The sequence below is a fragment of the Ursus arctos genome, unplaced genomic scaffold, assembly GCF_023065955.2.
Source record: "Ursus arctos isolate Adak ecotype North America unplaced genomic scaffold, UrsArc2.0 scaffold_8, whole genome shotgun sequence".
Lineage (NCBI taxonomy): Eukaryota > Metazoa > Chordata > Mammalia > Carnivora > Ursidae > Ursus > Ursus arctos.
In genome coordinates this window covers 14,403,400-14,681,439 of record NW_026623100.1, presented here as the reverse complement: position 1 = coordinate 14,681,439, position 278,040 = coordinate 14,403,400, and the positions used below count along the sequence as shown (strand labels likewise).

The window sequence follows — 278,040 nt, the reverse complement described above, 5'->3', positions numbered from 1 at the left end:
CCCTAGCCCCAGCCCTGTTGAGGAATCTAGAAAGGCAAGGATTTCACAAATTTAGGGATCCACAAGTGTTTCATACCTTCTTGTACTCTTTCTCTGGGTGAGATTACCATGCAAACAGAGAAGTACACAGGAATGAAAAACATTGGCCCAAATCCCTCCTCTTCAATGTGTTACACAAGAAATAAGTTTAGAATTAAGGGCATGCTGAACTTGAACTTTCTGCATGACACCATATTCCACCCCTCCCCAGACAAGACTTCCCAGATACATATAAATAAATAGGGTCTATTGCCATCTCAGTGGTTAGGCATTCTTAAAATCAATAACCTATAAACTTCCAATACCACTTCCTTGTGACCCGGGTATGTCTGCCTCTTAGCAGGCTACTTGCTATACCACGTGAATAATCAGGCTGCGAGTCTCAGATGCAGCCAACACCAGTGTGACCTCACCTTCTTTTTTTGTGGGTTTTAACCATTATTTAAGTTTTTATTTAAATTCCAGTTAGTTAACACACAGTGTAATCTTAGTTTCAGGTGTACAATATAGTGATTCAACACTTCCGTACATCACCCATCACCCTGTGCTCATCACAACAAGTGCCCGCCTTTTAATTACAAGTCTAAAAAGGGGTGAGGGGTGGAGTGATGAAAAGATCTTGCCAAACAAACTGCCTGTGTTGTACTGAATGAATATTTAAATAAAAAGGGAGAATGCTGACACTTTACACTGCAATTCCTGCTCTTATTTACATCCTTATTTCTGAATAAATCTCTCACCGTCTCACTCTCTAGCTTGGCCGAACAAAAATCTGTATTCTCCAGGATCACCATGGAGATGCCGGATGTAAGCCTGTTTAGGGAAAACCCTTATATTTACCTGAAGGGCACAATTGGGGAGGGGAGTGTCTAAAATATCCCTTTGCTCCAGATTCACATGAAAAGAAAAAGGGGAGGATTGGGGAGGGGGGGGTGTCTAAAATAACCCTTTGCTCCAGATTCACGTGAAAAGAAAAACAAGCCCTTACAGTTGGGAAAGTTTAGAAAGTAAAATTCCAATCACTAATTTTTGCCTACTTTATCCTTCTCTTGGCCCCTGTATGCAGTACTGAAAGATAGGACAGAGATTGGCATTGACATTGAGTAAGATGCCCTTTGGATTCCAACTATGGCCTAGTTATTTTGTGATCTTTGGGAGAGGGAAAGGAGGAATGATGATTTCAGAATTTAACAAAGATGACCAAGAGGGCACTTTAAAAATTAAGCTCATGGGGAAAAAGGACTGATTGAGCCAGAGTACCCAGGGCCACATGATTAAGTGCTGCAGCAGATGTAGGGGTGCCCCAGCCTCTCTGCGAGTGAGAGCATGAAGGCAGGCTCACCCCTTGCCTGGGTTTGCCTGGGAAGGCATCACCCAGCAGGTCTAGACTTTCCAACAGGCAAAGAGGAGAGGTAAGGGCACTGGAGGCAATGGGAACAGAGTATGCAGAGAGCACAAGTAGGTAAGAGCATGGCTGTGTGAGATGAGTCAGCTATCAGGTGGACCTGGCATGTTGGCAGGCAGGAAGGGGAGGTGAAGTAGGCTGGATGGGATCATTAAGACTCTGTGGAGCCTGTAAATGAGTTTGAATTTTTTCCTCGAGAGACACTGATCATTCTAAGGTGGGGAACAGCATAACTAGAGTTAATACCTTAAAAAAGCAATTTTGCAGGGATGGATAGGTTTCTCTTATGCAATTTCTCTCAAATAAATAAATAAATAAATATTTATTTGGGGTGAGAAGACTCACCCCAAAACAGGATGTTAGAGAGATAGAAGATCCACCTCTGAAGATGATTTACTCTAATCAAAAAGATACAGCCTGTGGATATTGTTGTGATGGGTTAAAGGAAGCAGGGGGGGCGTGCCAGAGCCTTAGACTAGCATATCAATATTCATGTCCTTGTTGCTGTGCTAGTGGTTGCCATTTATAGAATGTTAATGGCTTCTGCAAAGGTCGGCCTGGTCAGGAACTGTCATCCATTCCACACATGCTCCGTAGACCAGAATTCAACCACCTGGGCCATATGATGGAATAGACAGCAGCATATTCTGACACAGAAAACCTTCTGGAGTTCTGTTGGCCCTGCCTGGCCTAGCCCCACCTGCATTCCTGCCCCACTCCTAACCCCATGCTATCTCCTCCCTCTCCTTGCTGGCCTAGGTCTGGCCTGCCATGTCTTCTTATTTTGGCACTGACTCTGCTTTGAACTTTGTTGCAGTCACCCAGAGACCAAGCCTCACTCACACCCTGCAAAGAGATGGAGGGATCAGAGGTAACCCCATAAAGCTTATTAAAGGCAGATGCAGGCAGGAGATGGCCTGCTGCCTCACCTTCCTCAGTTCCTTTGACCCTGCATCCTACTCTGTCAAGCACCGTATGGAAAGTAACATCACATACCACATCTTTAGCTGTGATGTTGAGCTGCATCTCAGGACTTGTTTTCCTTAAAGATCTTATTTATTTATTTATTTATTTATTTGAGAGAAAGCGTGTGCAAGCGAGCACAAGCAGGGGAAAGGGCAGAGTGAGTGGGACAAGCAGACTCCCCGCTGAGCAGGGAGCCCGGTGCGGGGCTCAGTCTGAGGACCCAGAGATCATAACTTGACCAGAAGTCAAACACTTAAGCAACTGAGCCACCCAGGCACCCTGCATCTTGGAACTTTTAAGTGTATAAATTAATCCATGGGTCTTGCTAAGCACCTGCTATGTTCATAATCCTGGGCCAGGTGCTCTAGGGAGGACAAATAGGTATATGGCTGATTCCTACTCTGGTGAGGGAGACAGGAAGTCACTTATTTAGCAGTTGGTATTGAGTGCCATGTCATATGGAGCACTGGGGAAGCAAAGATGATGATACACAGTGACCCTTTATTAGTTGGAATGGGCAAGGTCATGCTGCTGTAATAAACAGTCCCCAAATCCCACGGTCTTAAGGTAACAGGTTTCTCCTCATGCTGCTCTAAGTCCATGGCGGGTTGGCAGGAAGCTCTGCTCTGCCTCAGTATCATTCTCGCTCCTGCATCCAAGCCAACAGAAAAGTCACTATCTGGAACTTAGCTGGTCATGGGCAGCAAGCAAAAGAACCTCTAGAGGGTCTTCCTCAGCAACTCACTAGTCCACTGGATGTGCTAAACGACACTCACTTCTGCTCACTAGTTGTTAGCTAGAACCAGTCACGTGGCCTCTCTCCCCAACCACCAGGGGCCTGGGAAGTTCCCCATGTGCAGGGGTGAGGAGTCTGGACTGTTTGGTGAAGAACAGTGAAGACCCTGCCCTCAAATACCAGCTGCAGAAAGATGACTCAAGGCAGCACATGGTAAATGACACATAAATGGCACAGTCGGAAAGGGCTACAGGAATGTAGAGGTAATGACAACCACAATCAGACGAAAACTGTTTGATCCCCCACGACCCTTGGCCACTGCGTGCAGAAGACTTCAGATGACACAGAGTCCAACCTGTATCAGAACTAGCAGCCACCTAAGCCCCTGTCCCCTTCCCTCAGTATGTTTACCTCACAGGACCTACAGGTCCTTCAAGCGACTTCAGAACCAAGTCAGCACTAAGTGGGCATTTGGGTATTATTCTTTCTTTCTTTCTTTCTTTCTTTCTTTCTTTCTTTCTTTCTTTCTTTCTTTCTTTCCTTCTTTTTAAGATTTTATCTATTTACTTGAGAAAGAGAGACAGCACAAGCAGGGTGAGGGGCAGAGAGAGAGGCAGATTTCCCGCTGAGCAGGGCACCCGATGAGGGGCTCAGTCCTGGGACTCCTGGATCATGACCTGAGCTGAAGGCAGAAGCTTAACCAACTGAGCCACCCAGGTGCCCTCAAGAGAATTTTTAGCAATAACCAAAGAAAGCACTAATTAGACATCTAAAATCAACTCTTAATGCTTTCTAGTTGGAGTTCACTGGTTCTCCTACATTGTCACACTAGAACCAATGCAATGCTATTTAATGATAAGAACTTCAATTGCACTTTAATACGTTGGAAACAAAATTTCTGTAAATCAAAAGTCCAGGTTTGTTTTTATGTATTGCTTCCAAACTTAACTGGCCTTAGTGCAATAGGATATTATAGACTGCAATAATTCTCGGGAGACTATGATATTCACAGAGTTCTTCCTTAGGTTTTGGGGATACATGTAAACAAAGTCCTTAAACAAAAGGACTTCACTGTTCCTTAACTTCTCTATTTTTGCTCCTTATCTCCTAACACCAATTAGATGTATCTTTGGTTATGGTTTTATGATACCTGTACCAAGTGTAACAGCTGTGTCTGTGGGCTCCTGTGGCTAATTTATCAATTAGCAGGACTGATACTACTGTTCAGTGAAAACTTTTTTTAAAATTTTAAGTAGGTTTAATGCTTAACATGGGGCTCAAACTCACGACCCTGAGATCAAGAATCACATGCTCGACCAACCAAACCAGCCAGGCGCCCCTCCCCCCCATTTTTCTTTTCATTTTGGGGGTTTTTTGACCTCACTGTTCAGATTAGGTTATATATCTCTAACCCATTCTGGTTATTTGGTCAATCCATTTCTACTTCTAATTTACCTTTCCAAACTAAAGAGCTAGTTCCCCAGGGCAGGGAATATTGCCTTTTCATCACCAAGAACAATCATGTAGGTTGAACAGATGTACAACCCGAACTAGTTAAATTCACAGGTTCCGATGAGACCAAGCTAGGATGCAGGGTGGCAAATTCTTCTCCCTTTTAAGGCCCAACTCCTCCTCGTCCCAGACCTTATCTCCTAGCTGAAACTACAGACCCTCCTCCCTGAACCATCCCACCACCTCCCCTCACTTCTCATAGCCCTGATCTCTGCCCGAACTACAGTGTTTTATTTGGGACCTGTCTTAATTCTGCCACTTCCCTGAAAGGTCTTTAAGTCTGGAGATGCAGTATGACTCATCTCAACACTTCTCTCCAGGATCTTGGAGGTAGTAGGTACAACCCTGTGCTCTATAAATACTTGTCACAAGGATGACACTTTGAAATAAGAAGAGTGTCACAAACCTTGTTAGCCTCTCTCTTGCTTGCCCAGATGAGCGCCTTGGCGATGGTTGGCTCGCTCCACTCGCCACAACAGGGGATGAAGTGATAAAGTGATTGAGTCACTGGCCAAATGGGCAAGCATCGCGGCCGCACCACCAGGCCCAGGGCCACCGCGGCCGGCTCTGCGAGCAGACGGCGCCCTCTGGTGGACGCGAGCGCGCCCAGCCAGGCTCCAAAAGCTGGGAGCACTAGGATTACTTGACAAAGCTGTGGAGATAGGTCCCGGCGCGGACCACGTGGCATGGGACCACTGGCTTTATCCACATGCCCATCATGAGCAGGGGACAAACGGAGTCAGCGAGCACGTGCCTTATGAAAAAAACTATGCTGAATCTTAAAAAAAAATTTTTTTTAACAATTAAGCTTCCCAAAATGAAGAATTCTGTTCCTGTCACTGCATCAGAACAATAGCCCGTCCATTTGCCAGTTAAATCTAAGCTGGTCCAGGAAGAACAATGAAGAAGAAGGAATCCAGGATTTAGAGAAGCTAGAACTTGAAGGTAAAGGAATGTTATCTCCAGACAGGCCCCAAGGACCCACCCCAACTTTGTCCTGATGTCAGACGACAGGTCAGCTCCTGAAGCTGAGGTGAGGGCTGTGAGAGATTGTCGAGGAACCCTACCATCACCCCCAGAATGGGGAACATTGGGAGTGGTAGAGAATTGGGCTCCCCCTAGAGGTTGCTCCTCTCATTCCAGCAGATCACTCGGTTTCCTTTTCTGACAAAACACCGAAGCCATCAGCCCGGGGCTCACTTAACTTTCTGCCACCTAACTCCACAACCACTTAGGAAGGAAGAAAGGATGAGTGTCCTTCCTTGATCCCACTAGTTGTCCTGGAAGCGGGTACACCCAGCCCAGGCCCCCACCTAGCCCAGGCCCCCACCTGTGCCCTGGATCGGTTACCCAGCCCTACTTGTCAGGGACTCTGCTGTTGGCCGCCTCTCATCCTCTTCCTCAACCTCCCCCTCTCTGTCATTCCTTCCCATCAGTCAGACTCACCCATCCTAAAAAACATCTCACACCCTGCCTCACCTCGTATTTCTCTCTGGCCATGTCTCAAACCTCTTCTCCCCCGTAAACTCCTTAAGAGTTATGCACGCTCCCTATCTCCCTTTTTTACTCTCCATCCCGTCTAAGCCTGAGTCCAGGTGCTGGGGCTCACCGAGACACCTCTCATTGAGGGGACCCATCATCTCCACCCTGCTAAGCCCGTGTGTGGAGTCCCCAGTGTACTTAACCACACTTTTGGCACCAGCTGATGCTGTTTTCCTCTCCCTCCTTGAAATGCTCTCTCCCCTTGGTTTCCATGACTATGAGCTCTCCAAAATTTTCTTCCTGCCTCCTTTGACTTCTCCTTTCCAGTTTCTCTCCTTTTCTTGGTCTTTTGCCCATCTCTTAAATGCTTCATTATTTTACAGTTACACTGCAGAATGCTAAGACATTTAATGCAAAAGTTGTCTCTATGAAACTGTGACCCGAGGTGCAGTAAACGTTGAGGGAAGGAAAGATCACTGTGGCGTGGAGTGGTAAGAGAAGCCCCCAAGAAGGGAGCGAGATGGAAATTGGAAATGGAATGGCTGTAGAATAACAGAGGCAGAGAAAAAGGGAAAGGGCATTCCTAGGGGAAGGACTGCCCACTAAATGCACAGAGGAAAGATTTACTAATGACTATTAAGCATCTCTTTGCTAGACATGACATAAAATAGAGAAGACATGAGTCTCTAGTCTAAATTTTAGTTAACATTTCATTAAATAGCAATACAAGGGGGCAACTGATAGAGGAATAGGGGGTAGAGAGAAGGAAGAGATCAGCATGGGCTTCCTGGAGGTGGAAGGACTTGCAGGCTATTCTACTCCGTATGAATTATGGTAGGCTAACTGTTCCAACAGGTATAACCCAGTGCATAAAAGCTCAAACACAATGGATGGTTATTTCTTGCTCACCTAATGGTATTGAGTGAGTGAACAGGTCAAAAGCGTGGCCCTGTCTCTCTAGGCTTCCACAGTCACTCTGGGGGTTGAAGCCAATGGAACCATACAGAAAGAGAAAAGATCATGGAGGAGCATGGAGCCTGGAAGATTGTTATGGGAGAGGTCACCTACATCCCATTGGCTATGACTTAGTCACACAGCCACATATAATTGCAAGGGAGGCTGGGAAACATAGTCTGTTGGAGAGCCAAGGAAGAAGAGGAGAGCATGGTTTTTTGGTGAGCAGAGGGAGAGAGCAGCAGCTCCTACTTGGTCCCTTCTCCCTTTGCTGGAGATTAGGATGCTCCACTTGGGCTAACCATCAGGGCAATTTGATCCCCTCTCCGTTTTCCTCATTCTTTTCCCATCTGATGTGTGAAAAAGAGCTACAAGGACCCTGCAGCTGTGAAAAAAAGACGCAGGCGCAGGTTTGGGCCAAGAGAAGGGTGATGAAGCAGGAGAAAGAGAGCAGTGTGCTGAGCTACAGGTGTCCAGAGAGGACATGCTCTTCCAGCCCCTCCCCCCTGCTCATTACAATGCCAGGTTGCTCTCATCTTTAGTGCAGGTGTGACATAGGAGGAGACATCACCTGTTGTTTCCTGGGAGAAAGATTCATTCTCAACCCACAAGTGAACTTGGTCAGGGTCCTCCTTTCAGGTGACCTTGGAGGTGCTGCAGTGCCGTGTGGGGTGAAAGTGTGGGGTGGCGAGTGAGCAACCAGGCAGAGACTTCAAATGTAATAATATTCTGTACTCTGAACTTCTTAGGGAGCTTATGGATCTATCCTCCCTTTATTGCTCCCTTCTCAACCACAAGTTCAGGGCAAGTATCATTATTCCCATTTTACAGACGGGGTAACTGAGAAGAAAAAGTAACTCAGAGAAGGTGAAGTGCACACAGGAGCAGAGCCCAGAGCAAAACCTGGTTGCCTAGAAGGGGCTTCCCTAGGATGACCAACATTACCAACCTTTTCTGTGTGGTGGTCAAGGCATAGCAGGGGGCTGTTCTGGAATTTCCTGGGTAAACTGAACCTCCAAGGCCTCATCGCCCTGCAGGACACAGGCTGCTGATCCAGCTGGCGCGCTGCACAGAGACATGGGCTCCAATGTGCAGGTCATTCCATCCACGCTCTGCCCAGGATTGTGAGGGTTGAAGGAGTCCTGGCGGCGGGTACATTCACACTGTGGTGGAGCAGGCAAGGCACTGGCTGCAGGAGAGGAAATAAGCGTATTCAGAACACCATCCTTTGAATCTTAGAGCTACTAGGGCACCCTGCTGATTGATTGTGGAGGGGGTACTAACTTCACCTCCCTCTGGATTAGGATAGATGTCTCTCAAGTTCTTATCTCACTGAAGGATTTTACTTTAAAAGTCAGTCTCTCTCCACTTCTCCTTCCTCCCTTCTTATATCTTTTCCTGCTTGGAACCTGTTGGCCTTCAGGTTAACCTCTGACAAAGGAAGCTTTGCTGGATCGTTTTATCTCTACAAATGCCAATGCAGGCTTGTGTTCTTAGAGTGCAGACACCAAGCCTTGGCGTCCTCTCCTGGGACCTGAGATCTTCCAAGCAGCTGGCAGGAAAGGCAGAAACCCTGCCTGGGGCAAATCCTGTTAACTCCTAGGATGTGGCAACTCAGAGGCCTGCACTTTGGTGCCGTGGGGTCTAGTGAAGGAAGGAAAAAAGGTGCTTTTCTCCTCACTCCCTGAAAACTGTGGCAGCTTCTTCCTCTCACCTGGATCGTGTGCCCTGTTATTCCCTCTGCCAGGTCTCCCTGCCCCATCCTGGGGACGGGGGTCTCAGCCTAGATGGCATTTCTCCCAAGAGATTCCTCTGCTCCCCCTTCAGCCCTGAATGCATGTTATTGCCAGTGCAGGTCTGCTTGTTGGTTTCCCCCAAAGGCAAAATTGCAGAGAAGCTAATACAGCTGAAATTTTGGGGCCCTCCCTTGCTCCTTCCAGGACCCTTTTGCTAATTTTATATTCTTTTTCCTAAAGAGGGCTTTTCAAATTGCTTAAGTTCGGGCTACATGAAACCGGGTCTACCTGTGGTCTTTCCCATCGCTCTTCGAACTCCCAGGTTCAGGGTTGCGTGTCAGATTCCCTGGGGTATTCCTAGGTCTAGAGCACAGGCGAGGCTCTCAATAGACAGGTGTTAAATGAAAGAATGAAAGGAAGAAAGGGTGTTTAGCTAGTGCTTAGCAGACCTAGTGGTTTTCATTAAGAGCCTTCAGCACTGTCACCTGGGCAATCCGAACGGGCTGGTATTAAGTGCCGGTCACTACAGCATAGTGCCACATGGGGTGGAATCCAGCCTGGAAGCTCAGGGACTTCGTTTATAGGATCGTGGGCATAACTGCCTCTCAATGGGATCTGGTTTATTCAAATGTAACAAGGAGTTTCTACTTTCTAGAATAACGATGGATATTGTATTACAGATAGGTACAGTACCTGGCACTGAGGACTTCTCAGGAAGTTTCTTTATATACTCACTTCCTAAGGAACATTTCATTTTTAATCCTTTTTATCTCCAGTGCTGACAGTTCCCCCAAGGCTATTTAGAGTCTTTTAACCAGGTAGCTCCGAACAACAAGGTCTGGGTGCAGGGTCCAAGCTCACAAAGGAATTTATGCTGGGCCCAGCACCCTAATGAGAATGACCCTGAGGGGTCCCTGGGTGGCTCAGTCAGTCAAGCGTCTGACTCTTGATTTTGGCTCAAGTCATGATCTCAGGGTTGTGAGACTGAGCCCCACACTGGGCTCTGTGCTGGGCGTGGGGCCTGCTGAAGACTCTCTCCCTCTCCCTCTGCTCTCCCACCCCCCTCTCTCCCTCTCCCGAAAGAAAAGAAAGAAAGAAAGAAAGAGAGAGAGAGAGAGAGAGAAAGAAAGAAAGAAAGAAAGAAAGAAAGAAAGAAAGAAAGAAAGAAAAGAAAGAGGAAGGAAGGAAAGGAAAGGAAAGGAAAGGGAAAAAAAGAATGGCCCTGGGACCAGGTCTGGGGTATCCCCCTATACACTGCTCCTTCCTACAATAAGATAGGGGACTGCAGGACAAATTCAAGGAACTTGAATAAAAATATAAATAATAAGGAAAGAAATCATGTGGCTAACCAGCTTCCTTTTGCAGCCATGGTTGAGTTTTCCAGCCCTTTAACCCAACTGGAACTCTTATTTACATGTATCCCTCAGTAGCTATAAAGTAGTCATTACTTCTCTCTGTCTCACAGAGAAGAAACTGAAACTGAGATGGCATTGAGCCACATGCCACGGTTGGCAAAGTGGCAAACCCAGAAATGCAGGCTGGGTCCATGCTCCTGCCACCTTACACATGGCCTCCTGCACGCTGTCCTTCAGTGCCAGATTGACACACACACTGCTCCGTTAGTTCAAGTTCCCACTCTGACTCCCTCATCTCGTGGAAACCAGAGTATGTGCCAATGCAAGAAATGACCTTGCCAACACAACATGTAGAGTGTCATTGTGGTTTTTCTCTAACAAAAATTGAGAAGTGGTAAATGTTTCTCATGTTTTTTCCTCTGGTGGCGTCCACACATTCTGTGTTTGCATGTGCCAAAGCTTCAAAATTCAACAGCAAAGTGGGTGGGGCAGGCAGAAGGCAGAATGGAGTGGGAGGGGCGTTTTACAATTTATTACAATGCAAGTTCCGTTATTCGTTTCTTAAAATAGTAATAGTAGTAATGGTAATAATAACAACAATATAATCATAATGATAGCTAACAACTATTCATTGAGAACTATATGCCAGGCATTAATTTTAACTTTTTTTTAAATCACCAAAACAACCCAGTGGAATAAGCATTGTCATTATCTCTAATTCTAAGACATGCTGTTTTTTTAAAATCACATTTTAACATCTTATATCCAAGATAAGGACTGTATCATACTATAATTGCTGGTGAGATTTTTAAAATCTCTTACCAGTACATAAAATATTGGGGTGCAGTTTACAGATGAAGCAATGGAGATGGAGAAAAACTAAGTAATGTACCCAGGGTCCCACTGCTAGTAGGTAGCACAGCCTGCCTTCAGACACAAGCGGTCTAGATCCAGTGCCCACCAATTTATTTGTTTTTTTGTTTTGCAGTCTCTGGCATCCTGCAAACATCTCCCGTAATAGCCATAGGGCTGTCCATCAGGAGCGAGGATCGTGCTTAAGGCACACTCTATAAAATAGGGTATATATGTTTTTCATTCATACCGATTTTAACTGGTACACATAACCATGATTCCATTCTGTCTGTTACAGAAAACTCTGAATTTAGAAACTTCCTTAATTAAAAGAGGCCAAATTAAACCTGGCTGGGTAAGCTAGGGGTGAAAGACAGGCAACAGAGATAGTTCCCAAGAGAAAATACACTTTTATGGTTGCTTCATACTTTTTTGGGCCTTACGTTACTTTCACTTTCTGGCCTCAGTTTCTCCAACTGTAAAATGAGGGGCCTGCTTCCACTCCAAACCACTTCCAAACTTTTTGATGGCATCTTTAACATTGTAAACATTTGGGCACACATCTGCACTATATGTATCATTTTTATTTACAAAGAGTAAAATGTATGTGTGTGTGCATATACACTTCTCTGAGTTTTAACACAGGTATAGATTTGTATAACCATCACCCCAGTAAGAATATGGAACAGTGACATTACCTGCTCTGAATGCCCTTGTTTTACCGCTGGTAGTGAAATTGCCTCCCGTGCCTAAGCTCTGGCAGCTAGTGATCAGGTCTTCATCTCTACAGTGTTGCCTTTTCTAGAATATCGTGTAAACAGAACCATACAATATGTAACCTTCTGAGACTCGTTGCTTTCACGTAGCAGAATGTCTTTGAGCTTCATCCATGTTGTTGAGTGTATCAATAATTTGCTCCTTTTTCTCCCAGAGTAGTGATCCATTGAAAAGGTATACTATGTTTTACTTAGCCATTCATTCACTGAAAGGCATTTAGGGTGTTCCCAGTTTTTTTGGTGATTATGAATAAAGCTGCTAAAAACGTTCGTGTATATTTTTGATTCCTAAGAGTAATTAATATAGAGTAAGTAATATAATATAGAGTAATTAAGAGTGGGATTGCTGGATTATATAGTAAATATATACTTAACTTTATAAGAAACTGCCATAGCTACCACCTCTCACCTACAACAACAACAACAACAACAACTTAAAAAGAAAAGAAAAAATTAACAAAACAAAACACTGCCAAACTGTTTTCCGAGTGTCCACTGGCAGATCTGAGGGTTCCAGCTGTTCTGCATCCCCACTAGAGTTTTGGCTGCATTTTAGTCATTCTAATAGGTGTACAGGGGTATTTCGTTGTGGTTTTAATTTGCACTTTCATAATGACTAATGATGTCGAGCATCTTTTCATGTACTTATCAGCCATGCTATGTCTTCTTTGCTAAAGTGTTTTCAGACCTTTTGCCTATTTTTTAAACTGGGTTGCTTTCTTACTGTTGAGTTTTGAAGTTTATTTATGTATTTTGGATACAAGTCCTTTGTTGGATATGTGATTTGTTAATATTTGCTCCACATTTATAATTTTCTTAACAATGTTTTTTGCAGAAAAAAAAGTTTCAATTTCGATGAAGTCCAATTCATAATTTTTTTTCTTTTATGGGCCGGTTTTTTATTTTTAAGAACTCTTTGCCTAACTCAAAAGTCACAGTCTTTTTCTCCTATGATTTTTAAATATAAAATTTACACTTTGGGTTTTACATGTAGATCTATGATACATTTGAGGTTAATTTTTCTATAAAATACTCTGATGCATAGGTTGAAGTTCATTTTTTTTTTTTGCATATAGACATCTAGTTGTTTCATTTGCTGAAAAGACTATCCCTTATCCACGGAACTGTCTTCCTACCTTTGTCAAAAATCAATTGATCATTAATTGTACACTTTAAAATGATTAAAACAGTATATTTTATAGATGTGAATTTTATCTTAATAAAACTATCTTAAAAAATCAATTGATCATATTTGTGATGATCTATTTCTGGACTCTTATTTTACTCCATAGGTCTATTTTATTTAGGTCTACACATTCACCAATACTGCATTATCTTAATCACTTCTCTTTAGATTAAGTTTAAAACTGAATAGTGTGAGTCCTCAAACTCTTTTCCAACATTATTTTGGTTGTTCTAGGTCTTTTGTCTTTTCACATACATTTTAGAATCAGTCTCCCTATATCTACAAAAAGTCCTGTTATGCCTTAAGTCTCTAAAATCAGTTGGGCCCTACAGGGTTGCCAGATAATAGACAGGACATCCAGTTAAGTTTAAATTTAAGATAAAAAACAAATGAATATTTAGCATTATAACATCCCAAATACTGCATGGAATATAATTATACTAAAAATTATCCATTGTTTATCTAAAATTCAAATTCAATTTGAATTTGTTCTTTCCATTTGTTTCAAGGGTATTCATAGTTACTTATTGGAACATGAATAAAATGGTTCCTTAAAGTCTTTGATAATTCCAACATCTGCCATCATCTAGAGATTGGTGTGTATCAGTTGTCTTTTCCTTTGTTAGTTATGGAGCTATTCCTGATTTTTCATAAGTTGAGTAATTTTGAATTGGATCCAAAACATTTGAATTGACATTTTGAATATCATGTTATAAGATTCTGTGTCTCAGTTAAATCCCATGGAGAATATAAATTTTTTGTTTACTTGTCTGTTTTAATAGGCAATAAGCCTGTTAAGTTCAGGGTGCAAGTTCCAATTTGTCTTCTATGGGCTATGTTTCGATGTCTATTCAACTTTCAAAGACTTTGCTGTGCTATTCAGATCTGTCCCCTTTTGTGCTCCTCAAACCAAAAAGAGGTTTTCCTTGGGACATGGCTGGTACAGTTTGGGGATTTGGTTTTTGTTTGAATCCAGACTGGGAGATACAGAAAGAAAAAAGAGAACTCATGGCCAGGTCGTTAGTACTTTTGGTTCTGCTTTCCTTCCCACATATGTCTGCTATTATTTACTTTTCAGAGTCTTCAGATGGCTTCTCCAAGCATTCTGTCTAGTTTTTCAATTACTTACTCCACCTTTCCGGAACTGGAAGTACCGGCCTTTATTATTATTATTATTTTTTTTTTTTTGAGAGAGAGAGACAGTGTGAATGGGGGTGGGGAAAGGGGCAGAGGGAGAGGAAGAGAGAGAGAGAATCCCAAGCAGGCTCTATGCCCAGCGTGGAGCCTGATGCAGGGCTCAATCCCATGACCCTGAGATCGTGACCTGAACCGAAATCAAGAGTCTGAGAGTCTGATGCTTAACCAACTGAAATACCCAAACACCCCTGTAGATTTACTTTTTAATGAATTTTAAACGTGCATTATTTTATTATGTGAAATGTAAATAAATAATGAAATTTAAGAAGAGAAAAACTTTCACTTCCAACTAAGAATAACAAGGACAGGATTTATCTATCCCTCAAAACAATCGTAAAAAGGACAATATATATGAAGCAATGATTTTTTTTTTTTAAGATGCCTGATGTCAGGTAGTAATGAAGAGTAAGCCCTTTGAGATGGGAAACAAACAAAGCAAGTCCTATGACTGACAGCTTAATGCCATGAGAGAGTTTCCAGGCCACAGTTCAATGAGGAAGAATCAAGATAGAGCCTGATGCTCTGCTGCACTGAGGAGATACAGCTGACAGTCTGGGAGACCATGTGGCTAAAAGTTGTATGACATAGTCCTGGAGAGGTGAGATGTACTGGAGAGAGGATATGTAAAAAGACTCCTAAAGTTTTCATCCATGTACCGATTAGTATTACATATGTGGGGAAACAATCTGCCTGTGAAAGAACTATCTGAGACGAGTAGAAGGAACAGTGCTCAGTGCTAGAAATAGTGCCTCTTCCCATCATACAGAATGGGAAATCTCATTATTCACAGAGCATTGAGTACTAAGAAAGATCTTGCCTTATTGGTGGGGAAGATTAGCCCTAGACTGAGCACTGCTCCAGTTCTGCCTAATAATTTTAAAAGAATACCCAAAAGGATCAAACTATTTACAACTAACCTTACTGAACCCCAGAACAAGGCTTAAAAATATTTAAGGGTAAATAAAAATATCTATTGTGCAATGAGTTAAAAATCATAATGTCTAACATCCAATCAAAACCCACCAGGTATACAGGGTGCCTGGCTGGCTTAGTCGGTTGAGAGCACAATTCCTGATCTTGGGGTCATGGGTTTAAGCCTCACATTGGTTGTGGAGCCTACTTAAGAAAAATTACCAGGTATGCAAAGAAGCAGGAAAATATGTCCCATAATGAGGAGAAAAGTAAATTGAAATAATTGAAACTGATGAAGAACGGGCCACAGATGTTAGAATTAGCAGACAAAAACATTAAGTTAGTATAACTGAATTCCCTATGTCCAAAAGGTTAAATAGAGATAGATAATATTAAAAAGACCCAAATCAAAGATCTACTGATATAAACTACAATATCTGAGAAGAAAAACCACATTTACATTAATGGCAAATTAGACATCACAGAAGAAAAAAACTGAGTGAATCTGAAGAACAGCAATAAAAATTATCCAAATGAAACACACGGTGAAGAACAATCTTTTTAATGAAAAGGTCATCACTGAGCTGTGGAACAACTTTAAACAGATATATATATATATATAATATATAATATATATTATATATATTGTATATACAAAATATATAATATATATTATATATATTGTATATACAAAATATATATTTTTGTATATACAATATATATATATATACACACACACACACACAATTACAGTCCTAGAAGAGGAAAGAGTGGGAGTGGGAGAGACAGAATATTTGAATCCAACACTTTCATTTTTATAATTTTAAATGTAGGCAATTCATTTAAAAAGTAAAAAATCTGCAAGCCAGACATTGCCAGTAGGCTGCCAGTTTGAGGTCTCTGGCATAATAGTATGAGTAAGGTAAGATACATCCCATGACAGTACAACTTCATAATGAGGCAATAGTTTTTCTCCAGTGCTCCACTGCCTGAACTTAAACTCTTATCAGTGCTGCTCAGTGGGTAGGATGCCCAGAGGCTACTTTGTACTTTGATGGAATTTGAGGTAGATTTGAAAGGTAAGAGTAATAACAAGACAAGAACAATCCAGACAGGACCTCACAAGGTGTAATTTGTATCAAAAGCAAATAAAAACAAATATAGAGCTAGCGAAAGGGAGGTTCCTGGCTAACTCAAGAGCAGGAGCTGCTCCATGAAAATTGCCGTTTTGACATTTCCTCTGGAAGGAAAAGGTTTACCCTTTACCAGCAGGTCACAGGTTCAAAATCAGGCTAAGTAAGATACGGCTAATCCCCCTGTAGTCTTCAGGCTGATTTATTATTATTTTTTTATAAGCTGATTTAAATGCAGATATCTTGGTCTTTCTTCCTCTAACTTCTTGCCAACCTGTTTTCAGACATATTTGAATAGTGAATCATTTTTCCAAAGAGACATCCTGATTTCTGAAAAGAGCTTTCTTTCCTGGTGCTTTGAAACCTCAGTAACTTAAAAATACCTAGTGGACATGCTGGGTTATTTGCCTTATGACAAGGTAGGTGTCTTTTGAAAGAACACTTTTAAAAGATCCAGTTGATTGTCATTAAAAGGCCTTCTCCCACAGCCTCTGGCATTTCAGAAGTATCAGGATAGCACATGCAGAAATGCCAAATGTTTTTTTGTATCTTCCTTCCAGCCAAGTGCCCCCAACTAGGTATGTTCCATGTGGGGGAGCACTGTGAATGGTAGGGGTCAGCCCTACAGCTATGGGAAAGGGGGTAGCACATGGGAGTGGTGGCTGCCTTCCAACAACCACTCAGCAACCCCTACTTCCTTGTTGAGATTGTTTTGTTTTGCTTTTGATGGGAAGTTATGGGTTTCTCAGAGGCTGGGGCCTCCCCCACTTCCCCAGCCCCAGGAGTGAATTCCTGATCAGTCTAAGGGTCTAAGCCAACCTCGGGAAATATAAAGCATCCCCCTTACCTGTGATTAGTTTAGGACTGAACATATAATACAAAGCTATACAGCGAGAAGTAGAAGCAGAGGAGCTTTCTGGGAAGAAAATGATGAAAAGAAAGAAACAGTTCCTTGGTAGTGACTAAAATGCCACTATTAGTGATTATTTTTCCTTTTAAATTAAGAATTGCCTTTTTCTTTTAGGTTAAAATATTTACAATGCAAATATGCCTGGAAGGAGTTATACCTGGGCTCATGTTGTCCTGAATCAGTTGGTCAGCAATCTACAAGGATTTGGGTGGCTTAAGGAGGTTTCATGGTGGCCCCCCAAAAGATAGGATTACCTCCTAATTTCTGGAATCTAATCCTTGGATCTGTGACTGTTACCTTATTTAGAAAAAGGGTCATTGCAGATGTAATTAAGTTAAAGATCCTGAGATGAGGAGATCATTCTGGATTATCCAGGTGAGCTCTAAATTCAATGACAAATATCCTTATAAGAGTAAAGCAGAGGGAGACTGACATAGAGAAGAAGGTGATGTAAAGACAAAGGCAGAGATTGGAATGATGAGGCCATAAAAGCCAAGGAAGCCAAAAAATGAGGACAACCCCCGAAAGGTGGAAGAGGAAAGGAAGGATTCTCCCCTAGAGCCTCCAGAGGCAGTAAGGCCCTACTGACACCTTGATTTCAGACTTCTGGCCTCCAGAACTATGGAAGAATAAAATTTCTGGTGTTTTAAAACTCCTAGTTTATGGTATAGCCACAGGAAACTAAGATAAGTGGCATGGGCTTGCTGAATGATGAATGATTAAATGAAGTAAACACCAAGAAAGGGAAGTCTTCAGGTCATAAAGAAGAGTTCACTGACTCTACAAAGGTCAGCTTCTCTTCAGAGTCCCAACTTTGACCCTAAGTAGGCCAGTTAGCCTGTGCCTTGCTCCATACTCCAAGATGCACTCATAACTTTTAGTCACACATTTTATCTCAACCCTGACTCCTCACTTTGACCTTGTCTTTCAGATGCATGCCCTTCAACCCAGGAAGCCAGATGAAACAGTATGGTAGACTGTTCAGTACAAGGTTTTCTCATCCTGGGGTACAACTCAGGGCCCAGTCTCTCCAAGAGCCTTCTAGTTTCTATAAGAAGAAGGACACGTTTGGTAGATTCACTCTCCCAGGTGACTCTGACCAGGTAACTGACATAGTTGAAGATTCTGGCAAAGAGCTAGGAATAAAAGTTTTGGGAAAAGGAACCAATGTTTGTTGTGCAAGTACTGTTGAGCCTGGCCCTGTGTTATTTACACACACGCTCTTATTCAATTTTCACAAGAACTGTATGTGGTAAGTAGTAGCAGTATTCATGTTTTATATATGGGTAAATTGAGTCTCAGAGGGAACATAACGTGCCCATGATCACATAGCTTGTAAGTGATAGAAACAAGACTCACTGTGGCCTATTTGGCTCCCAAACCCATGTTTTCTACACAAGAAACTGCTGTTTCCCTGCGGAAGTGAGAAAAGGCTCAAGATTGACAGCAAAAGATGAATGAGAGAAGCATTAGATTCATGCTTCTCTATCATTCTATCACCACAGGCCGCAGGACATCTTCAGTGTCCCTGGAAAGGAGCAATCAACTCTCTGACGAAATGTGTCTAGGCTAATTAAGGAAAAAATGCCACTTTGTGTATGAAATGACACAGACCTTTTATGTGGTTCACTGGAGACCTGAGGTTCTCAGTTACCCTGGAACCATGGATTACTCTGAAATGAAAAGATAAGAGTAGTGGTCTACCTCAGGCTTTGGGGCTTGTTTCAACCCAGGTCTGGTGACTAGTACTGGTGTGAGCCAAAAGTCTATCTGAAAAAGGAGGCAGTACTATTGATTTTTCCTATTCTCCTTCCCCTGTGCTCCCAATCCACCCTCCCTGTCTGTAGAACACACTCCCCTGGAAGAGGTATACTCACTGTTTGAACTGTGCCATTAGCTTTCAGGTTGGTGCAACTAGGAACAGAGCCAGAGGCCCCCTTTCCCTCCGATCCTTATGAATTTCCCAGGGAGCGCCAGCTAAGCTTTTAAGAGAAAAAGGTTAAGCTTACCACGGGAATACAGCTTTAAACCCCCAATTTAAACCCCTGGTTATTATCACTGATTTCTCTCTTGCACCCCACAGTTGGGGGAAATCATACTTCCTTTTCACTGCTTCCTATCTTCCTTAGAAGATAATTGTCCTGTTCCACGAAAGGAAACTGTCTGACTGTCCTATTTTCAAATCAAGCAACCCCACACTTGTTCCTTCCATGAATAAGCTTAATTCAGAAGAGGCAAGTGGAAGACTATCTATGGAAAACTGTTCTGGGTGTATGCATTAAGACTAATCTTTCTTTCACTGCCTTGTTTGCTTTAATTAGCTTTGAAGTTTACCAAAAACTCTGCAGGTCACCACCCAGCAGGAGCTATTTACCTGTAGTTCAGCTTTGCTTGTGACATTTCTCTTAGGATATGGACTGGATCCAGGTTCTAAGTCCCTGCCTGACCAGTTAACCAAACTCCAAAGCTGTGCAATTTGGAGTGAATTACTAAATGACTCTGAACCTCAGTGTCCTCATCCACATAAAAGAGGAGAGTCATCGCTGCCACCTGCTCACAGTGTTGATATCAAACAAGAGAGAGAAGATATGTGAAACCGCAGTGAAAACACTAGAAGTCGGTAGTGCAGATGTAAATAATACCATTGTGAAAATCTTTGCCCCACCAGGATGTTAGCTGTCACCACTGCTCAGCATTCAGCACTGGTCAGAGATCCTGAACTCCAACAGCTTGTAGTCTGATACAAAGAGAACAACTCTTAATATCCATTGACACTAACAGCTCAGCTGTGGTCCGCTCTAAGCTGCAATTGAGAATCCTAAAATAGGATACTATACCATGAGGGTGGGTGGTAGGAGAAGAATAACTTTGGCTGTCCCTAAGAAGATATCCTTTGTTCCCACGTAGGAACATACACATTTCTGACAGTGCCATCGAGACTCAGCTGGGACCCTTCTGGTAACTTCCTTTAAAGGGCCCCTTTCTCATGTGGGTCAGTTATGACTGTTACCAAATGCTTCATAAGTGAGAATCCAAACCTATCTTTTCTTTTTTTTTCTTTTTTTCCTCCTGGAGTTACATAGAGAAGTTCTGCCTACTCCATAGGCTGGAAGATACTTGTGTGCTTTATATCTTCTTCAGATATTTTGTGGTTAGCATATAGAAATGCAACTGATATTTGTATGTTGGTTTTATATCCTGCAACCTTATTGAATTTGTTGATTAGTTCTAACAGTTTTTTTGGTAAAGTCCTTAGGAGTTAATACATATAAGATCATAATATCTGAGAACACAGACAATTTTACTTCTTCCTTTCCAATTTGAATGTTTTTTCTCTTTTTCTTTGCTTGCTGTTCGGGCTAGAATTTCCAGTATGATGCTGAACAGGAGTGGTGGGAGCAGACACCCTTGTCTTGTTCCTCACCTTAGAGGAAAGGCTTTCAACCTTTCACCATTGAGTATGTTAGGTGTGGGGATCATATATGGCCTTTATTATACTGGGGTACATTCCTTCTTTACCCAATTTGAGAGTTTTTATCATAAAAGGAGTTTGAATCTTGTCAAATGTTTATTCTGCATCTATTGAGATGATCATATGATTTTTATCTTTAATTCTATTACTGCAGTGTATCACAATTATTGATTTGCATATTTTGAACCATTCTTGCATCCCAGGGATAAATCCCATTTGATTATGATTTATGATCCTTTTAATGAGCTACTGAACTTGTTTTGCTAATTTTTTTGTGTGAATTCTTGCATCTATATTCATCAGGGATATTGGCCTGTAGTTTTCTTTTCTTGTAGTGTTCTTAGCTGGCTTTGGTATCAGGGTAATTCTGGCCACGTAAATGAGTTTGGAAGTATTCCCTCCTCTTTCATTGTCTGGAAGAATTTGCAAAAGATTGGTATTAATTCTTTAAATGTTTGGTAGAATTCACTAGGGGAACCATCTGGTTCTGGGCTTTTCTTTGTTGGGAGGTTTTTGATTACTCATTCAGTTTCCTTACTCATTATTGGTCTATTCTGATTTTGTTTTCTCTTGATTCAGTCTTGGTAGGTTGTATGCTTCTATGAATTCCTTCTTTTCTTCTAGGTTGTCTAACTTGTTAGTTTATAATTATTCATAATAGTTTCTCTGATCCTTTCTATTTCTATGGTATCAGTTATAACGTCTTTTCTTTCATTTCTGATTTTATTTGAATCTTCTTTTTCTTAGTCTAGCTAAAGGTTTGTCAATTTTGTTTATCTTTTTTAAAAAATCAGCTTAGTTTCATTGAATTTCCTTAAAACAGCTATTCTGAATTCTGTATTCATCGGGTAAATTACAGATCTTCATGTTGTTGAGGTCGGTTACTATATTGTGGCCCTTTGGTGGTGTCACGTTTCCTTGATTTTTCATGTTTCTTGAAGTTTTCCACTTTTGTCTTTGCATTTGAAGTAGCAATTACCTTCTCCAGTCTTTACTAACCAATGCATGCAAACTCATATATATATATATTTTTTCTTTTTTTTTTTTTTCTTCAAAGGTATGCTGGAACCCCTCTGCTGGACAGCTGGACTTCCACAAACACTATCTCATCCATGAGTGATTGTCTGAGACAATGCTTTCCAGGGCTCCGAGACTATGGTCAAGAAGGGCTGGAGCTGGTTCACAGGCCACTGCATCCACAGCTGGGACTGAAGTTTGTATGTCCATTACCTGACACACATGTGGCCAATACTCTTCCCAGACTCCTTTGCGTATGGTGTTGGATTGCACAGTTCCTAAAAAGGCACTTTTGTCCAAGGATGGATGCCAACTTGTTGTTGTTGAGGGATGGGACATGACGAGGGATGTTTTATTTAGCCATGATGCTGATGTCATCCAACTGGAAGATATTTGCACTCAGAAGCCAGGTCCTCATCGGACTTTCCTATTTCAGATGAAAAGCACCTCAGTGCAATCTACACGTGATAGGACTTCACACCTTAGTGCCCTCCTGATTGTCTTTCTTGGCTCACACTTAGGTTTGTTCAGTGTCCCTTAAAGTGTATGTCTTAGTCATCTATTGCCATGAAGCAAATTACCTTAAAACTTAGTTGCTTAAAGCTACAAGTGTATATCATTTTACACCATTTCTGAGTGTACAATTCAGTGATTTTTCACATATTCACAAAATTGTGCAATTATCGTTACTATCATTATTGTATAATTCCAGAAAATTTTCATCATTACAAAAAGAAAGAGACAGAAATCCAGGAATGGCTTAGGTGGGTGGTTCTGGCTCTGGGTCTCTCATAAAGTCCTAAATAGAATCAATCATTTGAAGGCTTGACTGGACCAAGAGGATCTGCTTCTAAGAAGGCTCATTCAAGTTCTTTCTGGTTTCTGGGAGGAGGCTTCAGTTCTTGAAGGCCGGAGTACCTCACCACGTGGCCCTCTCCACAGGGCTGCTTAGGTGTTGTCAAAACATAGCAGCTTGCTTCCCTCAGATACACTGATCCAAGAAAGAGTACAAGAGGGAAGCTATAATATGCTTTATGTCCTAATATAAAAATGACATACTATTACTTCCTTCTTATTCTATAGAAACTGGTTACTAAGCACAAACCACACTCAAGGAGGGAAATTTGGCTTCACCTTTGAAGGCACCATTAAAAAGTTTGTGGACGTAATTTAAAACCATCAGTGTGTTTTTCAAAGCTGGTCACTCACGATGGCCAAGATTAAGTACGATCAGTGCAGTTTGCTGTCAGGCTATCATATCCCTTGATCTGGACCTTTCATCTTTTTTTTTTCTTTAAAGATTTTATTTTTAAGTAATCTCTACACCCAACGTGGGGCTTGAACTTCCAACCCTGACATCAAGAGTCATATGCTCCTCCAACTGAGCCAGCAAGGTGCCCCTGGACTTTTCATCTTTTCTTAATGCAAGTAGAGGGTGTAGTGGTCAGGTACACAGGCCCTGAGTCAGCTAAACTGGGTTCCAAGTCTGACTCTCCCTTTCCTAGCAGAGTGCCCTTGGGCAAATTACTTAACTTCAGGTTCCTTTTCTATAAAATGAAGATAACAGCCACTTACAAAGTTTTTCTGATGATCCTGGGAATGCTTGATTCAATTCTCAATGTCCCCAATAAGTGTTGATGAAACCCAAATGGCATACTTTCTTGAGCAGCCATTTCAGTCTGTTGATTTATTATGAGTTCATAGCCAATTCAAAATCTGTTTTCCTTTCACCATATAAAACTATGAAGTCTGGTCTCTGGCACTGAATTTCTGTAAATGCTTTTTAAATTAATTTTTTTAAAGATTGTATTTATCTGAGAGAGAGAGTACGTGTGGGAGAGGGGGCAGGGGGAGACGGAGAAGCAGATTCCCTGTTGAGCAAGGAGCCTGATGCAGGGCTTGATCCCAGCACCCCAAGATCAGGACCCAAGCCCAAGTCAGACGCTTAATCAACTGAGCCACCCAGGTGCCCCTAAAATTAATTTTTTAGAATAAGATATAATTCACATGCTGTAAAATTCATCATTTAAAGTGTGTAATTCAGTGATATTTATTCACAAGATTGTATAACTGTCACCACTACCTAATTCCAGAACATTTTCATCATTGCCCAAAGAAATTCTATACCCATTAGCAGTCATTCCCCATTGCCCCATTCCAATACCCTGCCAACCAACAACCTACTTTCTGTCTGTATTAACTTGCCTATTGTAGACATTTCATGTAAGGGGAACCATACAATATGTGGCCTTTTGTGTCTGTCTTCTTTCATCTAAGATTATGTTTTCAAGGTTCAGCCATATTATAGTATATATCAGTACTTCATTCCTTTTAAAAGTTGAAAAATATTCCATTGTGTGAATATGCTACATTTTATCTATCCTTTCATCAACTGATGGTCAATTGGGTCATTTCCACTTTCTGGCTATTACAAATAGTGCTGCTATGAACATTCATGTGTAAGTTTTGATATGAACACATCTTCCATTTCTTATGGATATATATCTAGGGTGGAATTACTAGGTCCTGTGGCAACTCTATGTTTAATTTTTTGAGGAACCTCCAAACTGTTAGAAATAGAGGAGTTCAAGGACAATTTTATTAAATTTCCTTTTACTGATCTCAGAGATTTTTTTTCAAGTAGTATGAGATGATTTTGTATCCTGTTTCTCCCAATCTTATGATTTATCAATCAACACAGGGTAGAAATGCCAGTCTGACTGGAACTATGGGGAAATCTAATACGCATTTCTTCATCACTTCCACAAAGATTTCATGACAGACATCAGACATTTTGCTTACATCAACAAACTCCAAATCTTCCAAATTCTCCAGATTATAGTTAAAATATATAGTTTATTTAATACAGTTACAACCAGGTTATAAAGTATAATTCACTAGAAGAAACTTAGCAGTTAATAAATGTAATCTCCTTATTTTAGAGAAAGAAAAATAAGATGAACTGACATGCCCAAGGTCACTAGGTAGTATCAGAGAGAGGATCTGAATCTGAATTCAATTTCAATTCCAATTTTTACCCAATTATGCTTGTTGTTCCTTTTTCTTTTCTTTTCTTTCTTCTTTCTTTCTTTCTTTCTTTCTTCTTTCTTTCTTTCTTTCTTTCTTTCTTTCTTTCTTTCTTTCTTTCTTTCTTTCTTTCTCTTAAGGAGGGGAATCTCTTTTGAGTGTAGTTGACACACAATGCATACTTGTTGTTCTTTATAGGTCACTCAGAGCACAGGTGAAGGGAATAGTCACTTGACTGTTGACAGGATGCAGTCATTTAGTTTGCTGGCAAAACAAGTGTCTCTTTAGTTCTTTCCCCCACACCATAGCCACAACCTGGCTGTGGCATAAGATTTCTAGCAAACCTATTCTGGGACCTTTTAATCACCTCTTTTTTCTTTAAAATTTAAAAATAGTATGACATTTTTATTTTTAAATGCTAATAAACCATCTTTTTAATAATGTATTTTAAAACGTTTTGTGAATGAAAAACTTTGCCAGTCTGTATTTCCTATAATCTACATTTTCCACTTGTGCAAAAACTTTTAGTCATCTCTTCTTTCCTTCATATTTTATAGTGATTCTCAAAAATGATTTTGTCACATCCATGTGTTTTAGTGCTATGGTTTGTATTTGTGCACACTCGGAGACTTTAACTCCTATAAACTGACTACATATCATCTTAGCATTTTTTTTCTTTTATGGCAAACTTGAGTCTTTCTTCATGATACTTGTTCTACACTTTCCAATTTGAAGATCTTTATCCTTGAAGAAACAAAATTAGGGTTATTGGTTTTTTCTCCGGTCCTCTGCTATTTATTCATGATCTTTTCTAAAGAGTGTCCTATTCCTTCCTTTTTTACTTTCTGACTTCAGACGTACTGGTTAAACCCCACTTTTCATAGTGCTCCCACATAAAAAAGGAGAAAGAAATGCCTTAGATACAAAATAAGCTCCAAGAGGTATTGTTAAGTGAAGCAAGCACGGTACAAAATCAAAAACATAGGCTACTATCTTTTGTGTTAAATTAAAAAAAAAAAAGGAAGAAAATAGACCATATTTTATTGGTTATAAAATGCACAGATTTTCACATTTTAGATGTCTCTGAAGTTAGAATTCATTGTACAATTGACAACAAGACATGGTTTAACCGGCAGAGCTTTAAAAAAATTCTTTTGTAGTATTTTAATAATGTACTATATTTGTAGTATATATAATAAAAAGCATATATAGTGCATATAAACAGAATAATTCCATCTTGTATGCAATCAATGGTATCCTAGATTTGATAAAGTATACATTTGATTGCATATGCAAAGAATTTTCTCTAGGAGGATTTGCAAGAAACTGGTAACATAGGTGGCTCATAGGGATGGGTACTAAGTGGCTGGGGAACAGAGATAATAATTTCTATCACATTCCTTTTTGTATATTTTGCATTTTGAATCATATGTTAACAAATAAAATGTTTGAATAATAAATTCAGATTTTAAAAATTGCAACTGGACATGAGTCTTCTTGACACCACTACTTTGTTCAGACTTGTATATAGCTTTGTGTTTGTTCCTAGTAACGGCCAATGAGCACTGTGAAGGAAGAGCAATGCCACTGCACACATCACTCCTCATCCAGAGTCCAGCATGGTGCCCAGCCAGCCATTAACTCCAGCTTTAGCCCAGGATTTTTGTCACTTGTAAATCATCAACCAGATATTTGTTGGTTAAAATTAAGTTCAATATAGCTGTTCCCCTCATCACTTCCTTGATATTTCCACTGATAAATCTGTTCCATGAGGCAAGGTGTAAATACATAACATGCTCTGTTTTTGTTAGATTCTGACTTCCAGCAGAACATCTAGCAGCATCTATATGAATGAGGAGAGAAACATCTTGAAAAGAGAAGAAAAATAGTTTAATTGGCACCAGTGCACTTGGCAACAACTGGGTTACCATGATAGCTCATACATGGTGTTTGCTAAATAAACCAGGAAGCAACTGCAATGAATGACTCTAAGATGTTGGCAGTTATGCATGCCATTAAAACAGCATGGCTGATTCATTCCTGTTGCTGACGATATTTAGAAATGCAAAGATCCACTTCCCAGACCACTCTGAATGTTTTATACACACAAAACATAGTATTAAATCTCAAGTAGGCAAAATCTATCCCAGCAATCCTGGGTGGCAAACAATAACTGATAACCAGTGCAGAGGTGAGATATCAGGCCTATTTCGAAAAGAACTCAGAAAGTTTAACATAGAAGTACAATTTTTAGGGTCGGAGCTTTCAAGCTTGATGGAGATGGAATCAAAGCCAGTGCTGGTTGGATGTGGATAAGAGCAGGATTCAGGGTGATTACCATCAATTCCTGTTGGCATTTGTGGTTCCTTGTTATAGGCGGGCTGGTGCAGGGTGAAGCAAGCTTAAAGGCCCAGCAGTGAAATGAACAATTTTCAGTGGTTTGTGTTTTAGGATACAGATACAACACCTCCTAGAATTAGGATAGACCTAGTTTTATATAAATTTACCTTTTAATAAGATTGTTTAATGTGCAACCAACATAAAACATTTTCATGCAATGAAAACTTTAAAGATCTTACTCCCTTAGTAACTTTCAAATATACGATATAATATTGTTAATTAAACTCAGTATGTTGTGCATTACATCCCTAGAACTTATTTATCTTGTAACTGGAAATTTTTACTATATAATGAAATAGTCTGCAGACATCTCTTTTTTTTTTTTTCCCCAGACATTATTTTCAATATATCTTTGAACATGTACTCTTACTTATTCAGACTCTGTCTCTCTGGACTCCAGTTCATCCAGTATATTTACCAGATTATTTAAAATATTTACAGCACTAAAATAATATTTTGGGCTAATTTGTTATGCAACAATGGATAACTAATACATATGGGTTTAGTTGAAGTAGGTATATAACTTTTATATAACTATGTATTTTTTAGTTCTTGAGGTTTGTGATACATATATTTAATTGTGTTCTGTAATTTTGGGTGAATTAAACTTTCTAAGCTTCAGTTTCATCTTAAAATGGGGATAACTGTAACACCTGTTTGCCTCAAAGGGTTACTTTTTAAAACAAACAAAAAAATTATATAAAGTATTTAGCAGAGTATCTTACAAATATCAAGTAATCTGTAAGTGTAAGCTATTTTCAATTAATAATCCATACCACAGTAGTCAGTGTGGCTAGTAGGAACTGTGAATATCTAGTTTACCTTTTGGAAGGGCAAGTTTAGGGTTAAGTATCACAAAACACTACACTTAGAAACCTGCTACAGCTCAGTCCTCTAACTTTCGTAAACCAAGTGCCCAGTAAGAATCAGGCCAATCTTTCTGTAATGCATTGAACAACCCATCAGAATCACCTGGTGTTGTCATACACATGTAGATACCACCTTAAACTCATTAAATTGGGATTTTGGAGGCTAGGGACCAGAACTCAGCATTTAAAAGGAGCTCTACTGTTGATTCTTATGTGCATTAAAACTTGGGAAACACTAGCTAGTAGTTTCTAGAAACAGGCCTGAAGTTATAGGAATTATAGACCTGGTTCTCCTAACGGACAAAAGCTCATGGCAGAAAGTTATCAAAGGCCCTTATATATGCAATACCTACTTATGCTAAGAAGTTTCTTGGTAAACTGTTTAGATTTTCTTATATTCAGATCATGGTTCAGTCTAAACAAAATACCCAGTTATGCTGTACGAACATTATGGCTTAACTAACTTCCCACATTGTTTGCAAAATCTTGTGGGTATCACCTTCTCAATTTTAAACCATTCTTTTAGGGTGATCATCTTTCACCATGAAATTAGGTCATTTTTCTACAAAGAATGTTTTCTGTCTGCGGTGATGTTGGTTTCAGAAAAATTCATGTATGTAAAAATGTTGGTGGTTTTGATACCATCTGCTAGCTAGCCTCTTGAAGAACACTTGGCTGTGGCAGAGTTTTCTTTGTGGTCAGAGAAGAAATCATTTTTCTGTGTGCTATTATGCTGGCAACCGCCTGTGATAACTTAAAACTGTTAAAGCCAAGTGTCATACTTGATAAAGGACTAGTATGCATGGTATACAAAGAACTCTCATGATTCACAAATCAAAAAATCCAATTAAAAATTGTCAAAATATTTTAACAGACACTTCACCAAAAAAGATATATGGGTGGCAAATAAACATATTACTAATAAACATCATTAGTCATTAAGAAAATGCAAATTAAAACTCTAATGAGATACTCCTACACACCTATTACAGGCTAGAAAGAAACAAACAAACTTGACTATATCAAGTCCTAGCAAGGGTGTGGAGCAATTGTAACTCTCATGCATTACTGGTGGGAATGCAAAATGGTACAGCTACTTTGGAAGACAATTTAGTATTCTTATAAAACTAAACACTCACTTACCATATGACCCAACAACCCTGTTCCTAGGTTATTTATCTACCCAAGATAAATGAAAATATACGCTCACACAAAAATTTGTACATGAACGTTCGTAGCAGCATTATTAATGATAGCCAAAAAGTGGAAATAAGTGTATGTCCATCAACTATTGAATGGATAAACAAACTGCAGTACATTCACAATAGACTGCTAAGGCAATAAAAAAAAAAAAAAAAACCCAGTGATACATGCAATAACATGGATTAATCTCAAATGCATTATCCTAGGTGAAAGAAACCAGACTCAAACGGCAACTTACTGTATGATTCAATTTATATGACAATCTGGAAAAGGTAAAATTATTGAGACAGAAAACAGATGAGTGGTTGCAGGGCATGGAGGGGGGAGACTGACTACAAAGGGGCATTTTTTTTTTTTTTTTAGGTGATGGAAATGTTTTATATCTTGATTGTGGTGGTGGTTATATGACTGTACGTGTTTGTCAGAATAAAATAGTTGAGTTTTACTCTATGTAAATTATACTCAAAAACCTGATTTAAAAAAAAAAGGGCAAACTTGGACATAAAATGATCTGACACACATGCTTTTCTGAATTTGAGTTCCAGTTAGCGTGTGAAACTTCCAGTATTAGAACTCTGTAGGCGTTCTGGATGAGTGTTTCTAGCAAGCACTTTGCAGGATAGTTGCAGCATATTAAGCTGTAAGATAAACCAAAGGTGTTAGAAACAAAACCTAGTTCTGATGTACAGTCTCCAGGCATGCCTCCCTATGATGAGGAACAAAATAAATTTGGCCCCACTATGCTGCCTTTCATCCCTTCCCTGCAACCCAACCAGCCATGCCATCATTAGGATCCTAATGAACCCTGTGGGGCTTCTATGCTTAGATCTCAGGTTGTTTAATGGATATTTTCGGCCTTTGAGGGGGTCCCTGGACACTTCTTGAGAATGAGAAACTCATCATGAGAAAATCGTGCAATATATTTGCTCATGAATCAACGGATTGAACTGTTTAGCCACTGAATTTGCCAGGCAGGTGATGAGTGGAACAGAGGACCATGCAATAAAGTATTTCATCTATTATTCAGTTATTTTTTATCTTAATCTTGTCTTTTTTTTTTTTTTAAGATTTTATTTGTGTGCACCTGTGCGTGTGCGTGTGTGTGAGAGAGTGCGAGCGAGCACACGCACAAGCAAGGGGAGCAGCAGGCAGAGAGAGAAGCAAGCTCCTTGTCCAGCAAGGAGCGCGATGTGGAACTTGATCCCAAGACCGTGGGATCATGACCTGAGCTGAAAGCAGACGCTTAACCAACTGAGCCACCCAGGCATCCCTTAATCTTGCTTTTAATTGCATTCATTACAAAATATCTTGAGGATTTGTTAAAAAAAAAAAAAAAAGTTAAGTGGGACAAAACACCAGAAATTTCAGTTTTCAGCCAAAGCAAACTTATATTCTAGTTCAACATGTTGGTCCCATAATTTCACTTCATGTAGGATAAGTCAAATGTATCTAATCCCTTTGAATGATGCCTGGATATCTATTTCCTGGAAAAATCTACAATTAATTTTCTCAGGCTTAACTGATGGCTCCTCAAGATCCATTCAATATTTTATCAAAACTCAGGATTTTAATCCCTTGAATCTTTTTTTTTCTTTTACACAAAAGATTGACATACTTACTCTGGGCTAGAACAATGTCCTCAGCACTAGACTAGCACTTTAGAATTATGCTGCTGCTCCCAGTCAGACTGAAAAAGTAATAGGAGAGGCCAAGTTTGAGAACCCAACTACCAGCCTAGTCTAGCTCACCTAACACTGTTTCTCATTTGGAAAACAGAGGCAGTCCCCTCTCTGTTTACCAATCTCTTATGTTTTGCATGAAATCTCTAAGTTTCTCGGTGAATTATTGAGAGAAGCTCTTTGAAGACAATGAGTTTCAGTGTTAGGAATGAGAGCTTCTAAGAATGGGAAAGTGGATGGGCAAGGCTAATATACAAATTCATGAACTAGGGCTTAGTTTCAGTTTATACATTCTCTAGTCTGAAACAGACTCATTTACCTTTGCTAAGTGATTGACTCTCAGGGACAAAAATTTGAGCTTCCAAAAGTACACTTGAGTTTTTAAAAGGTAACCCAGCATGACAGCTTTAGATTACTTTCATAGTATGAGGAAGGATTTTTTTATTTATTTTTTACTCCAGGCACATTCTTCCAGCCACAAGTTAGTCTACAATTTCATTAAGTACCTATTATTTGTCAAGATTATTAGGCACTGTGTGGGTGGAGGGAGAAGTTGGAGAAGGGGAGACCAAAATGACTAAGACTTAGTTCTAAGACTTATATCCAAGTACCTTACAATTTAGTGGGTGCAAAATATAGTGCATCTATATTTAGAATTTTTGTTCCCAAGGAACTTTGATTAGTTTGAAGTCAAGGGGGAGAAGAGCTTTGTTATGTCCTAGGTAGGTAGATAGTACTTTATTTAGAGATTTAACAGTTCCTGAGCATCTCAAAGATTCTGTCTTGCACTGGCCAACACAGTGGAGAAAGGAAAGATCTTTGCTTTGAGTTGGTGGTATATTGGATGTCTTTAAGAGTACTGGGTTTAGGGGCATCTGGGTGGCTCAGTCCGTTAAGCATCTGCCTTCAGCTCAGGTCATGATCCCAAAGTCCCGGCCCTGCCTCCTTGGGCTCCCTGCTCAGCTGGGAGCCTGCTTCTCCCTCACCCTCTCCCTGCCACTCCTCCTGTTTGTGTTCTCTCTCTGTCAAATAAATAAAATCTTTAAAAAAAAAAAAAAAGAGTACTGGGTTTAGGGGCACCTGGGTGGCTCAGTCAGGTGAACAATGGACTCTTGGTTTTGGCTCAGGTCATGACCATGCAGTCCTGGGATTGAGCCCCACATCGGGTTCCGAGTTCAGCAGGGAGTTGGCTAGAGGATTCTTTCTTCCCCTTTCTCTCTGTCCCTCCCCTGTCTTTCCTTCTCTCTCTCTCAAATAAATAAATAAATCTTAAAAAAAAAAAAAAAGAGTACTAGGTTTAAATCCAGATCTGCAATTTAATAGCTGATGTGACTTTGGATGGTCCTCTCATTTATAAAAAGAAGATAACAGCAACATCTCATTGAGCTAATATGTGACTTAAATACACATACATGTAAAAGCATTAACTTAGTGCTTGACACAAAGTAGATGATCCACGAATAGAAGCCATTACCATTATTACAGTGTCCCTGGGGAGACAGAACCCAGACGGAAAGGGCTTGAAAACACAAGACAATAACATGCAAGTGATACCATACCAATGAATACCATATGGATAGCTGCATGGTTTGCAGCAGTAAAATAACCTGCAAGCAAATCAAAACATGTTTCATGACTCCCAAACCCTATTGCATAAGTCTCAGGTGAGAGTCCAGATTATTTCAGGCTAAAGCCATGAATTTTTTGAAATTCAGCACTTAAGATCCAAAAGTAAACAAAAGATTGGGCAAGGTCCTAGAGAGAAAGGGCAGTTTTTGTGGTGGGGCCTGGTTTATACTTAGTGATTATAAATTTCCTTTGACAGCTTTTAGTGGGAGTGACTGTCTTGCAAAATTCCAACACAGCAATGTTTTCTGGACAGTCTTACTTGTCTTTGGATAGGTCGCCACCTGCATTAATTTTAGAGGACTCCACCCCAGCTTTTATTTTTCCCAGCTGTCTGATGTCTAAAAGCTTACAAGTTATTTACTTTTGCTTAGTACTCCTTTTTCTTCCCCAGTTGAAAGGCAAATATCCCTGATAGAGGAGTCAAGATCCAACATTATGCTGCTTAATCCTTATTTTCTCCCTCACTTTTTACTGTGGCTACTTTGATATACAACCTAACTCTGATTCTAGACTGTCTTATGGATCTCTGCCTCTTGTGACTAAATGTAGTCTCCAGTCTTGTTTGTAAATTCCTCCAGGGAAGAAATTATGTCAAAGATTTTGTAAAATATTGTTTTACCTTAACCTTTATTATCCCTTACCTTAAATCTGTATAGCACAATTCAACATCAAAAGTAGATGAGTAGTAAAGAGTAAATTATTATTGTTGATTATTATGACCTGGTTTCCCTTTCCATAATCCTGAATTGTAATGTGTTCTCTAGTATTTTCAGAACTAGAAATTATGGAGCAGACTGTGATTATAGCAGACAGTTCCAAACCTTCTGGAACCATTTCAAAAGGCAACATAAGACTACAAATTAAGAAGGGGGGGGAACCTCTGAACAATCTCAGAAACTGATCCTTACTCACCAAGAACCTTAGATAAAGCTGAATAGACTTGTTCGGAAAGAGTCTTCTTCTTTTCCTGTCTCAAATATTATCCAGTAAAATTTATGTTCACTTTGGGTGAATCTGTAGCAAGGCCCACTCATAAGACATTTCAATACCTTGCTTGGTCTTCAGTACTCAAAAGATATGGAAATAAGTCATTAGCATGGAAAGCTGCCCTACTGAATCTTCTAAAAAAATTCCGTTTGTTTTTTCCTTATATGTTAAAAAAAATTTTTTTAAGTAAACTTTACGACTAATATGGGGCTCACATTTACAACCCCAAGATCAAGAGTCACATGCTCTACTGACTGAGCCAGCCAGGCGTCCCAAATCCATAGGGTTTTGATCTGCTAAATTTGAATCTAGACTACCAACAGCCTTATTTCCCTAACTTTTCAGTCTAATTTTTTTGTCTGTTTTTGTGAGTTTAGGGTTTGGTGTGTTTGGCAAAAAACACATCACCAAAAAACAAGTCATTTTTCATTTGTACTGAATACTGATTTTTGAGAAAATATATTCAAGGAAAAGGGAAAGAAGAATTGCTGGGGAGGCCTTTCTAGCTTTTAACTTGGGTTAGTGAAAATAAAAAAGTGGAGCTTAGGGAGTGCAAGTGGGGTTAAGATACTTCCGAGTCACCAAACTAAAAAGTGGGAGCTACTTTTGTGTTTTGTGGGAAGGGGAATGGAAATGCTGGATTAGGAGCAAGGCTCACCTAGGACACCGGGTTATTAGGACTCAAGTCACAGCACTTTCCAAAAATCTTAAAATGAAATGGGGCAGGGCTTTCTCATTCTTGCTCCAGGTGAGGTATCTGGGAGCTCCGTTTACCTTAGTAAATTAATTCTGTGAGTATTTACTCCTAATATGTAATGGGTACCTTATTAGGTATGGGGTAAGATGGAAGGGAGGGGGTGAAAACAATTTCAAAGACATAAAGGGATTTGCCCAAGTGTACTAGTAAGTTTCTAAGAGAACCAGGTTTCCAAGTCGATGTACTTGGCAGTACATGCTGCCTGAGAGACCATAGTAAGAAAACGATGACTCTAGGATTAGACTCTTCCATTGAAGTAGCATGCACCTCAGGGACTGTGTGAGGGCTTCTCAGAAGAGGCAAGATTGGGTATTTTCACAGACTAGAGCAAAAACCCTTATCTCGGGGCTTCGGAAATAAAGAAACATGCTAAAAATACGCTTAAAACACTCTGAGGTAAGTTCATTAACGATGACTAAAATTGACTTTAGAAAGAATAAAACGTGCTTGTTTCTCATTTTTCTACTGGAAATTACAAATAATGTAGCGAAAAGAAACATTCTTGACTGAATTTAAAGACGCTGGATGCGAAGAGAGTAAAGTGTTTGTGAAGAGAAAGAACAAGGAGGCGGGTCCCAGTTCGTAGCAACGCCGGCCCCACCTCCACCCGGATCCGGGGAGAGAGAGCTCGCCCCCGGTCCCCGGAGCAGGGCCCCACCTCAGCGCTCCCACGGAATCCTCGCTCCGGCCCCGCCTCCGTCCGGCTCGGCTCCAGCACGCTCCCGTAGCGCCGCGCCTCTGAGGCGAGTGAGGGAGAAGCGAGGCGGGACTTCCGGCGTTTGAAAAACTTCCGGCGGGAACCGGAAGATGCGGTCATACACACAGAATCCCGGGCCTTCTGACTCGCCGGGCGGGAAGGTGAGCTGAGCGTCCGCCTTGGCGGTGTTCTTGAGGGCTCGAGTGAGCCCGGCACCTGGGCTCCGGTATTTTTGGGGCCAGTTTAAAAAGTTCGGAGCGCTCGTTTGGGAAATAACATCCCTTTTTAAAGTGAGAAGTTTCATTACATTTTACGGTCTGCGGTCTGTATCTTCCAACCTTACACCCGGAAAACCCCTCCTAGCTGCCGCGTGTCACCTGGCGCGTCTTCTCAGTCAAATTTTAGCTCTTAGCTCGTAGGGGCAGACATGGGAAAACCCAGGCAAACCTAGATTGTCTCTATACCTCAAGTTATCGAAAATGGGGGAGGAAGCACCCTTTTCACTAGCACATCATGGCCTGGTCTGCATCAACCGCATCCTTAGCAGTGTGTCTGGCATATAGGAGGCGCTGAATAACACTTGAGGAAAAGAATGAATGAATGGGAACTCTCTAGGCAACTTTCCTCGAACCTCCCACGCGCCAGAATGTTATTAATATAATGTTTGTGGAATGGGAAACGAGCCTAGTCTCGCTGTTTGGGGCTCTGGGTTCTAGCTACATAAGTAGAACATAGGTTTTCCCTTTGAGTAAACCATTTCACCTCACTGGATCTCAGGCTTCTGGTTCATTAGGGGGGAAAAAGTATCTGATTGAGGCTCTTTACAGGTGTATTACTGTATTTTTATTATGGAGGGATCTTTGCTGACATTTCAAGCACTTCTTTTTGTACTCAGGGAAACTTCTTTAGGTACCTCTTAAAAAGTTGTTCCCCTCTGCTCTTCTTAAGATTTCTAATTGTGGTTTTCCCAGTTTTAATGTAATATTTATGTGTGTGCAGGTTTCTTCACCCCCCCTTCCCTTGATTTTTACTTGCCCTAGTTTAGTGCCTCCTGCCTTAATATCACAGCAATTGATTTTGAATATGCTCATGTGTCCGCAGAGAAAAGACAGCTTTGCAAATGAAAAATTTCAAGCCACTAAGAATAGGAATGTTCTTCCTCTTCACTCTTTCAAAAACAAAAAACTAATGAGTGCCATGTGTGCTATTGCTTAATAGTGATGGGGAAAAAGGTATACTCCTCTATAGAGACCATGTTGTATATATTCTTAGGTTCATTTAATAAATAGTTATAGAGCAACTATTAAGTGCTAAGCTCTGTATTATGCAGAAGTGAGTAAGGCAAATGTGGTTTCTTTCTTCATGGTGTTTACTGCCATGAAGTAAACATGGGGGATGCTGACAATAAACAAGGATAATTATAGATTGTGCTTTAAATAGTACTGCATGAAGGAAGTAAATTGGGTCCTATAATAATATTATACCTGGGAAACCCATTTTAGGTCTGAAATGCTGAGCTCTAAGAGATGAGAAGGAGCCAGCCTATTGAACAGGAAGTATAGTGTTCCAGGCAGAGTGAACCTGAGATGGCAAAGAACCATGCTTGTTACAGTGACTGAAACAGTGTCTTGACTGTGGCTGAAGAGCTGCAGCATATGGTAAATGTGGTTAGAAAGGTAGGCAGGGGTCAGTCCTGTAGGGCATTTTAGAAGGTCATGGTAAAAAATATGATTTGGTTCTAAATGGAGAATGGAGTGGGAAGTCATTGAATGGTTTTTAAGCATTTTCTAAATGATCTTTTGGGTTGATATGTGGAGAATGGGTAATAGAGGCAAAAGGGGAAGCAGGGAAGCCAGTAGAGGCTATTATAGTAGTCTAAATAAGAAAGATTGGAGACTAAAGTTTCACTGGAAATCATAGAAATTTAACCTATATTTTGATAGAAGAATTTATGTTACTAGTAGACTGTGGGAGGTGAAAGAAAAAAAGATTTGCAAGGCTTTGGCTTAGCAAATGAAACTTTAGAGGATGATAGATGTATTCAATATCTTGGTTGTGGAGATGTATATACCTATGCCAGAATTTATGAAGTTTGTACACTTTAAGCATGTACAATTTATTGTATGTCAATTATAGCTCAATGGAACTGTTAAAATTTTTCCAAGGTTCTGGCTTACCCATCCATTTAGGTGGATGATGGTGCCATTTACTAAGATGGGAAAGACAGGGGCAGGAATGGGTTTTAAAATAAGAAATGGTTATCAAGATTTCATTGTGGATATGTTAAATTTTAGGTAACTTTGAGACATCTGCATAGTTTCATAGACAGTATGGATAGTTTATTATGTAAATCTGTATCTTAGGCAAGATTTGGGATGAAGGTATTAGGGTTGTTAATAAGTAGGTGATATAGAAATTTAAAACCATGGACATGGATGGAATTTTGTTAATCTAACAAATCCTATGATAAAAAGAAAGGGAACACGGGAGGAGAAACCGCTCCCAAGAACATTGGTTTTTGAACTGGAATATGTGTATCCTTGGGATACACCTGGCATAGGCCATTTTTAAGAAATAATTTCTAGGTCCTTAGTTTCTGTATATACTCTTTCTAAAACCAATCAGTCTGAAATTGACCTATGTGCTCATGCATAATTCTTTTCCCTTTTCTTTCTTTCTTTTTTTTTTAGAGAAAGCACGCATGTTCACATGTATGAGGGGAGGGGAAAGGGAGAGAGAGAGTCTTAAGCAGGCTCCGCGCAGAGCCTGTTACAGGGCTAGATCTCACAACCCTGAGATCATGACCTGAGCCGAAATCAGAGTCTGAAGCTGAACTGACTGAGCCACCCAGGTGCCCCCCTCCTTATCAAACTCATATTTTTCTACTTGTCAAAAGACAAGTTTACATCTTACTCATCTTTCAATGGTAGCGTTGCTTCCAGGGTGCCTAATTAAGGGGCATTTGGAAATACTTATTTCAGGGAAGTCTTTAATAGTTAATCAAAATTTTATGAGACTGCCAAGGGTTTGTCCACCCCTATTTTATTTTATTTTATTTATTTTTATTTTTATTTTTTTTTAGACTTATTTATTTATTTATTTATTTATTTATTTATTTCGACAGAGAGAGAGCCAGTGAGAGAGAGAACACAAGCAGGGGGAGTGGGAGAGGAAGAAGCAGGCTCCTATCAGAGAAGCCTGATGTGGGGCTTGATCCCAGAACGCCAGGATCACGCCCTGAGCCGAAGGCAGACGCTTAACGACTGTGCCACCCAGGTGCCCCTGTCCACCCCTATTTTAAATGCATTTCTATTAAGGTTGAAGTATGGAGTAAGAATTGGTGCATGGTGGTCTGTAAGGGAATGTTCTGAATTCAGGTATATTGTAGAATGGGGTGGTGGGAGTAGATGATTTAGTTGGGTTGTTTGTTGGGAAACTAAGTATGTTCAGGTTTTTATTTTGGGGTTCGTCAGATTGTCTAGAGAAGAGCCTTTCCATTATCCTCCCTGGACGGTAAGGATCTGACTAGGAGCTTAGTGGGAGAAGAGGACTGGAGGAGGGGTCCCCTACATTTTAGCTTTCAGTCTGTATGGTTCCTATGCCCACAACTATACTTGCTGTCCTCTAGTCTAGAAACTGTTTTGTCCTCTCCAGTGAATAAACTCCAGATGTTCTCCTGGGGCAGTTGCTTAATAGCATGAAGTAGATGAGGGCCTCTAGAGATATTTCTTTGCCTCAGACAGCTTATACCAGCCCTTAGTCCTTTCATCCGTAGTTCCAAGGTATTAGGTACTGCTTCTTGTGAATTTTTTTTTTGAGGATAGTGGAAAGCAAATCGGTTTGCTTCTGAAAAGCTCCCGCTGCTGACTTGGAATTTTAATTTTTATTGTCTGTCTTTTTGGCTTTAAAAATTTTGAGTTATGCCTTGGAAAACTTTTATTCCCCCACCTCTACTCCAAATTATGAATATGATCATCTTTATTTTCTGTAGTACTTTTATGGTTTTATTTTGTACATTTTAAGTTATTAGTCAGTGTGGAATATATTTTTGTCCAGGGTGTGGCAGTAGGTCTTAAATACTTGTTTTCCTCCGGAGGGATAACTTGTTGTCTTAATACCACTTATTGAATAATTTGTTTCTGCTCTGGTTTGAAATGCTACCCCATCATACACTGAGTTTCTCTGTTTGCATTTTTGTTTTATTGTGGAAGAGTACATGTGACACAAATCAAAAGTTACCCATTCCTTTATGATCAATATCTAGAAGCACTTCTTTGAGAAAGGATGACCTGCATAAACATAAAATGTCACAAAGGGGGGTGAAGGAAAAAATGGAAGATTATCCTACCTACTTCCTGGAGACCCTGTTCCTTTTGTTCTCCTGCTTTACTCTGAGTGTCTGTTAGTTCTACACTTACTGGACTGACTTGAGCTATAGAACCAGGGCACATGTTCTGAAAACCTCTCTGGTATTTCTGTGAGGCATTCGTTTCTTCTCTAAATGGAAGTTAGAACCAGAGGCATTATAACATATGACTGGTTTAGAAACTTTTTTAAAGGGTTCCAAGCATGTCAGAGTCTCGTGTAGTTTTTGTGGTTTGACATATACTCTTTAGGTAATAAAATTTATTAGCTAAAGTAAATTTGCTTATTTCCTATATTATAGGATGTCTCTGGTTATTTGTCTCAATTTTTTAAAGAGCTAGGCCTTGGAATTTGGTAAATATTTTCTAGTGACATTAGTGATTAGTTTATTTTTTATTTTCAAATAAGTGTTCAAAATGAATGGATTATCTTGTTTTAGGAATAATCTGGCTGCTATTCAGTCCATCAATATCATTTATTTGACTGCCAACTTTGTAGATAGGCCTTTCCTTTATATTGTGAGAAGATATAGAAGTGGGGAAATACTTCTTACAGTTTAATAAAGGATTTTATAATTTGCTGATTGATGAGCCATCTAATAGCACTTGTGGTATATACAAACATATAACTCTGAAGAAACTAAAAATCGTCACCCTGTTGGAGCTTACATTTTTCCAAAGATGGCACATACTCATCAGGCTTTTAAACCATTTGAAGGCTGTTAGGTGCTCTTATAGTTGGCAGCCGCGTAGGAAGGGAAACCAGTGTTCAGGCTTTTGAATGCTTCTCATTTTTTTTTCCCTGTGGCATTTTTTAACAGCAGAGCTATTGGAGCATTAGTTTCGAATGGCATATCACTTAGTAGACAACATAAGTGATCAGTCATTCAAGTGATTTAGATTATGCTGATTTTAATGTTCTGTTTCTTCCAGATGTCATCATTGCCAAGAAGAGCAAAAGTAAAGGTGCAGACTGTGGTGTCCAAAGATGAATTCTCTTCCTTGTCTGAATTGTAAGCATATTGGTTTCATATGGGGTTGGGAGAATGACATATATTTTAAGGAAGAATGCATTTTGTCACATTAATGTAAGTCATTTGGTTGAAGAAGGCTGTATATTTTTCATTCATTCGTGAGACAAATGTTTATTGAACTCATGCTTGTGTCTCAAGCTCTGTTTCAGTGTTCGTGTTAAACTATTGAACAAGGAGAGAGAAAATAACCAACTAAATATATAATATGATATTTACACTAGAATGTAAGCTCCCTGAGAGCAGGGAGTTTTTATATTGCTTCAGAGCAGGGTTTCCCAAACTCAGCACTACTGATCAGATAATTCGTTGCTGTGGAGACTGTCCTTTACATTGTAGGATGTTCAGCAGCATCCTTGGTCTCTACGAGCTAGATGCCAATCACATCTAGTTGTGACAACCAAAAATGTCTTCAGACTGTCCAGATATTCCCCATGGGGGCAAAATTGTTTCCCGTTGAGAACCTCTGCTTTACAGCACTGTAGTGTTTGTGCCCTGAAGATATTTGTTAAATAAGTAACTGATTAATGTTAGGCAGTAATAAGTACTCTAAAGGAACATAAAATAGGGCAAGGGATAGCGTGGTCAGTGGTTCTGGGCAGGGGACATCTTGGATAGAGTATTCAGGAAAGTTCTTTTGGAGCATGTGGCAAGAGATCGAAATGAAATTTACAAATACAACTTGCAAAGATATGGGGTTGGGTGTTCCAAGTAGAGGGAACAGCAAGTGCAAAGACCCTATGGCAGGAGCAAGCTTGGTGTGTTCAGGGAACGGTAAGACCCCTGTGGCCAGATAAGAGTCACGAAGGCAGAGAGTGATTGGAAATGAGATTGGAGTGGGCAGGGCCTAACAGGCCATGACAGAGCGTTAGGGTCTTATTTGAAGTGGTGGAACTGAACTACTATGACTTTGCTCTTTGGTGAGTCAGGTACACCAGGTGGAGTTGTTGTGCAAAGTAAACTTTATTTGCAGCAAATAAAGAAATCACAGGGAATAGCTTTCAAAGCTTCCAAAGAAAGTGAGTGGGTACCTTTTGTTTAAGGTTAGAATGAATATTTAGATAGGAAAGCCTTGTTGTCTGTGTAGAGGCAGGCATCAGGTCATGCGTGCACCTTAAGGAATCATGCCTGTACGTACATTGTAGGTCATGTAAATGAGGCTGAACCTACTCTTTGGGCGAAGATTTTAGTATTATGATGAGGTAAAGGTAATTCCCAGTCATTCCAGGGGTTACTCCAAGGTCCATCTGCGCAGGCGCGAATCAGGGGTTTAGCTCGAAGGGTCTGAGTGGTCTGGGCCCGTGAGAGGTCTTGTCAGGGCAGTTGCCATCACCTGAAAGGTGGTTTCGGGTTTCATTTGCCTGAGTTAAGAGGTAAGCTGGAAAGAAGAGCTTAAGGAAGAATGTAAACAAAGCAGATGGGCAATAAAGTTCAGGTTTTGGGGTCTAGCTGGTGACAGTAGCTTGAGACAGGGATGTGACGTGCTCTGGTTAACGTTTGTAAAAGATCATTCTGATTTCTTGGTGGAAAACAGACCATAGGGGAGTCAGAATGGAAGCAGGGGGTCAGTTAAGGAGATTACTATAGAAGTCTAGGGTCCTGGAAATGAAAGTGGTGAGAAGTAGTCTAATTTGGTATACATTTTGAAGATAAAGTAGACCAGATATGCTGATGGATTAGATTTAGGGTGTGAAGGAAAGACAGGAATTTGGGGAAGACTGGAAGAGGATCAGGTATGAGGGTGGTAAAATCAGGGGTTCTGTATTGGACTTGGTAAGTTTGAGATGATTGTGAGGCATCCAGTGAAGGTGGATATACAAGTCTTGAGCTCAGATCAAGTGGGAGATAGAAAATTGAGATTCCTCTCTATTCCGCTATCAAATAAGATAAGGTCATCTAGTAAGAGAGCTTAGAAGAGTGCTGAGGACAGAGTCTTAGAGGATCCCAACATTGAAAGGTTGGGGAGAGGAAGAGCGGTAAGCAAAGGGACAAGGAGAAGCTGGAGAAGCTGCCAGGGAAGTAGGAGGAAAACCAGGGGAGTGAAGACCTTGGGAAGACCTGAAAGGTGTGAAGGATGTGTGGTAAGGAGTGAGGGCCGGATGCCTGTGATAGGTCAGTTATGGTTAGTGGGAGATGACCAGCTGTCTTAAAATGGCCTCACATATAATAAAATAATACCTGTTCTTATGTTTTTCTTTCTGACATCTGAAAACCCTTTTGTGTCTGTCATGTGACTTTTGCAATGTTCCCCTGTGAACTGGGGTCTGTGCTCCTGCTGGACAAAACTGAGGTGGAAGGAAGTCGTTCTGCTCAGTTTGGAGATAGTATGAACAGAACCCTGGTTTTCTGTTTCCTTAGTTTTCTAGTTCTCCCTCCTTTCAGTGCCACTGCTATGTGTTAGGTGAGTTTAAATGATTTTGTTTGTTTTTGCTTACACTTGGGCTTTAGTTTCCATCTGCTTTTGAAGAGAACTCACTGTAGGGGGACTATCAGTGGCTTGACCTAGGAGAGCATAATGTAGAAGAAAGAAGTCATTTAATCAGGTTTTTGCCTCCAGGCAGAACTTAAACCTTTCGAAAAGCCACAGATCCCTATTCGCTAGCCTTAGTGAAGGAAGTGGTTGTCCTTCCCACTAATACTGACCTTTTACATTAGGGGTGGACATAGATTTAAGTGGGTTGGCAGGAGCATGATGTTCCTTTACCAGCGTTCATATGGCTATTTTTCCTCTGCTGTCGCTGAGTTTGATTCATGGGTTTTTAGAAAATACTGTAGCTACACCTGATGCAGTCTAACAGGAAACAAATGCATTCTGTGAAAGGGAAAAACAAAACAAAACGGTTAATTGAAGCATTTGGAAGGGTCTTGGTGCTGGCTTTTTATGTTATTTAGGGTGTTTCCTAGAGCCATTTCCCATTCCTTACATTGGTTTGAATAACTTTAAGTAAATTTGATTACCACTAAGGAAATTGTTTAAGCACTTTTCACTGTTATAAGGGCAAACCTTACAGTGACTATGGTGTGACACCACCCAGTAAATTGCTTAAGGTAATAAATGGTTTCCTCTGTTTTGAATATGTGTGTGTGTGTCTGTATGTGCGTATGTGTGCATGTGTGTGTGTGCTGGGTGAGTGAGAGGGGAATGGAGAGACCTGTGATTCATAGCATATCAGGGGCTGTTTTTACATTGGTCCTCGATCAACTCTTGTTTTAGTACTTAGCTATATCTGTTCATAGCCTGTGCTCACATCACTCCATTTTATATTAAACACCTCCTACCTTATTTTTCTTTCAAGAAGCATGTCTCTTTCGCCTTTAACATTTGGCTTCATTTTTCCTAGAGATTTTTCTGTCAATTTACTTCTAGATCATCTGCTTCTGAAGAAGATGACAAGGAGGATAGTGCCTGGGAGCCCCAAAAGAAAGTCTCCAGAGGTCGTAAGCAACCTGTTCCCAAAGAATTCAAACCAAAGAGGGTGCCACGAATGAAGAAGACCACCCTACAGATCAGTGATGGCTCAGAAGGCGTGGCTGTTAAGGACGAGCTGGTAGGTGCTTTAGTTGGGTGGAGGGAACACTGTAGTGCTTCCCTAATTGGTGATGCTACTTTCTCCTTACAGAGATCAGAGCAGAATAAGTAGTTGACAAAAGTACAGGGCAGTGGCATTCCCTACCATGGGCTGTAGTAGTATTTATCATTAGACCCACTGTGTTGGAAAGTGAAAGAATATTTATCAACTGACATATTGATGTATTTTGCTATAAGCAAACACTGTATCTATACTAATCTGGATTAAAACACAACAACAATAAAGTATAGACTTCGTTGCGTTACAAAAAGAGTTGTGCATTTCCAAAATCATTCTGTGGTATTCCTTTGAGAAACTGCTTCCATAGTACATTTGAAATAATACTCTTTTAATATGGAGTAGAAGCCTGACTTTCCAGGGACACATTTATTGTGTATGGTGGAGGGCATTATATTGTACCTTGCTGTGCTCTTAGATAGGGCTTTTACTTAAATCAGTCTTTCTCCTGTTATCCAGTACCTCTGTTTCTTCATCTTTACATGCAAGCTTTTCACTGCATGTACTTAAATGGGTGAGCAGGCTTTACCTATAGCTGAGAAAGTATTGACTTCTATCATCTTTTTGGTAAAATACGGAGATTCTTCATTAAGTATGGCATGGCTGCACCTAAAAGTAGCTTGATTTGCCTAACCTACGAACTCTTAGTTAGTGGTTCTTGGTATTAGGGTCATAAACCCTTTGAGAATCTGAGAAAAAGTTATGAACCCTCTCTTTGGTAAAATGTGCACATGCCTAGCCTCTAAATATTAAAACATAACTCAGAAAGATACAACTTAAGAACCCTTGTCTTGGTGTTTTCTTGATCCTTCCAGTGATGCTCGGTTATATGTACATAAAAAAGAACTCGAATAGAAAATCTTTCACTTAAGAAACATTCTCGGGGGGAGGGGGCTTAGAATTTCTTTCAGAATTGCCAAAATTCATACATTTTATACCTCAGTGAAAGCACATTGAGCATATTAGAAGACTTCGTTTCGTTAGGTTTGGTGTTCTGCTCTGCTGTAGCCACCACCGAACAAAATAATTGAAAACCTTATTTTGGGTAGAACTAGAATTGGTAGCCTCCTTATAACTTTATTTTTAGCAAACATCATAGGTAAAATTAATCATTATTTAGTCTCTTCCTCTCTTTTTTGCTGGCATTTACAAACCCACTGGCCACGCCATTCATTGAAGACTTTAGCTCGGCTCCACTGCACATCTCCTCTCTGCCACCTTCTGCTATTGTCCTTAGTGCCCTCCACTGGGGTGAACTCCCTGATGCTCTGTGTTCTTGGTTCTTTGGCCTCCTCATCTCCAGGGACTGTGTCTTCTTCTTGCCTTCACCACCCGTCTCATGAACTCAGCCTGAATCTTGCCATCATCAGAAACTGTGCTACTGACATTCCTTTCCAACCAAAAATACCTGCCTTCGGAGTACCAAGTCATCATTTCCTGTTCTCCCAGCTCCCTGTTCAGGTGCCCTGATGGCCACACTTTTACAGCCTTGTCACATCTTCTCCTTGGTAGCTCCCAACCCGGGGAGCTTGAAAAAAATGCCAGTGTCGAGGCGCCTGTCCAGACCAGTTAAATCTGGAAAGAATTCTGGGACGCAGGGGTATTACTTTCCTGAGGCTCCTCAGGTGACTTCCGTGGACAGCCGGGGCTGAGGGTTACGACCTAATCCTTGGACTCTAGCACTTCACCAGATCTGCTTCACGGATCACTATCAGTCAGCCCTTTTCTTGTCCTACCTTACCTAGTCTAGACCACATAACCTCTCATTTCAATCATTTTTTATTAGTCTCACCAGTTTTGCCCGTCTTTCCTTCAGTCACACATGACCGATCAGACCCAACCCTGGGTGAGCCATCGCCTCTGCTCTGCCAGTACCGAGCTGCAGACTCTTGCTGAAAACAACCTTGACCTGATTTTTCCTTTAGATTCATAATCTCAGACCTCAAAATTACACTAAAAATACCTGGTGGACTCATTCTTTTTCTCCGGCAGATTTGTTTTTCCAATTTTTTATCTTTTCTTAAACATCCTCAATTTCTTTCTCTCCCTCTCAGCTGATGACATTGCCTTTTACGTATTTGAGAATACGTGAAGCTCCACATTATCTCACAACTAGGCTAGATATATTTGCATTCCTCTTCTGTCCTGTTATGGTGGAGGAAATGTCATCCCTCCTGTCCAGGATTAGTCCCACTGCTGGGGCTGTCATTGGTGTCCCCTCTTGCTCAAAGTCTTACATGTCTTTAGTCGTCCCCTTTCTTTTCTCTTTTCTCTCGTCAACTTTTCTTCCAGTGGCTCAATTGCTACAGGGTATAAAAATACTCTTTTAAATATAATTTTTAAGAAGCCCCCCTTCAACTCCTTATCCCTTTCCAGTTATCTGTCAAGCTCACACTGTACAGCAGGAGCCAAGGCCAAGGCCTGCTGACTGATTTGACTGGAAAAGACACAATGAGCTACTTTTTTGCTTTAGACAGTTGACTGCTTTCAGAGACAGCAAAAAGAAAAATAGTCAAATTCTTCTTGAAGTCTTGGGTTTAGTCATAGGCTACATAATAACCATGTGGAGTGTTAAGGCTGATTACAAAAGCAATGAAGGCAGAAGAAAATGAACTTCGATTATTCAGTCGGCCAAAGATTCAGGTTGAACATAAGGAAGAAAAATATTCTCATGGAGGCTTACTAAACTTGAGTATATCACTGAGACAGGCTGTAGAATCTTAGAAGCTTCATAAAACAGAGAGATATTTTCTCTTTGTTTTCAATAGTTTAGTTCTACCTTTTTCAAACTTTTGGTCTTTGAACCCCTTTACACTTTTAAAACTTATTGAGGAACCCAAGGAACTTTTGGTTGTGTGGGTTATTGATATTGATATTTACCATATAAAAATTAAAAATGAGAAATTAAAATATTGACTAATTTTTTAAAAAACCTATTACATGTTAATGGAGCTAATTTTTATTTTAATGAAAAATAAGTGTATATTTTTCCAATCAACAACAAAAAAAATTAGTGAGAAGAATGATACTGTTTACATTTTTTCAGATGTCTTTAATGTCTGACTTACTAGAATATGACTGAAATGTATAAAGAAAACCCACCTCCACAAAGATCTGTATTTGGAAAAGGGAGATGTGTTTTAAAAGCTTTTTCAGATGGATATTCTTATTTGATGTGGTACCAAAACTCAATAAGTGGTAGTTTCTTAAAAGTTTGTTTCATTGTGGAATCTGATACCATATTAATGAACTTCTTAAATTCTACTGCATTAAAATCCACTGGTTTGTATTATTTTAGTGGGTCTTTTACCCATGCATGGTTTTGTGACATATGTTGGTCATTTGGAAAATATCGGTTCACTGATATATGCAAATCTTCCAAATGTTAGCATCTTTCATTATCTGATATCAAAAAAACACATTTGTTAATATAACCTCCAGACTCATCACAGTGTTGGGAAGCTGTCAAGTTCACAGTAGATACAAATTTTCCAAAATTCTAATTTTCACTTTTAATGCCTAAAATTTACTGTTGGTTGCAAATGTCAGGTGTTTCCTTAAAGTGACAGTCTCAGTTCATTTCTGAAAAAATGTCCACCATATACCCAAGTCTGAATAACCATAGTTTGTCAGTCATTATTTCAAGTAAAAATTGTGCTTTATTCAGTTATTCAGGTCACAACTGAAACGGGTGCACAAGAGTTTTTGTTTGAGACGACCACTGCACATGTGTATGCACTGACATGCAGCAGAAGTGTTTTACGTATACTGACCATTTCAGCATAGAGTATTAAAAAGGTGTGTTTTCAAGGATTGAAACCTTAAAAATTAATACTTTTTAAAATTAATTTATGTAGGCTCTACCCTCAATATGGGGCTTGGACACAACCCCGAGATCAAGAGTCACGTGCTCTACCAACTGAGCCAGCTAGGCGCCCCTAAAAATGAATAATTTTTTTAAAAAAATTTTTTGAGAGAGAGAGAGAAAGAGAACAAGCGAGGAGGAGGGTCAGAGAGAGAGGGAAGAGCAGGGAGCCCAATGCAGGGCTCAATCCCAGGACCCTGAGATCACGACCCGAGCTGAAGGGAGACACTTAACCCACTGAGCCACCCAGATGCCTCTAAAAATGAATAATTTTTAACTGCATAGTTAAATGAAACTCATCGTTTTACTGCCAAGTGTGTGGCAGTGAAGGGAACAGTGATTGCTACTACTGCTTGGTGCCATTGCTTTGGGGTTTGCTATCATTGCTCTTGTACTATCAGTGAAATGTCAACAAAAAAAGGCAAATTGTGTCTTAGCATTATTATGAATGGAGTGTGACCTCGCAGACCCCCTGAAAGGGTCTGTGGACAACACTGACAACACTCAGTAAATCTTGCCTGAAGGCTCCACAGAGGATACCTTTAAGTGTCTTTATGATTGTTGACTTTTCTTTTTTTCTCTCATTTTACTTTTTCTTCGTTTTTTTGCTTCCTTTTCCCTCTCCTAGGAGGGGTAGATATGGTAGCGGTGGTAATGATGGTGGGATCTGCAGATGTGTTAGTGCTTACCATCAGCCAGGCAACGTGCTTAACACTTCGGTTTTGTGAGCTTACTTAATCCTTACAACAACCCCTCGAGGCAGGTGCTAATACTATCCTGATTTTGTAGATAAAAAAGCCAAGGCAAGAAATGTGAAGTGATTTGCTCATGGATAATAGATGGTACATGATGGAACTGGGTTTCTAAGTTAGCAACATGATTTTGTCATCATTTCAGGAACCGATATATCTCTCATGGCTGGTTTTACCTTAGCCATGCTCATAAGAGGGATGTGTAAAACCAGAGTGCTGATTTAATAATTAATGATTTGATATAATAATCACAAGGACATGAAATTTTTCTCACTGGTATTGTCTATCCTCAGAGGCTGGAGTATGAAGTAAGTAGGCACTTAAATAAGAATCAGAAATTTACTCAATGAGCATGGATCTAGATTGGGAGAATTAGATAAATCCATTCTTTTGGATTTATTGAATGCCTACTGTGGTCTAGGTATCACGTTTGTCACGATGACGTCAAATGTTTTAAATGCACAAATCTAAGGTAGTCTGATGTATCCATCTCACAGGAGGGCTGTCTTACTATTGGGACCAAAATATTCAGAGTCTGTTTGCTAAGCTTTCCTTTTTCTTATACATTGCTTAGAAGAATGCTGATCATACTTGCTTTTTACAGTTCCTGTTTTTCTGCTCCTCTGTGGCTGATAGCCCTCTGTATGGTTGACACCTTCTTTCTTTTACTATATCAAGTCATTTGATCAGGTTATTATCAACTAACTACGGACCTAGAAGTCATTCTATTTTTATATCTCTGTTCTTATCCATTATGTTTCAGCTACAAATATAATATTCGGGGCTATCTAATGTACATCATTTCCAGGTTAGGTGGTAGTGGGTGGGTAGTAGGATGGGGATGCTCTTTATTGTAGTTCCCAGTATTTCCAGTAGTCAATAATTCTGGAAAAATACTTGATAGGAGAGAAAATTGAATTTTGACTGAAAAATAGTTTGGGAGTTCTTCTTTTATTTGAGTTTGTGCCATCTGCATCTACTTAGGTAACCAGAAACAGGCCAGCTTATGAAATTGTAAACTCCATACAGGTTGGGTCTGTATGTTATTTACCACTCCAGTGCCAAAATGAGTGCCAGGTGTCATTCCTTCACAGCCGAGCTGTTGTGAGGGGTGAGGTGGTGGAGAGAGTGGCCCTTGGACACTAGTGTGAACTACTACGTAGATTCCTCCTAAAGGAAAATGCCTGACACCACTGTGCTGTCATGCTGTGTTTTCTGTTCCTCGCCTTCTGCATAAATTGGTGGCAGGTACAGTCTGTTGAGTTTTATGAGTGTGTGGGTATTACTTTTCTCCTCCAAAAGGTTGGCTTTTGATTGCAAGTTTTAAATCTTGGTTTTTCCAGCATGCATAGACTTATCCTTTACTCATTTTAAAAAAATGAAACTTTATTTCTAGATATAGATTCACATGCAGTTGTAAAAAATAATACAGAGATTGTGTACCCTTTAAGTTCTTCTAACGGTAACATTTTACAAAACTATAGTAAAATATCACAACCAAGATATTTATATTGATAATATCCAGGGATCTTATGAGATTTCTCCAGTTTTTCTGTATTAATTTACTTATGTATTTCTGTATGTTTAGTTCTGTAGAATTTTTATCACCTGTATGCATATGTGTATCCACCATCCAGAATGGTTCCATCACCACAAGGATCCCCAGTACTGCCTAGTATTTGCCTTTTTGTAGCCATACCCACCTCCCTTCGGACCCTTACCCCCATCTCTGACCCCCCAGTAACCACCAATTTTTTCGGGAATGTTATATAAAGCATAAATCATTAATGTTATGTAAATTTTAAAGTATCTAATTTTTTGCAATTGCCTTTTTCCCCATTCAGCATAGTTTCCTAGAGATTCTTCCAAGTTATTGTGTGTATCAATAATTTGTTTGTTTTTATTGCTGAATAATATTCCAGAGCATTTGGTTTTTATCTTTTAATTCTCATGTATTCTATTCGTGGTTTGATAGAATAACTCTGTGGCTATTGCTGATGTTGATTTGGAAGACAGCAAAAATAAATTGGATAGCGTGAAGACTCTGAAAACAGCAAAGACAAAACGGAAGAATTCATCTCAATCACCTTTGGGTCAGAGGACCAAAAAGCTGAAAGCTGATGAAGAAACCAACATGGCCAACACCGCAGAGACACCATCCACGAGCACCATGTGGGAAGCTGCATGCAAGAAGGAAGAGAATGAAGATGACTTTACATTTGGTCAGTCCCCTTTAAAGAAAATGAAGACTGAAACATGTCCTCAGGGGCAGCCCGTGAGATTTCCAGCAAATGCCAACAGCATTAAAGAGGAGGTGGAAATGAACTGGGACATAGTACAGGTATGTGCAGTCATTTTAGTTTGTCGGGTTCCTTTGTTTTTGACTAGGATAGGAGTGATTTCCGGAGGCTTCGGCCACTGGTTCCTGTCCTAGGTATGCTGTTTTATGTTGTAGCTCATCATCTTCAGCTCTTGAGCTAAGAGCTGTGACCTCAGGCAAGGTGGTTCTCTTGCCATGGTATTTTGGTGAGCATGCTCTATGTAGAGAGATTACACCAACAGACTGGGCCCTCATAAGTTCATTGTGAAGGTTTTGTTTTGAACTTGGACTGTATTTCCCTGTAAAAGTAGTGTGACTGATTAGGACAATGGCCATTAGTACAGCTCTAATTCTTAATGTAATGTTGTAATATACAGTAAACAAGGTCTAGAAATTTCTTAGGAAAAATCTTTCTGAATTCCAACTTGAGCTGCCTTGGATTTCTTCCAATTTCTTGTCTTTAGGAATGACAGAGAAGACCTGAAGAGTGACTTTTAAATGGTGATTCTCAACCTTTTTTCTGTGCCAGCGCACTCTAGGGACATTTCAAAATTAATTATGGTAGTGCCCCTCAGGGTAGATGGGTGGGATCTTCCTGCCTGTCCTTTGTCTCATGGTGATTCTGATGGGTACTCCTTCCTCTTCTGTGAATTACTGCTCTAGAGCCCAGGGCCTCTGCTCGCTCCAAGTACTACTTCTCAGTCTGGGACTAGCTGTGTGTTACCTTTTTCTTCAGAGGAATTTTTTTCCCCATGTTGTCTCTTCTGTTACCTATTAGTAGAATATCACCAGTAATTTTTAATTGATTTTTCTTTTCTCTGGCCCACTAAGGAGTAGAATGTTGCCTCAGAGCTTTCTTCTCATCCTTGTTCCTGAACTAAATAGTCCAAAGTTTCTTGGAGAAACGGTGTATTGTTAGGCTCTGTTATACCATCTTTTTCTTTATTCACTTAGGCCTACAAGGACATGTTTTAAAAGGATGGTTCATGGACCACCTGCATCAGATCACCTGTAGGCTTTCTTAAAAGGCAGACCCCTTGCTTAGTTCCAGTTCAGACTCACAGGGGCTGGTAGGCGTGTCCCACTTCCTTTTCCTTTCACTAGCACATAGAAGCTTATGTCTCTGCTGTTGACGTAGATCTGCCTCTAGTAGTGGGTAGTCAGCAGGAGAGAGGGAAGAAGGTTTCAGAGACCATGACGTCTCTTGAAATGTAGAGATAAGCTCTTCAGGGTTAAGGGCTGCTTACTCTATGACACTTTGCTTCACACCTATCCCCTGATCTGTGTAACAGAGAAAGAGATGAACATATTCCTGCCTTAGCCCATTATCTCTTGGTTACAAGTAATAGAAATCTACTTCCAATGACCTGAAACAGAAAAAAGTTTATTACCAAGGATACAGGTCTTTGAAAGAATGGAAGGGACAAAGTGTGATCAAGTCTCCCAGAGACCTTGAACCAGAAATTGGAAAACTGTGAAGAAGGCACTTTCTCAGTTTTCTCTTTCTTTTCAGTTCCAAGCATTGTTTTCTCCTCCTCCTCCTTATTGGAAGTGATTTTTTGACAGTTCACACAAGCCTGCTCTTGGGATCTGGCACTCCTTGCTTGTGAGTTGGGAGAAATGGCTGCTATAGCTGCCACCTTCACCGGGCACCCTGACAACTAGTAAGCTCAGCGTTTTCTACATGGCTTTAGGGGTTGCCCGGGGAACTTTAGGTGTGATTTGCATTTGGGTTTTTTTGTTTAACCATATGCAGTCCTCCTTGTCCAACCTTGAGTTACTTTTTCAGACAATTCTTGTGGTATATATGGATTTCTTTTCCTTTCCTTTCTTATTCACCCAGAAACAGCAGAGAATAATTTTGTCTTGGCACTGCATTCCTGCTTCCAAACATGGATGACAGCAGTGGCAGGTGTTAGGGGAGAGGAGACTGAGAAGAGTGAGAGTCACCAGAGCTGAGTCCAACAGTCAGGAAGGCCTTGACTCTGGATGAGGACCAGACTCATTGAAATGCCTGTGATATGTATATTATCTGCCACAAGACAAAGTATGTGGCCAAGTTCTTTGGGGAAATCCTGAAAGATACCTAGTTAGTAAGGAGTTGTCAATGGAAATTAATTGTATAGAGATTATTAATCACTACTAATTGATCCTGTGGGAAATGTCATTTCTGTTTCCTTCATTTTGTGTGCTGTTCCCCATAGCCCCTGTCCACCATGTCATCATGATCCTTTTTCTTCCCATACATGGTATGTTTCTCAACTCTGAAAAGTCAACTGCTTTTTCAGGAACATCACCATCTTGTTTAGGGAGGGAAAACTGCATTGCCAATACTTAAGTACTTAAGTTACTTATAGACTGTATGTATAAACATACTTTTTGTCCATTTCTTACTCAGGCTTTGGGGATTTCCGGATTCCTTGAGCAGAGGCAACCTATTCTTCAGCGTTTTCCCCCAAACTGCCAATGTGTGGTTGCTATCAGAAACTAGTTTTCATTAAAGAACATTATATAATTATGCAAATATGATATAAATACCATGACCTTTTTTAGAATTTGAAGAGGTGACTAGCTACAACCAGTTTTTGAGAAAATTAAATGTTTCAAAATGGTGATTGCTGTTAGAGTCTCTTCATTTTAAGGGGGCTGGGAGTATGGGAGTGTAGTAGCCACATATAATATGTTAGTGAAGTTTGCCAAATTAGAGAGGAAAAGCAAGCAAAACCCTCTTTATTAGCCATTTTTCTTACAAGAGATGATGAGGAATGATGTGGGTGAAGAAGACCATGGGATGACAAAATTGGGGAAAGAAGTGGGGACTGGAAGGAGGTGAGTGTGCCCGAGTTGGCTTTCTCACTGCACTTCTGCATATAAGCACACACCACCCATTAGGTTACCTGTTTGTTTCAGGAGGGAATAAGTAAAACAATTGTATTAGCCCTTTTTGTTTTTATGATTTAGCTGGTGTTTTCTATGGGCTTTATAAAACATCTTTTTTTTTTTTTTTTAAGATTTTATTTATTTGTCAGAGAGAGAGAGCACAAGCATGAGGAGCGGCAGGCAGAGGGAGAAGTAGGCACCCCACTGAGCAAGGAGCCCAGTGCAGGACTGAGCCCAGGATTCCGGGACCATCACCTGAGCCGAAGGCAGACACTTAAGCAACTGAGCCACTCAGGCGTTCCCCCCAAAAATCTATTTCTGAAGGCTGTATACTTCAGCTTTGAAGTATATATAATACTTTGAAGTATATATAGCTCATGAATGTTCGAAAGTAACAAGATTCCATATCAAGAAACAGAACCTTACCAGCACCCTATAATCCCCTTTATATGGTTTCTAGTCTCCTGTCCCCTTTCCTTCAACCACTCTTCTGACTTCTAACAGCATAGTTTTTCCTTTTGCGGTCTTTAAGGAAGTGTCTATGTGTGATAAAATAAGTAATATAATAAAATAAATAGACAGGGATAAAGAGAACAACAGGAATCAAGAGCTTTTGAGAAAGGAGGTGTCAGATTGCTGATTGGGGAAAGATTTTGAGTAGAAAATTCTCTCTCTCAATTCTACTCATTAGAGTAGAATTTAATTTAATTTTAGTTCTTTTAAAATATAGCTGCTGCCAGGATGATTAAGGCTATAGTTTGTTGATACTCAGATTCTTTCCTTTTTAACTGAGGGAACGGGAATATAGATTGGAGGAATAAATCTCAGGACGCTTTGGAAGAAGGCCATTTTGTTGGAAATTTTAGACACCGGAGGGCAGTGTGAAGGCACCATGTTTCATCTGCAATGGGATTCAGGAAGAAAAGTGAGGCTGTTTGTTTAATTTGTATTTTTGCCTGAAACAAAATCATCTTGCTTTGCACACAAATCAAATATTTGAAAAGATAATGTAGCTTGTGGGACTTTGGGCAATTTACTTAACTTTTTTGGACCTCAGTTTTTCTTTCTATAAAACAGGAGTAATAATACCTATCTCATATAGTTTGAGTTAATACTGAATATGTGAAAGTGTTTGGAACATAATAAGCTCTATACAAGTGTTAGCTTCCAACAACAGTCACAAAAAGTGCCTCTCATATTTGAGTGTTAGGGTTGAAAAAAAATCTTGAGACTGCCTTCTTTTTTACTTTACTCTCATTCCTAACCAGTTAACTATAAATATTATTAAAGTAATAAACGTGAATAGTTTAAAAGTAAAAACTATAATAGTTCTCTCCCGTATCCCTACCCATCCCTAAGGTTTGATTTCTACTTTTATCTCTTTTAGTTATATCTTTGTTGTTTGCCTCATTTTTCTAAAACACAGATTTCTGGGCCCTACCCCAGAGGTTCTTCTTCAGTGGATCTGGGTGGGGCTCAAGAATTTGCATTTCTGACAAGTTCCCGGGTAATGCTTATGCTACAGGTTTGGGGACCACACAATGTGAGCCACTTTCTCTAGTTCACAGATCTCATTGACTCATAAATGTCACAGGGATTTGTACAGGCAGGTTGACTCAACAGCCAAAATTAAGTAATGAGCAGATTGTTAATGAGTGGCTTAATATTGAGTATAGAATAAAGTTCAAACTGTACATGAAATTCATCATCTCCTCCATCCACTTTTCCATTTCTCACCCCATCTCAACACCTCTTGTACATTTTAGCATTGCTGAACTTACAGCAATTTAAAAAATGTGCAGTGGTTTCTCCTCAGTGGTTTTTGATATGGTGTTCTTTCTTCATGGAATTCCTGCCCATTTGGCTGCCTGGAGATACTTTCATTCTCTTTCTTGCTTTTCCATTGCTGCAGAATTAGATGTTTCTACTTCCCATGTCTCTTGAAACGATCTATATGTGCTTTTGTCAGAGTGCAGATCACAATAGATTTTAACTACTTGTCCATCTTTCTTCTTTCTAGCTTGTAAGCTCCTTGGGAAGAGGGACTTGGTATTTTACATTTCATTTTCACTGGCTTGATATGGTTATTGGCATATAATATGAGCTAAAATAAACATTTGACTAAATTAAGAGAGAAGGAATTAAATGATTTGGAGGCCCAAAAGTGGAGATGGCTTATATGGAGCTTTGTTGTCTTTAATTTCAAGGAGCAAATCTACATAAGCTGCAGGATATACTCCCTTACCACACATGATGCTTCTGGACCATGTACGACCCAGATGTGGATCTCAGGCTATGTTCGAGCCCCTTTCAGTTAACAATAGCTGAGGTTTAGGATAGTGGGAAACCATGGGTTTCTCTAACAATCACACGGTTCTAAAATGATGAGCATTTTGGTGATTTTCATTTTTCATATCTATCTTTTAGAATCTGGCCTGTCTTTCAAGGGCCAGCTGAGATGCTACTCCTGTAAGAAGCCTTCCTTGATTACCCCTGGGAGACCTTTTTCTTCTCTGAAAACAGTATATCACTGGCACATCCTGTTTTATTTGTACTTATTTGCATTAACATTTGCCTTCCCTTCTAGATTGTTTACTCCTTTAAGACAGTGCAATTTGGAACCACACTTTGGAAGGGATTTTAAAACTATGCCACGGTGGTTGCACTTTTACCAGTACGTAGATAAAAGTCATTGGAGCTTGTGTTCAGAAGAAGAAAAAGAAAAAATACCCAATTTATTATGTCTGTGTTTTAGAAATATAATCAACAGTAATGCAGAGAGGCTGGGTGGAAAGCATAGAAAACAAAACTACCCTGTGGTTCAGATAAAAGATGATATTAGCAGAAAGGGAACTTGAGGGGAAAGAATAGACATTTTCGAAGTTCAGTTTGCTTCCATGGTGACAGATTAGATTGTCGTGATAGGGAACACACAGCGATACTGAGGACATTGACTAGAATGCTTTTGGTTGCAGTAAGAGAAAACCCATCTTGAACTATCTTAAGCAATGAAGGAGATTTCTTGACATCTGTAACAGGAAAAGTTTGATCAGTGCACTGAAACAGTCTTTCCACAATTCTCTTAGCACTGCCATCCTCAGCTTCAAGAGTCTGTGTGTACAAACCATGTTTCTTTAGAAGAAACTGTACCTGGGTCCAGAGTTTCAACCCAAATCTTGAGCTTCATGCTGACTGGACCAATCTTTTTGGCCACACTCCAGCTGTTAATTATAAAACAGTTGGATACTGAACAAAATGCTTTGGAGGTGTTGAGGTCAAGTACTCTCAAGGCACATAGCTGCTACATAGTAGGAAGGTGGTGTTGGAGGAGATAGCCATGATATCCCTGAGGAATTCTGTGGGAGAAGATGATGTTAATTGGACTAAGATAAGGAAGAGGTACAGGTTCGAGAAAATACTAATGAGTCTGATTTTGTAGGGCTCAGGGAAGATAACAAGCAAGAGCAGCATTTCTGAAGGGAGAGCAACCTCAGGAAGGCCTCTAAAGAGGGAAACAACTGGTTCTAGGAACTAAGAGAAAGTCATTGGGGCTGGCTTTTTTTTTTTTTTTTTTTTAATTTTATTTATTTTACTGACAGAGAGCAGAAGCAGGGGGAACAGCAGAGGGAGAGGGAGAAGCAGGTTCTCCGCTGAGCAGGGAGCCCGATGCAGGGCTCAATCACAGGACCCCAGGATCATTACCTGAGCTGAAGGCAGACGCTGGCTTCTAATAAGGGGAAGACTGGATAAGATTAAGTTGGCAGGAGGCTGATGTTTTTTGGGTCATGGTAAGGAGTTTAGATTCTAAATGCAATGGGAAATCATTGAAAGGTTTAAACTAGTCAGGTGACATGATTCAATATACATTTTATCTTTTTTTTAAGATTTATTTATTTATTTGAGAGAGAGCATGTGAGCATGCAAACGGGGGTGGGGAGGGGCAGAGAGGGAGGGGGAGAGAGAGAGAGAACCTCAAGCAGACTCACTGCTGAGCATGGAGCCCGATGTGGGACTCAGTCACTATCCTAAGATCATGACCTGAGCTGAAATCAAGAGTTGGACACTTAACCTACTGTGCCACCCAAGCACCCCCCCCAATATACATTTTAAAAAGATAATCCTTGTTGGTTCATGGAGACTGGAATAGATGGGATTGGAGTGGGTGCAGGAGAATAGTTACAGGCTATTGAGTAATCCTGGCTTGAACTAGACAGGTGTGGGGAGGAAGAAATGAAGAACAGTAATAGACTACAGAAATATTTTGCAGTTCGAGTTAATTAGTTCTTATGATAGAGTGGATTTAAGAGTTGAAGGAAATGAAAGGGTTGGACTCTTAGTTTTCTGGCTTCAACTGCTGTTTGGACATAATAAGGGGGAAAACTGGAGAAGGAATAAGTCTGAGAGGAAGAACACTTTGCAAAGCCAGTTTGAGATGCCCATTATGTTTTCAAGAGAATATGTCTAAATGAGTCTGGAGCTCATGTGGAAGAGAGCCAGGGCTGAAGATGTGAAATAGGCTTTCTCACTCACCAGAGAGATGGTATTAATGCATCAAAACGTGATGAAATGTAGGCCTCAGGATTTAAGATGGCCAGAAGAGAGTATCCTCCCTCGATGATCTCTGGATTTCAGCCTCTTACTTCACCTGTAGTTTTGAAATTCACTGTATTTTATATATTGACTTGATTTTGTTAATTAGTTGATTTTGATAATTCTTTAGTAATTTTTCTGGTTTTTTTTTTCCCTTTCCAGTTTTGGCTGATCTTGGGCAGTAAGATTGAAATAATAATAAAATTTATACCTTTCGTACTGTACTTCGAAAAATCTGCTTTTGAGAACAGTTACCGAAATTGCCTTTCCTTCTTTCTCTTCTTCAGGCTGACTTCTCTAAACTTTTCTGCTTACATGTACATGCTCCTGAAACCTATAGATTTGTTTTTTTAAAAAGAATTAATTATTTCAAATATGTAGTATATGTGTATGATATGAAAATCAAAAGATACAGAAGAGTCTTCCTACCCTTACTCATCCAGTCACTGACCTTTTCTGAGAGTAAGCCATGTTCCTAGGTCTTGTGAGTCCTTCCATATCAGTTCATCTAAGATTAGTTGCATGGTATTCATTCTACTCTTATCATGTCATGATTTATTTACCAGTTTCGCATTATAGACTTAGGTTTTTGCTGACTTTTACTATACTGGAAAAAGTTCTTCAAAAGATATCACTGTAAATAATATCATTTTCCAGGAGTATGAATATATCAGGATAAATTCCGAGGAGTAGAATTGCTGGGTCAAGAGTTTATGAATTATAAATTTTGATAGATAATGCCAACCTGTTCTTCCTCCAGAGGTTATACCATTGCACTTTCTCACTAGCAGTGAGATAACACAGTGTCATGTGTTGACACATATGAACTCAATGAGTTACCAACTCCTTGATCTTTGCTGCTAATCTTGAGAGGTGAAAAGTGTGTCTTATTGAGACCTGTAGAATTTCAATGATTACAGAGTGGCTTTGATTGGATTTTACTGAATTAGTGAAATGACTATTTTATGATTGTTAGTACATATATGTATTTTTTTAAACCACTGCAAATGTTTCTAAGTGACTGGAGAACATTATTTGATTCTGTTTTTAAACCGTACATTATAACATAGATGTTTAAGTTTCAGGATTTTGAATCACTAAGTATCCTTAATTTGCAGGTTTTATCTGAGAGAACGAATATTGAACTTTGGGTTTGTGCCAACATTATTCGTCTCTTTAATGATGATAACACAATTCCCTTCATCATACGGTATCGAAAAGAGCTTATTAATAACCTCGATGCTGATTCCTTGAGAGAAGTTCGACAAACCCTGGAGGAGCTCCGGTAAGAAACCTGGGAAGGGATGAGCCTACTGTGAGGGAAAAGAGGCCATGTGAGCCAGTGAGGGAAAGAGTGAGGAAGTGAATGACAGCATATTTCAACAGTTCCATTGTTTTGTTTTCTTGAATTACTGTAACTGAATGTAGTCACCTTCTAACAGAGAAAGTCAGCTCATTTTACTTCTTTAGGTGTGTACAGAGTCCCTCTGCTGGAGTGTTTATGAATAGCTCGGGCCCTCATGGGCAGAAAGGAGATCTGCCTTAAAAGTGTGTGCTCAAGAGTTTGACCGTCATATTCTCTCATAGAAATACTTGTGTATAATGGCAAAGGAAGGAAACTGAGAAAAATACATTTTAGTGTGAATCTTTGCTAGCTTATGTAAAACTGTCCTCTTAGTACTATGAAGTCCCTAAATGGAGAGATTTTTTTGGCAGTATAGAGTTTGGTAGGAAATATGTATATTTCCTTTTTCTGATCTTTTAAAGGGCATGGTAATTTGATATTAGTGGGTTTTAAGTTTTGTAAAGCTATAGAATGAAAAGCATCCTTTAAAAAATTATTCCTCTGGACTTAATATTATTCCTCTGACTTAATAAGTCAGAAATAAGCATGCCAAGACTATTAACTATATTTTTCAGTAGAGTTTATTAAACATTCTTCACCATTCATGCATTTATTGCATGTCTCCTACATGCCAAGTGCTGTGTTGTTAATGTGTGTGTTCTTCAACTCTACGACAAGGATCTGATTAAAATTGGATAGAATTCTTACCTTCAAGCCATTCTAAAAGTGCTAAAAGTTGTTTTTTACAAGCAGCCTGATAATCTTCCTGGGATTTGGGGGGAACCTGCATCTCACTAGCATTTCTACACCTTTTGTTGAAGTTCTTTTAGTGCCAGGAGGATTAAGATGCTAATAGGTGGAGGATTATATTTCATTGAGAGGCAAAATCAATTAGTCAGCCCAGAAGTATAAATGACTGGCTAATCAAATGGTTTCAGATTTAAGTCTTCCAGGCCCAGGTTAGTATAATCAAGCATCAGGGGGTACAAACTGGAGATCCTAACTCTTGAAAGGGGTAGCATCTGTTCCAGCTGATTACTGACATGCAGTCTTGTCCGCCCAGTTTGCCAGCTTGTCCTGTGCATTTTTCCCAAAGAACCTGGTAATCTGAGTTTTTACATAAAAACTTTCTGGGCCAGATGAAACCATCTACAGGCCACATGTAGAAGGCCAGTAGTTTATGAATTCTGAAGTAAGCTTTCTATTTGGTTGAAGGCAAGGTGATGAAGAAAATCTGAGGATTTGGGATCTGAAATTGGGGAAAGTGTCACAAACAAGCAAGAATAATTTATTTTAAAAATTAAAGGTATTCTAAAAATTAAAGGTATTTTAAAAATTTGGTTGTATGGGGGACAAATAGAAGCTTTATGTCAAGATTACTATTATTTTCTTTTTCTATAAAAAAACTTCTGCAGAAGAATTCATTCCCTGGGTATCTATTAGTAGTGAAATACATTGAATATTAGTGGGGGTATATTTCTCTGAATAAGTGCGGGCATTGACGGGGGCTTGGAAGATCTTTGTACACCATACAGAGATTTGAAAATGAGATATGGTCTCTATTTTTTCTTAAGCTCAACATTTTCTATAACTTAGAGCATTGGTTTTCAATCTGTTAATTGCTACCTATAAAGGAGTAGTGAAACTAATGTAGTGGGTCATTACTACTTTAACAAAAATTAAATAGAGAATAGAAAATGTAAGAGTACAGTTTATGTAGTAAAAGTAAGTATTGTTTCATGAAGCTGTTTATCATATGTTTATGTAACTGTGTATTATATGTATTTATGTTTATACAACTTTATTATATCTAAAATTATATATATGTGTATATGTGTACTAGGTTGCAAAGTAAAAAATATTTTTTACTGAGGGTCACTGTTAAAAATGGGAATAAAAAAGGTTGATTATGTATAGTAGGGAAAACTTCCTGTTTTTTCTCTAAAGACACCTTTCCTCTTCCATATATGCAGGCCAATAGGACATTGGCCTTTTGTCAAAATGACCCTGGTGGGCTTCAGCCCCTGAAAACAGTCTTGGGCTACCAGGAATGTAAAAGATACACAGGTTGTAATCTAAGTACTGCATATGCTTCCTCTTTAATTTACAATCTTCTACCTTTGGTGTTTTTTTTTTCTTTTTTTATAAGTAGATTTAATTTTTTTCCCCATCAATCATTTCTAATAATCTATATTGGCATCTAACTTTTTCCCATCATTTTAGCAATTCCAATTAGGCAGATGCTGTAAGTAGTAGCAGGTAACGAAGTAGGGTGAGAGGCATTAGATATAACAATAGGATTGTGTATTCACAGTACAAAATCATTATAATGTAGTGGAATGACCATGCCCTTGCCCCTATTATCTATGCATTGATTCCTGGAATTAGCTTTTCTTTGTGAAGTCCTGGCTCTCTCCATTGGAGAATGGTATTTAGAGACCAGTTATGGGTGCTAGGTGTGCTGGTCCTGAGTGATGATACCCAGTAGCAGTGAGCACGTCTAGCACCGATAACTTGGTTTCTATGCACTATTCGCCTGATTCCGGGGCTGAGGCAAGGAAAGTAAAAGCCTGGAATATCTTGTGCCAGAGAATAAGGAAGTGCTCAAAGAATGGTGGGAATATGTTGAAAGAACACAGAAACGAGCTTGGAGGGGTTACTTCTGGTCAAATTTGGAATAATTTGAGGATCAAAATAAGTGTTAATAATGGATTATAACCATTAAATGAAAACCATGAGTCTGTGGTGATATAAATAAATCAGCATATAAATTGAAACTTTAATAAGGAATGGGATAATTAAATAGCTTTAGAATACCTCTCCACAAAATACTTAATTACAAAGAAATAGAGTGGCTGCATCATGTAGAAACCCACAAACACTATCAGATGATCTAAGGTGATTAGTGAAAATCATTTGCCACCTAAAGGATGCAGTGATAAGAACACACCATTACTTCTGTAACATCAGAGAAACTCAAACTGTAGGACATTCTACCAAATAACTGGCTTGTAACATTCTGAAGTATCAAGGCTTTGAAAATCAAGGGGAGACTGGGATACTATTTCAGCTTGAAGGAAACCATAGGCACATGGCAATTACATACAACCCACTCTTAACAAAATTCACTATCAAGGACATTATTGAAACAGTTGATGAAACTTAGGTGAGATCTGCGGATTAGAATATAGTAATAGATCTATATTCATTAACTGATTTTGATATCTATATTGTTATGTAGGAGATTCTTATTTATAGAAAATATACCCTAAAATATTTGGGTAATGGTAACTTAAGTGGTTCAGAGGGGAAAATGTTTTTATCTCACCTACAACATTCCTGTAAGTTTGAGATAGCTTCAAAAAGGAAGTTTTGACACATAAGTCTTGTATATTACAAAAGTTTTTGTTTTCAGGGCTGTTGCAAAGAAGGTTCATAGTACAATCCAAAAAATCAAAAAGGAGGGGAAGATGTCTGAGTGCTTGTTAAAAGCCTTGCTGAACTGTAAAACTTTTGAAGAACTAGAACATGTGGTAAGCAACTCTTTTAATCTTTTAATACAATACCTACCTAATTATAATATTATTTGGATCTTTTTATAGCTAAAAAAGATCTGGAAATAAAAAGATAAAGTCATCAACCATCATTATGTAATTCAACAAAGTGCTTATTCAATAAATATCTATCAAGTGCTTTTTTTGTGTGGCTTGCTAAGATAAGTAATACAGAGTCCTTGTCTCCAAGGCATTCCCAGTTAAGTGGGGAGACAAAGGAGTGTAGGTTATGGAACTGAGAAGCTTAAGGGAGAGTGCTCAGCTGGAGACCTAACTGTGAGGGTCTTCAGCATGTAGTTGGTATTTAAAGCCATGAGAATGGAAGATTTCACTCAGGGAGAGTTTGTAGGTAAACAAGTCAGGATAGAGCATTGAGGCACACTAACTTTTGAAGCATGGTGGAGGAAGGGAGAACCAAAGAAGGAGACATGGAAAGAATGGTCAGGGAAGTAGGAGGAGAATCAAGAGATGATGACACCATGGAAGACTATAGGTGATCCATTGTTAAGTAAGTAAATGTAGTGGGGAAGTTTGGCAAGATAAGGACTGAAAAATGTATATTTGTAAGTAGGGGATCATTATGCCTCTTTGGGATACCACTTTTAGCAAGGTATGGGAAGAGAAGCCCAATGGCTCAGGTTGAGGAGTGAATGTGTGTTAAGAAGTAGAAGCATTGTGTGTTGGCAGCTATTAGAGGAGCTCCGTTGGGTTGAGGAGAGGATCTTATAGTCCTTGTAGTCTAGGCACTGAGTTTTTAAGATGAGTGAATACCAACAAATGGTTATTGTAAAGTACATAGAAAAGTGTAAAGAATCAGGTAAGGAATAACCATCTTTGTATAGCTAGTTGTCTCTGGTTGGTATTAATTCATCTCTGAAGGGAGAGGAAAGGGTTGAGAAAAGGGTGTCTTTAGCATTCCCACCATGTCTTCTAATTTTGTGTTTTAATTTTGACTTGCTTTTTAAAACTGACTGGTATGGTATATTTTCTGACTTTTTTTTTTCTAGGCAGCTCCATATAAAACTGGGAGCAAAGGCACCAAAGCCCAGAGAGCAAAGCAGTTGGGATTAGAAGGAGCAGCCAAGACACTCCTTGAGAATCCAGGGGTGCTCAATCTGCTATCTTATATTAGACCCAGTGTAAAAGGTACAGCTTTACTTCAAGAGATCATCCCTGTTTCTTTTTATTTTCGTTTTCTTTTTCCTTTTTAAATTTGAAAACTATGTTTTAAAAAAATGGTTTCATTAAGTAATGACTATACAAAGAGTATTATAGCATATAAAGAATAAATAATTCTAATAAAATAAATCCCCATATACCTCAACTGCTTAGCTATTCTGCTTCCTCTTTTGATGAAGTTCCTGTTCTAGTCTTTTGCCCATTTTTATTGTGTTGTTTCTCTTTCTCTTTTTTTAATTAATTTATAAGTACTTTTTTTTTTTTTTTTAAAGATTTTATTTATTTATTCGACAGAGAGAGACAGCCAGTGAGAGAGGGAACACAAGCAGGGGGAGTGGGAGAGGAAGAAGCAGGCTCATAGTGGAAGAGCCTGATGTGGGGCTCGATCCCAGAACTCTGGGATCATGCCCTGAGCCGAAGGCAGACGCTTAACCGCTGTGCCACCCAGGCGCCCCTATAAGTACTTTTTAAGATACTCTTTCTCAGTTATATGTATTACAAATCTTTCCTCCCAGTTTATAACTTTTCACTTTCTTTATGCTGTTTATTAAATAAACAGAAAATAGAAGGTCTTAGTTTTATTATAGTTAATTTATTAATCATTTCAGTTTTGTTAATATTTCCTCTAAGATACTTGTTCTTTTTTCTTTTTAGAGAAATTTCTTCATGTCCCAAAGTTTTAAAGAATGTCCTATATAGTCTTTTAAAACTTTTATTCTATTTCTAAAAATTTATTTAATTATAAAAGTCATGTCTACTTTTTAAAAAGAATTTCAACAATTCTGACATATATGTTTTAAAGTGAAGTCCTGCTTCCACACTTCTACTCTCCAGGAGTAAAGGGTCTTTTTTCTGAAATGTATCTTCCTAACCTTTTGTGTATCTGTGCACAAGAAGGAGAGTGAGATGGGAAGAGGGTATGGGAGAGAGAATTTCTGAGAGAAACCCATGGAAAGTGACAACTGATACATGTCAAGATACATTGGTTTTATTGACAAAATAAGCCCTAGAGTGAGAGCTCTTTGAGCAAGAGTGGCTTTTTATAGGAGTTCTGACAGGATAGGATGGGGAGATTGGTGCTCTCCTAAGTCCTATGCTCATTCTAGTTTCTTTGGCCTTCTGTTTATTCTTTTGGCTAGGAGACCTAAGTGTCTACAGGGGGCAGTCTCTGATAAGAATCTCCACATTCTGTACTACACTGTGGGGAATCCTAGCATATTGTAACCTACATTCATTTTAAACTATTCAGCAATGTGAGTTTGTGATTAAAAAATTAAGGATGAGTGTCTGTAAAAATACGAATGTCTGTTCACATACAGATACACACATCTTAATATCTGTTTCGAAAACGGCAATAATTAAAAGAGAAAGCAAATAAGTATTGAATATAGAGATGGATTGAAATGAGTAAAACTCGAGTTTAATTTTTTCATGTGTTTTTTTAGTTGGATTTTCAGATGATGCAATTTTAATGTTTTAGTAGTAGCTGAGACTATAGCTGAGCATTAACGTCAGCCACAGTGAGAACTTTCTTGCCCAGTGATAGTTTTCTTGGAATCAGATATTGGAGTTTTCAGAATATCAGATGCATAAAAGTTTATTGTCTGTTCTTACTCTTTTATGATCGATTTCCTTTCCTTTTCACCTCCTTTGGTACAAAATTTTCCTTCGTTTTGCATACATACTGAGTTCCTACTGGGTAGGTTTGATGACTCTATCTCTTTTCATGACCGTATATGGTGATGCTCGTGAACTACATGGTGATGGACACTTGGTGATACTTCTGTCAATGGGCTTGGTCAGGGCTCAGTGCAGTTACAGGAGCATATATTGAACTTTCTGTTTGCTTTATTCCCTCTTCCTCTGATCATAAATGTCAAAGAATTACAATTGATTCCAAACACACTAGATACTGGTTTTTAAAGTTTGCTTGGATTGTTTTTTTCCTTTTCTCTGTCCCATCATTTCTTGGGCTATACACATACTCATGTTCATGCTCAATTCTTTTATTTTTCTAAAGAAATATTTTCATCATTCCCATCATTTCTAAAAGAAGAAACCAGCTATTTCAGTGTGAAGTGGAAGACACTTCTTACTTGCCACAGACCAGTAAGAATTTGGTCTGAATCAAAAAGATATACGTGCCACAAATGGACTACATCCTAGAATTTTGAGAATATCCCCACGTTGTTTACAAGGAGGAGTAGCTGATTGCTGTGTTGTGTGGAGAAGAGGTAGCCTTGTTGCAGATAAAGTGAAAGGAAGTGTTGGCCCTCCAATTTTTGTTACAGTTGTGGAGCTTTGAAGAATCTGGCTGGAAAGTTTTCACTACAACAAAGGAGATATGATTTTCTGCTTCTGCTTCTTATTTTCTCCTGATTTCACTGAGGTGCTAAACTTTTTGAACTCTTGTTATTTTGGGCTGTCTTAAGCCCCGATGATCAATTCTCTCTGATGGAAGAAAATGCTTATTCAAACACGCAAGACTCTTTTTCCAGTCCTTTCTCTTCCTGGTTGGATTGAGAGGGAGGTAATGTAATTTGGATGAGCTACCCAAGTGACTCTGATAATTTCTACCTCCCATTAGGAACCACGGCTCTAGAGGTAGCTCAAGGCACCTCCCCAGCTGTGTTTTTGTTTTTTTTAAACTTTAATGGGTATCAGAATCATCTGGAAGCCTCTGCAAAACAAAAATCCCAAGTATAGGAATCCATATTTTTAGTAAGTACCTAGCATGGATTTATTTTTGGGTCCTTAGACTATACAAAACATTGCTCTAGGGGCACCTGGGTGGCACAGCGGTTAAGCGTCTGCCTTCGGCTCAGGGCGTGATCCCGGCGTTATGGGATCGAGCCCCACATCAGGCTCCTCCGCTATGAGCCTGCTTCTTCCTCTCCCACTCCCCTTGCTTGTGTTTCCTCTCCCGCTGGCTGTCTCTATCTCTGTCAAATAAATAAATAAAATCTTAAAAAAAAAAAATAACATTGCTCTAGAGCTCTAGTGTAATTTTAATTATGTAAGATTTATTAATTTTAAAAAATTTACAAATTGTATTCACCAGGAATGATGGTGAAGGTCTCTTATTTATAACAGCAAAGTATATAACTCCTTTTTTTCTGTTCTCTTTCATTGATGATTCTCATTGGAGATAGGTTCCATCTTTGCTTCTGACTTACTACTCTGGTGTTTCTATTAAATATTGTATAATGATGCTGTAAGGTGCTTTGGGACTCCAGGAATTAGTGCATTAGTGACTGGTTTTCTTAGATGAAGACTGATATAGGGAGATAGCTCACCCAAGAGCAGACATTTATTGACTGCTTCCTATATGTCACAACTGTTCTAGGTCCTTTACATATACAACCTTCCACCTCTCAAAGGTAATTCACTCCTGAAAATCCCCTCATAGGGAAACTCTCTTAAAATGTAAATAGAATTTGTATTAATTTTAGTGGTTAAATTTCTTTAAAATAATTTTAGTTATTTTAATAGTTAAGATTAGTTATAACAAAACCCAACAAGGCATTTCTCTTTGTTAATGACTCCATAAGTCTGTCATCTTATTCTCTTTGTCTTTTGTACCTATTACTCATTAAAACTATGCTCTCAGAAAAACATAACTTATGATACTTAGGGCTTGTGTAATTCAAACTTCAATGCAAGAAAAAAAAGCTTTAATGGAAATAGAGCAACTAAGAAGAAATGGGAAAAAAGCAGTGCAAATAATCTCTCTCGGTGTATATATAAGTTGATATCACAGGGGCCATAATGTTCAAGAGTCACTGCTATAAATTAGCAAACCAGAAGCACTTGGAAAGAACCTTATGCACCATTGGTAGACAATTCAGTTAGGAAGATGAATGACCACATAATGGCTCTTGTTTTGTGCTCATGAGATTTGAGAAATTCAAATGGGTCATTAAAAGTGTGAATAAGTGCCTCATAAGTCAAAATAAGAATATTAATAAAATGACTTGTAAAGGATAATTTTTGTAACTGGTATGAAATGGTATACCTTGGGTTACGACTCTGTTAATATATATTTCCTATAGCACGTTTATTCTTTATAAACACTTCATGAAATAGGTGCTATTCCATTTTTATAGGAAACTGAGGCACAGAGAGGTCAAGTAATTCGCCCAAGGTTACACATTTGGTTAGTGGTGGAACTAGGATTAGACCAGGCAGCTGGCTCCAGAGCTGCATTTTTTACCACTAGGTTATATGATATGTAAAGGTCCTGTATTATTGCTTGGATACTTTTTATTTTTTTGCAGAGGTAAGCTACTCACTGCTATGATACTTCTCTGTCTTAAGGTTTTCAATTTAAGGGTTTATTTTGACTGGAATAAATTTATTATGATTTAATTATAGACTTAAAAATCCAATCTGTAATTCTTGCTTTGTTTTCCCCTTTACCCTTCTAAAGGACTTTCAGCCCTCCAGGATATAGAAACAGGAGTGCAGCATATTTTAGCAGACATGATTGCTAAAGACAAAGACACGCTTGACTTCATTCGGAAATTGTGAGTAACTCTTTTATAGTTTTCTGCTTTGTGGACTCATGCTGTTAAGGGTCATATGGTTAGTGCTAACACTAGTGTTCATTAGAAACTTTATTTTTAGATTTTTTTTGGTAGCAGAACTCTTTGTTCAAGCAACAGAACCCTAATATATTAAACAGATAAAAGTAAAGTTGCTTTAATTGAATACTAGGCAGGGAGCCTGGAACTCTGCTTGCTCATCCTCCTTACACTGACACACCTCAATGGAGGGCTCTGAGGAACAGTTTAAAAACCATTGCATTACACAATGTATGCCAGAGGTTCATATTCATTTAGACTGAGTGGCATGCTTTTTAAACATATTGTGATGTATGTAGTATACATGTATTATAATATCTCATTTCTGATATTTATAAATGATTGAGTTAACTTGAGAATGTTTTCTATCAGGTATAGATAAAAGTGCTGACCTCAAAATGAATTTCAGCTGATGCAGAGAGCTGCTTATCCATGGTATCATGGTCCCTTTATAAGAGATTAAAACCTCATGACTTAGGCCCTACTTGGGCTTTTGGATTTTATGCCTCATTAAAAAAAGATACTATCTTAAAACCCTATTTTAATATATTTTTCAGCTGTGTGTCAGCAGAGAACACAGGGTTTTGCCAGTGGTCTGCTTTTACTCTTTCTCCACATCTCTGTATGAGGTGTGCAGAGGAGAGGAAAGGTGGAGATGAACCAGTTGACTGCAGTGGCTTGTCAGGGTTTTTGTTAATACAGGGAGAGAAGTTTCTTAGTTCCTCAGTAATAGTAACAGTAATTCCTAATAGGAATGAGTCAAAGGAGGAGAATTGCCTAGGTTTTAAATGTGTTTTTATAAGTAATTATCCTTCCGAAATTTGTTTCAGTTTTATAAACTGTCGCTAGAAGCTGTTCTGCCATGTCTTGTTTCCCTTCTTTTTAGCTTTTACTTGGCTCTGATTGCGTAGACCCGAATTATTGATCTTGTATGTGTGATTTTGGTCTTGCATAACTGCAGATGAACTGATTTAGGCATTTTATAGGAGGATTGGGTTGCTATATGCATAGATCTGGAGGATCTATGCTAGCAGAGTCCTCTTTTGATGGATTAGTACCTTTTTATACTTGGGCATCATTTAAAAAAAAATCTCATTTGGTAATAGATTAAGTTTTTTTGCTAACATTATTTCCATATAATGTGTTTCTTTGCTGAAGGACCTGTTAGTAACTACTTGCTTTTTGAATATTTGTTTATCTGAGCAGGTGCCAAAATAGGTATATTTGTATCCAGTCATCTCTGGCAAAGGTGTCCTCAAAAAAAGTAAATGAGAAGGATGTTGATAAGTTTCTGCTCTACCAGAATTTTTCATGCAACATAAGAAACATCCAGCATCATCAGGTAAATAAACTGCTTATCCATGCTGATAGTAATAATAATGATGATACTTTGGATTTGCCTACTACTTTACTTATTAAGGAATTAAAGAATTTTAAGGCAACAATTTTCTTCTTTTTTTATATAAATTCTTATAATATCGTCATAACTTTCCCATTTCACAAATGCGGAACTCAAGACCCAGAAAAAGTAGTAAAACTGAGCATTATTAGCAGAGCTGACAATATACCACTTCAGGTATCTTGACTTTTTGACTGGTGATCTTTCGTATTAGACTTTGCTCCTCTCTGTGCTTGGCTTTGAGCTCAATACTGGATCTTTTCCTTGTGACATACAAATTAGAGATAATCTGATTTAGAATAAAGTGTGAGATCTCACTTAGTTGTGTAAATTTTAGTTATTATATCTCTTTTACTCTCATTTTTCAGTTTAGTAGTTTTTTTTCCTAATTGTTCTATCTACAATGTGGAAAGTAGCTTTTATGTCATATGGTGGGAAAAAGATGATTTACAAACTGAAAATAAAATCATACTGGCTTTACATTTACCTGTGTAGCTACTTTTACCAGTGTTCTTTATTTATTTGTATGCTTTTGAGTTATTGTATAGTGTCCTTTCATTTCTGCCTGAAGGACTTACTGTAACATTTCATGTAGGGCTGGTCTACTAGTGACAAACTCCCTCAGTTTTTGTTTATCTGTAAGGTCTTAATTTTTTTTTAAGTTTATTATTAATTGTGGTAAAATACATGGAACATATGTATTTAGCTTATAACTTTACCATCCCAACCATTTTTAAGTGCACAGTTCAGTAATGTTAAGTATATTTACATCTTTGTGCAACCCATCTCCAGAACTTTTTTTGGGTGAATTCTAGGTTGACAGTTTTTTCTTTCAGCTCTTTGAATTTATCATCCCACTGTCTTCTAGTCTCCATGGTTTTGATGAAGAATCAGCTGTTAATCTTACGAGTCCTTAACACATGATGGATTACTTCTCTTCTTCCAGGATTCTCTGGCTTTAGGTTTTGATAGTTTGATTATATTGTGTCTCACTGTAGATCTCCTTGAGTTTATCCTTCTTGGGGTTCATTCTGATTCTTGGATGTGTTGATTGTTTTTCATCAAAACTGAAAAATTTGGGCCATTATTTTTTCAAATATTCTTTCTGCCTTTCTCTCCTCTCCTGGGTCTCCTGTTAATTGTTATGTTGGTATACTCAATAATGTCCCACAGGTTTCTTAGGCTCTGTTTCTTTCTTTCTTTCTTTTTTTTTTTTTCTTTTTCTTCTCAGACTCTATAATCTCAGTTGACCTATCTTCAGGTTTGCTGATTCTTTCTTCTGCTTGCTCAAATTAACTATTGAACACTTTCAGTAAATTTTTCATTTCAGTCATTGTAGTTCTCAGCTCAGAATTTCTATTTGGTTTCTTTTTGTAATTCTCAACTCTTTACTGATATTCTGCGTTTGTCGAGACCACATTCTCCTGATTTTTTTTAGGTCTCTGTCCATGATTTCCTTTAACTCTGAGCATATTTAAGACAGTTGATTTAGAGTGGTCTGGTAAGACCAATGTCTGAGTTTCTTCAGGGATAGTTTCTGTTTCTTTTTTCCTGTAAATGGGTCATACTTTCTTGTTTCTTTGCATGCCTTGTAATTTTATGTTAAAAACTTGACATTTTGAATGTTATAAACTGGCAACACTGAAAATCAGATCCTCCCCCTCAATATTTGTTGTTGCTGCTGTTGGAGAGTTTGTTGTTTGTTGAGTACCTTCTAAACTATTTTTGAAATGTCTGTATTCTTTGTCATGTGTGACCACTGAAATCTCTTCCATTAGTTTAGTGGGCCACTAGTTTTTTGACAGAGATTTTCTTAATGTCTAAATAGCCAAAACAAAGAACACATTCTCCTAGTTCTTGCAGAGTAACTGTTTGTTGGGGATACTCCTTCAAACATTAGCATAGCAAAGCTGTTTACAACTCTCCCCTTAGCCTTCACTTCCTGTTTGTATGGAGCCCAAAGGTTAGTCAAAGGTGAAAGCTTAAGGTTTTTTCAGAGCATGTGTCTAGTCCCAAGCATGCATACAGATTCTGAGATTCTCTAGTCTATTCAGGAACGTTAAAAAGCCCCTTTCCCCTCAAGTATCTAATATGCAAGCCTCTTTTTCATCCAGTGGTTGTTTTTTGGGAGGGGGGTCTATTTGTTGGTTACCCTGACTGTAGTCCTTCATCACCTACTGTTATCCCTTACCCCTCAACACTGCAACTAATTTATTTGCCTTTAAATACTTCTGACAAATGCTACCCAGAGAATGGCTTCTGTCCTGGGGAAACTCTGAGACAGGCAAAATGAAGGCAGGCCCTTGAGTCCATCCTTCAGGAAGCCATCAGATCAAAACACACAACCACAAATTTTTGAGAATAAGGTTCATGTTGCTCCCTCTGGCACTATCAATCTGTGCTAGGAATGTAGGCTGTTATCTTCATGGCCACTGCTCATCTGCAGAGCAGAGGATGGCAAATTTGGGTAAGTTAAAAGTGTTTTTGTTTTTTTTTAAATTTTTTTTATTATATTATGTTAGTCACCATACAGTATATCCTGGTTTCTGATGTAAAGTTCGATGATTCATTACTTGCATATAACACCCAGTGCACCATGCAATACGTGCCCTCCTTACTACCCATCACCAGTCTATCCCATTCCCCCACCCCTCTCCCCTCTGAAGCCCTCAGTTTGTTTCTCAGAGTCCATAGTCTCTCATGCTTCATTCCCCCTTCTGATTACCCCCTCTTTCTTTATCCCTTTCTTCCCCTACCGATCTTCCTAGTTCTTATGTTCCATAGATGAGAGAAATCATATATAATTGTCTTTCTCTGCTTGACTTATTTCACTTAGCATTATCTCCTCCAGTGCCGTCCATGTTGCAGCAAATGTTGAGAACTCGCTCTTTCTGATAGCTGAGTAATATTCCCTTGTATATATGGACCACAGCTTCTTAATCCAGTCATCTGTTGAAGGGCATCTCGGTTCCTTCCATGATTTAGCTATCGTGGACAATGCTGCTATGATCATTGGGGTGCATATGGCCCTTCTCTTCACTACGTCTGTACCTTTGAGGTAAATACCCAGTAGTGCAATGGCTGGGTCATAGGGTAGCTCAATTTTTAACTTTTTAAGGGACCTCCACACTGTTTTCCAGAGTGGTTTTACCAACTGGCATTCCCACTAACAGTGTAGGAGGGATCCCCTTTCTCCACATCCTCTCCAGCAATTGTTGTTTCTTGCCTTGTCAATTTTTGCCATTCTAACTGGCGTAAGGTGGTCTCTTAGTGTGGTTTTGATTTGAATTTCCCTGATGGCTAATGATTTTGAACATTTTTTCATGTGTATGTTAGCCATTTGTATGTCATCATTGGAAAAGTGTCTGTTCATATCTTCTGCCCATTTTATGATTTGTTTATTTGTTTCTCGCGTATTGAGTCTGAGAAGTTCTTTGTAGATCTTGGATACCAGTCTTTTATCTGTAGCATCATTTGCAAATATATTCTCCCATTCCGTGGGCTGCCTCTTAGTTTCTTTGACTGTTTCCTTGGCTGTGCAGAAGCTTTTTATCTTGATGAAGTCCCACAAGTTCATTTTATCTTTTGTTTCTCTTGCCTTTGGAGATGTGTCATGAAAAAGGTTGCTTTGGCCTATGTCATAGAGGTTGCTGCCTATGTTCTCCTCTAGGATTTTGATGGATTCCTTTCTCACATCGAGTCTTTCATCCATTTGGAGTTTATCTTTGTGTATGGTGTGAGAGAGTGGTCAAATTTCATTCTTTTGCATGTAGCTGTCCAATTTTCCCAGCACCATTTATTGAAGAGACTGTCTTTTTCCCACCAGATGTTTTTTCCTGCTTTATCAAAGATTAGTTGCCCAAAGAGCCGAGGGTCCATTTCTGGGTTCTCTATTCTGTTCCATTGGTCTATGTGTCTGTTTTTGTGCCGGTACCATGCTGTCTTTGTGATCACAGCTTTGTAGTACAGCTCGAAATCCAGCATTGTGATGCCCCAGCATTGTTTTTCCTTTTCAACAGTTCCTTGGCGATTCGGGGCCTTTTCTGGTTCCATACAAATTTAAGGACTATTTGTTCCAGTTCTTTGAAAAATGTCCTTGCTATTTTGATTGGGATAGCATTGAAAGTGTAGATTGCTCTGGGTAACATGGACATTTTAACTATGTTAATTCTTCCGATCCATGAGCATGGAATATTTTTCCATCTTTTTGTGTCTTCCTCAATGTCTTTCAAGAGTGATTTATAGTTTCTAGAATATAGGTCCTTTACGTCTCTGGTTAAGTAAATTCCAAGGTAACGTATGGTTTTTGGTGCTATTGTAAATGGGATGGATTCCCTAATTTCTCTTTCTTCAGTCTCATTATTCGTGTATAGAAATGCAACTGATTTCTGAGCATTGATTTTGTATCCCGCCACATTACTGAATTGCTCTATAACTTCTAATAGTTTGGGCATGGATTCTTTTGGGTTTTCCATATAGAGTATCATGTCATCTGCGAAGAGAGACGTTTTGACTTCTTCTTTGCCGATTTAGATACCTTTTATCCCTTTTTGTTGTCTGATTACTGTTGCAAGGACACTAGTACTATGTTGAATAATAATGGCAAGAGTGGGCATCCTTGTCGTGTTTCTGATCTTAAGGGAACGGCTTCCAGCTTTTCCCCATTGAGAATGATATTTGCTGTAGGCTTTTCATAGATGGTTTTTATGAGATTGAGGAATGTACCCTCTATCCCTACACTCTGAAGGGTTTTAATCAGGAAAGGATGCTGTATTTTGTCAAATGCTTTTTCTGCATCTATTGAGAGAATCATATGATTTTTGAATTTTTCTTTCTGTACAAAATCTAAGACACTGATAGATTTGCGAATGTTGAACCACCCTTGCATCCCAGGAATGAATCCCACTTGGTCATGATGGATAATCCTTTTAATGTACTGTTGGATTCTATTAGCTAGGATCTTGTTGAGGATTTTGGCGTCCATATTCATTAGGGAAATCGGTCTGTAATTCTCCTTTTTGATGGGGTCTTTGCCTGGTTTGGGGATCAAGGTAATATTGGCCTCATAGAATGAGTTTGGTAGCTTTCCTTCTGTTTCTATTTTTTGAAATAGCTTTAGGAGAATAGGTATTATTTCTTCTTTGAATGTTTCGTAGAATTCCCCAGGAAAACCGTCCGGGCCTGGAGTTTTGTTTTTTGGAAGGTTGTTTATCACTGACTCAATCTCTTCATAATTAATTGGCCTGTTTAAAAAAATCAATTTCTTCCTGTTTCAATCTTGGTAGTTTATAGATTTCCAGGAAGGCCTCCATCTTTTCCAGATTGCTTAATTTATTGGCATAAAGCTGTTGATAAAAGTTTCTAATAATCCTTCCAATTTCAATGGTGTTCGTCGTGACCTCTCCTTTTTCATTCATAATTTTCATAATCTGGGTCCTTTCTCTTTTCTTTTGGATAAGTCTTGCCAGTGGTCTGTCAATTTTATTAATTCTCTCAAAGAACCAGCTTCTAGTTCTGTTGATCTGCTCTACTGTACTCCTGGTTTCTAATTCATTGATTTCTGCTCTAATCTTGGTCAACTGCTTCCTCGTGCGTGGATTAGGCCTGTCCCTCTGTTGCTGTTCCAGCTTCTTGAGGTGAGAATATAAAAACTGCATTTTAGATTTTTCTATTCTTTCGAGTGAGGCTTGGATGGCTATGTATTTCCCCCTTAGGACTGCCTTTGCAGTATCCCATAGGTTTTGGACTGTTGTGTTTTCATTCTCATTGTCTCCATAAATTGTTTAAATTGATTTTTTATTTCCTGGTTTATCGAATCATTCCTGAACAGGATGGTTCTTAGTCTCCAAGTGTTTGAGTTTCTTTCAAATTTTTCCTTGTGGTTGAGTTCCAATTTCAGAACGTTGTCGTCTGAGAATATGCAGAGGATAATTTCAGTCTTTTGGTATCGGTTAAAACCTGTTTTGTGTCCCAGAACATGGTCTATTCTTGAGAATGTTCCATGGGCATTAGAATAGAATGAGTATTCTTTGGTTCTGGGGTGTAGTGTTCTATATATATCTATGAGGTCCAACTCGTCGAGTATGGCATTCAAAGCTCTTGTTTCTTTGCTGATTTCTTGCTTAGGTGATCTGTCTATTGCTGATAGTGGAGTGTTGAGGTTCCCTACTATTAGCGTATTTTTATCTATATGTCTCTTTATTGTGGTTAAGAGTTGGCTTGTGGGGGCGCCTGGGTGGCTCAGTCGTTAAGCGTCTGCCTTCGGCTCAGGGCATGATCCCGGCGTTCTGGGATCGAGCCCCACATCAGGCTCCTCCGCTATGAGCCTGCTTCTTCCTCTCCCACTCCCCCTGCTTGTGTTCCCTCTCTCGCTGGCTGTCTCTATCTCTGTCAAATAAATAAATAAAATCTTAAAAAAAAAAAAAAAAAGAGTTGTCTTGTGTATCTTGCTGCTCCCCCATTGGGGGCATATATATTTATAATTGTCATATCCACTTTTTGGATACATCCTTTAAGAATAATGTAGTGTCCTTCTGTGTCTCTAACTATAGTGTTTAGTTTAAAATCCAGTCTGTCTGATATGTGAATTGCTACCCCAGCTTTCTTTTGAGGTCCATTGGCGTGAAAGATGGTATTCCATCCTTTTACTTTCAGTCTGAATGTATCTTTAGGTTCAAAATGAGTCTTTTGTAGACAGCAAATGGATGGGTCATGTCTTTTTATCCAATCTGCAACCCTGTTGCGTTATGGGAGCATTTAGGCCATTTACATTGAGACTGATTATTGAGAGATATGATTTTAATGATGCCATATTGCCAGTAAAGTCTTTGTTTCTCTAGATTGTGACTTTCTGTTCTGTATCACTCTTGAGGCCTTTTTACTTTTATAGAACCCCCCTTAATATCTCCTGTAGGGCTGGTTTCATGGTTACGAAATTGGTCTATGACTGGCGATTCTGGAAGGTCTTTATTTCTCCATCAATTCTGAATGACAGCCTTGCTGGATAAAGGATCCTTGGCTGCATGTTTTTCTCTGAAAGAGCTTTAAAAATGCTCCCCCACCCCTTTCTCTCATTCCAGGTCTGTGTAGACAGGTCTGACGTAATTCTGATACCTTTGCCTTGGTACGTGAGAAATTTCTTTGCCCTGGCCGCTTTCAATACTGTATCCTTGGATCTAATATTTGCGAATGCACTATGATGTGGCGTGGCGTAGGTTTGTCGTGGTTGAGCTTGGGAGGGGTCCTCTCTGCCTCTTGGACACGAATGTTTGTTTCCCTTGCTAGATTAGGGAGGTTTTCAGCTATAATTTGTTCAAATATCTCCTCTAGACCTCTGTTTTTCTCCACTCCCTCGGGGATGCTGATGATTCTGACATTGGAACGTTTCATTGAGTCAGTAATCTCCCGTAACCGACATTCCTGAGCGTGGATTTTTTGAGTCCAGATTCTATTTTAGCTTTCTCTTCTACTAACCCATCCTCCAATTCGCTGATACCTTCTTCTGCCTCATTCACCCAGGCCATCAAAGCCTCTAGTTTTGTCTGCATTTGGCTCATAGAATTTTTAATTTCTGCCGGATTCGCTCTCATTTCTTCCGTTAGAGATTCTATATTCTCATTAACATTTTCGTTAATACTTTTTTCAAGTCTACACATCATCTTGACCATTGTTACTCTGAATTCCATTTCTAATAATTTGGTTATATCCATATCCATTAGTTCTGTGGCAGGGGCCACAAACTCATTGTCTTTTCTTTGCTGGGGGGGGGGATTTCTCCTTCTCGTCATTCAGATGAGGAGAGGTCGTGGGGTTGTCCAGAGCCCAAATTATGGACCCGGACCCAGGCCATGCGCCCTTGTTTTGTAGGGATCTTAGGGATGTGGGCTTCTTGATTTTTCAGCCTGCCTTCTGGGGGAGGGGCCTGCCGTGCCTATACTCAGGCAACCCTGTTTGGGTAGAGTCTCCGTGTCCCCTGCGAGGGGGGATGGGGATGGGCACACTCTGAGCCAGTATTTCCAGACTTTTGTTCTCTGGCGGCTTTCCCTGGCAGTTTGCTGTGCCTCTTCTGAGAGAGCAGCAGTGGCCGAATCTCAGCCTCTGTCTCAGAACAGAGGGATCGCAGACCGTTCTCCACTGATGTTTTGGCCACTTTAACTCTGTTTCTGTTGGTGCTGCTCAACCCTGCAGCATCCCGGGATGTGCGCCCCACACCCGGCGTCCCAGCCCTCACTTCCAGGGCCGGCGCGTCTCTGTCCTTTGTGTTTCTAACACCGCCAGCCGCCAGCCACCCCCGCGCGCTCCTGGAGCTCCCGGTCTCAGTCTGGTTCCAGTGAGCGCACGGGAGCTCCGGTTTTCAGTCTGGTCACGCGTGTTCCCCGGCTCATGGTCTCAGTCTGCTGTCTTGTGGGTGCTGGTCCACGAATCCACCCGTTCCCCCGTGCAGGTGGCCTCCGCTTCCTGGCGCCTGAACGCGGCGGCTCCCTCCCCCTTCCGTTTATCTTCCAATATCTGTGCGCAGTTTCACGGCTCCCCGCTTCGTACCCCAATACTCAGCACTGGAGATGTTCATTTGTAGAGATCCAGATGTATCTTCCTGTGTCTCAGGCTGATTCTGTGGATGTTCAGGCTGGTCTGGTACCTATCCAACTCGACTCAGGGGACCTGCTGAAAAAGGTGTCTCCTACTTCTCCGCCATCTTAACTCACCTCCCACCTAAAAGTGCTCCTTACCAAAACTCTGTGGCTCTTTTTTCTTTAAATGTTCCTCTGGTTGTTGTAAGCTTTTTATTAGGGTCCAGAGTTCTGAAAAAGTTGATTCTGACAGTTTTGGCCAGTTTGTTATTGTTGTAGAGGGATGGACTATTGAAATTCCCTTCTCTATCGTGTTGTTGATGTCACACCTAACAGCATCTTTAAAATATGCTATTGTTCCGCTTGCTCTATTCCAAAACCAGAATGTAGCTTTAACATTATCAACTGTCCTTCTTTATCTTGTTTAATGGTTTTTAGCTTAAAGTCTACTTTGGTATCAGGATTGCAACCTATATTTTCTTAATGGTAATTGATTCCTCCCTTATTTTAATCTCAGTCCTACAGTTATATGAAATGCTTGCCCTCTGTCCTTTTGCCAGAACTTTCCAGTCTTCTTTTGGTGTAATGAAGCTTATTCTGTAGTCCAGTAGGGAGTTGGCCAAGCTTTTCTGTAGAAGACCAGAGAATAAATGTCTATATTTTCTGAGCCAGGTAGCTTTTGCAGCAGTTATACAACTGCCATTGCAGCATGACAGTAGTCATAGATAATACAGAAACATGGGAGCATGGTTGTGTTTTAATAAACTTCTGTTTATGCAAACAGATGTTTGATTTGGCCATGGACCATAGTTTACTGACCCCTGCTCTTCTGTATTTCTCAAGTAGGGTATATATGTACAGTATTCTCTAAGTTCTAACACATTCATAATTGTTTCCAATGGGCATGATACGTGGACAGCTTAGATCAGTATAATATTTTTTGTTTTTACTTTCCTAAACTTTCTTAAATATGTTGCTCTGTTGTTGCCTTGCTTTGCATGTTGCTATAGAGAAATCAGATGGCAGTCTAGTTCTGTTCCCTAGAAATGCCAAAAATGTGGGTCCCATGTTTTATTCTCTTTATTAAAGTTTTATAGGAAGATGAGGGGATTTGGAATCAAGAGATTGCCAGTTCTCCAAGCCTGGAAGTCCTCAGTATAACATTTTTAAAATTAATTTTTCCTTCCATTTGCATTTTACTGTTAAAAAAAAGATAATGAAAAAGATTATAGTGCATTACCTTTCAAAATGTGATATTTTCCATTAGAATTGTTAATTTTTTAACTTATGGTGATATACAGACGTGAAAAGGTGTTTGTTTGGTTTAAGGTAACATAAGTGTCATCAATTATCCCACAAATTTTTCTTGGACACTTTATTATATATTGGTTCCTACTTGGGGTGTGGAGGTGACATGGCCTTTTCTCTTATTAGTTATAAGAGTCTTTTATCCGTTCTAGATCTAATTCCTTTATGTGATAAATGATTTGCAAAACTTTTCTCCCATTCTATAAGTTCTCTTTTCACTTTCTTAATGGTATCCTTTGATGTATAATTTTATTGAAGTCTAATCTATTTATGTTTTCTTTCGATTGTGTGTGTAGTGTTACATCTCAGGCCTTACCTAACTCATGGTCATGAAGATTTTCTCTTATATTTTCTAAGAGTTTTTTACTTCTTATATTAAGGTTTATGACCAATTTTGAATAATTTTTGTGTATGATGAGGTAAAGAAGGAATACAGCTTCATTCTTTTGAACATAACTCTCCAGTCATTCCAGCATTGTTTATTGAAAAGACTGTATTTTCCCCCAGTGAACTGTCTTGGCATCCTTATTGCAAATCAGTTGATTGTAGGTGTATAGATTTATTTCTGAACTCTTAATTTTATTCTACTGATCTGTGTGGCTATCCTTATGCCAGTACCACACAGTTGTGATTTCTGTAGCTTTGTAATAAGTTTTGAAATCAGAAGGTAGGAGTCCTTCAACTTTTTTCTTCTTTTTCAAGAGGGACTCTGGGTCCCTTGAATTTCTATGTGACTCTTAGAATTCGTCAATTTTTGCAAAGAATCTAGCCTTTTTTTGATAGGAGTGCATTGAATCTGTAAATCTATTGGGGTAATATTGCCATTCTAGCAATATTAAGTCTTCTGGAACATGGGGTATTTTTCCATTTTTTCAGTTTCTTTTTTTTTTTTTTTTTTTTTTGAAGATTTTATTTATTTATTCGACAGAGAGACAGCCAGCGAGAGAGGGAACACAAGCAGGGGGAGTGGGAGAGGAAGAAGCAGGCTCATAGCGGAAGAGCCTGATGTGGGGCTTGATCCCATAATGCTGGGATCACGCCCTGAGCCGAAGGCAGATGCTTAACTGCTGTGCCACCCAGGCACCCCCCATTTTTTCAATTTCTTTTGTAGTTTTCAGAGTATGCATTTGGTACTTCCTTTGTTAAATTTATTCCTGAGTAGTTTATTCCTTTTGGTGCTATGGTAAATGAGGGTGGGTTTTTTTTTTTTTTTGGTTTTTTGTTTTTTTTCAGAATGCTTATTGCTAGTGTGTAGAAATTGATTATCCTGCAATCTTGCCAAACGCTTTATGAGTTCTAATAGTTTTATAGTGAATTCCTTAGAGTTCTCCATATATAAGATTATATTATATGCAAATAGAGATAGGTTTCTTTCTTTTCAATCTAGGTGTCTTCTGTTTCTTTTTCTTGTTTAATTTCCCTGACTAGACCCTCCAGTCTGATGTTGAATAGAAGTGGCAAGAGGAGACCCTTGTAATTTTGGAGGGAAAGTATCCAGTCTTTCACCATTAAGTATGTTGCTATCTGTTTGGTTTTTGTATGTGATCTTTATCACATCGAAGAAGTTGTTTTCTGTTCCTAGTTTGTTGAGTGTTTTTGTTGTGAACAAACCTGGAATTTTGTCAAATATTCTTTCTGCATCTATAAGATGCAAGAAGAATATTGTATGATTTTTGTTTTTTATTTTATTGGTATGATATATCTTGTTAATTGCTTTTTTGGGTGTTAAACCAACCTTGCATTCCTGGAATAAATCCCTCTTGGTCCTAGTGTGTAATCCTTTTTATATATTTGTGGATTTGGGAGGATTTTTATATCTGTATTCATAAGAGATAATGGTCTTTATTTTTTTCTTGCAATGCTCTTGTCTGGTTTGCATTGGAGTAAATAGAGTTTGGAAGATTTTTCTTTTGTGGTATATTTTGGAAGGGTTTGTGAAGAATTGATGTTAATTCTTTAAATGGTTGGTAGAATTCTGTGGTGAAGCTATCTATGCCTGGACATTTTCTTGTGGGAAAATTTTAAATTACTAATTTAGTCTTCTTTATTTATTGTAGATCTTTTCAGATTTTCTGTTTCTATTTTATTCTGTCTTGGCAGTCTGTCTTTTTAAGAATTTTTCCATTTTATTTAAGTATATTTTGTATAATTTGAAATATGTTGTTCGTAGTATTTTTACTATCCTTTTTATTTCTTTAACTTCCGTAGTAATGGCCCCTCTTATTTTTGATTTTGGTAATTGGAATGCTTCCTCCTTTTTTCTTGGTTTACTGAAAGGCTTCTCAATTTTGTGATATTTTCAAAGAAAATTTTTGGTTTTGCTAGCATTATTTTCTATTGTTTTTCTATTCTCAATTTTTCCTCTGTTCTTTATTATTTCCTTTATTCTACTTGCTTTAGATTTGTTTGCTCTTCTTTAAAGGAGTGTTTCTAGTGTATTTTAAGACACTTGCTTAAGAGACAACCTGATCTGAGTTTAAATTTTTCCTTCACTTGTTATCTTTGTTATTTGGGATAAATTAGTCTTAAAAAATTACTATATGAAGTGAAGATCATACATATCCCCCTGTTAGCTTTGAAAATTAAATGAGATAAGTATTTAAAGGGCTGAGATAGACTTGACAGTTAGTAAATGCTCAATAAATGTAACAGTTAGTAGTTATTATTCCACTTGGGAATTTGCATGCATCTTTATCTTAGCAATATATTTTCACAAATATAAAAAGAAAATTTCTTAACTCCAGATAATCAAAAATTTTCAATTAATCAAATCTGAAATGAGATTTTTAGATCACCAAAGTCTCTTCCTGTGAATGTTGTAGGTTTTGTACTTGTATTTTATTTAAAAAAACTTTTTTGAAAAAAGTATAAAGAAATTATTATTTTTAAATACACTTTTGGTAAATAAATTAATTAAAAATTGATACAGCTCTAGGCTGAATAACCGCTCAATTTATTTCACCAATGTTGACTGATGAAATTGACCATTTACCTATTTAGTGGGTCATCAGTCTCTGCCATGTATGTTTGCATTCAGATTCTGGCAATTAACCGGGGAGAAAATTTGAAGATACTGACTGTCAAAGTCAACATTTCTGATGGAGTGAAGAATGAATTCTGCAGGTGGTGCATCCAAAACAGGTCTGTTTATAGATTTTTACAGAATTTCCTATCTTCCAATACTAAAATGCCATATGAGATCTATACCTACTGATCTATACCTACTGGGAAAATGTCCATTCTGTTAAGCAAACAAACAAACGTTGACAGACAACGGATATGTGTCCTTTTTACGTCAAAAAAAGGTAGAAATGTTGTGTATGTTTAAATAGGAAACAGGATATATTAAATATTAAAATAAATTATTAATCATGGTTATTTCTGGAGAGAAGGACTTTTACTTTAGTACTTTTTTGTACTATTCAAATCTTATACCGAGTGTTTTCTCTTATGAAAAACTAACAAAAACATAGTGTATATGGCATTTCTGTAATGTTTTGATCATTAAGGATAATTGAAATAAGAATATAATTTATTAGATATTACAATATAAGTCTCTAAACATAATATATGCAATTTACCTAAAATGTTTTGCACATTAAGGATGATTGATACAAACATTAGGTTTTTTGGATATTTCAGAGAATTGTTAACTTTTTATTATCTTTTTTCCTTTGTTAAGGGAACCTTTTAAAATAGCACCACATATTTATATAGAACTTCTAACTTTTAGTTTTAACTTTTTAGAGTGTATTCGATCCTTACAACAGTCTGTTCTTTTGGTAGAGCAGATTTGTAGCTGCCATTTGACCAATGAGAAAGCTGATGCAAAGGTAAAGAAGCTTGCCTAGCAGTTAGGACATACAGATTTGGGGTATGCTCCTTACAAGCTAGTTCTGTGTGCCCTTAAGTTAGGGAGATTGCTGGGAAAGCCATTTGAAGAGTTGGATGAATTTTTCTTTGAGAGGAACAAGTGCTATATACTTCGGAAGTTAGCTCTCTCAGCCAGTATCATTCTTTCATCAGTTCATTGGAAACCGGCTTGCCAAAAACCAATTCCATGAAGGATCAGCTTGCTTAATCACCAAATAGTGCTAACCAAGTACCCATCAAGTGAAACAAGTATCTCAGTGGTAAATTCTGTAAGCCAATTGTGTTATATCCATTCAGTGGAATTCTGTGCAGCCATCTTAAAAACGTTGAGATAGAGCTAAAATTGAGATATAAACATGTCTTACTACGTTAAAAAGACAGTTTATAGTTAGTATTTATAGTATGCTCTCGTTAGTGGCAAAAAATAGGTCTATATGTGTGTAAGAAAATTTTTGAAAAAATACAGATGATCTATTCCATAGCTGTAGTCTGAGATTTTAATTTTGTTGTATGCTGTCTGGTAGAGTTTTTTTTTAAATGAATGCTTATTTCTTTTGTAAACAAATAAATTTCATTAAAAATGAAAAAAATAAATACCTAAAAGCAATCATAGATTTAAACAATTGTATTAAGAAATTAGATAATTTTAATTTAAAATATGTTGAAATTCTAAGAGAGCTTCATAAAAAGAACAAAATCCTAGAAGTGGATATATCTGAGTTTGAATTCCAGTTATATTACTTCTTACTCTTGCGACTATGATGAGTACATTACTTAATTTCTTTCAGTTTCATTATTGTGAAAATGGTGAATAATGCCTTTTTCACAAATTTAAGAGAATTAAGTGATATTCCATGTAATTGTATAGCCTTCAGTGGTATCTGGTATTATGAAGTTATGGGATTATTGTGTAAAACTCCTTTTTAGAAATAGCTTTTATAAATAGATCACAGTAAACTGGAGAAAACTTCTTATTTTCTTGTGAATGTTCATAATATTCAGTATCAGAGTGTGTCCTCAATAGTTAAGGAAGTATTAGTTATGCTTTAAAGTGTTATCTTCATATTAAGTAAATGTTAGGGAATGGCTTCCTTACAGAGACTTAAATGGTTTCTCTTGGCTCATCTAAATTATATTTTATTCAGTTCTCCTCCAGTTGAATTGGTAATATTGTTTGACTTATACAATAATACTTTACATTACTATGGTATAGCAATATAAGTTTCAGTTATGTTCTAGAAGTTTCTCTTCATATGGATAATTGAAGAAACTCTTCTATGGGAACTGAAGAACTGAAACAAAAGCCAGCTAAAATACTTCTCTGGGAACCAAGAACCATTCTCAGGGAATTGTTTTCATTTTTTTAACACATTCGAATGACTGGAGATACTCACTCAAATCTTTTCTTCTTTCTCCTCTTCTTTTTTGTTTTACTCTCTTTGTCCCTACTTCTTCCACCTTCCACCTCTCTTGTGTATTCATCTATCCAGGTTATACACTAGATGCTGGGGATTCACCTATAAACCAGATAAATATGTTTGTCTTTGGTGACAATGTAATTTAGTGGAGAAGACCCTGAGCATATGGTTTAGAGTGTGTTGAGGTTATAAAGGAGAAGTGCAATGTTTCATGAGTTTGTAACAGGGAACTCTAATGTAGTCTGGGTTGTGTGCAGATGGAGGTTGGAGATAGAAGGAGAGGAACAGGAAGCAACAAGAAATGATTGACTTGTTGGCATGGGCCAGATCATACCTAGTTTTCTAGACTGGGTAAGGATTTTATTCTTTATCTTAAGGGTAAACAAAAGCCAGTAAAGGGTTTAAACGGAGGATTGTCATGATCAGTTTGCATTTTAAGATCACTCTGGCTGCAGTATAAGGAATTATTTGGAAGGAACCCAGAGTAGATGTGGGAGCAAGAGATAAGGTTTGTGGAAAACCTTTGAGGCTTCTACAGGGATTGAGTAAGCAATGTTAAAAATTTCTGTGTTTTTCGTATTAGCAATGGGGAAACCTTAGTTTGGTCTTAAAGGGAATGACCCCCAGCAGATATCAGATACATACATTTAAGCAACCACTCCATTAGGGCTTTCCTGCCTCTAAGGATTATCTTCCTAGTGTACTGTCCCATGACCCAGGACTATGTTCTCTCCTAATTTGCCAAGCTCCATAGTATGGTGTATAAGACCTTTAATGATCTGGCTACTGCCGTATTTTCTAGCCCCATTTACCTCCTACCTGATCCTGACAGTTATACTCTAGCAGTACTAATCTACTTGAAAGGACTCATCAAGTTCTTTCATGCTTCTACATGTGCTTCTACATGCTTTTACATGTGCTGTGGTTTCTTACCAGTATGCTTTTTTTCTCCTGGGTCTTGTTTGCTAAAGCAAAATTTATTTTTTAAAACCCATCTCAGATGTTTCTTCTGGAACATCTTTCGTGACATTGGGCTCTCCAAATTAGCAATAATAACAGCAATAACAGTAACAACAGTAGTATTAATTGTCATATTAATAATGTATGTCCAGTTCATCTCCTATGCCTCCCTTACTCTCATGCCCTCAGGTAAAGGTGACAGTAGGGAGTGACAGAGATTTGAGTGGAAGGATGTATGTCCTGAAAGCACTTTCATTCAAATTAAAAAACAAAGCTGTGTTCTACTCAGTTAATGACCTTCTGTGGAAAGGATTCAAATAGTTCTTATTATGAAACCTTTGGTGTATCACATTATAGATGCTTAAATGTTTGTCCACTGAAATAATTTAGTTAATTTCCTACCTGAGATAAGTAAGAGAGATGACAGTGTCCCTAGGGTATATTAATGATTTATTTTATTATGGTTTATAAAATAGATATTTTATTAATGGTTTGTACTCAAGAGTCATTGAAGGGCAAGGGCTATAGATGGATGGAAACATGGAAGGAGTTGGGCTGAATTTGTCCTTTTTAGCTTTTGTTTTTCTCTTACTGTTCTTTATCCAGTGCCCGCTACCATTCAGTTCGACTCTGACATTTATATCCATCAGCATGTATGCAGGTATACTGCGTGATAGAGCACTGCAGCCTGAGGAGTAGAGTGAGTTCTAAGGAATGGCAAGAGGCAAGGGTTAAAACAGTTTTTCCTTTGCTCAGTCTGCTTTAATTCTCAGAAAGAGATAAAGGAATGGGCAAAGAAGGATACATGTTTGTCTTAGCTTTGCTGCCATAACAAAATACCGTAGACTGAGTGGTTTAAACAACAGAAATTTATTTTCTCCTAGTTCTGGAAGCTGTAAAGTCCAAGATCAAGGTGTAGGCTGATTTGATTCCTGGTGAGAACCCTCTTCTTGGCTTGTAGGCTGCTGCCTTCTCACTATGCCCTCACCTGGCTGGAAGACAAAGGGATAGAGAGACAGCAAGCTCTCTGATAATCTTTTCTTCTACCAGTCACATCATGATGGCCCTACCGTCATGACCAATTATCTCCCAAAGGCTGCATCTCCAGATACCATCTTACTGGGGGTTAGGGCTTCAACATATTAATTTTAGGGGATATAATTTAGTTCATAGCAGTGCATTAGTCATTTTCTGGTGACTTTCTTATATCTTAAGATTTTTACCATTATTAATAATGCTCTGGAGACTCTTCCCAGGATAAGAAAGGTTTTTTTCCTCCCCTTAGTTTTATATGTGACCGTGGTTACCAGGTTTTTAAAAATAAGAACTCCAGATGTCATAGTAATAATTTCCAGACATCACAGTCTTCCCTCACAGATTATGTTACTTTGGCTTCAATAAAGTTTTTCCCCCTTTTCTGTTCTACTTCCTCTCCCTTCTTCCAGGAGCCCTTTCATGGTCTTGTTATTGCTTCATCGGTTTTAGTGTAGGCTTTTCTTTTTTGCAGGTGGAGACCACGTGGCTTTGCAAGGCCAGAGTTAATGAAGATCTTACACAATTCACTCGATGATTCTTTTAAACGCCTTATTTATCCTCTCCTCTGTAGAGAGTTCAGGTGTGTATCTTGTCTTATTTAATTTTATGTACTGTTTATTATTATTTATAGTAATAGACCCATTAAAGCATGAAGTAAATATTTGTTGATCCACTAACCCATCCAAAGAACTGAGTGAGGGTCACAAAGCGATTATAGTTAAGCCTAGATTTCAATCTGCAGAGGCATTCACATGTGTCGACCACAAAAGATAGCTCTTTATTAAAATGTACTTTTCCAAATCTTGACCAGTTAATGTGTATCCCTTCCAGTCCTACAATACCAGTTTTGCAATTTGACAGCCAAGACAAACAAATGGTTTTATTGATGAGAGATTTAGCTTGGGATAATAAACTAAGAAGTTAATGGAGAATTTAGTTGGAAGCAGTTTTTGGAGGTATGAGAACCAAAAACAGCATAAGAAAATCAGTGGAGCACGTGATGAATTTATCACTCTGAAGAGAGAAAGCTAATATATGTATTTAATTCTAAATGGGAGTTATTTAGGTGAATAATTATCAGCAGTGATGAGCACATATTAGAGGAGATGATTAAAGTGACCATCTAGATGGACTAGTGGAAGGACTAAGAGTTACAAAGAAGAGCTGCAAAAGAGCTGAGGTGCAGATTGCAGGTTTTTGTAGGGAAAGAGATGGAAAGAAGTTTGAGGAGGCAGAAACCCTCTTTCCTGCTTATCTCTAGCCTCTGTCTTTGTAGTCAATCTTCAAACTAGCCATTCCCTCATATATTCCTTCCTATGGGCTCGAGACTTTCTTCATTCTCTCTTATTTATGGATTTCAGCAAGGGTTACTTGAAAACTGTAGATTTCTAGCCATCTCTTCAAGCTCACTAGAATTGATAGCAGCCTTTATAATGTTTGCCTGTTTTTCTTTTGCTGGACTTGGCTATTGACTTTGGAGGCATTGACAACAGGAACTGAGGAGGTACTATTAAAAAAGACACATAGCTTTTTTTGACCACCTTCTTTTTATCAAAGTCATTCATTTTCTTGATTCATCCTTCATAGCTTAGTTGTCCCTTAACAATATTGTTTTTATTTGAATCCTATTTCATTTCAAGTCTGTGCAAGGTAACATCTCTTGCTTTTGAGTGCTGGGAAATAAAATTTTTAAATAACGGGTTTTGTTCATATGGAAAAAGAGAAAGTTACCTTATTCAAAATTTCGTTTCCTCTTGTTTTCCTTTATCTTGGATTTTCATGTTGCAAAGAATGTCCAGTAGTGCTTTTCACATTTTTGCATACATTTGACTTGAGTAGATTCACTGCCTATGGAATGATTTCATTGAGATTTAATGTTAGTGATTTGGTGTGGGATTATTTAATTTATAATCCTTCTCTGACTTCTTTTACCAGTGGGCAAACAAGAGTACTTTCCTTCTCTTTTTTTAAAATGCCTGCGGTTAAAAAAATATATCTTATTTTAGTCTGTAAGTTGGTTTGCAGACATTAACTGCAGATATGTCTCTTGATAGAAATACTTGTAATTACCTGAACAGCAATTGAGAGAGAAAATTCCCAATTGATTTTTCTTTAAAGAAAATTACTTCAGTTCTCTAATTAAAAAGAAATCTGTCCTAATGTAGAAAAAATTGAAAGAATCAGTAAAACAAAGAAAAAAAAACCCACAAAATTTCATTTCCTAGAGATAATCATTGGTAACCAGACTTTTCTCCATTCATGTGTGAGTACTTAAAACAACCATACAGACTATATTATTTTGCAGACATTTGATTCAGTTGACTATATATTAGGCAGTCTACTTTGGATTTCTTAGTTCTGTAACTGTCAAGATGATTCATCCCCATGTTGTTTTTCACACCTACCTCTTTCATCAGTTCCATGTTGTCAGTTACCAAGTGCTGCCTATTTTCCCATCCTTTATTATTACCTTGAAATTTGCCGCTTCTTGATCTCTCTGTGGTTACTGTCTTAGTTCAGGATATGATAATTTCTTGTCTGGATTACTGTTCTAGGGTAATAGATGATCTCTGTCTGTCTTGCCATACTACACATTTCACATTGCCATCCTAAAACTCCCATCTGATTATTTCATGCACTTCTACTTAAAATTCTCCAGTGGCTCTTCTTTGTCTCTAGGATTAAATCCAAGCTCTTTAGAAGATCATGCATAGTCTTTTGTGGCCTGATTTCGTCTTGGCTCTACAGCCTTATGTCTCGGTATTTACTTTAGCATATGAAATTACTTGCTTTTTCTATAATGAGTCACGAGTCTTTACGTATGGTAGTTCCATTGCCTGCAACATTTTCTCTGTGCCTTCATTCTATTTTCCCTGCCTTTGTTTGTTTAACTCTATTACTTATTCTTCTTGATTCACCTGAGAAGACATCTCTTTTAGAAAGTTTTCCAGTTTAGCTGTCCCTCCCATATGTTCTCACTAGCATAGCACTTATCATTGTTTATACTTATCTGATTATTTTTTTGTTTCTTCCACAGTACAGTCATGTTCAGAGTGGGGATTTTGTCTTTTCAGCTTTGTATCTCACACCGATCATGGTACTTTATATACGACTGACAACAAACACTATAAATAAAGTTAAAAGTGAAGATTTAGAAATACCTGTCATGATACTTTTCATGTTGCTTGGCTGAATGCAGGAGAATGACAGCGAAAATAGTTAGCTGTGTGTGCCTTCAGATATGTAGATAATTCTACCTCAGCACTGCTATGAAATGTACCTTGAATGGTTTTTTTACCGTCAGTTTTCTTGTAACCATGGCATGAATGTCTTTACCTGTTCTAATGGAGAAGACATACTTGTTATTGTCTTCTTATAAAATTCATAAGAATTTCAGGAGATAATATGTTAAGAGCTTTTGTTAAGAATGTGTGGTGTTAAGGGGCACCTGACTGGCTGAGTCAGAAAAGTGTGTGACTCTTGATATTGGGGTTGTGCATTTGAGCCCTACGTTGTATGTAGTGATTACTTAAATAAATTAAAAAAAAAAAAGTAAGAAAGTGAATGGTGTTAAAACTTAGTTTCCAAATGCCTTTAAGTCCATTGTAGACATATGTTTTTATCCTAGAAAAAGTTTTAAAATTAGACTTCTAATAACTTCTGTGGAGGAAACCTGGGAAATTCTGTGCGTGAGGCATAGTTCTGGACTGATTACTAATATCCTTGGTCGTGTCACATCCCTGTGAGAATGACAGGGTGGGGGCTCAATGTGGGGAATTGGACAGAGAGAGAAGATGACATTGAGATTTGTATGGGTTAAAGTGTAAAACTACTGATGGAAGAGACTACTTAGGATTCAATAATTTATCACTAATTTTATGTTCATATTTTTAATCAGCTGATAAACTTTAACTTGACTTCCTGTGTGATGTCCAGGTCTTTATATACTCTGTTTCTCTTACATACACAGATATTTATACATACAGATTTTGTATATAAAGAGCAGATTGGAAGGAATGTAGGTATGGCAGACTCTTCAGATTCACTTCAGAATTGTTTGTGGTTTCATGTATTACTGAGATTAGCAAAAAATAGACTCAGTGTAATTTTATATATGATGTTTTTTTCCTTTATTTTGTTATAATAATAATTCCTGTGAGGAATAAGTGTATGGAATGAATTCTTTTCTTTTTTAGGAAGAAACTTTATGTGAATGAAAAACTAAATACTTTCTCTTTTTCCTTTTATTTTTGATTTCTAAAGAGCCAAACTCACATCAGATGCAGAGAAGGAATCAGTAATGATGTTTGGACGGAACCTTCGTCAGCTCCTTTTAACAAGCCCTGTTCCAGGGCGCACCCTGATGGGAGTGGATCCTGGTTACAAACATGGTTGCAAATTGGCTATAATTTCTCCTACCAGTAAGCACATCTTTCAGTTCTTCACTCAAAGTTGTTTGGTTGGTCATAAGTTTCACATCATACATATTGTGAGGATCTGAAATAATGTTAATTTTTAAGGTTTAGGAAATGGTTTTCTCACATGCAGCAGTGTGAGAGCCAGAAAATCAAACTTCATATTTGTCTTATTTGTTGATCAAAAATCTCAACATATTACTATCATTTATGCCCTTCCCTATGTCACAGTGGAGATGTTGAAGATTAAGGTTCAAGCTTTAATAACTATTCCCCATCAACTTGTGATTATTGTAGTGTATTATATATGATGCATTTTAACTCTGTGTATTTTAAATACCAGACATTTTTATTGTTTTGCCTAGCGTTTTTTCCCCTTATTTACTTTCTACCCTTTCTGTCGCTCTTCATTTCTTGCTGCATTTCCGTGTTTATATTTGAGATCATTTTTGCTCTGCCTGACCCTCTGACCTGTTACATTTAATATGGGGTCAGCTGGTGACAGATTGTGTTAGTTTTTGTCTAAAATGTTTCTGACTTGCCCTCATTTCTGAAGGATATCTTCACTGGGTATAGAATTCATGATTGGTGGTTACTTTCAGTACTTCAAAAGTGTCATTTCATTTTTTGTTTGTTTTTTTCCCATCTGGCTACACACTTTTTGTTGAGAATGAATTGAACCAAAAATCTTATTATTTTTTCCTCGGGCTGCTAAGATTTTCTCTCTTGGTTTTCAGAGGTTTTCTTATGATTTGCTTAGCTGTGTGTGTGTGTGTGTGTGTGTATTGTATGTTTGTTTTTTTCAGGTTTTCTTGCATGAATTCTGCTTGGGGTTTGTAGAGCTTCTTCCATTTCTTTCCAGAATTCCAATTACATGTATATTAGACCTTTCAACTTCCTCTTTCTTCTGTTTTTCATTCTTTTGTTTTATTTTATATTGTTCATCTTTATGTTAATTAAGCTTCTATTCTGCTATGTCTGATCTGCAATTAAAGCTATCCATTGAGTTCTTTATTTAAATTACTATATTTTCAAGTTTTTGAATTTCCATTTAGTACTTATAAAAAATAGATTTCAGTTCTATAATAAACTTCTTCATTTTAAATTTTTTGAACTTTTATATTTTTCTTATTTTTACTTTATAATTCTCTTACTATATTTATATTATATAATATATTATGCAGTCTTACTATATGTTATATATTAATATATATTACATATAATAATACATACTATTATATTTATTTGTTCTTGTGTTTCTTGGTTTAGATTTTTCTTTCTGAAATAACTTCTTTTTAACAATTTTATTTATTTATTTGAGAGAAAGAGCATGAGGAAGAGAGCAAGCACAAGCAGAGGGGAGGGGCAAAGGGAGAGGGAGCCTGATGGGGACTCCATCCCAGGACCCTGGGATCATGACCTGGGCTGAAGGCAGATGCTTAACCGATTGAGCCACCCGCAGGTGCCCCTGAAATCACCTTTTCATATCTAATTCAGTTTTGAGTTTTCTTATGTTATTTCTGGGGTTTTCTAATTCTGATTTATGTTAATCTCATTTTCTATGATTTTTTTGTAGCTCATTCTTTAGGTTACAATTTTTCTCTGTGTTTTGTTGACACATCTTTCTGTAAGGACGTACTAGTCTTTTTTTAATTTACTGTTTTAAAAAATATTCATTCTATATGGAATTTGACTGTGATCCTTTTCTGTTGCTTATGTTTACATAAAATTGATTTGCCCCAACTTTTAGGATAGAAGACCAGGTCAGGAAAGGTTTTCTAGCTGTATATCTCTATAACTATCTCTTCTTTTTCCCCAAAATTATTGGTGGGGGGAAGCACCTTCGTATCTATATGAATAAAGAGATAGTCTTCTACTTTCTGGAATCTGTTTTCCTGATGCTTTCTCCCTTTTACCTGGACTTTCTTTTCCCTTTGCCCATTTTATCTTTATCTTGTTCAGTGGGGATATGATTCCCAACAATTTCTCCTCAGTTGCAGTTTTTGTCTTAAAAAGGATATTTCAAGAGTTCATAGAGATTAGAGTTCTTCAATCCTTCCTGAACTCAGTGGGCAATCTTTCTGCTGACCTATAATTATAGTATGCAGAAGTCTTTCTGCACTATAGGGAAGTAACTTTTGATATTTTTGGTCCATGAGATATTTCATTGCTTATCTCCTCTTGCTCCCACAGAAATGCCAGTGCATGTAGGTTTTGATAGTTGCCTTGTTCCCACTTAATCATCTTTTGAGTTTTGTGGAACAATTTGTTACAGATAGCCATGGGCTTTTGGTTTTGCTGTCCTAGTTGCTCTGTCTTTTTTTATTATGCTATACAATTTTACAGTAAGTGGGAAGCATATTTTACCAATGTTTTTTTCCTGCATCTGTTGAGATACCATATGTATTTGTATTTGGATATGATATTTGTATTGCTTGCAGGATGACTTTTTAAAAATACTGTATGCACTCCCACATGTGTATGTATGTATCTTCAGTCTGTTTTGGTAAGATATTTCCAAGAATTTATCCATTTCAACATTTAAATTAACATGAAGCTTTTTATAATAGTCTTTATGTCTTTTTAATCTGTGCTGAAGCTCTAGTAATATCCTCTTTTCATTTCTAATATGATTTATTTGTATCTTTTTTTATTTACCTGTATCTTCATTCTTTTGCTTGATTGGTATTGCTATAATTATGTGTTTTTCTTAGGTGATTTTTAACTTTAAACTTTACCAGTCCTTTCCATTATATATGTATTTTTCTATTTCATGAATTTCTGCTTTTATTTTTTATTTTTTTTATAATTTTTATTTTGTTATGAATTTCTGCTTTTAACTTCATCATTTCCTTCCTTCTCCTTTCTTTGAGATTATTCTTTTTTTCTTTTCATATCTTCCTAAGTTGGTCACTTAGCTCATTAGTTCTGTTCTTGAGGTTGTTACCCTCAAATGTTGAATATATTTTTCACTGAAATATAATATAATGTAATATAATATAATATAAAATAATATAATATAGAGAAGCACACAACTCATAAATATGCAGGTTAAGAATTATATAGGGAAAGAAATTCACATATCTACAACCCAAAAGAAGAAATAGAATAGTATTACAACATTGTCTGGCATTTAGTACATATTCAGTAAATGTTAGCTTGATGTTATATGTTATTAAAAACCATTTCTCTTTTAGGTATCATGGCATATAAGCTAGTTAATGATGATTTTGTTGATAATATGTAGCAAAGTAGTGTCCTTATAACTTTGGAAGCAACAAAATTTCCGAGTGCTTCGGGAGAATCAGATTTAGTGAATATGAATGATTCATCCTGCAGTGTAAAAGACAAAACATTTCCCTTTTCTGGTATAAAATGCTTAATTGAATCATCTTTGTGTTATGTTTTGTAATTTCTTACAAAATGGCTTATTCTTTTCATTTTCTCTAAGGTCAGATTCTTCATACTGATGTGGTTTACTTGCATTGTGGACAAGGCTTCCGAGAGGCAGAGAAAATAAAGAGGCTTTTGCTGAATTTCAAGTATGAAAATAAGTAACCTTTTGAGTACTTCACTGGCTCAGCCAGTCAGAGATATTTGGAGGGAGGGATTAAGGGAAGTGCCTTGGTGAGAGAGAAGGAATCATGTAAAACAATGCTGGGGCAAATTGCTGGAGAACTCTACATTTGGACTCTGGAGGGATGCTTCTCCCTTCCTCTGCCACCTTCGCTAAACAAAGGTGGTAATATGAGAAAAAGTGAGCATTGAATTCTTTTATTTGGGCTGTCTTTGTCTCTTTCTCTCTCTCTTGCTCTCTCACTCTCCCTCACTTTCCCTCTCTTCCCCCCTTCGCTTTTTCCCTCCCTCCTTTCTTTCCTCCCTTCCTTCCTTTCTTCCATTCTATTTTATGGATCTGAGGAGTGGATGTGATAGTAGTTTGAAGCTTGAGAGATTATTTGGCAACCTCACATAATTCGGTCATGATGTCTTCATTATGGCCTAGAATGCTCCAGAGTTTCTTATCTATGTGTAAGTTTGGTACCTTCTAGATGGGAAGAAAGCTGACTGTTCTTGATTGTGTGACAGTAAAATATTTCTCCATTGCCTCCCATACCAAATGCTGGGGCATTGTCCTTTGTTCTACAAAAGTTTGTGCCTCCATTGTGAAATAGGGGAGATGTTGCCTGGCTCTGTGAGAGAATAAGATCATTGTATGATAGTATTTGTGCATTCTGTTCATTTTCTCCTGATTGATTTAGAAGCATGCCTTGAGCTTATTCCATTTCTCATCTTGTTTATCCCTTGAAGCTGCAGCACAGTGGTGATTGGAAATGGAACTGCCTGCCGGGAAACAGAAGCTTACTTTGCTGACCTGATAATGAAAAATTACTTTGCGCCACTGGATGTTGTTTACTGGTAAGGATGTTAGGAATGTTTGTTTTCTTTGAGAGGCAAAGGAACTTCTACAGTTCCTTCTGTGATGAATTCTCTCTTTTTATGATATGCCTCTTCTATGCCCGCAAACCACTTCTTGCTGTTCACAGGCACTTTGTAGGACAATGTAAAGTGTCTGTCTCCTAGAGAAATTTGATTTTCAGTATCCTGAAAACTCTCACAGAAATAGCAAGATCGGACTTACTTCGTTTCATGGGGTTTTCTAGGCTGTACCTTGTGTGAGGGCTCTAATTAGCTACTAACTAGTACATAGGACTGTGGATAACTTACCTTTTTTCTCCCAAAGTTCTGATGCCTATAAATTGTTGGTTTTCAGAACTGACAGCCAAGGGTAAGTATTACCAATTAAAAGCACTTCTGATATCGCTTTCTTATTTGTGTCTTCATTGCAAGCTTTCATGTTATATAGGCATCCAGTTAACTTCTGAATAGCTTTGGATTACCATGACCCATTTCTCTAGTCCTGCCCCTAAATCTGTAGTAGTTCTGCTTTCATTCACCATCATTTCCTTACTCTCCTTTTGGACCTCAGGTAGCCAGGCTTACCTTTATCTCTCTTTCTTTCTCTTTCTTTCTTTCTTTCTTTCTTTCTTTCTTTCTTTCTTTCTTTTTCTTTCTTTCCTTCTTTCTTTTTGTTTTAAGATTTTATTTATTTATTTGACAGAGAGCGAGAGAGAGCACAAGCAGGGGAAGCAGGAGAGGGAAAAGCTGGCTCCCCGCTGAGCCGGGAACCCAACACGGGGCTCGATCCCAGAACCCTGGGATCATGACCCAAGATGCTTAACCCATTGATCCACCCAGGTGCCCCCAGGCTTACCTTTTTCAAACTACAGTAGAATATTAAGTTCTTAAGGGTTTAATTCTATGACAGAAGATAATTACTAATATTACCAATTACAAATAGCTGATACCTAGGGATGAGTGCACAAGCACCATCTCCACTGCTGTGTCAGCTGATGAGTATGTGATTGACAGGATCAACAAACAAAACCCAACACAGGAAGAAGAATCCTAAGATCCATGGAGGTAGGCCAAAAGAGGAGGGCCTTGTATTTAGCATAGTGTTCCAGGTGCCAAGAGTATAATCAAGATGTCAGGAAAACAAATGCAGGGTAACCAAGGGGATTAGGAGGTCAGGGACAAGCTGTAGGTACTACAGGGCTGTGGTTCAGGAAAGGACCAGATTGAAAAGTCCACCTCACCTCTCCCCCTCTCCCTCTTCTTATTCCGGATGGTCTGGGGAATATTGTGGATCTTCCCTATTCTGGCAACTGTGCACATGCATCCAGGCCTTTTGAGAACCTGGTACAAGGATCCAATATAGCTGATTCAGTTTATTTTAGGCAACTTGTCTGTTTTGTTTTTTTTTTAACTTGTTCATGTTCATTTAATATAAATATCTTGGGTACCTTTGTAGTGCTTATAAATAGAACTTTCAGATCATTAAAGTATTAAATGTGCTCGTTTGCTCATATGATTTGCTATTTTCAATCCACTGGCACATAGTAGGCACTCATTTTATTTTATGAATATTTGTTTCCATTCATGTTAACTCATTATACTTGATTATTTTCTGCTTTTGTCCTGGTTTTTCCTCTTGTAAAAAAAGAGTATTTTTTATGTAGTAATGGTAAAATTTATTGAAATGTAGAAATGGCTAGCTCCTTATGAGATATTTATGCTTACGAGTGATGATCTAGTTTTTCCTTCTACATTGAAACCTTCTTAAATCAGGGGATCATGTTTTATTTATCTCTACTTCCTTCCCATTAAACATAACATCTGTACTTATAGGTCCATCTCAACAAATACTTACTAATTTAAATTCTTAAACATTAAGGTTTAAATTATGTTTAATCAGATAAGTCTTTTCAAGCTATTGACCAGAATTACAATTTGGAACAACTGTAGAAAATTTCCCCTCAGCTTAACACTCTGGTAAATGTATGACTTACTGTTTTCTCTCTTCTTTCATTGATAGAGAAATTTGTATTTGGCAGATTAGAGATTATATTTTGCCCAAGATAAGTGATAATTTCTGAAATAAAAATATTGCATGGTTAGAGTTATATATTTATTTAATGAACTGTGAAAGAATTAAAAGGACTCTTTAATATTTGCCTTCTTATATTTCAAACTATGATTGGCACACTTTATACTGATGGTAGAAACATATTGCTAGAAATCACAGCATCGTGTGCATTCTCTAGAATCACATGAGACCAAGTAAAAACCTGGGAGCAGCAAATGGAAAAGAAAATTTTGTGCTGTTAATTCAGAGCCTGCACTTCATGTTTCTGCCCTGAAAGCTGCAGTATACAAGTGAGTTTGAGCAGGCAAATATAGAAAACAAAAGAAAAGAAATTAATTTTGCTTCCCAGTGCCCTCGTTCTTTAGGATAATGAAAGAATTAGAAAATAAGAGTGACCTGAGGAGGTGCGATGTGTGATGAGAGAATGAGAAAAGGGAATGGGTGCTGTGGAGAAGCATGGGGTTGTGGGTTTAAGGTTAGATGTAGACCAGTGGGCTTGGCCACTGAAGCACGAGCGAGTGGCTAGATCATATTAGGAAAAGAGGGTTGGTGCTGGACATCTGTAAAGTACACATTGGACCTCTGTCTTCTTTCATTCCAGAAGGGTACCAACCATTTAATAGAAAGAAAATATAATTTAAGGAATCATAATTTTGTTGCTTGAGGGAAGTTGTTGTACCTCCAAGAGTCCAACTTAATTGCAGGGAATAGCATGAGCCTCAAAAAGTTAACTCCTTTGTGAAAAATGCCTAAGAGTGAAGCTAATGAAAATCTTTTGCCTAAAATTTAAAAAGAAACATTATTTCTTTAAAGGTATTAATAATATTTATTATTGCAGATTGGAAAACACAGAGAAGTGATAGGCTTCTCTGTTGGCTCAGTTGGTACTTACATTTTAGAGCGTATTTCTAGATTGTGTGTGTTATAAAAAGGAACTCACACTGTACATGTTTTACAGCATTTCCCCCATGCCTATAAGTGGACTTTACAAAGTCATTTAAAATTACTATGGATAAACTCTTATATGATCTTATATTTTAGTCATTCCTCATTGTGTGAAAGATGGCTTTTTCTAATCATCACCATTATCAACAAAGCTGTAATGAATGTTTTCGTGCTTAGATCTTTGCACGTACCTTTAGTGCTTTCAAATCCATTCCAAGAAGTGGACTGCAGGTTTAAAGAGGTACCTTACCACTACTCCTAAACTGAAAAATGCTTAATTACCAAACCCAATCTATTACCGAGATTATTTCCATGCTATTTCTCCCTCTTCTCAGCATGTTGGCTAATTTGGGATGTCTTTACTCAAAAATATTTATATTACAAGTCCATATAAAAGTCCAGATAAAAAGGGAAGAAAATAAAGCACTTAGTGTGAAATATATCTTAAGAATATAGAACCTCTATATACAGTTTGAGGGAGAATAAAATGAATGTCCTTGTTCCCAGCTTTTAGGTTCCTTGTGTGTTTTTTCCTTGGAGTGCCTCCACCCCATGTAATCAGTGTTTTGGGGTGTATGAATTATTGCTTGTTTGAGAAAATTAATTTTCAAGCTGCATATTTGTAGGGCTTTTGAGGTACATTGCCATCCTGTCTTCCAGAATGGCTATGCCAATTAATACTCTTACCTACAGTGTCTCTGCTCCCCTTTTTCTGGGACCTTGAATATTATTATGGTGCATGTTTGCTCTATCATTTTTGTTTTAATTGCATATTGATATCCTAGCAGCACTGCTTCTTAACTAATTGTGTGACCTTGGACAAATTACTTAACCTCTCTGTATTTCTGTTTCATCATTTGTAAAAGGGAATGATAATAGAACCTATTTTACAGAATTATTTTGAAGGTTAAATGAGTTAATGTATATAAATTCCTTAGAACAGCTCTTGGCATATACTTGCTATTATTATTAATGAAGTCAAATATATTTTTGTATGTTCACTGGCCATTTCTGGATTTTTTTGTGTATGTGTAGATGGCTTGTGTCCTTTGCTCATTTTTTTTCTGTTGGAGGTTTTCGTCTTGTTCATGTTTTGTAAATGTTTTTATATATTAATTATTGATCCATTTGTCGTAATTTTTGCAAATTATGCAAATAGTTTTCTCCATTTTGTGTTTAAATTTAAGCTTTATTTCGTACAGAATTCAAAATTTTATTTTTTTAAGATTTATCCATCTTTTTCTTTATGGCTTTTGAGTTTTTTATTACTCTTGAGTCTAGAATATTAGAAAGTATATGAGTTTTTATAGAAAATATGAACCTCTACATGTCCAAGAATATCACGGTTTTTTGTTTTTTTAAATGCAGGCCTCCCTCAAGTTTCTCTAACTTTTCTTTAAGTCTTCTGACTTTTCTTCATAAAGCCATAAAACCTCATTATCTTCTCAGTTACTGAGATGGTTGCTTTGAAGCTTTTTATTCTCCAAGAAACCAAAAATTAACCAGAGAACCTTAATCAGCTTAAGTAACAGAAATGGAGTAGAAAGCTGTTAGTTTTGAGAGTAGTTTTGAAAAAAGAATGGATGCTGGTTTTTCACTTTCTTTCTGAATGCCTTTATTGCCAGCTGTAGTGTTTTGTAAACAGCAGAGCCACCTCATTTCTTCCCTGTCCTCCCTTCCTCTCCCTCCTCTTCTCTTTCTCCTTCCTCATTTTTCTCCTCCTTCCCTCCCTCCTTTCTCTTCTTTAATTCTCTTGTTAGGTTGCACCATATTTTAGTCATCTGTTGTTTGACGACTGGTTATTTTCGATCTTTGATGTATCTTTAGTTTTGAACCTACGAGGACAGACTAATCAGCCGAAATTTCAGTACTTATTTGCAGGTACGTTTAGTATGGGATTTGTCTATAACCCATTTAAAGTTAACTTTTCTATATAGTATGAAGTTCTTTTTTTGCATATGACTGGATTATTCCAGTACCATTTGTGAAAGGTTTTCCTTTCCCCATCGAACTGCTTTGGCATCTTTGTTGAAAATCAACTGACCATATACATGTGAATCTATTTCTGTAGTCTATTCTGTTTAATTGATCTATATGTCTTAACACTAATAAGTCATTAAATTAGTGTAAGTCTTTCAATATCATGCTTCTTTTTCAAAATTGTTTTGACTATCGTAGGGCTCTTGTGCTTCTACATAAACTGTAGAGTCAGTCTTTCAGTTTCTACAAATGGTCCCGCTGGGATTTTGATTGGGATTAAATTGGCTCTACAATTTAATTTGTGGAGAATTGACATCCATCCATGTAATTTTTTTTTAAGTGTTGTTGATTCATGATGTTACATTAGTTTCAGGCACACAATATAGTGATCCAGACAACTCTGTACATTATGCTATGCTCATCATGAGTGTAGCTACCATCTGTTTCAATTTTTAACTTCAGTTGTATTTTTCATTTCTAGAAGCTCTGTATTTTTTCAGATCCACTTGACCATTCTTATGGTCTTTTGTTTTTCCCCGAATATATTTTTATATCTATCTTTCATTTCCTTAACCATACTAACCATTGCTGTTTTATGGCTTGTGTGATAATTCTGCTACTGAAAATCCTTAGAAGTCTATTTCTGCTATCTGTTATTACTGCCGGTTCTGCTGCTTTGTTTGGTTTTCTGTTCAGTTAATTTTTTATTGAAAACTCCTTATTTTCATGGAACTTTATCTGTGGGAAGTCATTGAGGCCTACATTGATTGTGAGACTCCAAAGAGGATTTGCATTCGCTTCTGTCAGGCTCCTGTTGACACTATAAGTTTAGAATCACTTAAATTAAATTCTCGGCTTGAGTTTTTTTCTGGCCACCCAGGTAGTGTGAATTTACGCTGCACACTGGAGAGATGGCTTATGGTTCCATGTTCTCATCAGAGATTCCCCCTCTGACAAGGTTTGAGATAGTCCATTTTCATCACAATATCCTGGGGTAGGGTACAGTGAGCTTATTTCTCTTTGACCCTTATACTGGGGTTTTAACCCTTTGGGGTATATGGATGGATATGTGTGTGTGTGTGTGTGTGTGTGTGTATACATATACATATATACACATGGGGGTTTAACCCTGGTGTTTTTGTCGTTTTTTTTTTTTTTTTTTTTTTAGATTTTATTTATTTGACAGACAGCACAAGTGGGGAGGGGGGCAGGAGAGAGAGAAGCGGGTTCCCTATTGAGCAGGGAGCCTGATGTGGGGCTGGATCCCAGTATCCTGGGGTCATGACCTGAGCTGAAGGCAGATGCTTAACCAACTGAGCCACCCAGGAGCCCTACCCTGAGGGTTTTATATGTGTGAGAGTAGTTGGGGGAATCTTGTATTAACCTATATCGTAGGTGGACCCCGGGTTTTGTCTTCCAGTCCTCTAGTTGTGTGAAGCTCTTTGAGACCATGGGGGGTTTGCAGGGGCATGGTTAGCTTCCTCACTCTTCTCTCCGTGTTATTGTTCTCTTTCTTTCCAACTCACCAGCTGAATTTTCGGGTTCCTTTAAGTGTAGTCTTCAGAGTTGAGAAGAGGGAAAAGGAGCCATAGTATTACACAGTGGGGACAGTTGCAGTCTGAGGATAGGGCCCTCTGGGTGGCCTACATGCAGTTGCTGATTCATTCTTCCATGGGGAAATTTTGAAGAACTTGGTTTTTATTTTTGTTTCCTGAGATCTTCCCCAACAGGATCCTTGAATTGTTGTTTCTGTGACTTGGCAGATATGTTCTCAGGCTGGCCATGACACTCCTTCAGTCCTGGGTTTCAGGCAGACTGCTCTTGTCTGAATCACTTTGCCACTCAGTCATCTTGGACAGAATCTCTTTAGAGCTCCCTCACACTGCCTGCTGCAGGCCTGTTTGGTTCACACTGCCTCCTACAGGCCTGTTTGGTTCATACATCCTTGTCTTCCCTCAAAGGGGGATCAGCAACTTATGCCTAGTATGGCTCTCTCCCTTTGTTATTCCTCTCTCTCTCTCTCCTCCTCTCTCCCTTTCCTCCCCTCTCCCTCTCCCTCTCCCCCCAGGCTTGTGTTTACATCTGTTCTTTTCCTTAAGGCATACCCACATATTGGTCCCAGGGAGGCCCCTCTCACCTGACATGGGGTGAGTGGTACATTCCTTCACATGAGATGTTCGGGCAGAAGGAAAAATACCACAGCATTCTAGTAGTCTTCTTAAAGAAGTGTTCTCTTTCAACTCTAACTCCATCCTGTCCTTCTCAAACACACACCCGTCTTACAGGATGAAGTTGGGTGATAGCTCATGGTGGCACAACAGGCTTTTGTGACTTAAGCCAGAACAAAAACATCCCATTACACGTGTTCTCATATGGTCAGCGAAGTACTGTTAGCACTCAGAATGTGTGGCTGGCAGGCGAAGTACTATGCTGGGAGGTACTTGACTTCTTGAAGCTTTTACTTCGTGGGGAAAAGAGGTGAAAAGATAAATGTATGTGTTTGTTTATATATTACGCTAATTGGTGATGAATTCTGTATAAAAGCAAGGTAAGAAGATAAAGTAACAAGTGCAGTTGCAGGGAGATCTCGATATAACACGTGTTCTTATCTCTTAGTGAGAGGAATTCTTTCCGTGTGTTGTCATATAACCACCCAGGCTGAAGAAAGCATGATGAGTTTATGCCCCTCATTTATCCACATCCACATTCATGTCCTCATTATTCTCATCTTTCCATGTCATGTTAGCACTCTAGAGCCACGGTTTTCACATTGTGGCTCGCAATCCATTGGTGGATGGTGACATCCATATAGTGGGTCCCAATCAGCGTTTAAAGAATAAAAGCTAGAGTGCATCTCATGGTATTAAGTCCCAGTATTGTTCCACAAATATAGGTTTTGAGTACATACATGTAATGTGCCCTGGACTGATATAAAGTATATCTCTTATTGTCAATAATAATCAGAAAAGTTTGAGAACTATTGCCATATGAAATCCAATATTTGAACCTCTAAAAATGCAAAGTTAAGAGGGGCGCCTGGGTGGCTCAGTCAGTTAAGCGTCGGACTCTATCTCATCTCAGGACTTGATCTCAGGGTCATGAGTTCAAGCCCCGTGTTGGGCCCCACAGCCTACTTTTAAAAAAGCAAAGTTAAGAGGTAAGATTGTAGGAGTCCCTAATGAGAAGTTGGGAAGCTCTTAGAAATATAATTCAGATTACCCTATAAAATTGCAAAAGATCCTCTTAAGGAAAGAAAATAGGGCAACAGTCCTCAACACAGTGGTAACTGTAAGCTGTACTAATGTCCTCCACCACTAAAATTATGAACTACGACCCTTTCCAGATTCTCTGGAAGAAGTTAAATTAATGGATAGAATTTTCTCAATTAAAATTCCCCATGTCAAAGGAGACTTTCCAAACACTTCATTTACATATGTCAGGTTTTTTTGGTAACCTTCTTGCAAAGGAAAAGGTTTCTAGTAGGCCAATTCAGAGATTCATGGTTGGTAACAAAATTCTATCGGAAAATGAGAATGTAGGGTAATTATGCTAGAAAACAAAATAGTTTGGATGACTGGTTTGCTAAGTCTTATACCCATTAAAGTATATGAAAATTGCTGATACATTCTATGAAGAATGTTTTTTCTCCCCCCTAGAAGAGGGCTGTAAATTACATACATTACACAAGAATGGTTCTTTGCCAAACCAAGTTTGGAGCAATTTTTATTTTACACTCATAGATTTTTCTTAATTTTTTTGATGTCTGCTATTTTCAAGTATTTGATTTAGCCCTGTATATTCAATCATATGGTTTAAAATTCACATATTCCATCATGTTCCGAATGGAGCATTTTGGCTTCCAGGAGCTCTACACCAGAAAAAAAAAAAAGGGAAGTAAATCAGTTTGTGTGTGTTGGCTGCAAATTTTCAGTCAATTGTATATTTTTCAAGGTCAAATACAAAGCTGATAAAAAGTAACCAAGAGTGTGTAAAAAGAAGAGTCACTGATCTTCCAAAAATAGTACAGGAAGACTAAGGCTTCAGGCCTGAATCCCTATAGTTACTGCCTCCCCACAAAAGTTAGGTGTAGCATGAAAGATTTATAATGATTATCTTAGGAAAAATAGAGTGAGGAAAGAGATCCCACTGCTTGTACATAATGTCATCCTCCTGATCAGGGGCTGTCAGAAAGTAGAAGTGCTCAACTCTTCTTTCCATTGGCAAGATAGAGATTTGGGGCTAAGAAGATAGAATAAAGATCACCAAAGAAAACCAGAATGTAACTAAAATAGGGCATTAGTAAGAGAATTTACATTTCTCATTTCATCTTCTAGCCCAGATAAAATATTTTCTGGAGTTCTGGGTAGATTTGGGAATAACATTTTTGTACCACTGTTGGTTAATTGTGGAGAATTTATGGAAGCTTGGAGAGGGGCGGATGGTATTTTAATGTTCCAAAGGGGAATTCAGATGCAAATGACTGTTGAGTGTGATCTTGATCAGGCAAGGCTATTATGAAATCAGAAAAGGATGGTTAATGAGCACCTAGGAGGGACGATGGAACATATCCACTGGAAATCAGCCCACACTTCCTATAAATAAAACATTTTGGCTTTATCCCATTTCATTTTCCACTTTTGAAAGCTAGAACTGATAGGCACATCTAGATCTCAGCACAACTTTGAATAGTCTCTTGATACTTTTGTGGAGAAACTAGAGAGATAGAGATTTGGTTACATGGCTCCCGGAAGAATGTTAATTAGCTACTGGATTGATGTCTGGTGTGAGGTCTCTAGGAGTTTGCCACAGACGCTGTATTGGTTAACATTCTACTCAGTGATTTAGTCAAGATTTTCAAGTTTGTGAACATTGAGGTGTATTAGAATCAGGATCAGGAAAGGTTTTGAGACACTTGAGTTGTTGAACCCAATTTAACAAGATGAACTGGCATATGGATAAATGACTTTTGTGATGCTAAAGGAATTTTCAGTAGAGATTTCGATGGAATTCTAAGGTTTCCTTGAAATCTGACCATTGACGATTCTATCAGAATAATGTGTAGCAGATTTCCTGAACCACCTGGACTTAATTTTTTGGTTTTGTTTTAAAGAAATTTATTTCCCATCTAATCAATAAGCTTAGCTATGTGACTTAAAGTATATCTAGCTATGTAAAGCTCATTATATTGTGAAGTTGAAGTTATTTTATATGGAGGAAAAGTCGTTGTGGTTGCTGTTATTTATTTAATTGTTTAATTATTTAAAAGATTTATTTATTTATTTTAGAGAGCATGCTTTTCGCATGCGAGCAGAGGGAGAAAGAGAGAATCCCAAACAGACTCTAGGCTGAGTGTGGAACCCAACACAGGGCTCAGTCCCAGAACCCCAAGGTCATGACCTGAACCAAAATCAAGAGTTGGCTGCCTAACTGATTGAGCCACCCAGGTGCCCCCCCCCCCGTTATTTATTTTTGACTAGTGCAATAATTTCTGCTTTTCATGTAAGATCAGTTTCTTTGTATTTAAAAAGACTGTCTCCTCCATCTCCATTTTATAGCAGTGATGAAGGCCATGAATTAGCCTTGAAATGTGGGACAGCCTAAAAGTGTTTTTGGCTCTTAGTTTGAATACTAGGCTTAATGACAAATTAAGGTAACAGAATATTTGTCTCGCTTCTTTCTACACTGATGGCTTGAGAAAATGTACTGTGATATTCTAGGATTTTGTTGTCCTTCACCTATTGATTGATTATCCTCGTTCCATTTCTTGGACTATCATAAACACTAGACTTGTTTATAAAGCTTCCTTTCTGGTATGTTTGTGACATTAAATACATTTTAAAGTAAAATTATTTTACAGCCCGTATAATTTATGTTCATTTTGTGGAAATGGCCAGAATACTTTAAAAAATATATATTTTAATAGACCATTTCAATGAGAAATGTTGGAAAGGAGGCATAAGGAATAAATAATTATGGGTGTGTGTGTGTGGTTTTAAAATACTATTTGTATTCAGATTCAGTTTGACAGTTTTTGATCAAAATAAAATATTTTTTACCAGTTTTGTAACCCATGTGTTTCTGTATCTTTAAGTCCAATTTAAATATCTGCAGGAGTTTCCCCAACCCCCCTTAACTGTAGCCCTTCTTGCAGATCTTTGTTTATTGACTTAGATTAGAACTGGCCTAGAGCCCAGTGATGGTCATTTCTCGTCTTAAGGTTTTTGGTTACAAATCTGCTTTTGTTGCCAGATCCAATAAAGATTCTTGATTGTTTTTGTTAGTTTTATTGCAAGTTCTTGCCAAAGATACAATGTATTATAACCAAAACAGATGTTCTGTTTAGACAAGTGTATTTGCTATAACAGAACCTAAAATGTAAATTAAAACAATAGTATGTTCTGCATTAATGAAACAAGTGATGAACTTTGGAATTTTATGAGTATTTTTGATAACCTTTAGAAACGGAAGGAACGATCCCTTATTTTAAGCAATTGTTTTACATTTTTTCTCTATCCCAGTTTGTGTACGTATGGTCTTACACTCCTAGATCTTCCTCTAAGCTAACATTTTACTGTGATCTTGAAAGTGGAGTGGAATTCATTGTTTTCATCTGTACACAGTTCTGTTATTAAAGTACATATGTCAGATAAATGCTTTTTTCTGCCATAGAGACATCAGTTGCATAGAAAAGTTTTTAAGATTCTGGTATTTATAAGAGCGCCTGAGTATCTGACTTCAGCTTGGGTCGTGATCTTGGGAACCTGGGATGAGCCCTGCATTGGGTTCCGTGCTCAGTGGGGAGTCTGTTTCTCCCTCTCCCTCTGCCCTTGCCCCTGCTCATGCTCTCTCTCAAATAAATAAAATCTTTAAAAAAATTCTAATGTTTATAAATAAGTAGATGAAATAATTTTTCACAGACCTTTCCGTAAATGCTGTACTTGGTAAAGATAGGAATCATGTTATAAGGTTGTATTATAGATCTTTTGGTACATTAAGTAACTGTCTCTGTGACTAGGGCCCAGAGCAATCTTGATTTATGCTGAATTCTGTGTTGTAGTGAACATAGACATGTAGTGAGTACAAGATGAATGTATTTATTTTATGTAATTTTAACTCTTTTTAAAATCATAGTCCCTCAATAAATTAGATATGTAAGTAATAAGTCTACGCTATCAACGAATTACTAATGGGATGAGTTTTACCTTGAGATTGTTAACTCCTTGGCCCATTCTGATTCATATTTTCCTCTTTTCTTTGGCATTAAAGAGTTGCTATTTTCCCTCACCTTTGGTCGACGTTAAAAAAAAAAATGTTCAACTGATTATTTAGGAACATTGAAGGTGTTTTTTTTTGTTTGTTTGTTTTAATTAGTAAAGTTTGGGTTGTGCAGAAGCTCTGATTCTGTCTCTCATTTCAGTTGCATTAGGAGAATGCAAAATTGCTAGAATTCTTTGTTGTTGAGATCCTTTTCATTTGATTATATGGGACTTGAAGATTCTGGGACCAGAAACTTGTACTTACAAATAGTTTTTGAATCCAACTTATTTGTGTTTTATATAGTTTGGTTTTTTTTGTTGCTTTTGTTTTTGAGGGAGGAACCTTTTGAGTCTAATGTATTTTATGTGGCTAAATCTTTGTATTATGCTCTTCTAACTTATTGAAATACCACTTTCAAGTTCCCCCACATCCGTACATTTCTAAGGTTACACCCAGCTTAATTCCCATTACTTTTCTGCTTCACAGCACTTGCATTTTGAAGGGACCCTAACATTTGGGTTCACATTATGATAATTAGGTTTCGGGGGCATGGGGGATTAAAGATGTCTCAGGTCTAGTTGCAGAATAAAGTTCAGAAGCACTTGTAAAACTTGCCTGATTGGTGGGCAGAGGTGCTTTTATTTATTCACTACTCATGCAGCATTAATCCGTATTTCATCAGGTACCTACAGTGCTGTAATTCTAGATGTGACCTTGGGACTTGATTTACTTCAGCTCCGTTTTCTTTATTAATGTGCCATGAAAGAGGTACATGAAAGATAGCCAACATCAAAGTACCTTTTAAAGTAAAATGGTTGATAGGAATTCCCTGGTATTTAACACTGTCTGTCAAATGTTTCAGCTGGTTTGCATCCTTTTACAAGCTATTGCTTGCTGCACTAAAAGAAATTTAAAGCAGTTGTTTCAAGTCTTTGGGGTGGGGGGCTGGTTATGATGATGGTGGCTGGCGTGGTGGTGGTTGGGTGGCAATAGTTAGCTAGAGAAGGGAGTAAATGAGACGTTAAGAACATATTCTTTTTCAACTGTGCTCCTCCCTAGATGGTTTGTTTCTGTGTTTTTCTTTGGGTTGGGGAATCTTTAGTCCAAGGTGGCGCTTACGAGTAGAGTTGAGGAGGCACTCATCGTGATTGTAAGGAGATTGAAGAGGGTGGCCAGAGAAAATTCATCAAACCTCCGTGAAAGACAGAATAGAAGGCACAGTCAGTATCTAATTCAGAGATTGTTTAACCAGTTTAACTTCACAGCCTGTTTATTCTTTACTGAGCCATCTGAGAAAAAGCTTTTAAACATAGTAATGTGGGAAACTAAGTCTTAAGAAGAACAAAGGAAACAGGACTCAGACAAGGTTTGCCATGTGCATTGTAGAATATTTATTTTCCTGTAAATGCGTGTTTTAGAGACTATTTTCTCTGTTCTGGGCTAAATATATGGGGGCAGAATTCTTGTAGCTCAGTTTTGAAACTGATTCCTTCTTTGTTTCACAAACATTTGTTGGATGTTTCTCTCTACTTAAGAAAAAATTGTTTAAAAGCATTTTGCTTTTCAGATATTATCACAAGGATTATCTGTGGATCTATTTCTAACATCTTTACTGCAGAACTATCTTAATCTAAATAGTGAAAAATAGAAATCTCAGAATGTTTTAGAAAATGAAATTTGCTTTCGAATTTATACTTTGTTTTCAAATTACTTAATCTTGACTTATAGAAGTCTTTTAAAATCTATTGTAATAAAAACTTTTTGTAATTGGTATTTGTTAAAATGTATCTGTATAGTATTAAAATGCTTTAAAAATAGCGTATTCTCTTGATACTCTGTAATTTTGTTTGCACTTACCTACTTAACATTTTATTCATATATGGCAGGAAAATAAATTTCAACCCAGACCTGATCTTGCGATTTATTGAACCAAAATCTTTGGCCTGTAAAGTATAAGAAACCAACAGAATAACCAACACAGGGGAGTTTGGTAACAGCCTTTCTCACTGTCAACATAATGCTACAGAGCTATAGAGGTCTCCTCACGACAGATGGCTCAATTTATGTGGGGAATGAGCAGCGTATGCAACTTATTTGGCATTTGAGTCTGTGATTAAGGAAGGGGGTAGAAGAGGAACATCTTGCCCGTTTTCTGATACAGGAAATGCAGAACTTCTTGCTGACACTGCTGTGCACCGCATATGGCTCACCCCTGGCATTAGGAAGAGTGACCAAGGGTTGAGAGGGGTGGATATTAGGAAATCAGTAGTAGAATGAAGGCTCGAAGATGTGTACCTTTCCATTCATGCCACGTTTTCCTTTCCCCCTTCACAATTAACAACATCATTTTTTGCATAGAAGATATGTTCCTTTAAGAATTTGATATGACTCATCATAGTCCTAGGGAATTGGGAGACAGAGAGGCATGATACTGCCTAAAAAGTCATCACAATCTTACCTTACAAGCATTTTAGCTTTCGTGAGGCAGAGTATTGTGGAGTCCTTTGGTTGGCATAGTGATGCATGCCTTTTATTTTTTCCCCTTAATTCTGAGGTTTTGTGTATCCTAGCTAACTTAGAGTCAGTGTAGTTAAAGCACATGAATTAGCCCTAATATTGTATATTTAATCATTCAAACATATTAACTATAAGTTAGTCTAAAGCTTGATTGAAAGGATCAACAGAGTCAAGGATTATAAGTGATATTTATCAATTAGTGATAAGCAAGTTGAGCTTGCAAATGAGTCACCAGCTTACAGTTGATTGGTATGTTTTCGACTGATTTTTTTTATGTTTCCTTAGTTACCCTATTTACCTAAAATTCCTCTTATTCTTCAAAGCATTCTATTTTTCCTCTCAACAGAATGATTTTCGTGAATCTAGGAATACAAGGGACCGCAAGAACTGCGATAGACTACCCTCCCAACTCCCAAAAGGTTTGAATTCAGACAGTTCAATGGTTCCATCCTGACGCTGTCACCATTGCCATTGTCACGTTCTACTTACTATTTTAAGTTACACTCAGTAATATATTGCAGATGTCTCTTGGCTCTGAATTCAGATGTTGGTGTGGCCAAAAGGCTAAAACTTTGAGGAGGAATACAGACGTGAAGAAGCTTCTGTTCTGTCTTCAGTGTATAAGTAATACTTTGAAGATGTGCATTTCTATTTAGATCATATGCTCTGATTTCTAAGGGTCAATGATTTCCTTCCAGGTTCTAGGCTTATTTTGAATTAGAATTCACCGGTTGGGGTGCCTGGGTGGCTCAGTTGGCTGTGTCTGCCTTCAGCTTAGGTCATGATCCTGGAGTCCCAGGATTGAGCCCCACATCAGGCTCCCTGCTCAGTGGGGAGTTTGCTTCTCCCTCTCCTCCCACCCCACTCATGCTCACTCTCTCTCACTCAGTCTCTCTCTCAAATAAATAAAATCTTTAAAAAAAACTTAAAAAAATAAAATTCACTGGTTATATAAGAGGAACCCAGATATCTTTTTTCTTTCTTACCTCTACTTCTTTACTGGGGGGCTTTTACCTGTCAAGCTCTTTAGAAGATTCTGTATCTCATTCTAAATATGAAATGCTACCTTTAGGTGGTTTTGACTGGTGGGAAAAGTAGTAAGTAAAATTTTTACCAAGAGATCAGGTTTTTTTCTGTTTTAATAAATTTTGTTGGGTGTAGAAAGACTGGAAGGATGTTAGAGACCCCTGCTTAAATTTTCAGATTTGAGACCTGATATTTTTCTCATTCATGGTTTTTGGCAGAGAAGTATGAGAAGTGGATAAAAGACGCTGACTGGAGAATCTCCCGGTAGCATGTTGGGCTTTTGAAGTATCTTAGATCTTTCAGGTTTTATTTACTTCTACTCTTCTTCATTTTCTTACTGGCTTTTTTTTTGGGGGGGGGTCATCTTCTCCTTCTGGCTACCTTTCCTTAGAAGTGACAGCTTAGTGTTAAGTGGGAAAATGTAAAATAGGTCTGTCTTGTTGAATTTAATAACTTGGGGGAAAGTTTGTCTCCAAAATCCAGTGTAAGCACAGCATCCTTTATTTGTTTTTACACAGAAGCAATGGTTTTCATTTACTGTTTGGTCCAGCTCATCTGAACTCCTTTTCAGTTTCATATACAGCTGTTTCTCCTACCGCTTTTGAATAATCTAATTTCTACTTCTCATAACTCTTTTTTCTGTGCACCCTTACACCTCTTCTTTGCTCTTCAACTTAGTGCTCCAAGTATTTTCTTCATTCCCTTTTTCTTCTCTAATATATCTTCTTCTCTTTGATAATTTCTCCATCCACTTGTGAGGCTTCATCTTTTGCATCTGTGGGTTCTAAATGTACATCCTTAGTTTGAAGCTCTCGCGGGAGAACTGGACTCAAGTTTCAGTGGCTTGCTGCCAGTCATTTGAGTATCCCTCTGGTGCCTCAGATTCAACCAAATTTAACTCCATGCTTTGGCTCCTAAAACAATTTTTCTTCATGTGTTTCTGTTTTTCTGTAAGCCTCTACTTTGCTAGCAATTCCATTGGGCACAAAATTGATAATCTTTTATTTCTTACTCAGCTATATACTCCATTCAAACTGCTGTCATATACTGTTGATTCTCCCTCTGAAATGTTTCTACTATTTCTTTCCTTCAGTGTCTCCTTTTGCCATTCTTCTTCCTTTGAGAGTTTGAGCCTTTCAGGAGCTGGCCTTAAGCTACATTTCCAAGATAATCTCTTGATATTCCCTTCTCAACCCAAGGCGTGGTGTTCATCATTCAAGCACTTGTAATCTAAGTCTAGTTCTTTACGTTATGCCACTGATGCCATTCATTAAGGAATCATATAAATTGGCATTCCTTATAGGAATTAGCACCAAGTTATAATTTGTAAACCTCTGTTTTATTAAATGATAGCTAAAATAAGTCCATTTTCAATATTTTGTTTTATTTTTCAAGGTAATCACATTTAAATCTTCCTCTGATCTGCTTCTATTATTTGTAGTGAAATTGTGGTTCCTGTTTTCAGTGGATTCCACTTAAATGCCCTTTCCTCTCAAAACAGGTATTTTCAGATATCAGAAATTCTTATATGCTAGTTAAATTGGAATATTTGTTCTTTGAACTTGGGTGGGTTTCTTTTTCTACCTTTATAGTTAAGAGAACAGTCTGTGGAGCCAGGTTCAAATAATAGCTTCAGCCCTTAGTGCTACAGTGAGTGTAGTCAAATCACTTAATCTTTTGATCTCTTCGTCTCTAAAAGTGGGAATGATAATATTATCTACCTGAGGATCTGGTGAAGATGAAGTGGAGTGATACACTTAAAAATACTTAGAATGGTGCTTAGCACATAATATATAATCAGTAAATGTTGGTATAACGGTCCTTGCCTGTACAATGCGGCTACCCCTTTGCTCATACCACCACCTTACCTCACACCCTGCCCCTTTCAAACTGGACTTTGGCTTTGTTAGCTCAGGGAAGAGAAGGCCTTTACCAAAGGAAAAAAGGAAAAAAAGTTCATCTGGCCTGTTGTACTTCCAGGTGGCCATTTAAGGAATTTACAAGGTTATCTTCGATTAAGCACATTTTCATTGTGCTCCATCTCCCCCACTGTATACTCTACACTATATTCTTCGTCTGATAATTCCAACACCTGTGTGTTTGCTGGTTCAAAACCAAATTTTGTTACTTCTGCTGACTTAGGCACATGCATTATATGATTTTTTTTTAAATTGTGTATTCATTTTCCCTGGACTTTTAACTCTAGAATCTTGGATGCCTGGATTTAATGTGTTTTTCTTCAGGGAGGGTGGAATTTGCCTCTCTTAGATAGCAGTGGTGCAATCTTTTAAATACTTTCATACATTAACTCATTTAATCCTTGCAACAACCTTATAAAGTTGCTCTTCATGTTTAAAAAAGTATATCTAAAACATGAGACGCAGAAATGACAAAAGTGAAAGAATGGAAAATTATATCCCAGGCAATTACTAGTCAAAAGAAAGCATTTCCAGATGTCAAAGAGGGCCCATCAAGCAGCCAGCAGTGAGCAGTGCAGAGGCAGCAGCAGCAGGCCCTGTGGCCTCAGTGGTACTTCCGTGCTGTTGCTGGTTCAAATCGGGCATATGACTGCAGGAGTATATCTGCTCAAGTTCTGAATCTGGTTTCACTGAAGAGCATCTGGAAGAGATACTCCTTTAGCCCAGGATGCCTTGTGAGAAAGTGGATTCACACCTGTTCACACAAACTGCCAAAAAGCAGTTTGTTTTTGGCATCTTTGATGACAGCTAGAAGATCTCCACATTTACCACCAGGATGCAGCCAAAAACCTACAGAGATCTAGAGAGCAGCAGAAGAAGGTGCTGGGTCCAGAATTTTATGTAAAGAACTCCCACAACTCTGTACCAGAAAGCCAGACAACCTAATTAACAAGTGAATAAAGGACTTGAATAGACATTTCTCCAAAGAAGAGATACAAATAGCCAAAAAGTACATAAGGAAGCCAGACACAAGACAAATATTGCATGAGTCCACTTGTATAAGGTACCTACAATAGGCGATCTTTATAATGACAAAAAGGGAATAAAGGCTAACAGAAGGAGGAGTGGGAGGAAAGATGGTAGGGTAAATTATTATTTAATGGGCATAAAGTTTTGGTTGGATCTGATGAAGTTCTGGATATAGACACTGTTGATTGTTAAACATTTAACAATATTTTTCATGTATTTAATGCCACTGAATTTTACACTTATGAATGGTTAAAATGATTAACAATATGTTATGAATACTTTACCACAAGAAAGACAAAATTGAAAGCAGTGATGGTGATAAACAAATAAAAGAGGATACAAGCAATACAAAGTATGTTCTATAAGCACAATAGAATGAAAATAGAAATTAGAAAGAAATTTGGGAAATTCGCAAATATATGAAAATTGGACAATACTAAGTTATTAATCCTAAATAATCAAAGAAGAAATTTAAAAAATTAGAAAACACATTGAGTGAGAATAAAGACATACCAATTTATGAGATACAGCTAAAGGAGTGTTGGGAGGAATGCTTATAGCTGTAAATGCCTTTGTTGAAAAAGAAGCCTCAAATTAAAAACCTTCCACATGACACTGAATAAAGAAAAGCAAACTAAACTTAAAACAGGAGGTAGAAAATAGTAAGAAAGGAAATAATAAAGACTAGAACATAAATTGATGAAATATAGAAGAGAAAAACAGAAATGCAATGAAATCAAAATTCTGAGATTCTTAGGAAGTATCAACAACATGGAAAAGACATTAACTAGACTCACCAAGAAAAAAAGAGAAGACTAAAATCCCTAAAATTAGAAATGGAAAAGAGGACATTAGTACTGACCTTACAAAAATAAAAATGATTTTAAAGGAATAATAATAAAAATTGTATACCAATAAATTAGATAATTTAGATGCAATGGACAAATCCTGAAAAGACACAAACTATAAAAATGACTCAAGAAGAAATAGATTATCTGAATAGACCTATAACAAATAAGGATAGTGAATTAGTATTAAAAAAGAAACCCAAAACTAACCACAAAGAAAAACCAGGTCCAGATGGCTTTACCACTGAATTCTACCACCTATTAAAACGAACAGACAACCATACTAATTCCTCACACATTCCTCTAAAACACAGGAGGAACACTTCTGAACTTATTCTGTGAGGCCAGTATTACCCTGATGCCAAAACCAGACCAAGAAAATTACGGACCAGTATCAGTTATGAATATGAATGTAAAAATTCTGAATGACATACTGACAAACCAAATCTAGGAACCTATAAAACAACACACCACGACCAAGAGAGACTTATCCCAAGAATGTAAGGTTAGTTAAAAACATACAAAAATCAGTTAATGTAATAGATCATATCAACAGAATAAAAAATAAAATTCATATGATCACCTCAGTAGACACAGAAAAAGCATTTGACAAAATCTAACATCTTTTCATGATAATAACACCATGAAAACAAAGATTAGGAGAACTTCCTCAGCCTGATAAATGGCGAGTGAAAAAACTCACAGCTAACATCACAGTTAATGGTGAAAGACTGGATAGTTTTCCCTAAGATGAGGAACAAGATAAGGATTCTATTCTGACCACTTCTATTCAACATTGTATTGGGTTCCAGCAAGGGCAGTTAGGCAAAAAATAACTAAAATAAAATAAACAATATCCAGCTGGGAAAAGAAGAAATAAAACTATCTCTGTTCGGAGATGACATGATCTTATATGTAGAAAATACTATAAAATATACTAAAAAAATCCTGTTCAACTAATTAAAATGTTCAGCAGGGTTGCCAGATACCAGACCAAGTGGTCTTGCCACTTGGCATTTGCCACTTGCCAATTATATTGCTATACACTTGAACAATCCGAAAATGAAGTACAAAAATTTCATTTATAATAACATCCAGAAGAATAAAATACCTAGCAATGAATTTAACAAAAGAAATATAAAACTTACTCTGAAAACTATAAAACATTATTGAAAGAAAATTCAGAAGATTTAAATAATGGAAAGACCTCACAAGTTCATGGATTGAAAGACATACTGTTAAAATGGCAGTATTTCCCAGGCTGATGTACTTATTCAGTGCAATCCCTATCAGAATCTCAGCTACCTTCTTTGTAGAAATTGACAGAAAATTCATACGGAATTGCAAAGGATCCTGAATAGCCAAAACAACCTTGAAAAAGAACAAAGTGGAAGAAAGACTCACATTTTCTGATTTCAAAACTTACTGTAAAACCAAGACAATGTGGTAAGTGGCACAAGGATAGATATATAAATCAATGGAATAGAGCTGAGAGTCCTTAGATAAACCTTCATTTCTTTGACCAACTGTTTTCAGCAAGAGTGCCAAGATCATTCAATGGGGAAAGAGTAGTCTTTTCAACGTATGTTGGTGGCACACGTGGATAGCCACATGCAAAAGAATGAAATTCAACTCTTACCTTATGGCATATACCCAAATTAATTTAAAATGGACCAAAGACTTGAATATGAAAGCTATAACTATGAAACTCTTAGAAGAAAACATAGGAATAAATCTTCTTGACCTTGAATTTGGCAGAGGACTCTTACATATTACCCCCAAAAGCATGAGCAACAGAAGAAAAAAGAAGATAAATTGGACTTCATCAAAATAAGTCTCCTAGCAAGTGCTCAAGGAAGTTGGGAGGTATTGTGGATAATTAGTTAAATATTCAGTAGATTCCTTGAAGAGTCTGTATTGCAAAGAAGAGCCAGAGGAGGAGAAATAAGTGTCACTATGATTGGTGAGAGGTTGTGGTGGTGGAGGGGTCTCTGTCTCTTTAGTAGGTAAATGTCTAGTGCTAGGTCTAGGAGCATAGACTTCAGAGTCCTACAGTCTCAAGTTTGAACCTCAGCTCTGCTCCTTGCTAGCTGTCTGACTTTGGGAAAGTTTCTTTATTCTGAGCTTCAATTTTCTAATTAGTAAAATTAGAATAATATCTGCCTCTCAGAAATATGAAGATTAATGAGATATCTGCATTGTGCTGAATATAGGACATAGCTCAAAATAGTGGTTGAGAATATGGGCTCTTAGGTCACACTATGAGTTCTTATTGTAACTCTGCCACTGACTAGTTGTATAAACATCAGCAAATTGCCCAACCTGTCTGTACCTCAGTTCTATCAGCTGTTGTATGGGATAACAACAGGGTTGTGATGATTAAAGAAAACTAATACATATTGTAGCACGACGGTGTTGGACCCTGTAAGTGCTACTACTAAGTAACTCATAAGAAGTCCCATTTCATTCAGAAGTGCCTCTGCACTTCATGTCCATAGGATATCATCTCATCTACTCTCTCTTATTCCCAGATTCTCACCAAATTTGATGTTCTTGAGTTTAAAGTATTGTTAGTTTCCAAGTGTCTCAGTCATATTGCTCAGTAGTATGTTTTCTCATACAGAAATACAGAAATATTAGAAGAAATATTAGATACAGATAATTCAGAAATTCCTTTTAAAATGAAAGAGTGACATCCAGTGATAAAAGGACCAAATAAAGATATTTGGTAAAGAATATGGTCTGTCATAGCTGTTCATAATCTAAGACAGACTTGGAGTTCTGGGTTGAAAATGCTTTGAAAATTGTTAGTGCTATAAAATTTGGAGGTGTAAGGAAGTTGTTAGTAATTTAAAAAATGGTATAAATGAGAATTGGAACACTTTGAGAGAGACTGTGATGAAAATAGATATTTCCTCTGGAAACCCTGAGTCAGACTATTCATTGATTTCTATAGTGATGGAGCCAGAAGGTCTCAGACAGTTCCAACATCCCCCATTCCATTTTATTGCTGAACAGGGTCCAGAAGTGTGACGTGTATTTGTTTTTATTCCAGTCATGGATTATGTAGGGATGTAAGAAAATTGTTTTTCTGCCTAATTTTAGCTCAAAAGCTAGCTAAACCAAGTCGTAGTTAAATTATTTGTGTTGGGATGTGTTTCTGAATGGTGTTTTTGCATTTTAGGAAATAATTTATGGCAGTAAAATAACCTTTTCTTTTTCCTTTTCTTTCATGAGTTGCTGCATAAATTTTCTTACGTGTTTTTTGAGATTCATACACGTTTCCTTGTGAAATTATGCTTGTATTATTTAGTACCGCTGATTAGCCAAGATGCTACCTCACCACAACAAATTATTCCTGCTTATTTGCTTTGTCAGTAGGTCATTGCTTTGTAGAATGTGACTTCATGATCTGGGAATTACTCTCAGTAAGAATTTCAATTTGTTTGTAGAAGAAGGGTCACTTCAGTCAAAAATCAGGGAACTTGCCTTCAAATACTGACTTTAGGAGTTTTACTTGGATTATATTTTTACTTTATAGTAAATCATTTTGTGTTATAACACGTATTTCTAACTTAAATCATGATGTCCTTTTCTTATAGGTGAAAAAAAAGTAGATTTTGGTAAATTCTTTAATTCAGACTTTTTTGTAATACTATCCATGGGTTTACTACTGCTTTCAAGTACTTTTACACCCATTCTTATTTATTTCTAACAGGAAGCCCCTGTTGTTAAGTATTTGCATTTTATAGGGGAGGAAACTGGACTACAGGCCAGTATGGATTGAAGACTTAGTGGAATGGGGACTTAGGTCCAGGTTATCTGATCTTAAATCTCATGCTATTTCCAGCACACATGCTTTTTTACCTCTCTATTGTTTAAATATGGTAGGTGTTTCTGGAAAGTTTGACTCAAGGGAATAAACTTGCCTATTTTTAACACTCTTAATTTAATCTTTTATCTTTGTTCATTTGGAAAAGATGGAGACAATAGCAAAAAACTTCTGAACAAAACTGAGTTTATATTCAGATTAATACATTTTCATCTGTTTTTTTAGCATTCAAGAATTTCCCCAAATCGTGCATCATACAGTATTGGAGTCGGAATACCCTCAAAGACCTCATGCAAGCCCTCATGTTCCAGAAGGAGCATGAGACTCAGTGATCAAGCCAGCCAGATTTTGTTCTTTGTGGACCCTCAAATAGTTTTTTATTAAGGTAGTGGAATAGAATACTTCCCGAATTTCCCATCCTCTTCCACTTCTAAATGTTTTAGAATTCAGCATAAACTAAATTTGTCTCAATGCTATGTTGAAACTATTTCAACTGGTCATTTCTTTAAGAAAGCATTCTGGAGGAGTGGATTTTTAAGGGTAAACTAGCCCCTGTTGTATAACTAGGCAGTTTTTGGTCCAGAAATCTCAGAGGCTGATACGAAGTAATCACTGAGGGATCAGCTTTGGTCTCACATAGTTTATATGATGAAGAATGTGGAGGAAGAATGAGAAGATCTCTCCACCACTTCTGGTGTGCTGTCCTGTAGATAAGACCTTGCTGGAGCTATGGGTTAAGTGTTATAGATGAGTGGTGGCATGACCAGGAAGGAAAGAATTTGAAGGTAGAGCTTGATTTCTTGGTTTTGTTGGGGAGAGAAAACTTTTTTCTTTGACTTTCTTAGAAAGTCCCTGGCTGGGTCTGAAAATTAAACTGACAAAAACAGATTAACAGAGAAAAGTATGCACATCTATTTCATGTAAGTTTTATGTGACACATGAGCCTTCATGAGGGAATGAAGACCCAAAGAAATGGTTAAGGCTGAGTGTTTTTATACTAGGTTTGATGAAGAGTGGAAAGTTGTGGAAAAACATGATAGGACAAAAAGGGTACGAGCTTAGGGTAGTAAACTAGGGAAACTTAGGAATTCCTCCATCTTCAAAGGTAAGGATGCTACTTTCCTCAAATACAGGGAAGACAGCTCTGACATGAGAGTCTTATGACCTACTTCAAGGGGGAAGAGGGGCTAGAGAGTCCTTCCCCACCTGCTGTTTCTCAGATTCCTTCAGCTTAAAATAATTATTCTGTCAAAGTGGCAAATTTGGGGGTGATATATCCTGATTACCTTCACTTTCAGATTTCGCTTCCTCTTAGCTGAGGAGGTGTGCTCCAAGGGTAATTTGTGAGTGATTATTGTATTCTTGCTTGGTCCTTCTCAACCGGAGGTTTTTATCTCTTCCCATTTCCCTTGGGAACATAAAGTAGGTGTAGGTTAAGGGGGACAGACCTTTGTTTCTTCTAACAGTAAAGCGCAGAGGTTCACGTTTCCATAATTCATATAGGTATGGTACAGGCTTAAGGAAAAGTATAATTCAGTTATGCAAATTCTAAACACAAAATCACAAGTTAAAAGCTCATAATGGAAGGGATGATCAGTTGTTTTACCAATTAATTTTTTTGCACTATTAAAATTTCACTTTCTGTTCCTTTAGCTAGTGAGCTGTCTTGTTGCATTTAAATGGAATTTGACTTATGAAAATTCAGGTTAAAAGCAGATTTTCATGAATCCACCTACATATAAAGCAAAATCATCCTCTTTTTGTTCAAAGCCCAGGTTGATTGTCACTTGGAAATAGTAGAGACTTCGATATATGCTCTTGGCATAAGTGCCTGAATTTGATGTGCCAGAAAATTGTGTTATTCTTTGAAATTTAAAAAATCTCTTCAGCAGTTAAGTATAGTTTAGTATGTTGATAGGATTATTTTTTATGGATTCAGGTTTTCTTTCCATCTGGGTTAAGTGATGGGTATTCTTGAATAGGCCAGACTGAGAATTTCTAAGTCCAGAATTGTGGCTAGCAATAGGGCTCTGGAAATTAAGTATACTTAGGTCATGCAAATATACGTAAACTAAGGAAGTGTAGTCTATAGGTAGAAAACTTGGGGAAATGAGAGTCAATAACATGAAGATTTTCTTTTCCTTTCTTTAAACGGCCTTCAGGTTTAGAAGCATACTTAGAAAAACAGCATTTTAACCATGAAAACCCTTTTGTCAAGACTCATGTCTGACAAAAGCATATGGGTCTGCATGCTACTTCGCATAAGAGATGGATGGTAGTGATGGGGGTGGAGAGAAAAGATTCAAGTGTATTTCAGCTGCTTTGCAGGACAAGGCAAAGTGAAGAAAATAGCCATGCTGTGTGTCTCAAAGGGCCCTTGTGTGGGTATTTCAACTTGAAAGGGGATTAGCATTGGAAGTCTGTGATCATGTCAAACATTTGTAATTGAAGGTGGCTGTTGAAAATAATTCTTAAGATAACTGGATTCTAGCAGTCTTGTTGATGATGAGGTAAGTGGAGTGAATAGGAAATGATCTGTTTGTCATCGCTTGAGCCACAAAGCCAAGAAACTTTGTCTCTGGGAATGGAGACTTTAAAAAGCAACAACATTGGGAAATGTTTGATATTTCAAATCAAAGAGTCTTTCGGTGAAAAGTGCAGAAGGAATATATACATGGGAATATATACCATTGATTTTTTGCTTCTAACATTGTCTCTTGCCACAGTTAAAACCTTTTGATTACTTTAGTAGTCACAGGTCATACAATGACTTTTGCCAAATTGTAAGCCTAGATAAGTGCATACCTCATGTAAACAGTTTCATTCTCTGAGCTTGTTTGTACTGTTGCTTATATTTCTGTCCTTTGAAATCAAGTTTTAGAACTTTTGGGGGGGAGTTCATGGACGATCACTAGCTCTTTCTGGTAGACGAACTTGACTTCTACTTCTGTGGGTAAATTACAGATAATTGTACTATATAAATTCATCTGGACTTTCAGGTAAAAAAGATACAGTATGATTGGCTGCCAAAGAATGTCTATTGCATCTGCACACTTAACGCTGCTAATGAATGAACACTCAAGTGATATGCAGCTTTTGGAAAACAACAGAGTGAACAGGAAATGTTTTCCTTAGAGGATTTTATTTGCTCATCCAAGGCAATAGAGAAACATTAAATGATTTGTGGTGGATTTTATTTTCCTGAAGCACCTTCTATAACTTGAAATTCAGTTAGTTATTGTGCTAAGGGATGGGTGCACTGACCTTGTCAAAAGAGTGAGCAAGGATTTCATTTGACTTTGGTTTGTTAGTTCACAATACTCATGTATATCTGGGTCTCTAACCTTGGCTTTTTATAACTCAGTAATCCTAGGCAGTCATTCACTATGAAAACACTTGTGTTTCTCTTTTTTTCTTTGTATTTGTTCATTTGAAAAGCCTTTCAAAAGGAATTGCAGCCTGCATGTGATTATAGCTATCAGTAGCACTTAAACTAACTGCTGAGATGAAACTTTTCTTTTTGGACCCTGCTAATTTCAGTTATCAATAGAAAAGAAATTTTTTCCCCATTAAAAGGCCCGACTTTACTAATTGGTAGCTGCTCTTTGGGTTGAGCCTACATTCCTTAGGGACAGCATTTGATAGAATAATTTTTGACATTTTAATTTGACAAGAAACAATTCAGAAAAATGACTTAGACATGTGCCTGAAGTGAAGCCTTCTCTTGCTAGGGCTGTGATACTCGGTGCTGGGAATGCTTTTGAACGTCTGTAGCACTTTGTAAACCCTGTGATCCATTTAATATGATAGCTCAAGCTTCTTGGCAGGTGTTTTCATAGGAGCTTCACCTAAATTATTCTTACACAGTTGAAAGACTTTTTTCCCCCTATGGATATTAAGATGTGGGGGCTGATGCCATAAATTCTTACCTTTGAGATGAAAACACAGCTTTCCATAAGAACAATAAATTTAGGTATAAAATGTGTAAATTTTATGCCTCTTTATTCTTTAATTATATTATAGTCTACCTCTTTCTGACTCAGAAGTATTATTTGTTCTGTAATTTTGCTCCTGGCATTTGAAAATTGTGGAATAGACTAGTTTCAGATACAAGTAATCTGTTGTGGATATCCGTTTAATGGAAGATTTACATATTTAAATTGTGAAGTTAAAGCTTGAAGTAAATATAAAGTGTACACACACACAAGCACGCATGCTCATTATTTCTTAAAAATTATCTGAGAAACCTACATTTCTGCAAGTATATTGGGGAATATTTAAAGGGCCAAATTGAAACTGAAATGGGTGTTTGAAAAATATCTGTTGACAGAAGCCTGGTTTCTAAGCCTGGGAAATAGGTTGAAAGAAAAGGAAGAAGTGATTTTTGGTTTCTTCTTTGTGTGTGTGTGTGTGTGTGTGTTTCTAATATGTGAGGTTTTGTTTTTTCACCACCAGATAAGGTTAGAAATAGATACTCTCAAACTTGCTCATGATGATAGTGATTTATTCCAGGTGAGGAAAATGCATTCATTTTACTACCAGTGTATTCCCCTGAGAGTGGGGTGGGTCGATGGTTTGGCAAAGTAGACCGCTTTGGGTCGATTGGTTACATTCTGTTACTTCTTTATAAGCCATTATTAGTTTGTAACCTACATATTTTAGTGGGGGGGGGGGAAATCATTTTAATGGATTTGCCAGTCATGTACACGTATGTGTGTACTCACTCTCTTTCTCTCTCTCTCCTGAAAACATTAATCTGTCTACTTCCCTTGCCTTCTTTCCCTCCATTTCTCTCCTCTTTCTTTTTTCCTTTCCCTCCCATTTAAATATGGGGGAAAAGTTACATCTTCCCTATCACTGTGTAAGGATGCCTCTGTCTATAATTTGTTTTGTTTCATAAAGACTTATGATTTAAATCATTTTTATATCTATTTTTAGCAAAGTCATTTATTATATTTAGCAATCCAGTGTTTATAATGGCACATAAAAAAGAAACAACACTCCAATTTTCCTCTAAGAATTAAAAAGTAGTAGTTACATTAACATACATACACTTGGGTTTGTATTCTAACGTTTTTGTTTTTGTTTTTATAACTTTCAAATTAAAATATTAGAATATGACTCCAAGTATGTGATGTGTTACATTAGCATTACTTTAGCAATTGTAATTTGACTTACAGTCATCATAAGTTTAAGTTAGAAAACTTAAAATTAACAGAAAAAATTCATTAGAGCCCTTTGATATAAAATATATTTTTTGGGCAACATCAAGTCATTTAAAATTTACTTTGGAATAGAGACTTCATACTCAAACAAACTTAGGGGAAATAAAATAATTTTAAAAGCTTTTTCAGCCATTGTGCACAGTTACTGTTGGAGGTGATTGCCAGCACTGGAGAATCAGGAAGTCTGTAGTTTAAATTCTTTAGGATCAGATTATATCGCAGATTTTCTTTACACATGGTGTTAAGTACATATTAAGTGACAGCTATAACTTTATTCTCCTTTTTTACCTTTGTGAATCTCAAGAACACAGCTTTAGCTTTCTTCTTTTTTGTATTATTTTTAGATTTGTTTTTAATTTTAAAAAGTATATATATACCTGTAGATTACAGTGTGACTAAACATCCGAGCAACCCAACTTTAGTATATTGTGTTTTTAAAATTATGTAAATATCTAGTGGCCATGTTTTAAAAATTGGGGGCAGGAAATTTTATGAAGGAATTGGGGAGATGTCATTACTTTTAGGTAAGATTAGACCAGGAGGTTATGTTTATTCATTTGTTAGTTTTAGAGTCCTTTTCTTCCTGCTTATGATTTTTAACATCAAAGATTGTTGAGATAAAATACATTTGCCAAAAATAAGGCCCAATATTTAAAATGGCCAGGGAGACCATCAGAGGTATTAGAAAATTTTAGAGATCCAAAGAGAGAATTGACTGCATATGGATTTATTTTTAAGTTTCAGAGAACATTCAGTGATTTTCATAAGCCTTTTCTTTTGTTCGTACACTTAATTGAAGAGATTGCATCATTAGCCAACTAACATTGAAATGCCTGAGTTTGTACTCATTCTTTTTTGGGGAGTGAAACTGATGACTGTTTTCATGACACTGAAAATTATGAGGTACCTGTATAGGGCTTGTCCTAGTTCTGCTTGTATTTCAGCTGAAATTTGTGCCAGATCTGATTCTAGTGCAAAGTGTGTCCATTTCATGTGTGTGTTTACTATTTGCATGATTTTGAGCAATCGTTCCTTGACAACAGCATCACATTTTGTTTTTACCAACCCTCAAATTTGCTATACCCCAAACGAGAACACAAATTGGTTTTTATTCATGTAAATGAAAAAACAAATCCCTCTATTTCAGTGGGTAAAGCAGAAAAACATAAGATGCTGGGAAGTCTGGAATCGATTAAGTTAGCAAAGTGTTTAAGAATAAAGATAGCAGACATGGAAAATAATCATATCAAAATAACTTGTTTTACAGAAATGAAAACCTTCAAATTAAATGAAGAGCAAGAAGTTAATTTAGAAAATTTTACTTTTATTTATTTTCAAATTGTATTTAGTACATTTGATTTCAAATAGAATATATATGTGAGAGTACTCTTAGTCTTTATGTGAATGTGGTGTGTGTTGATATTTACTTTTATCCTTTACATAAGAATAAGATCTGAATATAGATCAGAATAAGATCTAAAAATACAAAATTGAGAAATTACATGAACAACTGCACACAGTTGAAGAATAGTACTTGCTCGTTGCTTAGAAGGCAAGACCAGATAAAGTAGATTCCAGTGAACTGTTTTAGGCACAGGTATATGGCAAATAAATGAATTTCAGTGGTGCAGCCATAGTAAGTAAAAATGCTGTAGGAAAAAAAACCAATTTCTAACTTGAATCCAGGTGAAGTCCTGGTTCATGTTTATGCTTTGTCCTTTGAGATATGGGAGGAAATCAGGTGTTCTGAGGTTTCAGTCTTTGGCACAGTGATCCCTTTGTATATTCAAATAGAGCATAAAATCCTAATGATAATGGATTTTCTTTTCTATATCATTATATTGTGTACTGCTCCTCTGCATGAGAATCCTAGTTTGTTTAGTTTCTGGTGTATCTAACCAGATGACCGGATAGTAAATTTTCCACCCTAAACAACTGATGTATTTTTGTGCTTCTCCAGCATCTCCTGCTTTGGATATTCCTCATAAATCATTACTGAGAGTCAGATCTGAGAAGAAACAGAGACCATATCATGCCAATTACATTAACCTTTGGGAACGAAATGCTTATTGATTAACCTTCACAAACAACTTCCAGAAGGCTCCAGAACTTTCTTATTATTGGGAAAACCTATGAAAAGATGATTGGGAAGGAGGAACAGGCAGAGAATAGATATCTAAACAGAAAAGTCTGGCCAAACAGTTCCGGAGATCACTTTTTCTTTTTAAGTCTTGGTTTCAGGTGATCTTGGCCTAACATGAGTTCTTTGGTTCTCTCTTGCTACATAGGTAAAATGAAGAGGTACTTGTGATCCTGACTTCCTTATAGGAAGTTAGAGTTAGTAGATCTTAAAGCACTTTCAAAAAGCTATAATGATGCAAATGCAGGAGATTTGTATTATTACTTTCAAATAACTAAAAAAGGGCCTTGTGAAAACAATACCCCTCTGTAGACTAAGCAAAGCATTCTGTGGCCGTTTTCTTTTCTGCACGGAAGGGTCTAGTTTGACCAAAGTATCAGACGGACAGGATATGGACAGGTGCCATTGCACTCAGCTATTTTCCCTTTTGTGAGAGTCTTGAGTTGAATGTTTCTCTGGGCAGCTAATCTTTGGCAGCAAGGCTTTGTTCCCATAGTGGCATCTGGCACTAGATTGATTTAACCACGTCTGAGGTTTGCTCTTTTCAGAATGTGCTCTCTCGGCAGCTTCTGTGTGGCTCTGACATGACCACATGCTGCTGCTGCTTGTCCTGCCTTCTAGCACCACATGTGAGGCTAAGGCCTTCTGACACCTGCCATTTGGAACTTTTACTTGCTGAAAAATGTCAAGATTTGCAGGCAAGATGAAGACAGATATAACTGATCATTCTTCCCTTTCTCAGGAATCACCTGAGGGCATTTGTTCATAGGTGGATAAATTGCTGAAATGGTACAGTTCTCTTAGCTTTGGAGAGCACATGGGATTTGTGTACAACTTCAGATGTGTTTGTTTGTTCTTACTCTGCTTTATATGTGTTTGGTGTGTTACTAATTTGCTATTTGTATAAGCAAAGGTTTTAGTGATTATTTTATGGATTTCACTGGATAAATGGTGAGGGTCAGTGCAGAGTGCTCCTCCATATTCCTCATTTTTATTAAGAACCTCACTAGGAAATTACAGATTTTCAGGGATGAGCTTCTGTTATGATCATATTGCCATATATATACACACACACTAATGATTTTCAAATCTTAGATGGCCAGGAGTAAGACATCCTGTTTGAGGTCCTTGCTGTTTCTGTTTTTTTTTTCTACGTTGAGTCACCCAGAGGAAAGATTGGCGAATAAAAGATAGAAGTTCTAACCTGATGAGTTTGCTCCTTGTAGTAACTGGTATCTAAATGAGGAAAGGAGTTGAACTCTGGTACAAAATGAATTATATTTTGCTTATCCTTACCTTTCAGTGTTATGGATAAATCATAATTGGCTCTGTGCTGTTGGGTAAACTCTTTCTCTGTTTCTCTTATCTTGACCTTTATGTTGGCTCTCAAATCCAGTAACATCACAGAGATGGTGATACCCTAATTGGTATAGTTTGGGAAAGAAGTTCCACTGACTCTAGGTATTTTGAATTGCAAAAAAATATTAAAAAGTTGGGTGAGAAGATGCCTGGAAGTTAAGTTATTGGGAGTATTCAGTGGCTGTGGATCACCTGTGAAACTGTTATCTTCTGGCGTCTCTTCTGACAGCTTCCTTTATTTTTTATTTTTTAAAAGATTTTATTTATTTATTTGACAGAGAGAGAGATAGCCAGCGAGAGGGAACACAGGCAGGGGGAGTGGGAGAGGAAGAAGCAGGCTCCCAGTGGAGGAGCCTGATGCGGGGCTCGATCCCAGAACTCCGGGATCACGCCCTGAGTCGAAGGCAGACGCTTAACGACTGAGCCACCAGGCACCCCTGACAGCTTCCTTTAAAGTGGCTTGAGTGGCTCAGTGGAAAAGGGAGGGTGAATATTGGCTAATAGGCTTGTTCCTTGTAGTGTAATATATGAAAGTTAGTAGAAATGCAAAATCCATCTCCAGCAATTGGAAGGCAGTAAGGACTAATGGCTTTTATGTTATCAGCAGTATCCATGTATTGGAACATGACTATTTGAAAACATTTAGTGGAAGCCTAGTAGTTCTACAGTGAACAAAGCTTCTTGTTTCACCTCCTATGTTAACTTGAATTACATAAAGATGGATTCCTGTTGCAAACCTAGATGGATTTTCTTCATCTTTTAACTGGATCCTTCCTATTTTTAGGGTTTTTCCATAAAAATCACAGAATATGTGGCTCAGGTCATGGTTATAGAAATAATGTTCAGTAAGCTTCTTAGTCTTATGATTTACTTTTTGGATGTGGATAATCATCAAGGAATAAACATAGAGTATTTTGGATTTCACCTTAGAAACTTCTAATCTTATTTCTTCTACCTGAATTAAACCTTTCCGATATTTTCTTGAAGTATGTTTCATACATTTGCAAGTTATGGTCGGTCCTAGACAAGATTAGAACTTTGGTTGCCATTTTTGGCTACTCTAATTTAAAGTTAATTTAAATTTCAGTAGCTTTTCAACAAAGAAAAGGCTATAGTGATATATGAATTATCTTTAAATCTTCAGTGAAGAAGTCTAATAAAATTAGACAAAAATATCAAGATAAATCAAACGTTATCTTTCAGGGAATGATCTTTTCTCTATACCCTCTACCATGGTACACCATTTATCTTTGTTCCCATTATTTTGTAGAGTAGACATATTTCTTACAGCTTTAAGCATGGCATTAAAAGCCTAGGACTGATCAGTGATTCTGAAAACACTGGCTCAGAAGTTCATATTCTTTAGTGCTAGCATTCCATCCACTATTCCCAGTTGATAGCTGAGGCCTATTTGCAGCTGAATTTATTCATTCCATAATATATTATAGCCAGTTAGTTGCACATTTTCTTTTCCTCCTGAAAATGGTGAATATATTTAGGATGATAGTTGTAATAGGCTTTGCTAAAAGGAAACAAAACAGAAAAGCGGATGTGAGTGACATTTACATTTGCTTATACAGATAGGAAACCACTAAACTTTCACATTTTTCAAGGATTTGGTATTTCTTTTGAATTTTTGAATCTTTAGAACAGTGGTTCTCATAGTTTCAGACTTCATCAAAATTAAAACCCGTTGTGTTTCAAAAGACCATTAAAAAAATGACTAGGCAAGCCAAAATTTGGGAGAAAATGTATGCAAATCATATGTCTGATAAAGACTTACATTTATAATACATAAAGAACACATACGACTTGATAACAAGCAGACAAGCTAATTAAAAATGGGCAACAGATATGAATAGGTATTTCACTAAAGAAGATTAGGAAAGGCCAACATATACATTAAATAAATGCTCAGCATCATTAATTAAAGAAATGTAAAATAAACTACAAGTAAAAAGATACCACTTAATAACTACTAGAATAGCTATAATCAAAAAGACAGATGATAACAAGTATCATGGAAATGAATAAACCGGAGCACTCATTGATTGCACCTAGGTAGTTTCTTTTAAAATTAAGTGTAAATTTATACTTTATGCTACTCCTAGGAATCTAAGAGAAATGAAATGTGTGTCCAACACAAAGACTTATACATGGATATTTGTAGCAACATTATTCTTAATAACAGAAAACTGGAATGAACCCCGGGCCATCGACTGATGAATAGATAAAGTGTGGTACATGTAGAACAGTGGAATACTGTTCAGCAATAAAAAGGAAACACTGATGCTACAACATGGAAGAATCTCAAAAACATCCTAAGAGAAGAAGCCATATATAGAAGACCATTTATTTTCTGATTACATTTATAGGAAATGTCCAGATGAGGTGAATATATAGAGACAGAAAGTAAAGAGCGGATACCTAGAGCTGGAGGTAGGAACGAGAACTGTAAATGGGCACACACTATCTTGGGGATGGAAATGTTCTGAGATTGGATTTTGGTGATGGTTGTATAACATTTACTAAAAGTCATTGAATTATACACTTAAGATGGGTGAATTTCATGAAACGTAAATCATACCTCAATAAAACCATAAAACAAAAAGTGTGATTCGTCCCAGGCCTAGCAGCATCAGCATCACCAGGGGATTTGTTAGTAATGCAAATTCTTGGCCCCAGTGAAGCAGAAACTCTGGGGGTGGGCCTAGCTAGCTGGGGTTTAACAGCCTGCAGCAGATTGCAATGGAGGATCAAGTTTGAGAACCATTGTTCTAGAAACAAGGAGGGTCACATGGAGATGAGGGTAGTTTGGGGTATAGTTTGTGTACATTCAGTCTACTCTGTTCTTGTAACTGCAGGAAAGGTTCGAATTAAGGACTGTTGTAGTAGAGCTAAGGAAAATTACAGGGCAATGGGAATAAAAATAAACTGGGCTTTCATGTTCTTGCTGTGTCCCCACGAGAAGCTTTATGATTGTGATGTTTGTGTATCACATATGTTAGTAAATTCCTGTGTTCTTTTAGGCTTGCTGTTACTTAAACATAGCATAAACAGGTTCATTTGCCATAACGACAGTGGAAGTTTAGATCCTTGAAAGGAATTATTTCTCCTAAATATTTACACAGTGTAATATAGCAGAGCCAGAAATGTGTAGTGATCCCAAAAAAGTGAAGATGTGACTATAGATAAAGAAGCAAACGGAACAGTTAGCTAAACTGAAATTCATTCTCTCCCTCCATCTGTTCAGCGTACCTTTAAAAATTACGATTAGAAAATTGGTTGATCTACGGTAGTGGTCTTATGCCTGGCATGTGTGTTCAGGTTTGCTTTTTCTCCCACTCTCCCCCAGCGTTATCTGGGTAGCCAAAGGAAATTTTGAAGGTCAAGGCTACTCCAGGCTGGCTGCTACCTGGTGCATGTGTAAGATGAAGTTTGTAGATAGGGTCTCCCTTAACAGGGCCAAGGGAACTGGGATGGGTGATGACTTCTGCCAAGGTATAAATTCACCTCAGGAAAGAAGGGGTTTGGAGGGTTAAAAATAAAACGAGTATGAGAAGGGAGAAAAGAAAGAACGGGTAACAAGGTATGAAAGCCGATCGATGTTCATCATTTATTAGCAGAGTTCACTGAGATTGTCAATGGTAATATTTAGAAGAGTATTAGGGAATGTGGCATACACCATTGCTGTTTCCAGAACTTCATTCTACTATGGGTAAAAAGAACTGGGCTACTACTCGCTGGTAAATTAGGTCTCAGCCTCTGTCTCTCTTTTTAATTATTGTTTTTATTTTACTTTTCATTGTCTCATTTCCTTTGCTTCTGTCCCTTTTTGTTATTGTCCTCAAAACTTTTAATAATTAGTATGACATTATTGAACACTTACTATTAGCAAAATATTAGAATATTATATCCTCTAAGTTGGTAATTCCGATTCTGACTTCTGTTATTGGATGGATAATAAAGGAATAAAATATTTTGAGATACGTTTCATTCTAAAAAAGTCTATGCCGTAACAATCTGTACTCTTCATATTTACTAGTGGATAAACTTGCATAGATGTATATAAGCTAGAAAAGGTGAAAAGATGAGTTAATGAGGCAAACTTTTCCCTTTGTAAGAAAATTCAACACAATTCTCTATGCAGCTCTCAAATTTACATTTGAATAGAATTGCATTTGAAAAATAAACAAATACAGATAATTGGTTATTCTATGGATAAGTTCAAAGTGGCTAAAAAATGGGCAGTTTGAAGTTAAACGTAAGAATCAGGAGAAGCATACTTTCGGGGATAGGGTGGGTTGGCAGGTAGGTTGACATCATGGTCTTTAGATCGATACATTTCAAAATGTTGATGGAAGGACATTTTCACTGTAAAATCAGGTCAGTCTTTATTCCCTGCCCTCTTAGTTTTTGTGTCTCGTCAGTAATGAACATGGAGTGTTTACAGTACTGCCACAGACAACACTTTCTTCTGTCGTTAGTCTCTCTCTGCCTGATTTTCTTGTCTTGGAGGCAGGGGGCGCTGTCCTTTTGCTTAGTCTGACTCCACGCAGGCTCCAGGCCTTGTGGTTGCTCCTGTGGCAGCTTTTTCTTGCGCTCTCTTAGCGGTATCATGCAGTACTTGTAACAACTTCTCGTTCGTCTCAAATGTAGATGGGGGGGAATAAATAAAGGAGGGATTTTTAAAAAAGAAAGAAGAAGGTAAAGGAAAGAGAAAGAGTAAAAGGGATGCTTAGTGCAGAGAGTAGCAGAGATATCATTTCTGCTGGTGCCATTCGTGGTCAAACAAGCTCTCCATCCTCTTTGGCTTTCAGTTTGTTGATTTGCTGTCCCCCATAATGGCATTTGAAGATACCAGTAATTTTTGTCATCTCTGTCATTGATTGGCCCACTGCTAGCAGCAACAGTGATTTCGATGTCATGTTTTGCCACACTGTGGCCCAGTGTAGAGGCTCGGCATCACTGTGCTCATAAACCTGTGATGCTAAAGAGCAGAAGCAGATTCTCATGCTAAATACTGTTGGTTTATTTATAGCGCAGAAAGATAGGTAGCTGGTGCTCTGAGGAACCTTAAACTCCAAATTAAAGTTCTGCTGGATAGTCGCTAATTTGGGTCTTCCTTTTTTGGGTTTCCTTTGTGGCTGCAAAGTGTTGTTTTCATCTGATGTGGTATGGGGCACTGAAGGAAAGGTAGCCGAGGGAATTCTGTACTGTTGAAATCTTGCTCTGTGGGTAAGATATGGTAGAACGTCCATCTGGGACACCTTTGGTAGACATTGTAAGTTCTCCCAGGCTTATTACGGGTCCTCCGTGTGATTACTGTACCATTGCTAAGGCTTATTCTCTTTGAAAAATGCTCATCTTTTGAAAGAAGGTTTAGAATTATTGTTTCTTTTTTTCTTTCTTTCTTTAACTGGCAATTGAATTCTTTCTAAGTGGTCTTCCACCAGATGGTGCTAGTGTTACATATCTAAATGGCTTGGTGCCATTGAAATCTTGAGCTTGTATGTCTTCTCTATCTTTTTTCTCCTTCACCATATTTTGTTTTTAGTGTTTTTTCCACACACACTACTTTCCTGGCACACTACTGTGTCGCCTCACATCTTGTACGTTGTGGGTAGTGAATTGATTGTGCCTTGGCGATCATGAAGGATAACTTGGGTGGTGAGTTCGGAGGCCAAGGACTGAGTAAAACTTAAGGATATAGAATATGTAATTTCTTGTAAAATTTTTCATCATGCATTTGTTTCTTATCTAGTCTATGTGTACAAATTGAGACCTTATTCTTGACTTTTCTGCTTGGCCACCTTTCTTTTATATTATAGCAATATCATAAAATGTTATTGTTTGAGATCTAGAAGCCATGTGTGGAAGTTATTCCTAACAAATGATATGTTTACCCAGATTAAGTTCAAAATAACTTTAATAACTCTACAAGAAAGTTTGGTGGACTAAAAGAAAATGTTGGGCATTATGTGATATCAGATTTCCTGGCCAATTAACAATTGTTATTTTAAATCTAAATTTTAAACTTTATCTGTTTATAAATATTACATGGCTATTGCAGAAAAATTTAAAGAAACGAGAATGCAGTTAAAGGAATGACTCATATTTAAATACTATTAACATTATGTTACATACACTTTCTCTTTTCTTCTTTTTATATAGATCTATATTTTAAAATATCAGAGTTGGTCTCATATCATAGTCATATAACCAGTTTTTTTCACTTAATATTTTGTAACTAATTTTTAGTGACAGTACAGTTTTTCATTTAATGAACCCTCTAATAATAGGTGTTTTGATTTTCAGTTTCTTTCAGTAAAAGCTTGAATAGCACTTTTTCATTTTTTTGTGTATTTTAAAATTTCTTTTGTATGAATTCTTAAAAATGTAATAGCTGATTCAGAAAGAATGCGTATTTTTCTAACTTGATCTGTATTTTCAAGCTACCATCCGAACGAGTTCTGCAGTTTAAACATCTTTAACAGCATTTAATTTTGCTTGTTTCCTTGCTTCCGTATCATTAGGTTACCCTGGTTTTTAAAGTGGCTTGATATTGCTCATTTGAGACTCCCTGAAATGACAATTCATCGCTAAATACAGGAACTTAAATTGCTTTGATATTTTCTTAGAAGTAAGCTTTATCCTTTAAACATTAAATCCTAGACCCCCTTTTATTCACGGTGGTTTGGTTTTGGCTTTGTCTCCTGTCCCTAAAGTACAACAGCCGTCTTTTCATACTTCAGAATGGGTTATCTGGTGTGCAGAGCACAGAATCAAAGTCTCTGTTGGCTATCTGTTTTAGCGCTTTCTATTACTTCTTGGGAAACTTAGCTCAAGCCATTTACTCTCTCCGTATGAGTATTTCTCAGTCTGAAAATTTGAAAGAACGGTTTTTAGATAAATTGTTTTTAAAAACTTTAGTGAAATAAGCTGTACATTTAATGTAGTAGCTATTTAGTGCATATTTTTTGCTGGGCAGAAGGAAGAAAAGAAAGCTGTTAGGTAACAGTAAGATTTGAAGAATTCTAATGTACTTTTGAAAAGAATTAAAACACATTAGTTTTTATTGATTCAAGCAGTATATCCTGGCTGACTTTGATATCTTAATAAATAACTGCATTTTCATTTAAATAGATTACCTTTGAATTAAATTTCTCCTGTTAACATAAGAAAGCATGTGATTTATTTTAAAATAAGAGAAAACAACAAAGCTATTTTCATATTTGGGAAATGGGGAGAAGAGAGGAGACATCATGTAACCTTGTAAATGAATGTGAAAACTATTAGCCTAATAACTTAAAAAACAAAAGGCTAATTTTCCTGTCTCATGAAAAGAATCCCCACCCCTCCCCATCTCAATGTGGTAAAAGAAATTTCCATTCTCTTTATTGTCAGAACAAATAGTCACTGTAAGAAAACTACTTGCAAACCGGGTTTTAAAAGATTCATCAACATACAATCTGTTTTGGTAGGAGACACTTATAAATTATGTAATTTAAACATATCTTTTCAAAAAATAAAACAAATTATATTGATAAATGATCAGATTTATATAATGTCATTGAATTTTACTTGAGATATAACAATTAAGCATTTTTAACTTTGAGTTTTTATTAAAATTTTTAAAAATAAAATTAAATGTGCATCCATATTATGGGCATTTCACTTGCTTTTTAGTTTTGAGTGTGTGGCTTGTATTTTTTTTTTAAGTAAAAAAGAACCTAAAATCGTGCTGAATTTGATAGTTTTTAAAAAATACCTGTGTAATTATAGAGCATTAGCACATTGACATATATATCTGGTAAAATGTAAGTCCAATGGTAGCTTCTGAAATGTACTTACATATTGTTAACACTTGAGATACTATATGTATATATTTAAGTATTTGTATGCACTAGCAATTTGAAGGGGCTTCAGAGCACTGTAATAATATTGAACCTGCAGTTCATTTACAACTGTGTCAGTTAAATTCCCCCCAAATAATAAATTCTGCTCAGAGTCTTGTCTGCTTTATGGCAAAATAAATAAAGTAATCAAATTGCTAAGATTATGAGCCCAGTTTCTTTACACCTGAGAGAAATTTGTTCTGTGGAATATTTATTAAATCATGAGCTGTCTGAATTTTATGTAAAGTTCATTTTTGCTTTTCTCAAAATATGTTAGAGATCATTGGAATACTTTTCCATAGTTTATTGGGAAACTTACAATAAACAGAAAGTGGCTTATAAAATCTAGCATACTTTTTAAGTGTCTATCCTTGACATCCAAATGGGAATGAACAAAATGGGAGTGGGATCATTATAAACACTTTTATTCTTTGCAACTTCTCCTTCAAAAAATCATCACCACTCCCAGCTTGATTTGTTTCATTTAATTCTTGCCACATAAACTTCTTAAGTACTTATATGTTGTGTGTTGAAGAAATCAGTGTTGAGGTGTTTTGTTTTGTTGTTGTTGATGTTCATTTAGATCATTGGAGCATTCTGTCCTATGCTTAGTAGTGACCTGTTTATTGGACTCGTGCTATCTAATAACTAAAGCATATGAAATTTACTACATTTTGTATTGATTCAATATTAACGTTAATCTAAAATTGTTCAGTGCAGTATGTCACATCTGTTTTGTATTCCTCTGTTTAAAAGAAGTGGCAGTGTGGTATTTGGAGGAATATTTATTATCTGAGTGTTTTTCTTTGCAACAGTTTCCCTAGTCTATTGAGAATTATAACTTCCAAGAGACAGTGAATCACCCAGCAAATTCTCAGGTACCAAACTGCTAAAAGCCACAGTTAATTGGAATTTTTATTTACCACTTCATTTCCCTTTACTTAACAGTGGCAATTTTGGAGCCTTCTTGAAATGATAGAAAATAAATTTTGGTGAAATTTTTTAAAATATTCTTTTCCCTTAATAATAGGTCCAGCCTGCACCTCATGGATACTCTAGTTTTTTTTTTTTAGAAAAAAACTTTGTTAGACTGAGTGTTGATTTGTGTTTGAAACCAAATTTTCCATGACCGGTGACTGAATAGTCTTATCCTGTGATGGTGCTTCCTAACTTTTTGAGGGGTTATGGGTTTCTTTAAGGAGTCACTGAAAACTATAATCCCTTTTCCTAGGAAAAAAAAATGCATAAACACAGTATTTTATATGCAGTTCTAGTGAAACCTGTTTCTCTCTGCCCAGAAGACCAAGGGCCCCTGGTTAGAAAGTGCCACTATAATGGAACTGAAAAATCCCTTCTAGAGTGTTGGTTTTAACATCCTGTTATGCCAAACTAAGAGTTTTCTTCACTTCAAGCTTTATTTGACATTACATTTTCTCCTTGATCATTATATAGTAGAAGATAAGCAGAATCTAAATCTTATTTTGGAGAAAAAGCACAATTAACTTTTAATTTTAAAGTCCATCTCTGAAATTGTAGAATATATTTGACCTTCCACATGCTTTAGATTCTACCTTAGACACATAAGAAAGGAAAAAAAAATGGTTCTTCCTTAAAAAGATGTTATTACACTTATTGTTTAGCACCAAAATATGGGTTTTCATTTTAATGAGAGGTTGTAAAGCTATTCAGAAGTTACTTGTGCATGCTGGTTAAGAGTTCAGACTTAGGTTTAAAGCAGATTAGGGTTCAAATCCAGCTCAGTGGCTTACCAGCCAAATGACCTTGGGCATATTACTTATCTGTTTAAAAAAAAATCACCATAAAAGGATTAAATGAGATAATGTCTGTAAAGTGGTTGGTTTTGTACTTTGTGTGTAATATGCACTCAGTTTTACCTCTTTCTTATGATGATGATATTGATGAGAGTAAATAATTACAGTGTTCATTTTTCTTATTATGAAATTTAGGACAGTAAACTTGGTTGCAAAAAAATATAAGTCTTCATATTCCCCAAAATAATCTTCTCAAGTCTTCGTGGCTTATAATTGTTGCCAAAGTTCAGTCAAGAGTTCTTCAAAGACGGTAACAAACTAACTTTTTCACACTTTTCTTATCAGTGTTCAGTTGTTACAATGGGGCAATATGTTAAAAGTTACCTCACAATTGAAGTAAATATTGAGGAACAGAGAAAGGAAGAAGTTTCTAAGAGTGGATTAAAAAGCACAGACATGTTTTTGCTTTTGAGTCTTGACACCTAGATGGTCTTGTGGTAGAGCCACAGGAATCATCGATACTTTGGGTAGATGATGTTTCTTTGCATATTATGTCATAAAGAATACCTCTAACTTAGGGACGCCTGGATGGCTCAGTTGGTTAAGTGTCTGACTTCGGCTGAGGTCATGATCCCAGGGTCCTGGGATAGAGCCTTGTATCCTGATCCCCACTCATTGGGGAAACTGCTTTTCTCTCTCCCTCTGCCCCTCCCCCCACTTATGCGCTCGTACGCACATGCTGTCTCTCTCTCTAAGAAAAAATAAAATCTGAAAAAAAGAATACCTCTAATTTGAAAATGTTGAGTAACCCATAGTTATATCAGCCACCATATACTTGTCCACTGTAAAAGAGTGTTTCCATCGTGGTTTATAAAGTATTTGGAGCCAAAGAAGAAGAGGATAATGTGTGTGATGCTTTGATTAAGTAAATGATTTAACACCTGCCTGAAGTGAAAGGCTTCAAGTTTACTAAAAGGATGATTTCAGACCCTCCTGATCCCTTTCCTGTTCACATTGTGGTTGTTCATTATAACTGAGTAATAATCACGGCAGTATTTATGGCAGTGGCTTTTGTATATATCCACGTGTGCACATATCCACACACATGTATGTGCACTCCTGATGCTTTAGAATAATTACTACAGTTGGGAGTCATAAGTGTTAGTCAGTAATAGATTATGAACACAAGAGGATCTCAGTATGTTCTGGAAATTCAAAGTCGGGATTAGGGGAAAGGATCCATTGCATTACTACTGACAGAAAAACAACTGAATGAATTCATTATGGATTTAAAGCTGTGTATTTCCTCTGTGAAGAACGCAAACGTTACTTGATCACTTTATGTTAATGAAAAATTAAGTGCTATAGATGCCATTGAAATATAAAGAGAGCACTTTGCCGTGCAGTTTTTTTTCTTACGATGCCCCTTCTTATTCATTAATTTTCTTTGACCAGGCAGAAAGTTTGGAAAATGATATTCCCCTTTTCTTTCTTCTCAGTATTGTCAGCGAAGCAGGGGCGTCAATCTACAGCGTCAGCCCTGAAGCTAACAAAGAGATGCCAGGGCTGGACCCTAATTTGAGAAGTGCAGGTAAGAAACTACGGGTCAGCACAAAAGCATGTGGTTTTGATATTTTGGAGGACTTCTATTTTTAGCAAGCAAGAAAATTGAGAAGATACATGTATGAAAATTAGCATGTCAGAAAGAAAATGGTTGATTAGAATAATAGTTGGAATTATGGAAAAGAAAAGGAAGAATACTGTTTTTAAAGAGTATAATAAAAAATGAGCCTAAAACATCTTTAGTAAAATTAGATGCTTGAGAGTTAATAATAAAATCAATAAAATATTCTAGATCTCTTATTATTACTACAAAGTATTATTTATTACAGGTTTTTATTGACAAAAAATAATATATTAACATAAATATATAAACATGTTTCTTGCTAAATATTTGTCAGATGACCAGTTTCTCTTGTCTTGCTAATAGAGGCAGTCATTAATGTTTAAAGCAGCCTGCTTTGATTTTAGTTGTATTAAGTTGCTTTGGTTTCTGTTTTGTGGAATAGTTAAAATCTTGTGTGTGAAGAAATTGAGATACTCTGATACATCTAGTGAAAGTAATTTGTAGTATAAGCAAATTATTAAATCTGGTCAGAGGATTTCTCTGTGTAATAACAGGATATTTAGACTACTTTGTTAGAAAGGGACTTTTTATTTAAAATTTTCCTTAAGGGCACCTGGGTGTCTCAGTCGGTTAAACGTCTGCCTTTGGCTCAGGTCATGATCCCAGAGTCTAGGGATTGAGCCCCACATTGGGCTCCCTGCTCAGCTGGGAGTCTGCTTCTCCCTCTGCCCCTCACCCTGCTCTTATGTGCTTGCGTCCTCTCTCGCTCTCTCAAATATATACAATCTTAAAAAAATAAAATTTTTCTTTTAATATTCTCATCAAGTTTCATTGGCTGTTCTTGAAATCTATACTTGGAGATACATATTTGAAAATTTTTGCATGAGTCTGAGGCTAAAAACCTATTTCTTATGTCCAAAAGAGCTTGTAGTTTCCCTTCAATTGTTTGTTTCATGATATCATCCTCTGTCTAAAATGATCATCTTCTCAAACTCCGATCCCAGCTCAAAATCTTGGTGCTTCTGTGAAGCTTTTCCCTGTCACAGGAGTTCAGTGTGGTCTCTGCCTCCTTGCCATGCGCTCTTTTGGTACTTACCTTGTAATAACGATAGCAATAATAGTAGGAGGAAGAGATATAGTAATCATAGCAGGAGCTGCTAATACTAATTTTTTTAAGCACTTAATATACATGAAACATTGCGATAAATACATTACCAGGATTATTTTGTTTTATTCTCAAAACCAAGGCTTAAAGAGTCCACAAAATCAATAACTGCGTATATAATACTTGTGTATTTGTGTAATAAAAGGGTACTTATCTTTATTAAAAAATAAAATTCAGGGGCACCTGGGTGGCTCAGTCAGTTAAGCATCTGACTCTTGATTTTGGCTCAGGTTTTGATCTCAGGGTTCTGAGATTGAGCCCCACGTTGGGGTCCACACTGAGCATGAAGCCTGCTTTGCTTAAGATTCTCTCTTTTCCTCTCCCTTTGCCTCTCCCCCGTGCGCACTCACTCTCTCTCAAAAAATAAAGTTTAGAACCTTTTAAGTTGGCACTGAAAGTTAATCTTCCAAAAAAACATTTGAAAGAAATATTGTATAGGGAGTGGCAGTCTCTCAGACCTCCCACTGCTAAGGGGGCTACTGTTCCCTCTTCACCACTGGCCTGTGTGGGTGTGTAACTGTCAACAGTGTTATAGGTGAGACAGGATTATAACATTCCAACAAGACACTCTGAAAATAGGAGATAATAAAAAGAAGAATCATTATATGGTCCAAATTATTCAGATTCCAAAGTCTGGCTGTGTCTTCAGTTTGGGTGCCTTCCTTCCGTGTCCCAGCTTGCATCCACATGGCAATGACTGTGTTGTCCATGTCAACTCCAAACATCCACCTAGACATTTTGAGCCTTCAAGGACTGATCCTGGAGGTAAATATTGAAAGAAGCTCAGAGTCTCCACTCTTGGTTTTCTAGAGTTCACTTCCTTCTCAATTCCTCATTTCTGACTGGAAGTCCTTTCCTAGTGATTGATGCCAGGTATGACTTTATACTTCATTTGAGACCTGTACTACCAATGAGTTTGGGTTTTTCCTTTCAGCTCTCCATAAGTTTAGTATATCAGAATATAACAGATCCTTAACATTCATACAGTGTTAAACATACGTAAGAAGATGACCTTCATATTACTATATATTCTTGACTAGCTTGTCAGCTTATTGAGAGCAGAGGTCATCCTTATATATGCTTATAATCCCCCACAAGTTCATTTTACTTGAGAGGCGTTTAAATTATATAGACAGAATAGTAGATAGGTGATATTAAAATGTTTATTATGGATTTCTGACTTAAAGTAGAAGATTGAGTACACCTATTATTCCTTTACTCCCTTCTGAACTCCCATTAAATTGACAGTAATACAATAGAAAGAAGGCACACACTAACTAGGGCAAGGATGGGAAAGGAAAGAATAGCAGTAATCATTTTGAAGCGGGAATGCAGATGGCTGAATAATAAGTGATCTTGCCAAATTGAGAAAGTTGAATATTAAGACAGCATTGTAGAAAACCGAGAGCCTAATCTGAAATGATCATGGGACCCTTATAGGTTCAGGAAATGCACCAAGTTACCTTTAGAAGTTTCTTGGGAAGGGGCACCTGGGTGCCTCAGTCGTTAAGCTGTCTGCCTTCGGCTCAGGGCGTGATCAGTCCTGGGATCAAGCCCCGCATTGGGCTCCCTGCTCTGCCGGGAGCCTGCTTCTTCCTCTCCCACTCCCCCTGCTTGTGTTCCCTCTCTCGCTGGCTGTCTCTCTCTCTGTCAAATAAATAAATAAAATCTTAAAAAAAAAAATCTTGGGAGGGCTGCAGGTAGGTCTAAAGTAAGAAGATTGATTGAAAGTTCTGTGTAGAAAGCAATTTGACCCAGTTAAACACAGAATACTATTTAACCAAGCAATTCCACTCCTGGGTGTATACTTGAAAGAGTTAAAAACAAGGACTCAAACCAGTAATTGTACACAGTGCTCATAGCAGTACTATTCACATAGCCAAAAGCTGGCAACAATCCAAATGTCCATCAGTGGATGAATGAATAAACAAAATGTGGTATATCCATACAATGAGGTATTATGTTTAGTCATAACAAAGAAAGAGTACTGACATGTGCCATAACATGGGTGAACCTTGAAAACATGCTAAGTGAAAGAAGCCAGACACAAAAGGCCACATATTGTATGGTTACATTTAAATGAAATATCTAGAATAGGCTAACCTATAGATACAGAAAGATGATTGGTCGTAGCTAGGGACTGGGAAGAGGAGAAAATGAAGAGGAACTACTTAATGGGTACAGGGTTTTCTTTTGGGGCACTGAAATTGTTTTGGAACTTGTTAGAGGTGGTGGTTTGTACAACAGTGTAAGTATACTAAATGCCACTGAATTGTACACTTTGAAATAGTTAATTTTATGTTATATGAATTTCACATCAATTAAAAAAAAAAACTAAAATAGTTAGATCTCCTGTTCTACACAGTTGAGTGACTGTCCTTCTTTCACCTTTGCAGAAGACTGGAGATTTTTTCTCTGGAGAGGGTTAAACAGAAAGCCTCTCTGCTGGAGGACACAGATTATACATGATAGTGGGGATACCCCCTGAAAAAAGAGGGATAGATAATTATTTACATGCTGACATAGAGATCTTAAGACTAAATCTTCCATGCAGGAGATAGGGGAATTCTGACCTACACAAGAGAAAATACCTAATGAAACTGAGATCAGAGGTCCACAAGAAATGGGCCAAATCACCATATAATGAAGCCCACAGCTGATAAACTTCACATTTAAGCAAAGCACTTACAGTCAGCTTTTTGGTACCCTGCCCCTAGTGGACAGTCAAGGGTCACCTATCATGTGAGGAAACTTACACTATTGAAGACAGATGTGGGGGTCTCGCGGAAGCCACGTAGGGGAAATAAAGATTATATAGAAAGAAGAAAAACTTTTACATCCTTAGAGAAATGAAAGGTATTTTGTTCATTTAAATGAACTTGACATAAAGTAAAATTCACCCTTTTAAGGTGAATTTTTTAATTCATCTATGAATTTTGAAAAGCTTAAACTAGTCAGGTAACCACAGCCACTAACACTACAATCAAGATAAAGAATGTTTTTATCAGGTCAACAGATTTGTCAGCTTCTTGTTCAAAAATGTAATTATTAGAGGATCAAGATCATTTACTAAAACTACATTTTAATAAGTTTTATAATGAAAAAATTCTTATTCAGAGTTGCTGAATGAAAAAAGACAGCACGGGAAGTCTTACTTATCTTCCTCTGTTGCTGTCTGATGGCAAGGAGAAGGGGAAAATGGGGGGAGTATTGAACTTTACAAATAAAAATTTCCACTTTGATATTCTTAGCTAACAAAATAAGGTAAATTTTTAGGAGACCGCGGTTTAGTACAGTCTTTTAAGCAGTAAGTTTATTTGCTTTAGAATGGCTTTAGATTCTAGATATTTTAAGAACTGAAGACCAAAATCCATAAAACCCTTTTTATTGTTCGGATAGAAGACACATTTTGAATGAAGGGGGAATGGTGCTTTCAGGGTCTCTCCATGGGGTTGTGCAGGTTGTGCCCTGCACATCCTGCCTAACCATATGGGGTAGCTCTGCTTCCTTACCTTTTAGCACTCAGTCTCTTCTCCCATCCCCTCCTTTTGGTATAACTAACCTATTTTTTTCCTCTAATGCTCAACTTTTGTTCAGTAGCAGTTTAGCTGTCTCCCTTTACATGCTAAGTTACATTTATTACCATTTAACAAATTGCCATGTATTTAAGGTGAAATTCCTGTGTGTATTTTTAGTCCTCTTTTCATTGGTCTAATTTGCCACGGTGCGAGACTCTCAGTTATGGTGGCTTATGATGTGACTTGCTTTAATCTTTTTTTTAATTGCACTTTTCTAATGTGTTTCTTTTTTTCCATATACATTCTAGAGCCATGTAATTGAAATTCTGTTATATTGGCACCTTCGTCCAAGTTCTGTACACTTTATTACTCACAGGCAACACACACGTACACGCAGAGTAAATGGATTGTTCTCCATGTATTTTCTTATTGGTTGTTGATGGCATTTGGTACTGTATCAGTTATTGTCTGGGTGTCTTAAAACCAGCCAATTGAAATCTTATTAGTTCTGATATTTTTTCAGTTGACTTGTTTGATTTTTCTAAAGTAGTCAGTCATCATCTGCAAATAATAATCTAGTTTCTATCTTTTTGGTAATTATACCTTCTTTTTTTCCTTGTCCAGTTGTATTGACTAGAATTTCCTGAACAATGGTGAATAGTAACAGTGATACAGAGATTTATTGACATCATGTGGGCAAAACAGTATTGGCATACGTTTGGAAAGACTACATTTAAAAATATAAAATACAAAGTATAAAAATATACTGCATTTAAAAATCATATCATTGAGATATGATTTAATAGCATTAAATTTGCCCTTTTAAAGTGTTTTTTAGTATAGTCAGAATTGCTCAACCATCTCCACTATCCAATTTTAGAACATTTTCATCACTCCAAATAGAAACCCAGCACCTATTGGCAATCGATCCCCCCTGTCTTCTTCCCCCCACCCCTGGTAAATACTGATCTACTTTCTGTCTCTGTGGATTTGCCTATTGCAGACATTTCATATAAATGGAATCATTACAACATGTGGTCTTTTGTAACTGGCTTCTTTCACTTATCATAATGTTTTCAAAGTCCATTCACACTGTAGCGTGTATCAGCACTTCATTCCTTCCCATTGCCAAGTAATTTTCCATTGTATGGTATGGGTATACCATATTTTGTTCATCCATTCATCTGCTGATGGATATTTGGGTTGTTTTCACTTTTTTGGCTGTTATAAATAATGCTGCTACACACATTCAGATACAGAATTTTACGTGGACATATGTTTTCATTTTTCTTGAATATATACCACATAGTAGTAAAAATTTGTGGATGTACGTAACTATGCTAAACATTTTCTAGAATTTTTTTTACTTCTGTTGCTATACTTTCCTCACTATTTAGTTTCTGCCTCTTTCACTGTGCCCATCTTTTCTTCTCTGTCTCACAATGTGAATATGCTCCCAGTTTTGGTCCATGACTCTTCCTTTCTCTTCGTTCTCTTTCTCAGCACTCTGTAAGACTCCTTTTAACTGAGCTACCTATCTATCTCTTACTTTCAGGAATCTGTTGTCAGCCTGATCATTCTCAACCTACAGGTGTGGGTTACTACTGTTAATTAGCTACTTTCTTATTCATCCTGACAGTGCCATCTTCTCTTGGAAGCCTGGACATACGGCTTTCCAATTCTACTTTAAACAATGTTTAAATTCCCTCCTTCATGAACAATGAACATCCTTCAAATGAACAATGTTCATTTTCCTCTTTCTCCTATCTGCCATCTCTTCCATGCTTGCTTGAGTTTTTATGCTCTGTAGAGAGAGTAGCATCTGAAAGCAAAATACCAATTCTAGAAACATTGGAGTCTATGTAGAGGTTGTTTACTGGGGATACTGTAACTCCAGAGGCTCTTAGGACTTACTGGAGAATTAATATGTCATCTAGAAACTGTCATTTCCAGTTCATTATTGCTGCATTTAGCAATATCAGGATGAACAAAGGAGATGCTAGCAGTGAACCAGTTAGGAGAGAACCAGGTAGAAAATCAGTTAAAGTCCTTTTCTGTACTTAAAAAATTTTTTTAAATATAGAAACCTACTCACACTTAACATTATACAACTGCTCTAACTAGTTTCTAAGTTTAGATTTTCATAATGTGGGTTTTCCTGAAGGGGTAGATTTGAGAGATTTACCTATTATTAATATCCTTTTTTTTTTTTTTTTTTTTTTTTTAATTTCTGGGACCTTCCTGCAGTGAATTTTCTGATGCCTATATCTTTCACTTGGTTTACTGTTGTGGGTTGTTGGTTTGTTTTTGTTTTTTTTTTTAATCTGAAAGTATTTTGGCAGTGTATGTATGTGTTCAAAAATCAGTCTTACTGGATTATATTTTTAAAGGCTACAATAAAGAAATGATCTTTGCTTTCAGAGACTATCAGATGTTTTCCTGGTGGCATCTACTCTCACTGTGTAATTATACATGTGATTACTGGGGGGAAGCAGCTCCCTTGTAACGCAGCACTTGCACTCATTAACCTTTTGTGAGGTTTGATAAGAAAATGTATGTGAAGGCTTTGGAGGCTGGAGTGAGCATCTCTTCAGTGGGGAAATAGGCAGATTGTGTGACACCAGCTTATTGCTCTCTAAGCTGGCTTTGCAAGCTGCCATTGTCATTGTATGTTAGAAATAATAATAAAATATATGAAAAAGACTTGAATGACCATGCAGTGAACTGAATGCTCAGAGTAGATCTTATCTCTGATGAAGAGGTGGTACAAATCAGTGACAGGAGAATATAATAGTCACTTGCAAGTGGTGGCTTTTGTTGCTAGACTTTGAACAGTTTTTTAACAGTTTAACACAAGAGCAGACATGGGATCTCCTTTGATGGCCTCAATGTTTTCACTGAATGAGTTTATATTTCATCCAACTTTCTGTGTGGGTAGATGACACTGATTAGTTTTCTCACATTTAGAAAATGAAAGCTGTTTGTATGTAAGGACCCAATGTAACTATACTACTTGGGAAAAGAAAAAAAGAGCTGCCCTTGGAAGCATCCTTAATATTCATACTAAATTTCTTTTCTCCAACTAAATCTAAAGATTTTATTTATTTATTTGAGAGAGAGAGCACACAAGTAGGCAGAGGGGCAGAGAGAGAGGCAGACTGAGGGAGGAGCCTGATGAGGGGCTCGATCCCAATGATCATGACCTGAGCCGAAGGCCAACGCTTAACCAACTGAGCCACACAAGTGCCCTCCAGCTGAATCTATCTTATAAGCTAAATTAGATATGAAATTTTGTTAACATTTTGTTAAAAAAAAAAAAAAAGAGAGAAATGGTGACCAAGTAAAAATATGACCACAGATAAAGGAATGTTTGAAGCTAACTCAGATTTCTTTGAATGTGGATTGTGATGGTCAAGAAAGGGTTGTGATTTAGAACTGTGGGTGTGTTCAGAGACAAGCAGTTGAGATTCAGACCACCACAGTTAATCTTGCAATCACATTTAAGGCTGTACAGGTGTGTTCACTAGCCAACTGACTTGGTCTCTGGTTGCAGTAAGGTATGATTCCATCAGTTACTCATCACTATCAGGATCTAGTCCTAATAACATATTTGATTAGCAAATGTATGTCATAATAATGCAGGATTATTTAAAAGTAAAACAAATATCGACTTGTTCATTAAAGTGTTAGGTGCCCTGCTATGCTGTGTTTAAAGGATGAACAGGTGGGGCGCCTGGGTGGCACAGCGGTTAAGCGTCTGCCTTCGGCTCAGGGTGTGATCCCAGCGTTATGGGATTGAGCCCCACATCGGGCTCCTCCGCTGTGAGCCTGCTTCTTCCTCTCCCACTCCCCCTGCTTGTGTTCCCTCTCTCGCTGGCTGTCTCTATCTCTGTCAAATAAATAAATAAAATCTTTAAAAAAATAAAAATAAAGGATGAACAGGTGATTATGTAAGTATAGCAAGTAAATGTTTTATCTGTTTTTCCAAATGTATAAACCTTGCAATCTGTTTGTGCTCAGGAATGCCTACAGATTCTGGTAACAAAATTAATCCCGAAATTTTGCATTCACTTCTTTTGTGTGAAAAAAAGGAAACTTTGAAACTTAGTGAAATTTTTGGCCTCTTTGTGTGGGGGAAGAGGGAAGGAATTAAATACTTGAATTATGAGGGACTAACATAAGTAATTATTTGGATACTGCTTTTCACATTAAGCCATACTTATTTTCTGTTTTTTTCAGTTTCCATAGCAAGGCGTGTACAAGACCCATTAGCTGAGCTGGTGAAAATCGAGCCAAAGCACATTGGAGTTGGAATGTACCAGGTAAAGCAGTGTGGGTCATTTACTTTGTGAAACCCGTCAATAGTATGCAGACTTGGTGTAGTAATTAAATGCCAGGGGGAATAGTTTCCCATTTTCAGAGGTTACACAGTTGATGGGAAGGTAGTTAGGAGTTATATTATTAGAAAAGAAGGGAGTTTTTCTTTTTTTTTTGGTGTTTATGGTTTGGATCAAGTTTTAGAATTGACTGTAGTCAGATTTAAAGACTATTAAAACATTAGATCAGACTAGTAACTTAATCCAGAGAGCCTCTCCCTTTACCATTATTATAAAAAAGAAGAGGAAATGGAACAGGGGGGATATGTTGGTTCTTTGTGTAAGCCAGTATGAAATATTGATCTTTATTGATCTTTTAGGAAGAATCCTCTGGTACCTACTGTGCCTTATTTATTTATTTATTTATTTTTCTGGCTCCTATTTCTATTTGATTATTATAATAAGTTTTTGGTCATTACCCAGTATGAGCTAGAGCCTTTCAGTTGTTACTGTGTCGCAGTAATAGTAGTGGTGCTTGTTATTGTTACTATATTTTCAGTTCTTGAGGTTGTGTGTGTTCATTGGGCAGTTGAGGACAATGCTAAATCTTGGCAAAGTGAATCCATGGTATCTTGTCTTCAGAAACCTTGAGTTGAATTATTTTTCTCTCCGATGACAGTCTTTTTTTTTTTTTTTTTTAAAGATTTTATTTATTTATTTATTTGACAGAGATAGAGACAGCCAGCGAGAGAGGGAACACAAGCAGGGGGAGTGGGAGAGGAAGAAGCAGGCTCATAGCAGAGGAGCCTGATGTGGGGCTCGATCCCGTAACGCCGGGATCACGCCCTGAGCCGAAGGCAGACGCTCAACTGCTGTGCCACCCAGGCGCCCCCGATGACAGTCTTTTTTAAATCTGAAATAGAATATTATCTTCTGTATAATTTTCATGGGACTTAGGTGATAGGTTCTATACTTTTCTCTAAGAAATATATTAGGGCATGGAATCTGTGACCACTAGAAATGGAAGAGATCTTAGAAATCATATAACCCTACCCCCTCATTTGACAGAAAATGAAGCTGTGTCCCAGAGTAGTTAGGATTTTTACCCAGATTTACACAGTGGCAAAGCCACCTGTCATATATTGAACTTAACTGGGAGTATTCCCATTTTATAGCAAGTTAGACTAAGAGGCATCTAGACCTTTGACTTGACTTGTTCATTTGGGAAGGATAGTTGCTGAAGGGACAGATCTAGCTATCTAGCTAGATAGAAATGCCTAGTATCTAGAGAGTACAACTGTAACAGTTTTATGATATAGGCTTTGTAGTTAAGAGGAATTATAACTATTAATTCAAGATGAAGTTATGGAATGCCTCAGCAAGGTAGTAGAACAAAGAAAAGGAAAGGAGAAGTCAAACTCATAGAACCCAGGCAGGCTAATAAGCTATTGGCATCAAAGAAGTCTTTAGTAAATAGCAGAGACCTAGCCTCCAGATTCTTCAGAGATACAGTATTTAACATGAAAGAGTTTGGAATTCATTCCAATAGCAGTGAGAAGAAATGGAAGAGCTTTAAGCAAGGGATATGATCTGATTTGTATTTTTAAACATTGGCTCTGGCTAATCTGGGGAGAATGACTTAGAGGGGAAGAGGAGAAGCAGTAAGACCAATTCAGAGGCTGTTACACTAGCTCAGGCGAGAGATGATGGTGGCTCCGACAAAGTTAATAGCAAGTAGAAATGGAAAGAAGTTAAATCTATTTTGTAGGGACTACTTGGTAATAAGTGGAGGGAAGGGAGTTTGTTTCAGCTGTCCTAGTATGTGGATGATGCCTGACTAGAGTAGATTTGGTGGGGATAAGATTAGTAATTCAGTTGTGGATGTGTTAAGTCAAGATGCCTGTAAGAAATCCAGGAGATGTCAAATAGAAGTTGGATATATAAGTCTGAGATTTAGAGGAATGGCCATATTAACATTGGAGTACAGACTTTTCAGCAAATAATGACACTGAGAAAAAGTGATCAAGATGGTAAGCTGAGCTTATGATATTCTTTAACTCTGCTACCACTACTACTGGCATATCCACGATTCCGCCTTCTTTAAGATAACAGAGAAGGTTGCACATGTATATTTGTATCCATATAAACACATATGTGAATAAATTGATAACCTGGGAAAACAAGAAAGGGTTGGTGGATGGAAATTTCAGGAATTCTTGAAAGATAGTAAGACTGAGGAATCACATCCGTGGAAAAATAAAACCTGGTGGAGCAGCTGCTCAGAATATACAGATCAGTAGTGTTCTCAAACCAGAGTATGTTCAAATAGTGGGGAGGAGGCCTGTACTGTTAGAGGAGGAGGTACATATGGAGTGACTAGGCCCATAGTGACCCCCTTCCTCCATATCCGGTGAATCTAAGCTCAAGCACTGGGTATAACCCAGAGACCAGAGAGAAGCTGGGAGATCCCTCAAGTAGCCTTTGCTTGTCAGGAAGTTTAAGGAGTCTCACACTGAAAAGACAAACTTCTGACACATACCTGACACCTGGCATCATATCCCACATCATCACTGGATTCCGATGATGGTAAACAAAAACAGCTTATGCAGACAAATGGGGACTCTGAAATGATCTTCTGCTAAGAATCACTGAACATTTGAGGAAAACTTGTCATAGCAAAATGAGGCACCAAATATAACAAGCAAAAAATAACAATGAATAGGCAGCAGTCTTTGAAATAAGTAAAATTAATATTCACAGAGAGATAAGAAAGGTTATTGCATGTATAAAACAAACCTAGGATAGAATGAATTAATCCAATCTTAAAATTAAAAACTACGCTTGTCAAGATGGAAAAGACCAAATGGTCTAAATAGAGTAGACACAGATAAAAACAAATTAATGAATTGAATGATTGAGCTAAGAGATTCTTTAGAATGTAGTCTTAAATTGAGAAAGGTGGATAGTATGAACAAAAAGTCGTATGACATGGAGGCCATTTTAAAGCTTCAACATTCATCTCAGAAAATTCAGATAAAGAGAATGGAGGAGAGTTGCAATCACAAAAATAAGAGGAAGAAATTTATTCAGCCTGAAGACAGACAAGTCTTGAAAAGGCCCAGTAAGTATTGAATAAAAGAATAACTAAAGACCTATACTCAAACACCTTCATATGAAATTTCAGAATGTTAGTGATAGAAAAGGAACTGACTAAAAGCTTCCAGAGAGCAAACGGTTCACCTACAAAGGAAAGAAGCAGTCCTGTTATTGGTAAAAACAAGTAATAGAAATAGAATGCAGTAGTTTTGAAGTTGTGGGAAAAATATTATTCGAACCTGTAATTCTGTATTCAGACAACTCAGCAATTTGATGTGAGAAGAAAATAAAAACATTTTTGGACCTGCAATGATTTTTGAAATGTTACGGATTTTCTTTGAAAGAATTATTTATTAAAGTACTCCTGACCCCAAAATGGGGGGAGCGGGGACCAAAGAAAGGAAAGGCGTGTCATGAAGACACAGTGTTGAGGTGAAGAAACAGTGGAGAGCTTTACAGTATACACATGGGGAGTAAAATGTTCGTTGAGCCTCAGAGTGTTTTATCTATAATGTTAATCTTTAAATGTTTAGTCTGGGCCAGATGAGCTTAACGTGGGAGAATAGAAGAAAACGAAGTGATGAAGGATTATTTTTCAGGAAAATAATTAATATGTAGATTAACTTTATACTTTGTTAGAAAAACATAATCTGAAATATATGAAGAATAACCACAAATAGGATATTTAATTTAAATTATGAGAGTAAAAAATTAAAAGTTCATCATTCCAACCAAAGGCAGAGAAAACAAGAAAGTATAGTAAATAAATAAAATACACGATGACAGGAATAAGTATGGGTAATAGGTAATGGTGAATGGGTTAAATTCCCGTTAGTAGAATGTCATACTTTTAAAAGTAAAATACAGCTCTAAGTTGTATATGTATGCAAGATGTTTCTAAAGAAAAAAACAACCTTGAAATTAGAAATTTGGAGAAAAATATTCCACACAAATGAAAAACAAAGTTATAGTACTGCTAATATCAGACAAAATAGAATTTAAGGCAAAAATGCATCAAACAGGTCAAGGAGGGATATTTCATATTAATAACAGACAGTTTCCCAAGAAGATGTAATTACCCTGAACACTCTGTGTTATCTAACAATATAGCTTCAAAAATTATGCTGTATTAAAAGCTTCTAAAATTAGAGCAAGAGACAATTTCACCTTTTTTGTAACTCTTAATAGACTACAGTGTATTAACACATAACATTTTAAAAACAGCTTTATTGAGATATAATCACATACCATGCAAACATATGTAAATTTACCTATTTAAAGTGTACAAGTCAGTGAATTTTCATATATTCAGTGGGTTGTGAAACTATTACTACTATCTTATTTTTGGACATTTTCATCACCCCAAAACGAAACCTGGTGTCCTTGAGCAGTCACTCTCTACCACCCCCCACTCCCCAACCCTAGGCAATTACTCATCTACTTTGTTTCTATAGATATGTCTATTCTGGATTTTTCATATAAATAGAATCACACAATATGTGGCCTTTTGTAACTGGCTTCTTTCATTTAGCATAATATTTTCAAGGTTCGTCCATGCTGAAGCACAAGTCATTACTTCATTCCTTTTCATGGGCAAATTGTATTTCATTATATGTGTAAAATACCACATTTTGTCTATCCATTCATCAGTTGGTAGAGATTTGGGTTATTTCCACTTTTTGGCTATTATGAATAATGCTATTATGAACATTCTATGCAAATTTTTATGATGTGTATTTTCATTTCTCTTAGATATATACCTAGGAGTGTGTTTGCTAGGTCATTTAACATATAAATTCAAAGCCAGATGAACTAGGGAAGTTATTTGTCACAAATGTACATGTACATAACTTTCTATCTTATTGTTAAGGTTTTGGTGTTTTCTCATTGATTTGTATACAGTTATATGTTGGTTTAAATAAAACGTTTACAAAAGATACATAGAGAGCATCTAGACACCATTTATCATAGATGAAATAAAAATTTTTCTTTATCAAAGAAACCCAAATTAAACAAAGGAATATTATTTCAATCTAATAATTGAGTAAAGTTGTAATAAAATGATAAACATCTGTGCAAGTGAAGATACGGTGAAATGATTATTCACACACACAGCTGGTGGAAGTATAGATTGTTATTTCTAGCACATAGTCAATACCTGTCAACTTTTAAAGAATGCATGCCATTTACCTGGTAGTTCTCCCTTTAGGCATCTCTTCTAAAGCAGTATTAAGAACTACTGATAAGATTTATATACAAGTTTGCTGTTATAGCAAAATTATTGGAAACAACTACAATAGAATAGTATATCCATCAGTTGAAATATTATACAACCATTAAAAATACAGGCTTTCAAGGAGGATTTAATGACATGAGAAGTTGCTTTATTTTTAAATTGCAATGAAGTTGTTGATACAGAATAAAACCAATTTTTGTTCTAAAATTATAGATATACATTTAAACTGAAGAAAAACAAACCTGGCTAGTGACTGATATTTATGTTTTTTTGTTGGTGTGATTAGGGGTTTTTATTTTCTTTTTTACTTTTTTTCAAACTTTCTATAGCGAATATGTATTAGGAAGAAATTCTAAAATATATATCCATGTCTATATCGCAACCAGTGGGCCACTTAATTTTAAGCCTTGATACAATAGACTTCCAATATAACCAGAATAGGACTGAATTTCTTTTTAGTTGGGACCTCTAAATGCTTTTAGTAGAAATTTAATACTTATATTTATTCTGATTTAAAATATAAGTAGCTGGACAAACATTGTTGATTTTAAAAATGAAAGCTATTCAAAGAAAGAATGTTAAATACTTAGATGAAATAATAGAAGCTATAATATTATTATTTCAATAGAAACTAAAATACTTTTGGTTTAATAACAGCTAAAATGCTAAAGGCAGCAGTCCAGTTCTTGTCTTAGAAAATGGGGAGACCTGATTTTAAAAACACATGCCTGTCATAATTTCTGGAGAGAGAGGCAGCCAGTGTGGTCGAATGACAACATATCCCTAACTGACCCCTAAAGACTTTGCTGGAAAGTGGCTTGGTGTTACTCCCAAGAAAACACTCCAGGTTGAGAGCAGGATGATGCAGGGTTGGCTCTGTTAAGTTCTGTGGGACATGGGGAGCGTGGTTTAGCTTGGCCTTGTCATATCCTGAGAGCACAACTTAAGTAAGTTGGATTTACTTGCTATTTATTTCTTCTTTGGACCGTGTTTGAGATACTTTTGTGCTCATTAACACCTCCATTTGTTAATGAGCATGCTCAGTAAAGTGGGAAAGACAAAATAGTCCTCTTCCTCCTTTCGTGCCTGTTAGATCATTTGGTGATGTTAGAGAATGAAATGGTGTTCCAAAATGAGTTTTTGGAACCCTTAGTGGATTTGCTTTATCCTGGCATCTTTATTCCTCATTATTATGGATAACGGAGAAGTCACTGTAAAAGGAAAATCATCTTCCCAGCTGAATTTTTCATGGTAAAACCTCAAAGGTGGGAATTTGTATTTTACTTCCCTACCCGCTCTGTGGGATCAGTTATGAGTAAAAGCAAAAAAACAACTCTTCAGTGGTGATATTATTATAGTTTTTCAAACTGTTTTATAGGTAACGTGGAGGGATTATGAAATTTAGTTTTAGTTTAGGTCTGTAAAAGTTAATAAGAATCCTCTGTTTTATATTGTTTGCCTAAATCCTTTTAAACATTTTAATCCCTTAATTATTTGTTATTGTACAGTGGAATACAGGAAAGAGTCTCCCTGTGGACATTCACGTAGCTGAATTGTACCTCAATTTTTGCCCTCTTATAGTAAAGCAGTATTTTGAAATAGATAAAACACAAAAGTAAAACGTAGAAGAAATTCGTTCTAAAAATCAGGCATCACTTACATATATGAGTTCCTTGCTAAAATGTTTTTACAATCTTGTTCCTTAACTGTAAGTCCCCACATATGGCCTATATTTGAATTTGTGCTTTACCCAGTATTATAAATAAAAATCAAACTTAGCCTTGCAATTCAGATATTTCATTCATTTGTGACTATAACTGAACCATTACTGTGACTGAACAAGAACAAATAATTGACCTTGACTGGGAGTATGAATAAACTCATCTATTAGAATTTGCTAATTATTCCTTAAACTTAGTTTTAAAATCTCTATTCTGGGTTTTTTTGTTTTTTGTTTTTTTCACTTCAGGATTAATTATGCTTCTTTCGTTCAAGTATTGGCTTCAGTTTTCTCAGGTTCCTAGAAATCACCAACAATGTAATAAGCCATGTATACGTACACACACCCTAGTATAACACCATACTTATCTTTAAAAGAAATGTGAAGATAATTTGAAGAAATTTTTACCAATAATGCCTTAAATTATTAACAGTGAAATATCTAATTTCCTTTATCTTTTGTTTGCTTATTTGTATGTCATTGACCTTGAACAATGAAACCAGATCAATTTCAGTTTCTACTCAACTTCACCTTTTAGTTTTCATACATCAGCACAAAGTGCTAGGATTTCTAAAACATTAAGCTATTTTCACAGTGTTTATAACTAGTAATTACCATGGATGATTAAAAAAATTACACGTGACATTAAAAGTACTACCATAAAGGAAAAGATTAATAAATGTTAACTGCATTAGAATCTAAAACATCTCTGAGTCATAAAACAATATATAGAAAATCCACAGACTGGGAGAAGGTATTTGCAAAACATATACCTATAAAGAACCCAGACTATATAAAGATCTACAAATCAAAAGGAAAAAAGACAGAAAAATAGGCAAGGGATATGAACAGGCAATTTTCAGAAGCAAAGACAAAAAAAAAAAAGACAAAAATATTTTTTAAATGATCAGTTTTGATAGTAACTGGGGAAATGCAAACTAAAGCCAGTATACAAAACCTTTCAGGTTGTCAGAACTTAGTCTGACAATTTGGTTGTTAGCAACCATGTTAAGCATTGGGAATCTTATACATAACTTATAGGAGTATAAACCGGTTCAACCTCTTTGGAGAGCAATTGGACATTAATGAAGTTGGAGATGGGGATTCTCTTCAAGTCAATAATTCCGTTGCTATTTATACATAGCCTTGAAATTTTTCCCAAATGTGTACGGGAAGATATGTATTAGAAATTCATTGAAGCACTATTTATAGCAGTGAGAATTTGGAAACAAATGTTCATCATCCAGAAAACAGAAAAATAAATTGTGGTGTACTCAAATGGTAGAATATTACATAAGAGTGAAGACAACCCATTTAGAGCTATCTGTATTCATGTGGATATACTTCATAAGATATAATATTAAGAGAGAAAGCAAGTTGCAGAATATGTACAGTATTATATGATTGGTATAAAATTTTAAGATATGAAAAATAATACTGTGTACTATTTGTGAATACCAATATATATAGTAAGAAGATAGAAGTAAGCCCTGAAATTTACAATTGTGGTTACCCTGGATGGGGCATGGAATGGGAGAATAGGAACTGGGAGGGGTATACCAGGAGTTTCAACTATATAGTATTTTGTTTCAACTATATGTATAGTATTTTATTTCTTAAGTTGTTTGGTGGGTACATGGTGTTCCTTATACACTATAACTTTTGTTAAATAAAAAGATGTTTGTTTATAAAAAGATGCCGGAAATGTTGGTCAAATTCTAAAGGTGTTTAATCTCAGGAACTGTGGCTTCCAGTTGGTTGTAATTTCTTCCTTATATTTGTGTGTGTGTGTGTGTGACAATGAGAATTTATATAATCAGAAAAAAAGCTATTTTCAATTTTCAGTGAAAATGAAAAAACACATTTAATATTAAGTACATTTCTCTTTGTAATAGTCCTTGAAATTTTCATCTTTAAAACCCTAAGTTTGCAACAAATCAAATGATTTTTTAAGGATTTGTTTATTTATTTTAGAGAGAGGGTGGGGGAACGGCTGAGGGAGAAGGAGAGAGAGTCTTAAGCAGACTCCACACTGAGCGTGGAGCCCAACCTGGGGTTCAGTCTCAAGACCCTGAGATCACCACCTGAGCCAAAACCAAGAGTCGGAAGCTTAACCAACTGTGCCCTCCAGACAGCCTCAAATAGTTTATAATGCAAAATTCTAACACTATCTTTAATTTTTTTTCATTTTACAGATACGGATTTTTCTTCTGTGAATTTTTTTTATTTTTTATTTATTTTTATTATTTTTTAATAATAATATTTTTTATTATATTATGTTAGTCCCCATACAGTACATCCCTAGTTTTTGATGTAAAGTTCCATGATTCATTACTTGTGTATAACACCCAGTGCACCATGCAATACGTGCCCTCCTTAATACCCATTTTGTGAATTTTAAAAATGAACTATTATTTGTTTGGCCCCATTATTTGAAATGGTCATTTCAGAGATATGGCCTAGGACAAAACTGTGGGTGATTATCTTTCTAGTGATTATTTACAGGGCAGAGTTAGGTAGAATTGATGTTTAAAGAATTGTAGTGTGTTAAAATAATGGTGCCATAATATGACTAGCATTCATCCTATACTATTCTCTTTTCACCCCTAACTACTCCCCCAACACACTCCTAAATTATCTAAATTAGGAACCTTAAGATCAAACAGGGGAGCTTTTAAAAATAACTAGCCTAGGCCACATGCTCAGAGATTTTCATTTAATTGGTCTGGAGGGTGGACCCAGACATGAACAAGCATTTTAAAATTCCGCAGGTGATTCTAATGTATAGGCCATGTTGAGAACCATTGGTTCTTAAAGTATGGTTCCTGGACCAGCAGCATCAATATCACCTGAGAACTTGCTGGAACTGCATATTCTTGCACCCACTTCCCAGGCTTACAGAATCACAAATTCTGGGGGGTGGTATGCTATCAAGCTTGAATGTGCATATAAAGCCTTTGGAGTCTTGTTAAAATGCAGATTCTGGTTCATTTGGTCTAGGGTAGGGCATGAGATTCTGTGTTTCTTATAAACTCCCTGGTTATACTGATGCTGTTGGTCTGAGGATTACACCTTGAGTAGCAAGAGACCCTATGGAAAGCCTCCTGGGCCCCAGCCCAGGTCTATTGAATCAGAATCTAATTTTAACAAGATTTGCAGAGCTTGAATGCACATTACAGTATATACAATGTAAGAGGAAGATCAGGATATGCCAGTATCTAAGGGATGTGAGAATTTGAAGAAGCAAAAATCAATATTCTAAAGCACTACAAAGATAAAGGTAGGATACAAACTGAAAATGTGCTTTCATGTTTAATTTTAAAACATGGTGGTGGTGGCCATAATGAGAATAGTTTCATTGGAGTGGTAGAGGCAGAAGTCAGATAAAAGCATATTGAAGGCTGAATGAAAGATGAACACTTAGAGACAAGTGTATACACATCTTTAAAGAAGGAGGTCAGGATTTGAATGGGCTTAAATGTTGATAGGAAGGAGGTAGAAGTGGTTAGGGAGAAGTTGAAAATGCTGGAGAGGCAGAGGCTGGATGCCTGAGGAGATGACGCCCATAGCTTGCCTAAGGAAGGAAGTGGACAAGAGTTCAGAAAAGAGAAGCTCCAGAGTGGCAGGTGACTGGAAAGTGGTGGAAGAGAGCAGTACTAGGAGGGGTTGCTCCCCTACCTGGATAGTTTTCTTTTTCCGTGAACTAGGAGCCTCCTGTTTTGTATCCCTTCTTCTCCCAGAAGAACAGACAATTTTTTATTTTCTGAAATCACTGTACTATTTTGTTTACTATCTGTCTCTTGTAATGGAATGTAAACCCTTATATGAGACAGGGTATTCACAGCTTCCACAACCTGGCACGTGATCGATACTCAATAAGTATTTGCTGGGTGAATGAATGGTAGAGTGTCAGTATAGTTGCTCTTTTATTGTATTTTTTAACTCTGTTGTGAACACACCATAAAATTTTGTAGCCTCTCACTTAAAATTTTTGTGGGGTAAACCTGAAATGTGAGTTACTAGGGTTTTTTTTTTGTTTGTTTGTTTTTGTTGTTGTTGTTTCTTTTTTAATGAATCTCTTTCAGGCAAAGTGAGAATTTCAGAGCAGAGAGCATTAGCGTAGCCAGGTGATTGCAGTGAGATGACTGGAAAGTGAAGAAGGGTTGTTATGGCCAAAGGAGCTAGAGTTCCTCAGTTTAATGCCTACTGCTCCATTCCTTTCTTGCTCCGGGATGCATATTCTGTTCTTAGTGGAGATAACTCTCACTGAGACAGATCAGGGACAGCACTTACAGAGGAATGTTCTTGGTGACAAAATCAGTCTTTCTGAGGACCTCTAACTAATACAGTGTGATATCTTTATCAAAGAGAAACCTTTGTTACAGGGGGATTCATTGATGTAGAATCTTTAAAGTGAAATTACCTACTAAAATGTAAGTTTACGAAAGTTCTTAATGATTTTATCTTTGTTGCTGCAAAGCCCTAAGGAAGTTTTTGGTATACTGGTTAGGTCTCATTTTGTGTGCAGATGGATAGCCTACAGGCTGAAAATAGCGGAAGAAGACTATTCTAAAACCATTTAATTCTGACATTCAAAGAGATAACTACTTTCTGTTTTGCTGAGTATTTGTATATAATTAGTCTGGATAATAAAAGAGAATCTAGGATGTAATTCTTACTGCAGAAAAATATCTGTGTGATATAATGTTCATATTAGAAAGAATTCTTGAAAACCCAAGTTTAAGATTGATTAATTATTAATTAATTAATGCCAGATAATTATAGCAATCAGGAAGAGAAATAAAATGGATAAATATTAGGAGGGCCACTTCTGAGAACTTAAAAACTATATTCTGAATATCTGTTATCTGATATAATTAAGGAATATTGATGAACTCATTCTTTATATATGTGTGTTGGGGTAGGTGTTGGTCGTGGTATTTAAGAATAATACAGGTAAATTACTTGTAAGATTATATTCTATTTTAAATTCAAGAGGAAGGCATCATCATTATCACAGTGACAGGATGCCTTAAATGCATAATCCTGTAGAAAGGACTGCGAGGTTTATAGAATTTAGGTAAGAAGTGAACCCTGCCTACAAAGTGATTATAATGTGATGCAGAGACAAGAAAGCTGGCCTCATTAAATTATGGCGTGAGTTCACTGATGGCACATTTCTGCCCCCAGATCTCTCTTACGCTGTGGATGGTTGTGTCACAGTGTCTTTCTTTCTGGTGATCATGGAAAGGAATTCTAAGGGGGAAATTCTGTATTGAGGAAAGATTCTATTGATGAGAGGTTTTGGGGGAAGGGTTTACTCTCTATAACTTTAAATATCATTACAGGTTAGAAAAGTTAATTTGCCTGGATTTGTATAGCATGAAGATTGTTTCCATAGAAGGAAGTGCATGTGTCGCTTGTCTTGTTGAACAACTAACTTTAGAAAGTATCTTTGATTTTGGGTGAGGTAGTAGGCTAGTTGGCTGCCTTCTTTGTGCACTGTTAACTCTGGTGATGTATTTTCTTTAATAATCCAGATCAGGCTCCTAAGCTGTTTATTGTATAGTATTATTAAAAAGATGTATTTCCCTTTCAAATGTATAATTAAAAGGGAGAATTTTCTCTTGCCATATACAAGGCTTTTGTTTCATTATTTATTTGGAATAAATGGGGCCAGACGGTATGAGTGCAGCTAGGTTTTGTTGGAGGGGAGCTTGCAAAGACTTTTTGAGGCATGATGTGCAAGTGAGTGCTTTCAAATCTCAGAGGTGTGATTATGTCATAACAGCCATAACCTCTGGGCTTGCTTTATTACGTTTATTAAAACAAATCTGTATGGGGGTGCTATGTATATTTTGGTGATGAAGGAAATGAGGTGGTTAATTTATTATGTGAACAGCACTTTCAGCTAACCACAGCGTGATTCACCGAGAGAACGGTGGAAAAGCCTCACTCTGTAGAAATGACTGCTTTTTGATTTGTGGACCATAACTTTCAACACCAGAGCATGAAGTTTATCTACAGAATGGTTCTCTCTCTCTCTCTCTTTTTTTCTGTAATGTTTTTGTCCCATTTTAAACTTGAAATTTTTTCCTTCATTATATTTTGGGCATTTACCGAATATGAATGATCTAAACAGTCCTTGCCAGCAAATTAAGGAGAAAAACTAAAAAAAGTGGTCCATGTGTTAGGGCATTAGGGAAGTTGGTAGCATCTTTATGGTTTCCAAGCAGCCCACACATACCTCACAGGAGGACTTCACAAAATCAGTATTCCAGACCTTCAGCCAATGAGGATGACTACCTGGTGTCAGATATGAGTTAAGGAAAAGTGAGGAACCTGTTGTTTTTCCCTTCTGTAGGATGTGTTTATCAACATACTATATTAGAATAGTGGAAAAGGAAATCAATCTCATACAAAGTAATCTCTGACAAACATTTGTTTGGAAGTGGGGGTTGACTGTGGCAAGAGGTGAGGATATAATGCCTCATAGAAGTACACACACTATGGAATGGAATCAAAAGAAGATCTGTCCATCTAATGAGGAGACAGGGTATAAAGCACTTGGTTGTATACTCATAAACAGCCATTGCAAGACTAAGGAAAGTTTGTTTTCTCTGGAGTTATGCCACAGCCAGCATCATGTGGTGATGTGAACCTGCCTAGAAAGAGAGTGGAAAATAGGTCATCTTCCTGGCAATATTTCTGAAAGACCCCCTTCATTTTCCAGATGTGCTATGTACCAACCATTCACAAACAGAAAGTCTTGGAAATCAGTAAGCCATTTAACTGGTAAGAGTTCATCAGAGCATTTTATATTTGGAACATTTCAAGTCTCCACGAAAAAGGATGACAATCAGTTTTATATTTTATCTCTGCTGCTTTGGAGTGGCATACTGCATTTCTTCATAGTCCTCAATTTGCTCTAAAAATTATGTCATTCCCTCATAGCACTTCCCCCAGAGAGTTGGCAAAGACCAGGAGAAACATTATTTGTGTAGTTTAAAGACGGACTGTAGAGGAGGGAGGTCCAGGCCTGTGGTTTATGTAAACAGGGGAGACTGAGAGGGGGCACTGGCACCCCTGGTTAGGTTATTACTCAGTCATCATGAGCAGTCAGTCAGGCCCGGCGAGAACGTGTCCACTTGGAGACTGCTCCAGCCACAGTGACTAGTAATGATCATCCACAGCCCCAGACTGTGAGAGAAATTTAATTTTAAAAGGAATTGGATTATAGGCAAAACTTCATTTTAGTGACATTGGTTGGGGCTCTCAAACTTTTGAGATCTCTTTGCTAGGAGAATGAAACTATGTTTTGGACATTCCAAGAGACATTAGGGCTGATGCCACCTAAGCTAGCATTTCAGAAACTTGCTCCAAGTGGATTTATCTTCATAACGGTTTGGTTACCTCTCAAAAGACGGAAATTTCAAAATTATTCTTGGGAATTGGCTTTAAAAAGTCTGTTACCCACCCCCCATGCCCATCACAAACACTTGCAGAGCATAACGGTTATTTTAAAAGCATGGATAACAGAGAAACCTTCATTCCAAGTGCACCCTCCATTTTCTCCGCCTTCCTCAGCATTTTCTGCTGCTGAGCCCTTTTTGCTTCTGTGTCTCTTTCCTCATCCCCCTTCCAACCTCCTGTGAGCTGCTTTTTGAAGAGGTAGTTTGTTCCCTAGTCCCTTCCTCAGGGCCCCTCCCTTCATATGGTGTGAAATACAGCCAGGCTTTTAAAAAAGTGATTCTACCCTCGTTTACGATTTGAAACCTACTCAGATATGTGTTGACAAATTTAAGCAACTTTGCGTTTTTCAAAATACAAATTTATGGGCATGTTACCCGAGTAGCATTAACTGAACACAGACCCAGGGATGGCAGCAGAATACAGAAGATGGCCAGCTCAATCTGCTAGACGGTAAGAGCATGATTTTAAATAAAATGGAGCACTGATTGTGAGTGAGACAGGAGGCCTCTTCTTGTGGAGAAATCCTGTGTTTATCATTAAGTTTACAAAGGAGATTTGGATTCTAGATTAAAATAGTCATACCTGAGACATACAGCTATGCTCATTGACATATACTCCTCCTTGTATTTGGGGAGTTATAATTCAGGGTGTGTTTAATCAAAATTTCTCTGAGCGGTAAAGACAGAGAACCTGCCTTAAACTGCAATTGCATGAACATTCTCCCTGGCCCCCCTCCTTATTTCAGTATGGTGCGGTGGAAATAGCACAGAGCCCCAGGGCAGCAAAAGGAGCTGAGGTCTTCTTACCTTAGTTTAGGACTTTGGGAAAGTAATTTTACTTCTTCATGCCTTGTTGGAAAATAAAATAAGGTTACCTGTATACTTTCTGAAGGAATGTTAAAGGAAATAACATACGTGTATTAAAAAAAGAAGAAAGAAAACAAAGATGTGGAAGTGCCTGAAAGTGCAAATGTGAAAGTGAGTTTATTTCAAATGACGGGACCATCAAATAAACAGGTTCTATTTATGTTGGTGGGTTGTTTTTGTTTGTTTTTGTTTGGATTTTTTTGGCCTTTGATGTTAAGGTTCTGTTTATTCCCGTTATTGATTCATATGCTAACCTTATCAGGTATTCCTAGAATCATTTAATTTCAGTTTACAAGGGACCTTAGAGTTCACACTGGCAGACACAAGTATGTTCATTCCCTTCTGCTAAAAGGGAGGACGGAAGAAGCTGCAGGGAAAGCTTCCAGAACAAAGGATCAGAGTGGCGGCATTGCTGTGGTCATAATCCAGGAATGAGGAAACAGGCCCATTGCCTGAGCTGCCTCTTATAAATAGTAATGACAGGACGTGTTGCACAGGGAAAGATAGGCATTTGAAGTTGAATTGAAAAGTACACTTTAAACTTCTGTTAGTTATTACCTACAGAATTTTTTTGTAAGTCTATAGTGCTTTACTTGTTATCCTTGTGTATCCGATTCTTCTGTTGTGGTTTGCATCTAATGTTTAAATTGACTCAGTATTTTGGAGGTGGGAGGGGAAGAGGGTGGAATAGTTAAAAACAAACACAACAGCAACAACAGAAACAAACTCCTTAGTTTGTTGGGATGCACGATCTAGTTATGGGTTGTCAATAAGAAACAGCTGTTTGTTTGTTGACAGCCTGCCTTGCCTCTCCCATAATCAAGCTGTTTCTCATCATATAATTACCAACTCTTTAGTATTTGAGGCTCGTTGTGGATTTATAGTTGGTTATATAACGTTTGCCAAAACGTCATAGTTTAGATAAAAAATTAGTGATTCCCTTGTAGTCATTCTACTGAAATATGAATGTGGGTTGTAATAAAAGAAAGATGCCTGAAGAGACTTCTGAAATTCATTTCAAACTTAAGGGAATGTAGCGGGTGTTGTGTGTGTGTTTTCTAAGGAGAGAGTATCACTGTAACTCCTGCCCGTCTCATAGACTCTATTGCCAGTCGGAAAAGCGTTCAGTGTTCTTTTCACGAGTTAAGTTAAGCAGCATGGATGTGGGTGGCAGGATCAATTTCGTTCTGATCCAGAAGGACATGGTTTCATTCTTCTGTTCGTTTGTTCTTTCTTTTTTTTCCTGTCTTCTCAAAATCCTGTTCTGATGTTGAAGCCAGGAATGAAAGGAAATAAAGTCAAGTTTAAGTTCTCTGAGAGTCCAAGGTGATGTTTCAGCCTTCTGGGTAGCTTTACTAGCTGAATCAAAGCTGAATGTGCCTCGGACCCTAAAGAGAACCTATCTAGGACATTTTATAAACAGACCCCTTTTTCGATCTGGATTATGCTGAGCGAGGTCCTTTTTGAAATAAGGGTAACCTGTGTTTTAGGAAAACAAGCCAGAAAGGTGAAGTTTCGATTGCTCCATTTAGTTTTACTCTTCGAAATAGAGCAAAAACATCTCCTAATCATGCCTAAGTCACAGCTTCTCTTGGAATGAAAGTATCTGTCCTTAATTAATCTTTTCATAGTGCAGTTACTTCCAAAAAAAAGTTTCTTTAAAGACTATAGTGCCACAAATTTTTATTTTCATAGTCTGCAAAGTAATGTCACAATTTCTCCTTTCTTTGATAGGTTTAAAATTGTAATGGAATTTAGAATATTTTTAGTAATTTTCTCTTTTTGATCTCAAAGGCATTATATAAATTAATTTTCCTCTATATAAATATTTCTCTTGAAAGATAAAATAATATGGGAATAGTAAATGCTCTTTATGATAGAAGGTGTGACTAGGAAAAGGGAATACTTTAAAATTTATAAAAAGTAAAATTTTGAGGAGAAAGGTATATTTTATGTGCAGATAGTCTTTATTCCCTTTTTTACATGGGTTCATACGTATCTTTCATCAGAAGCCCACATCTACTCTTTTCTAAAAGTGTAAGTCCTAGAAATATTTTACTTTCCTTCAAAATGCTTGCTCTCTCATAGCCAAATGATCCTAAATGTCAGTGGGAATTTGACTGACGGTGCTTTCACTAGGTGGCCAGTGACAGTCAGTACTTAGGATTACTACCAGAATATGAAATGTTCTGATTTTGTATGTGTTTTTAATATATCATGAGAATGACATTTCATATAGCTACTATCAGGGCAAGATTTAATTCTTGATTTTAACACATGGTCTGTGCCATGAAGTTGCAATCCAAAATTAAAAGGTTATGTCTGGCTTAATCGGAACAGGTAGGAAGCGATGGAGTAAAAAGATGAATACTTTCCTATGTGCAGCTGTGCATATATTCTTAGGGCTCCATTCGTTAGCCAAAATCTGTTGTCTTAGTTGTACTCAGGTGCATAATTCAGTCAAATGAATCACAGGTGATCCATTTTAGAAACACTTTACTATTTGGGCGTTAGAAGATAATTTACTTGTAATTTTAAGAACTTCATTCCTAAATCACTTAATGGTATATTGAATTTTAGCTGCCCCAAATCTATGTGGACAAAAATTATTGTTATAAAAAGAAGACATGCAAATCATTTATTCCACATACCTTTTTGGGAGGGGGAGGAGGGAGATTTAGAGATGTTGCAGGATATAATTACAGTTTTCTACTTTGTTTCTCTGTCAAACATTCCTATTTGGATAAGTTTCCTTAAAAACTATGCTAAAAATCCGTTATTATAGAACCATTAAAAATACTGTTTTATTATCCAGTGATTAATATCCATGACCTTTGTTTTTGGATCAGGTTCATAAATATATACATTTTTCTATGTCAGTCATTGTCTAGAATTTCATTTTTGTTCTGCTTTCCATTACATACCATGAATTATATGAAATTAATTTAATTGCTACTACAAACAGAAATTAAATGTGCCCTAATCCAGAGTTACGTTGTTTGCTTTTACAACTGTAAGTCATAAGTAATTAATTTTCCTTGGAAAATTAATTCACTTACATTCCCAGTAGCATCATATGTTGACACAGGGTTATACATAGTTTAATATTTTTCTTCAGCATGCTGGCCTCAACTTTAGAAGACCTTAAATGAAAACAAATTAAAATTGACTTGACTCAACTGTATATAATTTGGAGTTCTTTAAAATAAGTGTTGTTGTTAATCTCTATTATCCAGGTGATGACTCGAGAATTATATTCAAACTTTACAAAATCTCCATTAGTATATTAATAAGTCTGAAACAATATATTTTTAAAAGTTGTTCGTATGACAGTAGCCATTAATATTTTCTATTCATCAATTCTGAATAAAACAGTTGACACCACAGCCATCTGGCAGCAGTAGCATGGAGTTTTACCTTCACTTAATTGATAGGGTAGCGAAACAGGTAACTTACTTGCTGAGCATTTTGACCACCTAGAATCATGTCTGATTCTTACAGAGCTTATTTTCAGTATCCAGTATCAGTCAGTAGAAAGATTTCCATCAAGGTTGTCTTAAAACATAGAATATGAAAGATATCTTGTTTTAAACCCCTAAATATTTTATATTATAATGACTGCCTTTCTCTAATTCTTTCCTGTTTAATACTTTCTTCCCCCCTTGCTTTCCATAAAGACTAATGTGGAAAATGAAATAAGCAAAAAAGTCTCTTAGTTAAATAAGTTAGGTTTCCCCTAGCTCCTTCTTGTATTCTGGGAACTCAGAAAATATGAGCAAACCAAATTTAGCTTTTCTTTTGCATTTGCCAGGAGGTTATTTTGTAAGGTGATTTTTTTTTCTGGTTCATAGAACTCTATAAAACATATAGTGTTTATTACTTTATTTATATTTATTTAAGTCACTAAGGTGAAACTCTAGTGATGGTGGCAATGTTACAGTTTTAACAAGTGGGGGCTTATTTTATAAAGGTGCCTTTGTGGCCACAGCTTTCAGAAATGCAGGGGGTTAGCAGTGAAATGCTCTGTATGCCTTTTGGAAAGAAAATTTGCTGTTTAATTCCAGTGTAAAAATACTACTATAATACAAAATCACCACTGTTACTTTTTATAACTATTCATTGTTATAGTTAGGTTTTTTTGATCTGTGCTCATAGGAGTGAGCTCTGTACATTCCAAAGCTGCATCAGGAAAAAAAGTGTTTTACTTGCTACTTCTTTCATAAGGAGGATGACAGAGGAGTCCCCTACCCTATACTTCAAAGAATTTCTCTGACTGGCCTTCAGAATTATGATAATGACTTTCTTTTTTATCATCAGACAAAATGAAAAAATTGCATGTGTCAAGTCATCTACGTTTATGCTTATGCTCTGACTCAAATACAGATTGTTAAACAGTCAGGTTTTGGGGAAAGCAGTCTTTCAAAAATAATTTATGTAGGCGGTTTAGGCAATGATTATTCTAAAAACTTTATCTCTAAGTCTCTCACCATATACCTACAGTATGATTACCTATAAATATGTATGATAATTCTGCATGCATTCTTACACAGTTTTTAAAAAAATGCCTCTGCCTTCTTTCAGAAATGAATACAACAGGATTAGTTTATCCTTGTTTTGAGGTGGAAAAGTAAATGTGTGCTTGTAGAAATTCACCAGTATAAATCTGCATTGTATTTCACAATATACTCTCTCAAAATATTACATTTAAATGGAAAGAGTTTGTCGCATCTTTTATTAACTTTTAGTTTGTATCAAAATAAATACCTTTTGGAGAAACATTTAAGTTTCAGTGAACTAAGAAGTGTAGAGGGTTATATGTGTGGTGTGTGTACAAAAAAATGTTGCAAGAGTGTGGGGGAAAGAAGGGCTGAATTTCAGCTATGATGTTTTACTCAAAGCCAGCAAGTGCACATACTATGTTAAAGTATACAAGAATTATGGGTTCAAGAAATAGTGTTAGGAGAAGCAAAATCTTACTTTCCATGGTCATTTTCTTGATTCAGTCGGAATAGAAATGACAAGACTTTGTGGTAGAAATATGAATGTTCTTTTTAAAAATCATGTGATATGAAGATGGTACAAAGTTTATAATTTGCTGAATAATAGTTGTGACGGATATTAAAAACTATTTGTGCTGTTTGTGACAAGTAGACAAACAAGTGTGTGTGTGTCATGAAGATTCTGAGGAACTTCGAGCAGATGCTGGCTTGAATTTGGCCAATAAGATTTTATTTTTAGTCTGCAAGCAGAGCATAAATAATCATAGCTATTCCTGAATAGCTCCCTAACGTATGATGAAAGTGCGGTTTGCAGGTTGCTGATACCTGTTCGAGAGTGATACTGATGTTTTGTAACATGCTACTATTCAGTAGAGTCCTTAGCAATGCCACGAGGTAGAAAAGTAAATTTGTACTTACCAAGATATACAACTATTAATTTGCATTCTGTTCTACACTGTTCTTTCAAAAGACTAAATTTAAATGAGTTTGTACTTCTATTCACAGAAGTAATAATTAAATTAAAGGGATACATAGAAAAGTAAAACGGCAATTTACCACCACCTGAGACTGACAAAACTTTCCCAGGTCCTTTAAAGTGAATCATGCTCCCAATCATTATCCCATACGACCTTAGTCTTACACGTTTGACAATAGGATAGGTTGGATTACATTTTTGCTTTTACTAGAAACTCAAAGGAAATGGTGGTCAAGGTAGAGAGTAGTACTACGTTGGAATATCCTGCTTTTATGCTTCTTTTAATTTTATATACAATATTATATTACGTCCTTTTGGCTATAGAACGGCTTACCTAGATATTGCCCTTTTCTTTTGTGAGCACCATTCATAGTTTTGGGTTGTCTTCAGTCTGATATATAAGAATCCTGCTTCAAAAGACTGTGTGTATATATAAGAATGCAGAATAATTTAATGGTCCCCTTTTGATGGGTTTAAATGAACTAGAGACTTGTTAATTGCAGTGGATGGATTTCCTTATTTGTCCTACTAAACCTGCTAATCAGAAATGAAAGTGGTAGGAGAACGTTTAAGTAATGTCCTTTCTCCAAATTGTTGTATCGTGTTTGCATATTAACCCAGAACATTTTTTTCTATAGTGTGTGTGTATATATCTATATATCTATATATCTATATACAGATATATAGATATATATTAGAGGAATCATTTTTGGATTCTGATTTTTATTAAATTTGCAAAAACTCAGAGAACCTCTTTAACCAATAAACATTGCTACTATGTGAATCATCTTAGAAGGAATGCTAATTAGAAGCTATTTAATTTTTTTTGAGTTTTAATATTTACTCAAATTTTATAGGAATCCTCAAAATGTTTTTTTTCTCTCCTCCATTTATGCAAGCAGAATGAAATTAAAATTAACTGGTGATTTCCCCCCTGGAGTTTAGAAAAGTAAGGTATTTTGCTAAAAACAAACTTAGACTTATTTTGAAGTTATTTTGAAGTTATTGTACATTCTACATGATATAACGTGGAAATAAATGCTTAAGGAGTATGGAGAGAAAGACTATTCCAGCTAATAAGAGAGTTTCTTTCTAGAGGGGCCACCAAAGAGTCTGTCATGATTGACAAGTATTCTAGTGGAGTCTTTCTTCTCTTTTTCTCTTTTTTTTCCTATAGCAGTGTTGAAGTCAGTCAAAGTATATATACAAAGCTGAGTGAATACCAGTTTCCCCAGTACAGGGGCTATTTTTTCAGGAAGTCTAACTCAAACCAGATGTTTTGCCTAGACCCAGAGTTTGTTGCTGCCAAGCATCTCATCAGAGGTCAGAGTTCTGGGCTCCGGGCCCTGCTAGAATTCTTTCACAAATTGCTATTCGGTGAGGTTTTAATCCTAATGGAAAGAATAATGTGCTTGTAAAATCTGCAGTTATTACAAACACAGTATACATATTGTGGACTTCAAATGACTACATATTTCATTCCCATAAACAGGGAACACAGATGAATGCCTTGTGTGATAGCTTTAGACATTCTCACTAAAATCTAGTATACAATTTATACCACATTAACCATTTGCATTTGTAATTCCCCCATAAAAGTAACTGTTACCTTTGGGTGACAACTGGTAACCAACTCATGCCCCCCCATTTTTTTTTAACAAGCTCTACAACCTCATACAGCTGTTTGAATGCAAGAATGAAACGCATTTGGGACTAAATATTGGATATTCTCTTAGGAAGATCTATGAATGCTATAATACTAAGTAAAGTTCTTAAAAGTAGAGCAAAAGAAGCCATTGTGCCAAAACTTAACCATCCCATATTTGGAAACACATATGATAAAACTGAATTCATTTACTCAGATTAGGATGAAGCGTATTTCTTTGTAATGGAAAATGTGATTGATGTATATAACTGAACTTTAATTGTGGCTCTTTTGAAAAGATTAAGGGAGATTAGTGAGATTTTTTATATCTCTGCTTACTGAATTTTTATACAGATATTATTAGGTGCTTATTTTGAGACTTTGTTGTTGTTGATTATAAGCCCAAGAGAAACTTCCAGGTGTAGATAAAAGTGTGTGAAACCAGAGCATCACAATTTGGGCTAGAGTTAACTATGTTAATTAGGCCATACCTACTAAAATTAAATCTGCACTTAGGATAGATGTGTGTTAATTTTTGTGTCAACAAAACAGAGAGAGTCTTAATTTCTGAAAATGAGGGAAATTGAACTTAAAAAAAATAAGACAGCAGATTCTAGTTTCCCTGAATTATCTCATAACCATATAAAAACACTTTTTGGTTTATAGAACTTATTTGGGAGTTAGAGTCTAATTTCTAAATGCCACCTGTTTGTTTTCATATTTAAGTGTCAACAATATGGGGTATAATAAATATATAAACAAGACTAAAACAGTTCCTCTAAATCTTCCAAATACATAAAAATTGGTTAACCACGGGAGTCTAGAAAATTCTAACAGAACCTTATGATATGGGTAGTACCTTTTAAACTACAGTTTTGATTTTACCCTTCATTTCTACAAAAAAAAAAAATCAACATTAATATCATCTCTACTGCACAGATAGACAATTGCATTGGTATTGAGAGGAGTCATAATTTCTATGAACATTTAAATTCTATTAGCTGGCAACAAGTGAAAAAAATATTTGTTGAAGTGTGTGACATAAAAAGAAAATGCAGAGCATTTGTGTTGCATCACTTTCCTCAAGTTGTGGAACAGTTTTTTAAAGCTATTTTTGATTAATCTTCTTGCTATTTTATGCCTCTGAAGACCTAGCATGGTGGCAGATCTTCTGCAGAGTGTTTTTTTCTGATGTGCATCTCCCCGAGTAGGTCCTATCTCCTTTCCACATAAATGCTTATAGTATGTCATATTTACTACTCTATTATTTAGTTTCACCTTATTATATCATTGCTTACAAGGGACTTTTTCTTGGAAAGAAGGTGCAAAATTGCATAGTATTTTTATTATCTTTAACATTCCAAAAAGTGAAATAATGTTTTTTTTTAATTTGATCATAAACTATAATTGGTGGATCCCCTTCTCCCCCATAAAGACAGGTGATACCATCATCAATTTCTGTAAAGACGTTGAAAATAAATGTCAAAACTTGAGGCTGCATTTCATTCTGTATTGCACAATCATTCAAGTGCAATTAAAAGAATAGTCTGAGACTGTGATCAGTTAATGAGAAACAAACAATTTCATATTAATGAGTTCCCATTTGCCAATAATTCTGTCATTTGTAACTTGAATCAGTCATCACCCCTGCAAATAGCCCTTTCAAGACATTATTTGCAATTTTGTCCTCTGTTTTCTGTCCTTGATGTTGTGAAAATGGCCGTCTACTGTTACAGGAATGAAAAGAGATCCCGTTCAAACATCTTTTGTGTTTCCACTTTCAGTGAAAAATGTTTTTCAAACCTGCAGCTGGTTATTTCTGCAGGAGTTCCCACTTATGCTCCGATTTGATTGACATTTTGAAATGGCAGCTTTTCATGAAAAGCTGTTAACTTGTAGAATTCAGTTATGGTACTAAGACAGACTGACTTTGTTCTGTGGCTGGGACCTGTCCAAACTAAATAGAACCCTGCATCTGAATTTAATAGTGCTACTCAGCCAAGATAGGGCAGTTTTGCCCTTTTTTTTTCCCTCCTAAACTCTGATGCTTCTTATGTGTTCTAAAACTAACTCGATGGATATTCATCCCAACATCTTTCTGTTCTATAATTGCTTTAATTGACATATATAGTCATTCTCTTATTTTCCCCCTTAAACATCTAATGGACTAGGACAGTGCTTTATTTTAAGATATGATGCTGAGAAGAACTTATTTCACAATTAATGTTATAGAGCATAAAAAATTTAGGAATATTATAATTGTTTTCTTTCATTGTAGAGGATCTAAAATGTTTGGAAACATGTTGCTACTACTGGACTTACAGATTCATTTGTTCTGTGAAAATATTTTGAAAACCATTTTACGGAAGATACTATACAAATACAGTTTATTAATATCGTTTATTCATTTACCCAACATATAAAAATTATATTTCAATTTCAAGGCAAATGTGCTATAAACCCCAGGAATCGCAAAGAACATGATCCCTGCCCTTAGGAACTTTGAATTCAGTATCTTATTAAACTTAACCAATAATTAGTACTTCAGAATGCACCGATTTATAACATCTAGTGATAATGATGTTTAATTTTTCAAATGCCTAGCTGTTCTTGTACTTGATTTCCATATAACAGTCTCATGATGTAAGAAAATTTAGTATCCTAGTCCTTGTGGTTTTTTTTTTTTTTTTGTGTGTGTGTGTGTGTGTGTGTGTGTGTGTGTGTGTGTGTGTGTGGTCCCGTGCTATCTGTTAGGAAATATAAAACTCTGGTTTCACGTCCATGATTTTAGGGCACTATTTGTTGTGTTATGCGGGGCTCTTAAACCTGAAGACGATACCTGGTTTCACCTGTCTTAAGACAGAGAACTGAAACAGTCACTAAAGACCCTGATCACTTTTATGCAAGCCCTGAGCTTCACCTTCTCAGCTCCTACTCCTGCAAGTTTAATTGAAATAGGTGACTCAGGGTGATTATACGGTTTATATTAACTGTTGCTGGCATATTGCTGCTGCTTTACCCTTACGTAGATGGTCTTTACATTCCAGATCACATCCTAGTGTGAGCTAGAGCTGTACAGTAGGCCCTCTGAGAATGTTCCTGTAAGATACAGTGTTTTAATTTTCATTCTTATAGCTCTGAAGCAGAAGGAAAATCAGGGTTGATATTGATTGAAAATATTGGCTAGAATGATAATTTTAATATTATCCCTGGATTTTAATTTCTTTTGATGATGTGGAAGTAGTTTGGGAATCTTAGTTTTCATATGTATTAAACATACCCCTAGACTCATAGTTGGCAAAGAGGTAGCCAAAAGGCATTCCTCAATCCTTCTGTGGAAATATCAACTGATGTGTAACTATTTCATTGTACAGATTGACAGTAGTTAGCAAGGGACCTTAAAATATCCTTTTTTGTTTTAACCAAATCTTGGGGAAGGGAGGATTACATCCTAAGGAAAGAGAAAATGTTCAATTATTAGAAAGACTGAATTAACTAAAGTGTGTCCATATAATTGAATAATCTGTAATCATTTAATATTAAGTTTCCAAAGAATCTTAAATAAAATGTCCGAATATTCAGTCAGAAAGCTAGATTTATATTTGTATTACAAGAGGAAAAACAAGCCTTGCAAAAGAGGAAAAAATCCCTAAAAGTTAAGATCAGTTGCTCCTCAGTGATAAAATTTATATATTATTTTCTTCTCCTTTATGCATCTGTGCAGTTTTGTAATTTGCTAATTAAAACGTGTAACTGTAATTCTGTGGGAGAAAAAGATTTATTAAAATGATAAAGCCAAAAAAAAATAGTGACACATTGGAATCTTAGAATCCTGTTTTCTAATTTCTTTCAAAGGCTCGGCTTAAGAGCTTGAATAATGGTCCTAGAGTTCAGGAAGTAAAAGGTACCTATAGGCCATATTCCACCAGCAGAGGATTTTGTTTGGCTAGTGATGGAATTTTAAAATAATTTTTAAGTTTGAATGCCCTTAGGAGAGGGTACATCCTCTCCAGTATCCCATCTCTGCCCCTACCCAGCTCTGTCATGTTCCTGGCCTGACTCATACCTTCATGTAATCTCCCAGGCCTCTGAGATGCAAACATTGTATTTGTACAGCTCTGTGCCGTTACCTGTCTCAGTAGTAGAATGGTCCGTTGTAGTTTTTGGTTTTGTTTTGCTCGCCCGGCAGATGAGAATGGTGGTGGTGGTGGTCGTGGTGATGGTAATCGTAGCAGTTAGCATTTGTTGAGCCCTTATCATGTGCCAGGCTTATAATAAAACTTAGATTAACCATGTAATCTAATTTTCACCATTCTGTAAGGCTAGGTGCTATTGTTTCCTCCATTTTATCGAAGGAACAACTGAAGCTAACCAAGGTTAAAAATCTGTTAATAGTAGAGCCAAGATTTGAAGCTAAGTCTACTTTGATTCAAAGTCTGTGCTCTTAATAGTTAAGTTGTATGCATAATTAACATACTTGAGCATCTCTGGGAGTCTAACCATGCTGCTTCTGCTATTGAAGAGAGAACTCGGGAATAATTGCCATTCGTGTTTATGCGTGTCACAAATGAAAGGAGAAATTGGTTTTGGTAGTATTCTTTATACTTTTATTAAACAATAAGCTATGTTATTCATTTTTAGTTTATAATTGTACATTGTGTTAAGATAGAAAAGAGAGGAAATACGGGTGTTTGCCGTGGAAACTTGGTATAAATGTTATTCTCTGTACTAAAGAATAGTATACCTATTTCTTTTTTTTTTTTTAAGATTTTATTTTTATTTATTCGGCAGCGATAGACAGCCAGCGAGAGAGGGAACACAAGCAGGGGGAGTGGGAGAGGAAGAAGCAGGCTTATAGCGGAGGAGCCCGATGTGGGGCTCGATCCCATAACGCCAGGATCACGCCCTGAGCCGAAGGCAGACGCTTAACCGCTATGCCACCCAGGCGCCCCAGTATACCTATTTCTTAACATAACATTATGTTGACTTCAAATATGTAACTTTGATATATTCAGTTCCTGTTACATAACATAGAACATTACATAACCCCTGCCATAACTATCTAAAAACAAAGCTCTCTGCTAAATATCTTGATATACAACTTTCAGTGTTCTATATACCTAATGCCTATTATCTCAAGTATATGGTTTTTTTCGTTCTTGTTTTTACCTTTTGGTTTTCTTTTGGCAAAAAAAAAAAAAAAAAAAAAAACAACTTGGGGGATTCTGATTAAAGGGAGAAAATTGGTTTATATGGAACAAAATATGCTTTCCAAAGTTTCTAATGAACTTGTGAGGGTTAAGTCACATGACTCTTATATCTGAATCCCATTAGAAACTGTGACATGCCATTTTCAAATTAGTTACAAGCGATGGGAAAAGGAAAAAAACACAGAAGTGTTCTCTGCTTTAAACTCTTCAGGGAAGGGGTGTTCATTCAGCAAACGCAAAGCATTTATTACACTGGAGTACGGGGGAAGTTTGAAAAGAGGAGAAAGCAGTAAGTAAAACCCTACCACTGATGGATAACTGAGGTGTGTAAGAGGTAAATGTTCTGAGTTCGTGCATGTCAAAAAGGTATTTGATTTTCACGCTTGAATAATGGTTTGTCTGGGTGTAGAATTCTACGTTAAAAATTTTTCCTCCAAGATTTTGTCGCATCCATTCTGTTGCCTCCTATCATCTAGTGGGATTGGTGGTGATCTGATTCTCATTCCTTTGAGGATGACCTGTTTTTCATATCTCTGAAAGTTTTTTTCATCTCTTTATATGCCTAAGTGCTTGTCTTTTTTTCATTCATTGGGCTGGACGCCTTCATATTATGAAGATGTCTTTTGGCTCTGGGAAAATATCTTGTGCCATGCATTTCATTTCTTGTCCTGTGTTCTCCCTAACTCTGCTAAGGTAGATAAGGGACATCTTAGGTAGAATCTGTCTTTTTCTCCTGAAGTTTTCAGCTTTTGATTTTTGTCATTGTTGTTGCTCTGGGGAAGCTCTCAACTTTATCTTCTAATCATTTTATTTTGAATATTTCATTTTGGTAATCTTATTTTTAATTTCTAAAAAAAAATGGCCTCTTGATCTCTAATTCCTTCCTTATGCTATTATGTTCTTGGTTTTTTTTGTTGTTGTTTATATTTTTAGGTACAACATTTTCTTTTATTTTCCTAAGAATGCAGACCAGAGGGATTTACCCCTCCGTTTCTCCTGCTTTTTTTGTTTATGTGTTTTGTGTTTCCAATTGTTATCTTGATATCTCTTAGAATGGAGAGTTTTTCAGTTTCTAAGAGAGCCTTGTGATTTCTTCCTGTTTAAGAGTATCTCCGAATGAGGCTGGGTAGGGCTTTGCTACATGCAGGTGGAATTTATTTCATTAGTAGGGTTAGCCTTCTTGTGCTCTCTTGAGGTGAGGTGTCTCTTCTTAAACTGGGGAATGTCTGCATGCCGCATTTCAGAAGACTTCTTCCCCGGGGCCTTTTCAGTTTCCTTAGTGAAGAATCTTACTTTTTTTTTCCTTTGTTGAGGGAAGGTAGGATGAATATTTGGCTGTATAGGTGGAATAAATATTTTGGATGCTGCTTGTGGTGACTTTGCAGGGGTACTGGGTTGAGTAATGTCCCCCCAAAATCCATATCTACCCAAATCCTCAGAATGTGGTCTTATTTGGAAATAGGGTCTTTGTAGATATAATTAAAATGAGGTTGTACTGGGTTCAGGTGGGCCCTCATCTAATGATACATAGAGAAAAAAGAATGCTATGTGAAGATGAGACAGAGACTGGAGTGAATATAGCTGAAAGCCAAGGAATACCAAGGACCGCCGGCAACACCAAAAGCTAGGAGAGTGACATGAAACAGATTGTTCCTCAGAGATTTTGGACTGCTAGACTCCACAAGTGTGAGAGAATACATTTCTGTTGTTTTAAGCTACCCGGTATATGGTGATATGTTACGACAGCCCTAGGAAACTGAAACAAGGGTATGCAGCAACCAAATCAATGACCTGACCAGCACACTCAGTAGGCCTTTTGAACTGCATCTCTTGCCTCCTGGCCTTTTGCATTTGGGCACTGTACACAGGAATTTCAAAGGGCCAGACCTCAGGCTGGAGAACTCAGGCATCAGTAAAGAATTTCCAAATCTTAGTCCATGAGATTTTAGCTTTACAGATTAAGGAGGGATTAGTCTCTCCCCTGGTGTAAATAGGACTTGGAAAGATTCCGTTGTGGTAAGGTGTGGCAGAGCCTTTTATCTGCACTCCTGTTTTGCTTACTCAGCGTTTGTGGTTGGAGGACTACCAGCCCATCCCCGGCATGATAGACTGTGGTCTCAGGACTTGCAGTTCCAGTGTTAGGGGCATTATGAAGTAGTGACGTGATTCCCCACCTCAGGTTTCTGTCAAGATTGATTGTCTTAATCACTGGGCTACTTTTTCCATGGCATGCTGTACTGAAGACCATCTCCTTTCTACGTGAAGTCAGCCTGCCAGGAGTCCTGGCATGTTAATTTTTACCTCTCACAGAAGGCAACTGTTTTATAGTCTGATTTAGAATTAATGCCCCAGGCCTTGTTCCAGGATGGTCTCTGACATACCCCAGGACAGAGCCTCTCTAGTGGTTCTGCCTAATTCATGAGCTCCTTCCTCATCTGTCTTCGCTGCATGAATGCCCCAGCCTGCAACTTCTTCCTTCTGACTTTCCTTCCTCAAGATACCTAATACTAAGGCCTTGAGGAAAACATGTTCCTAGCCATTGAACTGTCTCTAGTAGCAGGTACATCATAGAGCTTTAGGCAACGGGGAAAGCCCAGGCCTTTTTTCTTTTTAAATTATCTTTCCATTTTCGTTATAGGAAAAAGTTGTAGAACTCAAGCCTTTAAATTCAGTTCCTGTTGAGATGGATAGTTTCCTAGGTAAGTTATCAGTAGTTAAAACACATATCTGATTTTTAGGACTAGCCATTAGTGAAACAAGTATTGCATAGATTCAAGTCACTGACAACATGTGGTTTTCTCTGCTGTGTATGCACTGGTTTCTGTAATGAGTTTCTAGCTTTGTTCTGTGGGTTGACTAGCTAGCACTAATTCCTTTTCTACTTTTTCTTTACTTATGGGAAGGTATTGCTTCTGTAGATTTCACATTGTAGAATGAAACTCACCTCATTGTGACCCCTAACCTATGTAGTAAATCCTCTGAAATTAATTTTGGTTCTTTCTGATCTGTGCCTCCATGTGACTCCCCCCAAGGTTTCATTATTAGATTTTGACAGCCTTTTAAATTTGTAAGTGCCACAAATTTGTCACTAGAGATGAATGGGTAAAAAGAAAATTCCTTGCAGTAGAGGATATGGGTAAAATATTTCAAGCGACAGATCTGCATCAATAATGTTAATGTTTATAGGGTGATGAAAACCATATAAGTCTTAAGCCAGAATCTTGTTTCAGCTGAGTCCCAGAAATTTTGACCACAGAAGCCAAAGCACATTCCATTTATTCCAACAAATGTTTTTTTTCAAGTCCTTTCCAACTGTCTGAAAGACAATTGTCACTCTTGAATGCCTGAACCATAAATGCTTTTTCTACCATATTAGTTAAAAGCAATGGAAACAATGTCTACTATTCCCAAGATGACTTTCGTCTTGCCTCAAGTTCTAAAATGGAAAGCAAATTTGACAATGTTATTTTGCCCTCTATTTTTCATGTTCATTCTCTGGCAAGGTTTTTAAGAAATTTTGCATCATTCTTTCTGACTGACTTCTGGCCTTGTTTCATGCCAGAAGATTGCCTTTCCTGCCCACGGAGCAGTCCACAGGGTCATGGATTTTCCTTGTTTCTTACTGATACCAGAGGAGTTCCCCCAGTGGCTTCTGGTGCAAAAGAGTTTTAGTATTTGGGGGACTGAGAAGTACATTCAGAAGAAATCTAGAAAAAGCGTAATTGAAATTATCATGAATATGATGCCAGTGAGTACGTATATACATACGTGTGTGTGTGTGTGTGTGTGTGTATTTTTTAACGAAAAGAGGACAAAAACATTAAACCATTGTAGTATGATCTTTTGTTTGTTTATTTGCATAGTAATTGATATTTTTTCTTGAAAAACATTAACGAAAAATGATTTATTAAAAACTAAGTTATTATAAGGTTTCCCAGGGAAATTAAAAGTAGTTCTTAGGGAAAAGAAAGAAAAATAAGGGAGAGAAAAATATCAAGATTAAAAATTACCACCACCCCTACCTCCATTCAAAGCCTGAACAGGTTTCCCTGACTATAGATATTCTTTACCGAAGTCCTCTGGAAGTGATACCCTAACTATATGGTAAGCATGATGATTTTATGATGGAAATTTCACATTACATAAAGCATTATTGTATTAAAAGTTGTTATGAAGATACGTTTCTTCAAGCGGGCCATTATATTACATTGTCCTAAGTCAATAGTAATAAAACAGCTAATTAGAATTTATGAAGTACTTAGGGATGGAATGAGAGTGTACTCTCCCTTTTGTAGTAGATAGGAGTAAGGCAGCAAGATCTTATTTGATTTGCTTAGTCTTTCTCATTACCTTTCTTTTTCATTTATTTCCAAAGGTTAAGTAAGATATAGCATAGGCTATACGGTCAAGTTGCCTCAGTTCAAATTTTGGCTTTACCATTCACTAGCCTAGTGACCATGGGCAGGTTATTACATTTATCATTGTGGTTGTCATCATCATCATCATCCCTAGTGTAGAATTGTAGTACATTAGCACTGGAAGGTATTTGAGAGACTATCAAATCTATCCCCCTTATTTTCTAAAGAAACTGAAGGCAAGAAAATTGAGTAGCTTATCTACCGCTAACTAGAATGTAATCTTTTAACTTTTATTTCCTTTCTACTACAACAGTTTTCAGATTTAATTTCATGGACTAGTAAAATAATTTTTTAAAAAATTGTGGTCTTGATAGCCAGTCTCCAAGATGGTCCTCAATAATCCTTACCTCGTGGTATTAACACTCCGATATGGTCCCTTCCCATATTCTACCAGTCTTTGTGACCAGTAGAATAAGGCAGAAGTAATGGCATATCCCTTCTGAGATTAAGTTAGAAAAGATATTGTGGTTCTATCTTGGATGCTTTCATTCTCTTGGATCACTCACTGTGGGGGAAGCCAATTTCTATGTCATGAGCAGCCCTAGGAGAGACCCATATGGAGAGGAACTGTGGCCTGTGGCCAACAGCATTTGAGGAACTCAGGCCATCAGCCAACAGTGATGTGAGTGAGCCATCTTGGACAAACATCTTTCAGCCCACTCAAGTCTTCAGATGATTTCAGCCCCAGCTGACATCTTGACTGCAGCCTCATGAGAGACCCTCATGAGAGCCAGAACCACCTAGCTAAGCTGCTTCCAGTTTCCTGACCTTTAGAAACTCTGTGAGATAATAAATGTTTGTTGTTTTAAGCTGCTGGTTTTGGAGTAATTTGTTACACAGCAGTAGATAACTAATACAGTAGGATTAGGGAGACCGATCTATTTCCAGGGTTTTTTAAAAATTTATTTATTTATTGGTCACAGGGAAAAGTAAAAGGAGTATTTTAGCACCAAAATAATAGGAATGTCATAATTATATAGTAAAGAACAGTTGTTTAAATTGAATAAATTTATCTTATTGAAATACTTTGACATTGTTCTTTTTCTCGTTTTGCTATTAACCACTGAAGTTTGTCACGAACTGACATTTGGGAACCAACATCCTTCATCATACTGTATTTCAGTTGGTAATTTTTAAGTTTGCCTTCTTTTGTACCTCAGGTGCTTGCTGAATAAAGGCAAATTTGTTGTCTTTTGAAGTGTGGCTGTAGAAAAACCAAATTGAGGAAACTCAAGTTGTATTTCTTACGGTAGAAGGGACAGTAGCACATGAAGACTATATTAACTTTAGTCATTCTAGCCAGTTGCTCTGTGTTTAGATTTTCTCACCTGTGAATTGAAGGTTATATTATATGATCTCCTGTAAGCCTTTCCAGTCCTAAAATGTTGAGAATTTATTGGCATAGAAAGTCTTCTACTGGAATGTAGTCTAATAATGGGGTACAATTTACTGAGGAGAGATGGGGGCATAGGTTCCGAAGATCTTTGGACATCATTCTTCTCTCCTGTTTGTCCAAAAAAGGGAGGTAACCATAAAATCTTTGCATTTTCCATTTTAAAAAATGCAGTTGTTTAAAATCCAAATTAGAACTTCATCAGGACTGGGGCTCCTGGGTGGCTCAGTCAGTTAAGCGTCTGCCTTCGGTTCAGGTCGTGATCTCAGGGTCCTGGGATTGAGCCCCATGTTGGGCTCCCTGCTCAGTGGGGAGCCTGCTTCTCCCTCTCCCTCTGCCGCTCCCCCTGCTTGTGCTCTCTCTCTCTTTCTCTCTGTCAAATAAATAAGTAAATAAAATCTTAAAAGAAAAAAAAACTTCATCAGGACTAATAGTTACCCAAAAGGAGAAGAAGGAAACTGCCAGTAGAAGGGACATACTCCTTTTCCTCTGACTCTGACATGTGCATACTTATGTCCTAACCTCCATACTTACTGGTCTGCTGCTGTGAAGGAACCAACGAGGACTAGAAATGTCCCAAAGCAGTCAAGTTTCCTTTGAGAAAAAAAACCTGTCATTCGTAGCTGAACTGGTTAGGTGGCAAGTCATAATTATTTTCAGTGTGTCAAATAAAATGCTGTCATTGATCCTTCTTATTGACAGAAGGATAGAAAAAGTAGAGGGAAAGGAAACAGGAGAAAGTAAATTACAGTTTGGTAAGAGAAAAGACTAGTGCCCTGTCAAAGCAAGTAGTTTCTTCTGAAGTCTTTTTTGTTGTTGTTTGGTCATTGCATAGACACTGTTACCATTTACTTAAGATTTATAGTAAGAGCAAGGTGATACAGAATTTTAAAAGCTTATGTATTTTGTCAGAGCACTTTTAGTTCTGGTAAGCCTTATGAATGAATAGAAAATGCCTTATAAACAAAAAAACGTGTTCCTGGTTGTTACAAAACTTTCCCTTAAAAAATTAAATAGGTAAAGTCATTGGATTTTCTTTGCAACCCAAGCAAGAGAGCTAAAATTAGCATTGCTAGATTAAATGATACTACTTTACTTATGAGAAACAGAGGGGCATGTATCATGTTTAAAAGCTTGGGCTCTAGAGATAGACCCTTTGCACTCAGCAGCACCCTGGCAGTGTGACTTTGGGCAGCTTACTTAACCACTCTGTGCCTGTTTACTCTTATGCAAAATGGAGGCAATAATATAACAGTAATAACAACCCCAGCATTGTGAAGATGGATTAGGTTACCATTAAAAATTCCAGACACTTAGCACTGGTGTTATTACTGTAAAATGGATTTTATTGTACATGGATCTTGAAGAACTTTGACAGCTTAGTATAGCTACTCCATAACCCTTCATGGTAATAACAACTGCACCAAATTATGAATTGTCACTTGAGAAGTTAGCCCTGTAAGGACATTTACTTATGGAGTATCTATCATTAAAGGTTAAGCATCTTATGCAGTGAAAATTACTGAATGTTCATAAAAAGCATTCTGGAGGCAACACTCAGTATAAGCCAGGTAGTGGTAGTTACCACCTTCTCCCATTTTTTAGATGACTTTCAGAATTATTTGCAAATAGCAACTGCAAAAGAATTATATTGAGTTTTTCATTTATGTAGCTGCTTCCAATATGCTCATTTCTACTTCTGTCCTTTGATGCTGCTGGATCCTCTCCCCACACTCTGCCTCCCGCCCCAGGTTTTAGAAGTCCGTTATGTTCATACCTAGAATGCTTCCCCATACATCTCTTTCCTGAGCTCCAGACTCCATATATCCACCGGCCAACCTTTCAGTTTGGAAGTCTGATAGATTGGTCAAAAAGAACTCTTGACCTCTGTCTCCTAACTCTCCCTGCCTCCCCCAAATTTAAAATGAAAACCATTAAATGATTCTCTGCCATCCCTCCATATTTCAGTTAGTGGCATCACCATCCACCCGATTAGTGGGGTCACAAAGCCTATCCTCATTAAAAACTTACTTTTATTAAAATCCTTGATCCTTCCTTTTGCTTCATCATCTCCCAGAATTGACTGTGTCTCCTTTTTGCCCACTCCAGCCACCTGACTGACTCTAGACAACTGTCATCTCTCTCAGGCTTTACTGAAAAAGTCTCTTACCAGGACTCCCTGTTTCCACTTTCGTCTGATTTCAGTCCATTTTCTACAGCATGCTTTTTTGAAAATGTGTGTTAGATCCTGTCTCTATCCCCATTGTAGTAAGAATAAAATTCAGACTCTGCCATAGGACCTGCAGATCCTTGTCTGCCTTATCTCTGAATGCTTTTCCTTTTCCCCATTATGTCCTGGCCACACTTGCCTCCTTTCACTTTTGTGAACGTGCTAGCACGTTCCCCTATGAGGACTTTTGCATTTGGTTTTTTGGCCTAGAAATGTTCTTTCTCTGGCTCTTTGCATGGCTGCCTCCTTCTCATTCTTAAAGTGTCAGTTTGAATGTATTTCTTCAAAGAATCAATTACCAATCACTCAAGTAGCTACCTCCATTCCTTGTGACTATCATGTTACTCTATTTATTTCCTTTATAGCATTTATCGCATCATTATTTTTATTTGTTTATTTAATTGTGCGTCCTGTCTGTTTGCTGCTATAATCTCATTAATCAGAATAAGGCCAGGTACAAAGCAGATACTCAGTACGTATTTGTAACAGTCATTGAATGAATAAATTAATAAGTTTTTGTAAGCATTGGAATGTTTATTTTTTATTTTCTTGCTTTGACTCTATTCAAGGCACTTCCAAGCTTCATTTTTAAGCTCATTCAGTTTGTTGGCAGAATTCATTTCCTGGCTGTATGGCTGAGGGCTCCAGCTTTTTGCTGGCTACTGGCTGGAGACCACTTTCAGGTTTTAGAGGCCACCCACAGTTCCTTGCCACACGGGCTTCTTCAGTATTACTGCTTACTTCATCAAGAAATTAGGAGAATCACCTTTCCCCTGTTAACTAACCTGATCATGAGGGTGACATCCTGTCATCTCTGTCATATTCCACTGCTTGGAAGCAAGTCACAGGCCCTGCTCACACTCAAGGGAAGGGGATTATATAAGGAGTGAACACCAGGAGGTGAATCTCAATGAGGGTCTCCTCAGGGTCTCTCTGCCATAGTAATTAATGATAAAGTGTTAGTTTCCTTAAGTGTGACCTGGATCAATGTGATTTTTAAAAAGAGTGAAGCTTACTACTTCTTCACATTGGAATGAGGGACTGCGGTTGCCGCTTGAAATTTTCCATTCAAAATAGTATGTGTTAATTATAAACCATCTCTTATGAACCAAGAGACACTCCTGCCTCAAAGAGAAGGAAAGAAGTTTTGTTAGAATATTAAGAAAGGGGAGGGACATTAAGAAAGTAGAAAAACTTTCATACAAAATGGAAGTAAAAGATGCCTGGATGGTTTAGTCGGTCAAGCATCTGTCTTCAGCTCAGGTCATGATCCCGAGGTCCTGGGATTGAGGCCCAAGTCTGGCTCCCTGCTCAGCAGAGAGCCTGCTTCTCCCTCTCCCGCTACCCTTCCACAGCTTGTGCTCTCTTGCTCTTTCTCTCAAATAAATAAAACCTTCAAAATTAAATTAAATTAAATTAAATGGAAGTAAGTTGCTAATTCACTTTAAAACTCAAATTTATTTAAAATAAACTGTCATTAATAACCTGAGATGTATTCCACCAGAGTAATCCCCTTAGTGGTTTGAAAAATGAATACTATGAATTGTGCTCTGATCCTGCTTGCATAGCTGATCCTGTAAGGGCCAATGTTTAGTTCTTATGTCCTAGAATTCTTTACTTGGTAACATCTGTGTCCCTCTTCTAAATTCTGGAGTTCTCCAATTTGTATTTTCTTTAATTCTGTGACCTAACCCTTGTCCGTGACCCAGTTATTCCTGGGTCAAATGGGTTTGATTTTGCCCAATTCTGCCATGACCCACAGAGATATTTGTGGGAAATGAGTCGTTATACTGCACGAGCCTTAAAGAAAAGATTATGTGTAAATATAACCTATTTTCATATCAAAAGTAGTTCTTCCCCCAAACCCATTAGTTGTATCAAGGTATGTATGTACCTGTATTGGGGTATGCTCTTTGACCTTTCTGGTAGAGGTGCCTAAACACTACTTTTCAGTCATGCTGGTTATGAGATTGACCATGGTAAATGGAGTCCTATGACTGAGTCTCACAAATCTTGATCTGGAAACTGGCAACTCAGGACTTTCTTTCTAAGGGTTTCTTTGCTCTCTTGGTCAAATCTCTCAGCTTCTTTGGTCTCCTTTTATTGTGTGACAGGATGCTGTACTTTAGCTCATGTTCAGAATGGCAGAAACTTAAGTTTAATTCAGTTCCCAAGAAAATAAAGATGTAAGCTTTTCTAATTAATAGCCTCCGGGATTAGTCTATGACAAGGGTCTGTGCTAAAAAGAACTCTTTTTGACCTAGAAACCTACCAGAAACTGTTCACCAGAGGATTTCGTGGCTTGGAGTGAGGGACCCTGTGGCCATGGTCAGTCTTAACATGTCATGGTAGGGCAGCTCAGATTTCATTTTCAGATTTCATCTTCCGAGTCTGCCATTGATGGGTGCCTGTTAAAAACAGTTTCCCCAGAATATGGATTTGGATTGTACTGCTGTAATGCCCTCAGGCAATCCCTTGTTACTGGTATCTCCTTTTATTTTAAGATGACTCTACTTAAACCAAATTCCCAGCTTCAGCAAGAATCCAAAAACAAAACTGCCAGAAATTGGCTCTTAGTTGTCCCTTTATGCAATTAAGTTGTAATTAACTGAGTCCCCACCATGTTCTAAGGAGCATAGTGTTAGGAAGTGGGAATACAGAGAAAAGTCTAACTGGTTAACAGACAAAAAGATCCTCCATTAAACCATTACTCAGGGAAACGCAAACTAGAACAGTAGTAGGATTGAAATCCTGTGTGCCAGGATATAACAATGAATGAAATATATATGTGTGTGTATATATATATGAATAAAATACACACACACAACAAACCTATGTGCAGTAGATGATAAGAAGTACTCTAGATACAAATAAAATAGGAAATGGGAATAAAAGTGGTGTGAAGGATGGAGTTTGGGAGCACTATCTTTACTCCCACTGCAGAAGCCTGGATGTGGGGTGATTGTTCCAGGTTCTTTGGAACTCCTGGGCTCCTTAACCATAGTCATTCAGAGACAGGGGACATGCACACAAAAGGGAACCTTGCCTTACTGTATTAATGCTTTACCCCTGTGGAAATACATGAATGTGGATCCTGTGCTGGTGGTGTTAGCCTCGGGTCTGATTGGGAAAACTTTACTGTCCATAGTATTAATGGACCGGAAGCCAATTCACATATGGCTGCATGTGTGGCCATGTATGAGTCTGTATGTGAATTTTGGGAGACAAAATATATCTTTAGAGCTTATTACTGGAAATATTGACAAGGAACCTAGTTTCTACAATTTGGGGAAGAACAAAACTTTTTTATTACTTTGCATTATCCCCCCCTTTTATTCCTAACCCCTGTCCCCCCTAACAATTTAAACAGTAGGCAGTCAAAATTTCTGTGCACAAGGGTCTTTCTTTTTCTCTAACATACACACACAGACACACACACACACACACACACACACACACACACACACGTTTCAGATCAGATTTTCTACATACTGTTTTACTTTTAAGTTATTAGAAGGGAAATTTCTCTCTTGTGGCTAAATCTTTGCACCCTACATTTTTCTAAAGTCTGCTTTTATGACTAAGCTATAAATCTTTTAAAATAGAGATTTACGGTAGAAATGCTGACTTCTTTGTATTATGTCAGGTCAAAATGTCTAGCTAATTGGTATGCATTTATTCGTGCATATGTCATAAACCAGGATTATGTTTTAGCCCAGGCACTATATGTGACCACACATGGGGCGGATAGGTGTGGTCCAGTTCAGATGTGTTAATGTTTTTCTTTTTTTATGGTAAATTGGGTAGTATGAGACATTGGTTTGGAAAAGCATGTGGGCAAGGCAAGCATTTAGGATTTATGGACCTTTACTTAGCCAGTGTTGCCCTTATCTTTCCTCTACCATAGCGACCTGTATCCACTAGGGGACATAAGAGCACCTACTAGAAGACAAAATTAAAGCCAGACTAGATTAAAATTTTAACACTGGACTAGTATGATAGCAAAGACTCATTTTTTAGCTTCATAATTCATAAAGATGTTATACGTTATGTTTAAGTTTTAATCATCACGGGAAACTTTTTAAGACAGGATCAGTATTTTATGTTAATAATTACGGAATGAGAACTAACAGGCAGTTAACTAGGAAGTTTGTGCTATCTAACTGCATGCATTTGTCATTAAGTTCCTATGTGGTCTACTGAAGTTATGCTGACAGTGATTCCAAATTTGCAAATTACTTTGTCCAAAAAAGAATTCTCTTTTAGGTTCAGGAGGTGAGACATCTGGGGAGAACATCTACCATCAAATTCCAAGGAACCAAAATCAGGAGTAGTCTATATTTTGTATCCCAGCCACCTGCTCCAGCGCTGTGAATCCTGAGACAGATCTGTAGTTAAGGGCATCACTGTTCCCAGCTTAATGATTCAGAAACTTAGGTTGGATTTTTATTTATTTACAGTTCTCTTTCCTTTTCAGATATAATCTACACACAGAAAAGGGCAAAGTGATACAGTGCAATAAGTTTTGACAAATGTGCACTCCACATATATCAAGATGTAGAACATTTCTGTCATCCCAGAAAATTTATTCCTGTCCCTTTCCACACACCCAGATATTTTTGCCACATATAACTTTTGTCTGTTCTAGAATTTAACATAAATGGAATCATACAGTGTGTAGTCTATTGCACCCAGTTCTTCCAATCGGCCTAATGTGCGTGAGATTCATCCACGTTTTTGTGTGTATCAGTAGTTTGTTCTTTTTGTTGCAGAATAGTGTTCCATAATGTGAACATACCACATTTTAATACATTCTCTTATTAATGGACACCTGAGCTCTTCCTAAGTTTTTTGGGTTTTGTTTTGTTTTTTTTACTATTAATGAATAAAACTGCCATGAACATCTTGTACAAGGTTTGGGAGAACATATTTAAAATTTTCGCTTAGGTAAACACTTAGCAGTTGAACTGCTGCAAGTATTTTGAAGCTCTATAATTAGGTAAAAAGCATTTTGTGTTGAAGTCTTTCTCATCTAATATTAATGTAGCTACACTAATCTTTGTATTCCTAATGTTTGCATGGTATTTTTTTTCTCTTTTTACTTCCAACCTTTTTGTTTCTTTATATTTACTGTGTGTCTCTTGTGGAAAGCATAAGTTACATCTTGATTGACAATCTTTGCCTTTTAATAGAAGCATTTACTTCATTAACATTTAGTGTACTAATATGGTTGAATTAAAGTGAACAATTTTGCTGTTTGTTTTCTATATGTCTCATCTCTTTTCTAGCGTCTCCTTCCTTTTCTGTCTTATTTTAAAAGAAATTCAAATAATTTTTAGTTTTCTATTTTAATTCTTTTAGTGACTTTTCACCTGTACTTCTTGGCTTTTTCTTTTTCTTTTTAGTGGTTACTCCAGTTATTATTATTTATGATCTTTTCACAGTCTACTTAGAGTTAATATTATACTACCCCACCACCCTTCATTCTTTGTGTGATTGTTTTCATATATAGACATCACAAAGCATGCTATAATTTTTGCTTTAAATGGTCATATGTCTTTTAAGTTAAATTAGAACATACTCAATTATATATTTATATTTACCATCTGGTATCAATTTTCCTTAGCCTAAAAAAGTTTTTGTAATGCTGGTCTGCTGGCAGTGAGTTCTCATTTATCTCAAAATGCCTTTATTTTTCCTTCTTCTTTGGAAAATACAGAATTTGGTGTTTTTAATTTTGAGTTTTGTTTTTAAAGATTTATTTATTTATTTATTGGAGAGAGAGAGACAGCATGAGCTGGGGCAGGGTTGGGGGGAGCAGAGGAGAGGGAGATGGACAACCAGACTCCCTGCTGAGCATAGAGCCCAATGCAGGGCTCAGTCCCAGGACCCTGAGATCATGAACTGAGCCACCCAGGCACCCCTGAGTTTTGTTTTTTAATGCAGCACCTTAAGGATGTCATTTCTTTGTCTCCTGACCTCTGTTGTCTCTGATAAGAAAGTAGCCATTTCTCCTATTGTTGTTCCTCCCTATTGCAATGTGTCCTTTCTCTCTTCCTGCTTTTACAATTTTCTCTTTATCTTTGTTTTTCCAGCAGTTTGACTATAATATCTATAGATGTGGTTTTCTTCATATTTATCCTTCTTGAGATTCTTCACTGAGCTTCTTCAATCTATACATTATGTTTTACAAAATATTTGGGGAATTTCGATCATGACTTTTTCAAATATTTATTACATAACCTATTCTCTCTTCTTCTCCAATTACACATATTTAGATGTTTGGATATTGTCACATAGGTTACGAAGGCTTTGCTTCCCTCTGCCTCTATTTTATCACTGTGGTTCAGAATAATTTCTGTTGATCTCTCTTGATGTTCCCTTACCCTTTTTCCTGCTCATCTCCAGTCTGCTATTAAACCTATCGAGTAAATTGTTCATTTCAGATACTGTATTCTCAGGTCTGGAATTTCCATTTGGTTATTTATTATAGTTTCCATTTATCTTCTGCTGTTTCCCATCTGTTCATTTATGACCATATTTCCTTTACATCTTGGAGCTGCACAAAAGTTCTTGTCTGCTATTTTCAACATCTTGGTTTATCCTAGGTTGATTTCTATTTATTGATGATTCTCCACCCCCATTCTGTTATGGGACACATTTGCCTGCTTCTTTGTATGTCTAGTTCTTTTTTAATGTGTAATGGACATTGTGATGTTATTGAGATTGCAAATTTTATTGTCTTCTTTTAAATAGTGTTGAATTTTATTCCAGCAGTTAATTTTATGTCAGGTCAGATTGAATCTTGTAAGGAGTGTTTTCTGGTTTTGTTTTTTTTTTAAAGATTTTTATTTATTTGACAGAGATAGAGACAGCCAGTGAGAGAGGGAACACAAGCAGGGGGAGTGGGAGAGGAAGAAGCAGGCTCCCAGCGGAAGAGCCTGACATGGGGCTCGATCCCAGAACTCAGGGACCACGTCCTGAGCCGAAGGCAGACGCTTAACGACTGAGCCACCCAGGCGCCCCTCTGGTGTTTTTTTTTTTTTTTTTCTTTAGTAAACTTTTTAAAATAAACTTTTTAAAAACTTTATTTCTAGTACAGTTTTTAGGTTCATACGAAAATTGAATGGAATGACAGAGTTTTCATAATGCACAGTCTTCCTCACTATCAACTTCCTGCACCAAAGTAATACATTTGTTACAATTGACACATTAATATTACCCATAGTCCATAGTTTATATGAAGCTTCTCTCTTGGTATTATGTATTCTGTGGGTCTTGACAACTATATAATGACATGTATCCACCACTATAGTATACAAAACAATTTTACTGCCTAAAAATCCTCTCTGCTGTGCTGATTCCTCCCTCCTTCCCTAGGAATCACTGATCTTTATAATATTTCCATAGTTTTGCCTTTTCCATAATTTAGTAGAGGTGGAAGCATAGAATGTGTAGCCTTTTTAGATTGGCTTCTTTCACATGGTAATATGCATTTAAGGTTCCTCTATATCTTTTCATGGCTTGATAGTGCATTTCTCTCTAGTGCTGAAAAACAATTTATTTATCCATTCACCTCCTGAAAAACATCTTGGTTGCTTTCAAGTTTTGACAGACGGTCCTCTACTTAAAATGGTTTGACTTTTCGATTTTTCAGCTTTAAGGTGATGTGAAAGCAATGAGCGTTCAGTAAAAACCATACTTTGAATTTGAGTTTTCATCTTTTCCTTGGCTAGTAATATGTGGTATGATGCTCTGATGCTCTCTCATGATGCTGCAGCAAGCCACAGCTCCCAGTTAGCCATATGAGCATGAGGGTAAACCATTGATGCTTATAACCAGTCTGTACCCATACAGCCATTCTGTTTTTTACTTTCAGAACTGTATTCAATGAATTATAGGAGGTATTTCATACTTTATTATCAAATAGTCTTTGTGTTAGATGATTTAGCCCAGCTGTAAGTGTTCTGAGCGTCTTTAAGGTAGGCTAGGTAAAGCTATCATGTTTAATAGGTTAGTAGTATTAAATGCACTTTTGACCCAATGATATTTTCAACTTCCAGTGAGCTTATCAGGATATCCCCATTATAAGTCAAGGAAGAGCTGTATGAATAAAGCTACTTCTGTCTTCTGAAGGAGATTGAAAAGAATTGGTATAATTTCTTCCTCAAATGTTTGGTAGAATACACCAGTGAACCCATCTGGAAAAGAATTATTTAGTAAACATTGTTAGAATGGCTGTAGAGTTGCCCCTACTCTAAGACTAGACTAGCCCCACTTCTAAGGCCTGTCCTTTCTGGGGTGTCAGCGGAGTATCTGGATATTCAGTGAGGTCTCCCCACTGATTCTGGTAGGGACATTCTATGTCTCCGAGCTCTGCACATTTTCAGGAGTCTCTGTATAGCCCCCAAACTCCCAAACAGCTGTTTTCTGCCTGGTCTTGTAGAGTCTTGTCCTGGTGCCCTGGGTATATGCAGCTTAGTCTTTAGATAAATACTTTCAGAGTCTTGTACAAATTTCTGGAGTTCGGCTCTTTAAAGCTCCATTCTCTCTGGTATCCCACTCTTAAAATTCCAGTTACTTCAGCTGTTCCAAACTCTAATCTTTGCTTTCCCAGTTCAGTGAGATGGATGTGCTCTGCTGGCCACCTCCCTGTGCCACAGTCTATAAAGTGTCTTCAGACAGACCGTGGACAACTGTGGGACTCATCTCACGTAATTCCCCTCTCTCTCGAATCATAATCCTGCACTGCCTATTGTCTAACGCCTAAAATTAGCTGCCAAATATATTATGCCCAGCTTTATAATTGTTTATGGTGGGAAAAATACTCTGGTACCAATCACTCAATTACAGCTGAGAGCAGAAGTCTCGTTTGTTTGTTTTTTTTCCCCAAAAATGTCTTTGACCAGGTGTTAAGTGCACATATGTAGGAAAAGATTCCATCAGGCCTAGCACAGAAAAGCTGCTGGAGCTTTGTGAGCTGAATGGAGATTCCAGAGGTTATACAGTGCCCTGGAAACAGGAGTTCTGGCCATCCAGAGTGGGAAGAACCCATTGAATAACTATAGGCACTCCTTTGAGATTCCTAGAAGATCCATGCCTTAGGAGTGGGGGCTACTCTATCCCCAGAGTCAGGGTGGAAGGTTGGGTTTTAAAAATTAGTTTCCACTTGTCTTGTGCAGAACAAAGAAAACTGGCATTGTTCAGGGATCTTTCTGTTAAGTTGGCTTGAATAAATTGGTTTACATTAAATAGTGTAAGTTAATGCCAACTGGGTGCCTAAATATAGAGTTAGCACTAAAAGTCTTCAGCATACCTTCCCTGTGACTTATTAAAGGAGGAGGATTTACAAAGAGAATCTCTTCCTGTGTTGTTTTTCCCCCCTATCATGACCACTGGCCATACTTTATGTTTCCAGATCTGGAAAAATCCCTCCAGTGCTGAAAGACTAATACCCTTTGTCATCTTAATTCCCAGGGCCCCATAAGCACAATGAATTGTTCACTGTATAATTTATACATTTAAAAAAATTAAAATGTTCTGCTAGTATTAAAAATATTTGTTTTTAAAAGAATATGAGGAAATATTTTAAAGCCTTTTATCAAGAGTATTTGTCTCACTACATGTAAGTATCTGTGATCTCGTAGAACTAGAACGCCTAGGTTTTTAGAAGGTTGAATACAGTATTTCTATGATAGTAAACATTGTCTGAGTCTTAAAGGGAGTATGCTGCATACTGGATTTGAAATAGGAGAGGAGGCAAAGCACATACTCTGTTTTCTGAAATGTTTCCATTCTTCTATCAGTTCTGTCTTTCACGGGTCATCTAACACACGCTCCCCTGGATGACTCTTAAACTGTCACATGTCAAAGAAAAGTAGATGCAAGATAAGGAAATCAACTTGCATTATTTGAAGTTGGCTAGACTTTCCCTATGAAGCTTTTTTGCATCTTTAATTTCTAACTGCATTTTATATTTCTACAATAGTAAAGGACAGGAAGAGCCATGAGTGAATGATAATTTCTGAAGAAAATACTCAAGAATATTTCATGGAGAAACCACTTGGGAATAAATTTAAAGTTTAATGTAGAATATGCAATGTGCAGTTTCATTGCTATAGAAGCTGTAGTCCACAGACAAGGTTTCATCTGGAAGGACTTTTTAAAAATAGTTGTGAGATAATTTTAGTGCTTTGGGACCAAAAAAAAAAAAAAAAAAAAAAAGAGCAGTTTGAATCAGCAATTCTTCAGAAGTTTGTGGTAGAGTAATAATAAAAATGTGGATTCTGACCTCAAAAAAGCTGACTAGCATGAATGAGTGCTTATATTCCTTTTTAAAAATCTCATAAATTTTAGGTAAAAATGTAATGGCCCAAACAATATTTCTTTGAATTTGAAACAGACTGTTTATACAATTCAAATAACTTGTCTAAAAATTCAGTTAGATAACTTCTTTAAAAATGGAGCTAATATTTTTCTGGCATCAAGTCCTTGACAATTAGCACAGTCAGTCCTGGGGTTCTCTTGCCTCTTCTACTCATGACTACCAGAAGGGTGGTGCATGTCATCTCAGCTTTCAGCAGATAAAAACTGGATTTCTTAAAGACATGGACTTCATATGCTTTTTCCCATACTCTCAACACCCAGCACGGCTAGCACAGTGCCTGGTACATGATGGTTGCTTAGAAAATGTTTTCGGAATGACAAAATCAATGCCTCTACTTTAATGCCAAAGACATTATAATGGGGACAATATGGAAATTTGTTCATTATTTCCTCCCCTAAACATAGGTGACTTGTATTTTTAGAATATGGTATTAACTCTTTAGTACTTTCCTAAGCAAAAAGCTGGGGAAGAATGTAGGCAAAATTCAGAATTATAGATCATAGCAGTTCTTGCAGAAATTTTTCTTACAGGGGCACCTGAGTGGCTCAGTTGGTTAAGTGTCTGCCTTCGGCTGAGGTCATGATCCCAGGGTCCAGGGATCAAGCCCCGAATTGGGCTCCCTGCTCAACGGGGAGCCTGCTTCTCTCTCTGCCTCTGCCTGCCACTCTGCCTACTTATGCTCTCTTGCTCTCTCTCTCAAATAATTAATAAATTCTTAAAAAAAAAAAAAAAGGAATTTTTCTTACATAAGTCTACTGGCTAGAGGAATTTAAAAAATATTTGAACTCCATAGGTTATTTGGGACCTTTTATCTTGCAGGGCATTTTGGTAGAATAGCTGTTCTAATTTATATGTTTTAATGACTTCATAATAATAGTTCACATTGGTGACTGTTCCATGATTTATTTGTATCAGTCCCCTGAGAGTATATTTTTAGATTGCACGTGTGTGCACACACACACATGCAACACACATCATACCTTTGAACATATCTTTCTATTCCCTTAGAACAAATTCTTACATGTGAAGATGCTACATTATATTATATACACTTCTTGTACCATTATTATAAGGATTAAATTAGATAATATTATAAAAGCCTTATAACAATGCTCGACAGTAAAATCTCAAGGGTTTTTGGTAGTAAGTTTATTGCTGGTTGTTTTTATTGTCTTAGTCTTCCCACTAGATCTTGAGTCCCTTGATAAAATAACTGCTGCAGTTAGAAAAACATCAGAGGGGCGCCTGGGTGGCACAGCGGTTAAGCGTCTGCTTTTGGCTCAGGGCGTGATCCTGGCGTTATGGGATCGAGCCCCACATCAGGCTCCTCCGCTATGAGCCTGCTTCCTCTCCCACTCCCCCTGCCTGTGTTCCCTCTCTCGCTGGCTGTCTCTAACTCTGTCGAATAAATAAATAAAATCTTTAAAAAAAAGAAAAGAAAAACATCAGAGATCCCAACTCCAAGTGGCTTGAACAATGAGTAAATTTATTATTCTTTATTGAATAGTAAGGACATTTCATGACAGGAAGGTCAAAGGTGGGATGAGTTCAGAACTGGCTAATACAAAATCTCAAGAGTATCATGAAGAACTAAATTGTGGCCGTGTGTGCTACCTGCCATCCTCAGTGAGTCACCTTTGTCCTCAGGCCAGGCCTAGTCACTGATACAGTGCTTCCCCTGACTCCAGTAGTCATATTTGAATGAAAAGAAGAAAAGATCCAGCTCTTCATAAGGGTCTATATTTAACCTCTTTTAACCTCTCAGTAAGGAAGGCTTTTCCTAAAGCCCCCAGCAGATTCACCCTCATATTTCATTTGCCATCATTGAATAAGTAGAATGGGACCACCAAGATTGGCTTAGACCATTATTTTTTGTAACTTTTGATCATGATACACAGTAGGAAATACATTTTATACCATGACTAAGATACCCATCACCCATATATTTGTGTATATGTATATCTTTCACAATTAAACATAATTCAAAATAAAAGCATCTCCAAATAATGCCCATATACATGATAAAGTTAAATACTATTTTATTTATAATTAAATGTTTTAACCCTCAAATACAAAAAAAAATTAGGAAGATTTAATTCAATGTATAGTTACAAGGTTCATGAATTTGTTCCAGTCTAGAATATATGAGGACAGTGAGCATATATGATACACTATTGAGCCTATTCTTTTAAATTTTGATTGAATCAAAATTAAAAATACTTTTGCACATTAATAGGTCACTGTGAGTGGTAAAATAATCTTAGTCATAATTCATACAGACAAGACTCCTGAGTGAATTTTATACTCAAGGAGTTGGGATATACAGTGCTGGCATATCAGGGGTTAGGATCATTGGGAACCATTTTGGAAGCTGCCCAGCACAGAATATAAAAAGGTAAGACAACTAAATGCAGTGTGTGATCCTGGGTTGAATTTTGGATGGGGAAGAAAAAATGCTGTAAAGTAGAATTGGGATAATTGATGAAATTTGAGTATGGGCTATACATTAGATAATATTACATGGATGATAACTTTTCTACAGAAGCTTTGATTATTCTATTTTGATCTTTTTCTAAATAATTCAAATAATAATTTAATTTATAAATGTCACTGGATAAAAAGATCAATGTACAAAAAGAAATTGCAGTTCATGCTAGCTGAAAAATCATAAAGGAAATAAATAAAAATATTTACAAAGCAAAACATACCACATACCTAGAAATAAATTAAACAAAGATATTCAAGACCTCTACAATTAAACTATAGTGGTATGTAAGACGATGTCTTTGTTATTTGGAAATATACACTGAAATATTTATTTGAAGGAAAGCTAAGAAGATTCCTTGCAAGCTTTTTTCTGAATTTGAGATTACTTCAGAATATTAAGTTTAAAAATGCCAAAAGAGAGTTTTTCACCTGAAAAAAAAATATGTACTTGGCTCTTGAGTTCACATATACTAAATGCATCATATGTATATCATGGTGTTTAATCCTTCTAATATACTGTTGGATTTTTGTTTGCTAGTATTTTGTTGAGGATATTTGTACCTATCTTCACAGGGAATATTTGTCTATAGTTTTCTTTCCTGATGTTATCTTTGTTTGGCTTTTACTTCAGGGTAATGTTGACCTCATGAGTTCGGAAGCGTTTCCTTCTCTTCTATTTTCTGGAAGAGTTTGAGAAGGATTAGTGTTAATTCTTTTTAAATGTTTGGTAGAATTCATCAAGCTCTGGTCCTAGACTCTTCTTTATTAGGAGATTTTTGGTTACTGATTGAATCTCTTGTTGTAAGTCTGTTCAGATTTCGTTTCTTCTTGAGCCCATTTTTGGCAATTACTCTGTTTCTAGGAATTTGTCCATTTTTTATTCCTTTGCAGTTTATATTGAAAAGAATGCATTTTTACATTGTATAAATACATATAATTCAGTTTTATATGAAGTTATATTTAAACTATACAAAATAAACCTGTCATAAAACTGCCTTCCGTTGCCTTGCATATCTGACCTAAAATACATTTTTCATGCTGATATTTTGAGCATTCCAGTTGCTTCACAGCCTTACCAATACTTGATATTTTCAATCTTTTGCGTTTTAGCCATTTTGGTAGGGATATTCCAAGTGTTTTTGTTTGGTTTTTAATTTTGCAGGTTTTGTACTGTCATCTATAAGAACATTACTATCAACAATACATCTGGGGTCAAACATTTTTATTGTTTTGTGTATTTGTAAATCGTTTTTAAATTAAGTTTATTTTCAAGTCTTAGAGTTATTTTTTTCTATTTAAAATGTGCCTCGAGTCAGATTGAATAGAGTTAGCACTTTCTTTCCTTTTTGTCACTGTTAACACTTACAAATCTGGTAATGAGCTTGCTTCATTATTCTCTTTCTTCAAAGTTTACAGTGAGTCTTTTTTTTTTTTTACGGTTTATTTATGTATTTATTTGAGAGAAAGAGAGAGTGCAGGGTGGAAGGGACAGAGGGAGAGGGAGAGAGACAATCTAAAGCAGACTCCTTGCTGAGCATGGAGCCTGATGTGGGGCTTGATCTCTCAATCCTGAGATCATGACCTGAGTCAAAATCAAGAGTCAGACACTCAACCGACTGAGCCACCTGGGCGCCCTGAAGTTTATAATGATTCTTAAGGTCAACTTGTGCTAACTCAGTTAAAATATTGCTGTAATTTGAAAAATATTATAATCAATACATCCTTTCTGAAAAAGACACTGAAAGTTTATAACTAAACTTCGTTGTAAGAATCAGAGCTTCGCCATCGATGATAAACTTCTCAACTTTTTTTGATATTTTGCTTCATAAATCTGTAAAGTTACTCTTTAACCTCTCCATCAATCAGTGACCATCATTTTATCAGAAGATCCAATGAGATTTCCATGAACAAAAAACATGTTCCTGGCCAATTTATGTATTCCTCTCACATGATACTCTCAATTGGTTGCATTATTTATTGCACTGTTCATTCCATGTTGAGAGTACGTACAACGTACTTGATGTGGTCTATTTCTTTCTTGACTTTTTTATGGCGGTGGCAAGCCACCAAATTAACTTTACGACCCTCTTATCGGTCAGAACCCTCAGTTTGAAAACCACTGATTTTACTGTTATTATCATCTGCTGGAGTAGAGCCAGCCTCCCCAAATCATATGGCCTTCCAGAGGTGGGGTAGGTGCATGAAACACAGCCAGGCTTCTGTTGGGAAGGAGGAAAAGAAGGTTGGAGGCTAGAGGTAGGATAGGCAACCAAGACTGTCCAGCTACAGGGACTGCTTACTACTTACTTAGCTATCCCAAGCGTCTGTGTGATTTGACATATGTGGAGTTGTTTGCCTTTATTCTAATGGCTCCCAACTATTACTTTTAGTTTTGTCTATTTGTTCATAGTTTTGTCTCTTTCCTCAGATATTTTTCTTGTTGCTATCATTGTGCTTGCCACTACGTTGTCCACCGTCTCCTACCCTCTCATTTTTAAAAGCCCCCTTTTCATTTTACTGCTTCTCATCTACTTACACCAAGAAAAGATTATCTAGCTTCTTAAATGCTGCGGCTCAAAAGAAATGAGGCTCTTGGGGCACCTGGATGGCACAGTCCATTGAGTGACCAACTCTTGATTTCAGCTCAGGTCATGATCTCAGGGTTGTGAGATTGGGCTCCATGTCAGGCTCCACACTCAGCGCAGAGTCTGCTTGGGTTTCTCTCTCTCTGTACCCCCCCCCCCCAATAATAAAATCTTTTTAAGAAAAAGTAATCAGGTTCTCAGCAAGGTCTTAGGTTTTTCTTCATGATCCTTTTCATGATTATGTTTGCTTGTTAGGATTTTTTAAATTATGTCCGTGGTTTTTAGCTGTGGCCTAAATAACCAACTAGGTTATCTCTGAAATATGAAAGTACTCCTGCACCCTTCAGTCTTTCAGAACAAAACTTCTACTCTAATTAAAAGATAATAACATAATCACGTACGTAGGGACTCTGTTTACTATATGGTTTCCCTGGGAGTTTAAGGTTATCAAACCTAACCTTGTTTTCTTGAGACACATGGAGAGGGATGCTGACCCACAGTTTCACATCTGGGAACAACAAGTAGAGGATCTTTAATTTTAGAATTATGAATAACATCAAGTATATTATGAGGTACTCATCAGCCAACAAATATTTACTTTCAAATACTGTATTTTATAAATTCTAAGATGCATTTTCTTAAATTTTAACATCTCTGAAATCAGGAAGCTTCTTAACAATTAACGGTGTCTTACAGTTGCTGTTGGCCCCGTGGCAAATCATGGTGTAGTTTCTGTGTGGACTTGATTGTTAATCTTGGAGTCATGACTGAACTGCAAACCCTTCACTGTTTTAGTCAACAAACATCATGGTGTAGTTTCTGTGTGGACTTGATTGTTAATCTTGGAGTCATGACTGAACTGCAAACCCTTCACTGTTTTAGTCAACAAACTGTTGAACGATAAAACATTTAAGGACCTTTAAGGAAAGAATAGTTTTGTTGTTGTCCAAAATCTCTTCTGTTGATACTTTCTGTTAAGATTAAGAGAGAACAACTATCAAAGCTTACAGAATGAGCATCGGAAGCTTTAAAGAAAATCTCGGAGACTAGACTATTACTCTCTCAGGAAATGCTACATTGCCTAGGATCTTAAGAGTGTAAAGGACAATACTGAATGGAAACACTTGGACATCTAAGACTCTGAGTAAAAAAAGTAGACCAGAAGAGTTGAATGCTGAATGTGAAGAAATTTTAGGAATACCTTAACCAGTTTAGATTGCTTATATTTCCCTTTTTATCTATGCATGATGGATGATTTAAGAACTTTCTAAATAAGTCTGAAAGAATTCTTTCAATATTTAAAAAATAAAAATTTCAAGTAATAAAGCATTGTGTCATAATTTAATAGGCAGTGTATTTCTTTCTTAGTGGTACATAAAATAACAGTGCATCTTACAAGCAATAGTATCTTCAATGGGATGAAACATGGGACTTTGATTTACTGTCAGACTTACTATTAGTGTACTGCTTCCTACTATAATTTACTCTCTCTTCTCTTAAGAAGAACTAAGGGATAATATACACATGTAAGTGAAGATAACACTGCCAGGCACTGTGTGAATGATGGAGACCAGTATGTCTCAAAGTGTGTTCCTGGAACCAGCAGCAAAAGCTTAATCGAATGCAAATTCTCAGGCACCCCCCCCCCCAGACCTACTGAGTCAGAAACTCTGGATATGGGGCCTGGCAGCCTGTGTTTTAACAAGCCCTACAGGTGATTTTGAGGGCAAACTAAGGTTTGAGAACCACTGCTCTGATAGAATTCTGGGACAGCAAAAACTCCTGGTGCTGTATATTGAAGTTAGGTGTATGAGTGATTTAGAGAGTAAGAAAACAGATTCCTTAAGTTCAGCTCAATTCCATACTAACCGTATGTTTAAGAAAAATGAAAAAATTTAATATGCTCTGTCTCCAGCCAGCTACCAGTAATGTAGGTATGTAATGGAATTGTCCAAAAACTGCATGTCCTTCACTTTGGGTTGACATTTGATCTTTGTCTTTGTAGCACGATGTATCTCAGACTTTACTCAAGGCAACACTGGACAGTGTTGTCGAAGAATGTGTCAGCTTTGTGGGAGTGGATATTAACATCTGTTCAGAAGTTTTGTTAAGGTGAGACAAGAGGTCTGTGGCTGAAGATCACAGAATCTTAAGTTTAACTGACTGTTCAGTTCAAATTTAGCTAAAATAAGGAGACATGTGTAAAGTTGTCAAGTATAGAAAATCTACGAGTTCTTACATTGCTTGAGCTAATCAGTTTGAGGGGAAGACATCATTTAAGAAAAGAATTGTAACAATTCAAATTATCGTTTTTAATACTGCAAATCTAAAGTGAAGAACATATGGTAACCATTGAGTGTATTAGTGTTGTTAATAGAATTTAAATAAGGTTAACATGGAAAAGAGCTGTAGGTATTTTTCACTAGTTCAGTCTCATGCATACATCTGTCAAAGCTGGCAGTAACCAAAAGATAAATTCTGAGGGTTCAGGGTATGGTTACCATATTTTCACCTTGATTCTGCAAGTCACATATCAAAATCCTTATCGTACGATAATCACACCTTATATACTCTGTCCTGTTTTACCATGGTTTTAGAAGAACTGTTTTTTTCATTCATAGTTTTGCATTTATTACATAAGTCTGCTGATGCAGCATGAAATTCTGGACCTCTGTTAAAGATCTGGACTCTTTTGCTTTGAGACTAGTGTAGCAGAAAATATTCTTTACATTTTAAGGTGTTGTTTTTCTACCACAGCTACAAACATTCCATAATTTCATGTATGGAATTCAATAATAGAATTAAAAATCTCAAATTATAGTTTCTAAATTAACACCAAGCAAACTACCTAATAATATGGTTTTTATATTTTTATACTAACCATGACATTCATGGATAAGTACTTTTCTGTAGTTCAAGTCTTTAAGTTAATGAGAACAGGCTGATAAAAAAAAAAATAGGGTAGTACAATGCAACTGTAGCTGTTGTAACTTTTGCTGCTAACTCACTTTGTAAACTAAACAGGAATAGGCAGAATTATTACTTGATTCAGAAATACAAGAAATGTGAATAATATAGAACTGTGAGGAACAGTTCTTTTTCTTGTACCAGTGTTAACCAGTTTACCAGCATCTTTATGACAGCTCCTGGCTTTATCATTACTCTGCATTCTCTTGTCCTTGTCTCCTCTTGGACAGCTCTGTCCCCTTTGTCTCTTTTATTTAACTCCCTTTTGGATTAACAACTTAGAGCCATATAACAGTATGTAACTGTGATTGTTTTTATGATCCAGATGCTTTATATCATTGACTTTTCAGATGAGGTCTTTTCTTTGAATATTATTAGAACTATTGTGTCTGCCACATTACTCATTTCATTTGTTTTTTCTAGGCATATTGCAGGACTCAATGCGAACCGAGCCAAAAATATTATTGAATGGCGAGAGAAAAATGGGCCCTTCATCAATCGAGAACAGCTAAAGAAAGTGAAAGGTCTGGGTCCAAAATCTTTCCAACAGTGTGCTGGCTTCATCAGAATCAACCAGGATTATGTTCGAACATTTTGCAGGTGATTAGTAAAGTGTCCACTCTGGGTTCTATTATCAATCTCCTCTTTTACTGTTGCCCCTCCTGCTCACTGGCCTCAATCCTAGGTGTCCATTTGTTCATTCTTTCCTTCAACATGTGTTGACTCGCTAATCTTTGCTAGCTAGGTAGGCACTGGGAATCCAGCAGTGAACAAATCAACAATTCCCTGCTCTCACGAAGTTAAATTTTAATATGTGAGACAAATAATAAATAAACTAGTAAAATAAATAGTTTCAGATGTAGTAAATTATACAAATTAAAACAGAGAGATGTGACACTGTCTTGGGGAACACTATGAGTTTGTTACGCTTTATATGAATTATTCACTGAAAAGTTATTTGAGCCAAATTTTAAATGAAATGAAGGAGCTAAGCACACAGGGATTGGAAGGAAAGCATTGTAGGCAGAGCATACAGTACGTGTGCAGGGTCCCAAGCATGACCAAATGTGGTGTATTCAGGAAATGAAACTAAGGCCAGTGTGATTGGAACATCACAAGTAGGATTTGTACAAGATGAAGTGACACAGAGGACTTCACAATGGCCACTTTACATTGACAGCTGTTTCCCTAAGTGTAGTTGGGCCTCCCCACTCCCTCCTCCCTGAAAACTGACCAAAGAATAATTATCAGTTGTGTAGATTAAGAACTAAATTCTTGCCCTTAATTTCTAATCCTGGTAGCACAAAAGCAAAGAAATTGGGTGAATTCCTAGCATTTAACATCATGAAACAATAGTGTTTTTTTTTTAAGATTTATTTACTTATTTTAGAGAGAGAGAGTGGGAGTGGGGGGAAGGGCAGTGGGCGAGGGAGAGAGAGAATCTCAAGCAGACTCCCTTCTGAGCATGGAGCCCAATGCGGAGCTCAGTCCCAGGACCCCAAGATCATGACCTGAGCCAAAATCAAGAGTTGGCTGCTTAACCGACCAAGCCACCCAGGCATCCCGAAAGAGTAGTTTCTGTGTATTTGCTACTTTGGGACTAACTGTTTCATTCATATTTTTTTTTCTTTTGACAAAGCTATAATAAAGGTAATATGGAAAAATAATCTTTATTCTGCAAAAGACTAATAAGGGAAAACCAGCCCTGCTGGATGATAATAATAATAATAATATAAAATTATAGTTGTATAATCATTCAGTTTTGATGTAGAACTGGAGGAGAATAGAGTCTGAAATTCACCAAAACATAGGCAGAACTTAGTTTATGATAAAGGAGAAGTTTCAAACAGTGGGGAAAATTGATTAGCTATCCAACAAGTAGTATTATGACAACTGGAAGGAATTGGATATGCATAGGGGAAGCTATACTTCCACCTCATATCTTATACCCAAATAAAACCCAGATGGATCATAGACTTAATAGAAGAAGTGACACTGTGAAAGTACCAGAAGAAAACATGGGTAAGTTTTGCAGAACATTGGAGTGGTAGAAGGCCTTTTCTAAGTAGACGACAAAGCCTAGAAGCCAGAAATGAAAAACAATGGAGGATAAAATAATCCCATGTTTCTTAGTTTATGTTTTTTGAACACTTGGTTAGAAAATTCATGCAATATACAAAAGAATAAAATGAAAAGTAAAGGGCACCTCAACCTCTCATTTCAAAATAGTTTCTTACATACTGCTTTCTGAAAGTAAATTTATACTTAGATCAGTTTGGATGTTTATTATATAAAAATGCATACAGAAGGGATTGTGCTGTCCAACTATTTGAAACTTGCTTTATTTGTTTCAGTAATATATCTAGTACTTCTTTCCACATATTACATATAGATGTTTATCATTATATACAATGTCTGCATAATATTTAATTTATGGGTAGACCATAACCTAATGTAATCAGTGCCCTATTGGTGAACATTTGGGTTGTTTTTAAAGCCTTATGTTTTTTCAACTAATAATGAAGTACTTGAAAATTCATGACTGTTACATCTTCTTGATAGATCATACCTATATTCAGAATGGACTACTGCTGTCTCATTGAGTGTTTTTTGCTTTGAAATCTGTTTTGTTTGTTAGCAGTGTTGCTACATTTGCCTTTTCAGTATGTTTGGTGTTTTTTTTTTTTTTGAACTTTCTATGACATTTAATTTTTGATATGACTCTTATAGACCAGTAGATTTCATGGTTTTGTTCAACTTTATATTCCTACCTTCACATTTATTACGTTTATTGATGTGTTTGCACTTAATCTTATATCTATTATATATTTTCTCATCATCATGCTTTCTGATTTCCTTTCATGCTGTTTGTTGGATTTCTCAGCTAACAAGTTTTCCCACCTCATTTTTATCTCCCCTTAGTGATTTCAAGTTGTATGTCTTTTTCTGGTGATTATCCTTAAGTGTCGCTTAGCCTGGCCTCTGCAGTTAACAGGTGTCTCTGTCCTCCTCCTGGAGAAGACTAACACCTAAGGACTTTTCCCAGCCTTCTTCCCTTCAACTGTATGTTGCATGAGGAGATGACCTAGGATTTTAATTTTAGTTTCAGACTGTCCTTAATATATGTTTCCATAATTCATGAGCAGTCAATAAGTTTTTATAGTCTTTTTGCTCATCACTGTTTCTTGTAGCCCACATTATCACTTTTCTTGAATTTGTTGTTTTTGTTGGAGTATATTCTTAAGAAATTCTTTTCAGAGAGTGTATATTATCTGGGTTCTACTTTAGTCCTTACAAGTCTCAAAATGATTTTAATTTGCCCTCTTACGTGAATGCTAGTTTGGTGAGGTATGTGATTCTAGATTTAAAATCATTTTTTCTCAGAACTTTTAAGATACTGGTTCACTGTGTTCTGGCAACTGATGTTTATCAATGAGAAATCTGATGCCAGTCTGATTCTAGTTCCTTTTGAGGTAATCTGTTTTAAATTTCTCTCTTGATTCTTAAATCATATTCTAAAGTTGCCCCATAATACGTCAAACCTGAGTCTTTTTCCGTTCATCTTATTTTGTACTCAGTAGGTTCTTCTAATTTAAGAGCTTGTGATTCTCTTCAGTTTGGGGAAATCGTCTTCTTTCTCCTTCTCCTTTTTCTTTTTATTTAATTTACCTCCCCTTGTTTTTCTCTCCTCTCTCCTACAATGCCAGTTATATAGGCCGAATCAGTTCGGAATGTTTTTAGCTTTAAGTAACAGGAAACTCTATTAACAGTGTTTAAATAAATACGTGATAATTTCAATGAGGTGAATGGTCAGAATGTGGGTGCTGTTTGTGTGTATTTGACTGCAGAGAAATAAGCACATTTTAAAGACTTCTTTTCTTCCTACCCTTCCCTCCCCTCCCACTCCTTGCCTCTTTAAATGGTTACAGTAGTCAGCAAACTGAATCTGCCGGTCAAGTTCAGGGAGTTGCTGTGACATCTTCAGCAGGTGTTGAGGTCACAAATGAGAAGCAGGGCAAGAAGAAGAGCAAAACTGCAGTGAATGTTGTGCTGAAGCCAAATCCTTTGGACCAAACTTGTATTCACCCGGAATCGTATGACATAGCGATGAGGTAAGTCTGAGGCCCACGTGAGAATTCTCCATGCCCAGAGTGAGTTCCCTACAGCAAATGGCCTTTGTTTTGGCACAATGGAGACTGAAAAATATGACCATGTTTAACATGACAACATTTTTCAGAAGTTCCGCATTGCTGAGTTATGTGGCACATTATTTTATTTCAGTGAGGAATGAAACCATTACTCCTGGAGCAGTGTCAAGCTAATAAACCCTGGTACTAATGGTGAAGTGTGTGTAATGGAAATTGCATGGCACTCTCCTCTGTTTGTTTTGGAAATTAACGAGACACAAATGACTAGCACCTGGCCTAAAGCTTGTGCTTATCTAAAGATAAAGCCCTTCTGAAAGTAAACAGCAAGCTATCAGATTTCTTAAGAAATATTGCCCTGCTAAGTTATTAGAGTCTAAGAAATGATGTACTTTTAATGAGCATGCATTACACAGAATGATATGGGGGAGGTTTATTGAGTATAAGGGAAAGTTTAAGGCATTGAAAGAAAAAAAATTTAATACTACATTTAATTAGTTAAATTTTTTTGATTAGTTCAAAAACAGTGTCTTCCTACATCACTAAATATTTTCAGACTTTTAGTGAGTTAAATGACAGTGGATTTAAAAATGGTGAATATTTTAACTTTCATTGAATCTAAAATGAGATTTTTTGCTAGTTTTGAAAAAATTTCTGTTCGATTATTTTAATAAATGTGATTTCTTCCCTTTCATTTAGAGAGAGAGCTCAAGGGGGTCGGGGCAGAGGGAAAGGGAGAGAGAGAATCTTAAGCAGGTTCCACACCCAGTGCGAAGCCCAACATGGGGCTCAATCTCACGACCCTGAGATCTTGACCTGAGCCGAAACCAAGAGTCAGACACTTAACCGACTGAGCCACCTAGGCGTCCCTTGTTTCCTTTCTTTTAAAAGTGTTTAAAATTATAGACTATAGCACATCATAGAGAACTTAGGAAAAAGAAAAAAAAGAAGTAAAAAATAATACTCTGTCAACATCAAAACAGTGGTACCTGTTTTTCCCCCAGCATTTTGTTATGGAAAAATTTAAACATATAGAAAAATTGAAGAAAAAAGTTTACAATGAATTCCTATATACCCACACCTAGATTTTATCGTTAACATTTACTATGCCTGTGTTTCTACTTATCTATCTATCTGTTTATTCATCAGTCCATCTTATTTTATGCATTTCAAAGAAAATTGCAGACATCAGTACACTTTCAACTAATGTTTCAGTATGCATATCATTAAATGGAATTCTATAATTCTTAACAGTATTTTTTCTTTTGAGGTAAAATTCACATACAATTAAATTTTAAGTGTATATTAGCAAAGTTTTGGCAAATAACTACCTACATCAGTGTAACCCAAACCCCTCTCAAGATTTAAAAAAAAACAAAAAACCAAAAAAACAACCTTGCCATCATCCTAAAACCTTCCCTTATGCCTGCCCCATCCTAGACAATCCCTGCCCCAGCCTCCTAGAGCTAACTGCATGTTCCAATTTTTTTCTACCAAAGAATAGTTTGCCTCCTCTAGGACTTCATATGAATGATACCATACAGTTGTACTCTTGTGTAAGACTTCTTTCAGCATAAAGTTTAGAGATTTTTATCCATGTTGTAACAAGTATAAGTAGTTTGTTTCTTTTTATTGGCTAATATTTCATTGTATGAATATACCATAATTTATTCTCCTTATTGAAGTACCTTTATACTCTTTCCAATTTTTGCCTTTTATGAGTAAAACTGCTATGAACATTCTTGTACAGTTTTTGTTGTTGTTGACATTTGCTTTCATTTTCCTCAGAAAATTACTTAGGAGAGGATTTGCTGGGTCATAATGTAAGTGAATGTTTTAGTTTTCTTAGAAACTCCTAGACTTTACTCCAACATAGTTGTACCATTTTACACTTTCACCAGCAATATATTAGTTCTGGTTACTTCACATCTTCACTATTATTTGATGTTAGTCTTTTTAATTTTAGCCATTCTTGTGTGTGTGGTAGTATCTCTTTGTGGCTTTAATTTGCATTTCTCTGATGACACCGATCACTTTCTCACCGTGGCTCCACTGGCGGTGACGCAGGCGCTTTCTCATGGCCTGTTGGCCATTGGCGTACCTTCTTTTGTGAACTCTGTTCATATCATTTAGCCATTTACTGATTGAGTTGTTTACCTTTTTATTATTGGGTTGTGGGCCTTTTTTTTTTTTTAATGTATTCTGGATACTAGTTTTTTGTCAGTACATGTTTCACAAATATTTTGTCCCAGGTTGTTGTTTACTTCTTTATTTTCTCATTGGTGTCTTTTGATGAGCAGAGATTTTGAATTTTGACAGTATCTACTTTATCAATATTTTCCTTTTGTAGTTACTTCTTTCCCTGTCCTAAGAAACCTTTGCCTACCCGAATCACGAATATATTTCTCGGTGTTTTCTTCCAAAAGCTTGATGGTGTCAGCTTTTACATTTAAGTCTGTAATGCATCTGAGGTTACATTTCAGGTATGATTCCAAAATAGGGATCAGAGTTCATTTTCTTTTTCCATTATGAACATTTACTTATTTTGGCACATGTTAAAAAAACAAACACAACTTTTTTTTTTTTTCATCCGTTGCTCAGGTGGCTGTTGAAAATCAAGTGACTATGTAAGTGTGGGTCTATTTCTGGCTCTCTTTTTGTTTCATCAATCTGTTTATCAATTCCGTACTATCTTGATTACTATAGTTTTACGCTAAGTTTTGAAACAGATAGTGTTAAGTCCTCCAAATCTGTTTTTTTAAAAAATATTGCTCTATTCTAGATGATTTGCGTTTTCCTATACATTTTAGAATGAGTTTATCAATATTCATAAAAAAACAAAAAACCTGGTGGGGTTGTGGTTGGGATTACATTGAGTCTGTAAGTGAATGTAGCAACAGCAGTTGTCTTCATAATATCTATTGAGTCTTTTGACCATGAACTTCTATCTTTTCACTTATTTTAGTCTTTCGTTTCTCTCAGAAGTGTTTTAAAATTTCCACTGTACAGGGCTTACATCTCTCTTATTAAATGTATTTTATATTTTTCAACACTATTATAAATTTGTTGCCAATATATAAAAATACAATTCATTTTTGCATAGTAACCTTGTATCCTGCAGCCTTGCTAAGTTCACTGACTAGTTCTAGTAGGTGTTTGTAGATTTTTTAGGTTTTCCTGTATGAACAATTAAGTTATCAGCAAATAGATGAAAGCTTTACTTCTTCTTTTTTAATCTTAATGCTCTTTATTTCTTCTTATCGCTCATTGCAATATCTAGGACCTTTAGTACTGTATTGAAGAGTGGTGAGAGTGGGCATCCTTGTCCTGTTCCCAGTCTTAGCACATGGTTCTCATTTTTTTTAATATAAAAAAATTATGGTCTCATAGTAATTACATTTGTAGTGTTTGTTATTTGAGAAGATGCATATGTGCTGCACATGATTTTATACATTTCTTGCAAAAACTGACATCTCCTTGGGTACTACATTAGCATTTTGTTACATGCAAATCAATGTCCTTTTTTTCAGTGTCTTTTTTAATGTACATTTTTGTTTGTTTTCATAATATAGTTCCAATATAGTTCATAAATTTTTCAACTTGCACTCTAATATGAGCACAATTTTTTTATTTCTGCATATCTCTCTTTTTAAAAACCTCAGTAATATTCCATCACTTGATTGAACTGTTATTTATTAATACCAGTACTAGTAGTGGTTCCTTATGATGGATTCCTAGAAGTGGAATTACTCTGCCAAACGGTTTGAAAGTTTACGTGGCTCTTCATATGCATTGCCAGGTAACATACTAATTTATAATGGCACCAGCAGTGTTGAAGCTTGAGAGATTTTGAATTTCTCCTGGTAAGAAGGACTTTTCTGGCAATTTTTACATGGGCCACTTTCTGCATGTGGAGCATAAAAGCCCTACCAATAACTTCACCCTTCTGTATGCTTCCTTGGGCAGCCTTGTCTCTCAGAAGAAGGGTGCTTGTGGACTATTTCATGGGAAATTCTGTCTACATGAAATTCAATTCCCAACCTTTAAAATCTGGCAACAGAACTAGTAATTTATCTAATTAAACTTACGATCCCCATTATCCACCTTGGAGCTGTGATAGTCATTTCTGGCTTTTAAGCATACTTAGTATAGACATCATAGATATCACTCAACATAGGTAGTTCATACTTTCATATAGTTTTATGCAAGTATCTTCCCAGGGAAGAAAAGCTCATTAAGGTTATGATTAGGTCATCATTGATTTGACCTCAGTTCTATAAAAGTAAGTTCCATTGCAGTAAATTTCATTTTTAGTTACATCAGATAACCAGTAGGAATGTAATGGCTTTCATGTTCCCCTACCATAATGTCACTCCCAGAAATACACCAAGATGTGAAGCCATTAAGTCTTTTTACTTTTGTATTTATGGTATTCTCACTCACATAATATTTTAGAAAACTGAAGTCATATTTTTTAACCTCACTTAGTCATTTAGTGGTTCTTTAAAAAGCCTATCTTTTTAAACTATTTTTATTACTTTTTAAAGTTTTATTTTACCAGTTTTATTTATATGTAGGGATTATCTATTAAATATTAAAGTGCTTTGTTGTGTGAGCTGAAATTTTTTTCTCGTTTACCTTTTTTATCTCCTTGTGATGCTCTTTTGTTTTTGAAATATGAATGTTTAGTTTTTATGAAGTACACCTATTTTTTTGCTTTTATGAAAATTGGTCTTCTCTTAAGATGACTAATCTCTAAGATCAATTCAATATTTCCCATACTTCTTTCGTATTCTTTATGGTTTTGTTTTTTACTCCATGAATTTTATAGTTGATATATTTATAGTTGATTTATTTATTACTTTGAATGTACAGAACACTGTGGTAGGGCCTGAAGAATATAAAAATGAATAGAGGCACTTCATGCTCTCAAGGAATCTACCAAAGTAGGCTAAAACTATTACTCACAAAAAACCCTAATAGAAATCAATAGTCGGTGCCCTTTGTGAAACACAAAGTTGTTCACAGGACAGAGAGGTCATTTCCCGAGGGGGTTGTCTTGTAATAGTAAGGATGACTTAGGGTGTTTGGACTAAGAAACTTTCAGTTTCTGAGATGAACTGCCATTATCTGAGATGAGGAAGACTATGATTGGATCAAGGTTTGGGGAAAAAACCTGCAGTTGCACTGAAGGCCTGTTAGGTTTGAGACATCAGGTAGTTGGATGCATGAGTCTGGAGTGTGGAAGAGCAACTGGACTAAGGATATAAATTTAAGAGTCTTGTGCTTATGCAGGTCCTTAATGCCATGAGATGGGAAGAATTCACCACAGGAGTGACCAAAGTTTAGTTCTTCGACACTTCTTTTAACAGTGAGTTTCCATTTCATCTTCCAGTGTGTCTAGTATTCATGTTATTTTTGCCATTCATATCAAGTTCTTATCTTTTATACCCTTCATCCAGTCTTTAGCAAACTGTAGTGGCTGTCCTTTTAAAATATACCCTGGTGAGAAGGGTCTGACCACTTCTCACCAACTGTTGTGCAGTCGTCTTAGTCTCAGTCACCATCATCTCCACCTGGATCACGACTACTGCAATTAGTCTAACAGGTCTCCCTGCTTCTACTACTGTCCAGCTGGATAGTCTGTTCTTAGCACAGCAGACAACTAGATCCTTTTAACATGTAAGTCAGAGTGTGTCATTCTTCCATAAAACCCTGCTTTCACTTCCAGTTTCAATCAGAATTAAGACCAAGTCCCTATAATACTGGCCTTACTCATTCTGCCCTAGCCAGGCTGGCCTCCTTGTTATTCCAGAACATGCCAAGCCCCCTCCCACGTTAGGCTCTTTATACTGTATGGTCCCTCTTCCTGGAATACCTTTCCCCCAGATATCTGCACAGCTGCACCTCCTTTACCTCACCAAGACTGCTCACATGTCACCTTGTCAACAAGGCCTACACTGACTACCCTACTTAAATCTGCACGCCCTTACCTGTAAGCCTGGTAATTCTGATCCCCATTACTCTCCCTGCTCTTTCTCTTTTTCCTACAGCACTTATCACCTTTATCCTACTTTACAACTTATTTGTTATGCCAGTTGTGTCCTGTCAGTCTCCCTGAGAACAGAGATCTTTGAATGTATTCCAAGATTGCAGAAGAGTACCTCGAATACAACAGGCACTCAGAAGGTATATGTTTAATGAACGAATGAGAGAATAATTCTTTCAAGACTAGCCTCAGTTAGTGGAAAGACAGTAGTGCCATAACCATTCAGTATGGAACAAGAGAGGAGGACCAAGCCTTTTTATTTATTTGTTGTTTTTGTGCAGGGCTGGTGAGAATGAATGAGAGGAGAAGAGGGAGTTATAAAGGGAGGAAGAAAGGAGGACACAAGTTTCAGTTTTAGATGTATTAAGTTTGAGTTGCTAAAATATTCAGGAGAACATCTCTTGCAGGCAAATGGAAAGGCAGATGTAGAGCTTAGAAGAAAGGCCTGGACTAGACATGTTGATATGTAGGATTGGAATTATCCATGGGAGGTGAGAGATAAGGAGTCATATGAGTGGACGCACTCATCCAAGGAAGCATATAGAACAAGAGGAGAAGGTGGTTAAGCTCAAAAACTTGAAGAATATCTACATTTAGAGGGCCAGAGGAGGAAGAAAAGTCAGAGAAGATAGAATATGAAAACAAAAGTCATGAAAGAAGGTCAGTAAGTTGATGGCGTCAAATATGGCAGAATGGGTAGTGGTTTAAGGATGTGTTGACAATCGGGGGGTCATTAATTGAGAGAGTGATTTCAGAAGAGTGGCAGAAATAGAAGCCAATGTGTAAGAACCTGGGGAAAAGCAAGCAGTTAAGAATTAGAAGCAGATAATTCTTCTGAGGACTTTGGTAGTGAAAATAGGAGCCATGTGACGGAAGTCCAGGAAGAGGTAAGATAAAGGGTGGTTACTGCTTTTAGCTTTTAGGGAGCAGAGAATGGGGAGACCACAGCAATAATACATCTGTGGCCAAAATGAGAGGAGCAAGTAGTAGAGACATGACAGATACTAGAGATAGTTGTAACATTTTATAAAACTAAAAGACCTTGTTCATTGAGCTGTCACTCCCCACTCCCCACTGCCACATTTAGAGGTGCGGTAACTAGGACGCGGGAGACCACAAGAACGCCAAGGTCAAGAGTCCTTAATAGCAACCTGTGAGGAGTGAGGATGGGAAGAGAAACAGAATCAAGGGATGGAGGAGTAAGTAGGGAAGTATGGGGCAGGATGAGTAAAGATACGGAGACATCTAAGGAAGGGTATTTTAAGGTGGCTTTGAATTTTTCGGTGAAGTAGGAAGTAATCAAGTAAATGTGAGAAGGCTCTGAAACAAGTAAAAGAGATTTAGAACAGAATGACTTCAAAGGATTACTGAAGAAAAATCTATCTGTAGCAATAGTAGGTTTCTTAATCCCATGTTCCACTTAAATCTTCTGTAATATGGATTCTGTGTTTTTTTCATTGACCTTTCCTAAAAGCCTTGCATTATTCCTTACACTCTCTCTCTGACTTAAAAATATCTGCTGGCAGAGGTGGGTATGTCTCTAGGACGAATGTGCTACTCCTGCTCTGTACCCTGTTCCTCTCCTAAAATGAGAAGATACCAAATGTAGTCACTGTCAAGTTGCTTCATTTGAAACGCACATGCCCTCATTCTGAAAAACAGCAGAAGGGAACTCTTTTAATGCAGTACTCAGGAAATCTATCTGCAGCAGAACAGCATAAAATTCTACACACTCTATGTGAAGAATTCATTTCCTATAGATCCCTTAATAAAATAAATAAGCAAAGTTTCCTTTAATGGTGGAGGTGATGTTTTCTCCAGAGGAAACAGAGTCTGATTTCAGCCATGTGATGACAGAGAATAACAGTCAAACCTAGCATATCCCAGATACTCCTTTCTTTTTTTGTCCTTAGGAAGCACACATAACACGACTTGTTACTTTTCTGTGCTAACATACCATCTTTAAGGGTATGATATCCTTAATCTGAAAGATCATTATGATTACATTTAAATCTGGCTCCAAACTAGATTTTTAATTGTGACTTAGTTAAAAGATCAGGCTTTGGAGCTAGTTAAGAGCTCAAATTTGGAGTGTCATGGATCTGGTTCATATCTTCGTTCTACCAGCTGAGTTATTTTAGGTAATTTACTTCGCCCATCTGAGACTCTGTATACCTTAAAAAGTGGGAATAATAATATACCAGCCTCATAAGATTACTGTGAGGTCAACTAGATGATGTTTCTAACGTGCCTGGTAATGAGGACATACTCAATGAATATTTGTTGTTTTTACTGGACTATTAACTATTCCCCAACCTGACCTGAGCTATATTTTCCTGTCTCCAACCCTTTAAACATCTCTTTTCCTCTTTCTACTGGTTGAAATCTTCTTAAAGACCAAAAGTCACCTCCTGCATGAAAGATACCCCTATCTGGAAACAAGCTCTTTCTCCTATGTACAACTTCTGTGCTTCACAAAGCCACTTATTAATTTTTGCCTTGTGTTATGGTTATTGTAAGTTTTGTCCTATTTTGGCTAGAAATGAAATGTCTAGTTTCATTTCAATCTAGATATCTTTTTCTTTAGTCTAAACTGGCTGAGGTCAATGCAGTTGCGTAAGCACAGTTGTTAATAGAACATCTAGATCATCCTTAACTGCTGTTGCCTATCCCACAAGTTGAGTCAGTACTTATTTTGGAATCCCGTGTGGATTGAAGGCATTTTCAGACCTCCCCAAATTGAATTCCATGCCTTTGCAGAGCGTGTGTGTCCAGAGCCTTCCTAGACTTTACAGACTAGAAAACAGACAGACCATGAAAGAGGATTACATACCATTTTCTGTCATCATCTAGAAATTGTCACGATGTCCTCATGTGCGAGTGATTTCATTGTGTTGGGTAATATGGGCCATGAGGAAAACTGCTGCCATATTATGAGTAGAATGAAGTCCAAAAACAGCCATTTTAGGGGTTGCCACACCCCCATGTCTCTTCTGTTTTTGCCATACCATTTTGGTTGATCAAGAGAGCCAATGACAAGTATGTGATTTTTCCTTTTTCTTGAATAAGATGCTGGGAGGTAGTGCTTTGTGCTGCAGATTATGCTGGTTTGTACATGTCACAGTGAAACCTGGCATTCTCTCAAAGAGTATCCTGCATTGAGAATTTGATTCACTTCACACAGTTAAGCTTGAAAGTTGTTATGTTCTTGATTTAACTTGAAAAATTCCAGCGCTCACTTCGATAAAATATTAGCTAGTATTTAATTGTTATTTCCATTTTGGCCATTATGGAGACACTGCAAACACTAGTTTCACAGCAGGACTAGGACACGCAGCACCATTCTGATGGACTGGGCGACTGTGTACCGAGCATGATTTGGATAGGTAGCTGATGGGCCATATTCGCACTGTTGTCTCCTGCATTACTGCTGATGTACCCATTTCTGACCCTTACAGTCAAGGCTGAAAAGTGTTTTCAGAGAGTAAACAACCATCAATTTAAAATTCAGATCTAGGATAGGAATAATCGTATTAACTTGACAAAATATTTACTTGGGGAGGGAGGCATCTTCTATACAAAAGCCCAGTAAATGTTTATTCTTAATTTACTAAAAACTTGGGTCAGATTTTTAAGAACAAAAGTTGGTCAGAGGGCAAAAACTTTCAGTTATGAGTTAAGTTCTGGGGATCTTATGTACAGCATGGTGATAATAGCTAACAACACCGTATAATGTACTTGAAAGTTGGTGAGTAGATCTCAGGTGTTCTCACCACAAAAAAGGAATGGTAATTATGTGACGGGATGGATGGAGTTGCCATGGTGGTAATCATTTTGCAGTTATAGAAGTGTATCAAATCAAGTGGTTGTATACCTTAAACTTATACAATGTTATGTGTCAATTATGTCTCAATAAACCTGGGAAAAAAGAGAAAGAAAAGCAAAAGTAAAATTAAGCCAATAGATACACAGGATTCTGTAATGAGATAAATGGATAAATGGATCCCAACAGTGCTCACAGCCTAACAGTAGTTGGGACTAGGGTTTGGGGAGGCCCTGTAGAGGTCCTGCCTTGCTCCCTGCCGTAGAGCTACAGTAAGGCCAGACAGTGACAAATACCCCCTTACTGAAGACCTTGAATTAGTGAGTACATCTTAACCTCTGTTTCTTTTCCATTCCTGTTCAAGGATTTAGCATCTCAGAACTCTTCCTTTAGAATTGCATTCAGAGGTTTTGTCACATTCCTCCCAAACTTAGCTTTCTGCCCAGCAAGGAAGGAAGTCTTTTGGCTAATAAGCAGCTGTAATGCAGGGAGTTTAGATTGTTGTTTTAAAAAACAAAACAAAACCCAGCAGCAGTAGAGCAGTGACATTCGCAGATTTGACATTCATAGTTTTGACTGAGAGCAACCCAGAAGGCGCGTGACTTGAGGTGATGTGTAATTTTTCCGAGCGGTAAGGCACTTAGCCCGCTGAATATGCCTAGCACACCTCCGCACATCTAAAATTCACCACGGCTTTCTTCTGCATTCGCATGCCGGCTAACTTCTGCAATGATAAAAACATGTTTCTTGATGGGAAGCTTGCCCGAAAAGAAACCCAACTACAAATTCTGTAAAATAAGTGAAGATTAGGTAAACAGATGTAAGAAGTTATTTGCAAATTTGAAAGGTCTTACATTTTTCTGGACTTGCCCACAAGAGTTGGCAGCATTCAGACATGAAAATTAAGGCAGAATCATTGCTGACTTTTGATAAGTGATGTCTTAGCATGTGTTATCAGTCAGTCAGTTACCCCCCGCCGTAGCTCCTGGGGAGCTATGGTTAGACAGCCGTAGACTGCCTTTTCAGAAAGAGGCACAGCATCATAAAAGGGAAGCCAAACCTAAACTATAAAGATGATAAATAGACAGATTTTAAAGGTGATTTTTTTTCTTCCTGTTAATAAAGCCCAAAAACATCATACTGTAATTTCCAGGAAGTAGCATTTATCATATTTTCAAAAGTGCCTTCACAAAACAGAAACATGGTGAAAGAATCTACCCACTTGACTAAGCTGTGGGGTTCTTAGGAACTGACTGTCATGTCTCGTGTCTTATGGACTGTTCCAACACCCCTCCCCCCGTGACGTTGAAGGCAAAGGCTGGTAGAGGAAACTAGGAAGTTGCAGAACCCAAGGTAGTACCTAACTTTGCCCTAGCTTATTCTGGAAGCAGTACAGTCCCAGACTGCCTGGGTTCAGATCATGCCTGTTTGAGCTGGGAAAGTGATTTAACCTCCCCATACCTCAGTTTTCTTGTCTGTTAAATGAGGATAATAACAGTACCTATCTCATGGCATTACGTGAGTTTTAATATATCTAGAATTCTTAGCACCTGGGACAGAGTAAGCTATTGTTGTTGCTGTAGTTATTATTACTGGTTTGTTGTTGTTACGTTTGTTTATTTATTTATTTAGGTAATCTCTACGCCCAACATGGGGCTCGAACCCCCGACCCTGAGATCAAGAGTTGCATGCTCTTCCAACTGAGCCAGCCAGGTGCCCCCTTATTGCTGTTATTTTTGTTGTGATTGCAGAGGAGCTGTCAAGCTGAGCCATTAAAGAAAAGGGGGGTGTGAGGGGTGCTTGGGTGGCACAGCGGTTGGTCGTCTGCCTTCGGCTCAGGGCGTGATCCCGGCGTTGTGGGATCGAGCCCCACATCAGGCTCCTCCGCTGTGGGCCTGCTTCTTCCTCTCTCACTCCCCCTGCTTGTGTTCCCTCTCTCGCTGGCTGTCTCTATCTCTGTCGAATAAATAAATAAAAAAATCTTTAAAAAAAAAAAAAAAAGAAAGAAAAGAAAAGGGGGGTGTGGTTTACAACTGTCGGTCTCCCAGGGAAAAATTGTTTTACCACGTGATCGGCTATAATTTGGGTCATTGAACATTGTTAATACATTAACACTGGGTCTTGGGACTAGAGAAAATGCTGTGGTTTCTCTGCTGCGTGTGTGGAGCAGCCTGTTAGCACCCAGTGGAGGAGAAGTGGCAGGGAGTTGCCAGCCAGCCGCAGCCGTGTGCTTGCTTCAGTCTCTCTCATCTCCAGAGGATTGGCCCTCTCCTTCTCTCCTCTTCTTCGGGCTTGGATCACTCAGTCTGGAGCCTGAAACTCAGCAGGGTATTGATCTAGTGTCCCATTATCTCCCTCCTCCCTTTCCTGTCCCGTCTTACTATGGATTTTAACGTTAGCCTGTCTTCTGACTTTCTGTGTGACCATAAGCAAATTGCTTTGACCTCAATTGCATACTCTTTAAATGGAATAAAAATGGCTCTGCCCATTCAGAGGACAACCAGGGGTTTTATGGAAATGACAGATGTTAAGCATTTTCAAATTCCTTAAAAGGAGGATTCTTTGACAGGACCAAACTCATAGTAAGAAGGCTATTTTCCCAAAGAGAACAGTCCTTACTAATACCTGGGCTTTATCCCCCAGTAGTGCCAGAGCTGTTTAATTCCAGCTCTGCCATCTAGCCTAGTGGCTTTGCGTACCACTTTTTTATTTGCCCTCTTCTTTCAAATACTCACAGGCACTAATCCACGTTATGGCTTTACAGCCAGTAAATTAAATTATATGAATTCTAAACACAGTGTTTTTGAGCTGTAGAGAGTCTACAGCCTTTGAAACCACTAACTTAATTTTGTCCAACTCATACTGAGTAACTCGAAAAGAGCCAAACTTTTTCCTTTTGAATTTGGTTTGAAAAATAATAATAAATTGTTCCCAGGCAGTGGTCCTGGGTGCCAGATTTTATCTGGGATCTAAATCATCTGTCTGCATTGAATATTCCCCGAAGTAAAGGGTTAAGGAGTGTTAATGAAGAGGTGATCTATGATAGCTTTTACCTTACCTACAACCTCGTGGTCTCAACTCTGTGACTTTGGGCAGATCACTTAATCTATCAGAGTTTTGATTCCTTTATCTGCAAATCTACACAATAAATTTTTGAGAGAATTAAATGAAGTCATCTCTGTTGAGCACTTTGGAAGTATGCTTATCCATGTAAAATCCTACCTCTAAAAGAACAGATGTAAGTGGAAGAGTATTTATTCTGACATACTGTCATTGCTTAAAATTAGACTTCGTAAGCTCATTCAGAGCAGAGGCTCTGTTACCATCTTCCATAGTTGTCTTCCACAGTAAATGAATACTTAATGAGGAAAGCTGAGTATGCTTTTCTAAATTATTTTTCAGATGCTTCAAAATGCTTCAGTTTTGTCACATTACTTAGAAGATTTTTTAGCAAATCTTGATGTAAGGGTGTGTGTATGTCTGTGTGTATGTGTGTTTAGAACAACCAGACTCAATGGAAAGAGGATGATCAAGCTGAGTAATATAGGGATGTGGGGGTTTTCTCTGGTTCTTTTTATTGGAGGGGGGTGTTGTCGTTTTAAAAAATGTAAGAAAACTAATTTTCCTTTGTTGCTTGTAAATATATTTCTAAGGCAATTCCTAAAACAGGATTTTAGAATTCTTTAGAGTAGTAATCATATCATTTCAATACATGATGCCTTCCTATTTTTATGTACTCATACTCATTTGGATGCATATGTATATACACTTGGGTTTTTTAATTATAGTTTTAATTATATTATCATCACACCGTGTACCATAACCTAGCAAGTGGTTCTGAAATAGGAAAAGCTACATAAAAATCAATATGACAGGGTGCCTGGGTGGTAACTGACTCTCGATTTCGGATCAGGTCATGATGTGAGGGTCCTGGGATCGAGTCCTACATCAGCCTCTGTGCTCAGCAGTGGTCTATTTGAGAATTCTCTGACTCTGCCCCTCACCTTGCTTATGTACCCTGTCTCTCACTCTCTCAAATAGATGGATAAATCTTTTTTAAAAAATCACTACTACTTACTCTTCGTGACATTGGTTATTACTTCACTGATCTTAGATGTTTTGTGTGTGGTGCAACTATGTAAGCACATTGTAACTGACAATTTTTTTTAAAAAGCCAATTGCCTGTACTAAATTGCTAGAATAAAATGAAACGGCTTTCTAAGGATATGTTCTCCTATGCACAATTAATACAGAATGCATGCAGTATCCAGTTTCTATGCATGTACACCAGATCATTGAAAAAGAAGGAAACATTTAGTAAGTTCTTCAGAAGTTGGAAGCAGGTTAACAGTCTGATGCTTATAAACCAAGTCTTTTGGAAGACAAACTGCATTTCTTGATCTATGACAGCTTCTCCTTTTCAGTTCCTCTCGTTTTCGTTTTTGTTTTTTCCTGCTACTCATAAATGCAAGAGTCTGTTTAGATGCAGGGGTGTATTTAAATGCAGGAAGTGCTCCAAAGACCCTCCACGTGATACCAAGCCAATGTGGCTGATGATTGTCAGCCCTCGGCTGCTGCCTAGATAGCTGCACACCATTTAAAACTATATAGACTGAGGGTTTTAGAGGGGAGGGGAGTGGGGGGATGGGCTAGCCCGGTGATGGGTATTAAGGAGGGCTCATATTGCATGGGCACTGGGTGTCATACGCAAATAATGAATCATGGAACATTACATCAAAAACTAAGGATATACTATATGGTAACTAACATAATAAAAAATTATAAATAAAAAAATAATTAAAAAAACTAATGTACTGTATGGTGACTAACATATCATAATAAAAAATAAATAATAAATAGGGGCGCCTGGGTGGCACAGCGGTTGAGCGTCTGCCTTCAGGCTCAGGGCGTGATCCCGGCGTTATGGGATCGAGCCCCACATGAGGCTCCTCCGCTGTGGGCCTGCTTCTTCCTTTCCCACTCCCCCTGCTTGTGTTCCCTCTCTCGCTGGCTGTCTCTATCTCTGTCAAATGAATAAATAAAATCTTAAAATAAATAAATAAATAAATAAATAAATAAATAAATAAATAAATAAATAAATAATAAATAAAATGCAGTTATCTAAGCACTTAAAAAAAAACTACTCTCAGATAAAAGTCTGTAAGAGCTTTCAGAACAATTCCTTTATCCTTTCTGAAAGGGTTACATTTTTAAAAAGTTTGTGTGCAGTTTTCAAAAGCCAGTTAGCTGTAAGTTCTTGTGAGAAATTGCTTGCTGTAAGTTTCTCTGCTTGACTACAGGCTAAGAAAAGCCACTGAAACATTGTCTTCACTGACCTGCCAGCTTCTGCTGGCATAAATGCACTGCCCTTGCACTCTACTTGAATTTATTTACCAATACTTGTAGATGTTGCACCAGCAAAGACTCTTAAGGATTTTGGTCCAGTTCAGCATCTCGGTTTGACAAAGAAGTTAGAAGTTTGAAAAGGTTTTTTGAGATTAAAGTGCAACTCACCCTACTGCCCCTTTGACGAGGCTGCTGAAACAGCAGGTGTGGTAAAGCCAGCACTCTCTCTTTAAGCTGAGCTAAGTGTGCACTGCTATGCGTTCACCTGTGTAAATTCAGCTCCCCGTAGGTAGTGTAAAAGGAGCAACGGGCCTTTCTTTTTTTACCACGTTGGAATTTATATTTAGCCTTTAATATTAAGAGCAGTGGATTTAAAAATATATATTGAATCTGTAGGTTTTGGTGTAACAGATTATTCCTGACCTTTCATTTGTGCCCCACCACTTAACTCTGCAATCACAGTTAAGAGGGCCGGGTTTTCTCATAGAGTACAAACTCTCTTTTTAAATCACTGAGCATCTCCTGGTATTACAAATTATGACCTGCTTTGTCGGTACCTACTTATTTATAAAATGACTGTGCTCTTGCATTTAATGTTTTGTTTATTGATATAATTACAACTGAGTAAAACAAATGGATAAAAATAAGCCAGTACGAAAGTCTCTTTTGAAACTGTTGAGAGTAGAGAGACAGCCACAGGCACTTTGCCCTTGCAGCACCGTTCTTCATGCCGTGTGTTGGGCCCCAAAAGCACGTGCTAATAGTAAGTTGTTCCTAAAGTGATGGACTTTCATCACTCTGGTTCTTTGGTGCTCTGTGGGGTGCCACGGTACTTTAATGTAATGAACGCAGTCCTGGGCTCCCAAACTGAATGGATATATCTGAAGTCTTACCAATCTTGCGAATTTCTTATTCTTTGAGGAGAATCTTACAAAGACTTACTCAGGTGGGGAGAAAGGTTGCATTTGTAGCAAGTTTCTGTTGAAAATATCAGCAATTTTAGGTTATATGAGTATTCTGCTTGAAAAACAAGCATTATCTCTGCTGCAAGGTCTGTATTTTAACTTTGTGCAGATGTGCGCTAAAAGAACATGATGTGCTTATTTGTTGCATTTATGCGACTTTCTTACTGTAAGTAAGATGGATGAAATTACATATTAAATAAAAACAGCAGCTCAGGCCGCAGTCCTTAGCAAACTGAAAAAGCCTTGCAGAGACAGTGGAGAAAATGATGCTATGACTTTAATAACTCAATGACTTTTAGAGAATTGTCTACATAAATGCATTTATGTAGTAATTTCGTTGTAGAATTTATCAGTATTAGCTGTCTCCTGTTTAAAACTAATCTGCCATTAAATTGTGTTGGTGAAATGTTACCAGAAGCATTATGTTTTCTATCTTAACCAAACACATGACTTATTTTGACATGACTGCAGTTATAAACAGACGCACACTGATATGTATGGCATGAAACTCCAGTCAGTGAAAATAGCTGTGTGGCCGTGGGCAAATTATTTTAACTTCCCTCAACCTCAGCTTTCCTTTTCTGTATAATAGGACACCTAGCTTTTAGGATTCTTGTTAGGATTGAATGACTACCTCTATCAAGCACTAGCATAATGCCCAGCACTTACTTGTCAGTACTGTGTTCCAAGCTTCATAAAGCGCAGTGTATTTTTATATGGTATTTCCGAGGCAGAAAGTACTTTGTATTGAGTGTTACTTATTGTACTGAATTCTAAAATGAAACTTTATTGCATGTTACTTATCACACTCAACTCCAGGGCCAAAATTCAGAAAATGCAGAATAAATTTTTCTTAGGCTGTTTAAAGAATGCATGTTTCTTGAGTGATTACCTGGTGTAAAGCATTGTTTCTTATCGTTTGCAGTTGAATATATTTGAAATCCAGTAAGGGAGAGGTCGATCTGAATTCTGTTCCTTCCCAGTTCATTTTATAGTCCCTCTCCCCTTTGGTTTTGCTATTTTCCTTTTTCTGTAAGCCTGTTGTAACTTTAAGAAAGTTTTCAGAATAAAGTAACATTTGACTTTGTTCCATAGTCATTTAAAAATAGGGTTGATCAATATGAAGTGTTAGCTAGGAGCACAGTTTGGTACTTTTTTATTGATTTCAGTTATCAGGCTTCTGTAGATGAGAATGAAAATGATACATGAAATATGCACCCAGGTTAAACAGACCAATTTTCTTCTTACATCTGCAACTGCTATAAACAGAATTCTTTATTTGGAAGTGACTTTGGTAGTGGTTAGTCTCTCTCTCTCTCTCTCTCTCTCTCTCACACACACACACACCCTCCCTTAAGACTCCAAGCAGCCTCCTGAGCCAGTGTTTTTGTTATTGAGGCCAAGACTTATACAGTACTTCGGGAATTTTCTGCCATTTAGTTAACTTTCATTAATTATAAAATGCCATTCAAGGTTATAGATTTACAGCCCATGAATATGCTTTGGCATTTAACAGTTGATTGTAAGCCAGAATCTTGAGGATTTGGAAGATGTTCTACTAAATAGCTAGTTGCAGACTGATCAAGCCAAAAGGGTAAATACCAGGGAAGCCTGCTCAGCAGGGCATGCATTATTTAGAAAGTTGTACAGAGCAGTTGGCTGTGGTCAGAAGTTGTCATGTGTCATCTGTCCCATCAGTCAGAGCTTCAGCAGCTGTTCCCTGTCACCAGGGCCCTTATGTGCTACTGCTTGTCCCATAGTACTAAAAGATACTGGCTGCATCTGCGGGGGGCTGGGGAAGCCGTGGACACTCAGATTTACATTGTATGTCACACTGGCCACCAGTTTGGACGGAAGCTCATTTCCAAAAAGAGAGACCAAGCACCAGTTCTTTGGTCTTTCATTAGACCACTAACCAAGATATATTCTCAAGAGAATTAGTTGGATTTTGGAGAATCTATCCATTTTTGACTAAAAATATAGGATGGAAATGTAAGAAGATTGCCCACTTGAACACAAAATATGCTCTACATGAGAGATGAGAGTGTTTCTCCACCAGGTGCTGGGTTATCAGTACTGCATGATCACTGAAGAGGCTTTTCTGGTTGAACACAACAATGCAAAAAGAGACTAGAAATGACAAGCATTCCTTTTGTGATAATGCAGCAACCTGCCAAATGGGATACAACCCAGTTCTGATGATTGACAAGCCTCCAACAGTTTCCTTTTTCCCTTCTTGTATTCCAGAGACATCCTTAGAGGAAAGGATTTGAGGGCATTAGTATCACTATCTGTCTGATTACTGTGTTGACATTTTTAAAGTGCCATTAATCATAGGAAATGGAACTTAATGATGTCGAAAAATACCCAGCCAAGAACTATCAAGAAAGTAGTAAGCTACAGCCCAATATTCAGATGAAATTAAAGGGGGAAATGGCTTAACTCTTTCTTTTTTTCTTAATTAACTTATTACTGAACTCCAAAGCTAAGTAATTGAGAGGGAGCAAGCAAGGGAAATGGTAAACATAGCAAAGGGAAATTGAGAAAGGCAGATACTTTTATTTTGTAAATATTGCAGCAATAATTTATACAGTATATAAAAACAATAGTCATCTCAAGATTATGTAATTAAGGTCTTACTTGCTTCCACACCTCCCATTTTGTAAGCAAGTTACTTTTTCTTTTTGATATCCCCTCCCATATTTTTCCTGTGGACTCTGAATACTTAATGTACTTGATACAGTTTAATCCACGTGAAGCTTGACTTCCAGTGGAATCTGAGAATTAGTAGACTGACAGTATGCTTGCACTGGTAACGCTGTCATCATGGGTACTCAAAAGTACAAAGCAGTGATCTGGCACATGAATAACAAATTTTCATTTGTCGAAAACTGGCAATGCTTACTGGATATTTTGCTGGATTTTGAAATCAGTTCACTTGTTTGCCTGTTAGCTAATTTAAATTCAAATGAGTATTCCTAACTCAAATTTAGGAAACGTGAGGTAAACATAGGTATCCTTATTTAGAAAATATGTACAACACTAAACTCTAATGAACATTACACTATAAAGCATTTCTGAGGCTGATTTTGAGAAAGTGCTTCATTGGAAAATAGCATAAGAACCTAAGTCCACCCCCTCCTTTTTTTTTCCGGGACAGGTCGTTCATTACAGCATGAGACACATAGTAGATTTTTAGTGAAAACTGATGGATTGGTTGATTAATGATATATGGATCTGAGATGAATGAAATTCACGGTGACCTGTATAAGGAGTTTGGAAAATAAGTAATATTATTAATAAGTGCTGGGGGGATGTTTGTCCCTGCAGGTTTTTGTCATTCATCAGAGGGACACTGTATGAGATTGGAAAGCCTGAAATGGAACAAAAAATAAATTCGTTCCTTGAAAAGGAAGGAATAGAGAAAATTGCCGAAAGTTTGCAAACAACAGTTCACACCTTACAGGTCATCATAGATGGTCTCAGCCAGCCTGAAAGCTTTGACTTTCGAACAGGTAAATAATTAAATTTGAATAACAGCACCTTTCATTTACATAGCTTGCATTATCTTCTGTGGCCCTCACAAGAAACCTCTGCCGTAGGTAAAAGTGATATTCTCCGTTCTGTACATGTGAAAACTAAAGCATCCTGCCCTTTCTTCTAAGTCATTGCAGTTGGTTAGTATCCAGAGCCAAAGCAAGAAGCCCCGTCTCCCAACTCCTTGTCGCTTGCTTATTTTCCATCACACTAGACTAAATGCATCACGCATTGACTGCTGTGTGTATGGAGGCACATATTTTTCATGATCCTTTTGTAAGCTGTTCTTATCTTGTAGGAGCCAGAAGTCCGAGGTCAGGCATTCAGTTCATACACTAAAAAGTGAAGCTTCTTCCTAAATTGCAGCCTTCCAAGTTCCTGGATTTTGTGTCAGTGGACACATTGAATAATAAGATACTATCTCTCTATTGATTTTCCTTCTAATTAAAAGAGCTCTCAGCTTTCAGCACAGGTAGATGGTGAGGGAAGCATAACAGCCATAGCTGTTGAGAGCAATGACCCGATGAAAAAGAACTAAGGTATCAAGTGACCCACTTCCTAAGGAAATTTGAATAGGAAGCTCTGAGATTTAAATGAATCTGCACTTGTCTCATAACCAGTTTTAGATACCATGTTTAGGGCTTGGTTCTTTTCATTCTGAGTTAGGCTCTGTTTAGGGGGTTAGACGTGCCTCTTTGTGAAAAGGTTTAAAGGAGTTCAAAAACACACCCAGTAAGGGGCTCTGACAGGCTCAGTTGGAAGAGCATGCAACTCTTGATCTCAGAGTTGTAAGTTTAAGTCCCACGTTGGGTGTAGAGATTACTAAAAAATAAATAAACTTTAAAAAAACAAACAAACACACCCATTAAGTTCATTATGCTATTCCATCAACTTTTCTCTGAGTCAGAAATTAATTTTTTTAAAGGTGGAGAAAAATATAAGATCTATGACAAAAATGTAGGAGTAGGAGCCTCCAGGGTGGTCCATCCAAGGTGGATGTTTCAGTAGACAGATCCTTCTCTATTTGGAGGCCTGATACCCTTGTATGTGTATTCCCTGGGTATTGTTGAGCAGGATACTAAGGAGAGCAATAGTTTGCAGATCAGGGTGGGCTATGAGGCTGATATGCCTAAGACACCACATTAGAAAATTGGTAAATATGCTCTCTCTAGCTGCAGGCCTCCTGTACTGGGTTTTCTTGATCGTTTTTCTGTCTTGGTGTTGATTGCTCCATTATCCCAGTTATACTACAGACTCAGAGCGAAGATCAACATTCAGATTATATGGTTCAATTAAACAACCAGCTGGTAAGTACAGGTCCTCACCTTGTCATGGCCTTCGTGAGCAGAAATTCTGGACCAAGCTTACCAGTTATTACAGTGTTTATCATTGTGATAAGTGAAATTTCAAATAAGTCTCTTTAAACTCACTTTGGAATTGACCTTTGTCCTCGTGTAAGTCGCAATTTTCAAAATGTCTGAAAGCTTTCATTTTAATACTAAAAATATCCCCAAGGGGGAAGGCAGACAGTCATACTTCTGAAGAGGTAGATAGTATTTTGGATGTTTCCTACAGGTTTTATAAATGTTACATCTTTTCTTTTCTTCATTTTCTCAAAAGTATTTCCTTCCTTGATGCTTCTTTCCCCATACTCATCCTGTCTTCTGACAAAATCGATTCTATTTTATTAACACTCTGGTTGCCGGTTAGTTTCCATAATTGGATTCATCAGAAGCAGCCTAGTGACAGCCGACTGAATATGTAGCCTTGGCAATCAAAGTGTTAAAGTTTGCCTGGTACATGGAGGATTTTCTGATTTCTCAGTGGCCCAGGCTGTCTTCAGGAACACGTTAAGTAGTTCCTGACTCTGATTTTCCATGCAAAATTAAACTAAGCAGCTGATCAGGAACCCTTGGGGAATCTGTAGCAGCTGGACGTCTATAAGAGAAAAGAATTTCCAAGCATAAAAACAATGCCCGTGAGACCTTAGAGACCATCCTACCTCTGCCCTGATCAATGACTTAGTTTCACTTTGCTTTGACACAGTCTTTGCCCAGTGTAACATTACAACAGGTTTTTTGCTTTTGAAATCCACTACTTCAGTGTCAGGGAAAATTCTACAGAATCAATCCCAGTTTTCACATATTCCTTTTTTTATGAGGAAAATGAGATTTGAGGTTTAAAGAGGGTTTTTGTTTTGTTTTACAAGAAAAAGGTGAATGTGGAAAAAAAAACAACAACTTGATTTCAGGATGGTTGGACTGGGGGAGGGGAACCAAGAGGAGGCCAGTTGTTAGTACAACTGTAAAGGATAGCTTTAACAAGTAATCAGGATCAAGCCAACAGCTGTGGAGGAAAAGGAAGTGGGATGGGTGGAGGGAAAATGAGGCCTTAGTAAAAGGAGATCCAAGCATAGAATGTTCTTTGTTATTAGAATCAACATTCAGTAATCCTAGGAAAGGGGGCCAAGAAGAGCATGGGAAAATGGAATCCACAGATAACCCAAAAGCCCCATTTAGACTGTTAGTTCTACCCTTCCCCCTCATAAAACCTTTGTTGTTGTTTTTGTTTTGTTTTTACTAGAGCCATGATTCCTTGACATGCTTTATACCCACTTTTGGGGGGGCTGGTGTTAATGAACAGAGAAATGTAGACTGGGGCAAACAAGAAAAGAGGGCTGTAAGGAACTTGAGAGCAGGGATCTGTGTGTTTTCATCTTTGTATCTCTAGCACCCAGCGGAGTGCCTGGATAGGAGATCATACTAGGAGCTAATAAATGTTTAATGAATTGAACTGAAAAAGGAGAAAGAAAGATTAGGTACTGGCTGCTCTGGATTTCTGAGCCATAGATAATCAAGAATGTATTAAGTTTTGATTGGACAAGTATGTTCAAAATGGATAGAAATTGATTCCTGAATTCCAAATTCGTGAGGGAAATGAGAGAGGAGAACATTTTAATTTCATCCACAGTTGACCAAATGTTGATGTACTTTCTACCACCTTTGAACAGTTTGAGTATTCAGGTACTGGGGGGAAAAGTCTTCCAATTTTCTGTCTTTAAAGGTCTTACTTTCTCAGTGTTTGTGATTTGGCCTTCTATATTCATTGAGCAAAGGTATTTTCTCATCACCTCCTTATAAAGAGGAAAATAAGACTCTGCTCTTCTCAGTCCTTATGTATAGCGCTAATGTTTGCATGCTAGCAAGGTAGAGTTTGAGGAGAAGAAAGTGTTTGAGTAAATATTCTTGTATTTTTCCTACTATGTGAATGTTGCTTCTCCAATTAAGATGTATTTTCTCTGAAGGCAAGCCTGGGTTTCAGCTCTTTTTATGTCCCCTCTCAATGCTGACTAGTGGTCTGGGCACATAACTGATATGTAGTAAATATTTATTTAACAATGTTTATTGTGTCCAGGAAGTGTAGTACCTACTATTTACACTATCTTTTTTTTCCCTTTTTCTTGTAGATTTTGATAAACCTGATTTCAAGAGAAGCATTGTCTGCTTAGAAGACCTGCAAGTTGGAACAGTTCTTACAGGCAAAGTGGAGAATGCCACTCTGTTTGGAATTTTCGTAGATATAGGAGTGGGGAGATCAGGGCTGATTCCCATACGAAATGTAACAGAAGCAAAACTTTCTAAAACAAAGAAGAGAAGGAGTCTTGGACTGGGCCCTGGAGAAAGAGTGGAAGTCCAAGTACTCAACATTGACATCCCCCGATCGAGGATTACTCTGGACCTCATTCGGGTGTTGTGAGTGTCACACTAAGGTCAAACACTGATTTTATTTTCTCATTTCTAGAGATGGGCAAGAGTAAGTCAGGTGTTTGTGAATTCTAGGTAGCAGATGAGAAAGAATTCACTATCAGAAGTATTTTTCAAACAGTTTCCTTACTTTTCCTTCTGAATAAATAGGAAACTGACAGCTCAATTTCTTTTCCCCTTAAAGAAAACAACTAGTAGACATCCTCTTGTGGTTTTATTTAGTAATGACTTTCTGACCCAAATTTTATTTTTTGTACTTCATCTTTGACTCCTTTTGCATTTCGTATAACAGATTGTCTTTTCATTTCTACTTGCCAGCTTGCCTTGCTGGACTTGTATGAAATTGTTTTCTTGATTTGAACTGTACGATATTTCTTGACATAGGGCAAGCAGTGGTTAGCCCTCCCTTTTTACAGCTTTTTTTAATTAGGCCTTTTGGACTTGATTCATGATATTCTCTTGCCAAGCAAATAAAAAATATGCCAATTATATAGATCCTGATGTGTTTGTAACCATCAAATGAATGGCTCAAAACATTTCTGAGAAGTATATATGTATTGATCCCTACAATAAAGTTCTGTGGCTAGTGACCTTGTTTTTGTTATGTTGATTCAGAGAATGACCTAGGAGTCCTTCTTGATTAAAGATGTGGCACATATTCATGCAAATTTCATATAAACCGAACTGTGCCTTTGGGCAAGAGGGAAGCCTCTGGAAACTTGAAGAATGGCATTCAGTTTGACTTTGCTTAGCACAGAAGGTATTTTCTTTCTTAAGCTTTAGAACTAAACCTCAAATGGGGAAGGCAATGGCCTTCTTAAAGATTGACTGTAGATGAGGTGTGAAGGGGCAAGAAAAACAAGTAGATAAAGCAAGTGACTCTTAACTCTGTTTTTATTCAGTGGAGATGGTAAGTATTAGCATGACCATTCAGGGTCAAAATTATTTAAATAGAACGCACACTGGACTGGGGTCTTGTCCATTCTGGCTGCTCTGGCTAATTTGCTTAATGGAGTCATTTGCATGACTGAATGAGTACCTGATTTTCTCCGTGTATAATGAGTGGAGGATGCTTACTACAGAGGGTGACCAGCCCTTCTTTCTTACCTGGGACAGTCCTAGTAAACACTCATTGCCTGGTAGAGATTTTTCATAGTACTTCTTTTTATTCCCGAACTGCCCCATTGTTCATAATAAATCATATGATCATCTTAGTAGTATAGTCCCCTACAGAGTGGTAAATTAGACTGTGTTTATTGACAGTTCTATCTGGTAGTTTGCTAATCTCAAAATATTCATTCTTCCAACTGGTGTACATAGAGTTTTTTAATGCAGTAGCTCCCTTAAAAGTTGTGTAACTCAAGGCTTGTTTTCCCGACAGTTTCATTTCTGAAATGCTTTTCTTTCTTTCTTGACTGGTCTTCACGTGACAATGGATCTTATTGTTGTAACTTTAAGTTGACCTTCCTACTCCTTCCAGTGTTCTTCCTGGTTCATAATTTGTAGATCAGTGATGAGTAATATGCATCCAGAGAGTCTTATTCTGAAGCCTGTAATGTAATTTCAAACAAATGCTTTTTTTTAATTGAGGCATAACTGACATGTAACTTTATATTAGTTTCAGGTATACAGCATGATTCAATATTTGTATGTATTTCAAAATGATTACCATAATAAATACAGTTAACATCTATCACCATATATAGTCAAACAGATGCTTTTGGGAAGAGGCCTTCTCCTTGGCCATTTTGAATACCAGAACCAGAGCAGTGGTAGCAGCTCCATTGACCTGGTAGCTAAGCCCTTGTAGACACAGGGAGAACTTGATATTGCACTAGCTTGCATGGTTTGTCCTGTCTAGCCCAAACATGGTGGAAGCTCTATAAGGCCTAGCCTGGGAAAAGTGGGGCATGTCTCTTTTGTCTTGTACCCCTAGAATGTAGCATGGCACTTGGTGGTCAGTATGTTCAATTAATCTTAGTCCCTATCCTTCCAATAATCCACAATGTGCTTTTGATCTGGTGTCTTTACTTCTCTGAGCCTCCTTTTCCCAAGTTTAAAATGGCGATGTTGGTAATAAAGCATTCTTTCTCCCAGAATTTATTGGTGGCCTCCTGAGTGCCAGGCATGGTGCTGGACACTGACCATACAGTTATGATGGAAAAATAGACATTATCCCTACCCTTATGGAACTTAGAATCTGTTGAGGGAAAAAGAATCATTAACCAAAAAATCACATACAAATATAAAATTACAAGCAGTATAAGCAATATAATGGTGACAGCATGTAATAGATAGGTTTACCTAGTCAGAAATGTCAGAAAATGTTTCAGTGGGGTTTGACTGAAATGTGAAAGATGACCAGAAGTTAACTAGGACAGATATTTTGTTGACCTTAACAAGAGTTGTTTCTGATGAATGGTGGGGAGTGAGTGCCTGATTGGAGTGGTTTTTAAAAGAGAGTGGGAGGAGTTAGATTGGGGATAGCGAATATAGACAATTTGTTCAGGAGGTTTGGCTGTCAAGCAATAAGAGAAATAGTACAGTGGTTAGAGGAGAGAGTTCTTATATTTTCTTAAGAAGAAATCATAATATGTACAAGTGGAAATGAGCTAGTAAAACTGGAAAATTTGAGACAGGAGACAGAGGAGAATCGCTGGAAAGATATCCTTGAGTGGATGAGACCAGGTGGAATCTAGTACACAGTGACTGGTCTGAGATAGAAATACAAACAGTTTGTCCATATTAACAAAAGAAGATTGTATGGGCCCAGATATAAGTAGGAGAATGTGGTGATGGGAGCCCACTGAGGGTCTCCTTGGGTCGCTTCTATTTTTCTCATTGAAATAAAAAGGAAGGTCATCGTAGGAGCCTGAAGATCTGGGGTAAAGGGAGTGGGAGGTGTGAGAAGAAAGGAAAAGGAAAGAAAAGGATGAAAGAGTGAAAAGTCTGGGGAAATAGAATGTGACTTCCAGGCCGTGTTAAGTGTTCCGCTGAGGGGTAAGGTCAGTCAAGTGGAGGATCAGTCCACTTGCTTATATATTTTTCTTCCACCACAGCAGCTGGGTGGGCACAGGTGGAGAGGTAGCTCTAATCAGGTTTGGGAGTTTGCCAAGCAAGTAAAATGGGCAGAAAGGCAAGGAAGTTGAGGGCATGTAGACAAAGAAATCGTTGACCGTGGAATTTAAGCTCCCTGAGAAGAAAAGAAAGAGTATAGGGGAGGATGAGGGGCAGTGAAAAAGTACAAGATTAATGATTGTAGATCTTGACGGAGGAATGTTAGAGTGGGGATAACAGAGGACGTAATAGGTGAAAGAGTGGCCGTCAGCAGTGGGATGCTTAACTCTGAAATGACAGGTTTCGGGGTTGCAGTGCTTGGTAATTACAAAGGGTAGGGAATGATCATGGGAATAAGTAGCAGAGGTAGGGGACAAGGATAAGATCAATAGAAAACAGGAAGACAAGGAACTGAAACTTCGGGAAAGATTATGTGGAATGAGTTTAGGAGGCGATCACAGTAATGCAGGCATAAAATAATGGTGGCTTGGACAAGAATGTTAGTGGTAGAAATGGTGAGATGAGGTGGGATACTGGATGTATTTGGAAGATGAAGGCAGAACCAAACAGGATTTCCTGGTGTACTGGATAGAAAATGTGAGACAGAAAAGAGTCTAGGATGGTTTGGGGCCGAAGCAACCACAAGGATGAAATTGTTATCTACTGAGGTGGACAAGGCTGTCTTGGACAGTTTTGGTGAAGGACTTGATTTAGGACCGGTTAAATTTGAGATCCTCGTTAGACATCTAAGTGGAGATGCCAAATAGTCTCTTTCAGCCTAAAGTTCAGGGGAGAAGGCTGGGCTAGAAGTGTTGGTAGTCAGCAGCATAAAACTGTACCCACAGCCACAAGGCTGAATAAGATCACCAATGTGTATAAATTCTTTGAACATCTCTGTAAGGGCAGGAACCTGTGTTGTTGTGGCAGGGCCTGCCTAGGTGGCTATTGAGAATTCTCCCCTCCTTCCTTACTAAAAGAATTCTGATCTGAGGGGAGCATAATGTGACTAATGGACATGGATGTGGCCGTGTGGTGTAGTCCTGGCCAGTGAGTGTAGGTAAAAGTCAGGGGACGGGATTCTAGAAAGGCTAGAATTCTACAGTGGGGACGTCAGGCCCAACTATCATACTTTTTTTTTATCCTTTGCCCTTACCCTCCTTCCTGCTCAGAATGCGGACAGAATGCTGGAGGTGCTGGAGGTCAGACAGTGATAAACACTCAATAGTGACTGCTGGACAGAAAGATAGAAAGTTCCTGAACCCATCTTGGCATTATAGAGTCACACAACAGCCCTGAATTGTCTACTCTGGACTTCACATTAGGTGAGAAAAACAAAAGCTTTATTCATTGAAGCTGTTGAGGGGTCAGAGGGAGGTTTACAGTAAAGTATATTCCCTAATATGCATTTGTGTGGTGCCTTACTAAATCTCCTGTACATAGAGAAATATCTAGCATGTGACGGGTACTCAACAAATGTTGATTGGCTGAATAAATACAAAAAGAGTTCAACAAAAAATGATGGAATATAGAATGTTCCCCAAAATCCAGTTTTCCTTAATTGTGTTAGACAAGATGGTGGAATAAACCGTTCCCATTTATTACAAAAACACGATAAAATATCTAGAAATAATCTAACAAACAATGTACAGGATCAGTATGAAGATAATTTATAAAACTTTACTATTGAATATAAAATAAAAGCAGAAAACATTAAGGCGTGTCATGTTCCTGGATTGGAAGACACGGTATTGTAGAAAGATGTAAAAATTATTATATGTGTACAATAGCAGTTATTCTAGTTATTCTAATCATAATTATTCTAATCAGCTTTGCTTTTGTTTGTATGTTTATTTACACTTAAGTTAAAAATTAAACTTTTTTGGAAGGATTATGTGAAAAAAGTCAAAACAATACCTTAAAAGAATAATATGAAGGAATTGTAAGTATGAGGGAATTTGTCCTTCCAGATATTAAAGTATAGTCGAGAGCTGCTGTAATGTAAACAGTGTGGCACTAACACAGTTAGTGACTAACTGTGACTAACACAGAAGAGACAAACAGAAGGGAGGAATAAACAATTCAAAATCAGTAGGGATTTAATGTACATTAAAAGTGGCATTTCATAGTGGGGCAAAATCATATTACCATGCTACACACAAAAATACATTCCAGATGCATTAAACATAAGTAAAATTTTTAAAGAACTACAAGCAAACATAGAAGAGCTTTACAAAGTGATTGAATAGCCGTGGTTGCAGAATGCATGAAAAAATAGAACAATGGGCCTGTAGACGTCAAAGTTCCACTCAGAAGACATTTTTTGGACGTCCAGCATGAGACCGTGTGCCAGGTGCTAGGGACAAAAGATGGATATGATATCTTTTGAGGATGTCTGCAGCCATGGAGAGTTGGAATTTAAGCTGTAGCACAGAATATTTTAAGTTAAATCTCTTGGGCATTTTGGAGTTAAACCTGGCTGCTGTCTACTTCAGAATATGGTAGCATCCCAAATCATTTGAAGCCACAAGACCCTTTGGAATACTTGGTTTTGTATTAATGGAGTGCTCATGTTGAGGTGTCTATATGTCTAACCCTGACCTCGGAGTTAGCACTTGTGTTAAAATTGGAGATGGAAAGAAGGGACAAAACGGAAAAAACAAAAATACATATTTAGTCAGTCTTTTCATTTGGGCTTCCTGCCTGAAATCAGTCATAATGAGTGGGATTTAAATAACAGATCATGGAGAACTTCAGAATGACTGGGCTCATTGCCAGAGCAGTCTGTTCCACAGGAAGAACGATATAGATTTCTTCCCACTCACTCATTTTATATGGTGAAGACGATTCTGTGTGTGGAGGCTGGGTTTATTATTTAGCGGGAGAGTAAGATAGGCAGACTCTGGTCCTGTCAGCACCAAAAATTACCTTTTTAGATATTAAACCTTTCCCCCAGGAAAGATTTGCTATTCTCTTAGCTCATATCAAGAATCTAAATAAGGATTATAATACCCCCCCCCCCAGTATTTTTAAGGAGAAAAGTCTATCCCAGAAGAACGGAAATAAATTATTAATCTAAATACTACAGGGAAACCTCTCAGATACCAGAGAATTTGTCACAGCTGTATAGCCCATCTCATGTGACAGGTCAATCCTAGCAGAAAAATCTGAAGTTAAAGATGCAGTGTTGAGGGAGAGATGGGGTGATGGAGGGAGAACAGTGGAACAGCCCAGTGTTGTTTGTCTCAAGTTTTGAGAGTCTTGTTTTATCTAAGTAATGAGGCCAAATGTAACTCTCCAGATTTGGTGTAGAATTTTGCAGAAGCAGTCAAGTAACAGACAAAAGCCTGCTACTAAAAGCTTCTCACTTCTGAGGAACTTTCCACCTCCTTATAGCCAGGCCCACAGTAATTGGGGAGGTTTTCTGCAAGAGAGCAACTCTCCTTCGAATGTCTTTCTCCGGTCCCAGTGGTGGTTTTTCGATCACTTGACATTTGCCCACCATTCCCCAGGTCTGAGTCGCTTGGCACTGAAGAAGAAAGTGGTACCAGTGAAAGTCAAACCTAAGGTTTGTTCAAGTTCTTTGCTTCACAAGGTTAAAATGATTCCCTGTAGCTAAAACTCAATATGCCAGTTGAGTCAGATTTGGTATAGTTTGCTGCTTGGGTAACCCAAAGCACTGCATTTCCAGTAAACCAATAACCTCCCTTTACCTGTAGTGGCACCCTCAAGGACCATCTAAAGGTATTTTCTTTCAACCTTATTTTCATAATTTTTCCCAATTGAAAAAGTAATACAAATATTGTAAAAAGTGCAAATAATAAAGTTTAAAAGTTGGAAAACAAAATCCCCTGTAATTTGAGAAGTAGTCATCTTTTACAGTTTATATTTTTCCTCAACCCTTTTTCTACACATATACTTCTTCATAGATAAATATTTTTAATAAACCGGGAGAAGGTTATATATATTGTACCTCTTCTCTTTAAAATATAGCATATACATCTTTCCATGTTAGTACCTACATCTCTACCTTGATACATTTCGTCATATGTATGTAAATCACCACAGACCTATGATGAACACCATGGCGCATTGTTCCAGTGCTAGTGCTCTTCCCAATCGTATGCACATTTCACTGTTAACGACTATTATGAAAAACCCCATAAAGATAAATATTGTGTCATGAAACTTTTGTTTCGGTGTGTGTGTCTGTGTTTGTGTTGGTACTAGGTTAAGATGTAAAATACATTCTTTATTGTGGGTTGAGATATTTTTTTAAAGTATGAAAACCGAGGCTGGGAGGTACCTTCTCTAAGAAGTCCTTCCTGCGCCCCCCCCCCCAAACTGAGCATGTTTCTTCTCACCACAGAGCCATTCATTTTGCTCAGAACAGCGTCCCTTTGCTCTCATCCCACCCCTTTGGATGTCACCCCAGATGGTGTTTTCTCAGAAAAGACTTACTGAACTCCCAGAGTAAATCGAATTCCCTTTTATAGGCTCACCTTGCTCCGTGTAATTTTCCTTCACTTCCTCCACACAGCTTATGACTATACATTTATATATGTGATAACAGCATTTAACTAAGATCTTTCTCTACAGATTGGAAACTCCACGAAGACAGCAACCTTGCATTCCCACCGCTATCCATGATATAGGGACCTCACCCCCTTTTTATTCATTCCTTACCTCCTCAGATTATTATGACCCCATCTTCATCTGAGTTGTCCATTATTTACCTTGATTCCTCCAGATACAGTGTTTGGCCTTGGTCTCTGCATTAGCTCAGATTCTCTAGAAAACAGCATGAGAAAAAACTTATGTACTCATGCTTTATTGGGGTTACAATCCCAGGTCAGGAAGAGCAAGGGAAAGGGGGCAGTGAGTCCAGGTAGTGGGAAAGCAAAACAAGATGTATCTAGCCTCAAGAGAAAACATTGTCAGCTTCTTAGTGACCAGGTTGTCTTTGAAGAAGCTATATGGAATGATGGTGGCTCAGATGGTGGAAGGGTGGGAGGAAGGCGGGAAAGAAGAGAAGTTTATCTGCTCTCTCCTTTGTGTCTCCTGTTTCTCACTGACCACAGTTCATTCTATCAGGCATTGATTCCCCCATGCTGCCAGGTTGCCTTTTGTGGACAGTTACTAAGGAAGTAGATGCGGTTGGGTCAGACCTTTGTGTTGGAGCTACTTTGGATCCCACTACAACAGGTGTGATAGAGACCACACTGAATTCTGGGCCTTATCCCTACTTCTCCAGCAAGCAGCAGGAACTACAGTAGCAGCCAGCCTTCCTATGGAGGCAATGGCTGAGGAGGAGGGTGGGGGTCATCCAATGAGGCTGGGTGAATCTGGGAGCCTCGAAACAAGCTCAGTATAGCCTCTAGAGCATTAGAGTTAAAGTTCTTCCAAACTAACTTAGTTTACATGATCCACTAGCTCATGAATGCCCACCATTCCCTCCATTTCCCCCCAGTTATCCCTGCTCCTATTCTGTACTTATGGAACTCAACTCTAACCCAGCTGTCTAACAAGCTCTCAGGCAAACCAGCCCCAGCACCTATCCATCCCTGGCCTCATAATTTATAGCAGCACTGGGTAATGCAGATACTGAAAAAACTCTATTTCTTCATCATTTACAAGATTCCCTTAGATTACTTCCCTCCCACCTACACTTCTAAGAACACTGAGCAGAGAGTGCACTACCATTAAAGAAAGAAAATTAGAAATTCAGAGCAGTGAATCTCTGTGCCTCATGGAGAGTTTGGCTCCTGTATGATTGATACTGGAAGCTGTTGGAGTCGAAAATGGACATGAGTCAGGGGCCAAGAAAACTAAAACTGACAATTAATTGGCCCTTAACCCACCACATCTTTCAAAGAGGAAAACATACCCTCCATGTCCCACCCCATCCCCAAGATAAAAACATCAAAAACCCTAGGAGAGGATATGCAAAACCAGACTGTGTATGTCTAATTTGACAAAGGGTTATTTAAAAATAAATTGCTCAAGGCAAAGCACAGATGAAGAGAGTTCCTTTGGGCTTTGGCCAACTCTTCACTAATACACTCTGTTGGCCCCAGTGAATAGAGCCAGGACCAAAGAAAATAGTCTACAATCCCAAATTTGCCTTCGGAAACTTTACCTTGGTCTTGTTTAGGTTTGGGTTTTGCTAACATCTTTATTGAAATGTTATTCACCGTTTAAAGGGTATAAGTCAATGATTTTCACAGAGTTCTACATCCTCATCACCACTTTTTCTTCATCTGTATTTTTTATTATAGCATCTTAGTGGGTGTGAAGTGGTTTCACAGTGTGGTTTTAGTTTGCATTTCCTTCATGGATAATAACATTGAGCATCTTTTCATGTGCTTATTGGCATTTATATATCTTCTTTGAAGAAATGTCTATTCAAGCTTTTTGACCACTTTTTTTTTTTAAAGATTTTATTTATTTATTTGACAGAGAGAAACAGCCAGTGAGAGAAGGAACACAAACAGGGGGAGTGGGAGAGGAAGAAGCAGGCTTCCAGCGCAGAAGCCTGATGTGGGGCTCCATCCCAGAACACCGGGATCACGCCCTGAGCCGAAGGCAGACGCTTAACGACTGCGCCACCCAGGCGCCCCTTGACCACTTTTTAATTAGATTATTTTTCTACATTTTAGCAGTTCTTTATATATTCTTGATGTAAGCCCCTTATCAGAGAGATGATTTGTAAAAACTTTCTTCCATTCTGTAGGGTTTTATTTTCACATTTTTCATAGTTCCTTTGAAAAACAAAATTTTTGATATGTCAAATTTATTTTTTCCTTTCGTTTCTTGCGCTTTTGGTGTCGTATTTAAGAGACCATTGCCTAATTCAAAGTCATGAAGATTTACACATATGTTTTCTTCTGAGAGTTTAATAATTTTAGCTCTTATATGTAGATCTTTGATCCATTTTGAGTTAATTTATATATAAAATGAGGTAGAGATCCAATTGATTTTATTTTAATGTAGTTATCCAATCATCCCAGCATTATTTGTTGAAAAGACAATTCTTTCCTCATTTAATTATCTTTTTTTTTTAATGATTTTTTATTATATTATGTTAGTCACCATACAGTACATCCCCGGTTTCCGATGTAAGGCTCGATGATTCATTAGTTGTGTATAACACCCAGTGCACCATGCAATACGTGCCCTCCTTACTACCCATCACCGGTCTGTCCCATTCCCCCACCCCCCTCCCCTCTGAGGTCCTCAGTTTGTTTCTCATAGTCCATAGTCTCTCATGTTTCGTTCCCCCTTCTGATTACCCCCCCTTTCTTTATCCCTTTCTTCCCCTACCGATCATCCTAGTTCTTATGTTCCATAGATGAGAGAAATCATATGATAGTTGTCTTTCTCTGCTTGACTTATTTCACTTAGCATTATCTCCTCCAGTGCCGTCCATGTTGTAGCAAATGTTGAGAACTCGTTCTTTCTGAAAGCTGAGTAATATTCCATTGTATATATGGACACAACTTCTTAATCCAGTCATCTGTTGAAGGGCATCTCGGTTCCTTCCACGATTTAGCTATTGTGGACATTGCTGCTATGAACATTGGGGTGCATATGGCCCTTCTCTTCACTACGTCTGTATCTTTGGGGTAAATACCCAGTAGTGCAATGCCTGGGTCATAGGGTAGCTCAATTTTTAACTTTTTAAGGGACCTCCACACTGTTTTCCAGAGTGGCTGTACCAACTTGCATTCCCACCAACAATGTAGGAGGGATCCCCTTTCTCCACATCCTCTCCAACAATTGTTGTTTCTTGCCTTGTCTATTTTTGCCATTCTAACTGGAGTAAGGTGGTATCTCAGTGTGGTTTTGATTTGAATTTCCCTGATGGCTAATGATTTTGAACATTTTTTCATGTGTATGTTAGCCATTTGTATGTCATCATTGGAAAAGTGTCTGTTCGTATCTTCTGCCCATTTTATGATTTGTTTATTTGTTTCTCGTGTATTGAGTTTGAGAAGTTCTTTGTAGATCTTGGATACCAGTCTTTTATCTGTTGTGTCATTTGCAAATATATTCTCCCATTCCGTGGGCTGCCTCTTAGTTTTTCTGACTGTTTCCTTGGCTGTGCAGAAACTTTTAATCTTGATGAAGTCCCATAAATTCATTTTATCTTTTGTTTCTCTTGCCTTTGGGGATGTGTCATGAAAAAGGTTGCTTTGGCCGATGTCGTAGAGGTTGCTGCCTATGTTCTCCTCTAGGATTTTGATGGATTCCTGTCTCACATCGAGGTCTTTCATCCATTTGGAGTTTATTTTTGTGTATGGTGTGAGATAGTGGTCAAGTTTCATTCTTTTCATGTAGCTGTCCAATTTTCCCAGCACCATTTATTGAAGAGACTGTCTTTTTCCCACCGGATGTTTTTTCCTGCTTTATCAAATATTAGTTGCCCAAAGAGCCGAGGGTCCATTTCTGGGCTCTCTATTCCGTTCCATTGGTCTATGTGTCTGTTTTTGTGCCAGTACCATGCTGTCTTTGTGATCACAGCTTTGTAGTACAGCTCGAAATCCGGCATTGTGATGCCCCCAGCTTTGTTTTTCCTTTTCAACAGTTCCTTGGCGATTCGGGGCCTTTTCTGTTTCCATACAAATTTAAGGACTATTTGTTCCAGTTCTTTGAAAAATGTCCTCGGTATTTTGATAGGGATAGCATTGAAAGTGTAGATTGCTCTGGGTAGCATGGACATTTTAACTATGTTAAATTCTTCCGATCCATGAGCATGGAATATCTTTCCATCTTTTTATGTCTTCCTCAGTGTCTTTCAAGAGTGATTTATAGTTTCTCTCATTTAATTATCTTGCTACTCCTGTCAGTAATCAAATTGACCATAGACATATGGGTTCTATACTATAGACATATAAGTAAATTCTATTCCCTTGGTCTTTATAGCTGTACTTACGGCAGTACTATACTGTCTTGAGTACTGTATCTTTGTAATAATTTTGAAATTATGTGTGAGTCTTCCAACTCTATTCTTTTTCAAGATTGTTTTGGCTATTGTGGATGTCTTCCGTCTGTGTATGGATTTTAGGATCAGCTTGCCAATTTCTGAAAAGAAGCCAGCTGAAATTTTGATAGGTATTGCATTGAATCTTTTGATCAGTTTGGGGGAGTACTGCCATCTTAACAATATTAAGTCTTCCAATCCATGAACACGGGATGTCTTTCCATTTATTTATAGGTCTTTAATTTCTGTAAACAATGTTTTGCTGTTTTCAGAGTTTAAGTTTTACACTTCTTTTATTGAGTTTATTCCTAAGTATTTTATTCTTTTTGATGCAGTTGAAAATGGAATTGTTTTCTTATATCCATTTTTTGAATGTTTGCTACAATGTATAAAAATACAATTATTTTGTACTGAATTGTATCCTGCAAATTTATGGAACTCACTTATTACTTTTAATAGTTTTTTAGTGGATTCCTTAGAATTTTCTGTATGTAAGATCATGCAGTCTGTGAATAGAGATAGTTTTACTTTCTTTCCATTCTGAATTTCTTTTCTCAAATTTTCTTGCCTAATTTTTCAGACTAGAATCTCCAGTACATTGTTGAATGGAAGTGGTGAGAGTGCACATTTTTGTCTTATTCCTGCTCTTAAGGAATAAGTGTTTAGTCTTTCATTATTAAGTATGATTTAGGGGGCACCTGGGCTCAGTCAGTTAAGTGTCCGACTCTTGATTATGGCTCAGGTCATGATCTCAGAGTCGTGGGATGAAGCCCCACATCGGGCTCTGTGCTCAGCACAGAGTCTGCTTGTCCCTCTCCCTCTGCTCCTCTCCCTGCTTTCTCTCTCTCTCTCTCTCAAATAAAAAAAAGAATAAAATCTTTTTTTTTTTTGAAGTACGATTTAACTTTGCATTTTCTGTATGTGACCTTTATCAGATTGAGGAATTTCCCTTCTATTCCTGTTTTTTACCGTTTTCATCAAGTAGGGATATTGAATTTTTTTCAAATTCTTTCTCTGAATCTATTAAGATGTTTGTGTGGGTTTTGTCCTTTATTCTATTACTGTGGTATATTACGTTAATTTTTGAATGTTAAACCAATCTTGCATTCCTGGGGTAAATTCCTTTTGGTCATGGTTTTATGTTATAGGTTGAATGTGTCCCCCAAAAATCCATATGTTGAAGTCCTAACCCCCAGTACCTCAGAATGTGACCTTATTTGCAAATAGGGCTGTTGAGGATGTAAGTAGTTAAGATTAGGTCATTCTCAATTGAGATGGGACCCTAATCTAATTGACTTATGTTCTTATAAAAAGAAGAAATTTGAACACAGACATGCACACAGGGAGAATGTCATGTGAAGATTGGAGTTACACTACTGTAAACTGAAGAACTACCAGAAGGTAGGAGAGGCCTGGAACAGACTTCCCTAGCACCCTCAGAAGGAACCAACCCTGCCAACACGTTGAGCTCAGACTTCTAGCCTCCAGAACTGTGAGATAATAAATTTTTGTTGTTTAAGGCACCTGTGTTGTGATACTTTGTCACGGCAGCTCTAGCAAACTTACACAGTGAATTAACCTTTTTATATATTACTGGATTTGGTTTGCTAGTTTATTGTTGAGGATTTTTGCATCTGTATTCATAATAGATGTTGATCTGTTTTCTTTACTTGTGATGTCTTTGTCTAGAATTATCTTCTTAGTATTTCTCTAGGCTTACCAGATAAGATGGTAGGTCTTTGTCTAGAATTATTGTGATGTCTTTGTCTAGAATTATTTTCTTAGTATTTCTCTAGGCTTACCAGATAAGATGGTAGGTATCAACCTACCTCACTTTTACGTTAACTTATCCCAGTGAGATACAGAAACATCCGCCTTATATAACTCTATTCCCTCCCCCTTTTTGGTTCTTATTTTTGTTATATTATTGTTACATCTATATATGTCACAAACCCAATAATAATACATTGGTATAGTGATGACTATATAATTTTATGTTTATTAAAGGACCTGATCAAAGATAGGAAAGCAAGAAACTTCATCTTATAGAGTTCATTATATTAACCTTTTTATCCACCATTCCTGGTTCTGTTCATTTGTACCTTATTTTCTAAGCAAAGAGGATCCACTGAAGACTTTTAGTGGGGAAAGGGACTGGTGAACATTTAAATATGCGCAGCAACATTTGAGGACAGTTGCTCTGGCAGACATATGCACTGTGGAAGGTGCGAGGGGTAGAGAAATCCAGGAAGTAAGTTAGGAAGCAGTTGCAGCAATTAAGGTAGAAGTTCATGGGAGCCTGGGTTTGGCTTGATTTTGGCTCTGTTGTCTGGTATTTTGCCTTCTGGAACTGGGAATGTCTAAGTCAGTGTGAATAGGCACTGACTCAGTCCACATGGGTAAGTACACTCATTAGGACTTGTTGATGAACTGATGTCAATCCAAGGATGACCCCAAGATGGAGAAAATGCCTGGTCTGGTGATTTGAGGGGGCTCAGAAGGAGAGACTTTTCCCATGGCAAGCCTATGTGGAGAACATGATGTCTAGCAAGTAAAGCTCATTGCAGGATAAAAGTAAATTGCCACACAGTTATGTGTGAATGCCAGGGAGGAGGGGGGAAGGAAGAGAAGGAGAGATTCTTCTCCATGCACGTGTCCCTGCAGCTGTTAGGGATGAGGTTACAAACCATGGAAGGGAATGCAGAATCCCCCTTCCCGTTCCCAGGGCAGATGACCTTTCAGAAATTAAACAAATCAATTATGTGTCCTCAGAGGAAGCATGTTTGACTGCCGTAATTCAATGGGCTCTATTGTTTCAGGTGAAGCCAGGTGATTGAATTCATCACTGATATCCTTGCTAAGTTTTGTCTGTGAATTTTCCTTTGGAATAATATTGTAAGATCAGGATTAGACACACCCCTACATACAGTTTTTTTAAAAATACACCAAGAATAAAGAGCATTCTCCCCTAAGTATAGAGACAGCATTGGTGCTATAGACCATGCGTAGTGGTTATTCTAGTACAAGGAAGAGGTAACCAAGTCCTGAATAAGGTAGTGGTGATAAGGATTCACTTGCAGCATGCTGGCAGAGGTAGTTGAGGTAGCAAAAAACAATAACAAATGTTTGGAAGTTTAAGAATACTTCTAAATAATACATCAAAGAAGAAATCAAAGTGAAAACCAGAAAATACTTAGAACTAAAAAAAAATATACAAACTATTAAAAATAATAAAACTGCTTCATACTACTGGAGTGTTCTCAAAATCCTCAAGCTGAAAATACCGTTTAAAATCACTGTGCCCCTTGGCATCTGCAGAAGTGAATGCAAGTCTCTGCAGAATTCTCTCAAGAACGTTCAAGGAATATGATATCACAATCAAAAATTTAAAAGGAAACAACATAGGAAACAAGCCACTGTAAGAAGCAGCGGGAAAAAACAGCTGAATGAGTCAAACCCTTTGCACATTGGAATTAGACACAGATTACAAAATACGTGTATTTAATATGTTTTAATGAAAGAAGAGGTTGAACACAATTCATTTGAAGAAGGAGAAAGAATATTTTTTAAGTGATCAAGTAGGTCTGAGAGAAGAAACTGAGTATTTGGAAATGAAAAATATAATTGGAAAATTTATTATAAAGAAAATCAACATTTTTGTAAAATCAAATGTATCATTTCTTTTACCTTTGTGTTTATTTTTCTCTTTTAAATATTTAATCTATCCAGAATTTAATTTGGTGTAAGTGAAAGAGAGAATCCAATTTCATATTTTCCAGATGGCTACCCTCTTATCCTATTTATTAAATATATCATTTTACCCCACTAGCTTGAAATGCCAGCTTTTGTCAGGAACTAATCCCAATATTTATTTGCATCTATTTCTGGGATATGTATTTTTTTTCCATTGATCTTACTGTTCATGTGCTGATACCAAACTTTTTTTTTTTTACAATTTTATTTATTTCTTTTAGAGAGAGAGAGAGTGCATGAGCTGGGGGAGGAGCAGAGGGAGAGGGGCAGGCAGACCCCGCACTGAGTGCAGAGCCGACCCAGGGTTCAATCCCACGACCCCAAGATCACGACCCAAGCCCGAAACCAAGAGTCAGATGCTCAATGGATTAAGCCACCCAGGCTCCACCCCCCCTTTTCTTTTTTTAAGATTTTTATTTATTTATTTTAGAGAGAGGGAGCAAGGGCATGAGCTGGGAGAGGAGCAGAGGGAGAGGGACAAACACACTCCAGGCTGAGCATGGAGATATCAAACTTTTAATTACTATAATGTTTATAATACCTTTTAGTATCTGGTAGGGCTAGTCCTCCTTCATTACTCTTTCCTTGCTTTATTCCCAAAGTAATGGTATTGGTATTTTTCTTGAGAAAGCTCAACTTACATATTTATTCATAAAGAATTACCATCATATTTCATCATCTCTTTACCTAAGAATGTGTCTATTTATTAAAATCTTTTTAAATGACCTTTCACAGTGTTTCCACATTTTTATTATGTGACTCATATACATTTCTTAGATTTATTCCTAGATATTTTATCATGTTTCTTGTTTTCGTAAATTGGATATTTTTGTTATATTTTCTAGATAATCATTCATATATTGGAGAACTATTAATTGTGTTTTTATTTTGTTCTCAGCCACCTTACTAAATTATCTTACTCTTGGTAACAGTGATTTTTTAAGTTGATTTTCCTGGATTTTCTGCCATAGCATCATCTCATCTGCAAATAGTAATGTTTTCTTCCTTCTCCTACATGATTTTATATATATATTTTTTTCTTTTCTTCTCTAATGACATCGGCTAGTATTGGCCAAAGTTAAATAATACTGGTAATAATATGCATTCCAGTTTTGTTTCTGATTTTAATGGGATTCAGTGTTTCACTATATGGTTTCTAGCCTTTGAAATGACAGATGTATCTTTTTCATGCTAAGAAACTATTCATCTATTACCTGTATGGATAGATTTTTTTTTTTTTAGATGCCTTTTCAGCTTGTACAGGAATGTTCATATAGTATTTCTTTTTTGACATATGTTTAAGTTGTATTACAATAATCATCTTAATATTGAGCCATCTTTGCATTTTGGGTATGAGTTTTACTTGATCATGATATATTTGATTAATGTGCTAGAGTCAATTGACCGATATTTTATTTACAATGTTTAGGGATTGGACTGTCTCAATGTTATACTGAATTGACAAAAAGATTTTGGAAATGTTCATTTTAATAGTCTAGAACCACTTAAATAATATTAAGAGTTACATATTTCTTAAAGATTTGATGGAATTCACTCATAAAATATTCTGAAAATTGATCTATTTGTATTCTTTTTCTGGGGTAGGTTTTAATAATTTACATTTCCCTAATTATGTATTACATATATTTGCATAAAGCTGAACAACATATTATGATTTAATTTCCTAAGTATCTATGCTTATTTCTCGATACTCATTTTTCATATTTATATATGTGCTTCTTCCTTTTTTATTTATATCGTTTGACTAGCTGTCCTAAATCTTTACCTTTTTATTTTTCTTTAAGAATATTCTCTAGGATATGTTTATTTGGTCTATAGTTCTCCTCTTTCGTAATTCTTTAATTGTTGTTTTTATCTTTATGAGTATTTCATTGCCTTTGTTCTTAAGACTGCCATATTGTTTTTTTTCTAACTTACTGAATTGGACACTTAATTATTTTCATTCTCCATTTGTCTTTCAATTGACAGAGGCTATTTTTAGTAGTTTTTTCAAGAAAGATTCCTAGGAATTGTGTTCTCTAGGTATTTGTATGTTTTAAGTCATCTGCATGTTGCCTTTATGCTTGAACTATACTTCAGCTGGAAATAAAATTCTTGGATCATAGTATCCCTATGAATAATATCCCTAGAATTTTGAAGACACTGTATTTCTACAATATTGAATACTGCTTTAAAGAAGTATGAAGCATCCTGATTTCTGTCTCTTCCCCTTGAGGTGATTTGATTTTCTGTCTGAAAGATCGTATCTTTGAAGTCCAGTAACTTTATTAGGGCATGTTCTAGTGCTGATTAATCTTTGTTGGTTCTTCCTGGAAGATGATGTGCCTGTTCAAATCTATAGATTCAAGTTGTTTTATTTCAGAAGAATTTTCTTGAATTTTTACTGTGAATGTTTTTTGTGTGCTGATTGTTCTGTTGTCTTCTGAATGCATATTGAACATTAACCCTTTCTTATCTGCCTTCCATGGAGATGATTTTTTCCTATAACTCTTTAAAATTCTTTTTCTTCTTTTTGATTTTTTACAAATGTTATTTATAATCTTAAACTGTAACTGTTAAACTGTTACTCAGTTTGCTTAAGCCTGTCATCCCATTTCTTTAGCTTGTTTTCGACAATATCTTTTCTTCTTTCTGCAGTTTCCATTTCTTTGAAAATTGAGCAACAGTTTAAGAATATAAATTTTTTTTTCTACATCTTCCTTGGGCTTATTCAGGTCAATTTTATCTTATCTGAAGTTGTCTTATTGCTTCTTCCTTCAGTCCTTTTATCTGTGCTTTGAACTCTTGATTCATGGAGGCCACTTTTTCACTAAGTTCTTTGAATCCATAAGAAGTTATTTAGTCACATTTTTCAAACATTCCACAATCAGTTTTATGACATATGTTGAATTTGTTTTATTTCTTTTGTCTTTTTTCCTGCAATGGTTTTGTCTCCTAGTTCCTTTTTTTAAAAGCTTTATTGAAATATAATTCACATATAATATAATCTACCCACTTAGAGCATACAATTTGATTTTTTTAGTATATTCATAAGGTTGTGAAACCATTCCTGATTCCTTTTTTGTTATTCTCATTTTTTAATACAGTCCTTTCTGAACCACCTATATGGGGAAAGAAAATGCGAGAGAGGCATCAGAGACTGAACAACTTCTAGGCTAACAAGTCCTAACTCACAATAAAGCCCTACGTACATAAGGTCTAGTGGAGTATATTGTGAGTGTGGATTCAGTCTTTACATAGTATTAATTGAATAGAATTGGTAGCTTCAGTGCCATCCATTAACCTAGTTTCCCTACTTTCAGAAAATTTTTTTGCAAGAATGTCATGTCTGTGTGGTTTCAAAAGGGAGTCATGGAGAATTCTAGAACCAGTTTGCAAACGTCAGCCTTCTTTAAAACAAGTAACTTGCTTTTGCTCCTCAGGGTATACAACTAACTTGAAAAACTGCCTTGTTGCCTCTGCTTGAGATCTGCAGCCATGGGTATTGTCTCTTGGCACCCTTTCTCTGACCTAATTTTCACTGTACTTGGCAGCCCTTCTTTATAAATAACAAGGTTCAGATCATAAGTGTTGCCTGATTTCTCATAGAGTTTTTTTTTTTTACCCTTGGTTGTTTTTTTGTTTTTTGTTTTTTGTTTTTTTGGTGGGTTTTAGAAAGCAGACAGTGTCTGTCTTAGCTCCAGCTGCTCTAACAATATATCATAAACTAGGTGTCTTAAAACATCAGAAGTTTATTCTCAGTTCTGGAGGCTGGAAGTCTGAGATCATGATTGGGTTCTGGTGAGAGCCCTCTTCGAGGCTGCAGACTGCCGACTTCTCACAGAGAGCAGAGAGAGGAAGCAACTCCAACTCTTAACAGGACACTTATTCCATTCACGGGGCCTCCACTAACCCTATTTCCTCCCAAAGACCCTGCCTTCTAATTCCGTCACACTGGAAGAACGGGTGTCAACGTATGAATTGTGGTGGGGGACACAAACATTCAGTCATAGCAGATTTAGAGATTTCTTTATTCTTCCATCTTTAAATGTGAGACTGATAGTTTTATTATTAATTTAGTTCTTCTCCTGGTTATTTTTTAAGCTTTAATATATGTAAGCCCTCTATTTCTTGCCCAACTTTAGACTGTATGTATTTTGATTCACTATTTTGTAAAGTAAGAAAATAAAGCTATCTGCAATTCCTTCACCCTTTTTTCTCTATTTTTTGTTTCTTTTCTGTTTTCTGTTGCGCTGCCACATCTGTTAGCATCCCAGTATTTTTACAGCATTGAGATTTAAGGCATTTATATTCTTTGTAACTGCAATGAAGTGTCTGGGTGTTTTTGTTTTGTTTTGTTTTGGCTTTGTTGGTTTGTTTGTAAGCTGATTCTAAAACCTAGAAAAAAATAGCAATCGGATAAATTTTTATGGACTCGAAATATTGTGAACTGTGAAGTAAAAGTATCTTTGGGACCTCAGAGAAGGAAACATAATTCTATGCCACTAACTCTTGAAGGAGAATGTTCCAAGTTTCATATGAAATGAATTATCTTCCTTATACTCTGAGAAAATATACTATATTTTAGTTGCTTCACATTTTCTGGAGAGTGCCCCCTCCAGGCTTTTAATTACCTTTTTTTCCTTTTCAGTATATACATTATTTCTGACATATGCAATATTACATTCACGTTAAAAAGTCCATCTTTTTCCTGTACTATACTATACATACCATACTAATTTTTTAATAAAAACTACTTTCTTCTTGAAGGTCCCTCACTGGGATCCAAATGGGAGTAGTTGCTTTTAAAGTTTACTGTTCATCTGTCATCTGGAATTTTTTTTTTTTAAATCACACTTCTACGTAGGTGTCACTTTCTTGAAGCTTCACCCTTTCCCATACTTCTTCTTTTGTTTAACTAAAATACATTCTTAATTTTTTTCTTTAGAAAGTGTGCATGGGATATAAATACCTTGGGACTTACATGTCTGAAAATAGCCATTAATATATATTCTTTCTTGATTGCTAGTTTAGCTGAGCATAGACTTCTAGAACAAAGGTAATTTTTTCTCTCAGAACTTTTGAAGTATTGTTCTATTCTAGAAAATTATTTTACTGAAAAGAAAACTGATGCCACTTTGATTTTTGCTCCATTAAAGGTGATATATCTTTATTGAGGAATAATTGGCATTCAATAAATCGCACATCTTTATGTGCAGTTTGGTAACTTTCAACATTTGTATATACCCATGAAACCATCCTTTTCTCCTCTCCTCTACTCTGGATCTCTTCTAATGATCTATCTTTTAGTTAACTAATCCTCTTCTGTGTGTTTTCAGTTTTTAATTCCTAACGAACTTTTAGTTTCAGCAATTTATGTGTTTCCATTTGAGAATTTACATTTGATTCTCTCTTTTCAGTATTATTGATTCTACTTCTCTAGTGAAAGTCTTCATTTTGCCCTATATTTTCTAGAACATATTAATTATAGTTAAAGTCATGCCTGGTAACTCCAATATCTGTATCATCTGTGAGTCTGTTGAAGTCTGTCATACTCCTCGGTTTGGGTCAGTTGGTACTATTGTTTGGCATGTTTGGTAATCTTTGATAGAATGCCAAATCTTATATATGAAAATAGTAGATATAATTTGAGGCTCTGGCTAATGTTTTCTTTTTACAGAGAAGATTTACCTGCCACAGGCAGTTAGAGTAGGGACGGATGGCTTTACACGAGTCTGGGCTGAGCTGATTTGAAGTTGGACTTCAGTCTTCTGAGCATACTGTTCTACTTCCATCTTAGCCATATACCTATGGTGTTTCTCTTCCAGAGTCTTAACTGGAAGTCTAAGATGTATACCAGACCCTTTCCCATTAGTACACACTGATCTCTAATTCTGTCACCCATTCTGAGAGATTGCCCTGACACTTGATTTGTTTCCCAGGTTCTCAGGGGCTGCTCTTTGGTTTGGTGCTTCAGCTCTTGCATCTGAGCCATTTGCTATCAGCAGCTTCACTGAAAGGAAAAGTTATACAGAACCTACCCCTCTTCTTGGAATTCTTGCCTCTCAAGTCCTGTCAGGATCACAGCTTCCAAATTAAGAAACTGAAAAAAGGAGCAAATGAAATCCAAAATAAGCAGAAGAAAGAAAAGAATACACAGGAGCCCAAATTAATGAAATGGAAAACAGAAAAGTAGAGAAAGTCAATGAAACCAAAAACTGATTCTTTCAGGGGGAGAAAAGGGGTAAACCTCTAGCCAGCCTGGTTAAAAAAAGAGGAAGAAAAAGAAAACCCAAGTTCCCATTATCAGGAATGAGAAGTAACATAACTACAGAGCCTATTGATAAGAAAAATAATAAAAGAACAACTTTATGTCAATCAATTCAACAACTTAGATCAAGTAGATAAATTCCTTGAAAAGTAAAAACAACCAAAGCTCACTCAAAAAGAAATAGGTAACCTGAATTATGCTATATCTGTTAAAGATATTGAATTTCTAGTTTAAAAACTTCCTACAAAGAAAACCTTAAACCTGGATGGCATCACTGGTGAATTTAACCAAACATTTAATAAAGATAATACTAATTCTAAACAATCAGTTCAGAATACTGAAAAGGGGAATACTTCCCAGTTCATTCTATGAAAACAGCATTACCCTTATCCCAAAACCTATAAAATGGGAGGGGGAGCAATATAATGAATATTAACAATATAAAATACTTATTATCTTGAGGTGTTTATGTAGGGGGCACCTGGCTGGCTCAGTCAGTGGAACATGCAACCCTTGGTCTCAGGGTTGTGAGTTTGAGCCCTACATGTGGCTTAAAGTTTACTTTAAAAAAAGTTTCAGGGTGCCTGGTTGGCTCAGCCGATTAAGCATCTGACTCTTGACTTCAGCTCAGGTCATGATCTCAGGGTTGTGAGATCGAGCCCAGCATCAGGCTCCGTGCTGGATGTGGAGCCTGCTTGAGATTCTCTCTCTCCCTCCTCCTCTGCCGCTCCCCGCTCTCTAATAAATAAATACATAAATAAATACATAAATAAATACATAAATAAATTTTAAAATTTTAATATGTAGAAATAAAACTCATGACAATAACAGCACGAAAGGCAAGAAGAGAGTAAAAATTAAAGCATTCTATAGTCCTTGCACTGGTGAAAATATAAATTTATGTTAGAGTCTAGCAAATCGAGATGCATGTTGTATTGTAGTCGCTAGGATAAACATGAAAAGAATAGTAAAATAATGTAGAATTAACAATCTATTCAAAAGGGAAATAAAATGATTAAAAGCATTTGGGTTTTTTTTTTCCAAGTGCAAGAAAGGAGAGTGAAAGCAGCATAGAACAGATGGGACAAAGAACATGGTGAGATGTAGATGTGAACCCTAATACATTGACATTTATTTTAAATATAAGTACTTGGATTAAAAGGCAAGGATTATTCAGTCTGGATGAAACCACTGAAACAAAACCATGGAGCTCAAGCAGGAGAGCATGCAGGAAGAAGCAGAGAGGATGGATTTGCAAGCAGATTGCAGAACAGCCTACCAGGAGCGTTTCTTAGGGTGAGGGCCACCTCCCTAAGTGTGAGACCCAATCCTTTGTGCCCAGTAACAAGAGGAAAATGTACAGGCTGGTGCCAGACCTTTCCACGAGACCGGATTTGGTTTGAGAAACAAAAGGAGACGGACTAAACAAGGAATCACACACTTGAGTTCAGCACTGTGTACCGCTGATAAATGTGTAACACCTGGCTCTCCAAGTGTAATTCCAGCATGAACGTTGACATTAACAAGTAGGATGAAAGTGAAACAATGAAGATGTGTTGGAACTTCACTCATCCACCAATGATCTGTGTGACTTCTTTGTGGAATTGGATCATAGTTTTGGATACTGGAAGAATAGATTTTTTTTTTTTTTTCTATTTACAATGCAATGGCTACAGATGTGACATGTTTTAAGTTTCATCTGCATTCTTAACATTTTCTCCATCACTTTCTTAGATCTAGACCAGGGTTCAGCAAACTACAACCCAAGAACCACATTAAACTTAGTTCACATAACTCTTCTAAATTATCTATTCCATTCTAAATATCACAATGCTTTGATAGGCACCAAAATATATGAATGAGCTCTTTTTAGTAGTCAGATGTTGTACATCATTTCTTTTTTCCTTGAACTTCTATTTTCTTTTCACTTCTTTCACATAATTTTTCCCAGTGCAATTTCATTATGCTTTAACATTTTTATTGATTATCCTATCATATTTCTTGCAACAAAAATAATATACAAATTAAAATTTAACTTGTCTTAATTTCTTATGTCCATACGTCTCACAAATATTGTTTCCTCTGATGGAGTTATTGCAGTTATCAGCGGTATACAATTAAACAAAATAAACATTATAAATTTTAACAAATAATGACTAACATGTAAAAGTTTACTGGAAAATTATCATCTAATGATATTGGATGATGCTAATTGGACTCTCAATGTAATCTGCATGTAATCACAATTAAATATTTAAGTATGACTTACTTTCAGAGACAGGCTTAGCATCAATTCTTTTCCTCCTCTCAGATTTTATAGATGTAAGCTGAGAATCCTTGTTAACATAAATAACTGATAGAGGGAAAAGGAGTTTTATTTTAAAAATATCACTCAAGCCTTGGAAATCCTTTCAAGTTATGTGTCAAAGTTGTGTAGTAATCATCAAAAATTGTTATTAATGACCTATCACTGGTAATTTGATTAGATCCTCCCTCAATTTTGTCAAAACCCAGGAATTAGACACTACCCAACTTGTAAATAATTTTGTTTCTAGTCTTTAAAGTCATTCAATTTTTCAGTTTTTGGTAGTTTTGATGAAAGAGCCTGTCTAAGACTTATTATATTACTTTGATTTATTCTTGTTATTTTTAGAGAAATCTCATTTTTGTAGCTTAAGTTAGTTAAAGTGAGATTTAAAAACCAAGCACACAAATATAAAACTTGTACATTCTTTGGGAACAAAGAATAATCATGCTGAATTTCTGTTTGTAGGACATCCTGAAATATCTTTAAAAGGCAAGACAGGTGAAAAGAGTTGGATACTCAACAGTTGTTGTATAGAGATAAGTTAGTAATTTATTAGCACTTGAAAAGGAGCATGTTTATAATTACATGTTTGATATTATTAGAAAAGCACATCAAATCTGAGAGGGAGGAATTATCTCTAATTAAATAAAGTTGATTTTGTAAAGTTCAGGATATTATGTTCTAGTTTATGTTTTGGGAACATTTTATCCTACACCTGTACAGAGATAGATGTTCTATTTTTTTAATAGACTTTATTTTTTAGAGCAGTTTTCGGTCATAGCACAACTGAGTAGAAGGTACAGAGATTTCCCATGTACTTCCTGCCATCACTCATGCACAGCCTCCCCCATTATCAACGTCCCTCACCAGAGTGGTGCATTTGTTACAGCTGATGAACATACTCTGCCACGTTATTATCACGTAAAGTCCATAGTTTACAGTAGGTATTACTCTTGCTGTTGCACCTCCTGTGGGCTTGGACAAATGTGTAATGACGTTTCCACCAGTATAGTATACAGAGTAGTTTGACTGCCCTAAAAGTCCTGTGCATAACAATTCATCTCTCCCTCTCCTCTAATCTCTGGAAACCACTGATCTTTTTACTGTTTCCATAGTTTTGTCTTTCCAGAACATGACGTAGTTGAAATCATAGAGTGCAATCTTTTCATATTGGCTTCTTTTACTTAGTAACATGCATTTAAGTTTCCCCCATGTCTTTTCATGGTTTGATGGTTCATTTCACTTTAGTGCTGAATAATACTCCATTGTCTGGATGTGCCAGTTTATGCATTGACAACTGAAAGACATTTTGCTGGCTTCCAAGTTTTGGCAATTACAAAAAAAAAAAAAATCTGCTATAAACATTTATGTGCAGGTTTTTGTGTGGACATGTTTTCAACCCCTTTAGGTAAATACTAAGCAGGATTTCTGTATTGCATAGTAAGAGCATGTTTAGTTTGGTAAGAAACTGCCAGCTGACTTCCAAAGTGCTATACCATTTTACATTTCCACCAGCAATAAATGAGAGTTCCTGTTGCTCCATGTCCTGACCAGCGCTTTGTGTTGTTGGTGTTCTGTTTTGTAGTGGTAGCTCATTGTTCTAATCTGCATTCCCCTGATGGCATATAACATGGAGCATCTTTTCGTTTGCTTATTTGCTGTCTGTATATCTTCTCTGGTGAGGTCTGCTAAGGTCTTTGATACATTTTTTAATCAGGTGGTTTGTTTTCTTATTGTTGAGTTTTAAGTGTTCTCTTTATTTTGGATAATAGTCCGTTATCAGATATATCTTTTGCAAATATTTTCTCTCCATCTGTGACTTGTCTTTTCATTCTCTTGATAAATGTCCTATTTTTAAGAAAGAAATTTAAACTACTCTGTGGAGAGTCTTAGCAAAAGAAAAGTATTAGACCATCAGTAAGCAGGAGACCTACAAAAAGTTTATTAATAATTGTTGCTATATATATTATTTACATTAAAATCTATAACATATCCCAGTTATAATATAACAAGAATACAAATAAATATAAAAATATATATGATAATATAAATATAATAACACAGGTAAAAAGAATAATTGATCAGCAAGTGGCTGGCTAGTGACAGTGAGGAGACATATGCCCAAATAAAAATAAATATTGGGGTTGTTGTTGGTGTGTGTGTGTGTGTGTGTGTGTGTGTGTGTGAATAAGGGCATCTTCTTTAGTTACCTAAGAGAAAATTAGGAAAACTACAGTAAAATAATCTGCTGGTAAGCATTGAATTTATTTAACTGTAGAACTAAAATTAAAGCAAATGTGGGTTTTTGATTACAGAAGAGAATGTAAATATCTAAACCAAGATATTATGAAAAGGGAATGAAGTAACAAGTTGAGAGGAGAGGGGAAAAGACATGAATTGTTAGTGTAAGCGTAACAAAACCCTTAAAAGTTGGGAGGTCACAAGATATCATTTGATAATAGAGGCATAAATATCCTTTTTAAATGATATTTTTAGAACAAATTTTTATGGAATACAAAATATGGAAGTACAAAAAATTATAAGTGTGCCAACTGTTGAATTTCATAAAATGAACATATAAAGATACTCATGCTAAAAGGACCCAAGTCAAAAAGTAGAACATTACCAGCACTCAGGGGCCTCCTCTTACCTTCTTATAGTCACTCAAGGGCATCCATTATACTCAGTTCTAACTGAATATATTAGTTTTGTCTGTTGTCGTGTGTCCTGTGTGTCATGTAATTGGATTCATATACTATAATGGGTCTGATTTCTTTTGCTCAACATTATGTTTTTGAGATTCAGTCATGTTGTTGAAGCAGTAGTGGCCCGTTCATTATCATACATGTAGAGTACTCAATTATATGAGTATATCACAATGTATCCACTTTACTACGAGGGGGCATTTATTTGATACGTTTTAGGAGGAGGCTAATATAAATAATTTTGCTGTGGATATTCTTGTACTTGTCTTTTTGGTGACTGTATGCCTGCTTTTCTGTTGGGAATAATTATTTAAGGGGAAAAATAAAATGTATTCACTTAAATATGCAAAAATACTATCCCTGTCATATAACATATAAACTTTAACTGTTGATTTCACCAAAAATTAGAACATAACTATAAAAGGAAAATGGAAGGAGCACCTGGGAGGCTCAATCAGTTAAGTGTCTGCCTTCGGCTCAGTCATGATCCCGGGGTCCCAGGATAGAGCCCCACATCGGGCTCCCTGCTCAGCAAGGAGTCTGCTTCTCCCTCTCCCTCTGCCCCTCTCCCTGCTCATGCTCTCTCTTTCTCTCTTTCTCTGAAATAAATAAAGTCTTTTTAAAAAAAAGAAAATGGGGGCGAGGAAGTAGATAGGCTTAAGAGAGCTATAGCTTTATCTAATAAGAAATCAGTAGATGTCTAATATAGATAGAATATTATAAAATATTTTAATTTTAATAGACTATTTAATATTTATAATATATAAACCAAATTTTTCTATTAAAAATAAGTTATTTTAAAATAATTTAATAAGGAAAGTCTACATTTCCACAAGTTTTCTTACTTAAAAAATCAGCGTATTAGGATATCATTTAAAAATATGGAGATAAATGTCAAAAGAGATTACCCCAAATAATTGAAATTTGTTATCTCAGATGGTTGGGGAGGACTTCTTTTTGTAATAAGTCTTGTAATATCATCTAACTTTTCTCTAAGTCCCCTGTATTATTTGATTTATTACCACGTGCATGTATTATTTTAGTAAAATTAAGGGTTTTGTTGGTTTGGTTTGGTTTGGTTTTGCACAAGGACAGCCAGCAATAACTTAACAAAAAGTGATTGTGAATCATGTAAATGTATCTGACCAAAACCAAACACAATGTACCCCCAATTCAACTCCCTTTAGCGAGATCCTAAAAATGCCCCCCACCACTTGAAGACCACCCGACACTTAGATGAATGAGTCAGAGATGAAAGTCCAATTGAGAAGAGACTGGTTTTTAACTACAGTTCAGTATCTTACTTTTGCAAATTTTACACAAATATGTGACCATATAAACATAATGTAACCACCTCTCCCAGGGCCAGGAAGGAGGGGTCCAAGTGTGGGCCTGATAAATCTGCTTCTGGGAGCAAAGGGAAGAAGGTAGACTAAAAGACCCAGATTCAAGCCCAGATCTGCCTTTTAGGAATTATGGGATGTCAAGTACTTACTCAACTTCTCTATGCCTCAGTTTCCCAGCCTGTTAAGTGGCAATAATAAACCCTTAAGTATTGTGCTGAGATGCTAATAAGATCATGCTATCATGTTAGTGAAAGACCAGCTAGCTTCAAAGTCAAAAGCAGTTGGCCCACATCCCATAGAGAAGCCTGGGATCCTCATATCTGTGGTGCAGTAGGAATTTAGAAACCTCTAGTTATCGTGGGGTACGTCCTTAAGTAGCTCTGATCCGAATTCTCTTAGAGAGGACAATCTAAAAATTCCAGATTAAAGCATTTAATTTCTTTCATCTTTGACAAACATATTGAGCCAGTCAGATTGCTAGTAAATTGTGTTCCAAAATCAGGCCCATGTAAGAAATGAGGTTCTAGATGTCTACCAAAAATCACAGTGAGAGGAGCAAGTTCTGACCAGGACCTTTTGATCTTTCTCTCCCTCCTGTTTGTTATCTCTAGGAGTAAGAAGGCAAAGCTGACTTATCCATAGCTGGCCTCTTAGAACATGATGTTAATTGGCAATGCTGTATAAAACTCAGATGTAGGAAAAAGGGTAAAAATCAAAGCTTCTACACCTTCCATTTGGAATTCCTGCGCAGTTTTACCAGGTTGGTACCACTTTACTTACCACTTTATTACAGATTATTTCGTCGTTGTTGTCTGCTTCATGCTGGTGGCTCTATAATTTCATGGTTTGGATCACATCTTTTTCATTAATTCATTTCAACAAATATTTGTTAAGTCCTTACTATATACACAACTTTGTGACTTTGCCAGGGACAGGAACAAGAAAGATGATTAATACATTTTCCTGGTCTGAAAGAGCTTAAAATGTAGCTGCAGCGCATTTCCAGTGCTAGGAATTTATCCTACACAGACACTCACAAAAGTTCACCAAGTGAACTTTTGGTGGCTCAGTCGGTTAAAGTGATTTCAGCTTGAGTCATGATCTCAGGGTCATAAGATGGAGCCCCACGTCGGGCTCCACACTGAGCATGGAGTCTGCGTAAGAGTCTCCCTCTCCCTCCACCCCTCCTCCCCTCCCTGCTTGTGTGTGTGTGCACTCTGTCTCTCTAAAAAAAAAAAGAAAGAAAAGAAAAAGTTTAAGTTATGTTACAAGGATATTCTCTGCAGCCTTGTAATAGGAAAAAAAGGGGGTGTGTTGGGGAGGGGGGAACAACCTAAATGTCCATAAGTACAGGACTGTTTAAATTATAGTTCACCATACAAAACTCTATCAGCCTCTCTTAGCCAGGGTCCTCATCCAAACCCCAGGAAACAGAAAGTGATTCGAGTGATTCTATTTTCTCCATTCTCCTAAGGATCATACATGACCACTATCATCCTGAATACATAGGAGAGAAGTTAATTCGTGACATACATTGTGGCCTCAGAGTGTTAGGACTTAATTCTTTAATGGACCAAAGCTAATAATGAAAATGTCTGCAACATGTAGTATAAAGTGAGAAAAGCAAGATGGAACAAAGTGTCCCTTTTGTGTAAATAAGAAAGACACTCTACCTGCTTATCAGTGGAGAGAGTTAGGTGAACAGAGGCTGGCTGCTGGGCCCGGTGAACACCGAGACGCGGCGACAGGCCTTGGTTACTGGAGTCCAGCTCACGCAGATACAGGCCAGAGAGGTGCGTCCTGTGTCCTTGGCCAGTCCTGGCCTCTCTTCTCTTCCTCAGGCCCTTTTCCATCTCTTAGATGGGGCCCCCACTCATTTGTCAGTTTGAGGATGGATTTAGTGTATGTTCCATAGGAATGAAATCAGTAGGAAAATAAATCTGAGGGAATTTCCATTTGGTCCTGACTTCTACTCCACATGGCCCCTGCCCCATCAGCTTCGCTCTGGGATTGTGTTTCAGACCATTCCTGTGCATTTTACAAATAAAACCAGGCTGCTCTGGGCACACTTCTGAGGTGACGCCTGGAGCCCCGCACACTTGGGCCAGAGATTGATATGGTGTGTGCACGCCAGGGCCAATACAACTCTTTTGATCTATTTCCGAAGGCAGCTTCTTGCCTCCTGCTTCAAGTGATTGATTAAGTTAGGATCTCTTTTGGGAGTTCTCTCCACTCATGCCTCCTCACAGGCTCACAGCGAGCCCTGCCAAATTTTACTCTCCTTTTATGCTGCAGATTGTTCTGTTCCAAGGGAGTAAATGGAAACTATGTTCGTAATATGCAATCAGTTACCTAGTCCTTTATATGCAATCAGTTACCTTGGAATTCCTGTTTTGCATTCAGTTTGGTATGGGCACCCTCTTATCACATCATCAGTCATGTTTCTAGCAAGGCTTTGGCCTTAGGGTTAGAGAGTAGCTTTGCTTCAGAGCTTTCCTTCCCCATGTATGCTCCCGCCCCCATTTTGATATGAGAATCACTAGGGAATCAGGGTGATACCATTTGTTTTAAAACAAGCTAGTGCACATGTTTGTAGACTTTTAAAGACCTTAGAATGTAAGTGGACTCATGGGATGTTCTTTCGGTCCCAGCTGGAGAAGGGAGCCTTGAATCAGTGGGTGTTGGTAGGTGGAATGGAGATCCAGTGTATTCCAAAAAGTACCAGCTCTTCCAGTCATGCAGACCTGGTTTTACCTCCTGTCACCAAGCACAGTGTTTGCTTGTAAAAATTGGGATTATCCTTCCCATCGTGCATGAGCAGTGAGGAAGACTGGAGCAAAGGAGGGAATTCCCATCGCCACTTCTAAGTCCTCCTCCTATCCCCCAAACCTTACATCGTCTTTTCTGAAGTGGCCCATCCTGCAGTGTAAGTGAGTCTGGTCCTCCATGAAATAATTTTATCTGGAGGTCTTTCTTCCTTCTTTTTTTTCTGTGGCCCTCACAATTCCTGGTGTCTCCTCACCATATACCAAGCCTTTCCTTCAGTTTCCCTGGACCTTTGGTGAAGTCTCATTTAAATGTGTATGTGATAATGAGGATAATAACATTGCATTAGCTTATAGCTTACATGTTTATCTATTCACTGATCTACTCACGCAGCAAATATTTATTAAATCCTTTAATGTGCTAAGCACAATTCAGGCACTGGGGATATAACAGTAAATAAGAGAGACAAAATTCCTGCCCTCATGGATCTTAGGGAGATATCAACAACAACAACAACAACAATAACAAAATATACATATAGTCTCAGGTGGTTAATGTGAAGACCAATGAAGCAAGAGAGGAGGGAAAAAGTGACAAGGGACGAGGGATCCTTAAGATAGATACTCTTTGGAAAGTGACATTTGGGTGGAAGCTAGAGTGACATGAGGCAGAGCAGTATGCAAAGGTCCAAGAGAATACCAAGGAGGTGGGGAGTCAGGAAACAGAGTGATGGGTTCAAGGAAGAGCCAGAAGTCCCATGTGGCTGGAGCTTAAAGAAGGCTTGGTGGGAAATGAGGCATCAGGTAGGATGTTGCAGCTGTGGGAGGGATTTGGGGTCTTTTAGGCATAAGGGAAAGCCAGGAGAGGGTTTTGAGTGGTGGGAGGACTGGTTTGATTTGATTTTAAAACATCACTATGACCGCCGTGTGGAGAACACATAGTAGGGAACAAGATGGAAGCAAGAGGTCCAACTACACAGCTGCGGCAACTCAGGCAAATGTTGGCAGATTTGCACACTGTTATAATGATTGAGGTAGCGAGAAGTCACCAAATTCGGGGTATCTTCTGAAGACAGAGCCAACAGAACTTGCTGAGGGATTGCATGTGGGGTGTGAGGGAAAATGAGAACTCAGAGCTGAGTCCTGGGTTTTGGGCCTGAGCAGTTGGGGGAAACATCATGCTACTTACTGAGAGGAGGAGAAGTGGGGGCAGAGCCGGTGTGGGACAGAAATCAAGAGGTGTGTTTGGACATGGAAACTGCGGGATACTTATCAGGCATCTGAGTATCTGGCTCAGGAAGAGGCTGATTCTGGAGATGTAAACAGCGGTATCATCAGGACTTTGATAATATTAGGGCCAAGGGACTGGGTGGAGTTACTCAGGGAGTGAGTGTAGATGGAGAAGAGAAGAGGTCCAAGGAGGGAACCATGGAGCACTCCCAACATTTATAAACTTAGAAGAGCTACCACTGAGCAGACCCTTCCTGGTCTAGCATTTTGCAGGCATCTCCACCTAGTTTCCTGAACCTTCCAAACAAGAACCAGTCTTATATATTGGGGGCTAACCCTCCTATCCCACGCTGCCCTTGGGGGTGTCATGAATCTAGTCCTGGTGCAGGCCCTGGTGGCCTCCTCCTCCTTTTGGCAGGAGCTCTAGATCCCAAGCATTTGTGTGGACCTAGAACCGGCAAACTGATAGTTTCAGCCCCACTTGTAATATCATCTTTCTATTTTGTGTCTGAACCAGAGCTGATTGTGTTGTTTTAGCAAGAGGATATGAATATGTTGTGACTTCTTAATTTTCTCTGTGTGTTTTGGGAATATGGGCAAAGGACATTGCTCTTCTGACTGGGGCACAAACATTTTGTATTTTCAAGAGCTTGTTTTCTATATGATTCAACCTCACCCTTTGTAATCTCTCCAACAACTCATTATCCCTGAGTCACTCACTCACTTAATTTTACTGACAGGCAACTACGAACATTCACAAAACATAGAATAAGATGTGGTTCTTACCCTCCAGGAACTTAAACTCAAGCCAGGCAGTCGAAACCCACAAACATAATGTGAGGGAGGGCATCGGGGTATACATTCTTGGGTGGATCTGCTCTGACACAGTGCTTAGCGCATAGGAGATTCTCAACTGTGAAAGGCACAAGCCCACTGGGGCTTATCATCGTCCGGTGGCCTAAACTGGTGGCTCCTCCGAAGCAAAGCAAGCAGCCAAGGCAGCTGACTCGATACTACTATTATGAACAGTCATTAAAAGGTTCCATATTATCAGCAACAAAATATTCCCTTGCTTGGCAAAATGCTCTAGTCTATAGCTTAAAAAGTACTTCTATTCACATTCTATCTCTTAATTCCCACAATTCTGCTGCAAGTATCTGCATTCCCACCTAAAGGAAGGAGACATACATTTTCAGAGTGGCCTCCGGGCCAGCTAATGTGTGCCCCGGGGCGCTGAGGTACCCACCGGGGGTGATTGGGTAGGCCAAGCACCAACACCAGGTGCTCCCAGGTCCTATTAGTCTTTCCGGGATGGAAGACACAACAGTGAGGGAGGGAGGTATGGCAAACTCTAGGGCTAGGCCCCACCGTGGAGAATAGAGAGAGGGGGAACTAATGCATTTGTAAGGCTTCTGTGGTCAGCATGGACGTGTACCACCTAGTGGACCAAGGCTGGTATTCCTGGTCCACAGGGCGTTATGGAGTCAAGCTGTCCATCCTTAGACCTCAGCCCCTGGGCCTGGAGGGCTGCTGATCCTGCCAAGTGGCACACACATGTTCACCGTGCTGAACAGAGGATGGTGCCAAGGCCAGTGTTGGCCACAGGGCAGGGCCGGGGCCAGGACATTGAGAAGCAATTGCACTTCAGTAGCTAATACACCCATCCTGGTGCTACAGGGGGCTTGGCTCCAGATCATTTTATTTCCTACCTCACAAGAACGAAATCCCAATTTAAAACAAATGCTCAGTTTACCAAACAGAAAAAGAAAACAGTAGATGATAAGAAAACAAAAAGGAGCATGCTCCGAGTCATCTTTGTTTTATTATCATCATATTTTGTCTTCCAAGTGAAGCATCTTTACATGCAAATCCATTTTTGTATATTTTGACTGATTGCTGGCAAGATAGAGAGACATAAATATTTCTGGAAATGGACATGGCATAAACATATCATTAGCAGGGCTGCAACTTCGTGTGTATGTGTGGTTTGAAAAGATGTTTATGGCGAGGTCAGTCAACAGACTCTCCTCAACTCTCTCTGATCTAGAGTCTTTAAGGCTTGAGAGCATCAGGCCTGGAGAGGATAGACAGGAAAAGTTCTGGGAGCTTGAGGAACATTCCAGATTTTGAGCATTAATTAAGTTAGAAACCCACCATCTGCACACTCGCTCGTAACCCTTCCGATTATCTTTCTTAATTTTTAAATGTATGAAGCGTGTTTAGTTGTCTCCCATGACGCTGATGCTGCTTTAGAAATTCCAGCTGTTGCATAGCTTTTCCTAACAACATTACTGAGCAGCTCAGCCACTGCGAGGTGGGGGATGGGGGGATGACCTCAAACTCCAGCAGAGCCCAGGCCTGTAAAATACATGTAAAGAGGCGATTGCAACTTTCTCTTTTCCTTTTTAAAAATCAGACCTGTTCACAGTGAGGCCCCACTCCAACATGGGAGGATTGAGTGTAAAGACGTTAGCAGCCGAGTTAAGATGGCAGCATTTTCACGTCTGGGATATATTGCTTTGTCTAACAAGGCGCCCCAGCAGGCTTCCAATTGTGGTCTCTCTGCAGACCCTCCCAGCTGCATGGGCTGATTGACAGGCTGTGGGCAGATGCAGTGCCAGACTCTAATAAAGAGAGGGCCTTGGGAAAATATAAGGCAATTATCGATGGGCAGCAATCCACTAATCAGACAATTTCAAAATTAATCCCATATTCCCTTACTGTATTAGCTTTCTTTCTTGTTTGTATTTATATAGCAAATTCATGACTTCAGTGAAAATTCTTCCCTCCAGCCCAATTATATCTCTCTGAGGGCATTAAATTAAAAAACAAGAGATATTGAAAGTGGCTTGCAATTAGTTTCTTTAGTTAAAGGTGCTGCATGCACTTAGCGACAGTGGGGTTCATAACAGGATGTATTATAATGAAAGTAAACACTCGTATTTTCTACCTTGTCTTGACAGGGTGAGGGCTGGTAAGAATAATGTGCCCGGCATTACTCTGGCCAGTGATAATGGGTTAAATAATTGTGATTTGATTTTGGAGCTGATTAGATTTGCATAAAATCCTACTCAAATGTCTTGACAGGCTCCAAACATCTCAGGATACACCGGCCCTCCTTTGCCGTGGTCCATCCTGGTGGCCTCTTCTGACTTTCCTGTGCCTCATTAAGAATGTGGATTTTTTACAATAAAGTCATTCAGAGAAAACCCAACCAGTTTCTATTACAGGCTTCTCATGCAGGATTACCTTCCAAGTAGTGATATGAGACTTTTAAATATACATAAAGGAGTTTCAAATATTTTGCCAGTTACTCTTCTAGAAGTCAATCTCTCTGTTACTATTTCCACCCTCATTTCATCTCCCTTCTCCACTTCACCCCCCACACACTTTTTTTTGACCTGAAACATATGGAATTCTCTTTTTGTTCACTATAAAAATTGCTTCTGCAGAGTGCCTCCTGATTGCATACCTTTATCACCTAAACTGAGGACGATTTGGAGGACTTACAGGGCTAGAGCCTCCTGCTGGGGGCCCCGAAGGCGGTGGCTGACCAGGCCTGCCTGCTCTCCCACTCTCTCTCCCACACCCACACAGGCTGAGTGTCGCAGTCTGCTCTGTCCGTCCCGTCCTCCAGCAGGAGGAATTGAAGCAGCTATGATACAACGAGCCTCAAGTACCATTTGATTCAAGTACCCGAGTACCATTCTGATCCAGGCCCCAGGTCTAGCAGCTGACCTCGTTGCTAGTTTGGAACCCTCAGCATTCAGGCCAGCACTCTTCCCTCCTGTGCCTGGAGTGACATTGGTAATCAGTCATGAAACTCTTCTGGAAGCGGTCTTAGAATCTTAGAACCTACATGAATCGGGTGTTGGGGCAGCCAGTCAGCTAGGTCAAAGTAAAGGCCGAATGTGAAGCTGAGAAGTGTGAGGAGATCTTTCTATTCCAGATTGGTGGGATGGGGGGTGAGAGAAAGTGAGGAAGGGAAAAACCCAAGGAAAAGAGTAGAAAATGTGCAGAGCGTGTGGAGGGAATGAGTCCTTAGAAGCCCAGCCTACCAAGAGCAAAAAGGGCAGAGATGAGGCTGAGGAGCCAGAATCTTATTCAACACAGTGTCCTTGGGCTCTCCACCAGTCAGTCCCAGCTGGCATGCAGCCTCGCCCAAACCAAGACCCTCACCCAGACCCAGATCTGGGACTCAGTTCCCTGTGCCTATGACCTTGCACTGACAGCCTTCACAGAACCACAGTCTCCTTAAGACTAGGGATCTGAGCCTGAAGCTTCGCCATTCACTGTACAGCTTCCCTAGTACTGACTCCCTGCCTGGCTTTTAGGGTATCATTGTTCCTGGATGTCCATCTGGACCTATGGGGACATCTCCCTTGAGCCTGTTGGACTTACTCCTTGATAGCAGCTGCGGTTTGGTGCCCATTTGATGTCACATTCTGCTGTTATACTTGACTTCCTCCCAGAACCTGCTAAAGCCCATTTGTGGGGTCTAGTCCTAGGTCCCCATTGCTGCTGTCATCCATGCATGACCATGCTATGAGATGTAACGAATTTTTCCTTCTCTAAAACTGAATTGTAAGAAAAGAAAAAAAAAAGAGCAAAATAACTAGGGTGGTTTAGAGCTTCAATCGGTATCATGCAACAAATATAAAGAAGACAAGACGCATTGAGTGGGTGAAAATATTGAAGTCTATCATGAGCAAGGTGTTTCTGAGTGGCCTGGAGAAGTAGAAGGAGGTCAGTGAGTGGAGGTCCACAAGAAGTCAGGTTTTGACTTTATCTAAGGAAAGACTTTCTAAAAGCTGGATGTTTCTAAAGATAGAGAGGGTTGCCCAATCTTCAGTGACAGCCCTGTCATTCTGGCTATTCAAGTAGAGGCTGGACAACAGTTTGGCAAGGATGCTACTTCAGAACCTTGGGTTCACACATAAGTGTCAGTGATTTCAGGGTCACTTTCAGCCTTCAGAAGCAATGCCTTGGTGTGGCTACAGAAAGAGTGATAAGACCATTACCTTTGCATCTATTGAATCTGACCAGTTCTGAACAGCGTCAGCTTCTAATTTGGTGAGGTACCAGTGGGGTCAAATAAAGAAGAGAGCATTGGGATTTCATGACCTTTCCCAAACATCTCATGGTTTTTGTTCTAAAGTTTTCGATTCCATTAGTTCCATTCCTCATGAAACAGTCTTCAACTTGGTTATTAAAAAAGCCTTTCTTGGCCACCCACAGAAACTGTATCTGAGGCCCATGAGCAGGTGTTTTTCCTTTTAATGGCTTTTCCATATGGACAGTGTATACCATGGAGACTAATATGAAGTCTCATATCAGGCCCCTACTCAAAAAGTTCCAGTGGCTCTCCCGTTGCCTGCCATTATGGCCTCCCTGGTTAGCCTGGTGCCCATAGCCTTTTAAATCTGGCTCCCATCTGCTCCCCCAGCCTCATCTCTGCCCTTTTTGCCCTAGGCAGCCTGGGTTCTTCAGCATTCCCTCCACACACCCTGCATATTCTCCGCTCTATCCTTTGGTTTCTCCCTCCTCCTTTTCTCTCACTTTCTATCCCAACAATCTGGAATAGAAAGCCCTCCTCACTTTTCTCAGCTTCTTCACACTTGTCCTTTTCTTCTTGACCTACTGAATGGATGCTCCCAACCCCTGATTCATCTCTGTGCATGAAAGACTTGAAACTATGCAAGAAGCCTTCTTCCTAAAGGAGTAGAACTTACATACGGCAGGAAGGAGAGAGAGAACCAACTGAAAACAGAGACTTCCTTACTTCCCTTTGTTGGTTTGAGGTGCTTAGTCAGTGTCAAGAGCAGTGGGACATTTGGGGGAGCACCTGGCAGCTGGATAAGTGACTCATGCTTTGGGCAAAACATGGGTGGAATGGGACTCGGGTAAGGCCGTGTCTCTGGCCTGTGCAATGTGCACCATGGAGGCCTGGAACCGACAGAGTCAGGAATGCTACCCATGTGGGTGAGGCAGAGGGCTGAAGTCATAGGTAGTCAGGATTCTTATTGTCAAGATTTGAAAGCACTGTTGGTCAAATTGTGGATTGTGGGTAGGGAACACAGAGGGTATTGGAATTGGAAGGCTCCTGTTCCATTTACTAACTAGGCAGTCTTTGCCAAGTTGTTTCATATTTCTGAATGTCAGTTTCCACATCTGTGAAACAGTGATGATAATACCTGTCTCCGTGGCTGGTGTAAGGGATCAAATTGGAAGGTGATTTGCAAACTGTAAAGTGTTAGAAAAAGTTTTATAATGTAGAGGCTTCACCTTGGAAAGTCATTGGTTGGTTCTGGTCCCAGAAAACAAGATGATGAGGGAGGCTGCCTGCAGGCCATATGCACATGGCACGTGGCACAGCAGAAACGGGTGCTGGGCATGGGGGGCCTAATACAGTCTTTTTGTTTGTTTGTTTGTTTGTTTATTGAGATATAGTTCACATAATATAAAATCCAGTACTTTAAAGTGCACAGTTCTATGGTCTTTAGTGTGTTCACTGTGATGTACAGCCATCACCACTAAGTCCAGAACATTTCCATCACCCCGAAAAGAAACCCACACCTATTAGCAGTCTCTCCCTGTACCTCATAAGTGTGGGGGGGGAGGTGAGTAACCATAGCAACCCTAATCTGCTTTCTATCTCTGTAGAGTTCCCTATTCTGGATATTTCCTATAAGTGGAATCGTATAATATGTGGCTTTTTGTGTTTGGCTTGTTTCACTTAGCATAATATTTTTAAGCTTCCTTTGTGTTGTAGCGTGTATTAAATCTCATTCCTTTTTATAGCTGAATAGTATTCTGTTTGATAGGTTTACCTCATTTTGTTTTTCTATTCATTAGGTGGTAGACATCTGGCTGGTTTCCACTTTTTGGCTATTATGAATAAGGCTGCTATGAACACTGGTAGACAAGTGTCTGTGCAAGTCCCTGCTTTCAGGTTTTGGGGTCAAATACCTAGGAGCGGAATTGCTGGATCATATGGTAACTCTATGTTCAACTTTTTGAAGAACTGCCAAACTGTCTTCCACAGAGACTATACCATTGAACATACGCACCCACGGTGTATGAGGGTTCCAATTTCTCTACATCTTTGCCAATGCTTATTTTCCTTAAAAAAAAAATTATAGCTGTCCTAGTGGGTGTGAAGTGGTATCTCACTGTGGTTTTGATTTTCATTTCCCTGTTGAGGGAGCCTAATACATTCTTAACAGAATCAAACAATCTATGAAACAAGATAGCTTAAAAGTTGCCCAGGTGATCTTCCTACAGAAGTAGAGGCTCTGAGATTTAGTTGTCATCTCCACCTTTACCTCCACCATCTCTGTTCCTAGAAGCCAATGCTAAAGGGCTTCTATGTGCCAGAGACTGTGCTTTAGGCTTTAAGGGTAACAGCCCTATAAATCAGGTATTCCTATTGTCCCATTTTATAGCCATGTAAACTGAGGCTTAGTGATGTTGAATAACTTGCTCAAGGTCATACAGCTAAGTGGTGAGGCTGCTAGTATCTAATTCCAGGTCTGTCAGGCTCCAAAGCCAAGCTCTTAACCATCATGCCGTAGAGATTCCTGCTAGAGAAGAAAGCCATCACACACCGTCATACATTTCAAAATTCAACAAATGCTTCCTCAGTGCCCACTGTGTGCCAAAATCTGTGCTGGGCTCTGTGGCCATGAGTGAAACCGCTCTGTGGAACAGCTCCTAGTCTGGAGAGTTCTGCCTGAGTTTGCCAGTGATTTCTGTAGAGTGGAGAAATGAGTTTTATAATTTTTATTTGATTTAGCCCTCAAGTTGTTAACACCTCCAGTGCAGGGACTGGGGAGAGGGTTGTCTATAAATATTAGCTCCCAAAGTAAAAATGACTCTTTCATCTCGGCAGACCTAATTAAGCTGTTGATTAGAGAAGGATCAACACCTCCGTCTGTAACAAAAGACACTGTCTGCCAGTGGGAGGTTCTGTCAGGGCAATTTCTCCTGCAATTTAGAACATTTGGGAGGACAGAACCCAGACAGCCTAGGGTGTCAAAATGGACAGGTCTTACTTCACATAACACGCACACGTGTGCACACACACACACACACACACACACTGCCCCTGAGACACTGGAACCCCGCAGCCCCACCACCTGGGAGGCATTTAACATCTCTCTAAAAGAAATAGAGGCTTCAAGCAATAGACACGTTTACTGACGGAATCAAGTACATTTTATGGGGCACAAATGAAGCCTGGCAGTTCTGGAATAGCTGCATATGTTTGGAGGACTCCAGCCAGCGTGGGAGATGAGCGGCAGACCAGGCTTGGATTTTCCTGATGGGATGTCCAGAGTACAGCCGCAGGCTCTCCCTTCCCGTCTCTCCGGGAGCACTGGTTGCTGACATGGGACATGCAGATGTGGCAACCCTTCCATGGGGATAGTTGTTTGGTTGCTCAATTATCTCCAAGGGAGATACTGACTGCCCTCGAGTCTCTATCGCAAAGAATAGGCTTTTTCTCTGAAGACCCAGAGAGTCTACCTGTATGTAGTAGGCAAGAATGAGAAGCATCTTTTTCAGGAAAGCCTGTTTCCCCAAGTGTGATTTGCCCGGTCAGCTAGCAACAAGGATTCACCAGTCTCTACCCTGTCCCCACCCCAAGGCCATTCACAGCAACTGCGTGAAAGTAAGGGAGTCAGAGCTTCACTGAATGGGCTTCCCTGGGCTCAGCAGTGAATGATGGTCAGTCGCCCAAGAGAGTAGCAGCAGTGTGTACTTGTAAGGGAGAGAGGGGGCAACTTTCTCTGTGGCAAATAGGTCACTCAGAACTCACAGTAAGAATGGCTGACATTTATGGAGCACTTACTATGTGCCAGGCACTGTTCTGAGCACTTTAATATATAATTCATTTACTCCCCAGAGTGACCCTATGAGGTAGGTGTTACTAACGTCAGGTTACAAATGAACAGATAGAGGTACAGAAAGTTAAAGGAAGCAGAGCCTGTGCCTGTAACCACTGCGCTATGCCGTCTGTGACTTGTAAGCACTAGTCTGGGCATTCTCCAGCAACATGAGTGGCTCCTATGAATCAGATTCCCTTCATCTAGGTATCTGTATACTTGAGATGATGTGCGAGGGAGGGGACTTAAGTATGGGGAATTTCTCATAAAGGAAAGGGTAGAAGGGAATGGATGAATTTATCCATCCATTCAATGTATTTTTATTGAGCAACTACTATGTGTCAGTTACAGTCTCTGAATTAATGGAACAAATCAAACCAACCTTTAAAAAAAAAGTTTTATTGAACATTGTATGTTGTGATCAGTCCCATGGAGGTAGCAAAGGGGACCACAAGAGAGGAAGACAGGGCTGGAAGGAGAAACCCATGTTAGAGAGAGCATCATGGCAGGTCTCTCTTGGTGGCATCGGAACAGAGACTAGTGTTAGCCACGTGAGGAGCAGGGGAAGAGCATTCCAGGCCGATGGTATACTGTAGGCTCTGAGTAAGGAAGAGCCTTGGTGGGTCGAATATCCAGAGGGGCCAGAAGACTCTGAGCCAGGTAAGGGTTGCATGGGGAAGCCAGAGAGCCAGGGCAGGGACTGGCCCATGTGAAGGGGCAGACTCTGCATTGAGTTCTGAGAGCAATAAAATCCACTGACCAGTTTGAATCAGGAGAGTGACACTGAAGGACTCTGGCCTCTGTGGAGAGAGTGGATTGGAAGGGGCAGAGGCTGCCACAGCAGTAGTACTGAGGGGCACCAAGGGCTGAAGAAGGACAGAAAGCCTGGGGGCAGCAAGGAGAGGCAGCCATGGGAGCCAAGAGCCACTGAAGATGGGGTGGCCCCTGCCAAGGTGGTATTTCCTCTAAAAGGGTGACATCCCTGGGGGTGGTTGCCAAGGTGAGCAATTAACAAAAGTGCTGCAGTTAGTTGCCCTGCAGTTACCAGCAACAGTGAACACAGTTGAGATGGGAAGGGTTTGCAAGCTTTTTTCTCCAAGAGCAAAATACAGGAAAAGTCTGGAGGCTTATGCCATGCTCCTCTAGGGTACCAGGAGGGAGAAGGGTTGTGGCTCCAGAAGAGGCCAGGACTCTGGCCCCTGTAGAAGAGGACATGGGAATCAGAGCAGGGAGACCAGAAGGGCCAGGAAGCACAGTCACTTACAGACACGCCAAGCACTGACCGCACCCCAAGCTCTGGAGAAGCAGGGGAAGCCTTAGAGGTGATCCTGGAGGGTTGCAGGGAGCAATGTCGGGGGCGGGGGGAGGGGGGACAGAGCAAAAGCTTTCCAGACCAAGTCCTGCGAAAGAGAAGGCTGCCTTCTGGAGCCCAGGAGATGGTTCACTGTGGCTACAGCCTAGGCAGGGCAGAAGGATGAGATGGGAACCAGACTGTGAGGGGCTAGAACAGTTTGCTACCGATGGAGACCTGCGCCACCCCACCCACCGTGAGTGAGTCATCACTGGGGAGGGCATCTCAGCCTGGCCTGTTGGTGTGTTAGCTGCATACCCCCCCTTGACCACGTGCCCAGGGCAGAGATCTGTGTGGCCCACCCTCCACAGCCCGCCCAACGGCCACCTCAGGCACTATGCATTCAGGAAGAGAAGCAGTCACGTCGGATCTAAGTGTTAATAAAAACGAAATCCCTGAGCAGTCACTGAAATTAGCCCGGGTATGATTGAAATGCCAAGGCAGGTCTTGTTATTTTTATGAAGCCGTGAATAATATAAGTATCCAATTGATAAAATGTTATTAAAGCTGACAGCCCTTAAGTGATCTAAGTGGTAAATATTGAAATGAGGTCTCTGCCACACCGTACCCGGGGGCCCGCGGCAGTAATAAGCATTGAACAATGATTCCACTGGCTCTGGGGAGCTACAGAGCTTAGGGGGAGCAAAAGCGTTCTTCCTAAATAATTAAACTGGGATTCCAGGGATGGATCGCAGATCCTTGTAGTGGTTTGTTAACGTCCAAAGGAGCTGGCCTCAGGCAAAGCCTCTGTTGGGCCATCCTTCCCCCAACAAGGGTACGAGGGAGCAGGGAGGAGCTGGCACAGCTACCCCCCCACCTCGGCCCCCAAGGAGCCTGCACTGAGCAAGCAGCATATTTCAGACTTTATTTATAATATAAACAGACTGGTGCAGCCTGAGGGCAGCTAATAGTTGATGAGCAGTGGGGCTGCCACGTGGGTTAGAGATTTTATTAGCATTGCCTAGAAAAAAACCAAAAAACAAAAAAACACCACAGAGAGAAATTTAAAATGTGGTGCCTTCCTGATAATCAGATCATTAAAAATGTGGCAGGGAGCATATTTCCTTTCCTGTTCTTGGAAAAGGGATCTGTAAGAGCTGTTACCTATTCCACCATCGGCAGCAGGCCTCCCTGAGTCTGGCCAGGCGAGGAGTGAGGCTGTTCTCAGCCCCTTCTAGGGCTCTGGGAGTAGGACATTTCTTTGGTGGCTGGTGGGGTCCCCAGTGCCATCCATCTACCCCAGTTCCCTGCCAGGTGCTGGCAAGTCTCTGGAGGTAGAAATGGGCACAGAGGCATGGCTGCAGACCTGTGGAGCTGGCCTGAGCCTCTTCGTCTCTGGAGTTACTTATTACTGAAGAGAGGCCAGGAGGCTTGCCTGTTTGCTCTGTGCAGGGTCACAGGTGGGGGAAAGCTCTGTGAAGATCTGGGAGGTTGAGGAGCTGTTCCTGGAGGAGGTGCACTTTAAGCTGATCTGTGAAAGACAGAGGGCAAAAGCAGGAAGATGGAAACCCTATGTGACCCCCTCCAATGACAGTAGGGCCAGCAGAGGGGACTGAGTTGTAGACTTTTGTCCTAACCAGGATGTGTCAAGCACTTGCCAGGGCCTGTCTGGGAACTCAACAGGACTGGGAGGGAAGAGGTGGTAAGGGGTCTGGAGAGAGGCATGAGCACCCCTGGTCCTGGGAGCCCTGCTGGAGGTGGGAGTAAGTGCCTGGGCGTCGGGATTTAAGGATAGATGGTGGGGGAGAGGGTGGAATTCTGCTTTAATCCAGTCCTTATAAGTCTAGGCATTCACACTGAGTCTGGGGCCCTTAGAGTAAAAAATGTGCCCACCTGGCCCAGTGACCTAAGGTTAAGGAGCCTGACCCAGGTTTGTACTCTCTGGAGTGGCTCCAGGCTACCCTCTCCTTCATGTCCCTCTGAAGCCACAGTGAGGGCACTTGAGCCCATTTCATTCCATAAAGTCTTCCAGGCTCCTAGGGGTGAAGTATCGGAAGCCATAAATGTACAGTAATGGGGTGGACTCTGTCACACTAGCTGGGCTTTCTGCAAAGCCCTGGAGGGGAGTTGTGGCCTCTCCTGCCCAGCTCACACTGCAGACTCTGCTCTGCGCTCTGTCCTTTTCTGTTCCCAGTGTGCTGCTCACAGCCTCCATTTCCAACTTGCACCAAGATAGAAATTGCTCCTTCCCTGACCCCTGGCCCTCCCAGTCCAGGCAATAAAATAACATAATATGTATTAATCAGAAATGACACCTTCATACATTGGTCCAGGTTTTTAGTACCCATCCTCACATTTAGCTTTGCTACAACCCTGGGAATAGTAGGGCAGGTTTCCCCATGCTGCAGTTGGAGAACTGAGGTTTATAGCAACGAATGTGAACTTCGTTTAGCTTGCCAAAGTCTCTTGATGCCAAAATAGCCTTTCTCCCATGACTCACTGATGGACAATGCTGCTGGGGTAAAAGGCAGCCTGGAGGTCTTGATGGATAGGCAGCAGACCCCAGAAAATAAGCCCCTCTCTGGGAGAGATGAGCCTTCTGGTGTGGACAAGCTAATGAGATGGGTCTTGCCTTATGAGCCATTTTGAAAGGACAGATTATGGGATTTTTTTTTTTAAAGAATAGATGCAAGAGTTCTTGGGAGTGGACAGTGGTTTTGAGCCAAGCTTAGGAAGAGGGAACAGTGGACAAGTGCATTAAAGAATATTTAAGCTTCCAAAAGCTTCAAGCAGCCCACTGGTGTGTCTGGGCGCCTCTTTGGGCCTCTGTAAACAGCAAATCGATTGAGCATCAGGCTTGTTTTCATAGCGGTCCTACACACTGGGAGTATCAGATGAAGCAAACCTTTTATTTAGTTCCTGACAGGTAATTAAATTTGCCTCTGCATTGGTTTGCGATCCAGCCAAGGAGCCAGGAGTAGCATTTTGAATGGCTATAGCTATTTGCTGGAATATTACAACTTAATTTTGCCTCTCAAGTTGCAAGCAGAGATCTTGATTCAGTGGAAAGTTTGACTCAGCCTTGGGGCCCCAGGTCGGAGATGTCATTTTTTCCAACAGGAGTTTGCTCTCTGTCTCAAACACGTGGAAGCCCCATTTCCATATTTTTTCCAGAGTGACATACTGTGGGAACAACCAAAGCTTACACAGTAACGAAAAACAACACTTGGCAGTAGCAAGAGAAGGGATCCAGTATCTTCCCAAAGACCCATTTCTCTGGGAACCAGGGATTATTTCAGTGGCAGAAAGAAGTTCAGGATGCTGTGGTCATCGGAAATGACCAGAAAGAGTTCCCATGGCTCTTTGAGAGCTTTCGTAAAGCACTTGCTGAATTGGGACCTGCAGGAGGAAGCTGACAGACTCAGTTTCCCCAGTCCTTCAGGGATGTGGTTGCTTGCTTGTGCATCCAGCTGGACTGCAGAGGATGAGGACTGCAGCTCTCCCCTGGTGTTGGGAGCCAATCTTGCTCCTTGTTCTAGAGATGAGTGAAAGAGAAGTTATGGCTCCTAGTCCTGACCTTCTCTAGCTCTCCTGGGGCAGGCTCCTGGAGCTTTTCATGATTTTCCTCTTCTGGATGGTCTGTAGTTTCACTATGATATGTCAAGGTGTTTTTCTTTATCCTGGTGTCTGCTCAGTGACAACGTTCCATCTCTCTTCAATTTTGGAAAATTCCCAGCATCATCTCTTTGAATGTTGCTTCTGTTATTCCTCCTATTATTTTCTTATGGAGCTTCTACTACGTGTAAGTTTGAGCCTCTCAATATATCCTCAAGGTCTTGTAAACTTCTTATATCTAAATAAACTTTATTTTTTCTGTCTATGCTGAATTCCGATCAAATACCTTGGTACTATCTTCCAATTTATCACTTCTCTCTTGAACTGCATCCCATGTCAAATTTATTCTATTAAATTTTTTATTTCATCAGTGATATTTTTATTTCCAAGATTTTAGTTTTATTTTATATCTCTTAATTTATTTCTTCTTTTTTATAATACAAAAGCCTCATTGCTATTTCTTTTACTCCTTTTACCTCTTTTATCTGAACATGCATATTCTAAATTTGTTTTCAGACCTCTGTAATTTTCATTTCATTGGACTAAATTTATTTACTGATTGTTGATTATTTACGCTATTTTTCTGAGGGGTAATTTTGTTTGCAAGCTCATTTGGAATGGAATTTTGTTCTTTGTCTCTCTCTCTTTGCATGTGCCCATCTGTTTAGCAGGTTGGTTTGTTGGAGTTTGTTTGTTTGTTTGTTTGTTTGTTTGTTTGTTTTCCAGCAATATCCCAGGAATCCTGTCTAGGCTCAGGCATTGTTTGTGGCTCAAGTCTCCTGTCCTGGCTGCAAGACTGCACTGTTTCACTCCAGGGTAATAAACCAGGGCCTTCAGCAGAACTGAGAATTATTTCCCACCACATTCCATGGATAGGGAAGCCCCATCCCAACCCTAGGTTTCAGACCATAACTCTGGATCCAGCCATTTTGCCTCTGTGGGGCACCTGTAGGCCCCTCTCTCCTGTAAGAGTTGGGCTGCCGCCTGTTTACTAGTTTGTCTTTCCATGTGGCTTCAGGTCCTCAGAGGGGCTCATGTAGTTTTGAGCAATCGGAACTATGTCTTTGTAACTTTCTCATCTCCTATTTTATTTAATGCTGCTGTGATTTGGAGTGTAGGAAGGCCTCTGAGCATGAACTAATTAATACTCTGTTGATGAGAAGTTCTGGGCTGTGGTCTTGAGCCTTTGCAAGGAGATACAGAGGAAAGGAGACCTTATGTCCCTGCCCCTCCAGGAGCTT

General features: G+C 37.8%; 1 protein-coding gene across 10 annotated transcripts; it reads left to right on the top strand.

Moving 5' to 3' along the window:
• Positions 1-34,950: 34,950 nt before the first annotated feature.
• SRBD1 (S1 RNA binding domain 1) lies at positions 34,951-239,567 on the top strand. Of its 10 annotated transcripts, XM_048222528.2 has the most exons (24): positions 35,031-35,049; positions 38,013-38,164; positions 40,186-40,265; positions 43,651-43,831; positions 50,463-50,828; positions 59,396-59,562; positions 63,038-63,155; positions 64,184-64,322; positions 68,785-68,881; positions 70,145-70,280; positions 83,253-83,356; positions 87,974-88,081; positions 91,765-91,922; positions 95,368-95,458; positions 96,225-96,332; positions 139,650-139,741; positions 148,700-148,782; positions 202,003-202,109; positions 203,388-203,564; positions 206,894-207,076; positions 226,623-226,807; positions 230,296-230,581; positions 234,820-234,972; positions 237,160-237,429. In XM_048222528.2, the coding sequence occupies exons 2-23, from the start codon at positions 38,090-38,092 to the stop codon at positions 234,944-234,946; spliced, it is 3,168 nt and encodes a 1,055-aa protein (XP_048078485.1). In that variant the 5' UTR covers positions 35,031-35,049; positions 38,013-38,089; the 3' UTR covers positions 234,947-234,972; positions 237,160-237,429. The 10 variants fall into 10 exon arrangements, with proteins under 10 accessions (XP_048078487.1, XP_044234186.1, XP_026342472.1 ...); XM_048222530.2 differs by lacking the exon at positions 38,013-38,164 and having other exon boundaries at positions 34,951-35,049; positions 206,897-207,076; positions 237,160-239,567; XM_044378251.3 differs by lacking the exon at positions 38,013-38,164 and having other exon boundaries at positions 34,951-35,049; positions 237,160-239,567.
• Positions 239,568-278,040: the final 38,473 nt, after the last annotated feature.

Excerpts from the sequence above, each read along its gene's own strand:
- SRBD1 (XM_048222527.2), top strand. The coding sequence starts at position 38,090 with ATGTGGGGCTTGATCCCAGAACGCCAGGATCACGCCCTGAGCCGAAGG. Across the intron at positions 95,459-96,224 it reads AGGCTTTTGCTGAATTTCAA|CTGCAGCACAGTGGTGATTG; the intron begins GTATGAAAATAA and ends TATCCCTTGAAG. Across the intron at positions 148,783-202,002 it reads TTGGAGTTGGAATGTACCAG|CACGATGTATCTCAGACTTT; the intron begins GTAAAGCAGTGT and ends TTGTCTTTGTAG.